This window comes from Sturnus vulgaris, chromosome 5 (genome assembly GCF_052056855.1).
Source record: "Sturnus vulgaris isolate bStuVul1 chromosome 5, bStuVul1.hap1, whole genome shotgun sequence".
Classification (NCBI taxonomy): Eukaryota; Metazoa; Chordata; class Aves; order Passeriformes; family Sturnidae; genus Sturnus; species Sturnus vulgaris.
The window spans coordinates 30,303,439-30,538,368 of NC_142247.1; the positions used below are offsets into that span (position 1 = coordinate 30,303,439).

The 234,930-nt window shown below is 49.2% G+C and overlaps 14 protein-coding genes, 1 long non-coding RNA gene and 1 pseudogene across 36 annotated transcripts; 11 read left to right on the forward strand and 5 right to left on the reverse strand.

Annotated features, from left to right (window-relative positions):
• Positions 1-2,295: 2,295 nt before the first annotated feature.
• KCNJ4 (potassium inwardly rectifying channel subfamily J member 4) lies at positions 2,296-18,777 on the forward strand. 2 transcript variants are annotated; one of them, XM_014885223.2, is made up of 3 exons: positions 2,296-2,682; positions 15,088-15,263; positions 16,481-18,777. In XM_014885223.2, exons 2-3 carry the CDS (start codon positions 15,226-15,228, stop codon positions 17,808-17,810), a joined length of 1,368 nt encoding a protein of 455 aa, XP_014740709.1. In that variant the 5' UTR covers positions 2,296-2,682; positions 15,088-15,225; the 3' UTR covers positions 17,811-18,777. The 2 variants fall into 2 exon arrangements, with proteins under 2 accessions (XP_014740709.1, XP_088021419.1); XM_088165293.1 differs by lacking the exon at positions 2,296-2,682 and adding an exon at positions 5,393-5,982.
• On the forward strand, positions 6,000-15,080 carry LOC106858517 (uncharacterized; annotated as a pseudogene).
• A 15,419-nt stretch (positions 18,778-34,196) lies between the features above and the next one.
• CSNK1E (casein kinase 1 epsilon) lies at positions 34,197-57,859 on the forward strand. 4 transcript variants are annotated; one of them, XM_014885293.2, is made up of 11 exons: positions 34,197-34,452; positions 38,533-38,620; positions 44,883-44,993; positions 45,158-45,306; positions 45,985-46,213; positions 52,536-52,706; positions 54,226-54,374; positions 54,874-55,066; positions 55,171-55,310; positions 55,722-55,787; positions 56,329-57,859. In XM_014885293.2, the coding sequence occupies exons 2-10, from the start codon at positions 38,545-38,547 to the stop codon at positions 55,752-55,754; spliced, it is 1,251 nt and encodes a 416-aa protein (XP_014740779.1). In that variant the 5' UTR covers positions 34,197-34,452; positions 38,533-38,544; the 3' UTR covers positions 55,755-55,787; positions 56,329-57,859. The 4 variants fall into 4 exon arrangements, with proteins under 4 accessions (XP_014740779.1, XP_014740780.1, XP_014740781.1 ...); XM_014885294.2 differs by having other exon boundaries at positions 56,443-57,859; XM_014885295.2 differs by having other exon boundaries at positions 56,466-57,859.
• Positions 57,860-59,536: 1,677 nt separating this feature from the next.
• Positions 59,537-89,956, forward strand: TMEM184B (transmembrane protein 184B). 4 transcript variants are annotated; one of them, XM_088165302.1, is made up of 10 exons: positions 59,537-59,677; positions 72,290-72,550; positions 74,839-75,004; positions 78,241-78,331; positions 78,872-78,947; positions 82,053-82,144; positions 82,435-82,604; positions 84,537-84,731; positions 85,601-85,624; positions 86,674-89,956. In XM_088165302.1, the coding sequence occupies exons 1-10, from the start codon at positions 59,675-59,677 to the stop codon at positions 86,913-86,915; spliced, it is 1,320 nt and encodes a 439-aa protein (XP_088021428.1). In that variant the 5' UTR covers positions 59,537-59,674; the 3' UTR covers positions 86,916-89,956. The 4 variants fall into 4 exon arrangements, with proteins under 4 accessions (XP_088021428.1, XP_088021427.1, XP_088021425.1 ...); XM_088165301.1 differs by lacking the exon at positions 59,537-59,677 and adding an exon at positions 65,998-66,112; XM_088165299.1 differs by lacking the exon at positions 59,537-59,677 and having other exon boundaries at positions 85,604-85,624.
• A 967-nt stretch (positions 89,957-90,923) lies between these two features.
• Positions 90,924-94,507, reverse strand: MAFF (MAF bZIP transcription factor F). Of its 8 annotated transcripts, none has more exons than XM_088165304.1 (3): positions 94,226-94,507; positions 92,984-93,040; positions 90,924-92,917 (listed from the first exon to the last, which is right to left on the reverse strand). In XM_088165304.1, exons 1-3 carry the CDS (start codon positions 94,244-94,246, stop codon positions 92,489-92,491), a joined length of 507 nt encoding a protein of 168 aa, XP_088021430.1. In that variant the 5' UTR covers positions 94,247-94,507; the 3' UTR covers positions 90,924-92,488. The 8 variants fall into 8 exon arrangements, with proteins under 8 accessions (XP_088021430.1, XP_088021431.1, XP_014740836.1 ...); XM_088165305.1 differs by having other exon boundaries at positions 90,924-92,902; positions 94,226-94,503; XM_014885350.2 differs by having other exon boundaries at positions 90,924-92,902; positions 94,141-94,278.
• Positions 94,508-94,755: 248 nt separating this feature from the next.
• Positions 94,756-110,084, forward strand: PLA2G6 (phospholipase A2 group VI). Of its 2 annotated transcripts, XM_014885323.2 has the most exons (16): positions 94,756-95,115; positions 95,618-95,833; positions 97,059-97,239; positions 98,395-98,582; positions 99,765-99,861; positions 100,810-100,992; positions 101,184-101,292; positions 101,887-102,039; positions 103,548-103,638; positions 104,381-104,544; positions 105,061-105,211; positions 105,400-105,536; positions 106,111-106,265; positions 106,989-107,156; positions 108,263-108,336; positions 108,865-110,084. In XM_014885323.2, exons 1-16 carry the CDS (start codon positions 94,907-94,909, stop codon positions 109,004-109,006), a joined length of 2,418 nt encoding a protein of 805 aa, XP_014740809.2. In that variant the 5' UTR covers positions 94,756-94,906; the 3' UTR covers positions 109,007-110,084. The 2 variants fall into 2 exon arrangements, with proteins under 2 accessions (XP_014740809.2, XP_088021436.1); XM_088165310.1 differs by lacking the exon at positions 101,887-102,039.
• Positions 110,085-110,925: 841 nt separating this feature from the next.
• Positions 110,926-122,666, forward strand: BAIAP2L2 (BAR/IMD domain containing adaptor protein 2 like 2). Its single transcript, XM_014885330.2, has 14 exons — positions 110,926-111,187; positions 112,055-112,130; positions 112,416-112,502; positions 113,547-113,608; positions 113,897-113,968; positions 114,582-114,698; positions 115,082-115,228; positions 115,692-115,844; positions 116,289-116,430; positions 117,618-117,843; positions 118,734-118,805; positions 119,099-119,279; positions 121,083-121,120; positions 121,933-122,666. Exons 1-14 carry the CDS (start codon positions 111,149-111,151, stop codon positions 122,006-122,008), a joined length of 1,488 nt encoding a protein of 495 aa, XP_014740816.2. The 5' UTR covers positions 110,926-111,148; the 3' UTR covers positions 122,009-122,666.
• Positions 122,667-123,797: 1,131 nt separating this feature from the next.
• Positions 123,798-132,632, forward strand: SLC16A8 (solute carrier family 16 member 8). The gene is made up of 5 exons (XM_088165311.1): positions 123,798-124,257; positions 127,471-127,707; positions 128,204-128,347; positions 128,899-129,762; positions 131,857-132,632. Exons 2-5 carry the CDS (start codon positions 127,479-127,481, stop codon positions 132,246-132,248), a joined length of 1,629 nt encoding a protein of 542 aa, XP_088021437.1. The 5' UTR covers positions 123,798-124,257; positions 127,471-127,478; the 3' UTR covers positions 132,249-132,632.
• A 2,197-nt stretch (positions 132,633-134,829) lies between these two features.
• On the reverse strand, positions 134,830-144,429 carry PICK1 (protein interacting with PRKCA 1). Of its 3 annotated transcripts, none has more exons than XM_014885328.2 (13): positions 144,365-144,429; positions 143,497-143,588; positions 142,811-142,922; positions 142,212-142,340; positions 142,022-142,088; positions 140,652-140,741; positions 140,186-140,239; positions 140,024-140,086; positions 139,546-139,679; positions 138,685-138,777; positions 137,795-137,845; positions 136,386-136,530; positions 134,830-136,121 (listed from the first exon to the last, which is right to left on the reverse strand). In XM_014885328.2, exons 2-13 carry the CDS (start codon positions 143,535-143,537, stop codon positions 135,880-135,882), a joined length of 1,221 nt encoding a protein of 406 aa, XP_014740814.1. In that variant the 5' UTR covers positions 143,538-143,588; positions 144,365-144,429; the 3' UTR covers positions 134,830-135,879. The 3 variants fall into 3 exon arrangements, with proteins under 3 accessions (XP_014740814.1, XP_088021438.1, XP_088021439.1); XM_088165312.1 differs by having other exon boundaries at positions 144,214-144,371; XM_088165313.1 differs by lacking the exon at positions 144,365-144,429 and adding an exon at positions 143,948-144,026.
• Positions 144,430-144,451: 22 nt separating this feature from the next.
• Positions 144,452-159,244, forward strand: LOC148223643 (uncharacterized). The gene is made up of 4 exons (XR_015803874.1): positions 144,452-144,569; positions 148,931-148,982; positions 157,723-158,048; positions 158,154-159,244. It is a non-coding gene; the product is annotated as an uncharacterized LOC148223643 (long non-coding RNA).
• Positions 159,245-168,192: 8,948 nt separating this feature from the next.
• Positions 168,193-178,547, forward strand: SOX10 (SRY-box transcription factor 10). Of its 2 annotated transcripts, XM_014885221.2 has the most exons (4): positions 168,193-168,404; positions 169,610-170,066; positions 175,425-175,690; positions 176,084-178,547. In XM_014885221.2, exons 2-4 carry the CDS (start codon positions 169,657-169,659, stop codon positions 176,797-176,799), a joined length of 1,392 nt encoding a protein of 463 aa, XP_014740707.1. In that variant the 5' UTR covers positions 168,193-168,404; positions 169,610-169,656; the 3' UTR covers positions 176,800-178,547. The 2 variants fall into 2 exon arrangements, with proteins under 2 accessions (XP_014740707.1, XP_088021440.1); XM_088165314.1 differs by lacking the exon at positions 168,193-168,404 and having other exon boundaries at positions 168,429-170,066.
• Positions 178,548-181,675: 3,128 nt separating this feature from the next.
• On the reverse strand, positions 181,676-185,517 carry POLR2F (RNA polymerase II, I and III subunit F). Its single transcript, XM_014885345.2, has 5 exons — positions 185,440-185,517; positions 185,284-185,353; positions 184,973-185,103; positions 183,421-183,492; positions 181,676-181,881 (listed from the first exon to the last, which is right to left on the reverse strand). Exons 1-5 carry the CDS (start codon positions 185,457-185,459, stop codon positions 181,791-181,793), a joined length of 384 nt encoding a protein of 127 aa, XP_014740831.1. The 5' UTR covers positions 185,460-185,517; the 3' UTR covers positions 181,676-181,790.
• Positions 185,518-185,533: 16 nt separating this feature from the next.
• Positions 185,534-188,991, forward strand: C5H22orf23 (chromosome 5 C22orf23 homolog). Of its 2 annotated transcripts, none has more exons than XM_014885222.2 (6): positions 185,534-185,877; positions 185,961-186,023; positions 186,386-186,562; positions 187,024-187,158; positions 188,268-188,368; positions 188,665-188,991. In XM_014885222.2, the coding sequence occupies exons 2-6, from the start codon at positions 185,963-185,965 to the stop codon at positions 188,767-188,769; spliced, it is 579 nt and encodes a 192-aa protein (XP_014740708.1). In that variant the 5' UTR covers positions 185,534-185,877; positions 185,961-185,962; the 3' UTR covers positions 188,770-188,991. The 2 variants fall into 2 exon arrangements, with proteins under 2 accessions (XP_014740708.1, XP_088021441.1); XM_088165315.1 differs by having other exon boundaries at positions 185,601-185,706.
• A 676-nt stretch (positions 188,992-189,667) lies between these two features.
• Positions 189,668-210,254, reverse strand: MICALL1 (MICAL like 1). Its single transcript, XM_014885314.2, has 16 exons — positions 210,072-210,254; positions 204,003-204,051; positions 201,844-201,985; positions 200,633-200,736; positions 199,805-199,932; positions 197,012-197,592; positions 196,435-196,498; positions 195,376-195,761; positions 194,620-195,098; positions 194,031-194,165; positions 193,576-193,702; positions 193,139-193,229; positions 192,687-192,760; positions 192,163-192,277; positions 191,782-191,828; positions 189,668-191,489 (listed from the first exon to the last, which is right to left on the reverse strand). Exons 1-16 carry the CDS (start codon positions 210,215-210,217, stop codon positions 191,368-191,370), a joined length of 2,790 nt encoding a protein of 929 aa, XP_014740800.2. The 5' UTR covers positions 210,218-210,254; the 3' UTR covers positions 189,668-191,367.
• Positions 210,255-213,266: 3,012 nt separating this feature from the next.
• On the reverse strand, positions 213,267-222,816 carry EIF3L (eukaryotic translation initiation factor 3 subunit L). The gene is made up of 13 exons (XM_014885322.2): positions 222,698-222,816; positions 222,570-222,618; positions 222,239-222,449; positions 221,561-221,640; positions 221,246-221,307; positions 219,895-219,964; positions 219,127-219,200; positions 218,110-218,281; positions 217,695-217,849; positions 216,753-216,923; positions 215,267-215,764; positions 214,245-214,325; positions 213,267-213,505 (listed from the first exon to the last, which is right to left on the reverse strand). The coding sequence occupies exons 1-13, from the start codon at positions 222,728-222,730 to the stop codon at positions 213,467-213,469; spliced, it is 1,695 nt and encodes a 564-aa protein (XP_014740808.1). The 5' UTR covers positions 222,731-222,816; the 3' UTR covers positions 213,267-213,466.
• Positions 222,817-223,051: 235 nt separating this feature from the next.
• ANKRD54 (ankyrin repeat domain 54) lies at positions 223,052-232,381 on the forward strand. Of its 3 annotated transcripts, none has more exons than XM_014885219.2 (8): positions 223,052-223,352; positions 223,685-223,732; positions 227,783-227,881; positions 228,321-228,392; positions 228,800-228,847; positions 228,962-229,086; positions 229,936-230,043; positions 230,617-232,381. In XM_014885219.2, the coding sequence occupies exons 1-8, from the start codon at positions 223,097-223,099 to the stop codon at positions 230,689-230,691; spliced, it is 831 nt and encodes a 276-aa protein (XP_014740705.1). In that variant the 5' UTR covers positions 223,052-223,096; the 3' UTR covers positions 230,692-232,381. The 3 variants fall into 3 exon arrangements, with proteins under 3 accessions (XP_014740705.1, XP_088021443.1, XP_088021444.1); XM_088165317.1 differs by having other exon boundaries at positions 223,060-223,352; positions 227,788-227,881; XM_088165318.1 differs by lacking the exon at positions 223,052-223,352 and having other exon boundaries at positions 223,682-223,732; positions 227,788-227,881.
• Positions 232,382-234,930: the final 2,549 nt, after the last annotated feature.

Here is a 234,930-nt window from a genome sequence, read left to right on the forward strand (position 1 = left end):
TCAGACCAGCTCAATGCGGAAAGGGCTTAAGGGTTTGTGCTGGCTTAGCTGGTATTGCAGGAATGCAGGACCATGGGTATCCAAGCAGGGGCTGCTGGCATCAAGGTAGCTCTTCTCTTCATGCCCAGGCAGGAGAAGGGGCAGGCAGCGTTTGCTCACCTTCCCAGGAGCTCTTGCTTTCCTCTGCACCCATCTCTCCATCCATGTCCAGTCATCCTTCTCTCTCTGTCCATTCTTCCCTCCATCTTTTCAACCACCACTCACTCCTCCTCTTTCCATTCATCTCTCCATTGATCCCTCCAAAGATTCCTCTGCCCATCTCCATGACTCTCCCTCCTTTCATCCATCCCTTTATCCACCCCTTGTCCCACCCTTCCATCCCTCCATCCCTCTATCCCCCTGCCTCCCTCAATCCCCACAGCAGCACTGGGAAAGGTTGGCGGAGTGGGGCTATTTTTGGGAGCGTCTCCCTAGCAACGGCTGCCACCACCGTCTGTGGTGGCTTTTACATAGGTGCTAAAATATTCCACACTTCTTATTAAAGACGGTGCTGGTGGAGACGGGCGGGGGTGGCGAGTGTGAGCCACCCCGCTACTGGGGCCGGCGGCCATGGGGCGGTCAGGGCGTGGCACTTGGGGGGCCCTAGGACAGCCAGGGGCCGGTGACATCTTCAGTGTCGCATCTCCATATCCCTCTCGATGGCTCTGGAAGTGCCACCTGTCTCTTGGCTGCCACATAATGCACAAGGTGCAGCTATCCATCTTCCTGCTGCAAAGGCAGAGGGAAATGTGGTGAGGTCTCGGGGACAGCTAGCAATGAGGAACAAAGGGCAGAGAGGGTGAAACCCGACCCGAAGGTGAGGTGGCTGCAGGGCTGCACTTGGTGGCTTTGCCCGTTCTGGGAAGGAGCAAGGTGTCTCAGCCCCATCTTTATCTCTTCACCACATGAAGAGGAAAGGCTTGTCGTGGTGCCAGAGGGATGGTACACTTGGCCAAAGAGCAGCTGGGCAGATACTGGTCAGTAGCTCTTGGGAAGCAGCCCCGCAGGCCCTAGTGACAGAGTTTTTGGGAAAATAAGTACTCCTCTGAACCTGAACAAGGTCCTCATAGGGATGGCTGCAGGGGCAATGGACAGGCTGGCCCTGCTCCATCCAGGCACAGCAGCTTCCCAGGAGCAGTAGGGAGCAGCCATGGTGCACTGGGGTAAACTGACCCATTCAAGAGGCTGACGTGCTCCTGGTTTGCAGCTGCTGGAGCTGGTTTGCTGTCTGCATGGAGCTACTAAACCCATGCTCTGCTGCCCTGGCAGTGGCCTTGCCAGATGGGAGCAGGCTGTGCTCGCCACGGTGGTGTTCACTGGCACAGCAGGCTCCACAGCATATTTTGCAGAGGTCATCCTATGTGCCACATCTTGGGAAGGAGAGTCATGATCCTTGCAGGACTGGGGCTGAGAGGAGACTCAGAACATAATTTCTAAAATCTTTTTTGATTTTTCAGCACATACCTTAACTCTGGGGACAGCAGATGAGACACCAAGATGGAAATCATGCCCTGAAAAACCCTGTCCTGGAGCAGGGCTGTCCCCATGACCCTGTGCCTACAGCCACTGCCTGTGTGGTTAGGGGTCTCTTCAGCCTCTGGCTTTGCTGCAGCAGAGTCCCCTGCCTTCTCTCCTTGTCACTAAGAAGTGACCTTTTTAAAGCCTCTGAGATGCTGCTGGCCATGGAAACCCAAAAGAGGTTTCTTGGGCAGGTTTCCTGGCAGGATGGCTGTGCACTATCCTGGAGCCCTGAGGGCTGGTCCCTCCGTGTCCATGCTCCTGTCCCAGCATTACTCATCCCGACAGAAAATCACCAGCTCTGTGGAGTGGGGAGGCAATGCCCCACAGCAAACACTCTGCATCAGCTGGGAGATGCTGGTCCTTCCTCAGGGTGAGGTGTCAGCCCAGCACCTCAAATCCAGGTGGGAAAAAACCCTCAGATGGTAGTTATTTAATCTCTGTGCAGCAGCCCAGGAGGAGGATTCACCTCCTTGGGGGCATCTGGCAGCCCCACCATCCCTTTCCCGCTGCCGATGGTTGCTCTGTCTCCCCCATGGCGGCTCCGCAGCTCTGAGCTCACATGCGAGGATGGGCTAAAGTAGCGGAAAGCTGTTGGATCCTTCCACAGAGTTACTGACTTCTCAGCTACAGACTGCATAGCAATCAGCGAGGGGGAGAGGCAGCCAGGGAAAGGGAGCGGAGCGCAAAGGGAGGAAGAGTGTCAGGCAGAGGGGGGATCTGGGGACTAGAGCAGGGGGGCAGCAAGGGGCACGGGCAAATAATGCCAGAGAAGGAGGGAGCCAGGCAGGAGGGGGAGACCTAAACCCGTCGCTGAGCCACGAAGGCACATCAGCACTCCGTGGGATGGACGCTCCTGGGAGCAAAAAATTCTGAGAGGCAGAGGCAGAAGGAGAGCGCTGGCGTGGGCAGGGCAGAGTTAGGAGAGGAGCAGGTCGCAGCGGAGAAGTAGCTCTTCGGAGGAGAAAAAAATAGACTTAGGCTGGAGGCGAACGAGAACTGCAGAGAGACTTCCCTGATTCCTCCGGTCCGGCTGAGACATTTCACGGTGAGATGGAGAGACCGGCCGCTTTCCCCTTCCTCTGATGTTGGCTCGGCACGGCTGGAGCAGGCGGCAGGACCTGGGTAAGAGGCGGTGCCGGGGAGCGCTGCTCTCCTCACCGGCATGAGAGCGGGAAGGGCTTTTCTCCCTTAAGAAAATAATGTATTGTTTCATTTGCGTTCGCTCTGAGGAACAGCTATAAATATAACTTAGGGAGAGATGCGTGGCTTCGTGTGAGCGTGCCAGTGAATAATAAAGTTGCCTTGTGTGCATGGCGTATGCACGTACAGCTACCGCGGGCCGAGGGGCAGGGGTGGGCTCCTGCCTCTAAACCTCCCCAACTTCCCTCCCCGCCCCCTTGCCACCCTGACTTCTGTCGCTTTGCAGGTAACTTCTTCGTTTTTTCAGCTCCCCATGAGTCTTCTCACCCTGGGCTGGGTCTCCCCTGGGTCTTGCTCACCTTTTGCTTCTCCTACTCTGTAGATTCTTCTCTATGCTGGTCCCAGCCAGTTCACAGGGAAAAAGACAGCTGGAGACCTGCTCTCCAAGCTCTCGGGTGCAAATGGGGCTGAAGTTGATGTGTTCGTTCTCCTGCTGCCTGTAGAGCTTTCTGGGCTCCAGACCTGCCCCCCTGTCCCTTGCCTTCCACCTCTCCTAGTCCCAGCATGGCTGATTCTGCCGGTGGTGGTCCAACACCCACCAGATAGGCACAGTGCAAAGGGTCTTCTGGATCGTGGGTTTGGGTGAAGGAGCTCAGGAGGAAGCCATGAGCAAACTATCAGAGAAACTCTGCCTCTGCTCCCTGTTGACAAGGTCGGCTTCCCCACCGGGGCAGGGGTGGGCACGCAGGTTTGCATGATGCAGGCAGATCACCTCGGACATCCCTGGCTCTTCAGCCCCCAAGGCCCTCCCTCCTGGGCAAATCGCCTGGAGTCATCCAAATCCTTCTGTCAAGAGCCTGGAGTTTCCTATCTCTGCTGCCTAGCCCTGATTCCATCGATGGCAAAACAAACAGCAGCGCTGGGGCCTCTCCCTTCTCCCCTTCCTCCCCTTAGGGGGTGTGCTGTGAAGGGCAGACAGTGACAGCGCACATGGGAACAGTGGCAGAGGTGACGTTGCTCCAAGGCTACCCTCAACCCCTGCTCTGTGCCCTGCTTGGCTTCTCGGGAGGAGTCATCCACAGGAGGTGGGAGGTGTGGAGATGAGCCCAGGGCTTGGGGTTACCCGGAGCCTGGGAGGTGCATGGGGAATACATCTTGACACAGATACAGGAATGTGTCCCTTCTCCATTCACCACCAGAGGTGGCACCCACAGTAGCCTGAGACACCCTGGCAGTGTGTGGCCATTCCTGTTTGCAGCCACTGAAAATAATAATAAATACAGGGAAAATACGTGCCTTAGGGGGAAGCATGAATCTGGTGAGGACGGGGAGTGGTAGGGAAGAGGACGAATGGTGAGGATGGCCACAAAGGATGAGCTGGATAGGGCTGATCCGGAGGAAAGTGGGCTCCCTTTCCTCCACCTATTTTCCTTCCATCTTTCCCCCTGTTTGGGTGCTAAGATCAAGTGCCCCGACGTGCCGTGCTGGCAGAGGGCAGGCAGTGGTCCTTGCTCCTTGCAGCCCCCCGCCACGGTTTGCAAGGAAAACCAGAAAGCGAGGAAGTGACTGGGGAGGGATGGAGGTGCTTGGCAGGACCAGCTCCCACTGGCCCCTCCTGCCTCTCGGCCACCCCGAGCGCAGCCATCGGCCACGCCTGGGAAGCAGTTGCATCCCTAGGGTGGTGTCAATGACAGGAGGGTGACAGCAAGGGGGAGGAGGGCGCGGAGATGGATACCTGCGCCCGCCGCGCACTGACATCAGTGCGGACGCAGAGAGGAGCAGTTAATGGCCCTCTGCCCTCAGCAAGTCCCGCTATCCCGCCTCGTTATTGCACTGGGTTGGCTTAACCCGGCAGTGCGGCCAGGAATCGATAGATGGATGCTGGCGTCTTAGCAATCGATCCCTTACTCATCCACGCGGCTCCCAGCCTCCCGCTGGCGCTCGCTTTTCTGTGAATGGCACGGGCTGAGTGAAGCCGTCTGCGCTTGCCTCGCAACGCTGCGAAACTGAGTCAGGCTAAATTCCTGCTCCTTGACGTCACTGCTCCTGTGCCCCTTACCAGGGCGGAGAGGCCTCACAGGGAACCCCCAGAGGCACTGGCACCGGTTTTTCCTCGCCAGACAAGGTGGTTTTGGAGATGGTTGGGATTGGAGCCCCTTCTTGGGAGAGATGCTGATTCTCTGGCAGTGAGGAGCTTGGCAAAGGCAAGGCCTGGTTTTGAGCTGGTTCTGTCCCTCAGACCTCTGAGGCTCGTTCTCCAGCAGTGAAGGTGGTGCCGTGGCACAGGCTGCTGAGGGATGGGAGTTGGCTGCGATGTGACCTTGTCCCCGTGGCCCCAGAGACCCATTGCACCTCCATGCCTGTCCTCCTGGAACCCTGGCAGCAAGCAGCTTGCTTCAGGGACAGTTATGGGATTCACCTGCTCGCTTGTCTGGGGAGGAGTTGCCCACCATCTCCTGGCACCAGCCATGCTGGCACAGCAGCCCCACTGCTGCTCTCACTGGAAATTAGGTGGAGGGTAGAGAACAAGAAACTCTCCACCCCGGCACCTCCCCACGCCGCCAGCCAGGGGCTCCTGCTGCCACTCTGCCCACGCTCCTGCCACCATGGCAGTGGGTCTGCCCCTCACAATCTGGACGGCTGTTTTATTTCTATGGCAACATTTCTCCTGAAACACTTCAGAGGGAGCCTGGTGCTGTTGGATAATGAGGGAAGCAGCGTCTCCCATTCTGTCACCTACAAAAAGCTCAGAGAAACGACCCTGACACCCCTCCCCACCTCCTTCCCTCCCTGGCAAGGGTACCAGCATTGGTACAAAGAGCTGCTGGCCTTGTCCCAGCTGCCTGTTCTCCTTCCCCCTGCCTTCAGCTCTGCTCTTCCCTCTCCTCTCGCCGGCTGCCTTTCTGCTGGCAGCCTGCTAAAGCACCCGCGCAGACTGACCAGCTGAAAGGAGTCTTAGAGCAAGTGGATGTCGAAAGTGCCTCTGCTGTAGAGGACGGTAAAGCCCCGGGAGAGCTGTATAGATCGGCCCCGCCAGCAGCACGGTGAGTGCGGGGGCTGAAGGGCACTGGGGATCCCAGAGGCTGGGCAGACAGGCGCTTCATCCCTCTGAAAAGCTCGATGGCATTACGAAGAGGCGGTGCCTGCCACGGGACCAGACACAGCGGCCCCAGAAGTCCTTTCCTCTCCTGTTCCCGTTGTTGCCAGCACCAAGAAACAGCCTCGTGTCTGGGTGGAGGTGAGCAGGCAGAAGTTGCGGGCAGCACCGAGTGCCGGCAGGAGGTGAGCAGGCAGGATGCCAGCGGGAGCGACTGTCGCAGCCCGGAGGAGCAGGGGTATGACAGCAACCCGTAGTGATGGTGGGGGGGATATGGCAGTCCGGGCAGTGTGCAGATGCAGCCGCCGTGTCCCGCTTCGCACTGCTCTCCTCCAGCCCGACCCTGCCCGCGATGGCAGCCCCTCCCTGTCGGAGAGCTGGGGGTAGGGGAAGGAGGGGGCGATGGTCCTCCGTACCGCGTGAGTGGGGCAGCACTTAGGCTTGACACCTTCCAGGTTTGTTTGTTAAACCTGACGGATCAAGCCGCAGCAATATAAGTTAGCAAAACTGTAGTGAAATTCTTGATCCGCTCTCTGCAGGAATGCGGTTCCGCAGCTTACCTGGGATGCTCCCTCTGCTCTGTTTCTGGAGCCTAGCAGGCATGGCTGAAAGGGAAGAAGCCGGGGCCCTTTCAGGAGGCTCGTGGCTCTGCTCAGCTCCCTGTTAGCATAGCCATGGGGGTGAAGGGAGATTTTTTTTTTTTCTCTGTCACTGATGGGTTAGTGTTTGGCAGCCAGGCCAGGCTGGGAACTCAGCTGCTGTGCAGCAGCTGGGCGCAGAGAAGCGGCTGCAGCCTCTCTCGAGCGGGGGCTTGGCGCAGAGCAGGCTTTGCCCTGGTTATTGCTCGCCCTTGCTGCTGTCACTGTTGTTATCATCATTCAGAAACTATTTGCAGGCACCTGCCTTGCTGGGTGCTTGTCAGAGTCACCGGCAGTCCATCCCTGCCCTGTCAAGAGCACAACTGCAGCACACAGGCAGATGATGTGAGCCACCCTTGACCCCCTTTTCCTGCACACCAATAATTATCCCTGTCCCCTGACTAGCCAAAAGCCGTCAAGACATCCCAGATGGCCAGGCACTTCGGAGATGCTGAAGTACAGGGATGCTGCTGGGAATGGCCTTACATCAGGGCTCCCACACGGCAGGATGCCCAGTGAAGGGAGTTCCAGGGATGCGGAGACTAGTGAAGATACCCTTAGAACTGTGCAGTTGTGCTGGGAAGCTCTAGGAGGTGACCGGGGTGCACTGCATCTGCCTGGGATGTGAGGACCTCAGGGACACCCCAGAGCCTTAATTTTTTTAGCTCTTGCAGGTTTTGCCCCAATCCTTTGGGGTCTAGTCGGTGGTTTTGGCAGTCAGGGTGCTGGGGATATGTCAGCCCCTGTGTTTCCTCGGGAGCAGGTGGGATACGGTCTGCACCCTGGCTGCTACAGAAGTTCGGTTCCTTTTTGGCCAAGAATACCACCCAGGGAAGGCCAGGGACCTTCTGAACATTTAATTTTTCCTGTGATGCCAGCTACAAAGAATAACACCCACCTTCCTCACTCAGCAAGAAAAAGCAGGGACTTCTCCCCACCTGCCTCTCCAGCAGCATCATCTCCTTACAATCCTGCTCAGTCAACCCCCTAACTCCTGTGTTTTGTAATCCCAGCCCCATTTTGGGCAGAGAGGAGTGGGGTAATGCCGGTGCCAGTCCCACCAACCCCACCATGGGGTATCCCCCATCTAGTCTGAGATCCTGGGGAGCAGGCAGCTGTTCTTGCAGCGCCATGGTCTGGACGGTGCAGCTGCAGCAGGGATCGCTGGGGCGGTGTGGGAGCAGGCAGAAGGTGATGCTGTCACCTTTCTGTGCCTCTTCCTGACTTTGTCATCCTGGGCACCTTTGTGTGGTTCCCATTTTTATCTGTTTTTTTCTCCCTCTCACTCTTTCTCTCCTTCTCTCTTAGCTTTCTTCTCTCCCCCTCCCATCAGCATGTGGGCTGATCACTGCTCAAACTTTTAATTCAGATGGTAATTGGAATAATAATACGGGCAGAATCCTTCTGGCTCCTTTGCTGCAGCTGGCTTCAGGGAGCTATGAATAGCTCTGAGTCACACACTGAGATGGTTTAACTTCAAATCATTTTGTTTTGTTTTCATATTACCCATCCTCAGGCTCCAGAGCTTCACGGGGGAAAAAATATCCCCCCTTGTCACTCCACTCCAAAATATAAACCGGGCAGAGGCACATGAATAAAATCCTCTTTTGGAGAGGGAAACTGGTCAGCGGATCATGCCTTGAGGGGCAGATGGGGATTGTTGGCACTTAATCTATTTATAATTATTGAACGAAAAGGCAGAAGTGTGTATATAAAAATGGTATAGAGTTGATTACAGCTTCCTCCCCTCACCTTCCATATGTCAGTTGCCTTTTTAATATGGTAAAACTCTCCTGCACAGTGACTGTGCCTTCGCGTGTGCCCGTACAGCGCCTGGCAGCCTGCCCTGCCGGCACGTAGCAGCGAGAGCTCGGCCGCTGACTCTTGTGGCAGGACAGCCGCCCATGGCACCGAGCTGCCCTATGAGCCCCAACATGAACCCTGGGAATATTCGTGAGGAATAGGAGAAGAGATGGAGTTGCAAAGAAAATGGAGAGGACACGCTGAATGCTGCGGGTCTGCGAGGCTCTGCAAAAAGGCAGAGGTCCCCTCTCAGCTGCCGGTGTTTCCGCCCTGGCTCCCCAAGAGGCGAGAAGTTCGTCTGCCGTGTTGTCACCGTGCCCGAGCTGGCAGGATGGGTCTGTGGATGCTGATCCCAAGCCAGCCGGTGCTACGCAGCCGGTAAGGGGGACAAAGGCACAGAGCGGAGCGCAACCAGCGGCTGCAGTACTGACCACAGACAGGAGAGAAGCATTTGCCAGACAACTCCAGATAAAGCAAAGACTAAGAGTGTAAAAATACCCTGGGATTTTTCCATCGTTGTCGTTCACAGTGTATGTCCCAGAGCACCAGATACGGTTGTTATAAAAAGAGAAGTGGGGGAGTGCTTCAGCGTGGACTTTTCTGTTCTGTTTCATGAGACTCTTCCATTGCAAATTTAAGGAAGGATTGACAATATATGATCCACTCTGGCAGAGGCTGGAGAAAGACTGGGACGTGCGAGGCACTGCACTGTGTACAGGGGATGGAGCAATGGAGGTATTGCCGTGGCACCAAGCACGTCGACCTTATAGTCCTGCAGATCCCTTGGAAAGGGACAGCAGCAGCAGAGCCCCACGTGTCTGCTCAGGGCCAGAGCAGAACTGGGGTGGCAGCGTGGGCTGGTGTGATGGCTTGTGCTGCTGGAGCACGATGTCACACGGGAAGGAGGAGATGACTGCAGCACCGTGGTGGTGTCCCTGGCATTGCTCAGTCTAAGACACAGGAGGGGGAAAGCGGTGGGGAAAGAGGGAAGGGTAGCACATGCTTTGGGACTGGAGGCAGCTGCTGGCCCCTGGACACTTAATCCGGCTGACTGCTTCAATGCTGCAAGGCAGTGACTGTGACATCCATGCTGCAAGAGCTTTCAAAAGTGCTGGGGGTTTCTGCAGGCCATGAGTGCTCACGCACACCCAGGACAGGCAGCAGAGGGATGCGGAGGCATCTATGCAGGCTGCAGCCTCCTGCCTAACATCTCTCCTTGCTGCACCCACCAGCTTGGTTTCATACAACTCCATAGGAGTTGCACTGACTCTTCAGCTTCCTTCTTCACATGTGGGTCTCAGGACGCAGAGCAAGCTCCAAGAAATGTCCTCAGGCATGCTCTGGATTTGTGTCTCTGTCCTCAGCCAGGCTTTCCTTCCCCTTGTCCATGTGACAGGCAGCTGCCTGTTCAGGATATGAATATAATCCCCTTCTGCTGGAGACATCTCTGATCCTTCCTCTTTCATTCAATTTGTGTTTCAGCTTTTCAAGTTGCAATGGGACCTTTTCACAGCCATTTGAACTATGTTGGCATAGGGTTTGGGCTCCTGGTAAGCCCCCTGGCCTTTCCAAGCTGGTGGCATTGATTTTGCCAGTAGGGATGTCAGTGGTGGCCCTGGTCTACCAGCTGCTGAGGAGGGACAGTGACCCAATGTGGTAGCAGTCCCCAGTCCAGGCGTTTCTTGCCTGCCTGTCTGTCCTTCCCATGGTAGCACCACGCGCTGTGGGGGTGTGTTGGGGTGGAAGTGGGAAATGTGTTTATTTTTGTTCGTCTCCTGGCTCGTGCCGCTCTGAGTTTGTGGCACTCGGTATTACTAACACTTTCCTGTGCCAGCTGGCAGCAGGGGATGAATCAGATTGGCAGCACCACAATGTGGACCCGTCACTGGCCGCTCAGCTTAGAGTGATGCCTGTGGCCAAAGTGCTGGTGATATCTCCTGGCCCTGTCCAGGGTGAGTCCCCACCAAGTGCCGGTGGCTGAACCTTGCTGGTGGAGATGTCTCAGTACCCTGTGGGACAGGGTTGTCTCCTCTGACCCATGCTGCCTGCCCAGGCTGGATTTTCCCTGTCCCTCCTTTACACTGGAGGTCTCAGGTGGCTTCGTGAGCTGATCTCTGCTCACTGGCAGCATCCCCAGGCTGGATGCTGACTCTGCAGCCAGGAGGACAGCTTATCCTCGTGCTGCTAGAAACACTTTTTTGCAGTTGTTGTGGTTTAACCCCAGCAGGCAACTTAAGTATCATTCAGCCCTTCTCTCCCTCTCACTGCCCCCATCCCCAGTGGGGAGGGGGATCGAATAGAAAAGAAAAGGTAAACTTTGTGGGTTGAGAGAAGAACAATTTAACAATCAAAACAAAATATAACAACAATAAATGTTAATCATATTAATATTATTATAAATAATGATTATGATTATAATAATAACAATAATAATAGTGGTAGTAATAGTAATAATAAGCACAGAGAGAGAGAATAACAGGACTCAAGAGAAACAAGTGATGCACAACCCAATTATTCACCACCCAAGGCTGATGCCCAGCGCATCCCCAAACACTCATCAGCCCCTTCCAGTTACCTCCTCCAGTTACATACTGGGCATGATGTTCTGTGGCATGGAATATCCCTTTGGCCAGTTTGGACCAGCTGTTCTGGCCACGCTCCCTCCTGGACTCATGTACAGCTCCTCAGTGGCAGAACACGGGCAACAGAAAAGTCCTTGGTTTGGAGTAAGCCTCTACTTAACAACAACTCCAACATATCTGTGTTACCAGCATTATTCTCATATTAAATCCAACACTGTGCAGGCTACTAGGAAGAAAATTAACGCAGTCCTAGAGAGAATCAGGACAGCAGTTAATTGCTTCCTCCCCCTCTCCTGCTTTTGTCAACTCAGCACACATGGAACTCGATGACATCACAGACCTTGGAATGTTGGTGGTTCCAGTTGTCTGGTTGCTCCCAGAGCCAAGATGCAGAGGTATGTGGTTCTCCTCTCCCTCCTGAGCATTCTGGTGTTCTAAACGGGCATTTTAGTGGCCACAACAAGCATTGCTGAGGCTGCAGAAGGTGGCACACTGCTTGTCAGTGTCAACAGCCTGCATTGCCTGCACTCCAGGACGACAATTTAGATTCTCCTACTTGTTGCAGCCCAGAGTATTCTGAAAAATGTCACAGCCATTTCGTATCTTTGGGCTAATGATGATAGTCTACCCAGAATCTCAAGACTTGCAAGATAATGATGACAATGATGGTGATGATGATGACAGTGAAGAATCAGAGAACTCCTGCCACTCTGAGCTTCCTTCACCCTTGTGCAAGAGCAGTGACAGCATAGATGACAATCAGACAGAGGATCTGGGAGAGCCCACCCCATTTTCCCTAATGACTGGGCACTCTTACATGGTAAAAGATAAACAAGTGAGGTTGGCCAAACATGCGCTGGAGCTTGAGGAGGAAGATCAGGAATCTCAGACACCATTTTACAAAGACAACTCGGCTGGATATGAGGAGTCCAGCCCGACCTATCGCTTTCCCTGGCACCAGAGGTTGCCTGCTCTCCAAAAGGCTGGTACAGCACCAAGTGGCTTCCACAACTCTTTCCAGAGCAGCTCAGGCCAGCACTTGGGGACAGAGGCTGCTACCACACAGGCCGGTGCCAGTGCCCATTATGTGGGACACTCAGAGAGCACCACAGGAGCAGAGCCCCATGTGCTGCACGAGGAGGACAGAGAGGACAGGGAGGACAGGGAGGACAGGGAGTCCCAGTCCGTGCAGCCAGCCTATGACTTGCTCTGGCAGGAGAACAGCCGCCTCAGGTCGGAGAACAAAATGCTCAGGAACGTGAACCTCGTGCTCAAGTCAGAGAACTTGGCGCTCAGGCAGCTGTTCCAAGAGCTCAAGAAGGGTAGCCGTGTGTTCAGGGAGAAGGATGTCATACTCAGGCAGGAATACAACATGCTCAGGGAACAGTATGACAGGCTCAAGGGTGAGAATGCTGCACTCAGGAAGGACAATGCCATGGTCAGGAAAATGCTTAACAACTTCCAGAACAACTTGAACAGACATCTGTGCATGATGGCGACCCTGCAGGATCAGCTGAAGACCAGCCAGGCTGAACGAGAGAAGGAAGCCCGAAAGGCCCAGGCCTTAGTCCAGCAGACTGAGTGTCGTCTTCAGCTAATGAACCAGAGGGCTCTGGATGCCGAAGCGAATGTGGAGAGGCTGAAGCAGAAGATCTTCATTCTCCAAGGACAGCTGGAGAGATGCAGGCCAGAGAATGAAAACCTGAGAACAGACTGGCCTGGAAGCAGTGAAGCACAATTTAGGCTTCACCAGTCAAAACCCCCACCAGCTCATACTGGGCAAAGATGGCTCCCTCAGGCAGCTTCTGCCTCAGGAATGCTGCCTGTTGTTGCTGAGGTCCTTGAATCTACGAGAAAAATTCTCAAATTTTAAGCAGAGAAAGATCTATGAGTGCAATTCTGTGTGAGTTCCATGGATCCGTGCACGGTCCGAGGCCATTGGTCTCCCACTTGCAACCATTTACTGCAAATAAAAGCATTTACTTTCCCATTTTCAAATGTGTGTGCTCACATTTATTCTTTATCCTTTGTGGTGATACTTTCCTTGTGATTAAGTAGCAGTTGCAGGTAGGGATGTGGCTTTAGCTGCTGATACTCTGTTTGGGCACTGTGGAGCCAGTGGCAAAGGCAGCCCAGGCTCTGAGCTGCACTGTCCAGCCACGGCTCCGGCTGACATGAGCTCCCATGTGGGAGCCAGGAGGAAGCACAGCACCACAGGAGGCAGCACTCTTACACAGTGTGCTCATCCCATCTCACAGCTGTACCAGCCTGAACTGGAGCTGAACAAAGCCCTTGAATTTCATTTGCTTCCTTTGCTCCTTCTTCGGGGGAAAGGTGAGGAGCAGAGATCCAGGTGTTGCTGCACATGGTTTCACAAAGCTCCTTAGGTCGTCCTTCCTTTCTTTTGGAGCTGGCTGCTGCCTGGGCCAGAAATCCAAAATCTCTAGAAATGGTGCACCTGTTTCTGCAGCTGGAGAAAGAGAGCTGCTGATTGTAGAAACTTTCAGGAAATTGTGAATTACTCATCTGTGTGAGCTGTGACAGTACCTTCCCTGTTATCAGGGTTAGTACTGGCTAAGGATGAGCTTGGCATATCCAGGCTGGCTGAGATGATGCCAGATGAAGAGGATGCCCTTCCTCTCCTGGCTGGAGCTGGCATAGAGGAGTGTACCTAAATTTCCCACCTTTGCCACCTCCCAAAATCATGTGGGACCCTGCCATCTGAAAGCTAGTTAGCTTTATCCCAGCAGTACTGTCTGTGGGTATGAAGTGACCTCTCTTCATCACATCAACATTTCTGATTAACTTAGGTTACTGGCCCCAGGGTCTGCTATAGGTTTATCCAGCCGCAAGGCAAAAATTTCTGGCCAAACTGACTTCAGAAAGACTCAGATGTTGTAGGGTATTGAGCTGATGGGAGCTGGCAGAGTTCAGTGTCAAAGTGCTTTTTCCTGACGGCGATTTTTGGGCAGCTGTTCATTTTTATCTCTATATGGTGAGTTGTGGATTACAAGGTTGTTTTCTTCTCCTGGTCTCATAATACCCTTGGTCTGAACAACCATGTTTGTTTGCTGAAGAGCTTTAACTGCCTCAGTAACTGAGTAATCTTCATCCCATCAAAGGTGATGTCTGGAGCTTCCTTCTTGCTGCTTTCCAGTCTATGGGGAAAGCTGGTGGGCACTCCTGGCCACAAGCAACCCCATTCTGTGGCACTGGTGATGAGACAAGGATGGATTTCACCAGCTTTTCAATCCCAGGCGATGTCATTTGCTGTTCCTCTCTCCTGTCTGTGCACAACCACTTGCAAGTAGCTCTAAGCCTTACATTTGATTCAAAAATACTTGTATTTTTTCCCATATCTGACAACTAGTGCTCATTGGTGAGGCTAGGAGGAAGCCAACTAGCTGCTCTGTCTGCATCTGCACTCCACACTGGCTGCTGTAATCCAAAGGCTACAGTGCAGGATTAGCATGGGTGTACAAAGCCCTTCCTAATCTGTGAGTCATTACCCCCTCAGTGCATTTCATTTCCCAGCAGCTCTGGGCAGGTGGAATAGGTTGGCTCTTGAGTCTTTGGCTTCCCCATTCTTCCGTTTGGGAGGACTGGGTTGGGACACCTGCCGGACATCCTCCCAGGACTCCACTGCTGAGCTGCTCCTTGGATGCTGTACACAGGGCATGCAGTAAGGTTTGTTTCCTTTAACTGGCTTCTCCTTGGCTACCCTTGAGCCCTTTCTTTCTATCTATCAGTCCTTTTGGGCTCTACCCATTGCTTTCATCCTCTTTGATTTGAAACAGGGGGGGATGTTCTGCATACCCTGGAAAAAATTCCCTCAGGGTTAGGCTGGGTTGACTGGGATCCCTGAGGACTGCTGTGCATTCCTGTGTTTTGTTAGTCCTTGTGTGAGAGGTATTTAGCCTGGCTGAGCTCTCCTCCTGGTGTAAGCTCTGATATTAATAAAATGGCTCAGGGCGAGGGCTCTGTGAGCTGCTCAGCTGCTGTGCCCTTGATGTGGAGGGCAGTGACCAGCCCGCCCTGCTCCTCTGCTGGCAGGAGGTTCTGGGGAGCGCAGGGTCTGCAAGCCGTGCACCCGGGCTGCATCCATCAGCTCCTCACCTGCCCGAGCCAGGCTGCATCAGGTGCCCCAAGGAGACCTCCCAACACATCCTGAGCAAAAGGCTGGGAGCCCTGTGCCCGCTGCTCTGGACTGGGATGGGTGCTGTCAGGGGAGGATCTGACTGGGTGTTACTTTGTCCTTCTCTGTCAGGAGCGTGCCCAGGAGTAATTGCGATGGCAGCGTTGGTCCCAGCTCTCCAGAGGTGAAACCTGGAGCTGCCAAGTCCCGTGTGAGTGCTGCTGCATGAGTTCCCACGCCCTGCCAGCTCCCACGGGCCCCTGACATCTGATGACAGAGCGAGCCATGGGCAGCGTCCGAGTCAATCGGTGAGTAACCCTCCTCTCGAGACCTGCTGCTGCTCTGAGTGACCTGGTCCTCCTTATCTGGCCCCTCAGACCCTAACTTCAGACTGCCTTTTGATATATTCTTCTCAAATTACCTGCCAGCAGCTTTCCTGTTCCAAGGAATGACTCCTCTCTCCTTCTCCAATCCAAAACATGCCATGTAACATGTAAGGATAGTGCTTGGAGGAATACTATGGAGAAGAAGCAAAGTACTGCATGGTGCTGGACCAGAAATAACAGATTCCAGCAGCACTGCAGAAGCCACATGTTCCCAGGAATCACAGCTCCAGCCACCAGTACTGTCCTTGCCATGAGATGTGGATGGAGGCCCACGCTGGAGGACTCCAGCTGACATGTCAACACTGTGGGGTGGCAGGGAGACACTCCAAAGGTCCTGAGAGGCTGCAGCTTGTCAGGCATGAGGGCAGAGCACTCTGTGCTTCAGTGCACTCTCTTGATTTCCTCAGTGGTCAGAACACCTTCTATCATCACATCTTTAAGGAGTATCTGCAACTGTCACAGGATCACATGAGAGGCAGTGTCAGAGCTGACTGCAAGGGAATGGAGCCAGAGGGGCAAAGGTCTCCCAGAAAGTGTGTGTGTGTAGCTTCTGCCTAAGAAACTGCCAGTGCTTTGGCTGTTGATTTCCAAATTACACCTTTGGCTTCCGATAAGGGATGCTGGAAGACACACATGTTGCTGTGGCAACAGAATTGTCCTGAGTGCAGGAAGTGTATAAACATTGTCACCACACACCATGAAATCAATGAGCAGAGAGCAGAGGAGAAAATAGAAGCTTGTATTATATGAGGGCCAAAATGTGGTCAGGCTGTGGATGCTTGCTCCCAGGCTTCCTGGCTGTCCCAGCTGCTGTGAGGTTTCAAAGCCTTGTATCCCTTCTCACCATAAAGACTGGAAGGTACCACAGAGCTACAAGTTGCCCTGCTTTGGTGCCCTGTCAGGACTTTGCTAGATGCAACCTCCTGGCAGCATCACTCAGTGACCATTGCAGCTGATCTCCACCAGTTTGGTGAGGTTGGCACCATGGTGCAATAATCACTCAAATGTGCTGTTGTTAGCTCCAACAGGGAGGTACTGTAACCCTGTGAGCCACCCACATCTCCTGCCCTTGCTGCCTCAGTGGTTGCTGTTACCCTTCACTTATTCCTGATGGAAGTGCTTGTTTCTTCTCTTCCCAGGTACAGCATCGTCTCAACCGAAGAGGATGGCCACAAGGTCTCTGCGCTGGGCAGCATGAACGGGCACAGCCACAACGGGAAGGGCCATGCTCCCCGCAGGAAGCACCGCAACCGTTTCGTGAAGAAGAACGGCCAGTGCAACGTTTACTTTGCCAACCTGAGCAACAAATCTCAGCGCTACATGGCCGACATCTTCACCACCTGTGTGGACACGCGCTGGCGGTACATGCTGATGATCTTCTCCGCTGCCTTCCTGGTCTCCTGGCTCTTCTTCGGCTTCCTCTTCTGGTGCATCGCTTTCTTCCACGGTGACCTCAATGCACCAGCTGTGGCAGGTAGTCCCTCTCTCCTCAAGCCCTGCATCATGCACGTGAACAGCTTCCTGGGGGCTTTTCTTTTCTCAGTGGAGACACAGACAACCATCGGGTACGGTTTCCGCTGCGTGACTGAGGAGTGCCCGCTGGCTATCATGGCAGTTGTGGTGCAGTCCATAGTGGGCTGCGTGATTGACTCCTTCATGATTGGCACTATCATGGCCAAGATGGCAAGGCCCAAGAAGCGGGCCCAGACCCTCCTCTTCAGCCATCATGCGGTCATCTCCGTGCGGGATGGCAAACTGTGTCTCATGTGGAGGGTGGGCAACCTGAGGAGGAGTCACATTGTGGAGGCCCATGTCCGAGCCCAGCTCATCAAACCCTACATGACAGAGGAAGGGGAATACCTCCCCCTGGACCAGCGGGACCTTAATGTGGGCTACGATGTGGGTCTTGATCGTATATTTTTGGTCTCACCCATTATTATTGTTCATGAGATTGATGAGGAGAGCCCCCTCTATGGGATCGGCAAGGAAGAGCTGGAGACGGAGAATTTCGAGATTGTGGTTATTCTGGAGGGGATGGTGGAAGCCACAGCCATGACCACACAGGCACGAAGCTCTTACCTTGCTAGTGAAATCCTTTGGGGTCATCGTTTTGAACCAGTTGTGTTTGAGGAGAAGAACCACTACAAAGTGGATTACTCGCGCTTTCACAAGACGTACGAGGTAGCTGGCACACCTTGCTGCTCAGCCCGGGAACTGCAAGAAAGCAAGATGACCATCCTACCTTCCCCACCACCTCCCAGTGCCTTCTGCTACGAGAATGAGCTGGCACTCGTCAGTCAAGATGAAGATGAAGATGATGATGAAGTAGGTGTGGTGTTAGGGGGCAACACCAAGGAGGAGGGAGGTATCATCCAGATGATGGATTTTGGAAGCCACCTGGACCTGGAGCGGCTCCAGGCAACTCTGCCTCTAGATACAATCTCATACCGCAGGGAGTCAGCCATCTAACTCCTCCAGCCTCCCTGTTCCACACCCATTGCCCACAGCCTCCTCTGTTCTGTACCCATACATTGGATAAGTCCCTTCACCATCAAATAATGCCTCCCATGATTGCCTCTCAGCCCCCAAATACACCAAGGCCTGGAGCTGCTCTGACATCCTCCCTTCTCATGAGGTCATACTGCCTGGAAGAGGAGTGAGGATACACTACTCTTTCCGGGTATGCAGCTTGGGCTAGAACCCTTTTCCTGCCCAGGGACAGGAGAGCAGCAGGCCTGGTTTCTTGTCTCTGGGGAGGTGACAGGAGTCTTCACCTTCAGTGGAGGACAGACTGGGGCCCACAGCAAGTGTTTCTGCTGCTGAGGCAACAGCAGACTTTCTGTCCCCTCTCACTAAGGGTAGGCTCCACGGCAGTCAAGGGTCATCGCTATCACTGGGAGAGGAGTGACACCTAAGCACTGATCAAATGAGGATAGAAGGGAGAGTTTGGGACTCCTGGAGGGAGTGGGGAAGGATCTCAAGGGAGGAGTTTACTTGCATGTTTGTTGTTTGTTGCACATGATTCTGTATATAAAAGAGAAGGAGAACTGAAATCGATATTCTTCCATGCAAACACCAAGCTAGGAGACAAGGACACTCTACTACTCTACAGGCTGCTCTGCACTCTCCTTGGCTCTTGGTGTCTGCCACCTCCAGAAGCAGCTTGGCTCTACGGACTCAGATCCAGTTCTCCCAGTCCTCTTGAAAAACATGTCCTGCTCCTCTCCTGAGATACCTGGCAGAGGAGGCAGGGCCCTGTGCTTACCACACTCAGACTGCTCCCTGGCACAGCACAGCCAGGATGACAGACAGGTGACCTGACTGGACAGCAGACCCTCCACTTGCTCCTTTTGCCTCCGCAATTCTTCTCCCTGATGCCATCACCTGTAAAACAGAATTTGTAACTATTTATTTTTAATAAAGTCTAATATCCCAAGGGGAGGTTTGGAAGCAAAGGACAGACTCCAAGGCTGCAGCCTTGTATAGAGACTGATGAGGGTTATTAGGGCTGGTGTTTTCTATTTGTATGGCAAATTTGTATGACCCTTGAAAGGTCCACCACAAGGGCTCTCTTGTTCTGGGCTTCTCTGGTAAAGACCTATAACAAGAGGCTCAGAGAATTTGCTCAGGGAGAAGGTCATACCAATGTGTGTATGGAGGGAATAATCTGCATTAAAATTACCATAGGATAGGCCAAGCAATACTGTTTGCTTTGGAGACAGCGAGAGTTTTGCCCAGGGAAGAGTTCTAGATATACTTGGTGAAGAGGCAGAGATGTGCAAGATATTGCTTTAGATTCAAAAACCCCATGAAAAAACCCAAAGTCTCTCTTTTTCCTAGAGGCAAGTGGAGGGAGAATGAGAAAGGACATCAACCAAAGCTAGATCTCTAACATCACTTTGTTGTCATTTCACAAAAGAGCAAGAAAACCTCGTGAGCGAGCATCTTCCTTCAGGAGCAGCAAAATCACCCCTTCAAAACTGTAGATGAGATGAGGACAGGAAAACAAACAGGGAGCTCAGGAAGCTGCTCTGGGCACCCGATAGCTGTGCTGTGGTGGGGAATGGCTGAAGAAGTTATGTCCCGCCTCATCCCTGATCTACAAAGTAGAATAAAAGCATCTCAATATCAATTTGGAATTGGTTCAAAAAGCAAAAAGAAGAGGGGAAGAAGAAGAAGGGCAAGGAAGGAAACAGCAGGACTGAGAGGAAGAAGCAGACACAGTAGGCAGATGGTGGAGAAGGAAAGAGAGAAGAGGAAGAGAAAGTGAGGTTATATGGAAGTGCATTTGAGAAAGAGCACAAATAGACTCACAAGATGTGTCTAGGCCCAGACATGGTCATTTCTCGTCCTAGGCTGTAGGTTTTGTGGGGGAACAGCTGTCCTGCCTGGGTTTGCTCCATTCACTGGAATAATTCCATTCCCCAGAATAATTCCATTCCCCAGCACTCTCTGGGCCCAGCCATGGAGCCAGTTTTCTACCCAATGAACAGTGCACTCATTCAGTTTCTCCAGGGAGCCAATTTCTCCAGGACAAATGCTTTGGGAGACAGTGTCAAAGGCTTTACAGAAGTGCAGGTGGACATCATCCACAGCCTTGCCCTCATCCTCTAAGCAGGTCACTTTGTTATAGAAGTAGATCAGGCTGCTCAAGCAGGACCAGCCTTTCCTAAACCCATGCTGGCTGGGCCTGGTTCCTGTTGTGCCACATGTTCTGTATGATGGCAAGGTGAATTGCTCCATAACCTTTCCTGGTACTGAGATCAGGCTGACAGTGATCCACAGATCCTCCTTCCAGCCCTTTTTGTAGATGGATGTCACATTGGCTAACCACCAGTCACCTAGGACCTCCCTGGATAGCCAGGACTGCTGATAAATGATGGAGAGTGGTTTGGCGAGCTCTTCCACCAGCTTTCTCAGTGTTCTATGGGTAGATCCCATCCAGCCCCACAGACATGGGAGTGTCTAAGTGATATAGGAGGTCACTGAGCATTCCCTCCTGCATTATGGGGCTTTGTTGTGTTCCCTGTCTCTGTCTTCCAGCTCAGGAGACTGAGTACCCTGAGGACAACTGGTCTCACTATAAAAGACTGAGGCAAAGAAGGTATTAAGTACCTCAGCCTCTACCTTGCTCCTGTAGTGATCCTTGGCTCCAGAGCCCATCTGCCACAGCAGTCTGCCTCAAAGCCTTCACTGAAATGATGGATTCACTAGATTTGGAGGGACCCTCATCCCTCCTGGTTCTGCTGGTGCTGAGGCAGAGCTGCCTCTCAGGGCTCCAATGCTCCCCACTTGGGAACTGGGGTGCCTCTCTCAGCACTGTATTCAAGAGTTTGCTGGTTTAGGAAATGAAGTCACCCCCTCCTTTCATTATTTACTTATTTTCCCCTGAGGGAATAAGCAGGGGCTGGTATTGACCTGGCTTTTAATACAGCTTTCAGAGTCGTGTGCCTGCCACTGGCCATGGAAACAAACTAATGGACCGAGAGAGAAGGACTTTGCGTGAGAGGACACGGGCATTCAGGACACAAGCTGGGGTGGTGGCCTCCAGGAGAGGGGGAACCCTCATGGCTGGACACCCCCTCACTGATGTACAGCATCCTTTGGAGGCGAGTGGCAGTGCTTGGTGGGGATGAAGTGAGTGTCCCCTTAGCTCCTGGGAAACTCATCAATCACCAAAGATCAAGTGTGCAGAGATGCCAGGCAAGGATGGTGCACCATCCTTGGCCACGGGCATGCACAGCTGGAGTTGTTGGGACAACACAGGTCAGCCCTCCCTTCACACGGCAGGGCTCTTGTGGGAAAAATGGGACAAGATTGCAATAAATCTGAGGGAGGGAGCATCGTGCAGCCATCCTGGTTCCAGCCCCCTCCATGTGTCTGAACCTGATGGATGTTTTCATGTCATGTTTGGCATCACGGTGGAGAAGACAGTGAAGCATTGAAGAATACCCAGCTAAACCCCTGCTGTTCATAATAAAATTGCAAGAAAGCTTTCAGTGCTGTCAGATCATTAGAGAGGGGAGAGAGAAGGGGGTTGAGGGGAGGGGGCAGAGGGAAGGAGAGGAACAGCCAGTGCAGGAAAACAAAGGTGGTGAGTAAGTTTCTACCTATCAGACCTCCTCGTACAGCTGTGCTGCTGGTGCCACACACAGCCCCTCCAACAACATGGTGCAGCCACTCCAGTGTCTGTTCCTGCAAGCTGCACACGAGCTCACAGGCTTTGCTGATACACAGCAGCAAGACATCCTTCTGCACAGGTGCTTCTGCACCTGCACACTGGAATCCCAGAGCATTTGTGCTCAAGTAACACTGCAGGTGCCTACAAGTGTATGCCACACGTAGAGGCATAATCCATCCTACACCACAACTTTATCCCATAAATACCCAACTACATTCACAAAAATGCCACACAGCAGCGAGTGTCTCAACAAGTGCGTCTCTGGCCATATCTGGAAACTCCTTTATGCAGCCTGTAAAAAGCCACTGGGAGAATCCATGCTGGAAAACTCTTTGCCACAGAGAAGGCTTGACATTTTTAGGATTCTGCACATCAGCTGTCCAGGCCATTCATAACTGTAAACACAAGAAGTTTTTTAACTTTTGCATCAGGTAGGTGACACCTCCTTGCCCTGTGCTCTCCAGAGAAGATACCTTTAATGGGGGCATGATGTCCCTGGCGTCCTTCCCTCCTCTAGGATCTGATGGAGGGACTGCTTCCCTAAGACATGCCTCAAATCCCGAGGGACTGGCAGCTTGCTTTTCAGGAGGAAGACACTGCTTCGTTGTTTATTCAACCACAATCTATATTTTTTTCCTGTCTTACTTCTGAACATCTTCCTTGGCTCGTTATTGAAAGCTATTCAAATACCAGGAAGCTAATGGGGAGAGGAAGGACTTTTCCCCTATGAATAAGATCCAGGCACCGGTTCAGATCCTCTACCCCATGACAACTAACCACGCTGTTGCCACTCTTGCCAGCTCTCAAATGAATGTTGTTGTTTGAAATGACACTTGAGAAACTTTTTTTCATGTTTTATTTTTGGTGACACTTTTGGACAACCCTTTTGAAAAGAAATCATCGTTGGCACCTTTCAATTCACACAAAACTTGCTCAGCAAAACATTTTGATACATGCCTCAACTAAAAATATTTTTAAGAAACACAACAATAATCTCAATTGAGGAGAAAATAGGCTTGGATTTCCATTATTAGGAAATGATGCTGAAAATGTCTGTGCTTCTGAGCAAACATGTAAGGTTTTAAACAGCTTGGTTTTGTCCAAGTTTTGCCCAGGAGTGGATAGAGCACACAGCACTGCCACAGCAGCAGCTGTGCACAGGCTCATGGTCTCTGCAAGAATGCCTCCTCTGTGTTCTTGGAGCTTTAGCAGCTCTTCTTTGCCTCTGCAGGAGGGCCTGAGGTCTCTTGCAACTTTTGGACAGGCAATACTAAAAGTGGCTATGGCTTTAAATGTCACCACAAAAAAAAAAAAAAAAAAAAAAAAAAAAAAAAAAAAAAAAATCCAGGAAAAAAAGTCTTACTTTCCCAGGCCATTAAGGGCTTGCCCCCGCGAAGTCAATGGGACTTTTGGCCGTGGTAAGAGCAGAGCTGGGCCCTAATGGAGCACCACTATTGGAAAACCCCGCAGGGCCCGGCCCTGTGCTAAATCCGCAAAGATGGGATGGGCTGCGGCTGCATGCGCAGGAGAGAGAGAGAGGAGGGAATGCAGCCTGCTGGGATGCTGCAAACGTGGGGTGGTGCAGGGCAGCTGGGGCAACCTCGCTGGTGCAGACGGAGGGGCCAGGAGAGGGATGGGGATGCAGTGTCTGTCCGCAGCTGCCTGCGGCACGGGATCCCGCGGCCGGGGGATGTCACACCAACAGGGGCTGAGATGGCAGCCAGCTCTCGGAAGGGCTGCACCGGCTTCTCCTCCTGCCATGGTTGGCAGGGTGGGGGCCCTGCCCTTCCCAGCCCCGATGTGCTCTCGCTGCGCAGGGAGGCTGAGTGGCGCGGCGGTACCGGGGAAGCCCGACTATTGCCGGCCTCAGAGCACCATCTAGAGATGGAAGCAAGGCTGACATCCCTGCGGGTCCCGGAGTCAGAGAATCATAGAATCTCTTAGGCTGGAAAAGACCTCTGAGGTCACCGAGTGCAGCCCTTAACCCATGTCCACTACTAAACGGCGTCCCTAAGCACCATATCTACACATCTTTTAAACACTTCTGGGGATGGTGACCTCTCCACTTCCCTGAAAAACCTGCTCCAGTGCTTGACAGCACTTTCAGTGAAGAAAATTTTCTTAATATCCAAACTAAACCTTCCCTGGTGCAACTTGGCCATTTCCTCTTGTCCTATTGCTTGTTATTTGGAAGAAAAGGCCAACTCCCCTTGCTACAACCTCCTTTCAGGTAGGTGTAGAGAGTGATAAAGTCACTCCAGCACCTCCTTTTCTCCAGGCTAAACAACCCTGACTCCCTCAGACATTTCCCATAGGACTTGTGCTCACCCCCACAGATCCCAGCATCCTTGCAGCTCCTGACTCCCCAGGCTCACCCAGTGCTGCTTCTGGCCCCAGTGATGGTGGGCACTGTGGGGCCGAGGCCGACCCTCCAGATAGTGCCATGGGGCACAAGTGAGGTTCGGGGAAGGAAATGTTTGATCTGGAGTGAAAGAAACCTCCACAGCAGCATGCACATCACTAATGCTGCAATAAAGGTCAGCCCTCCTGACAGCCAAGACACAACTTTCACAACTTCCACAGAGTGGACACTAACTCTGAAAGCAGTGAAAACACTCAGATATGTGCTACCACTTTGATCCTTGTTGGGGACAAATGTGCAAAGCCATGCAAGCTCTGGGGAGTTAGATGACCTTTGTTCAGAGTCAGGTCCTTCTGGTGCTGTCTTGCTTGCCTTGTCTGCTTGTCCTTCAGTTTCTTCTCAGCTCTGTCTGGTTGCATATGCTCAATGTATAAAATTTGCTCCCTTTCTTTCCTATTTTTCTATCCCTTAATGGGACACATCCAACCTATGGCTGTAGCATGGTGCTGCTGCCTCTCCCATGGCCCAGGTGGGAGTAGCATGCCCTGATGGTGGGAGAGGGGCAGTGAAGTTGTATGGAAGCGATGTCAGGTAAAAGGCTTGCAATGTCCTGAGAGCTCTTCAGGCAACCAACCATTTTGTATCCCCTTGGAACAATAGACAACAACAGCCTGGCTTGCCAGCTGTAAGAAGACTCTGGTCCTGGGCTTCTTCCAGGTCCCAAGGAAAGCAACACCAGCAAAGCAGTCAGTGGGATGCCAGTATAATGTTTACCTTTGACCACATCCCTCCCAGAAAGGAATATTTAATGTGAGTGATGCCTCTGCTCTCTGGGCAGCCTGAGCATGTGGACCCCGAGTGACTCACTGTCCATATCAGGTCAGCCTGGAAAGAGGTAAAGTGCAGCAATGTGATTCCACTGCCCTGATGCCTGTGAAGAAATTCAGGATGGGCACAAGCACTATCTTGAAATAGTCTTTGTGACACAAGATATTTGAGCTTTAAAAGTTGGGGTTTTTTTGGTCTCTAAAATGAGCAGAATTATTTTGGTGCTGACCCCAGATTTGAAACAGCAAGTCTTGAAACCTGGGACCTGGCAATATTTGAGTCCCTGGCTATAGTGCGTTGAAAGAGTTGTTTGAATGTCCTGGCAGTACAGTCACTGAAAGTGTGCTATAGAGCACAAAGCCTCGTTACAGAAGCTGTATGAGCAAGAGAATAAGGAGCTTGAAATTGCTCCTGACAGGTGATTAGGAGCTCACCCAGCAACAGCCTCTGTGTGTCTACCAGGGGCCAGGCACAGGCCTGCACACCACTTCTGGGGTACAGAAGAGAGGAGGATGAGCTGGTGCAGGAACTCCAGAGAAGACTTTGAACGTGTTTATGGCATGACCTGCAGTCTCCACATGCTTCTCTCAGGGATAAGACAATGAATCAGTAAGAGAGTGGGTGCGAGCACATGACAGCCAGTGCAGACCTATAGCAGAACACTTGGTACCACATAGAATGATCTGATTAAATGTAAGCAGAGTGGAACCATCATTTAGCTCCAGGCTGCTCGGTTACACCATGTGCCTTTTGTTTTCTGGGATACAGCGTCGTGCTCACTAGCAATGAGACTGCCTTGAATAGAGAAACTTACGTGACCCCTCCAGGGTTGTGCGAGGCTGTAGGAAAAGCAGGGAAGAGCTGCAATGTAAACCAGCTCTGGAGCAGAAAGTTGCAGACATGGGGTGACTGGCTACAGGGTGGCAGGGATAAATAACAGGGTGACCTGGAGTGCCCAAGGAGTCAGCAGTGATCAGCAAGCCAGTGGGTGCCAATGGGACAGAGAAGCGTGAGGTCAGGGTGAGAGCAGCTGGCTGGGGCTGCTGCAGAGGAGGTACAAGGTAGAGCTGTACTGGCCAGATGAAGCTGCATGTTCCCTAGTGCTCTGTTTGAGACAGCTCTCCTGCAGCAGTCATATGGTCTCATGAGCTCAAATGCATTGTCAACTGTTAAGATGCAAGAGCCATTTGTGAAAAGCATGGGATTTTCTGACTTCTAGTAAATATTTTATGATTTTTCCCATGGAAAAGCCTCCAGAGTCCTCATGTTCTCCGTGGCTCCATTTTGCTTGTTGCTGCAGTCACAGGAGAAGAGACAGCTTCTGTTCTCAGAGAAAAAAGCAAATACAGGGGGACAGAAGCAGCTGACAGCAAGGCAAAGTAACTTTTCCAAGATCATGAAGCAGTCAGTGGCCAAAGGACAGATTTAATCTTCCACTGTGGGTTTAACCCATCACCTCCCTGTACAGCTAAAGAAGGACATTGGAAGTGATAAATGAGCCAGGAGCAGTTCCTAGACTGTCCCTGCCTATCCTGTGTCCACAGCTGCAGCAAAGCTGTTGCCAGGACATTGCACTTCTCCAGGTACACACACAACACCTATCACCTTTGTACCACTGCCTACAATTCCAAGCAGTAGTTCTGACAGACTGGGTGCTGTGCATATTCCCAGCTCAGACACCCCTAGCCGCTAAACATCCAGATGTAGGAACTGGGAGCCGTTGGACCTCAGAGCTTCCCCAAAAATAGCCTACATGGGGCCTTGCAAATACTAATCATCACCTTCTAGAAGTGAATAGGAGGCCATGGGAGGCTCAGATGAGCAAGTCTTGCAGTCTCTGATGAGCAACAGCATGATGTGAGGCAGAAACAAAAATACACAACCTCAGTCCTCCTAGGGAATGAGTCCCAGCTGCCTCTCATCCTTCGCTGTGTGGGACGGGTGGTGAGATGGCCTTTTGTTAATCGGTGCCCTGTGCCTGGTGTTCAGCTGGCGAGGACAGACTGTCCCTTCCAGAGAAACCCCTTGCATAAGAATTAAAGACGAGCTGGGCTGAGATGCTGAACTAATCCACCAGGGCATGTCGGGAAGACGCATTTTAAGCCATTCTCCCCGCCCTCCCGCCTTCCAGTGCATTGTTTATCTCTCCCGTTCCTTCCACAGCAGCACGCGAATTATTCTGACTGGGCCAGCTGCTTTCATAACCGCCTGCGTCCTGTCCCGTCCCCTCCGCCCCAGAGCCCGTCTGGGAGATGCTCATACATGGGAGGCTTTTCAACTACGGCCGGTTTGTGCTGCTGTGAGCAGCAAGCCCACGCAGACACCGCTCCCTGCTGTCCGCAGCGCCTGCTGCCTGTGCTGCACGCACATTTCACTACTACGGCTACGTGTTCAGTCCCCTGGCACACACACACACAGAGTCCCGCCTCAGGGACATCACAGGCTCCTTGCCAGCCCACTTTGCTCCTGTGGTGCTCAGCGAGCTCCTCGGGGTGCACAAAACTGGCACAGCTGTCACAGGCATTGGGAGCTACTGCTCCCCCGCAGTGCTGTGCTCCTCGCCCATTGTCCATCGTATCTGTGGGATACTTTGTCTCCCTTGAGCCTCACCCTTCCCACGGGGTTCATTCAGGCTTGCAGCTCACCCCTGCCACGGACACGCGTGTGTGTTGCACATACACACCTGGCGCTTGCCAGACACATGCTACACACAAATGGGGATCTGGGCATCATAGCATTGAAGGATAATTCAGTTTGAAAGAGACCCCAGGACAGCTCTAGTCTGACTTCCTGCTCAGAGCAGGGTCAGCAAAGAGGTCAAATGAGGTTGCTTGGAGCTTTATTTGATCTTATAAACTACTAGGATGGAGACTGTATAGCCTCTCTATGTAACTTTTTCCCACACTTGACTGCCTTTGAGAACAGAAAGGTCTTCTTTGTATTCAAGCTGGACCTCTCTTCTTTAAACTTATGTTCCTTGTCTCTCATCCTCCCACTAAGCACCACTGTGAAGAGCTTGGCTCTGTATTTTACCAAGACTCACAGGTCCTTTCCCACACAGCTGTTCTGCATCTATCCCCAGCCCACATCGTTGCCAGAGCCTCTTCCTTGCCAGGTTCAAGGCTGCGCATTTGCCTTTGCTGAACTCCCAGTGCTCCTGCAGGCCCATCCCTCCAGCCTGCTCATGTCCCTCTGACATCCCCTCAGGCATATCGACTTGTTTTCCCTCCAACTAAATGTCTCCTGAAAGCTTGGTGGAAGTGCACTCCATCACCTTCTCCAGATCATCAATAACATGTTAAACAGGAGAGGTCCCAGGACAGCCCCCTGAGGCATCCCACTTGGTACCAGCCTCTAGGTAGAGTACAACCCATTAACAATTAACTATTCCCTATGCCTGACCAGACAAATCTTTTTTGTGTCCATCTGCTTGTCCACCTATTGAGACAACACCACCTTTACTTGGATATCAGAACATTGGGAGATGGTGTTGAAAGCCTGGCTGAATTGGAAAGAAATTATTTCCAGTACTGTCCCCTCACCTATAAATCCAATCTTTTAATCAAAGGGTTCTTCAAGCAGACATGGTGCCTCCCCTGTGGCCCTTCATCTTGTCCAGACTGCTGGGCCAGGTCCTTCCACCAGCCTGTAGGCATTCGGCTGCCTTGGTGCCCAGAGAGCACTCAACACACAGGAGAACAGGATGAGGTTACACATCTTCAAGAGATCCTGCTGATTCAGCTCTGAGTCCAACTCCTCCCAAGGAACCTTGGCCCTGTCTTGTGGTTCTCTGATACATCTGCCCTGGCCTGACACAGCTCTGAAAGTGCACCTAAATATTCCTGTTTGTTTGTTTCTTTTCTCCATTAGATCCGCCTTTTTTTTTCTTCTTTTTTCTTTTTTTTTCTTTTTTTTTCACCAAAGCAAGCCAGCAGGGGTGTAATAAAGAGAGCCAGTTGCAAACAGACAGAGGCTGGGAATACCACGAGGATAAAATAGACAAGACTATATGGAAAAAAGCAATAAATGCACTTAATTACAGGTGTGGCAGGAACAGCTCCTATTATTAAGGTTGCCAACACTTTTAAGACCCTGTTTTCACTTGCTTATAACTTTGTCAAAGTTTCACCACCGGAGCAGAAATTTTCTATAGAGATTGTCTCAGCTGGAATTGGGCACATTTATTTAGTTCTTTCTGAAAATGTGGACCCACCACTAGTTTTCCTGGGCTAGACTATGTATATATATAGCCCAGGGGACAAAAATTGTGGAACTTATGGGCTTGGCCTTGGGCAGGACATCAGTTCTTGTGTCATGGAGGCTGTGTTTTGCCAGCTCTGTGAAACACTACTATTCTCTCGCACCAGCATGGACAAATTACATGGTTTTGCTAAACATGGAAAGAAGACTTGTCACAGCTTCACAGCTACAAACTTCTCAACCTTTGCTAACCTGCCCAACCCTTTTGGTTTCTGAGTCTGTCATGACAGCCTATGGGCTTTCCCAGGGTGGAGCACTGCAGGAGGAAACTGGGAGCTCCCTTCTTGAGCTGTTCTTATGCGTCACGCATTATTTGCATTTGCTCTGGGAAGCCTAATGGACAAAAGTCTCTGATTTGAGTACAGAAGGAATAAAACTCAAGGGAGAGAACCAAAAATCTGGGGAACAGCAAATGAGACTGGGAGGCAGATGAGACCATGGGCTGCAGGGAAATGCTGGGTCTGTTTGGGAAAGGGGCTATTGCCTGACAGCTGCTGTAATGACTTGGGATAGCTGAGCAGGAAGACTGGAAGCAGAAAGCAGGGCTGGCTGGGGGAGTGAGATGGGGAATAGGAAGAGCAAAGGCGTGGTGATTACTGATGGGGAGCAAGAAGAGAAGAGGAGGGGGGATTGTCAGTGAGATGCGGAGAGGGGATCAGAGGAATTCAGCCCATCTGCCTGGGTGGTGGGAGTTTCTAGTGACAGATGATGGAGGGGAGCTCCCGTCATCCATCCAACTGCAAAGGAAAGCTTGTACTGGTAATAGGGGGCAGCTTGTGTGGAGCAGGACAGCATGTGCTGGGAAGGCTAGGGTTGACTGGCCAAGCAACTGAGCCAGCCTGGTACTGTCTGGGCAGGATACTGGACCTGGGAATACAGTGGGAGAAGAAACAGGGAAAGGCAAGTGAGGTGGACCTGAAAGGGCGCAGTGGCTGAGCCCAGAGCCCAAGGCTTCCTGATGAGAAGAGAAATCAAAAGTGGGAAATCGGAGAGGGGGAACAAAGGAATGAGAGAGGCCAGCCATATCAGCTTCTGTTTCTGGGACTGGAGACATCTCCAGTGTCCGAAAAGGGTCTTCTCCCAAGTCTTCTTTCCAGCTCTTACTGTTCCTGTGCTGTTATCCCAATGCCACCCAACAGCACATGTTACCTCTTTCTAGTCCTGCTCCTTGCTGAGGACAACAGGCAATTGTTACTCTCTGTTATATCAAATACACATTTCTCATCACTGAGAAATGTCAGCACCAAGGCTGGCTGTACAACTGCCCTTCAATGTCCTCATGCATATGAATTATGGTCGAGTCTTTAATTATGTGGCCACAGATTTATTTTCCACAGGACACCTGCAGCACATAAGTTAGATGGTGTTCTGGATGAGTATGGGCTGTGTCATGAAGAAGGCTCTTTGCAGGGACTCAGCATCATCTCTTCTTTCTGTTGTTGTGTTGTTTTTTTTTTTTTCCCCAAAAGTGTGAAGACAAAGGAGTGACTCATTGCTGAGGCAGTTGTGCGCTGGCCTGGATCCTTGCCCCTGCTGCGGATTTCCTACCTGATGCTGAGCGAGTCACTCGCAGTAATCTTTTCAGAGGTAGCTATTAGCTATGTTTAATTTATTTTGGCATTTTGCTTTGTTTTTAGCCTTGTGCTATCCTGGGATCCTGATGTCTCATTTGTAGGAGTATTTATTGCTCCCTGCTGCATGTGAAGGGGGGCTTGCACCTGACTCTAGAAAATGCTCTAATCTGCAGAGCGCTCTGGTAAAGTACTCAGATCAGCATCCCCACCTCGCAGACTGCATTAGACCTTTCCTCCAGGAATGCTTGATCTTCTCTAAAATGCTGCTGTATGAGTATTGAAAAGGCAAATATATTATTATTATTAAAGCACTGAGAAACTAGGTGCATGTTGTGTAAAAGAGACCCTATGGACATCGATCACTGTTTTTAGAGTGGGGGCTGCATGTTCTGAATGAGCTCTGAGTCAATGCTTTGAACAACTCTGTCAGCCCTGTCAGATGTGTCGAGCCACAGACACCTTCCTCCTAGGTATCTTTGCTGTTGAATTGCAGGTGGCAATGTGTTTGTTCTTGCGTCTCATCTCTTCTTACTTTCACTGGCCTTGGAGAAGTAGAACTTCAGCACGATGTCAATGTTTTGTCTGGTCTTCCCCTGATTGCTCACACTTCCCTAGCACACACAAGTATCTCTGTGGCAAACTGACCTTGGTCTTCAAAGCAGTTTGTCCTTCTCCAGAGAGTGGGTGAAATGGGATTCTGCTCTTTGTTGATCAGGCAGAGCTGCCAAATGTGACCTGGCAGCTCTCTGAGGTCTGCTAGGTCACTGGAGCTCAGCTTTCCCATGAGTTTTACTAGGTGCTATGAATATCATATACCGTGACTCTGGAAGGCCACCCACCCAGCCGTGACACTGTGAATAAACAGCACAACTCTAGCCCTTCTTTTCTTTTCCTACCTGAGGAACGACATGGTGGGCAGTGGAGAGGTTGGCTGGGTGCCCAGTGAGGTATAGGTCTCTTGGGTACACCAGCCCACAAGATTCAGCTCAAGACACTTTGCCGTGGGCTTCCTCTACAGCACTGCAGTGAGAGCCCGAGGGTTTTGTGTGTATAGGACAGTAGCCAAATGTAGCCCATCTTCTGCTTGTCTGCCTGCAGCAGCAGCACTCCCTTTATCACCTAGGGATGCACTGACCACTTCTGAATCCTGGGAAAGGTAGACAGGAGGTGTCTCAGGTGCAGGGCCCCCAGTTGCTGAGCTGAGGGGCTTGGACTCCCTTCCATGCTCTTGCATCCAAAGATCCCTTCCTGGCAAACCAGGGAGACAGGACAAGGTGAGGCTTCCTGGGGCCTCATTCAGGAATGTTGTTTTGAATGTGTGAGCTGCACCTCACTGCTGGGTTTGGAGGGTTAGACAGCCTTCCACGTGCTGTAGTCTGAACAGACTCCTAGTGTAGCTTGTTTGGTGCCTAGTACAGTGCTAACCTGAGGGAATGTTATTCTTTGGAGAGGTGCACAGAGGAAAATGGTGCTGCAGCTACCCACCACTTTGATCACTGGGAGGAATGGAGATGGCCCAGCAAAGTTTGTGAGCATGGATTCTGCTTGTCCCTCAAATTTATTCCCTCTCTAACCCAACCCCGGCTGGCCTCTCTCTAGCTGAGATCCTGCTACTTGTGCCATATATAACAGTTTCCTTTTTCATACACTGGGGCAGAAGTTACCTGCTGCACTGCTGGAGCACTGGCATCCCTGATGGAGATGGGCTCCCTGCAGTACTGACTGCTACATGCATAGCCAAAATCAGCAGCCCCTGGCCCAGGCTCCCTAATAAATATTACTCCATAAGAAGAGGTGTAACTAGGCAATGCTTGGAGAGAGGTGGGTGTTAATAGATCACATGGCTAGCCAGCACTAAAAGCTTGATTACAATTCAATTAAGGGAATGTTTCTAATTAAAGAGTTCTTATTTTAAGCTGTCAATGATTAAAATAAAGGTAGCTGAAGTGTCCGTACACACTCCAATTTCATCCCCAAGGGCTGCATCTACTTTGGGGATTTCTTCAAATTCCCTCCTTCTGCCTCAGTCAGCAACAGGGAGAGTGTTGGTATGGCCACTGTCCTCCCAGACCTTGCACCCGCCTGCCAAGCAGTGTCACCCTAAACTCTGCTCCCATGAGGCATGCTGAGAACTGCTTTTCCTGGACGCTGATTCAGATCCATCCTTCCCACCTCTGTATCAGAGCCCACCTCTCTCAGTGCCTGTATGAGCCTGCCGCTTGCAGCAAAGTCACGAGTGGTGCTGGGCTTTGGGAAATCCCTACTCTGCTGATGTGCAGCCACTCAGGGAAGGAGAGCAACCCTCGGCTGGATCCAGCAATGGCTGCATATTATTACCTGCCTTCCCATCTGCTCACTGTTACATAAGCTGTGAAAAAAAAGAGGCTCAATGGAGCATGTGTAAGGAAAAGTCATTACTACGAAAAACTCAATTAAATTTTAAATTCTCCAAGTGCAGGCAAAGTTCTGTAACAAAGCAGGCCCAGTAGCGAGAGAGGGAAACAGTACTGGTTCCCAAAGGCTTGCATAAATGAGGAACAATTCCCAGGTCTCAGTGGACTGTCAAGTCAGTGCAGGCACTGTCTGCCAGTGGCATTCAGAAGGTTGCAGCCCCCCATCTTGGTACAACTTGGAGCCACGACTGTTCTCTGCAGCACACAGTGCCAGCACGGCTGCAGCTTCGGCCTCTTGGCACCGACAGCCCGTGCTTATATCGTGTGTTTGGAAGCTGACATCAGGGGCCCGGCTTAGAAGCACCTAAGGGCTCTTCTGGTATGGGTGTTCCTGAGTGTTTCCCCATCACACTTATCTCCAACTACAGGAACTGGGGCTCTTGACTTTGGGATGGCCGTACCAGAGCAGCTCCTGGACCTGGTAAAGCATCCTGGTACCTCCAAAGTTGGGCAGCATCTGGTTCTTGCTCCACAGGACCCTCTGTCCCTTCCAGCTCACACTACACTGGCCTCCAGCCTTTCCTGCAGTCCTTCTCCCAGAACTTTCAACAACACTTCCATCCTCCTTTGTACATTCAGCTCCAATCTCCCAGAAGCCCCAAATAGTTCCCCAGCATGGGCTCTACTCCTACACCCCTATATAGGTCTAATACAACCTGGCTGCTCCCTCAGACTCAGCTGGCTTTTGGAGGTGCACTGGGTCTTGCTGTGTCTACCTGGCCCCCAAACACCCCAGGATCTGGGGGGTAGCCCCAGCTTTGCACCCATCTGTTGGTTTATGTGTGTGCTTCCTCATGCGTGTGGATTTGCAGGTGCTTCACCCAAGGGGCGTCCCCACTCCTGAGAGGCGTGGGCTGAGGAGCCCTGAACACTGTGGGGCCTTCTGGGCCTTCCTGACGGACCCCCGCTCGACACCCTTTGCCAGCGCGATGGGACCCTCGTTTGACGCTCGTTTGGCCTATGCGGGGCCACCCTGCTGTGGAGGGCTGCCACGGGTGGGCTGTCGCTCCATGCTGGGGAGAAACCTTCCAGCAGGATCGCAGGCCCCAAAACCGAGCCCGTGTGCGTCCGCCCCGCTCGCCGGAGCTGAGGGACGGCGGCTGGGAAGGCGTCGGGAGCCGCGGCGGTTGCGCCTTTAACGGCGGGCGGAGGAGGAGGCGGAGGAGGAGGAGGGCCGGGGCTGCGCTGGGTGACATCAGTGGGTTTGGCTCCTGGGCTCAATGGAAACTGGGTGAGCGCCGGGCTGTGCCGAGCACACGCCGGCTGGAGGGGACGGCGAGCGGGCGGGAGGCGGCAGGCAGCGCCGCGCCGCGCCGAGCCGAGCGAAGGAGGGACGCGCCGGGCACGGCCGCCACCAGCCCTCCCCAATCCTCCGTCATCCTCCCCGCCGCGGCCGCCTGGCCCCCTGACAGCCGGCGGAGCAGCATCCCCACACGGCCCCCTTCCCGTCAGGGTGGGTATGGGGGGCGCCCGCCCGCATCTTGGGGCGCAAACCCCGGGGGAAAGGCGGCCCCTCCGGCTCTTTGTGTGCGCGGAGGGAGGGGGAGGGGGCGGGGGAGGGGAGGGCAGGGCGCGATGCGCCGGGCCGGGGGGGCGCGGGGGACAAAAGCCCCTTTGTGGGGTGCGGGTGGGGGTCACCCCATCCGCCACCGGCAGATTTTTGGGGGGGGGGGGGGGTTCCCCCTTCTTCCCTTTCTGTGCCTGCCGGGGCCCTGCCTGGCTGCCGGCGGGGCCGGGCGGGGAGGGGGGTGCTGTGTGTTCTCGGCGAGGGTCTGCGGGGGTCCCTGCGGGGGGCCGCCCTCCGGGGGATTTAGCCCCCCAACCTTTCCGTTCACTGATCTCTTCCGCTCTTGGTCTCCCTCCCCGGCCCCCCTCATCGCCTCTTTCGGGGAAGAAGGGGTGTCGGCGTTTGAGGGGGCTGTGGGGTCGGTGTTTCCTCTCGTGGGGGGCGGTAGGGGCGGGGGTCGATGGCCGCGGCCGGGTGCGAGTGGGGGGACGAGGAGAAGTTCAGCGCCGTTCCCGGCGGTGGCAGCTTTTTGTTACCTACCCGGAAAAATAACAGCCCGGGTACGGCTGTCTTCGCGTAGTGTTTGCCTGTAGGGCGTGGGGGTGTAAGGGACATATTTATTATTATATTTTTTTGTGTGTCCCCCCCTTCCCTATTTTTCTGTTGTGGCTATTTCTTCCTCAAATGTAGTTCAAATGCTCTGTGCTTGGGGTTTCTCTTCTCTTCCCATTTTATTTGCTAGTCTTCTTTCTGTAAGTGTCTAAGGGTCTGGAGGGGATTGGTATTTTGCATTTCAATCAAAATGTATTTTTTTTTCTTTTTTCCTTCACATTTTTAAGCGAGTTCAAATTACTGTTTTCCCAGCCTCATCCTTTTTTCCCTTCAAACACCGCCCTCCCCCCAGAAAAAAAAAAAAAAAAAAAAAAAAGGCCGTGTAAAGCCTTAATGGTCTATGGGTAAAGCAGCCCCCACTCCCCACACTTCCACTGAAAGCTGAAGCAGTGCTGGGATCGGCAGCCTCCATTATGGAGCCGTAGGTTTGGTTTTGTATGTCTTTTGCTAGACGGGGCATCTTCTCATTCTCGACCCCCTCGGGTGGGATAGAGGTGTCCCTGCTGCCCCCCAGCCCCTCTTGGGACCCCCCCCCACGGCCCCCCCCAGATGATCCCCGCATCTTTGGTCGCCATCGTTGCTGGCACAGCAATGTGCTATCAACTCTTATCGTGTGTTTATATAATGGCCTTTGTGCCTGTACGTGGGTATTTTATATTATATAAAAGGGGCTGGTGCAAAATGGTGTGTGTGGGGAAGCAGCGCTGGCGGCTGGATAGTATTATTTTTTTTTTTGTGGCTGTGTAGTATTGGATATTCATGTATGCAAACGCTCATGCAGAGCACACTCTCCTCTGAGGTTGTATGTGTGTTAATCCCTTATGGAAAACTAAATGGTTTAACTAAATGATTGCCCTACAGCCCCTGGGAATGCTGCCTTGGCTGTAGAGTGCAGGAAGGGTGGCAGGGCTGGGGAGGTTAAGCCTGTGGGGGGGGGGGTGGGAAGGAGGGATGGCTTTTTAAATTTTACATGTATAAATAATATATAGAGGGGTGATATAAATTTCACATGTAAGAATATATATTTTATGGGTACAATTTTCTTTCGTCTTGTAACAGTAGACCTGAAGATCAGAAGATAAAGGGCGGAAGCTGTAGATGGTGGTAGGGGTACGAGTGTGAAGTAGAAGCAAATGGGATAGATGTTTGAACTCCTGGAGCAGTTGTTGAGGGGGTGGGATGTGTGTGTCCTGCTGTCTTACCAGGAATCCAGGCTCTCGCTCTCTGACTATCCTCCGCCCAGGTTTTCTACTCACACTTGTGTATGTATGTGTGTTGGGGGGGAGATAAGGCAAAATGACAGCTGTGCGAGACCATGATTTTTTTTACTCCATTATCCTGCTTCCCGCTTCCACCCCCGCGCCCCAGAGCATTTTTTAGATTCCCCTTTGGAGCCTGTTGCTTAATCAGCTACAAGGGCTGCTGCCTCGTTGTGTGAGAAACCCTTCTTAACCTGGCTCCTGCCAGTCCTCGAAGGGTGGGTCTGAATTTAGGTTTGGGACTGTGGTGTTGCAGAGCAGTACCTGCTGTGTCTCGGTGTGGAGCAGACCTCACCAGAACCTCTTGCGTGGTCTCTGCCATGTGCTCGGCTGTGCTCACCCCAGCTGGGGATTGGACTCAAGTGGAAGTGTTTGGGGTTCACAGGCCTGGGTAAACACTCCATGAAGGAAGGAGGATCGAGAGCTGTCTTCTTGACAGTGGTGTGACGGGTTCCTGGGGACACAGACCTTTGATCATTCACTGGAGTAGGAGTGTAAGCAAGTCAGATGTATGTTAATGTGGCTCTAGAGAACAGCAGGCAGCGGATAAAAATCACGTCTATTTGCTGTGCCCTCACCCAGGTACGCCTGCCTCCTGGTTCCCAAGGCTCTGACTACATTCCTGGTAGTAAGAAAGTCAGAAATAGCCACAGGGTTTTATAGACTTCAGATGCACAGAAACCCACATGCGTAAGCAAATACTAGGTAAGGGGACTCCACCTCTTGAGTGTTTTGTGTGTGGTTTCTGGTGACTGGAGCTCTGCTTTCAGGGTTCACAATGTCCCCTGAATGCCTTGATAGGATTATTTCTCTGTACATCTCCGCAGCCCGTCCATTCTTCTTTCTGTAATCCCATCTCCTGGGGCAGGAGAAGTAGCTCGGGGTTTATAGTATGCCCAGAATCCTGTAGCTGGGATTATTTTTTTGTACTTCTGTCTCACAAGGCCATTTCTCCCTTCTTCCCTTCAGTGATGCTTCCTTCCCACCAAGCTCCAGCAAGGGAAAGTTCCTTGCACCTACTTGTGAAAACATGAATCATTCCTCACCTTTCCTGTCCCCAACAGGCTCTGTGTCTGCATTTTGTATGCTAATAATGTGGCATTGCATAAATTAGGACTGTGGCAAATCCTTCTAAAAGGAGACACACCGACTGTCTCGGGAAGAGATGTTGTTCCTAGAATAAGTTGGTAGCCATAGAAGAGGCAAGGGAAAGGGAGTTGTTAAGAGGGGAACTGCTGGAGCTGTGTTTGGCCAAGGTGTTTGCTGCAGAAGTTGAGGTTGGCAAAGAGAGCAAACTGTGGCTGTGGTCCTTCCACCTAGTTGATTTTCTGTGGAAGATGAGTAGGCTGAGCCTGGGCATGTTGATGGAGTCTATCAGGTCAAAGGGTTAGCTAATCATCTCAGGTAAAGGCATGAGGAAAGGCCCGAGCTGCTAAAAACAAACAGCTGGCACACCTAGGTAGGCTCAGGTAGACCAAGAGAGGTGGTGATCCCACCAGCAGAAGCATGTGGAGATGAGCAAGTGGTGTTCCTAGTCAGTGTGTGCCTGGCAGGGTTCAGTTCAGCGAGATGTCTCCTCCCTGTCCCCTGTGCTGGCCCCTGCCTAGGAGCAATGCAGTCGCTTGCTCCTGGCAGTCTGTCTGTCTCTTGCAGTCCTTGGGTTCTGTGCTTCACCACCAGCGAGATGTTGGAGAAGGGCTGGGTCAGAGAGAAACTCCTCACAGGGTTTATTATGCCTGACCTTTCTGGTGTCTCACAAGTCTACTTCTGTCCCAGTGCCAGAAGTAAGGTACAAGAAGCAGTACCTCTTTACAGTAATGTGACGTGATCACGCACTGAAACCTACTTAGAAGGGGTTTCCTGAACCCATCCCCAGTCTCTGAGCAAAATGGTGGGGAAGAGTCATTAGAATGTGTCATTCTAATAATGGGAACATGGGCAAAACATGCTTGAGAGTGTTCTGTTCCTGCAGTGTTTCTTGCTCATACTGTCCCTGGAAGATGAGGAGAGGTGATAGAAGGTGTATAAAGTGAAGTATTTTAAGATTTAAAACTACTCAGCCTCTGGGTGAAGTGGGGAGGTCTCTTCTGTAGTCTTACATAATTCACTTCCTGTTTCTGCTCTGACACTGCCCTTTTTGTGCTTCTTTTCTCAGCACGACTGAAACATGGAGCTTCGAGTGGGAAACAAATACCGGCTGGGCAGAAAGATTGGCAGTGGTTCGTTTGGAGACATTTACCTAGGTGAGTGTGAGAGTCTGTCTCAAGGTTGGTTTTCTCAATTGCATCATTGTTTTGGGGTTGTTTTTCTTGCTTGTTGGTATTTGTGGGCACCAGGTAAGGTTGAAAGGGGTGGAGAAGAGAAAAAACTAATGGAATACTGCTAGTGGTTTCTGGCTTTCTCATGGCAAAGAGAGGGGGATGAGCTCAGCTTTGCTTTACCACATACTGGAGACACAGTAGTGGTTGGTCAGACTGATTTAGATTTGGACTGTTCGGGGCACATTTGTCATACACCCTATTCCAGCATTCTCACTTCCTTTTCTTGAGCTTGGGTGTGTGTGGGTATAAACTCTGTTCACAGAGTGCCTGCTGGAAAGGGACGACATAGCTATGCCTTCAAGGATAGCAGGAATACAGTTTTGGGAAGACTGGTAGTGGAAGAGGTGGTCCAGAATCTGTAAGAGAAAGGTCTGAGACTAGGAGGTGTAAAACAGGTCAGAGAGCCTGCCCTGGTTGAAGTCCTGAGGCTCAGATCTGTTAGATATGTAATGGGATTTAGAGTTAATGTCTGGAATGACCTGAGCTAGAAGCTCAGTGGACAGAGCCCATTAGGTGCTGGGTTTCCTGTTACCACAGTAGGTCACCTGGGTAGAAGTTCTTCCAAACCAGTGTGCTGATGTGAAGATATGTTCCCTGATGCTTTGCCTGCTCATGTTTTTATTGGCTCAAACCATGTGGGACCAGAGTGGCGAGACTACCCAGCAGCCTGCTCGATGCCTCCATGAGGGCTAGCGTTACCTGCCTCTTGTTCTCACCACTACCTGTTCCACTGTAGGTGGATCCTTTGCAGGAGGTCGTCATATGCTCCTTGACTGTTAATTTGTTCAGTTGAGTTGTATTTTGCTTCCCAGTACATCCACCACTCCTTACTTTTGCTGGCCCTTCAATTTTTCCTAGTTTCTTCATCTGCTGAGCGGCTTGGAGCCATCACTGCATTTGAGGTGTGGCATTTCTAGTGCCTGGCAGTGGAGAACTACACTCGAGTGGTCTGTAATGTGATGCTCTGTGATCTGCACAGGCTGCTTTGGGTCTCCTTGGCTTTCCCCATCACCAACGCTATCGGGTTGCAGAATTGGCCTTAATGCACTGTCAGCTGTATTGCAGGAGAGCTCTTCTAGGATCTCCAACATCTTCCCATGCCTCCCCAAATCCCTTTCATTGAATATGTCTAGTTCAGATTACTTTTTTCTGTGATTGTAAATCACCGTCTGTTTTCAACCTCTGGTTTTTATCTCTGGTTCCCTCTTGCTTTATTATTCTCTCTTGATTGGTGTTGGCAGCCCTTCTTGATTAAGTGTCCTGTGGGAATCATCAGTAACAGGCTTTGTTGCCACCTTTATCCAGAACATGAACAAAGATGATAAATAATGGATCTGGGATCCCAGTTCCACTGTGTGTTGCCTTTACTGCAGCCTGTTCCTGTATGCTGCTCCTCTGTGACCCTCCAACCAGTTAAGTGTTTTGGGTGACAGTGCTTTTAATTCCCAGGTGCTAGGATTCAGGGGAGGTAGTTCGGACACAGCGTTTTCCACCTATGCTAGGGCTTGAAGCATTCCAGACCCTCTCTAGGACAGTATAAATTGTCGGGATCTTGCAAAACATCTGGGGTACATGTGGGGAGAGAAAGGAGGTGCTGAATTGAAAGGCCTGATCCTGTATTGCTCTGTATCATGTAACAGGTCATCCACCTGTGCAAATCAGGTATGGAAAATAGTCCCTGATGAGGGGGTTGTGCTTGCCTTGCCTGTCACCCAACAGAGGAAGCCCAGTGCCTCGGTGTGGTGAGCACAGCAGGATTCAACCAAGTTACTTGAATGCAGTATCAAAGCCCTTGTGATGTTCCTTGAGGTGCAAGCCAGCATATTTTGAAGCAGTGATAGTGAGACTTCATGGAGCCTGGGTGACTCCCCAGCCTGGAGGGATTGGGCATGTAGTCTGTGGTGGTGCGTCTGGAGGACGCTTGTGTTCATGCTGTGCTCTCACAGCCTGCTCTGCAGACAGAAGGACTCATTCACGAGGACTTGTCTCCTGCACCAGGTTCACCTCACAGTTCTCTGATAATGGTGTGGACACAGAGCAGGGCTTGTCTGTCTCTGAGGATTAGCAAGGGCTATATGGTTTATCCTCAGCTTCTCTCTTTGAGGGTGTTACTATCTTCACCTGCTCTGTAACCAGTGGGTGCTGTGTCCTGTCCTCTTTGGGGTTTGTTTTAGGTTTTTTGTCTGTCAGAAGGAAACTTGGATCTCTACATGGGTAGACACAAAGGATGGACTGTGTTAATCACTAGCTGGGTATTCAAGCACATTCCTTCCGTGCCCTACTTTTAGGGATAGATGTGCTAGGTGGAGTATTCTCCCCCCATTGGTTTGAGAGGGTGGGAAATGAGATCAGGCTGCCCGTGGGCCTTGGCTAGCCCATTTACCTCTAGAACTGCTCGTTCAGAAGAGCAAAACCCAGTTTGCAGAGGAATTGCCGAGACCTTTGGGCCGCTGGAGGCGGGGGGTGCTTTGTCAGAAGTGCTGGCCAAGAGGCAGGGCAGGGTTGCTGGACGTGTAGGAATCGTTTGGCCGGGACAAACACTGGTGGTGGAGATGAGCTGGGCAGACAAAGCATGCTGGGACCTGAGCTGGCTAGGGACAGTTCCTGGTGGCAGGCTCCTCCCTTGCTGGGAGGGGAGTGCCTTCCCTTTGTTTCCTGGCTTGTTAACTCTCTCTCACCCTATCTGCCTTCATCCATCTGTTCCCAGCCCTCCATTCTTCCCTCGGCAGGCTGTGGAGAGGGGCACAGGCGGTGGGGAGTGCGGGGCCTCTGCCTGTTGCCCCCGATGCTCAGGGAGGGCGGTGTTTATTGTATCAGATGTGCAGTCAGGAATCCACTCTGAAAAGATCCTGTTCAGCCGGTGACATCCTCTGTCCCCAGGGCCCCGTTTCAAAGAGCTTGTGATGAATGAGTTGAATTTGTGCAGCCCCCACAGCGGAGCGAGACTGGGGGAGGATGTTAGGAATTATCCCCCATCCTACATGCAGTCTCTCGAGTGGCTGAAGCTAGCAGACTCTGCTGTATTTGTCTGAAACATGGTGCTTTCCAGTCTGTAAAGAGAGCACAGAACTGTGGCTTTTGTACTTGTAGCTTTAAAGAAGATGGTGGTCAAAGCATGTAACAAAGGATCAGAAAGACTCCTGTCCTTAAATTCCCTCCTTGCTAGTGGTGGTCTCGATCTGGGTGGATCTCTAGCCAAGAAATAGTACAGGGACCACCTTGTAGGCATGGTGAGGTTTGGAGAGGGAACAAGCCTGAAGAGTTCAGACAGTGTCCCCCTCACCAAAGAATAGGTCAGATTGGTCCAGAGAAGGACCACAATAATGATTAGGCGGATGAAGCACCTCTGTTATGAGGAAAGGCTGAGAGAATTGAGATTATTCAGCCTTGGAGAAGAGAAGGCTTTGGGATGACCTAGTTCCAGCCTTCCCTCCCTGATGGAAGCCTACAAGAAAGTCTCTCTCAGTCTTTTTGCAAGGGCACATAGTGATAGGAAAAGGTAAATGAGCTTAAACTGAAAAAGGTTTAGATTAGATATTAAGAAGAAATTCTTGGCTATGAGGGTGGTGAGAGACTGGAAAAGGTACCCCAGAGAAGTTGTGGATGCCCCATCCCTAGAAGTGTTCAAGGCCGGGTTGGATGGGGCTCTGAGCAACCTGGTCTAGAGAAAGGTGTCCCTCATGGTGAGAATGTTGGAACTAGGTGCTCTTCAAGGTCCCTTTCAATGCAAACCATTCTCTGAGTCTACTTGTGCTCTTCTAGGCCACAGGGTTGTTTCTTCTTTCTCTAAGTAACACCTGTGTTTGGGCTATGGAGAGTGTGAGTATCTGAGCATTTGAATTGCATAATCACATTTTGAAGGATCTGAGTCTTCTTGATGTCTACCCTTGCTTTCCCTTTTCCAGCTTTGTGCCCACAGATAACACTCCCTACCTGCAGACAACCTAGCAGGTGGAGGCGTCTTCTGCATCTTCATGTTTCTGAACACCCAGGGTAATGTGGAGATGAGAACTCATACATGTTTCCACTGTTCATGTTCTGGGGATTAGGTTCATTCAAAATGCTGGTGCTGCAAGAAGTCAGAGAGACTCATTGTTGCTTTTGTGTCAGAAAATGCATTGGGAGAGGGAAAAGTTCTCCCAGGGGAGCAGACAAGGGAGCTGCTTCAGAGGATTTGGAGGAAAGTCTTCACAAAGGCAGGGGAAAGAGACAAGGGAAGGAAGAGTTCATACGTTTTTTTGGATGTCCTGGGTGTTTCCATGCTTAACGAGGACCAGTGGTTGAACACTAATTTAAAAGGTGGACCAGTCCCTTTTCTTGCTCTTTTCCTCCTTGTACCGCCTGGTGCTTTTATAAAAAGGGTCCTGTGGTGGAGTGAAGTGAATGTACAGACTTGTTTTTCTGGCCACCGATTTTTAAGTGGAAAATGCCAGCAACTTTTCAAAAGTAAACATTGGACAAATGTTTCTACCCTTCAGGATGGCTTTTCCCCTTTCCCTTCTCCTGAATCCTGCATTAAAATCTGTATTAAATTGATCCCATTGCTCCTCCTTCCCCTCCCTCAGAGCACCCTAAATAATTCCTCTCCCTCCTTACTGTTTACAGCCTTCAAATATTTGTAGACTGTTGTCATGTCCCATTCTTCCTCTCCACCCTTCTTAGTTGTATCTCTTGTCTATGTTACATATTTAGCTCTTTTAATCTTCCTTAGTAAATCAATCCCTCCAGGCCCCGATCATTTTTGTTGCTCTCTTATAAATTCCTAGCAGCTTGTCTGTCTCAACCCGGCACTGCAGCATCTAGATCATGTGTTTTTGCTATCAGGCAGCTCTTGGCTAACTGTGTACAAGCCAGAACTCTTCAACTGGAGATGGATCTCTTTAGGATCCATGGGGAGAAGCAATCTAGTTGTGTGAACGTTTCCTTCTTTTCTTTGGTCTCTGGCTCTGGAGGCGGTGTGTGAAAGAGAATAAGTGAAGAGATTTATCTGCAGCTTGTCCTTGTGGACTCTTTGAGTCTTATCACGGTGTTAAGGAGGCGCAAATTAGCCAGACCTACCAAAACTAGCTATGGGATATCTGCAAAACATCGCCTTTGACTCCAGCTCATGTTTGGTACGCATGTTTTGGAGTAATTTATTTTATAATGGTGTTCATATGCTGCTCGTGATCAGGGCTGCCCTCTGACTTGTGTTTAAGTGCAATTTCTAATAGTTCCAGGTATAAGGAAGGGCTTGTCAGAATATGTGAAGCCGGCATGGCTGGAGAGGAGAGAAGCAAGCCTTGAGTGTCATTCCCGTGACCCGTGTACAGATATTCCTTCTTTCCATTTTAGGATGATATGAAACATCTGGAATCCTTTCAGCTAGTACAAGAAAAAGAGCAGCCTGTTCCTTCTTTGACAGTGCACTTTGGGACCAGAGTGCTGGCTTTTGCAGCTGGCAGCTCAGTTGTTTTCAGAGAGAAGCGTGTGGGGTGGTAGTTTAGTGTAGTTGCAAAGTATCTAACAATACCTTCAACAAAGGTGTCCAGGCAGCCTTATTCAGGACAGGATTTTGCTTATTTCTTCATGCTTCTAATTTGTGATATAGCAAATGTTTCTGTGTTGGCAGAAGATAAAGGTATTATTAAAACCCTCAGGAGAGGGAGAAGCTGGAGATTTGGAAATTGTCTCTATTGAGGAGGTCAGTGCTGTGGAGAAAATAGAAAGAGCTGGCATGTTAGTAATGTCTCCTCCTGAACTAATTGGCTGTGTTGAAATGATGTAACTGAGTAACCAGTAATTTTGCTGGGGAAGAGATACTCTGTATCACTGCCTGAAGGGCTGCTTGGGTTCAGGGGCTAGGTTCATGATCCAGGGAAGCTACAACTTCCACTCGCTTTAGGTACTGTTGATGTGTGCAGATTGACCTTCCAAAGTCTGGCGCTTTTTGAGATAACAAGGCAGTTCACGTGTAGGATTGTTGTTCTAGCCTGACTTCAGGATCCGATCTGGTTTCCTCATGTGCCTCTCTCTGGGCTTGCATTTATAAATGGCTGTACGAAGTGGCTGAATCTCATTTCTGTCATAGAGAATAAATTTCAGGGCAAATCTTTAGGTTTTGACATCTTTGCAGGCCTTGTTAAAAGTGTTTAACTTCAGTAGAAGCTTGTGCAATCTTCATTTCACTCTCATTCCTATGCAGGAGCCAATATTGCAACTGGTGAAGAGGTGGCCATCAAACTGGAATGTGTCAAAACCAAACATCCCCAGCTCCACATTGAAAGCAAGTTCTACAAGATGATGCAGGGAGGAGGTGAGATGGGGAGGAAAGGATGGGGCCGGGGGAGTGGTTGGAAAAGGAAATTATTCTGGAGGGCTTTAGAAAAGAAATTATTTGGTGTTACACACCATCTTCTCAGCAGGGGATTCAACATCTATTCTCTCTGTTCCCTGGGCTTAATCTTTTTCTTTCCCCAGTGGGTATCCCCTCCATTAAATGGTGTGGAGCAGAGGGGGACTACAATGTGATGGTGATGGAACTCTTGGGGCCCAGCCTGGAAGATCTCTTCAACTTCTGTTCCCGCAAATTTAGTCTCAAGACAGTTCTGCTGCTGGCAGACCAGATGGTAAGTTTCCTCTGAAGCATTTGTGCCTACTCTCCTTTTCCATGCCTTTTCCCCCCACACTCCCCTCCCATCCCCTCTGCTTGAGAGCTGCTGTATCCCAGTCTTTCTTCATTTAGCACAAGTGGCTGCCAGCTTTCTATTTCTTGATGAAGTTGAGGACCTGGAACCTAGACACTGGTGGCATTTCCTTATCTCCATCCCTCCTTCCTTTGCCTGCTGCTCACCTTGTGTTAGTGTTGCACACTGGCACCTGTCTTATTTCCACTGCTCATGCTCTGGGTTTAAGACCCTTAGGTCTTCTGGACAGAACTGTTCCTTTCCTGGCCCAGCTAAGTTCAAAAGTTGACAGCTGTCAATGGTGAAGCTCAAAGTTTTAGTCCCTAAGGACTTGCTTCCCATCCTTCTTTGTGATGTTAACAGTGACGTTCCCAGACTGAGGACTGGGCTGGTGTGCACGGTTAAATTCCATCTCCAGATCTTGCAGCATCCAGAGGGTGTCTTTTCCTTAGCTGTCATTGCTGGTATTCAATGCAAAGTGTCCTTTCTTGCTCTGACAGCCCAGTGTCTTGGACAGGGTACTATTTTTAACAGATGCAGTTAAAATAAGTTTATTTCTTGATTGTCTCACTATTTATATATTTATCTATCTATTTATTTATCTATCTATCCCTCCTCCAGATCAGCCGTATTGAGTACATTCATTCCAAGAACTTCATCCATCGGGATGTGAAGCCAGACAACTTCCTTATGGGCCTTGGCAAAAAGGGCAACCTAGTATACATCATTGATTTTGGTTTGGCCAAGAAATACCGAGATGCCCGGACCCACCAGCACATCCCCTATCGGGAAAACAAGAATCTGACTGGCACAGCTCGTTATGCCTCTATCAACACCCACCTGGGAATTGGTGAGCCTGCTTGCTGTTGCTTCTTGGTGGGGCTTTCCAGGGAGGTTGTATGTCCCCAGAAGGAGGGGTTTGGGTTCTTTGTCTGACTCCGCTGCTGCCCCGCCTTGAGATAATGGGCGAATAAATTAAATGCTACACCTGTGCTACTTCTGCTGCTGCGGTGGCATTTTGAGCTCCTGAAGACAGAAATCATCTCCTGATCAGTGTTTGTGCACTGCTCAGCACAGGGAAGCCCTGTTGAGAATCAAGACTGTGACATCCCTGACTCTGCTTCTACTAAATCTGCCTTTGCACAATTTTTGCAGGCTGATTAGATGTGTAAAGGAGACATTCACAGGCACTGAACCTTTATGGATATGTGCAGTTGAAACTTGTCTTTTTGACTCCTGAGTGCCCTCGTTAGTGATTGTTCTGTAACTATCAGAGCTGGAAGATAGAGGCCCACTGCAATATAGTGTTACTCACCACTGAGGATGGGGATGTGCTGGAAATGTACTAGAAGCTGGAATGAGGGGAGGCTTCCAGCTGTCTGGACACTCCTCTTTTGTGACTGAGGATTGGCTGTCACAGACCTTCAAAATACAGATGTGTCTGTGAACTGCACAAGTGCAGTGAGGCAACTTCAGGGAGATAGGGCTCTGCCCTTAATGTGTGTGGTTAGTACTGAAGGGATGAAACGAGGCTGGAAAAGAATGTTCAGCCAGGTCTTACACTGGTGATGGCCATCATCCCAGGATTTGTAAAAACCTTGTGCAGGTTAGTGCCTAGTTGCACTTAAACCTCCTGAAGTCACCCAAACTGTTGTCCTGGGAGTCAGCCCCTGGTGGCTGTAAGGAAGATAGTTGAAAACCTCTTGCAGTTTTCTCTTCTGTTCTCTGCCCAAAAAACTTCTTTCCAGCATTTGACCTCCTTTCTCTGCTAAATTTTAGCTAGAGTTTGTTCACAGTGTGAGGCTTCCTTAGTTACTGTAGGATCCATTTGGAGCAGGCTGACTTGGTTCTGCTATTGACTGGCAACTCTAAGGAGCAGAAACATTGAAGCTATCGTGCCTGTTGGACCCAGGGAAGTATCTGCTGTGTTTGCAGGTTGTTTCTTTCTCTGGGAGGCCCTTCTTCTGAAGTGTATAACCTAACCTGGGAATTTGAAAATCAGAGCAAGGCATTGAAACCTTTTAAACTAACAGCTTTCACTGGATTTCACATCCTCATTCTTCCTGCATTCTCCTCTCTTGCAGATATTTCACAGAAATCTGAAGTCAATACGTGTCCTGCAGAAAATAGGCAGTTTTTCCCACTGTCTTCATTGCTTAATACTACATAACTTTAGATGGAGAATGCTTTATTTATATCAAAATGAGGAGTGTTGTTTGTTGAGAGTGGGCTGTAATCTCCTGACCTCTTCCATGTTATAAAAATAGTTCTCATAGAGCTTTCTAAGTTGGCCTTCTGTATTTTGGCTTGACCTGCATATATATAACACTCTCCATTGAATTCTCAGTCAAGATTTCCACAGCCATGGCAACTGCCACAAGGAGACATGCACAAAATAATTCTCACTACTATGTCTGTCGATTCTTTTGTGTGTGCCTGCTCTGCTTGAACTGATCATGAGAGGCTAAATGTCTGGTTGTGGCTTTTGAACGACTTCATTATTCATTCCACCCCAATTTAGCCCTTTACTACTGGTGCTTGGCTTGTGTGTCAGGATGAACAAACAATGTCTAAACAGTAATCCAAGGGCAAATTGCATATGCCATCAGTCTGAGTGCAGCTGCTGCTCTCTCCATGCCCTTTGATTCGGGAAAGTCTGGGTGTGAGTTACTCTGTGCAACAGGTCTCGGGTGTATTATCTCCACGTTGCAGATAGTTGCCCTGAACGGCGTAAGGGTTACATGACTTGCCTGGAGGAAAGGGGGTGGGGGTGTTTGGGTTTCAGCTGGAGTTCCTGTTTCTCAAGACCTTGCCACAGGGTATCTAACAGAGATATTTGTGAGTTAGCAGCATTGCCATGGGAACCATCACTCTGAATTTTTTGACTTTTCAGAGACTAAATTATCTGTCCTAATGTTGCGTTTATGTGGTCTAGGGAGAGGGAAGGAACCAGGTGCTGGGGTATTTTTGTGACAGGAATAGCAAATGAATAAATGCCTTTATTTGAATTTGCAAGCTAAGAGTTGGGCATTCTGATGTCTGGAGGAAACACATTCTTTTTCCAGTGACTGGGGAAAAAAGTAGGAGGCGAAACTGGGGAGGGTTCCACAGCTGGAGACTTGCCGTTGGGGGAGTCACTGTACTGTGCAGGCTTTGGTTCACGCATTCCAGTCAATTTTCACATGCTCTAGGGATGAGAGTCTCTTGCACCCACTGTAGCGTCTGAAATAGATGCCTGGTGTGCCCAGGAGACAGTCTTGGAAGAAGCCTGATGGTCTCTGTCTGGGTGACAGAGGGGTTGGGGGGGCAGTGCCTTCCCAAATGAATGTCCTAGACGGTATCGATGTAGGCTGTGCAGATCATAAGTCCTCCTGCTCATCCTGCCCTCTGTCACCCATTCCAGATTCTTGTGTGTTTTTAAAGGCTGTCGCCATGCAGTGGGGAGCGAAAGGGGAACTCTAGTCCAGCATGTGCAAGATCAGATCTGAGTATGTAATCAGGAAAACATTGCTCAGTTAAGCCTGCTTGTAGCTGGGCTAGCTCCAGGGAAGACAGCTGATTTCTAGGGAGTTCTGCATGGGAGCAGCATTACTTTGGTAGGATCAGAGTGGAGGAAAACACTGTTTGAATAGGGGGACCAGGAGATAGTTTAGGCTGCAAAGAAACACGTTTTGTCATGAACTTTGTGTCCAAGGCAACCAGTCCTCAGTCTCTGGTCTTTGCCCAAGCATGTCTTGTCCTGTCCTGCCACTCAACCCTGACTTGGCTTATGAGGACCCTGCTTTGGGAAGGGAGTGGAGGTGTGGGCTGGCTGGGAACCTCGCTGGGGGTGGGAGGGAACTGGCAGGAGATTGCTTGCAGAGTGGGTTGGGTTTGAGAGAGGTCATGATGAGTTGTGTGGGAAGGCGACCTTGTGTTTTCTATTGGAAGGGCTTTTGGGAAGGAGGGAGTAAAGGATGAGTGTCTTATGAAAAAGACATTTTTCATAAAATTTGCTTTCAAAAAAAACCCCATTGTAGGAGAGCTGTGATAAAATGGAGAGAGGAAGTGTGGTGTAGTATCACAGGTCATGACTATAATCCTGCTTCTGGATTGACTTGCTCAGCAGATGCATTCACATCACTTTTCTTTTTCTTTTCAAACTCCGAAGTGAGTTGGTTTTTTGGTGGCTTTTTTTTCCCCCCACAGCCCAAGGACGCTGTGAGAGTTAGTCACTGATTGTCAGGTTTCTAAAAGTAGAAAGTAGTAACACTAAATAATGTTTCCTTGGTGTGTAGAGGAAAAGTTTTATTTCTGACTTGGCTGCTTAGTGTTATCTAGTATCCTGAGGATGTTGGTATGTGAGATCCTGCAAAAAAAGTAATTAAATGTTGGGTGGTGTGTAATAGTAACTGAAGAAGAAACAAAGAAACAGGTTGTAGGAACTGTTGTCCTTTATCCTTCTCCAAGGTTTAATTCAGTATCTTGTACATAGGGTTACAGGTAACAGACTGCTACAATGTTTTGAGGTAGCTGCACAGCTGTGACCCATCGTGTTGGTGCTTCAGGCTCATCACAGGTTTGAATCCCCCTGAAGTTGTTTAAGTGGGCTACAACGACCACATGTACGTGAGGTGCTAAACATTGGGAGTGCAGCACAGTCAAACACTGATATTCAGCATTTTCATAATTAGGTGTTGTGCTTGCAGTTTTTTGTCCTTGATCATATTGCTGTGTTAAGACACAGTTAAGGTGTGTTTGCATGCACGTAATGGCTACTAGTTAGCTTCCCAATTTGGTTTTTAACCCCTCTCATTGCCTTCAGTAAGGGCTTGTAGCATCCCCCACTGACTTCAGGCTCCCTAATCTCAAGTCTCTAATTCTAGGCTTCCCTAAAGTGCTAGGACTGTGCCCAGGCATATGTTTGCAGAATGTATCCGGTTCTGGATGGGATTGGTGGCTGTGCTCAAAAGTGCTGTGCTTCACACAAGTGGAGGTGTGTTATTCAGCCTGCCCTAAGCAGTTTGGAGTTCAAGCTGGATTTTGGAGGCAGCATCCTGATTTATTCCTGAAAGGTTGATTTGCTTGTTCAGTAGGTTTCTCTGGTTCCTGCCCTGCCTTTCCCTACTCCTCTGAAGGGAACCACCACACTCTAGTCAAGAAGCCACAGCTAGAGGTGTTAAAGCTACAGCATGGATAAGTCAAGATCTGGCAAGCCTGCAGGACTGGGGTTATCCTTGTCTCTTGTGCTTTCAAGCCCTGGGTGTGTGTTCTGACTCCATTTCCACATGCCTCCTGTCTAAGGATGTAGGTCATTAGCCAATATTGTTTAGTTTTGTTTATTTGATATGCATGGTGAGTAATCGCAGCCCTCTGAGAGTACATGTATCCCAACCTTAGGCTAAATGCAAAACTGGGTTTCTTTTCTCTGCTTCTGTCATAGCATCCAAGTATCTCCCAGACGGTCATGTAATTATCTTTGGCAGTAGCCTGATAAGATTAGGAAGTATTAGCCCCTTTAAATTGGGCAACTTGTTAGTTAGTGGGGTCAAAAAATGCTGTAATTTCTGCATGCTCAAAGTAAGACATCTTTGAGAATCTGCAGGGCTGCTCTGTCCCCTACCATCTTGGAATGTGGCGTTTTTATGGTGTTTCATGTGCTTTTGACCCAAATGATCTCTCCTATCAGTTATGGAGTGATGAGACCCTTTTTTTTTTCTGCAACCAGGGTACTTTTTCCCCCTCAACAGTTTTAGCTTGCTAAGCCCTCAGTTCTCAAAACACTTAGGAGGTTATGAGAGATTCACGAGGAAGAAGGAGCCTTGTGACCCACAGCTTGTGTTGTTGCATGTGGATGTGTGTATCTGTGACCTGCTACAGCTACTCTTTTGTCACGATTCAGCTCAGCTAACAGAAAAAGGGATAGCTGTAGTGATCTACTGGCCTTTGAGTGGGACAGGTGGTAACATGTATCTGATACTCATACCCCACAGACTAGTCATAATCTGCAGCATCTTCCGGGATATGGCACTGAATCCAGCAAAATGTGCTGTAGTAAATTAACCTAATAGATGAAGCTCTTTAGTCTTTCCTCTCTCCCTCTGCTCTCCCTTAAGCCATATTTTGCCTGCCTGTTATCTGTGTCAGTTGTTCTTCTGGAGATGTAAAGTACTTTCTCCAAAGTGTTTATTTTATTTGGGAGGGAAACAAGAACAAGACAATCTTGGCAAGATTTATACAAGAATTTGCAAGCAATGTTGGAGGAGTTTGGAGGAGTTAACCAGGCAATATTTGCAGTTGTTGAGATTCTGCATAAAATCCTTCTTGAGCTAGCTTGAAATTTTAAATGGCTTGGCTATTCTAGAGAACAAGGTCAATGTGAAATGTTAGGGGTTTTTTTGTAAGCCAACTTATTTTGTTTCATAAACAAGCATCTAAAGATGAGCCCTTCCAATGGCATCTTAAGGGTGACCCTTGGTCTGAGTACTACCTGAGTTGGTAGTAATGCCAATTACACAGTCACTCCTCATTTGGAGGGGAATTTTTTCTTTAAAGTATGTCCCTTTCCTCCCCAGCTTGGAAAATGTCACCAAGCTGGAAAGACATCTTTGCACATTACGTGTTATGCTTCTACTATCAAAAAACTAACAAAGTTGTTTACTACTAGAAAGGGTCCCTAGTTCCTGGTTTCTGCCCTGCTTAAAGGCTATCAGCAGTTTAATTAGAAGATGTGTTTGAAAGGGCTGTGTTGGACTTACCTCTGTTACCTTTGTCTATCTATGACTACCTTTGTCATGACTAATCCCTGGATTGAAGAATCATTCTGGGTGGAGAAGTGTAGGTGCCCTTCCTCTGGGACTGGGAAGAGCAAAGTAGGCAGAGTTGCTGCAGCAGTTCTTGAGATGTGAAATTCTTGTGTGAATTAAGGCTTGTCCAAGTGACGAGGTAGTCAGAGTCATTAGTTATAAAGTGGGTTGGGCTCCATGGGGAGAGGAGCACCTTAACTCTTGTAGCATGATCTTCATCACAATAATTTGCTCTGGAATGTCCTCTACAAGTTTGACTACTTATAGAAATCTACCAGAAAAGAGAGAGGGTTGGTTGTTCTGTTCAGTGTTCATCTCCAAAGCTATGTGATTGCCAAAGCAGTTTTGGTTGCTGCTCACTCCTTGCCCCTTTGTAACTTCTCACAGAACAAAGTCGCCGTGATGACCTGGAGAGCCTGGGCTATGTGCTCATGTATTTCAACCTGGGCTCGCTGCCCTGGCAGGGCCTCAAGGCTGCCACCAAGCGCCAAAAGTATGAGAGGATCAGCGAGAAAAAGATGTCAACGCCCATCGAGGTGCTCTGCAAAGGGTACCCTTGTAAGTGCTCTCATCTTGATGGCTGTCTTGTCTGCTGCTTCGCTTGTTCATCTGCTGAAAGCCTCTGGAATCCTGAGTCCTAAAGGGCAGTGCCCAGTACCCCAGACCAGGATGTGTTGCTGACACCGGTGATGGGAAGTATAACAGAGCAGTCATGGTACAGTTCAGGTTCAGAAGTGGGAAATGTGTTTTAATGGACAGTGAAACCTTAGGTTAGTAAGAGCGTGAGAGTGCTGAGAGGAGGGATCTTGAGGACCTTATGAGCATTTTAAAGAGGGGTCAGCATTGAGCTGAGAAGGTATGCTGGTGATGCTGAATTTTTCCTGGTTAATGAGGAGTCCCAGGTGTGACCAGGCAATAAAGTGGCAAATGCAGTTCTTTGTAGGTAAATATGGAACAATGTATGTGAGAACAGAGAGAAGTCTTGGTCCTCATGTCATGTGCACAATAGTAGGCTCTGCTCTGGCTGACCAGTGCCACTCACCAATGAGCTGTTGCAATTACAATTGGTGATTCTGTGGAAACATCAGCTTTATGCTCAGTGGCTGCTGAGTAAAGGGAGCATTAGGAATTACTAGGAAAGAAGCCCAAATAACATGCATAGGCCCATGGCCCACTTGCACCTTGCATGTACTGTGTAGGTCTGGTCCATCCCACTGTTTCACAAAGGATATGGTATTACTGAGAAAAGGGCCTAAAAAGGTGATCAGAGGTGAGTTAACTTCTGCCCAAGTAACGAGTTTGCTGGAAAAAGAGGTGGGTAGAGAGAGATGATAGAAGTCTGCTCTCTTGCTATGCCTACAGAAGTTTGGATGGGAGTTGATATTAGGTGGTCCCAGTTTTTATATTGGAAGAGAAACAATGCTGGTTTCTGCTAGCTGCAAAACAAAAGGATGTGGTTCTTTATACAGCCAGTAGTAGACCTCTGGAACTCCTTCCTAGAAGATGTTGTGGATACTTAAATCTTTACAGGAGTTCGAGGAGAGACGGGACAAGTACGTGGAAGAGAGATCCTGTGAGGATTACTAAATTACTAAGTTAGGAACTACATCCAGATCAGGAATTCCTGGAGCTGAAAGTAGGTGCTGGGCTAATGTCGGCAGAAGTGTAAGACGTGCCTGCCCCACTCTTTCCCCTCTCGTGTACTTCTGGCCACTGCTTATGACAGGCTACTGAGCTAGGAGTATTTCTGTTCTGAGTTGAACTTCCCAAAGCTCATCTCCAGCTCTTCTTTAGGCCTGCATTCCTCCTGTCCTTCAGCAGGCACTGTGACTTGCTAGGTCTTGCATGGAGAAGCCGACAGAAAGAGATGCATAACATTTTCTCTGGTAAAAAGAGAGATGGGGTCCTTTTTGGTGGCCAAAGTGCTGCCACCAGCAGGCTCAGTTTGTGTTACAGATCTGTGTTTGTGCTGTCCTGGTTCAGCATGCCACTGTTGAAAGGCTGCAGCAGCTTCATGGTGGGACCAGGGAGGTTGGATGGCCAGCAGCAGCCATCAGCTGTTCTCTGCTCTCTCCAGCTGAGTTCTCGACATACCTCAACTTCTGCCGTTCACTGAGGTTTGATGATAAACCTGACTACTCGTACCTGCGGCAACTCTTCCGCAACCTCTTCCACCGCCAAGGCTTCTCCTATGACTACGTCTTTGACTGGAACATGCTTAAATTTGTAAGTGTGTTTGGCAAAAGGGTTGGACCAGGGTTGGTTTGTTTCATGGAGATAGGGGAAGAGGGTTGGAAGCTGCCTGCTGTCTATGCTTAGCCCTGGTGAACAGCTTGAGCAAAGGGACCAGGTAGAGTGAAAAAGAGGCAGATTTGTTTGGTGTGTAACTAACTGGAGGTATAGCTACTGTTGTATTAGTGAGTGTATCTGATGGAGCATGTGTGTCAGTAGATCTATAGCTAGAGGTAATTTCTCAGGAAAGAGCTATATTTGGAGCTGGGACACAGATGTAGATTGCAATAACAGCTGTAGTTCATATGCTTTATCTGTTTTGTTTTTGAATAGAATGAGATCCTTTATTGGTGCAGTGGAAGATGGTGGGGAGAGTTTTGGGGATGGAGCTCCACTTCCTTGGGGTGATGGAGCACCATGTGTTTTCTGTCCGGGACTGCTGCTGTCTCTCCTGCCTGACAGCCGTGTGTGGTGTGGGGGTTTCTCTCCTCAGGGAGCAGCCCGGAACCCTGAGGATATGGATCGGGAGCGGAGAGAGCATGAGCGAGAGGAGAGGATGGGGCAACTCCGAGGGTCAGCCACACGAGCGCTGCCCCCTGGCCCACCTGCCGGAGCCACTGCCAACCGTCTTCGCAATGTCACTGAGCCCATGGCCTCCACCCCCACCTCCCGAATCCAGCAGTCTGGTGAGGGGGGTGGGAGAGCTGGGGGAGGGTACCACCCCTGTTGTGGGCTGGAAGCCAAAACTATTGACTGATATTCTTGTCCCAACATTTCTCTGGCCCAACAGGCAACACGTCCCCCAGAGCAATCTCAAGAGTGGACAGGGAGCGGAAGGTCAGCATGAGGTTACACCGAGGAGCTCCTGCCAACGTCTCCTCATCTGACCTCACAGGGCGGCAAGAAGTGTCACGGATTTCAGCATCACAGGTGAGTTCCTGCTGCAGTGTTCCTGGCCTTGGCCTGGATGTCCCAGAAGGTCTACAGGCCCCAGAGCGGTTTTCCCCTGATTTGCTGGAGCTGATATGAGCTGGAAGTTTCTGGTGTGGTGAGGGAAGTGGTACCAAGGTGTACCAAGGGTTACACCCTTGCTCTTCTGTTGTGTATTTTCTGGAGGCTGTGCTCAGTACTGCCATTTTAGTGCTCCGCTTTGCTTGTAGTAAGCCTTCACCTTGTGGTCTTCCAGACCACAGTGCTTTGGAGAAGCAAAGCAGTAAACAAACTCTTGAGAGGGAGGGTGTCCTGAGAGAAACGTGGAGCCTCTCTGTTTTGGTGCCTTTTTTGCTTTTTTCTTCCTCTCCAGCCCTAAGCAACTCTTCCTTTTTTTTTTTTTTTTAATAGACAAGTGTGCCATTTGATCACCTTGGGAAGTGAGGAGCAATTGCCACTGGACCAGTGTTTGCTTAGGTGAGCCTGTATTCATGCCTGGGAGCCCCTGCGGAGGGAATTCCTGGGAATACAAAGCTTTAAGTTAAGAATTTATGTTGTTGTGGGGGATTGGTATATTTCCTTTCCTTTCACCTTACTTTGGGATGCTTTTTGGCTTCAGAGGGGAGAGTAAGGTTGGCTGCCAAAACCTTGAGAGGACAGATTGTCTTAGGTGTAAAGGTAGCTTCTGTTTCTCCAGGAGGATAGGAAGGGTGGAGAAGGTGCTGAGCTGAGGAGCCATTTCATTAGTTCCTCATGAATGCTTTTCTGGCAATGTGACAGTGCTGGGATGGAGGGTGCTGAGCAGGTAATCAAGTGTGCAAGACTTTGTACAGCTACTGAGTGCCTCTTGTAGAGGAAACGACAGTAGCTGGGCAAGGTAACTCTGAGGGGAGGCAGGCATGTAAGAAAGAAAGGGCTGATTTGATTTGTTACACTCCAACTGGCAATGGAAGTGCTGGAAAGAGCCTTTGCTCCTAACATCTCTTGCCTTTTTCTCTCTTTTGAATTCTCTTTTTAGTGTCTTCACTGTATTTTTCTTTTAAAAAACAAAAAACCCAAAAAACAAACAAAAACCTAAAAAAAAAAAAAAAAAATAAAAGACAAAAAAAAACCAAACAAAAAAACCCAACAGAATTTCTTTTTGCCAACGATGAGGAGTCGAGCTGTGCCCCCGCGCTGGTGTGAGCCGTTTCCAGAGGGCCACCTGTCCCCGGCGTGAGCGCCTCCGAGGAGCTGTCGACGTGGGAGCCGTGTGGGAACACCTGTGCTGCCCCCCAGCCCCTACCGCTGCCCCCACTGGCTACCCTCAGTTCCCTCTCCTGACTCTCTGCTCCTGGTTTTGATTTCTCTCTCTTTTTTTTTTTTTTTCTTCTTGGATATCTTCTGCTTTTTTTTTACATACTGTTTTCAAATCATGGTTTCTAGCCATATAAATTTAAACTTTGCTGTCCTTTTTTTCTGAGGGCAGGGGTTGGTGGTAGGTGGGTGAGGTATTTTTTTGGTCTTTGTTTTGGTTTTGTTATTTTCAGGAGCCTTGTGGGCCAGGAGAGAATCAGATTCCAGCCACATTTGATGGTAGAAGTCTGATTTTTATTATTATAACAGAATTTATTTTCTCAAGCATTAAACACATTTTAAGCTGTGAGGGGAATTGTGACAACAGCCTAATCATTGACTCGGGCTTCCTTTCCTTGGGTGGCTTCTCTGCGGTTTCTTTTTTGGCTGCTGGGAGAAGTGCCAGCCTTCCCTGATCCAAGCGGTCCTCACACGCTGAGGGATCTCTTTGGAGAGGCACCTGGTCCCACGGAGGATGGGATTGTTGGGGCTGACATACAGGGAGAAATATACTTCTCATCCCTGCAGCGGGGTCTTTTTTTTCGTCTGGCTGTGCGTGTTTTTCTATTTTTATTTTTTAATTAAAACTTGTTTTAATTCCTGCGGAGAGAGTGTGGGACTTGAGGAGAAGAGAGGGGCGCACAGAAACTGGAGTTTAGAGTTCTTTCAGAGCGATGGTTCTTGCTCTCTCCTTTCCTCATGCAACCCCAAGTAAGATCCACCAATACATGCACAATCCCCTCCTGCCCTCTCCCACCCGTCCCCCCCCTTCCCCCCCCACTTTAGTTGTTTTTAAATATAATTTAGGAATACTCAAGCTGCTTTGTGGCACTTGGGGCTTTGAAACACAATGATCACCACTGCGACCTATGGCCTGTAGCAGACACACTGTCACTGTAGTGTGGAGCCGATGGGTTGTTGGCAGGGCGGGGAGGGTGGGGTTAGTCTTTGTTTTGTTTGTTTTTACCCTTTCTATTTAACACTTTATTTTTCCTCCCTGTTTTTTTCCTAATTTATTTACCCCTCTTACTGTCTCTCTCTTTTTTTTAATTAAAGAGCAAAACTTTTTATTACTTTGTAATTTAAAAAAACAAAAAAAAACCTGAAGAACTTTGGGGGGGATTTTGTACTTTTTTCCTGTGTAAATATTGGACTTTTTTGAGCTTTATCGTGGTTGTTAATTTGAAGTAATAAAGTAGAAAATGATAAAGTGATGCCAGCATCTGTCATTTCTTCCTTTAATGGCCCTGGCATCTTTGCTGGGATCACATCTTACACACAGGAAACATGGTCTTGCAGCTGAACCTGAATTCCAGGAACAAGTTTGATCAGAATTACTGGGAAAAAAAAGGCACAAGACTGGAGCACCTAAAAATAAACCTGAGCTGATCTCTGCAGTTGCAGCCTTGGAACAGGCGAGAGTTACGTGAAATCTGATTCAGGATCTCTTGGTTCCTGGATCTGAGCCTCTAGTGTCCCATGTGTCTGGCCTTGAGGAGGAGAGAGGGATGGGCCTTTCCATGCCGTGGACTTTGGGTGTGTGCTGACTTCAACAGAAGTGGACCCTGGATTTTGTGTTGTTTGCTTTCTTCAAACCTAAGTCCTGAAGGAGAAGGGCGCAGAGCACTTGACAATAGCACAGTGCCTGATGCAAACAGACTGAACTCCCTGTGAAGTGGCACCTGCTGCTTTGGTGTCTGGGGTGGTGTGGTTTGTTTGGGTTTCTCTTCCTTTGGTTGCCTGACCTGTCTAGCAGTAAGATACTAAATTTTAATACTGATTTATTTCTAAATTGCTGCTCCTGTAGTTACGCATCCTTGTATTATCCTGATGACAGGCCTGTTTTTTCCAGGCTCTGTCAAACCCTTGAAACTTCTTTTCAGAAACACCTGCTGGGAATAAATGATGGATCTTGGTGACTTTGCAAATTCTTTTCAAGCCTGTTCTCTGCCAGCTGGCCAGGAAGAACTACTCCTTTGTTTCCCTGCTGCATGGGTCTTCCAGCTCCAGGGATGAGAGTAGGAGAGATGAGAAGAAGGTAGTTCCAGGGGTGTGGGGTACCTCTGTCCTGCATTTGTCCTGCTTCCATTTTGAGTGTGATTTTGCTGGGCCAGAATGAAACTGGACTCTTTCTATTGTAAGTCCTGTTTTCTGGGAGAAAGGAAAACGTTTCCTCCTCTATAAGACAACACTGCCATCCCTGCAGCGTGGTGGAGGTAGCAGAGCTGTGGTCTGGTAGGGTCCGGGAGCACTGGGGGTGTTTGGGGTTGGAGTTCTGGCCTGGGACAGAACAGGGATGTGCTGCCGTTTTGCAGCACGTGTGATGTGATATGATAGCAGCTCCGTACCTGTTTCAAGATGGGCAGGGGGATTTCTAATGCAGCAGAAGAAAAGGAGAAAACCATCAACCCTATCTCGGGTAGGATGTCACCTCCTCTTGCTAACACAGTCGTATTAAACGTTGCTTGCTTTCTTTGTTTGGCTTTTTAAATTTTTTTTTTTAAGACTCAAAGTGCCTTGTTCAGACTTCAGTAAAGACACGGCTTTGGTTTTTCAACACCTCTGCGTATGTTTGTTTCACTCAGGGGTTAGGGGAAAATAACCGGCGCTGAGGTCGGGTGGAAACCTGCCGGGGCGAGGCTCTTTCTGCGGTCTTCCTTGCCTTTAGCCGGCCTGGCGGGCGAGAAGCCCTCCTGAGTCGCTGGCCCGCCCGGGTGCCCGGCTCCGGGAAGCGCACGGCTCCACCCGGCGCTGCGAAAAGACCCTGCGTCACCCATCCCAGCTGCGCTGCCCCTTTAAGAGAGAGGCGGTGACGTCACCCTGTTCCCCCTCCTCGCAGGCAGTGGGCGGTGCGCGTGGTGCCGTGCGCAGGCGCGGAGGGAGGGCCGGCCGGGGCCCGGCGTCGCCATGGGCTCCTGAGGCCTCCGCGCCCCCGCGCCGGTGCCGGCGCCGCCCGCGGGGCAGCGGGCAGGGCCCGACCTGACCCCTCCTCGCCCCACCGGGCTGGGCCGCGCCCGCCCGCCCGCTGCATGGTAAGACGTGGCGGGGGCGGCTGCGGGCTCGCGGGGCGGGCCGGGCCGGGCCGGGCTGGGCTGCGCTGGGCTGGGCTGGAGGGGCCGTGCTGGCGCGGGGGTGGCTCGTTGAGGCGCCCACGAACTCACCCTGCGCCCCATGTAGGCCCGGTGTGGTCGCGCTTCCCGCTCCCCCCCGAGTTCCTCCTCCCGTTCCGCGGCGTGGCCCTCACAACTCCCCCTGTCCCCACCCAGACCCCCGCCCCGTTCCCTCCCGGTGTGCGCCCCCTTCTCCTCAGGGTTCCCCCGCCATTCCCTCTCCTTGCACGTTTCTCCCGCATGGCCTCCATACCAGCACACACACCGCCTACCCCCGCGTCTACCCACAGCTTCTCAGTGTAGCCCCCACGACCTCGCCCCCCACCCCCGGTGCAGCCCACCGAGCTCGTTCCTCTCCCTCCCTCCCCGCAACCTGTCCTTGCTGCAGCTGTTCCACTCTCCCTACGCTCGCACACGCACCAGCACAGCCCCTCGTTCCCCAAGGCTGTCACGCTCTTTGGTGGCATTGGGTGGCTGTCACTGTCTGCACGGGTGTGTCTGGTTCTAGTTGGGCTGGCAGCTCAGTAGACTGCAGTAACGTGGTGGGCAACAGGTTTGTGTTTGCTGGGCTTCCTTTGGTTCAGACTGGATGGACTGACAGACTCCTCGTACATGTGCTGGTGTGCTAGGTGTATGAGGAGGCTGTTGCTGTGCCTGTGTTCTCTTGCACTGTACATGAGTTGTGGTGGGTCTTGTTTGGATGCTCGTGGTGTCTAGAAATCTCAGTTGCTCAGTGAGGGCTAAATTCAGCCTTGGCAGCTGCAGTATGTAGTGGAAGGAGGGCTTTGGAAGAACGTGTGCGTGACTGAGTTCTGATAAATTGTGGAAAGGGACTAGAGTGATTTCAGGGATAGCTCTATGAAAGCTGCCTGGAACACTCTGAAGCTGTCAAGAGTAGGCGGAGGAGGAGGAGTGGGAAATCTAGAGGAAATAGTGAGGATGGATCCTGCTTACAGAAAGTTTGAAATTGTTCTTGCCGTGTAAAGAGTTTGAACAGGAGTAATTATTGAAGACATAGACAGGTTTCCCCAGAGAAGACTGTTTACCTCTGTTAAAGATAAAAATAGAAGACATTGATCAATAATAGAGCAAAGGCTAATAGGATGAATAGAAATGGCTTTCCTATCCTGCAAAAAAAACAGTCGATGAAAATGTAATAGAGCATACATCCCACTAACAAAGACTTAGCTGTGTTAGTACAGCAGTTAACTGTGCCTTTGAACTTTGTGTTGCTGGATGTTGCCCTTTGCCCTAAGAGTTTAGCAGCCTCCCTAAAAGGTAACACGGATTTCTTTAGAAATGTTCATGTTATTCAGGTTTCTAATACTAGAGGTTTGTATTTGTGTGATACTGTTGGCAAAAAAAATAAACTCTCATGGTTGTAGGATGTTGGCTAAACAATAGCGGTTTTGGGAGAGCTTTTCTTATGGTGAAGGTATCTCAGAAAGGCCTACTTCAGGCTTTCTTTTCACCATTGTACCCAAGAAAATGGGCTTCAAAGCTGATCTGGTCTAGGGGAGGAGGCTTTTAGGTCCTTAATACACTCATCATTACGGTTGTGCTGTCAACCTAAGTGGTGGGTGCCTCTGGAGCAGGAGTGATTTGGTCTTGCTGCAAAATGCTCGGGAAGCTTTATTACTGAAGTCAGCATTTCTGACCAGCTCGGTGGTGTGGGCAGATGTTTTTCTTTGTGTCTGCTCAGGTGTCTACAATCAGTTCAGAGCGCTGAATGGGTTGTGTTTTGGAGATGTGGGGCAAGGGGATGAGCACCTCCCAACCACTGGCCACCTTTTGGACTTTAATTTGTCTGTCTCCTTAGGACACGTGGCAGTCAAAAGGGGAAGGTTCTTAGATAAACTGGTCAGAAAATGAAGTTCAGTGTGACTGGCTGGTTTGGCATAACAAAAGCATTCTGAGCTTTCTGGTCTCTAACCATTTGACAGAATCCGGCTAGAAATCTGCCTTGTTCTCTGTCAGTTTCTTTGCCTGTTTGCCGATAGGAGGCTGGGAGGTGAGCTTTTGCAGCTGTGGGATTAAGGTTCTTTTCTTCTTATGGATAAAGGAAGGGTGGGTGGGTCTTTTTCCTAGCACAAAATAACTTTTAAAGCACCTCCTTCCCCCTCAAAAAAGGTAGTCCCTTTTTCTACCCAGTTCTACTGCTGAGTTAACTAAAACAATCTAATAATCATGTTTTGGTGTGAGATGCCAACCTTTTACTTTCCACACGAGGAACTTACCCTTCATTCCTTCTCCCTTCCTGTTTTGGTTTCGTTTTTAATTGGCTTATGTTTGCATTAAGGGAGATAAACTGTTACCTGTTGCTTCTAGCAGAAGTGCCTGTTTCATTTTCCAGCAGCTCTAAACGATATCTTTAAGGAGCTCTTGCAGCAATATCTGGTGGAAACAGTGAATTCCTTGGGAGATATTTTTGTTGTTTGGTCCTACCTTCTTAAATGTTGTATTGAAGGAAGTTAGAAGTAAAAGACAAGGTTTCAAATCAAATTGCTGATTCTGAAGTGCCACTGCTATGACTCATTTTCTCAGTGTTTCCAGCCTAAAATTGAGGAAACCAATGAAAGCAGCAGTGAATGTGCAGGTTGATCTGTCTACAATATGAAGTGGATAGCACAGCCTCAGAGAGAAATTGCATTTAACCTTTGTACAGTCGAGTTTTCCAGTACATGCCTGCCGCTGGCTGCCCGTGTAACAAAGCAGCTGTGTGTTATTGAACAGCCCTGGCTGTGGGCAGAAGCTCTTCTCTGCTTTAGAGTTTGTGATTGATTGTGCTTGCCGAGGCCCTGGAAATTTGAGGTGTTGAGAATAGCACTGGGTTGGAGTTTTGTGTGCTGGCTTGCCCAACTGTTTGCTTGGAGCGCTGTGTCTGTTGTGTGCTGTTCTCGCTTCTTCCCAGATTCATTGGGGTTTGCTTTCTTGTGGTGGAAGAGCGGTTTCCTGTCAAGACATCACACCCTACCAGAATGTTTGGGACTCTGAAAGCAGTTTGACACTGTGATAAGATGGATTGAAACGCTTAACTAAAACAACTGTAAAATATTATAGTGCTTGAACTGAAAACACCCTTGTAGTAAGAGGTTTGGGGGTATTTTTTTCTTTTTTTTCCCTCCCGTGCTTTTTTCTTTCTTGCTTTTTTCCCCCCCTATATTGACTACTTTTGGGGAGAGCATCTGGACTTGTTTTCAGAGCAGCAATTCCCCAGGAAGATTTTGGGAGTGAAATTCTGCCAGCTAAAGCAGTGAGTTGCACTCCTCCAGGAGTCTCACCTTAGAGTCTCTCTCTTCTAAGAAGAAGTGGGAACTGGAGTCATCCCGAGTTCTGTCTCTTTAAAAATCAGGTCAACCTCCATGGGATTTTTGTTTCTGATGGTGTAAGTAACATGTCTGGGAAGGCAACAGAGCAAGATGCGTCCAGGGAAAATGCAGTGTATAGGCAAGCTGTTCAGGAACTGTGTTGTATCTGGATTTGACAGGTCTTTATAGCCCCAAGGTGTATAATTCATTGGAAACCTGAAAAGGGAAATAACTGACATTCTATCTGCAGATATTAACCTACTGTATTAACTCATACAGTACTTGGATATTTTTCTCCCCACTCTCAAGACTGTCTCTGTATTGAAAGGATGGGAATGTTGCTATTATCATATTACAGCCACAGTGCCTGGGAGTCTGATGATACTAAAAGGATCAGTTATTTGAGGATGTTGTATAATGAAGAGTGACCAAGAGCATAGAGAGTTGGAGTCATGGCCTCACATTTTTTGTGTCTAGCCCCAAAGCATCCATCTCTGCCTGGGTATTTTGTACATGTGGCCCCCAATGAACTCGCTAGTAAAAAAAAGGTCCCTCTGATTCAGCAAAGAAAACGACTGCAACATGTTATGTAGTGCAGTGGTGAGGCTTCAAGAAGGAGAGGAGATGAAATAATACCTTAAAAGCTGACCTTGCCGACCCAGTGTTCCCTCCTCAGGCTGTAGAACATGACATAGATGCTATTGGAGGCTGCTGAGCTGATTGCTTGGGAGCCTGCAGCTGCCTGGTCGTCTCCAACACAGATACAGCCTCAGCAGCAGTAACGTAGCTGCAAATGTACAGGTTGCTTGAAATGAACATGGACAAGTCAGTCACCTCAAGAGGCAGGTTAGAAGTGAGTGGATTTCTCTTCGCTCCTCACCATATCTTGTCTCTTCCTTGCCGGCTTTGCTATGAGAGACTGGTTAGTGGTGAGTGAAGCTATTTGCAGCTATTTGTCCCATCAGCTGGGAGTGACTTCTCCAAACTCTCATGACTTACAGACTTCCGTTCCCCTCTCCCAATGACTTTGTAATGGCACTGATTTTACAAGAGTCTTAAGCCAAAAGTCATTCATACCAATTCCCTTTCAGGTAACTTCATGCAACTGGATAATTTAATATCAGGGTTTCTGGAAACATTGAGTTGAAGTTTTGGCTTTTTTTTAAAGCATGCACTCTCCCAGGTTGATGCTTAGTGTGGTTTTTTTTCTGTATAGAGAAAATGCATCACTGCTGATGGCTTTTGGGATAGAGAGACTCCCGTGAGTCCAGGAATACAAAGGTCCTAATTCTGCTTTCAGAACTTTGTAGGATTTTTATTGATGAAGTAGCAGGGCAGGAGAGAAGTGTGAATGGGCTAATGTTATATAGGAGTAATGAAATTAGAAGTTCATGATTTTGGGGAATTAGGAAGGATGTTTGTGTCTTATGTACAGAGGTTTAAATAAAAAAAAAAAAGAAAAGAAAATATGAGCAACAAACTACAAACAAAAATAAGCCAATCAGTTGTTATTGCAGCAATAACAAAATGGCTTTATAGTGAGTGTGGCCTTGGGTGCTTTGTTGAGAATCACTGATTTTACCTCTGCAGTGCTCATCATTGTTACATTTCTGCATCAGAGAATGATTGCTGGGGAAGTCACATGTGCCATTGCCCTCATATGCACCACTGCACAGTTGCCTAGACTTGTGATAAGATGTCTGGGTTCTTTCAGCTCATTTACTTGCTAAATTGAAGTATGGATCTGATCTGATAGATTCTATATGTAATCTTCTGCATGGAAAAGTATACTCCAGTGTATTAGAAAAACTTCCTTTGTGTGTGACTGCCACAAGTTCAATACTTCTCCATGCTGCTGTAGAGTTTGAGTTCTGATTCTTCTTAAAGCAGCTATACCCTGTGGTAACTTTAAAACTCTTGTCTGCCCTGTCTTGGTGCTCAGAGGTGGGAAACAATGAATGCAAGTGGCAGTGGAATAAGTTCTGATTTGACTTTTTTCTTGAGAGTTTGGAAAATGAAATGCAAACATTCTCTGTCATGTGGGACACAACTGTTTACAACACGTCCTTTTTTCTTCTTGCCTTTTTCCCCTCTACCAGTTGCAGAATATCTTTATAGTCTTTCTGGTTTTCTCCCCTGAGAGCAGAGGGCTTGCCTGGTTTGTGTGGAGTGGGGCTGCTGGGAGTATGGGAAAGGGATGCAGTGTGTGCCCCAAGTGTATTTGATCCTGTTCTCAAAGGAGAAGTTGGAAGGTTGGGGAACATTTCTTCTCCTCTCCCTCCCCCTTTCTCTCTTTTTCCTGTCCCCTTCCAAAAAAGGGACTGGATGTTGGATGTTGACCTATCACAATGTGGGTTAGTCCACAGGAAAAAAAAAAAAAAGAGGAGGAGGATGGGGGGAGGAGGGCTGTGCAAATACAGTGAGACAACAGAAATTAATAGAGCAGAAAAAAACTCTGGAAAGAAGAGTGCATGGCTCAGGGTAAAAGGGTTTTGTTGTTGATTTTGAGTATTTTAATGGGCACATGGGGAGAGGAAGCTTCTCTTAGGATGACTATGGGCTTGCAAATTGGGTGGGGACTGTGAGCTGCAAGTGGAGATTTTTGTGGTATTCTCAGATTTTAATTTACCTAAAATGAGAAGCATAGTGGTGTGACCTTGCTGAAGGTTAAATTGTTTGTGTGTACAGTGTGGTCTTATGTGTATGTAGGCATTGGATCATCTCTTGAGTATGGCTTAGTGGGTGTGTACCTTGCCCTGTGGTTTGGTCTTCCTTAGGTGCCTGGCTCCTCTACCTTCTGCTTCTGAGCTAATGGCTCCCTGCTCCACTCTTGCTGACTCTACTGGTCTTCTGTCCCACTGACGCTTTCCCCTTGTTTCACTAACTGTACCAACAGCTGTGAAATTGTGACTGGGGCGTCTCCTCTGAAGGAATAAACTGAAGAGAACTACATTTGGATCTGCATTTGTTGTGCAGGCTGACAAGCACGTTAAGTTGACATGGAGTGCAGCAACTGCAGATGCAAGCCCTGTGTGTGTTTGTAAGTCTGGTGAGTGCCTGTCTTGTGACTGAGCACAGCATTGCTCCTGTGTGCCTGTGTGGCAGGTGTGTGTTGTGAGGTGACTTCCACTGACTTGAAGTTAAGAAAGCTTTGCCCAGCATGAGCAGTAAAATGTAAATGAGTTGTATTAGTTAAAATCGCATGCCAGGTCACATACTTAACTCCGATTGTTTTGGGAGCACTGCTGGAGAGATTAAAAATGTACTATTGGGACCTTTTCATGTCTCATAGCTAAATAAACTAGATGCTACCCCAGAGAATAAAAGCAATTTAAGAAGCAATAAATGTAAAAGCATTAAATTTTTCTTGGATTGCTATCACTGATTTCAGCTGTGCCAGTGACTCTCTTACTGTGTACTGCTATTTTGTCCTATCTACCTGCTCCTTTTCCTCTGTTTTGCCATTTCAGCTGGTGATGCCATCCCTTTGGGTGTTGAAAAGACCTTAGATTAATTATTTATCGTAATTACCTAGCACAATACAAAGAGCTGGTCCCAGCTGGCAATTTTAGGCATTGTTATAATTAAAATAGTCTAAAATAAACCTTGAACCATTTTGTCCTGTGTTTCTGTATTCCTTGTAAGTCTAGGGCACATTGTCAAAAAACATTAAGTTGCTGCTTTCACTAATATAAAGCTCTTGCTTGTGTCCTAATAAATGCAGAAAGCTCAGGCTCTGACTTACCTGCTGCATGGCACTTCTGTGTTGGCCTTTTTGGATACAGAATAAAAATAATTTAATGGAGAAACTCTTGAGAGAATAAGAATTTGAGGGGAATGGAAAATGTTTTTGTGGTATTTTAACAAAGTTTAGTATGGTAGATATTTAAAGCAATGTAAGTGTGGAGTAGGTTTTAAGGAAGAACATTGTCTTGTCTCATAGCTCTCCAGGAGAGCCTTGCAGCCAGGTCGTGTGTGTTTTTTTGGTTTGTGTCTTGTACAGCAGAAGGAGGCTTAGCTGTTAAGACTCTTTCATGAGATAGCTTTGTGTATCATTCTTTGCTCACTCAGCAGTTTAGAAATTAAATACTTTCAGCCTCGGATGAGGTGATCTATTTTAAAAACACCGATTGTGTTTGCAGATGGGAGAGAACAGCTTCCGAGTCCTGTCATGTAGGGTTCTTTTCCTATTGGCACTGGGGTAGGTCTTGCTCAGAGCAGGCAAACACCTCCTCCTTTACTAGACTGTGGTTGAATGTACCCTATGGAACTGAAGGACCACGCCTGAACCTTTCTTCCCTCCTCTTACACCACTTTTGTTGCACCAGAAGTGAGGTTTTCATATTTGTTTATCTTTATGTAGAAATAGCTGCTCCTCAGTGGTAACATTTTCCATTGCCTTTATGCAAGCCAAAAATGAAGTTTTTTGTTTCCACTTTTGCCACATCCTGTCTGTTTTCTGTTTTGAGTTTATTTTCAGCAGAAGAAGCTGCCATGTTAATGTTGGAGACAGGAGGTCTCTGTTTCCAAAAGATACAGGACTGGCAATCTGCTCCTGATGGAGAATTAGTGTGCTGTTTTGTCTGTGGATGCAGGCCATGTGAGCACATGCCTTTTACTTTACATCTGTGTGGTGTCATTAAGAGAATTGCTCTCCGTGCCATTTGGAGCTTCTTCTCTATCAAGAATATTAGTAACAGTGTTCTGCATCTCTAGGCTTTTATCAGGATAGTTACCTTGATAGAAATAGCACAGACTTTGTTTTGTTTTCTTTTCCCCTCCTTACATTGACAGTCACCCAATGCTCCTAAAGTGTTTTCAGAAGATGTGTTAGGTAAGTGTAAGAGGTACTAGTTTGTTGTTTAAGCTAATGCCCTGGCAGCACAAGGCCTTGTCTTGCTCTAACATACATAACTTGTAATGACATCTGGGCAGGAGCAGGTGACACGTAGGGGATGGGGGTGTGATCTCTGCCTTCCATGTTAGGAGGTGGTTGTTTATGGACCTCACATAGACCTCAGCACTGCCAGAAGCTCCTGTAGTCCATGTAGAAGAATCATTCTAGCTCTGATCCAAATTTCCTGTGGTCATCCTGGAATACACTTAACCTGTGTCCAAAAACCCTGTGTGTTTATGTATATGTACTTTTATGTGTGCTTGTTTCCAGTTCCCAAGGCTTGGTGCTTTTCCTGGCTCTCTGTTCTGGTCCTGTTACGTTGCAGGTTACCTCCGGGGGGAGCAAGGTAGTCACTTGGAGATGGGGAAAGCTCCAAGAGTGAAATTTAGAAGTGTTGAAATATTTTCCTTTGATATATTTAGGAGAGCTCTCCAGAGAGGGAGAATAAGTGTGCAAGGAACTTAACTCTCCCTTGAGCTGAAAGCAATGAGGTGGAGATGAAACAGGTAGGCAGAGAAAACAGGATATGGCAGAAGAGTAAGAAATGCTTCAAAATTTATTATGCATTAGATTGGTTTGTATTTCATTGGTAATTTGAGTTTCCAAATGCCTCAGATTTGACATATGGTAATGTCAAGCGCTTTCCTCGTGGTTTGGTACCTTGCAGTGCTGGGAACTGTATGGACAGAGAACAAAAAGATGGTTGTCCCAGGGAGCTTAAAATGCACAAGAAACAACAGAGAAATACAGCCAGCTGGGAGGAGCACCAGGAAAGAGATCACAGCCAGGGGCTGATGGAGGTGATGAAAGTGAATTGGGAATAGCTTTATGGCTGTTTGAGAGTACTTTTTTACCCAGGCATGAGAGTAAGCAGGAAAGTGTGTTGTGGCACTGACTTGAGCTGTGATGGAGGTGGGTGTCCAAGAAATAAGTGTTGAAACACATTCACAGTGTCAGGTAAGAGGGAAGCTGCTGATACCAAGGTACTGAATTGGTAGCTTATCAAGGCAGTATTTTTGTTGTGACATGTTCCTGGGCACCACCTTTACTGGGCTTGTGTCCTGCTGCACAGTGGGAAGAGACATCTCAAAAGCAAGGCCTGTTGAGAGAGTTGCCACAGCCCACCCTGAAAATGTTCTTTTTAACAAGGCAGAAGAGGAGCTTCTGCAGACTGAACTGGTGGTAGTGAATGAGCTGAAATCCACTTTCCTGGTTAAAGCTCCAGTCATCTGTGCTATTACCTGTTTCTTAAGTGTAGACCAGAATTGCTCTTACAGCTTCAGCTTCTTACATACAGTAGAATTTCAGAACAGCTTATACCTGTCACTGTGGCTGTGATGTGTGGGACTTGAGGAGATTAGAAGGGATAATTTGGAAGGTTTATGTTAATTTTGCGGATTTTGGAGTACAGCATTCCTTCATGTTTCACTAGCAAGGAGAATGAACTGCAAACTGATGCACAGAACCAATAAAAGGTGTCAAGGAAATAAAAAGCTGTCCTCAGGGGCAGCCCTGAGTGCTCATGGGTGAGGTGATTTGGGGTTTCGGTAGGAGATGTAAGCCGTGTTTTGTAAGAGATTTTGTATATTATCTTTCAGAATACAGTGGTGGAAAAGGGTATTAATTTCAATGATGGTGTGAATTGAAGGGGATTTAGGTGAAGAATGATGCACAATCCTGTAATTAATGGCTGTTGATATATAATCACAAGGGGGCAGTGTTAAGATTACATACACAACTTCCATTTATGACTGACCTTGTTTATGAATACATAACCCATCACGACAAAATGCTTGTTGATCACTTTTTGCTGTTTCCACTTATTTTAAAATGAGTCCAGTAACACAAAAGAATTCCCTTTCAGATCCTCAGTTCTGTTGATATTACTGCTGTTGCATTTGGGTCTGTGCTGCTGGTGTGGTTTGATTAGCTGGCGTGTGGAGCTCCAGGTCCTGTTCCTCCTGGCACCTGTGGTCTGCTGTACAGATCTCTCCCCGATGAACTTTTGGAAGGGCTTAGCAGCTTCCTGTCTTGCATAGCTCCCAAAGTGCACTGGGGTGTGCAGGACTGCAGCTGGCTGGACTTTATTTAGAGTTAGGTTAACCACAGGTGCATCTGCTCTGATTTCATTTTAGATGTGCCCCTTTTGAGTTTTGTGGAAGCTCTCTCATCACTGTGTGTATTCAGTTGCTTCAGGAATTATTTGGGTAGAAATCCCTTCTCAAAGCAATAAAAACCTTGCTAACTTGTGACATCTCCACCCAGCCTACATCTCTCCAAATTTTTAGATATAGTACAGATAATGAAATGTGTGTGTATGCTTAGAAGCTCAAAACTTAAGTTACATTTCCTGTACTGATCAGGACCGGAAAGGAATTACCCTACTGTACATGCAGTTATGGAAAGTTACGGAAAATATCCCTCAGAGCAGGGATATTTTGGAAAAACAACTGGAAAGAACAAAGAAAAGCCAAGTTTGATGATTAGCTTGTAAATTAAGGCACAGCATTTATGCAGCCTCACCTATACTAAGATAATACTTGCTTAAACAAATATAGGTATTTCCCAGGAGTTTTCTTTTTCCCCTATGGAAGAAAGCAGAAAGGAGGTGGAGTGTGAAATAAGGTAACGTAGGACTGCTGTGCACCAGTGATACAAATGCATGTTTTGGAAAAGCCTGTGCTAAAGGGACCGTTTTCATGCCTTAGTGTGCATGTGGAAAGGACTTGCTACTGGCACTCTGCTTTTAATGGGTATCTGTTCCCTAGATTGTGCTGTAGGTTCAGGTGAAGCAGGGCTGGGGCAGTTCCTCTGTGAATGTATGTTCTCTTTTGTGTTCTGTAACAACCTGTCAGTAGATGACAGATATGTCCTTCCCTGGTGCAGCTGTAAACTGTGGCAGTGGATCATTGGCCTTTCTAAAGCCCTTTCCATCCACTGATCATAAAGGCCTGTGTAAGAGCAATGTCTTGAGCTTTTATAGAAGCGCTATTCTGAAAAATTTTAGGAGGTTATCAGAAGGAGGCAATATTATGCTGTTCCCTTTGACAGCCGCATCAGAAGCAGCTATTCTAGTGGATAAAAGCAAGGGCTGCCTGTTTGTGATCTTGGTTTAAGTGGATTATCCTCCTACAGTCCAGAGGTCACATTAGAGCCTTCTTATGACCAAATTGAAAATAATAGCTACCTTAGATCTTAGACCTTCAAGAATTTTTTCAATTGAAGGAAGATAGCTTTTTATCCAGGAAATGGCCAAGGGTCATGCTGCTTTGAAATCCTGCAGATTCTTGTGTTCAGCATGTGTTTTTATGTGTCAGCTGGCTTTTAAAATCCAATCAGGTTACATTCACATCATGTAGAAAACAATGCAAAGTTAGTAAAATTAGTGACAGGCTGGCTAAATGTAGTATGCCATACAAATTTTGGTAAAAGCATGACTTTCATGCTATTCACACTATCACAGTGAGAAGAGCTTTCAGTGCATATCCTTCAAAGAGGGTGCTTTGGGCTGAGTGTGATTTTCAACGTCTGTAGGAGAGGTGGACACTGCTTGCTTCCTCCACTGCTGGAGGAATTAGGATATTCTTCCCCCTGCCCCCTTCCCGCACAGGAAAACTGTGGCACATGTTCTTGTTGTAGCTTTGCGGGCTAACCATGACACTAGGACACAGCAGAATATCCTGTACTTTTATGGGAAATAGAGCTGTTAACTTAGGAGTGCCTGTAATCCTCCACTATGGATGATTTAGACACTTCCTCCTGGTCTTTTTACAAGGATGTGTAGAGATAGGACTAAGGGAAACGGCTTTAAATTGAGAGTAGGTTAAATTAGATATTAGGAAGAAATTCTCTGCTGTGAGTGAGGTGAGACAGTGGTACAGGTTGCCTAGAGGAGTTAGGGATGCTCCATCCCTGGAAGTGTTCAGGGACAGGTGTATTGAAGCTCTGAGCAACCTAGTCTAGCGGAAGATGTCCCTGCCCACCACACAGAGCTTGGAACTAGATGGTCTTTAAGGTCCTTTCCAACCCAAATCATCCTGTGATTCTCTGATCTCTGGTGAATGCTGTATTCATCTTATATATTTTTTTTGCAGAAGAGTGGTAATAATGGCAATGGCCAGATTTCATGATCTCTGAGAGGCTGTTAGAGGTTCTTGAGTACCACGTGATCTGTTATATCATGGGGGGTGGCAGTGGCAGACTTCCCAGGTCCTGTTCACAAAACACGTGAGCAGTCTGGTGAAAAACATGTGAGAGATGCAAAGTTCTATCACATTCCCGACTCTTTTCTACTGGGTTCAATTGTTTTGTGGTTCTCTTCCCTGACAGGTCTTGGCTCGTGGGCAGCTCTTTAGCAATCCCAACTGGAACCTCACACCAAAAGGCAACATGATTATGATGACTGATGTCACTGCAGCCCCCAGACTGGGGTCAGCTGCCACCACTCCAGCTGTGGCTCCTAACTTCTCTTGGATGCCAGAGGATGGCAGCCCCACGGCTGTGGAGCAGCCAATATTCCTCATGACCACTGCTGCTCAGGCTATCTCAGGTTTCTTTGTATGGACAGCTTTGCTCATCACCTGCCATCAGGTAAAATCCTGTCACTTGTACTTCTCATCCTTTCCTTTTCGCCACATGAAGGAACAGACCATTTCTGTAGTGTGAATAGAGAGGAAGCACACTCTTTAAAACCAGCCGGTCTAAAACATTTGGCTGTCTCTTGAAGGTTTGCAGAAAGGTGTGTTATCTCAGCCCATCCCTTCACAGGTCTTGAGCTGAATCTTACCTTTTTTTATTGTGTCACCTGCTAGCTAAAAGATCCTAGTCACCTGTTGTTTGACATTCCTCCTTTGATCTCCTGTGCCAGTGGATTCCACAGGCTGAACTCTGCTGCCTGCAGCAGAGTGGCAGGAAAGGAGTAGCAGGAAATGTTTCATTTTAATTTTTTCCCCTCCCCTCTCTCTGGGGCAGGTGTCCTGGGAGCCAGAATAAGTCAAACCCTGCATCCTGTTCTGTACCTCTCTTTCATGCAGTTGTCATGTGAACTGAAAAATACAGTGGGGAAACACAAGCCCTGTTATTTATCAACCCATGTTTTGTACCTGTTGGATTGTGGATTCCAAAGTGATGACTAGAATCTAGAAAAGTACAGCCTATTGATGGAGTGCAGGGGCCAGTGGAGGCAAAAAATGGATTAGTCACAGATGAATAAGAGTAACACCTGCAGTTTCACCAGCTTGGGTAACAATTACAAGAGCCATGGATCCTCCTGTCAAATTGATCACCTGCTGAGGGTAGGAAGAAATTTTCCTCTGCAGTATAACATTGCACAGTTAGGCATTAATGTCCTTCTGTGAAGAAACCGATGGGGGTCAGTGCCAGAGAGACACTGTTGATTGAAATGCGCTGTTGTTCTCTTATGCAGCAGCAGTTCCTGTGCTCTCCTAGGCACATGGATCACAGGGCTCTTTTGACATCCCAAGGGCAAAGCTTGGAGTCATCTGAACTCTGGTGTCAGCTATCTCTGTGCTGGATGAGATGTGTCACTGGGATTGTCGCAAGGCAAAAATATCTCTAAGGTTTACTCGCTACTTTTCAACCTGTTCTCAGGAAATGAGCTTTTTGTGAGCTCCTCATGGGTTAATAAGAGGAATTGGAAGTATTTTTGAGCCTTTCATAGGGAAAGGAAACAGAAGTATTTTTGAACCCTTCAGTCAGTTTTGACCAGGGACGGACAAGCAACAGACAGCTGGGGAGACACAAGCCCCTCTCCCTTACAGTGGAAAAATGAGATTGTCAGTGTATGTTTTTTTAGTCTCTGGAGAATCCTCACAGCACCCCAAAATGCAGGGTGAAGCTTCAAACAAATGCTTGTACCTCTTCAGGCAGCAGAATCAGTCAGTGGTGAGACACATATGTAATCAGCTGGCTGTTACTAATTCCAGCAGCTGGGACAGCAGCTAAGTGAGAATTGCTGGGCAGAGGCCTTGCCTCTCCTGACTCCGTGGTCAAGAGAGTGTGCCTACAAATCGTGCTGGAGCTCTGCCTGTGTTATTAGGGCATTACAGGGGTTGTGCTCATCTTCAGGGTGTGCTTTTCTGGGAGGTGGGTATTCTGTAAAAAAGCATCTTAGGTGTGGGATTTAATGATGGCTAAGGAACTGTGAGTGGTGTGAGCGGTAGGGTGGGGATGCTGTGCTCCCCCCAGCCAGTGATTAGAGGGATTGGCATGTGTGCAGTCAGACAGAACAAACTGTGTGGTTCCTTTGAGCACACTGCATGAGCCTTGATGGCTGACCCTTTGTGGCTGTGTTGTCACCCATGTGCAGAATGACACCTTTTGAGCAGATGGGCTGTGGCTTATCAGCTTTGAGATGTGCTGTAAGGGGCTCTCTTAGGTTGTTTCAGGTGAAAGTCTCAAAAACAGCCAAAAGAGTGAGTGTTCACAGTGTGTGCTTAAGTGTGGGCATCTTCCTATTTCAGAGAAAAGCAGCCTGCAGTATTATGAATCTTAGGTACTTAAAAGAGGATAGCAGGAATATAGGACTGATGACTGGGAAGAAAGGTATGAACAAAAAGAATGTGGGCAAGGTGATGTAAAAATAAATCAATTCCCTATAAGAAACTAGATTAGAAATGCCTCCATTTTCTCTTCCCTCTCCTTCCCCGTCTCTGCAAACTAAGGGTTGCTTATATCAATGCCATATATGATAAGAGTGATTTATCTTTTCTTTTATGTTCATCACCTTGAGGCTGCTGGAGGCAATCGAGAGGTGATTTACTGAGTTTGTTTTTCCTGGTTCAGTTTACTCTCCAGTTCTTCTTTCTCCTCTGTGCTCCATATACCGCTGATCCCGGTCTCCCCTCTCCGTCTCTCAGATCTACATGCATCTCCGCTGCTACAGCTGCCCGAACGAACAGCGCTACATCGTTCGGATCCTCTTCATTGTGCCCATTTATGCCTTTGACTCATGGCTCAGTCTACTGTTCTTCACCAATGACCAGTACTATGTTTACTTTGGCACAGTGCGGGACTGCTATGAAGGTAAGGAGGGTTCAGACAAAAAATGGGGGGGGGGAAGTCTCTCCCCTGAGAGAACTTTATTTCTGTTTGAGAACATGGAGGCAGTATCGCTGTCACCTACTGAATGGTTTGCCTAACTGGATGACCATGACTTGCTTAGTGACTGAAAATCATGGAATGATAGGATGGTTTGCCTCAGGATGGACCCTTGAAGATCATCTAGGGCAGCACCCCTGCCATGGGCTGGGACATCTTTCACTAGATACGGTTGCTCAAAGCCCTAGCCAACTTTGCCCTCTCCCTCACTGGCCTCTGAGCATAAGTCTTCCTTCCAGGGTTCTGTAGAGACTAAGTTTATGGTTTTTGGGGTCCATTACTTCAGGAAGGTAAAAGCTTTTGGTAAAGCAAAAAAATCTGATGGTATCTGGGTGTTAGAAAGTGAGATATTGCTCAGCTCCTGTCTCTTTTAACAGCATTTAGCAGCCAGATACTTGCTTTGTCCGGTGTTCCTGGGGCAGCTTAGCAATGTATTCTTCCGGTCCCATCCTGTCACCACTTGTCTGCTTGCACAGGGTAGCATAGTGGCCATGTGCTGGGGCTGGTGAAGTGTAAAGTGCTTTGGAATCCGGTAGAAGAGAGGGTGCCATGTTCAGGATGAGCACCTGCTCGGTTTTGGTTATCTGCTGCAGTGATGTTATACCACTAGCACTGTATGTGAGGGAAATGGTTACTTTCCTGTAAATGCTATTGTAACTTCCCTCCTGGTCTCATCCTGAAAGAAGCCTCTACCCACTCAGCAGGAGATACTGCACTCTAGTAGTGTTTTTTTGAGGACGGTTTATCACCATACCCTCATTAAATCCGAAGTCATTGGCGCAGTTGTTTTAGTGAGATCTGCATTGTGGAGAGTTGCCCCTCGCCGTGTGAACAAGTTAATCGGCTGAAGGGACCAGCAGGCCTTCCTTCACGTCCACAGCAATGCTCTGGATGCAGCAGCAGATGGCAAATGCACACACATGGTGCAAGAAAGCATCTTTGTTTGGGCCTGCGTTTTTTCTTTCCCCACCCTGTGTGTGCGTGTAGGTCTAGCAGGAAGCCTGCTGCTCTCCTAGCAACAGCCACTATCCCTCTGCCTCTCTTGCTCTGGGAGTTTGCAAGCATTTGAGCATCAGGAGGCTGCCTGTGCTCCAGAGTTCACCTCAGCATGTTGGCCTGTGTGAGAAAACTACAAGTGGAGGAGAAAACACCTTTGGAAAGCAGGTTCTCTCCCTCACTTTTTCTGGGGATTGCTTCAAAACAGCCTTTTAGTCCTCTTCCCTCTCTTGCCATCCACCTTCTTTATTTTTTGTAAAGGTTTTACATTGCAAAGTGGGCTGTTAGGAAATGGTGGAAGAAGACCTTACTAATACATTCTGAAAGCTGTCTTAAGCCATTTATGGACTGTATTTTGTAGTGTGTGTTAGGAGGAACCTGTTCTGGTGTTACTCTTTGATGTGACTGCTTCTGTACAAACCACGGGGTGAGAAACACTGACACAAGTAGGGTTTGTTGGGGTATTTTTTTGTTATGTTGATATCATGAATACCATCTGATGGACGTGGATGGGAATGGGAGAAGTGTTCTTTGCTAGTGTGATGAGCTTTGGTAGTTAGCACTTCTTTTGGGGATGAATGGGCAGATATTTCTCTCTTTTGTTTTCTTCCTCTGATGTCATCTCTTCCCTAGTGCTTGGGGAATGGGCAGCTGGTATTGTAATGACCACATCAGAGGGCAGGGGTCACTGGAGGACAATAGGAAAAGCTCAGCCTTTCTTTCTCTGGGTGCTGGGAGCTGTCAGCTAAGTTGCAGGAAAATTGAAGGCAAAAGGGGTTACCACAGTTATTTAAATAAGTTTTCCGTGGTTGGTGTTTTCTGTCCTAATTAAAGCTTTGGCAAAATCATTACTGTGTGAACTCGTTCAATAATAAGGATTACAGATGGAATAACAATATCCCAATTACATACATAGAAGCACGTATACCATAGGTTTTTATGTGCCATAGCAGTCTTGCCAGCTAGACACGTCTACAAGCCATAAGTACAATGTTTTGAGACTGTAAAGTGTTCTGGGGAGCGTGGAGTATCTCTTTGCCAGGGCATAGTTTGGATGCTTATAGAAGAATTTGTCTGAATTTGGAAGATCATTCATGTGTAAAAACTGACCTCAGGTCTAATAACTGGCTGCTTGGGGAGATCAACTTCTCAGTGTTGCGTATTATTAGGTTTCTGTTCTTATCTAAAAGTTCCTTGAGACTGCTGTTTCTATCCCAGTTATTTGGGGCAAAAAGCAGGATTTGGGTGTTGTCATTCCAGGGAATGTCCAGACACAGGTGACCATAGAATATAATGTTGCAAGAATGTCATTTTGCCCCAGGGCTGTCTGTGACAAATGCAGAAGTACAGTCCTTGCCCTAAAAAATCTTAAAACTTTGAGGGTCCAACAACAATTATAACAAGTCAAGGGAGTGGCAGACAGAGTGTATGCAGGCTCACTTCATGCACATTTAAGTGAATTTGGATCCCATGAAAAGGGGATACATCTGTAGTTATGGGGAACTGAAATGGGGCAGAGTGTTAGTGGTCAGTCTGTTTGTCATCTGTACCAGGTTGCTGGGGAAGGTGGAAAAGAGGTGGCGCAAGGAAAATTTTATTCAGCACACAAGAAATTTCATCTTTTTGAGAAAATGAAGCACTGAGTGTTTTGCAAAAGTCCCCACAAGACATGAAAACAGAATTTCACTGATTGTTATAAACTGTTTCTCCAGCTCTTATGTTTATAGCCTGATTACCTGTCAGAGACAAACCATGTTCAACTAAAAGGTTAAATACAGGAGATAACATATTGCTGATGGATCAGAGGTACCTGTTCCAGATTATTTAGTACCAGTGTAATATCCTGGAATAATGTGCAGGAACCCTGTAAAGAATGGCATCTTAGAGATGCCAAATAAAAGAGGGGCTGACCACAGTTTTAAATGGTTCTGTGACCCTTTTGGCATGAGTCATGGAACTGGCCTGGGACCTTGACCAAAGTCACATTCAGATAGTCTTGTGAGTGCCAAAGTAGGATGATAAATGCAGTGAAAATCTGGAGTGCTGGGGAGGGAAAAGTGCTGCATAAGTAGTCCCTGTTAATGTTTGGTCTGTTGCCTGTACTCTTGGTCCTTGCACCTGTTTTGAAGTTGGTTGTCATTTTACTGTGATTGATGTCTTTGCAGCCTTTGTAATATACAACTTTCTCAGCCTCTGCTATGAGTACTTAGGAGGGGAGAGCTCCATCATGTCTGAGATCAGAGGGAAACCAATTGAGTGAGTATTTATTGTGCTTACAGCATGACCCTATCCTCCTTCTGTGCCCATCTACTATTTCTCTATCCCTGTCCTGAAAAACTATGTCAGGTGGCAAGTGTCTGCTGGAACTGGGCAGCGTGGATGATGATGATGATTTACCAGTACCTTGCTGTGAGACAGATCAGGCTGATCACATCCTCTTGGGCAAGCTGGACTGATTCACAGTTTTTCTGGACACCTGCCTATTCCTTTGCTTATTTTCTTACTCTCTTCTCCTCCTTTAATTATTTTCTGTCTTTAGTTGATTGTGTGTGTCTCCTTTAGGATCTATGTTTCTCCCCATGCTACTCGTGACAGGAGAAAAAAATTGCAGTGTATAGTTGGGATGTTGTTTTAGACACGTCTCCAAAAGAGTGTATGGCCATAACTGCAGTCATTGTTGGAGAAGGCACCAGTCGTGCAATTTTGCTACAGAGAGGTAGATAAAGAGGGTAGGAATCTTGCACTCTTGCCCAAATCTTGCTTGTGAACTCTGTCATCTTGTGTTGGCTCTTTCAGGTCCAGCTGTATGTACGGGACTTGCTGCCTGTGGGGAAAGACCTATTCAATTGGATTCCTGAGATTCTGCAAACAGGTATGGGCTGGTGGGACTGGGACATTCTGCAGAAATTAGATGTGTGGGGGTGGCAGTGGTGCTTTTTGCTGCTGAATTTCTGAGCTCTTTCGGGGGGGTTCTAATAGTATTTTGAGAGGCCTGCAGGCTGCTGAGAAGAGGAGGTGTTTCAGGGTTGGTTTGTTTGTTAAGAATGATTTTAACATTTTCTACTCAACCCCACATCAGGAAGGCCTTAGTTTAAGACACAAGTTATCTCCTGAAACTGATGTTAATCCTAGGAAGAAACTCTTTTCGTTTCTGGATTACAGAGGTCTCAACTCTAAGAAATTGATGTCTGTGTTATGTCGCAGACACCCCACAGTTGTGTAACAGCCTCCTGAATTCCCAGTGCTGCTGTTGTGGTTTGGAGCTGAGGAGGAGGTGGAGGTTAAGCATGACACATTGGTTTGTAGGAGTAACCGAGTATTGCTCACCATGTGTGTCTGTCTGTGCTGAACTGGGTATGTTGAGGGCGGTGGAATAGGGGAGACCTAAACCTCTATACAGTCTTGTCTGCTCATTGCAGGTCAGTCACCTCTGGCTGTCATGAAACAGCAGGTGAATTTCAAGGCTTTGCTCACTTGCTGAAATGAACACAGGAGGTTTCTGTGGAGGCAGTGTGAAGCAGGTCTGGCTCTTTGAAATGGCTCAGGTCATTGTAACTTCAGTCATCGGGTTTAGATATCTGCCCTGGCTTCTCCTGAACATCATGGCCCATCTTCTGTGTTTTAGCAGTATGCAGGAACATCAAAAGTACGGTGCAGCCTCATGGTAGTATCTGGTGTTAAGCAGTGCTGCACAAGTGGCCTTCTTTTGCGTATCTGTTCTGTTTGTCCCTGCCCCATATTTTGTCCTTACAGCTTTTCTGCCTGACACTTTTCTTTTCTAGTCTGAACCCAGTATGTTCCTTCAGCTGTTTCCCATGGGTTTCATCTGGACACCCTTAGTTGATTCACTGCCTTACTTATTCTTATTGCTCCGAATGTTAACTTTTACCTTCTAAATATATTGTAAGCAGATATAACACCCATGAAAGTGAATGAATGCTGGAGAAATAATTTCCCTTAGACTTCTTGCTTCTCATGTCCCATAGCCTCTTGCAGTTATCACCACCTAGTTTGTACGTGTCTGTGTTTGGAAAGTTCGTTCACAACAGTGAAGACTAGAAGCACATCTTGGGGAATGGGGAAGGTGTGTTTTTTCTGCTGGCCTCCACAAATCCCACCTTGTTTGGTATATTTTGCTTTTCTTTTTCTGGTATCTGGCAGCAATTTTTCTATGCATGCCTGCCCTTTGCTAACTGCTAAGTCTGCTGTGGAGGCTGTGAGGGAGGTGTATTCCAAGAGATGCTTAAATACTTCCATCCTTCTTGGCTTGAACTTAAATACTGCCTTGGTGAGAAATTGTTGATGCCAAGGTTCACTTTCTAGTACTTCTAGACTTCCAGGATTTTTGGGGAAGACCTTTCAAGGCAAATTCCTGGGAAGGCTGATGCAAAAGGGCAACAGAACAAATGTCAGTGCTGATCTGTGCAGTATCCACCATCGTGATGATCAGGAAGAGGAATGTGCTGAAAGGAACACCTTGCCCTTTTTAGCCCTGTTCTCAGCATCTCTGGCATTTCTGTTGCCTCCCATCACCACCATTTTCTGCTCTTTCCAGTCCCTTTCATCCTGAAGGAATCTGTGTGTTATAAACATTTTTTCTTACCACCTTCACGCCGTCCCCTCCCCCACAAACTTTTCTCAGGCAGGTGCCTGTTGAGGGTCAGTCTGTCTGCCTGTGTTGCCTGTGGACCTCCAGCAGTGTGGTGGTGTGCTAGTGTCTGTGGTGTGAAATCCCAACAGCTTGTTTCCTTAAAGATATCTTGATCAAGATTCTTTGCTGGACCTCTGTCTGGTGACCCTCACACATGGGTCATACACCATCCATGTGCTTCCCATATGCTATAGCATCTTCTAGGGAAGCAGCTAAAAATAGTATGTGGTGGTTTGCATTGCAGGGAAATGGTTAAAATGTCTCCAGATTGGAAGGAGGGGAAGCTCAGAGGATGGAGTTGTTTACCAATTAGCTTGACCTTTTCCAGTTCACATATTTAAAGTGACTCACTAACTGGCATGTGCTGCAGTTTTTAATCTCCTTGAAGTCTTATGACCACTAACAAATTGCATCGTATCCAAAGCAATTATTACTGTTTGGTTTTACCTTCTTTCCTTACATAGCCCTCCCCACATACACACAGGTCAGCACCTACCCAGGCTCTTCCAGCCCCCTTCAGGGAGACACAGGTCACATCTCTTCAGAGAGACATTTTTAGGACCTTTTTTAGGATCCCTTTCTTAGGACTTTGAAGTTCAACATCTGCAGAAAGTTGAAGAATGCGGTGGTTTTGAGAGAACACTCAGTCCCAATAGGAGAAGTAGTTTATACAGGCAGAATGGATAGAGCTGATTGCAAGTGCCACGGAATCTTTGGGGAGATTCAGTAAAGGTCATGTGGATGACAACAGAATAGCTCTTAACTTGTGTGTGGCAACACACATCGCTGTGTTTACAAAATGCGTGAATATTGTGGCAGTTGTCAGAAGTTCCTCCTCTGACAGTGGGATTCCCCTCTGATCCAGGGGACCTTCTTGGCTAACTTTGTGACAACTATGGACTGGAGTTTGCTTTCCTTCCCTACTATGTCTCTGTTAAACTTGCTGTGTCTATGCCATAGCACAGTGTGGGATTTTTTGTTTTTCATACTGTTACTGTTCATAAATGGGCTGCAGCACAGCCTGTGAAAAGCAGCTCTGGAAGAGTGGGGCTGAGCAGCTTCTAGAACAACCCTACAGAGAGGTTTTTCTTCCCATTCTGGACAAGTAGATAGCACATGTACATCTTCTGAAACTCCTTCATCTCCTTTTGGGTGCTGCCGTCCTCAAGCAGAATCCATTAGCAAGTGACAGGGTCAGACTTCTTGTTGGGGCTGGATTGTGTTACCTTGCTGAGTGGTCCCAGTGGACACTCCATTGTGATGCTGGTTTGGCAGCTTGTCGTCTTGCCCACCTGCCTTCTCATTCCTCCCCTCTTGTTCCTGTAGGCTACCCTGCAGTTCTGTGTGGTGAAGCCCCTTATGGCGATCAGCACAGTCATCCTTCAGGCCTTCGGAAAGTACCAGGATGGTGACTTTGAGTAAGTTTATTTAGTTAGCATGCATGATTTGGCTGCCCCTTCTCTGCCGGGCTTTTCATATTGTCTGTGTGTGTGTGCTGGGAAAAGATGGGAGTACAAGGGTTGATGTGCATGAGAAAAGAAGGCAGAGGTAGCCCTCTTAGTTTCATGTTTCTTCTGCCTTGGTTTGGGGGTGGGAATGGGACAGGGAGGCAGGAAGGAAATGGACTCTTGGAATTCTCCATTGACAGTGGCAAGGGGAGAATATCGTGTTGAAGTTTCAGGCATTCATATATATCTTCTCTTTTCAGTGTAACCAGTGGCTACCTCTATGTGACGATCATCTACAACATCTCTGTCAGCCTGGCACTGTATGCCCTCTTCCTTTTCTACTTTGCCACACGTGAGCTGCTCAGTCCCTATAGTCCAGTCCTCAAGTTCTTCATGGTGAAGTCTGTCATCTTCCTGTCCTTCTGGCAAGGTGAGCTGCTTTTCCCTTCCTTTGGTAGGCACAAAGAGCTCTCTGCAGGGGCTCAGACACAAGAGTTGATAGAGCAGATGTTGATTAATAGACAGAGTGTCTTTCTGTATTCCATTTGGTTTATAGTCATTCATTGCTTTTCTCTGGGAAACCTGTTTTGCTCAGATTAATTTTTGTTTATATGCTCCTGAATCCTTATTATCCCTGTGTGTGTGTGTGCACAAGAATATGTACCTGGCAAAATCAGCTGATAGGGTGAAGAGTCCTCTGCATTCCTGAAACAATCATAAAGAACAAGCTGCCAATATTTTATCTGCATGCTGCCATTTTATTGATTAAAGTGGCATATATAAAAAATTTTAGTGCTTTTTTTAGTGCTCTGTAAATAAAAGTTTAATGGTATGTCTGTGATGTATATGAAGCAGCAAGCTGGCTGGATGCAGTGTGTGCTGCCAGAGAACCACCACCGGGAGAAGGACATTCAGAATTCATACACATGAAGCAGAGGCACAGTTGGAAAGTTGAAATTCCACCTAAGCTTAGTACTTCTGACTAACTGGCTCTAAGCATTTCCCTGTTCAATCCCCTACTTAGGTTTACTGAGTTGCACTTCAAAGACTAATTGAGTAGGAACTTAGGTGGAATTTAGGCTGTTGGAGTATAGCCCATCCTCCCTGTTTACAGACAAACTAATAGGCTGCCTAGTTTATCATCTCGAGGCATCTGGTCACACACTTTGTTTTCTCTGAAATTCTTTAGCCACTAAGCTGTGGACAGGGAGAAATCTCTTTCTTACAGTGGTGTGTCAAGAACACTAATATGCTTAAATGAAAAGTTCTGTTACTTCAGTTTTTGTTCTAGCTAGTGTAAGTGCTGATGTTGCAAAATGTGGAATATGTCGAAGTATTCTTAAGAAAGGATGTTCTTTGGTGTTTGATCTTTGTATGCTTTCAAGTCTAATCAACAAGAAAAGAGATTTAATCTGTGAAACAGCAGCTAACAAACAAGCTCCAACTGATGTCCAGGTGTTAGAAAGACAAATTACTTGACAGTAGAATTGCCTTTTTAAGGTTTAGGGATCATCGTTTTTCAGTGACCTCAGGGGAGGTTAACAAAGCTTGGGAAGAAGGATGTACCACAGATAGTGGGCACAAAGAATGCAGAATTTACAGACCACAGAGACATTTGGCAGAACCCCCAAGATAAGGAAGAAACTACTAAAGACAGCAACTGTGCTGAATCGGCTCCAGTGGAGTAAAAGGTAATTCTGGCAGGGGGAGATCATGGCCACTGACCCAAGAAACCAACTCAAAAGGAGAGAAAGACTGAGCATGCAGACTAATTAGCATGAGCAATGAGAGGATCATTAACCAATAGAAGACAGAATACTAATTAAAAAGAGAATTAGGTAATTTTTAGCCAAGGAATATTAGTGGCTTTGTTTGCTGAAATGTATAAATCACAAAAAGCTTTGGTAATCATGCTGGCTTTGTGGACTTGCCAGCCAGCACCCCTTTCTATGCAGAACTGTAAATAAGCCAAATACCTCGACTCTTTGTGTGGATTGACCTCTTGCACACTGTGTGAAAGAACCTGTTTTGGGACAACACTGAGATCACAGGGTTGCTTACAGAAATATCTGACTCCTCTTGCCCTTTTGGACTTGATTAAGTCCTGCAGAAGTTAGTTCCACAGTTTGTGTCAGTTGAGAGTAGAAGAGGATCAGTGTTTGAACATTATTTGCCTAAAAGTATTTGTTCACTTTATTCTTTCTTTTTCTGTTGCACAAATGACCGTAGGTGTGTGTTTGTAGCTCCTGTGGTGAGTTGGGTTATATCTAGGACATATAACACAAAAAACTGTTTCCATTCTTTGCAGTTACTATGAGACCATGTTTTCTGCACATTTACATGAACTTGTTACTTTGCTTAGGGATGCTGTTGGCCATTTTGGAAAAGTGCGGTGCCATCCCCAAAATCCACTCTGCTAATGTGTCTGTGGGTGAAGGCACAGTAGCTGCTGGCTATCAAGACTTCATCATTTGTGTGGAGATGTTCTTTGCAGCCATTGCCCTGCGCCACGCCTTCACATACAAGGTGTATGTGGACAAGAGAATTGATGCTCAAGGTAGGAAGTATGCCAGTGCATATTGCTTGCTTAGTAGTGAGACTGGGTGGTGACTGGTCCCTCAGGCAGCCAGCACACTGATAGGACTCCCAACCCGATAGCTTGGAAAATGCCACATTACCTCCTGCCTGGTGTCTGAAAAGATTTATTGTGCAACAGCTCTCCAGGGCAGAAACCTTGCACTGAATTGCACTGTTCCCTTTTCAGTTCCCCAGCATGCCACCCACAACAACTTGTTGCAGACCTGAGGGCTGTAAGATGTTGCATTGTTTCGATAGAGTGGGTTTGTCCTTCTTCCTGTCTCCCCAAAGGGGAACTCCATTGCTCCAGATTGAGCAACAGACTGAAGGCAGGAGGGACAGGGCCTAAAACAGGCTCTGTTTTGAATCTGGCTTGGGAAGATGAGGCTGTGCTTTGGCAATATGTTTGTCATAGAGGAGGAGGATCTTCCTGTAATGACTTTGTGAGGGCTGGGCTGCTATAAGGAAGATTCTTATTTTGGGGAAGAGGAAGATGGATGTTTTCTCTGGGAAAAGGGGGTTTTCTGCCTAGTCTATGCAGTGTTTTCCAAATAAAGGGATTCCTTCCTGCTGGGGGAGATCTGTGAGGTGCTGGAAGACAGCAGCCCTCAGGCAGTGTCAATATAAGTGACCCCTCCATCCCAGCCAGAGGTTTTGGAAGAACAGTGGTTGCAGTGGGGGGAGATGAGATCTTTGGGTGATGAAAGGGTAAACTACAGATCAGTACAGTGGGGAATGTTTCGGCGGTGGGCCTTGTTCAGTTCTTGTTATTTCCTCTTTCTCTGTCTCTGTCTTTCTCTCCTCTTCCTTTTATCTCTCCCTTGCTTTGGCCACTGGTCCCTGATGCAGCAGTTCCATCATATGGGCCATATGGTAGGTACAGCATGCTTTGTGTGTTTGTCTCAGTTGGTTTTTAGCTGGGATGCTGTTCCCTCCTGATTCCCAGCCTGCATACAACCTGCCCTGTCCCTTGTTCCCCTTTTCTCGCAAGTCTGTAACTCCACTGCCTCACACAGCTGCTTTAGGGTTGTCTGGATTATAAGTAGTAAAATGGCTTCATGGGCATTAACGCATAGCTTTAGAGCATTTGTGTCAGAGCTGTGGGAATCTCTCTCCCCCAAGAGTTGTGCAGGCTCTCAAAGGAGCTTCTCTCACCCTAGCCTCCCTTCACTTTTATAATTGTCACAGATGATCAGCATACTTTGGTTCTCTGGGGAGCTCATCCCCAGAAATGAACAGAGGCAGAAGCCCACACTGGAAATAGAACCTAGAAGCCATGAGACATGTCAGCTTCTAGAAGGAGACACAGCTTCCCTCTGTGCTTAGCACTAGGGTGGTACATTCTCCATCTGTTGCTTTCTTCATGGTATCATCATGACACATGGGGTAGTTCTGCCTCTAGTACTGCCTCTTTATTTCCTTTCCTTACTTTGTGCTGCGTTTTACTCATATGATCTCTTTCCCATGGGCACTTTGGTACCACTTAGCAGTCTTAATTTCCTGTGAGTGGAATGGCAAGTGCCCTTTCTCCTATATTTTTAGAATTGACTTAGTTTTTTTTGTCTTCTGAAAGTGTTTAGAAGAGCACCTCCCTACCTGACTGTATTTGTTGCACACCCAGGCCAGCACCAATAGTGTGTAGTGGAGGTTGGCACTGTGGGTATGTCCCGTTCTCATGGTGTGTCCCCCATTTGGTGCTGTGGTGGATTCACTTGGCTCACAGTATCTGAGTTTAGGAGCACCACTGGTAAAACTCAACACTATTTGTGTAGCATTTCCTCAGCAGCTGCTTAAGGAAGTCTGTAAGGCACCTTCTGCGAGATCTAGGACCGCATGTTCCCTGTTTTCCTTACCTTTGTATTAAGGGATGTGGGGAAGGCAGCAGTGTTCTTTACTTGTCCCTTCCTGTCTTACCCAAATAGGTCGCTGTGCTCCCATGAAGAGCATCTCCAGCAGCCTCAAGGAGACCATGAATCCCCATGACATTGTCCAAGATGCGATCCACAACTTCTCTCCAGCCTACCAGCAGTACACACAACAGTCGACACTGGAGCATGGTCCCCCTTGGCGCAATGGCAGCCATGTGATCTCGCGCTCCCACAGCTGCTCCGGTGCCCGTGACAACGAGAAGACCCTCTTGCTGAGCTCTGACGATGAATTCTAGGAGGGGAAACTGCCAGCACAGGCTGTCATTTTCCTACTATTTTTTTTAATAATTTATTAATGCAGAAACACGCAAGTCATATCACTTCCTAGAGAGTAAAGATTGCAGAAGTGGGCACTTCCCATTAGCTTTTGTGGGTATGGACTTGATGAGCAATGCAGAGGTGGCAGAATGGCCAGGACTCCATGCTCGAGCCCATTCCTTACAGCAGCAATCAAATTGAATTGATTCAAGCAAAGCTCCAGGGTTTGGGGCTCTGGCTTCCCACACCTGCCCAGCTTGGTGTGGAGTGTGTCTGGCCAGAGCCTAGAGTTGTAACCAAAAATGTTTTTGGTTTTTTTCTGGCAGGATAACCTGACTGTTTTCTATTTCTTTTCCTGAAAGGTTGATGTAGGCACAGTTTTCTCCCCAGCTCCCTGGTACTAACATCTCTGTGATCCTTGGGAAATAGGATGGGGATGCAGCCATAAGTGTTCCTGAGGACCAGACCTGAGACCGGTCTTTCTATATAGCCATTGCCTTGAGTGCTAAGTAAGGAACATCTCTCCCCACCCTCCTGAGCACCTGGTTATGAGTCCTTGAGTCACTTGAGAGAGCAAAGGGGAAAAGGACAGGGCTTTCTTAGTGTTCCTTGGCTCCCTGTATCCCCAATTGCTATAAAAGCATGTTGAAGCTCAGTGGGGATGGAATTAGTTTTTCACAAGGGTGGAGTTTTTTAATCACCGGGTGTCCAAGCTTCTCATCTCCCTGGCGTTCCTGTGGCAGGAAGCCTCCCTGGAGCATCTGTCTCCTGCTAACAAGACTGAGGACTGGCTATGATAGATGGTGGAAGTTTGTAGAGCTCTGGCCCCTTCACGCCTCTTTGGGAAGGGAAGATATGTAAACACAAAACCAGTTTTTCTTCTTGTTTCCTGTTCCCCAGCATCACATCTGCCCCTGTTAGAAGCAGCTGCTGGAGCAGATCCTGGTCTCTCACAGGTAGCTCTCCCCATGCTCATCATCACTGACTTTCCCCGAGCTACACAAGTTTCACCCTTAGGCTGGAATATTCAGGAAGGAATGTTGCACACTCCTTTGTTTTTTATCTCTGTAGCTGTTCTGGGGCAGGCTGGAGCAGACTTGATACCTGACATGACCTGGTTGGTCAAATTTGTCCCTTTTATTTTCTCAGGCAGCAATTGCTGCTGCTGCTGCACATTTCACAGGCTCTGCTGCACCTGCAGTGCTACCAAGGGTGGAACCTTCATCCATGGAAGTGGAACAAGCTTTCCCTTGCTTCTCTTGGGTTTTGGATGAATCCATGCGTACTTAGTGGAGCCAAAGTGAAAATGATAGGAAATGCCTCTTGCTTGCTTAAAATTATCTAGGAGAGAATTAGGCAGCACACTCAAGTGCTACAGCTCAGATGCTCCTACCTGCAAGCAGGAAGCAAAATTGAGAGATTGGAGCAAGTTACTCTGTTCAGCTGTGATTTCTGTGTTCCTCTCCATCTTCATGCCTCCCCTGCAATGAGCAGATTGGAGTGATTCTGGATTGTTCCTTCCTGTTCTGCTAGGAGAACTGGAGTCTGGTTTGTTTCCTGGAGTTTACCTTTCCATTTGTTTCCTAATCTATCTGCTTGTTCATTGAGTGTCTCAGAAGCAAGTCAGTGAAGAGCACTTCATTTATTCAGCACCTTTGCCCAAGCTGGGCAAAAGGGCTTGAAGAGAGGCAGGTTTGCTCCATGCTGTGAGGATGAGATAGGGAAAAGCTTAAGGATAGTGCCTCCTCCTTCTGTACTGATGTTTCTGGGGGATAGTGAAGCAGGTGAGAGCAATGGTACTGCTGGGGGAGCTGGAGGCAGAGTCAGTGGATTCAGCAACTTCTCAGCTGCTTGATTTTCCCATTCACACACATCCTGCAGTGCCATGCTGTTGGTTACTAATTTTCCTAAGTTTGTGACTGCTTAATTAGACATGTAAACATACTTTGCCAGGCTTTGTGTGGGCTTGGTGTAAAATTTCCTCATTCATAAGCCGCCTGGAAAGTAGGGCTGAAGACTGAACAGACTTTGTTTCTGTTTTCTATGGCTTTGATTAATAGTCCTTCAATGGGAGATACTGGTGTTTCTCTCTCTCCCTCTTAGGAAAGTAAGGCATGGGCCATGATCCCATCCTCCCCTTTCTTTGGATTTGCAGACCTTGATGATGTCCCAGTATCACTTGTTGACTACCCCCAGTCTTCATTGCATTTGGGTGGCTGAAATCTGTGTGGTTGCCCCATTGAGCATGAAGGTGGTCCAGGCTTAGAGAAGCATTTCTTAGACTTCTTCGAACTTATTTTGAAATGTCTCCTGCATACATATATATATATATATATATATACATATGTATGTGCTCTGCAGAGAATCTGGATATTCTCAAAGTATCTTGTATGTAATGGTTTCAAGTATAACTCTCTTGCACCAGCTGCCTTTGGAGGAGCCTGGTGAGCTAGTACCCAACAAGCCAGCTGCCCTACTTCATAATTTTATATATATATGTTTTTTAACACCACACAAAATCATTCATCACTAAGCTTCCTGCACTCCCTCATGACCAGCAAGTGCCAGAGCAAGCACTGGTTCTGAAGCCACTTTGTGTTGGAGGAACAAATAAGAGATCCAGAGCTTGAGACCAAGGAGGTCAAGGCATTCATGGTCTTGTAGGTCTGCTCATGGTAGCCCAGGACCCAAGAAATGTGCCAGTTCCAGGAGTAGACCCTTGGGACTGCTCTCCCTTACCTGCTTCCATTTTCCTTCCTTCCTTCCTTTTTTGTTTACCATGTAACATACCCATGGGATTTGTTTATTGTTTTTCCATATAGAGTAGTTCTTTGTATATAAATGACTGAAAAAAAAAGTATGATAAATAAGACAGAGTCACCTAGTTTTGTACCTATTGTGTTTAACTGATGTGAGCTCAGCGACAAGCCGCTCTCTATTTTGGTCTTTGTGACGTTATACTCCGCAGAAATGAGCAAATATGATGACAAATAAAAATATAGAGATAATATAGATTGTACTTAAGCTGCCTGTGTGTGGTGTTGTCTGGGTGACTTCTGAGTTTTTCCTCCTTGTAGGGACTGAGACTTGGTGGGTCAGGATCTCTTGTCCTCTTCTCGGAAGGAAGGCTCCACATGTCTATGTAGGAGCTGATGGAGAAGCATCACTGCAGCACCCTGGGCTTGAGCCACCACTGCTGCCACAAGGCAGGAGTAAAACCCATGTCAAAAACCTGGAGTAGAGATGAATTTTCTTTAGGTGCTCACTGTGAAACACCAAGCAAGAGGGGGCCCCAGCAAACAATGGCTTTGGGATTTTCTTCCGTGAGCAATGTTTGGGGCTGGGGCCCTTTGCACTGGCAGAGAGAATGGGAATGTCAAACCCCCAAACTATCCTGAATGCTGCAGCCTGCTGGGGACCTGGCCCACCTGGGCGTTTGGGACATGCTCACCACTTCCAGCTCAGCTCTGAGGAAGGGTGGTTTTTCCACACAGGGAGGAGGTCTGGCTTAATCTCCCAATAAGAAGCCTTCCACACTTCTTCCCCTTCTGCCATCCATGGGCAGAAGCTCACTGCTTTTGTCCTTGCTGTTCCCAGGTAAGGTGATAAAGTGATTCACTCAACAGGGAAGTTTGTGGGCACAGATGCGCTGCACCTGCCTCTCCTACACCTGGTCCAAGGACAGCCTGGAGGGAGTTTTTGTAGTGAAAAGCATCTTTCCCAGGAAAAGCTGATTCAGCACAGCTGCACAGATCCTGAAAGCAAGTGTTTGGGGGGTGGTAATAAGCATTAAGTGTGCTTTTTTAGCCCTTTTCTCTCAAAGACTATAAATCTAGTTTTGTCCTAAAAAGCCATGAGCTATCCCCATCCCATCTTTTTTGGGCACATTCTTGAGCATGTTCTGCAGTAAAGCCAGAGGGAGACAGAAAACCTGGTCTCAGACACAGTTCTGTCCCAAGTTCAAGAATGACCAAACATACTCTCACTGTGGAAAAAAAAAAAAAAAAGAACTTGCTTTATTTGTAAAGTCTACAAAATACAGAGGAGTCGGGTAGGACACATACTGTAAGTCAGAAAATAAATAAGTTTTTTTTTTTTTTTGCTCTATATAAGATAAAATGTGATTTGCATATATAAAATATAAAGTACGGCTCTGTACCAACATCCTGGCTGTGCCGAGAGGCGGAATGGCAAAGAGGACGTGAAAATAACTTATGTTCGTGCAATAAATAAACCCAAGAAGAGTTGGGGTGGGGAATGCCAACCAGGAGTGGTAGGCACCTCTCTACAGGGAAGAATGGAGGCTGCAGCCGAGGGCGGCTGGCGTGGCAATACCCAGGCAGGGGCAGAACGGAGGGGCAGGGGTATCATCTACAGCAACAGATCTCGAGATAGACCTGCCTCCTGCTCCCTCCCCTGCTCTGCCTGTATTTAGCGAACCCAGCTCTTCTCCAGCCTTTCAGCCTGCTCAAGAGCTGGTTGTCCTACACCAGGGTCCAAGCTGGAGGAAAACCAAAGGGAGGAGCCTACCTGCCTGCCAGGCAGCTCCCAGGAGCAGGGATGCTCTCCGCCCCTACTTCCCACCTCCTGCACCTCCACCCCTCTCTCTGCCTCCACATCTCTGACTTTGAGGGCTGGGAGCACCTTTCCATGGGCTTCGTAGGTGGTGGGGCTATACAAGCTGGCCTGCACTGAGCAAAACAGTGTTTATCTCTGCTCCAGCTGCCTCTGCTTCCTTCCTGCCAGTGCTGCTGCATTTCAGACACCCAGGCTGAGTGTCCCGTCAGCAGGAAGAGGCGTGAAGGTTGTGCATGATAAAGATAAAACAGCACCACTGCTTCTCTCCTTTGCGGACAACAGCTTGGGCTGACCTGCTCACGTCTCCTCCCCCTGCCCAATTATTGTCCGCTCTGGGGTCCCCCAGCACCACAAGCTGCCACAGCGCTTTCCCATTCCATTCACCCTTGCCAGGCATTAACATGCAGCCACTTCATCTCCCCCTCTGACCTGCTAACCTTCCCTTGCCATCTGCGTCCCCAGAGATTTCAGACATGCTGCCACCTTCCTCCCTGCTCCAGCTGTGGTCCAGGTCGTCTGCCCAATGCTGATACCCTTCTATCATGCCTTCTTCCTCTACACTGCAAAATTTCTCTCTCCTCTTTTCCTTCTCTGGCACATGCTTCTGGGACTGTCTGGCCCGCATTTAGCTCTCCCATGCCCTCTCACAAAAAAGAGGCACCTGGCATTTTCCTACCAGCTTGGAGCTGTGGGATGCTTCCCCACTGCTTCCTGTGTGGGTTTGCTCTCTTTCTGTCTGCACACCCAAGAGGGGACGGGGCTATGAGGGTCACCAGTGAGGTCCTGTCCTCTCTGCCAGCACCCACATAGCAGCATCCCTCCCTACGTGGGGGAGCTGGAGATCAAGGGATGGGAGAAAGAGGATTTTGGGCACAGGTCCTGACAGGGAGGAGGTTGGGGAAGGGCTGGAAGGCAATTCATGGGGAAGGCACCCCGGGGAGGACCGTGTCCAGCCGGGGGACGGAGGCCAGCACTAGGAGTAGGCGGCCTGGTTGGTGCCGGACTTGACTATGGTGATGACACTGGCAGTAGCCACCTTGGCAGGGGGCCCGTGAGTGGCCACGGTGCGGGCGAAGCCCTGCAGGGCCTCGTACTTGCCACGGAGAGTGTCGAGTTCCAGGCGCATGGCAGCATTCTCCCGGGCCAGCTTGTCCACCTCCCACTCCAGCTCCATCTTCTGCTTTTGCAGCTCTTCCTTCTGGCAGACACGCTTCACCCGGCAGCTGGCAGCATAACCCCGGTTCTTCAGCGTTCGACGACGCTGCTTCAGCCTTGCCACCTCCTCCTTGGAGAGGCCCCGCAGGTGGTGGTTGAGTTCCCGCACTGACAGCCCCATCAGCTCCTCATCTGATAGCAGTGGAGTGTTCTCCCCCAGCTCCCGCTTCACCTGCCAGAGAGAGGGCTGCTTGCCTGAGACTCCCAAAACCAGCCCCCTGACTCCTAAGCCCTTGTTCCCACCGGTGCTCACCTTCAAAGCCTTGCTGGAGAGCCCGTCTGCAGCCATCCTTTCCTCACTCCGGCCCTGCTGAGCAGCCAGGAGAAAAGCTGGTTACTGCCCCGTGTTCCTTACCTCAGAACAGAGGACACCGGCCCTGCTGGTCCTCTGCCCGCTGCCCACACCCCCCCCCCCACCCCGGGCCGCATGACTCATCCCACTCCTTTTAAAAAAGTACATAGTAATAATATTAATAGCAATGATGACTGCAAGCAATAATAATAATGGGTCAAAGATGGACCTCCCGCCCTCCTTCATCCCATCACGAGACGGTTGGGATGCTGCTCTGCCCAGGGGACCCAAAATGCCCCAGCCGCCTACTGGAAGCCAAGCCTTCCCCGCGGGGAGGAAACACAAGCGAGATCCGCCCGAGGCTGAAGGGAAAGTAAAAGCAGCAGCCCCACCGAGTGACACCGTGGCGAAGTCACCCGGCCGGGACGCGTGTGGAGGTGCCGCCCCACCGCCCGGCGAGAGCACCGCGGGTCTCGGCGCAAGGGTCGGGTGGCCCCAGGCTCCGGGGGCGAAGGGTCGCGGCCACGAAGCGCAGGCGGGTGAGAAGTGGCCGCCCCGTGATTCAGCAGCCCAGGGGTGAAAGTCACGGAAGCGGTGCCTGCCTCTCGCCGATGGCCGGTCCCTCCCCGTCCCTGGGTGCGGAGAGTGAGGAGGGGTCCGAGACCCCGGACTGCAGTCCAGCAGCCTCTCACCTCCTCGGAGAACCCCGGTCTCGTTAGGAGAGCCCTCGGAGGGACGAGGGGGGGCCGGGACGGGGCCGAGAGCGCCCCGAGAGGAATGAGGGGCTGGAGGGGGGCGGTGGGAAAGGTGGAGCCGGGCGGCTGGAAGCTGATGCAATCCGGGCCGGGGATCCGCCGCCGGAGCCGAGGAGCGGCGGCGGATCCCTCCAGGGCGGTGGCCGTGAATTGGAAAGGAAGAGCGGACGGCCCCGAGGGCGGCCGGCCGGCCCGTCCCCCCGTCCCGTTTCCCCCAGCCCTAATCCCGGTCCCAATCCCCGCCTTCGGCGGTGGCAGAGAGGCCTCCAGCCGGTGCCGGACCCCAGCGCCCCCTTCTCCGGGCCGCCCCGCGGGGGGCAAAGCCGAGGCGGGAGCGGAGGGGTCGCTCCGGCCGGCGCTCACCTGGCGGCTGCGCTGGTCCCGCGGGGCCGCTGCCGGGTCGGGGCGTCGGGCGGCGCCTCCAACCTCGCTCCCCGCGATTACTCACCCGCGGATTCTTTTCATTCATAAAAACACAGTCATTCGGTGACGTCACCCTCGCCACGCCCCTTCGCCGCCGCTGCCGCGCTGGGCGGCCGCTGCCTTTAAAGCGCCCGCTGCCCTTATAGCGCCCCGCGGTGCCAGCTCTCCTCTCACGCTGCCAGCGCACACCGCACACCGAGAAGTGAATGCGGTCGCGCTCCAACAGCGGTGGTTTGCACTTCAATTTAGGGGTGACGGACGACCGATAAACCGCCCTGCCTGGAGCAGAACCCTCCACCGAAATGGGCCGCTACCGCTTTAAGAAGGGCGGTCCCACCCCTGTCGCCCCGCCCCTCACAAAGATGGCGCCTCCCGCCCTTCCGCCCTCTTCCCCCGGCAGGCGGCGGGCGCGGCGTTAATCCCTCCCCCCACGGCCCCGCCCCGGTAGCGGCGCAGCTGATTGGTCCGTCCTGGGGGGGCGGTGCCGGCGATTGGCGGGCGGTGGGCGGTGGGCGGTGAGCGTTGCACCGTGCGCGCGGGGGGCGTTGGGGGCCCGTCATGCTTTGCTCGGCGCCATCTCCAGATCCAGCCTCGTCCCATTGCCGGCCCTGGGGTGTCACCCGGCGGCGCTCCGGGTCACACCGTGCGCGGAAGGATAGGGGCCGCTGCTTTTCCCTCGGGAGAAGCCGCCTGAGGTTCTGGGAAGATGCAGTTTTTTGGGCGGCTGCTGGACACCTTCAACAGCGTCACGCAGATATTCTCCAACCCGTACCGCGTAAAGGAGGTGCCGGCCGCCGAGTACGCCGGTCACGCCTGCCTGCGGGAGGAGGGCAGGGTGGCCCTCTACAAGAACAGCTTCTCTCGCTCCTGGGACTGCTTGCTGGTCAATCCCCAGAGCCCACAGGTCGCCTTCCGGTGAGTGACAGACCTTTAGCCATCCCTGCTGACGTGGGAAACCGAAGACCCCCAAATTGGTGATGTCGGGGCTTCTTCGTGGGTGTGGGGTATAGTGTTGAAGCAGCAGGTGGGCTGGGAGGGGTGGAATGCCCACGCATGTGCTGGTGAAGGAGTTGCCGCAAAACAGCTCGTGGAAACAGGATAAGGTCCAAACATTGGGACAACAGGCAGCTGTTATATAGTTCAGGGCATCCATAGGTCCACATGCATTTCTGCTCGTTCTTGTTGGTGGCTCAGCATCTTGAGGATGCTTCTAAGCAAAACCTAACATTGTTCAGGAAGAGGGATGCACTCTTCCAGTGAAGTCTCCCTGCTCCTCTTAGAACAAGGATGACACTAGTTGAAGAAATAAAGGAAAGTTCCCAACACTGCCGTTTGGAAAAGAGCTGTTTCCCTCAGACACATGGGATTGGGGTTATTCCTTTGAGCAGGATGCACTCTGTGCTTGCCTTTTCTCCAGACTTTTCCAGCTGGACAACGAAGCAGACGCCCTGGTGTACTTTGAGCAATATGCCCGGCAGCTGCGCCCTTTCTACGAGAGCTCATGCCAGCCCTTGTCCCTGGAGGAGCTCCAGCAGCTCAGCGACTGCATCCGCAGCTACCCCAGCTGGTCCCCTGCACACATTGCCGTGGAGTTTGGCCGCCGGGAGATGTTCCGGCATAACCACATCGTGAGGCAAGGAGCAGGGTGTCTCCAGGGGGTCGGTGCTCACAAAGAACTTGGGAGGGCAGGCTGGGCTGTATTCGAGTATTCCTTCTTTTCTGTGGAAGCTGGTTGGTGGGCTTCAACCTGCTGCTGCAGAGTCTGGAGCTTTGGTGTTTGAAGTAAAAGATTTAAGTGTCCTGCTAGAGACACGGGTTAGGTTGTTGCAACCCTTGTGGAACAGATTTTTGGAAGGGGCTTTTGCTCACTTTGTAAGCCGTGAGAGTGGAGGTACAGTAGGACTGTCTGGAAACAGTTTTTGGCCACAAGGCCTTGCTTTTTCATGGGAAAGTTCTGCTGTGATTTAACCCCAGCCAGCAGCCAAGCCCCACGCAGCTACTCCTCACTCTTCCACCAGAGGGAGTGGGGGGAGAATCGAAAGGGCAAGAGGTAGAAAACCTAGATTGAGATAAAGATAGGGAAAGCAAAAGCCATATATACAAGCAAAGGAAACCAAGGAATTGAATCACTGCTTCCCACGGGCAAGCAGATGTTCAGCCACCTCCAGGGCCCTATCTTGGGTAGACAAACACCATCACTCCAACCCTGCACTTTATATACTAAGCAAGATGTCATATGGGCTGGAATATTCCTTTGGTCAGTTGGGGTCACCTGTCCCAGCGGTGTTTCCTCCCAGCTTTCCCTGCACCTCCAGTTTCCTCACCACCAGTGGGTCAGTATGAAAAGCAGAAAATGCTTTGGCTCTATGTAAACCCTGCCTAGCAATAACAAAAATATTTCTGTATTGTCAACTCTGTGTTCGGCACAAATCCAAAACACAGTTCCACACCAACCACTGTGAAGAAAGTTAACTCTACCTGAGCCAAAACCAGCACAGGTTTACTGAGGATAGGGCAGACTGGTGAGGAGTTAGGGGACTGGAGGGCAAATAGCAGCACCATCACTGTATGTACATGACTGTAACCTGTCTCCTGCCTTCCTTTGGGCAGAGGGAGCTGATCCCATATGGAGGGCAGGAAAAGGAGCTGCATGTCAGGGAGAGAGTCCGGGGCAGGGCTGCTTGATGGCCTTTCCCTGTGCTTCTTCCCTGGCAAGAAGCTGGGCTTTCCTGAACTTCATGGTTCACACCAGATGGGAGAGATGTAGAGGGTACCTCTGTGTCAGCTCCTGGAGCAGCTGGATGCCCTCCTCCTCCCCGTGGCCGTTCCTGGGCCTCAGGCCGAGTCCTCTCTTGCAGCTGTGTGAACAGCACGGACAGCGAGGATGGCTGCACCCCGCTGCACCTGGCATGCCGCAAGGGGGACATGGAGTGCCTGCTGGAGCTGCTGGAGTGCCACGCGCGCGTGGACATCACCGACAGGAATGGGGAGACTGTTTTCCACTACGCTGTGCGAGGGAACAACCCCCAGATCATCGAGGTGGGAGCGGCTTCAGGTCTGCAAGAAAGTGGGACTAGGACGGGTCGTGACAGAGATGGGAAAACAGCTCTGGACAGGGGAAGAGAAAGTCAGTTCCCTCTGTTGAATTATTGCTTGAGCCTGATTTCAGCCTCTTATATCCCCTCTTTACTGGTGCTGTTTCCCATATTCAGAGTGCAGATTCCACCCAGCACTCGAACAAGGACTTTAGGCAAGTTTCCTCAGAAAGTAATCCTTCACTACAATTTGTATCATCCTGCCCTTCCTCAGGCTCATGGCTGTTCGTTCCCTCTCTCCTTTGAGCAGGGTGTTTGTTTTTGGGCAGTGCTGCTGTAGGGAAGCGTGTGTTGAGGCTGCCATGGGGGATCATGTTTTGCCCACAGGCTGAAGGACAGATAGGAGCTGCCCTGGGCTCTCCTGAGCTGCAGGACCTGCTGTTTGAACTGAGTGGCCTTGCATGGGGGACAGTGACCAGAGGCTCGAGGCAGAGACAGTCTGAGGTCGTAGGTGTTCTTGATTGCTGGGAAGTGCTGGGCAGAGTGACAGGGTTTGTAAGGCGTGGGTGGCCTTGTACATGGTTCCTGAGGTCTGTCAGCTCCTGAAGACTTGGTGCAAGACTGAGACTGACTCTCCCCCATGGCTGCAACCCCCACGTTTGCCCAATACCTGTTGTGACAGCTCTCCCTCTGCGTACCAGTACATGCTGGAGTTTCCTAATGCTTGATGAGGTAGGATGAGGATCAGGGCTTTCTTTCCATGCCGTGGAGTGGGCACTTAGGAACTTTGTATTAAAAAGATATTCTCTTCTTTATTTCTCGGGCATCAACTTGTCTTCTTGGCTTCTTATCTGATCTGTCTCATGTCCGATGTTTGTTTTCTGTACTGATTCCTTGTTAAACCAAAGAAAAACTAAATTCCCACTTCTCATGTGTGCACCAGAGCTTGCAGGGTTTCTTCAGTGTGGCAGTGGGATACTTTTCTGCAACAAACCAGTCAGCATGTAACAGATCTACAGTTTACAGCGGGCAGGGATGGAGAGGACAGGCTGTAGCACTGTGAGGGCTCCAGTGGTTCACAGTCTCTCCTCAGAGCTCAAGAAGAAACAGTGCTCTTCCATGTTTGTCTATCTATTTATTTATTGTCTCCTCCTTCCAGCTGCTGGGCAGAACCCCAACTACTGGCTTGGACCACCTGAGCCATGAAGGGCTGACAGCTCTGCACCTCGCATGCCAGCTGGGCAAGGAGGATATGGTTCGGTCCCTCCTGAAGTGCCGTGCCAGCTGCAGCGTCGTGGGCACGCTGGGCTACCCCATCCACACAGCACTGAAATTCTCCCAGAAGGGGTATGTAGTGTCCCCTCCAGACTGGGGACTTGTGTACCTGCTCAGCATTGCCCAGGGCTGTGCTCAGTAGGACAGGTCTCGTGTGTAGTCATTGGCAAAAGAACAGGGAAGTGCTGGTATGGGAAAGAAAGAAATGCTTTCAGAATAAAACCTTTTGTGTCCTTGAATTAATACCTTTTTCGGTATTAGACATCAGGAGAAAGACATAGATTTAAAAAAGTATGTTTGTGAAATGCTTTTTCTCAGGATGAGCTGTAGGAAGATGATTGATGCTTAGATAGTATTAATTGCTGTACCTCTGTCTTTGAGTGCTCTGATCCTAATAAGCTTTCATTTCAAAGCTTAATTTTTCCTATCTCCTGTAGGCCAGAGATACTCTTGATTCTTAATAACACACTCTGGAACTGAGTCAAAAGAGGCACAATATTTGCTCTCTGTTTTCTTTGCAGAAATTCCATTCCCTTTGTATAGGCTTTATAATACTTAATGTTCAGAGAGTGTCCAAGCTCTACTAACAGGGCTTTCAAGGGCAACACTGTGAGCTGCTGGTAGCTGATTTTTTTAAGCATTTTGAAAAGTACTTCCAGCATTAGACACATTCACAAGCCCAGAATGAGCATAGGTCACTGAGGTTGCACTGGGGCTCCATCTTTTGTACAGGGTTTTTGGTGGTAGTGGAGAAGATACCCAAACTTCCTAAGTCTACCCACCCTGTTTTCTAGGCACCAGATATTGGTCTGTTCTCAACAGGTGTGGTTTTTCACTAATAGGGAAGTACACAGATTCTTCATTTCAGCAAGTTAATTTAACTATTATAGTTCTATTCCCCTGTTTCCATGGAAAGAGAGAAGAAGAGAATAATTTAGTTTCTCAGGTTTGGAGAGTTTCCAGAAATGCCATATTCCTGTATTAGAGAACCACCCAGATGTTGCTCCACAACTTGTAATTGGAGCGATTCTCCTGCTTCCACCACCATTTGGCTTTTATGCTTCCTGTTGTGCCCACACTTTCTGTGAAAGCAAAACAAAAGTGCAGCTGAGGAACTCGCAGGTGTTGCAGGGATGCTGGTGCTGCTGCAGGGTTTCCTGGATTTCCTCTGGGCAGAAGGCAGGTTAGTGATTAAGTGGAGGTCTTGTGTCAAGACAGCAGCCACCCATCCTGTCATCTCACTGTCTTTCCCAGGTGTGCTCAGGCCATTCTCGAGGCAGATGCCAGCCAGGTTTGCTCCAAGGACCCACGCTATGATGCCACTCCACTGCATTGGGCGAAGAAGGCAGAGGTAAATAGAGCCAATCCATGGGGAGGGCCTGTGCTGCTACCCAGCACCCAGTTAATTCCTTGTGTGGCTAACTTGTCCCTTTCCAAGTGCACGTGCAGAGCCCTGGGAGTGTCATAGCTAGCCAGCAGTCCAGTGTTCAATTCTCTTTGCATTGTGCCAGTCAGTGCTGTTTGCCACAAGGAATAGAGTAGCAGACCCTTGCACTGAAATAAACTGGTGGGCTCATCCCTAGTATTTCATCCATGGCTGTGAAGCTGCCAGCTTGTCCCTTTTCCCTTTGGTTGGAGAAATTGTAGCACTGTCCCTGAAGTACAGTTGCCCCTGGAGGGAGCTCTCATTACCTTCCAGTTTCCTGGGAGCACACAGGTCAATGCATTAGAAACTGCAGGGGAAGTGTGAGGTAGGCACAGAGTGGTGGCACTTGGGGGAAAGTCCATGTCCTGCCAGAGCCGGGCAGGATGGTGATATGCCATGCTGGAGCACTTGAATGGCACTTGTTGCAGGCAGAGGGCATTGCTATAGCAGGGCTCTTTTCCCTCCTGCAGTATCCCATTTCCTCTCGGAAATGTCCTGTGGAGTTTCAGAGCAGACTTCCATTTGCTTGACTTATAAAGAGAAGCTCAGAAGGAAAAACTTTTCCTTTTAGTCTGCAAGGATCCTGTCCTGAGTAGGAACTGTTTTGTTCTCCATTGATGTCAGCCATTCATTATAGTTGTCCCAAAGGATACTGAGGCTGCAGCCACTAACTAGTTCTGTAGTAAAAGACAGAGAAACACGAGTGCTTGGAACGATTCAGCTGGCATCTGCCAGCCAACTGTATCCAGGCTCCCTCCTCTTCCCCTGCTTTGCTTGCCATGAGACCTGGATGGTTTGAGTGCCCAGTTGGTTGTCCTCACGACTGCTTTATCTCTTCTTGATGTGGCCCCTGCACGTCTGGGCTGGGCACAGATGACACGGCTGCTGCTGGAGTACGGCTCCGAGGTGAACGCGAGCAGCCGCACGGCCGACATGGCTCTGCACATTGCGGTCCAGAGGGGCCGCCTGGACTGCGCCATGGTCCTGCTGACACACGGCGCCCACACCAACGCCCGGGGACGCGATGGCAACACGCCACTGCACCTGGCCATGAAGGTGAGCTCTCTGCCCAGGCTGCTAGGAAGGAGAGATGATTTTCTTGGAGAGTTAAGACAGCGACAGAGCCCTTTGAAATTCTGTCTGTTGCGTGTGGTGCTCCCTTGTGGGTGCTTTGGCTAATGAAAAGGAGAGGGAAGGAATGAGAAATCATGTAGCAGCTCTTGACTGAGCTTTCTCTCGTCCCCTAGCATGACCACCTGGATATGATCAAAGCAATCATCGTCTTTGGAGGAGATGTCGAGATCCCCAATGATTTTGGGGAGACACCAGGATTGTTAGCAGCCAGGAGCAGCAAAGGTGAGGGAGCATGTCAGCAGCCTTACAGGGTGAGCCCAGCATCCTGTCTCCCCTTGGTGGTCGAAACAGTGTTATGGGGAGAGGTGAAAGCATGTCATGATGGGTGATGCTTTGCCAACATGCTTTCTCAGCTTCTAGTTGCTCACATAGTAGGCACCAACTTTGCTAGCAGCACAGGCTTTTTATTAATAGTCCTTGATGAATTTCTCTTCTGTGACACAGAGATGCAAGAGGAAAAGCTGGCACAAACTCCCACTCTTTCGGGTCCCATGTCAGGCACTGCAGGCTCACAATGGGATGACGTAGCACTGCTGAACCACCCAGGCACAGGCAGACATGGGCAGTTCTTCAGGGACAAGAAGTGTGTGGCACATGCCCTTGAAGCTGCACAGCAGTGGGTACTCCTGCTGTACACAAGTCCTGCTGCCTGGTGTTTGGGGAGAGACACCTGGGACGTGTTTTGCCCTTCCCCAAGTCATCCCAGAGGCTTTGTGAGGGTCAGGCCTGCTGTGAATTCAGCAGAGCACATTCCCCCACGGTGTGCACGTGCACTGATTATCTTTCTGATCTGTAACTCCCCCTTCGTCACCTAAGGTGCAAACCGGAAAGTGCTCTTAGACCTGCTGCAAACTGTAGGGACCGAGCGCTGCCACCCACCACCCAACCCTGACTCCCCAGGCCTGGCACCATCTGCTGCCTCCTTCCTGGAAGGCCAACCTTCCTCGCGGAGCAACCTCAACAGCTTAGGTAAAGCCTTCCCTGGCCCTCTCTTGCTCTTCTCCCTTCTTGCTTCACAGTGCTGTCTCAGACCTCTTCTTCAGATCTGCCGTGCTCTGGGAACTGTCAAAGCTCTCACTATCTGGTGACTCTGTGGTGACTCTGTCCTCATTCACCTGTTGCAGGATCCATCTCTTTTCTCTGCTTTTCCTCTGTGTATATTCTAAACTCTTGTACTCAAAACATTTGTTTTATAGACCTGATGCAATGTAGTTCTGTAAAAAAAAAAAAAAAAGACTGATTCCCTCAAATCTCTGGAAGAGGGGTCACTTAGCCTTCAGGTGCTTTATCCATTGGGTCATGTGTAGAAGGGAAAGTGCTTGCTGGTCTGCCTTGAGCACCTTCCAGTGGTGTGCTGGGCACAAGGAGATTTAGAAGTGTCACTTACTCAGATCCTGGACGCCAGCAGGAGAGGGAAAGGATGAAGCCTGAGGATAAGCAGCCTTGATCATGGGGTTTGTTATGCATAGGAAGTGCCTACATTGAGACATATGATTGTGTTGGATCTTGTGGTCTATGCTGCCCAGACTGTGTGAATAAGAATGTTCGTGTATTCTAAGTGGCAGGCTTTCTGCCTTCAAGGAGCTCTGGAGCTCAGGAAGAGGCAACAAGAGTTGTTATGCTCTAGGCAGCGGAGGAGTTGATTTGGAGGATAATGAGAAGAGCATGCAAGCAGCTAACATCTGCTTGTGGACCACTTCCCATTGCAGGTTGGAGGTTTTCTTTGCAAAGGCTCTCCTATGGGGCTAGAGGACAATCTGGAATGTGTCTGTGTCACCACAAATCTCAGTGGCTGCTGAGACCAGGACTTTCTTTTCTCCACAGCCTGGTGGAGACAGGTTTCAGCTTTGATGCAGTAACAGAGCAAAGCTCTTTTTTATCGTGGACTCTGGCCCTTGAAGTAACTCCTCGCTGCAATTCATTGTCATCCACAGCCACCTTCTGACCTGAGTGCTGGCAGGAGTATGTAACTTCTCCCCCTGTTCTTTCTTCTTTTGGTTTCACAGGCTGGCTTCTCACTTAGCCTGGATTGATGCCTGCACCCAGGGTGGCCTGGGTGAATGTCAGCTGAGGGGTAATGACAAGTCACCCTGTCCCCACAGCCCTCCTGCCTAGGTTACTTTGACGAGTAGATTTAGGTTTTATCTTAACAGCTTGCAGTAAACTGCGTAGTGGGCGCGCTGCTGGGCTCTGCCTTCTCTCACCCACTGTGCACATCATCTGCTTCTCCAAATCCTGTCTTTTCCACTGCATCTACAGCTGCCTATTCTAAAGGGTGGTGTTACTGTCCTTTGGTGTGGAGTTAAATTTGGGGGGTACCTGTTGGCTGTAGGTAAGATGGCTTGTGTCTTCTGCAGAGACCTTTAGTCAGTGGGGAAGGGAGCTGGATATTCTCTCTTTGTTTATGGTGGAAAGCAATTACCACACTGGTGATCTCTAATTTATTTTTTTCCTTTTGCATGTTCATGGCCCTCTAGGGTACAAGGACCTTCTGTATATTTCCACAACGATTGGACAGTTCTTGAAGGCACCAGATGTTGTGGACATGCCCAGTGAGGCTATAAGAAAGTAAGTGAGGAACAGCTTCTGTCCAGGCTCCTGTGCAGCTTGAAGATGAAATCTGTGTGTGAACTCTCTCCTCCCACACCCGTGGGGATGGCGTCCTCAGAGCTGGCATTATTTTGTGTCCGTCAACACTGCAGTTTTTCCAGTATCTTTTGAGAAATCTGTTTCCAGAAATGACCCCTCTCTGTCCTGCCTGGAACTACAGTGGAGCCTGAGCTCAGGAGGTGAAATCCTGCTCTGTCCCTCTCCCCTGTGCTACTGGGCACCCAACACTGTTTTGGCTTTGTGATTTCCCTATCTCTACACACTGCCCTGATGTTCACTCAGCTCCTCTGAACTGTCTTAGTGCCTACACCTTGCCTTGTGTGGAGTGAAGGAGGAGTTGGCACTGAAGTGCTGCTGGCAGGATTTAGGTCTGTCTGCTTTTTTATTTATGACACAATACCCATTACTGTGTAGTAAGGGACTTTGATGTGCTTTTGGCTGGTGACTCTCTCTGGTGTAAAGGTTAGAGATGGCTATGCAAGACCAAAGAATGTTCCACCAGCTCTGACAAGGCTTATTGGATGTGTCTTACTTGCACCTGAGAAGGCACTGCTGGATTTATTTATTCACCAATTACACTCTCTGCAGCAATCGACTTACTGGGATAGCTTCCTGTTTGCAGGACCATGTTCCCACAGAGCGTTCTGTGATTTGTAATCTGTTCCACAGCTCCCTGTCATCTGTGTCTGTCTCTCTTCAGTCAGGACCGGCTCCTGTGCTTGGATGGAGGGGGCATCCGTGGCCTTGTGCTCATCCAACTTCTCCTGGCTATTGAAAAGGCCGCAGGCCGTCCCATTCGTGAGATTTTTGACTGGATTGCAGGGACCAGCACTGGAGGGATCTTGGCCTTGGCTATTGTACATGGTAAGGACATAATGAGTCCCTTCTTACTCTAGTAAGCCTGAGTGCTCCCCTCAGGGGAGCAGATGTGTGGTGGGAGCTGCCTCTCTGGTCCCAACAGATCTTTTCTGCCTGCCGGAGGAGGGAAGGGATGTTCCTTAATGAAGGAAAGCCTTGACCTGGCTTCACACTTGCTTCTCATGTCAGCTGGCTTTGAGCAGCTTTCTGGGTTTCAGGGAGTGCATGGTGGCAGAGTTCAATGTTCTGTACTTGCTGTGCTCTCCACAGAGGCCTTAGAGCAAAGTGATTGATACATTCTGGTGATGGGAGGCTGATCTGAGCTTGCTCTTCCTCTGTAATCCTTCCCAGTCATGCTGATGAGAACCAAGCAGATACCAAGCAGCTTGGGAAGGGGATTAGATTGGGAGTGATGCTTCCCATCTCTCACTTGTCCTGGGAAATCCTTGCTCTGATATGCTGTTTGTTCTGCCTGCCTCTCCTCTCACTGCCTGCTCCTGCCAACACTATTGCCCATCTCAGGGAAGTCCATGGACTACATGCGCTGCCTGTACTTCCGCATGAAGGACATGGTGTTCCGGGGGTCTCGGCCCTACGAGTCAGAGCCCCTGGATGAGTTCTTGAAGAAGGAATTTGGGGAAAACACCAAAATGACAGATGTCCGAAAACCCAAGTAAGTCCTGTCTCAGGCTGTGCTGATTCATGCTGTCTCATGTGTGCTCTTTACCTGTCTCAGCAGAGATGCTCAGCCTCTCCTTAGAGCAGATCTGGAGGAGTGTGATATGTAGACTATTAAAACCATAAGTTTTTGGTTTGTTTTTTTCCCATTTTACTCTTACTCTCTCATGTCCGCTTCTTCAGGGTTATTGTGACAGGGACACTGTGTGACCGACAGCCAGCTGAGCTCCACCTTTTCCGGAATTACCCTGTACCAGAGACAAAACGCTCCACTGAATACAAGACAAGTGCATCTTTCCAACCACTCACTCAGCCAGAAGGTAAATGATGGTACACAGAAGTCCAGCTGGGGAGGTTTCAGCCCTTGGAGACAGATCTCATGTTCTTCCTCCCATTGCTCTGAAAATCAACAATGGCTCATCCCTGATCTTGACTTGTATCTAGGTCCCATTTGTCCTCTTTCCTCCCCCCTTGGCTTCTCTTGTACCAGGAACAGGGGCTGGCTAGCGAGGTTCATGAGGAAAGGGGTCTGCTAAAGGAGTCCTGTGTACTGTCACCATCTTTCCCTGGGCTCCCACAGAAAAACATGGAAAAGCCATGTAACCCCCTCCAGCTTGCTGCCTTCTCTGGCACACATAACTGGTTCACTATCAAAATAGCAGCAAGGAAATAGAGAGTGAATTTGACCCAGGATATGTAGGAAATGGTGAGAACATCTTTTCAAGCCCCACAGAGTCATCCTGTGCATCCAAGCAGAAGCCCAACTGTTGGGAGAAAGGCACAACCCTGTAGGGCAGGGATTCCTGGGATTGCAAGCCTTCCTGATTTGTGTTGATAGAGCTGGGGTGCTTTTTGTGCACCTGTAAGAGGCCTTTTTCTCTTTGCCCCTTGCAGAGCAGCTCGTGTGGCGTGCTGCCCGCTGCAGTGGTGCAGCTCCCACTTACTTTCGGCCCATTGGCCGTTTCCTGGACGGAGGGCTGCTGGCCAACAACCCCACCCTTGATGCCATGGCAGAGATCCACGAGTACAACAAGACACTGATCAAAAAGGTGAGGGAAATCCTAGCCTTGAATGGTAACTGGAGGTTTTTTGGCCCCACTGAGCCTCTTTTGAAGAAGAAGCAGGTGTGAGAGTGGATACATCTTGGTGGATAAATAAGTGTAGCACCCTAAAAGGGAGTGTGTGTAGGGGAATATGTGTTGGGAATAGTGGCTGGGAGGTGAGATACCCCTTCTAACAAGGGTGTGAGGGGGGAGACAGTCTCATCAGCCTCTCCTTGCTTCTTTGAACAAGGATGATTCAGTTGATGGCTGTATGTGGCCTTTGGCATGGCTCTGCAGGGCCTTTTTCTGTCCAAAAATAAATGGACAAGACATGGATAAAGTACTCTTCAGGGCTGAAGAGTGGATGCCTTCTGTGGTGTGGCTAGTTCTTCAAAAAGTTGAATAACCAGTGGCAGCTATTGCTCCCTACAGCTGAAAGAGGAGGTGTGTTGCCAGAATGACTGAAGAGTTGGACTGTTTCATGGTCATCTGGTCCTAGGACTCATCTCCAGGGTGGTCCCATGGGTTTGGATGTGGTCAGGGGAGACGGGACAGAGCAGTGCAACTCTTGCAAGTCCTGTGGGTTACAGCTGTCTCACCAGGCCATACTTAGGGGGACAATGGGGGAAGACTAGGCTGCTGAGCCTTTTGCCTTGGCTTTCAGAGCTTCCCAGCGAAGCTTCACTTTCATTGTTGGTCATTGTGAACACATTTTTTGTTTGTCCTCAGGGTCGGAAGCAGGAAGTGAGAAAACTGGGGTTGGTGGTCTCCCTGGGAACAGGGAAGCCTCCGCAGGTCCCAGTGAGCTCTGTGGATGTTTTCCGCCCCTCAAACCCTTGGGAATTGGCGAAGACTGTCTTCGGGGCCAGAGAGCTTGGCAAGATGGTGGTGGATTGTGTGAGTACTGGGAGGAGGGGATGGCAAAAGACCTCTGGGGTTGCTTGCAGAGAGGGAGAAAAGGTTTCCAGTTTCCAGCTTCCTCCTTTTGGATGTAAATTCGGTTTCCTTGGAAATGCTCTGACCGTGGATGTAGTGGGTAACTTATGAATTGCAGGAGCACTGCAGGCCTGAAAACCTGTCTGATTCTTCAGGGTTTTGAGTGCCCCAGATGGACACTCATCCTCAAGGGATATTCTTGCAGCTGAAGGGAGCTAAGGACGGGATGGTGGTCAGTGACTCTTAGGAACATTTGCAGGTGTGAGTTTGTGAAACTCAATATCTTTCCAGAAAGCATTGTTTATCATCTAACTAACCTGGGAACAAAAGTTATTCATGCCTCAGAAAACGGCAATTCATTTTTCTTTAGAAAAGCTTAGTTTTTCCCACTGAGGAAATTAGTAAATACTAAAGAAGTGAGAGAGTCACTAATTAAAAACAACAGTTGTGAGCTGTTGTTAGGAATGTGTACCTGGCATATGCACTTGTGTGCTTCAGGAAGAAGATCACTACATTTTGTTCATGAAAACACTCTAAATGGATGAAAGATCAGAACTGAAGTTCTGACTATGATTTTAATGCTGTTGCACTATCTCCCTTTTAGCTTCCTGAAGTGAGAAAATGCCCAGAGTTCTTTTGCTTCTCCTGTCTTTTATCTCAGGCTCCCAGGGAAGCTGTCCCAGGATAGCCCAGTAAGCCTGAAGTAATCACAGGCTCTGCTGTACAGGGCTTGGACAGAATGGGTACAGATGAAGTCCCAAGGAGGCTGTTATTCAGATCATCCTGGGAGTTTTCTTGAGGCAATCCACTCTGTGCTGTGATGTATGAAGGGTCTGCTGGGTGCAACTCCTGTGTCCCAAAGATCAGGAGCACTGTCCTTATGTTAAAAATAAAGAAAAAGGAAAGCCAGCCAGCTCTTGGTGGCAAGGAATGCCATCCAGGATGCCCTTGCTCCTGGTTTTTATTTTCCCTCTGGCACTTGTGCAGTTGGACTTGGTGCCAGGGAAGCCTGTTGTAGGCAGGGGAAGAGCAGCCAGGCTGTAACTGCGGGCCTGTTTCTCCTGCAGTGCACTGACGCAGACGGACCAGCTGTGGATCGTGCCAGGGCCTGGTGTGAGATGACGGATGTCCCATATTTCCGGTAGGAGCTTCCTTTCCGCTCTCTTGCACAGACCTATTTTTATCCCTCTCACTTCAGACCTGGCTGTGGCATGCATCATCCCAAGTGGCATCGCCTGCAGAGGAATGCCTGCCCAGACCTGCCCCCTGCACATGTCTCGGTGACAGGATGGATGGAGTGTGCCCTGGCCCTCCACATGAGCTGAGGCACCCGGCACGCCTGGTCTGGGCTAGTTAAGGGAGGTTTGGGAGGTGTTGTCTTGCGTGGACCTTGGGGATGTGCATCCTGCCCTGTCCCATGCCCTGTACCCTGCACAGCCTGTTTTAGACTTGTCCCTCATGTGCTGCAGTTGCTTCACTGTGGCTCAGCCTTGAGTGTGGCTGGGCCTTGAAGGAGGGGGAGGCCTCTGCTCTGCAAGCCTGACAGCCCAAGGGCCAGCGAGCACCATGGCAGTGGGAGCCGCTTGATGGAAGTGTCCTGCTTGGCAGGCTGGTGCCTGGTCACCTGCGTGTCTGTGCCCAGCTGGTGATGCTGTCTGGCTGTCCGCAGGCTCAGCCCTCAGCTGCACACAGAGGTGATGCTGGACGAGGTGAATGACACCGTGCTGGTGAACGCTCTCTGGGACACCCAGCTCTACATCTACCAGCAGCGGGAGCAGCTCGAGCAGCTGGTGCAACATCTCTGCCGATGACTGACCTCCAGGTTCCCATTCTGCGTTCTGAAGGCAAGGAGCAGCAGACACTGAAATGGCTCAACACTTGAGCCACGGTGTTGAGGTGGGGGAGAGACTTGTAATAGTCGAGAGAATTAATATTGAATAGACAACAGTTCACATGTATTCCCAGACACAGAATGTATGACATATATGATAGCTGTGAAATGCTGACAGTTATCTTTGTGCTGTAACCCCATCTCTGCTGCTGTGCTTAGTTTTGCTGCCCTGCTCTCTGACCCAGAATCCAGAGCCCTCACCTACTTGTCTTGAGCTGTAGCAGCTGGAATGTCTCCTGTCTGTGCAGTACCTCCACTGACAAAGCACCGTGCACCTTCCTATGTCACAGAATGGGCCTAGGCCTGATAAAGCTTCAGGGATTGCTTGGCCCACTGGGCCCGAGGTATTTCAGAGTGTATAGTATGGAGAAAAGGGATTCTTTTCCCCTCAACATACCCAGTTTGGAGGGGAGCAGAAATGCTGCAACTTTTTGCAGTAGATATGGTGCAGAAAGTTGCAGCTGGCCTTGGGAGAAGGGCAAGCCTTTCCTGAGACAGTTGTCTTCTGCAACAGCTTCTCCTTTCCCCTCTGAGATGAGCTGGCAACACTGTACCAGGGGAGGGAGCAGCTTCCCCCACCCAGGATTGTGCCACTGATTTGCTGTGTTATACTTTGCTCAGGAGCTGAGATGTGAAAGCCTGTCTTTACTCACAGCAGCTGGAAGGGAAAAGAGCCTTGGCTTTGTGGAGAGATCATTTCTCTTAACTGAAATGCTCTGAGATCAGTTCCCACCAAAGAAGCCAGCCCTGTGACAATTTGGATTTTCTTTTTTATTACTACTGGAAATTCTGCTGTGATTGCTGCACCACTTGTTGTTTCTGCAGTAATTTTTGCATATTTATAAATAATTTATGTGTCTATTTGAAGATGTTTTGAGGAGTAACCTGAAAAACTGAATTTTTAATGGTTTTCTTTTGAGTGAATGGACTGGCTGCTGCCTATTTCTGTGAGAAACTGACATGTCCTAAAATAAAGAGGGATTTGCATTTGGTTCCAATGTCATGCAGTCCATGGTGGTCTTGTCTTTTTCTCCATCCTATGAATTCCCAGAGGGGTTTTAGGCTTGCTGACTCTGAATTTCTTACAGAAGAAGGGCTCCTTGAGACACTGGATTTGTACCCTTTCTATGGGCTGAAGAGGTGAATGAGCTGAACCTGCAGCTAGCTCTGGGAGCATGTGGGTGGTGTGAGTGGCTGGTTAACACACAGCAGTTGCAACCAGAGTAGAGAGGCTTTGGACCAGCTACAATATGAAGATCTTCTTGGAGCTGTCCAGGCCTAAAAAATAGAGCACTGTGTTTTGCTTGATCCGTCTCTTCCCAGGCACGTGCCCAGAAGAAATCACAATGGCAGCACTGGTCCCAGCTCACCAGAGGTGAACCTGGGAAAGGTTCTCACCTGAGATAGAAGCGTGTTCCTGCTGCTCAGAGAGTTTCACTGGGAGTGGGAGGGAGGCTGAGAGCCAGAGGGCTGAAGCCTGGGATGGGGGAATATGGGCGGGAAGAGCTGAAATCCGTATAGAGCTTTCCTTGTGTTCCCCCCTCCCCCGCCTGCTGCTCTTTGCTGCCTGCGATCACAAGCTCATAGGGATCTCCTGACTTTCGAGGTGCCTGCGTGAGAGAGACCTGAAGGCGCCTCCATGAGGCCGATCGAGCCACGTCAGAGTGCTGGCAGTGCCGGAGGCAGCGAGCCGTAAGGCGGTGGCTCGGGCAGGTGGCCGGCGCTGCAGGTGTCAGGACAGGCAGAGCTGGGTACCAAGCTGGCAATCAATAATGCAAAGAGGCGGTCACATGTCCTTGCTGGCTGTCGCAGGATTCCTCTCTCCCCCCCAGAGTCTGGTTACTTCCAGAGATCAAGTTCCAGCCTCTCGGCTGGTGAATTATTAAACTCCATCAGTGCTCCCTTTGTACCACGTCTGTGTCTTCCTGCTGTCCTTCCTTGCTGGTGGCAGGTTCTTTCCATCCTGCTGGCTGTGCAGAAGCAGAGTCCTTCAGGCCAGAATAGCACTTTGTACTTTCCTTTGCTCCTTGCTTCTCTGTGGGAGAGTGAATAGGCTCCAGAGATGGATCTGTCCTACAGATCCACCATCTCCATCTATAAGGTGAGTGTTGGCATCAAAGGCTGCTCGACTGCATATGGGAGATATGTGGGTGGGAGAGGAGTGTTTTCTGCTTAAGGCTCCCTTGGGTGGACAGCTGAGGGCTGAATCCATTCCCAGGCTGAACTGCAGCAGCTCCTGTGGGCTGTGTTTGGGAGTAGGAGGAGAGGGTGCTTAAGAAGAGATTCGGGAAGGAACCGGGCAGCCAGGGTGGTTTGGATATGGAGCATAAAGGGTGACACACCTTGGTTGCTGGCAGGAAGAAGTTCAATCAGCCGTTTTGCCCTTCCCTTGAAAGAGTCTCTGATCTCATAAATGCTTCCCTACATGCATCAGTGCTGAGCCAAGGAGGGGAGAGCTGACAGAAGTGGGGAATTGCTTATTCCAGTCTCTGGTCTTCTCTGTAGTCAATGGACACCTCTGATAAATGCAAATAAAAGCAGAGAAGCTGATTGTCCGTTTCTTACTAAGCTGCTGAGTCTGGCAGTGCACCACATCCTGGCCAGGAAAGGGTTGTGTTCTGGCTGGCTCTGGGATGAGGGGAAAAGGCTGCTCAGACCCCCTTGCATTTACTCCCCTGCCTGCAGTGGGGGTGGGCCCTTGGGAGAAAGCCATCTCCGTTTAGGCAGCCACTTGGCTACCTTGCCCTCTGGCACAGCTCTTCTCCTGGCTGGCTTGGGAAGGCTAAGGGCAGCTGAAGTTGCTAGCCAGCCCCAGTGCATGGAGCTGGCTGTGCTTGGCTGTACATTGCCTCGGTTCCAGTGCTCCAGAAGAGGCTCTCACCCAGCCAAACCACAGCACAGGCCTTGATCTGCTGAGGTCTCTGGGCATGAGGAAGAATGACATTAACCTGTTTCTGCCTGCCCACAGAGTATCCTGGAGCAGTTCAACCCTGCACTGGAGAACCTGGTGTACCTGGGGAACAACTACCTGCGAGCCTTCCACGGTGAGTGAGTGTGCCTACACACAGCCAGGGCTCCAGACTACAGTGCTGCATCCAGCCTGGACATACCCTATCCCCTCACCCAGGACAAAGTTGCTGGTCTGCCACCTCTGACATGTCCTGAGCTGCTCTTAAGCACCCTTCAGCTCCAGGACCCACTTCTGATGGGGAGAGATGGGGTGCTTACAGGCCAGCTACCAGGAGGTGGCTGTTCTGTGTGCTGTTTGTGGAGCTGGTGATGGTGGGGAGGCAGGCCGGACCATTACCACCCCTCTCCTCTCCCCACAGCATTATCTAAAGCAGCTGAAGTGTATTTTAAGGCAATTGAGAAGATTGGGGAGCAAGCACTGCAGAGTTCCACCTCACACATGCTGGGTAAGGCTCTCCTGCACATCAACTTCTCTCCTGTGGTCAGCCACAGTTATCTTTTTTTTACCTTCTCCCTTAGTTGGTCCATTTCCAGGTAGTGGGGCAAGAAAGACAGCTCCTCTAAATGGTGCCTCTCTGTACCAGGCCCTGTCCAGGTGGTGACAATCAAACTTTTTGTGTGTCCTTGAATATTGCTCACAGTCCCAGCACTCTTCCCTGTATCTCTCTGAGATCAGCAAGTGAGCTCAGGTCCAGTGATGGACCTCTCACAGAAACCAGTCCCTGTTGAGGCATGCTGCCCCCAGAAGATCATCACGGAGGAAGTATTTTTCTACTTCTTGGAAGTGTGAGAGAAAAGTCAAGGAGCATGCACTGACAACAGCTGATGGAGTTTTGTCCTCCTGAGCCTGCAACCAGCTGGAATGGCAGCTTGGGGCTGAGGGACTCACACTCAGCAGTGGAAATAACTCTGTAGCCTGGTGGCAACTGCTGAAAATGTGGTCAGGGAGCTGCTCCACTGCTAAACATTTTATCAGAAAGCTTCCAGCTGTGTGCCCCTTCTGCAGACTCCTTTTGTCATCTGCACCTCCCAGCTCGCTCCTCTGCTCCCTGTAATCCATCTCCTCCTTTCCTGGTTTCAAATGCCAGCCCTGCTGGAGTGGGACCATGCACAGCATGGGAGCAGGTGCTGGAGCTGCCTTCCCATAGGACAGCCAGAAATGTGCACCACATCTGGAGAGCCACTGGGGTTGGAAATGGGGCCTGTGGGGGCTGTGGCAGAGCAGAAACCCAGCACCCAGAGCCCATGGAAGAGGTGAGGCTGCCTGCTGACACCGGGGGCTGTAGCATAACACTGGTCCAGCCACCACATGAGCTGGAGTAACCCTGCATTGGCAGTGCCTGGGAAGGAAGGCTGCCAGGGTGCAGAGAGCAGTGCTTTGTGATATCTCTTGGACTTTCACAGCTGTGTATCATCTGCTGTGCAGCTTGGGCACACAAGAAAATGGCCACAGGACTTTTTCATCTTCTCCTGTCTTTTTCCCCCTAAAGGTGAAATTCTGATGCAGATGTCTGACACACAGAGACTACTGAGCTCTGATTTGGAAGTTGTGGTGAGTGGTTTTCCCAAGGGCTAGTGGAGGTGGATAATAACATGATTTAATTAAATACAGCTTATCAGCATTTACCATATTCACCCCATCAGCTGCCCTCAAGCATGCCTGCAGGCAGGTGCCTGCCTCCCTGCTGCACGTGGCAGAGAAGGGTTACAGGGCTGGCATGCCCAGAGCCTGGCTGCAAGTCACTTGCTCAGCACATTTTATGAGCCACCCCTTATCACAGTGCATGCAACACCCCATATGGTGAAGGGATAAGGGTGATGGCTCCTTCACGTTTTTCAGGCTCAGACTTTCCATGTGGACCTGCTGCAGCACATGGAGAAGAACAGCAAAATGGATGTGCAGTTTATCAGTGTAAGTGATGAACTCCCTTCTCTTCCTCAGCTCTCCTTGTTTCACTGTCCCCTTCACCCAAGGGTTTTTGCTTCAACACTTGAGGTGTTTCCATGATTCTTCTCAGCAAGAGATAGAGGGGCTCTTACCTTCTCCCATCATGGAACAAACTCCCCTTGTTCAGTGATGATGGAGAGCTAAAAAGGGCAGGTGGCTGGTCTTTGTGAAGTGGGCCTTGCCAAATGCTTCAGCGGGGCTGAGAGGCTCATCATTCCTAAAATAGAGTTCCCAGCTTCCCCAAACCACAGACTCTGCTTGTCTGTGGGTCCTGTGCTGCCATGGCCCAGCTGGCCATGCCTGTGGGTAGTGTCAATATAGAAAGACAGAGGCCTTTGGGCTCAGTGCTGAGGCAGCTGGGTGCCAGTCCTTGCTCCTCAGATCTGGAGGTTCATCAGCACTCTTGGGCCATTTAAAATTTAAAGAAAGGCAAAGAAAGACATTTTACAAGAAGTCCAGGTGAAGCCTGATTGCAGGTGGACTCAGATGACCAACCACCCATCAGAGCAGGACCCTTGCTGCCTCACAGTGTGGCTGGGTCTCTGGCTCCTTACTGAGCCTGTTTTCTCCCTGGCAGGAGAGCCAGAAGCAGTATGAGCTGGAGTACCAGCGAAGAGCCACCAACCTGGATAAGTGCATGGCAGAGCTGTGGAGAATGGAGAGGGCTCGTGACAAAAATGCCCGGGAGATGAAGGTAAGCAGTGATCGCAGGAAGGGGAGTTGGTAATAAGAACTGAACAATTTCTCGGGAGCCAGGGGTGATTTCTCAGCCGTCTTAGCCAAGAGGTTGCCCCGATATTCAAAAGCCAGCAGGCTTATCTGGAAAGTAGGAAACCACTATTCTACAGGGTGCTACTCATCTGTGGCACTTACTCCTGCCAAGCCCTTTTCTCATATAGAAAGCCTCAGAAGCAAGAACTTAATCCCCAGCACTCTGCTCTAACTCCTCTTTGCTGCTCCAGCACTGCAAGTGGACTGGGAAGTCGATAGACATAATGACCCCTTCCAACCCATCCCCTGAGTCCACTCTGTTGGATTTTCACTAATCCCTTCCTCCCTTTTTCCCCTGTGACACAGGAGAATGTGATCCGACTGCGCTCAGAGATGCAGGCGTTTGTCTCTGAGAGCCAGAGGGAGGCTGAGCTGGAGGAGAAGCGCCGCTACCGCTTCCTGGCTGAAAAGCACCACATGCTCTACAACACTCTCCTCCAGTTTTACAGCAGGGTACAGCCCTGACATGCTGGGGAGCAGGGCTGGGGGAGCAGACAGCAGGGCTGGAGGGAGAGCATGCAGCCAGGAGGGAGCCAGGGCTGAGCCATCCCTTAGTGAAGGATGCATCTGTGCATGGACTGGGCAGGAAGCTGTTTTATTTCTTGCTGTGAGGTTCAGGCTGGCTGTACTAGGGTGGGAGAACATGCCTGGGGCTGAGCATGGTGCTGGCATGGGCTTAGTTGGGTGTGTGAGTGATGGAGGAGGGAAGGGTGTTGTAGGTGTTTATAGCAGGGTCTTTGGGACCAGGGGATCTCTGCTGAAGGGTGCCATCCTCGAAATTCCTGCCTTTGTTGTTTGGCCATTCCCACAAGCCTAATTGTGGGAGGACCTGGTCTCTGGTGCATGTGTAAGCCCTGGGCTTCCTCTGTAGCTGGTCTGCCCTGTCCATCACCCCCTCTTCTCTCTTTCTTCCCAGGCTCGGGGCATGATCCAGACCAAGGCACCGTGGTGGAAGGAGCAGCTGGAAGCCAGCCGTAACCCCTCAAACAGCCACTCACAGGGGCTGCTCTCAGCCTCCCACGGCCAGGGCTATCCTTCAGGACGGCTCACGCCCACCCACCTCGAGATGGTGAGGAGCCCACAGACAGCTTAACCTCGTTTGGTGAAATACTGGAACAGGTTGCCCAGAGAGGTGGTGGATGCCTCATCCCTGGAAACATTCAAGGTCAGGTTGAACTGAGCTGTGAGCAACCTGATCTGATTGAAGACATCCCTGCTCATTGCAGGCAGTTGACTAGATGGCCTTTAAATGTCTCTTCCAACCCAAAATATTCAATGGTTCTTTGGTGGTGAGGCTGTAGGGCAAAGTCAGTCCTTGGCCAACCATGGTACTTGCTGCCTTGTCCAGCTCCAGTGGCCTTTCCTGGCCAAGAGGAATAGTAGTCTTTGTGTGGGCTGGAGTGGAGGAATGTGCTGAGTCTGGCTTTCTAAGAGAGACTGCATCTCTCTCAGAGCATCTCCTGCCTAACACAGCCTTTGTGAATGTGTGTTCAGCCCAGTTTCTTTCCAACAGCCCCAGAGGCCCCTTGGGGACTTTGCTTCTTCTATGACTGGGAGTAGATCCAGTATCTTCACTCCAGACCCTCCAGAAATGAGGATGTCTCCTCAGCCAGAGTCTCCCAGGCGGCCACTGCGGAGGACACCATCAGCAGCCAGTATGACCCAAATCTGGGAGCAGTGCTATGGGGAGATGCAGGGGTTGGACCTCTCTGGGAAAAGGGTTGGGTCTGGGAAGGGACCACTACTCTATCAGACCACCAGACCTCAGCTGCATTCCTGGGCATGGTGAGAGGATGGTGCCTAGGGGAGCTGTAAAGGGCAAGGCTGAAGTAGAAGGTAAGCTTAGCCTTCAGGGCAGAGTCCATCCATGGCAAGACCAGGCTGTGTGAGGTGGGGAACCTACGAATGTGCAATTTTCAAGGCTCCTTGAACTACAAGAACTGGTTCTTGCAAGAATTCCCATTTTAGTAAAGCACCTTTGTAGCTGTTGGTTGGGGTATTAACCCTTTAGATGGAGCGGAAATAAGACATGGCTACATGGTCCCTCTCAGGATAGGAAAGAGAGACTTTATTCAGAAATACATTGCTTCAGTAGAGCGACTCGCAACTCCAAGGACAGAGTACAGATGATTGATCCAGAGACAATGACACCTCTTTCCCAGGCCTGGTCACGCACCAAAACAGGTGTTAATCTAATGTTGTTAATTCCATTCTATTTTGACCATGTTATCATCCTGGGAGAAAATCTCCCTAACTGAAGCTGAACATGCTATCAGCCTGAGAATGGAGCTGAGAGAGCAGGAGAAGCTCCAGCCTGAGAGTGATTTTCCAGGCTGTAATTTTCCTAGCTCTCTAACAATGTGTCCACACACCTTCTCTCATACTACCAGATTAAATATTAGCTTGTCCTATGAAACCCAGACACTTAACCCAATGCACACCTGCTTTTCCTTCTTGAGGAATTTCAGCTTAACGTTTTTAAAATAATTGAAAAAAGGACAGGGAGACAGAGAAATTACACAAGTAATCAGTAGCTCTAGCAGGTCGGGAAGAGGACTGTCAGGCAGGGAGGGCATCAGCCAGGGCATGCAGCCCTTATGCTCTAGGCATTTGGCCAAAGAGGGCACAGTGCAAAACAAATGGGTTTGGCTTGAGCTGATTGTCTCCTGCAGGATGCTTACCCTGCTTTTCTCATGCTATGCTTTGCTCTCTCCCTGCAAGGCCATCTGCTCCTCCACTAGAGTAATTACTTGACTGAGAAAGCGCTGGTCCCTTTGAGGCAGCGTGGGTCTCGCAGGAGGAAGCCAGACTCCAGCCAGACCCTTGGGATGCCTCCCCACAGGTCTGCTCCCTACGGGCCGTACATCCCGCTCGGGTTCTTTTGGCGAGGCCAGCAGTGGCAGCGAGGGCAGAAAGAGGAGCGGCACCACAAGAGTTCAGGCCATTGTGCCCCACACGACGGGTGCCAACCGGACCCTGCTGCCGTTTGAGCCTGGGGACGTCATCGCGGTGCTGATGCCGGAGGCGCAGAACGGCTGGCTCTACGGCAAACTGGAGGGCTCGTCCACGTACGTGACTCTGCTGCTGTAAATTGGCCAGATGCAGGCTTGTTGAGTCTGGAGTTGGAAGGGTTAAGCCCAAAATTATCACCCCCCTCGCCTTCTGGTGTGGCCTGGGCACTGTGTCCCACCCACCATCTCAGTGGGACAATGCTGTGTCTTCAGTGATGCAGTGTGGCAGGGCTGGTGTGGATGGGCTGCCTGAGAAACCTCCAGGGGCTTTGGGTGGAAGAGCCAGGGATGCAGTGATCCCCTCCTGCCTTGCACGACAGAGTGACTCCTGTCATGGGATCCAGCTCAGGGCCATGAACTGCTGCAGTTACCTGAGAGGCCTGGCATTTCTCAGCTCACACTGCAACTGCTGCCACAGCCTCCAGCACAGGCGGGGCATGGAAACTGCTGCACCCGCACTTACTGAATTACTCCCTGTGGCACTGCCAGCCAACACCCGTGTGTAAAACCTGCCCTGTTCCACATGGGATGTGGTCTGCAGGAATGCTCACAGATGTGAGATGAACAAAAGCAGTGCCTTTCTTTGGGCAGCTGTTCTGGAGTGGAGCTGCTGTAAAATCCCTGGATGAGTTTTTCACAGCTTCCTTGTAATTGTGGTTGGTTGGAGTCTCTTGCTGGATTGTGTCAGCATTACTCCCAGGAGCACAGGTTTTGCTGAGCTCCCGAGATAAGTGAGTCCTGCTCCAAGCTCAAAGTCTGTCCCACAATAACCCTTGGCCTTACCTAAGGGTGAAAGAAGTTCAGGAATCCTGTCACACATGGTACTGGCAAATGTGGCTTGATTGATATGTGGAATTGGTGCAGATCAGAAGTGTTTGGCAATTGGATCTGAAGAACCACAAACCATGGTTTCCTGGACCTCATTTGTCTCTGTTCCTGTGCCTTAGGTGTGGCTGGTTCCCTGAAGCTTATGTAAAGCCTTTGGAGAATACGAGGGAGATGGAGGAGCCAGACACCAGGTAACAGGATGGCAATTGGCCAGAGGGATCATAGTTTTAGAGTGTGTCCCATGGAGACCTGCAGGGCTTCTATGTTGGAGAACCTGCCAAGAGCCTCATTGTGCCCTGGGATCTCGCAGGTTTCCCTAGGCAGCTCCCATAACTTGTGCAATGTCATCTCAAAGGTCCTTGCAACTGGACAGGTCCAAGACACGTGTATTTCCTCCAGAGACATCCCATGTTGTGCTAGCACCTGTGCTGCCCCCTGATCCCTGCTCTTTGATCCCATCTCACTGTCTTCTCTTCTTGCTCAGGTCCTTCCCACTGCGAAGCAGTCACAGTATGGATGACATCCTGGACCGTCCCAGCACTCCATCCTCCAGCAATTACTGGCCTGCTGCTGCCCAGCCCAGCTTGCCGAACCCACCTCCCCTCTCTGTGGGTGCCAGCAGCCACCAGAGTGGAGTGGTGGCCCCAGTCAGTTCTGGCTCCAAGGTGAGTGCAGGAGCAGTTCTGGTGGGTTTGTGTGAAGTGGGCCACATCAAGACACATCTTTTCTGCTTTGGCCAGTAGAGACAGAAAATCACCTTTCTGATGTTGGTGAAGGGACCTGCTGCTTTCCTGAGTCTTGTTAGCACTAGTCTTTCTCATCCGTGTCCACATGCCACCTTGTCTGATGACCCCTGCCAGTTTTCCTGTTGTGTGCAGATCCTCAGTGCCTGGCTTTGCTCCCCCAAGGGACTGCTTTTCTGCCCCTGCCCTTCTCATCTCTCTCTCTTTTTTTGCTCACCAGGGACCCTTCAGTTCAATCCTTTTCTCCATGGCCTCCCAGCCTGATTTCTGGTGGCTCCAGGGCAGCACTTCTTTCTGCTAATAGTAGGACCATGGAGTGACCAGGCTGGTCTGGGAGTGGGTGACCAGCTAACAGAGATGCCATCCTTCTTCTCCCTTCAGAGAACAGAGAGGAGTTTCATAGGGTTCCTCTTTTAAATTCAGACGAGGGTTGGCTTAAAGTCAGAGATGGGATAGGGAAAAGCTGGAAGTAAAGGCTGAGGGCACAGCTATTTTTGAGAGCCTTAGAACAAGTTGTGTTCAACCCGTGGCTTATGGATGGCATACTGGGGAGGAAGTCCTCCACTTATCATTGCTTCCAGCAGTAGGGAATTGACTGGGAGAACCAAGTTAAAGGAGAGGACCTGGGGGAAGAAAGAACAGTGCTGCCCATGGGGCATTACTTGCTCAGTCTCACAGAGGGCTGGAAAACCTTTTCTATGCTCACTGATTCCAGGCCAGCTCAAGATTGCAAAGAATTGGATGTCTCAAAGAACTGAAAACTGCAACATTTAATTACTCTTTTTTTCCCTTTTATGTCCTGCTCTGTGGTTTCAGGTAGCATCAGGCTGCACAACACAGGGGAACAGCCTCTGCAGCCTTTCTGACCCTCTGGGTCACTGGGTTTTCATCCTGTCCCAGAGCTGGGGTGTTGGGATAGACCTGGGATTGAGCCATGAATTGTGTGCAGCATTTGGAGCAGCATAGCAGAGCATGAAACCTCACTAGAAAGGAGGAAAAGACTAATTTGGAAAGACAGCCTTGCTTTAAATGTATGCCCAAACATCCCCCAGCTGAGCCACGAACAAATGGGTGTGACTTCCTAACTGAATCCCAGAGAGCCACGTGTGGCTTTCTTGTCTGCCACCAGAGTACTTTAGCAGGTCAGCTGTCACTGATCGTTCACTGTCTACTGGCCAAGAATAAGGGCCACAGGACCTAAGTCCAACTTTGTCCACCAGATTTGTCCACTTTTAAGTAGTATGTGGTGTAGGGTAGGTGGGTAGAACTCTGGAGTTCCCCATGGATGCTGGAAGTGCCTGGATGACAGATTTTTTGCCATGGTGTGTGGGCAACACAAGGGGGCATCTCTGGCTGTGCTGGAGGGTGAAATGTAGCTCAGACTGTCAACGTTTGCTGTGCTCTTCAGGTATGACATTTTGGGGATCCGAGTCATCTCCTTTCCTCCTCAAAACAAAGGAAGATGTCCTAGGGGAGTAAGGAACCTGCGGTGTAGGGACAACTCACCACAATAAAATTCAGGGTATTATCTACAGCGGGGAATTTGTGGACTTTTGCAAACCTTGAATGAATAAGGAGTCAGAGCCCTGTTAAGAGGACTTGGGGTCCTAACTCACCTGAGTGTTTTGTGAAATCATCCTCCATGTGTGCAGTGTCTCCTGCCCCACTTTTCTCTCTCCATTCTCCACTCCAGATTTCTCACTGCTGCTTTTCTTTTCACTGCAGAAATCAGGAGCAGATCAGCCCCCTGAACTCTTCCCACGGTGAGTAAGACGTGGAACTCCACTCTGGAATCGTCTGACAGAGGGGAGTATTATTACAATGCTATGATTATTTAATCTTTGGATTATCAAATGTGGGAGGAACAAGGAAGTGTCTGGGGAAAAGCAATGCACAGCTTACCTTCCAGGACAGGAGGCAGAGGTGGTCTATTCTGGCTTCTGCTGATGGTCCTATCTTGACTCAGATAAAATGAGGTAGGACCTGAGCACCCTGAACACATGTCCAGACCCGCATGTTCCTTCCCATCCATCCTGGAAGGGTCACAATAGCAGCTCTCAGCCTGAGTGTGGAGCTACATGACTGTGCATCTCTGCCTGCTTGGATAGGGCTGAGGCATAAAAAGATGTGGCTTTGAGTTCTGATGGGTCTGGTGTATGGAGATGAGACTTGACATAAATCCCTGGTTTTCTTCCCCCTGCAGCTGGGTTAATGTCTCCGTGTTTCTGGTGTGGTGCTGTGGCCTTTTTCTACTCCCCAACTCCTTGCTTGGAGGGTTGGTGTACACTCTGCAAGTGCTGTCATGAGGGACAGCCATGTGCTGGTGTCTCTTCTGCATCTTTTGGAAGAGGGAGGGTGAGAAGCCCTCAGGAGAGCCCAAGGGGATCCACATGGGAATGTGCAGCAGGGGTGTGTTAAGGGTGGAGAAAACCTACTCAGGAATGAGCTTTACCAAGCTCTCCTCCTTGGCAGGGAGGTGACTGCAGTAGGACTAAGTAGCCTTTGCTTGGTCACAGAGATCCCTGAAGGTATTTGCAGACTTTCTGACGATTGCCTGTTTCCTTTCCCGTTCCAGAGGAACCAACCCCTTTGCCACAGTCAAGCTGCGCCCCACAGTCACCAATGACCGCTCGGCACCCATCATCCGATGAAACAGGGCTGTGGGCACTGAACAATTTCAGCAGAGGAGGAGGAGGAGGAGAAGTGATACTGCTGTGACCTCCAGCTGGGCAGCAACCTAGTGCTACCACTCATGGAGTGAACTCTCTTTTCCCCTCCCATACCTCTGGGACAATGGGACCCATCTCACCTGGGTGTCTGGGAGCATATCTCTGCTGCCTTCTGTCTTGATCCCTGCTCCCCTCCTCTTGTGGTGCTACTGTACTTGAGCGGGAGGGACCAGTCTGGTGTTACTGGTGCTGATGGCCTGGGAGAAAGGATGGGGCTGGAGGTGTAGGTAGGGTTGGCTAAGATCATCTGCAGCCAGGGCGGTGCTGTTGGGATGCTGTGGGCAGAGAACTCTCACCAAACAGTTCCTTTGCCACCAGAAGAATGAACCCCAGAAGAGAAGGCTACAAGAAGGCTCCAGGTGATGTGGTCCAGCCGACAGGGTCTGATCTTGGCCCCTTTGACAGTGTCCATTTGTAGCAGCACCTGCCCCTTCTCACCCCAGGTGCAGCCTCTTACCTTGCTGGGCAGTGCTGGGCCAAGGCAGGGGCAGGTGACAGTGTCCAGCACCACTGCCCTGTTCCTTCATGTACTGTCCTGTGGAAAATATATGGGTTTTTTTAAAATAAAATGGAGAATGCATATTCTGTGTCCATTTCAGTGGCTGGGACATCACCTCGGTCACAGAATGCAGGGGGAGGAGGATGGGCACTCTCCACCAGCATTGGGGCCATGATGGCTGCCTACAGTTGTGGTGTTGGACACTGCAGTGTGTGAGTCCAGACGGGGCAGCTACCAGCCCCTGGAGTGGATGTGGAGGGCACCAGGAGGGTTGCAATGCCCATTGTTGGCTTCCCCCGAGTCCCCCTGTCTGTCCTGTTGCCAGAGGGCAGCAAGAACCTGTGGCCCCCTTCTCCTCACCCACTGCTGGAGCGTGTACCCTGGGCATCCCAGAGCTGCTTAGTGCAGGGGAAAAACATTCCCTGAGGGTCTGTGGGGTCTCACTAATCTGGGAATACCCTATGTGTGCTGGGGGAGCCCTCACGGGAGAGGCAGCGTGAGTGAGGGATGGAGCGCTAGCGATGGCCAGGGCTTAGCTGATTAGCCTTATTAATAGACATTAAACCCTGGCTGTGAGTGTGGCCAAGCCCCCGCAGCCCCCCTGCTGCTGAGAGGTGTCAGGGGTTTATAGCCCAGGCCTTTTCCTCCCCAAAATCCCCCCTGGGCTGAGCCCCAGCCCCCTCCCTGGAAGTAAAAGTGTTCCCCCAAGTGCGGCCAGAGACTGGCATGTCCCCTGTGCCTGCCAGACCTCCTTCTGTGAGTCAGCCACTGGGGAGGTTGCTTTTGAGGGGGGTTATTGAGCTGCCCGGGGTGGGCAGGATCTGGTAGTTTGAGCCATGGCTGGCAGCGATTCCTTGGCTGCTCCACCTTGTTTTGCTTCTCTGCTGGGCACATGCCCTGCAAAACCATGCCATTGCTTCTCCATGGTGGCTGGCAGTTGAGGAAGCTCCAAAAGCAGCCACTTCACCTATTTTGCCCCTTACTGAAGCACGGGCACATGCCCAGCACCCTTGCTATCCCCAGCACCCAACCTCACCTCACTTCTTCCTGTTTTGCTCCCTCCGAATGAATCTACCCCTGCCAGCCTGCCCTCCTCTGCTGGGGAAAACGCAAGGAGCCCCTGGGCAGCGGGATTACCAGGGGATTCGGGCTGTGGCAGGCAGCCACCTCGTCCCCATTGGCTGGAAAAGCCTCTTAAAAGTGGAGAAGTGCTTTCTGCCCGCTCAGCACCCGCTGGTCTCTGCCGACCTGAAACCATAAGCAGCTCCTGACCCACATCCACACTGGGAGTGCCGTGGGACACTACCTGCACCCACAGGAGGCAAAGGGGTGCCCCACACAGGGTGTCTTCCCGGATCTGCCATAGACAGCTTTGCTGGGCATCACTGGAACTGGAGGGAAGCAAGCTGAGAGGGGGATTAGCTGTCTTGTGAGGACGTAGCAGCTCCAAAGGAAGGAGCAGAGCACAAGAGACTGCTTGACAGGTGGTAGATTCCTGCAGGCATTGTCCTGTGCCCACCATGGAGAAAAGATCCAGCAGGACCATCTAACCAGGCACTCTCATCCAGAGCCAGGAAGTGCCAGCCAGTGGGAGAAGGAAGCACTGTTGACAGATCTGCTCAACCCGTGGAGGCTCAGCTTGTGCTCGGGAGGTCATCGCTTCATTGCACAGGTCAGTGGTGTGGAGGGATGCTTGTGCCCTTGCTCCAGCAGCTGATTCATCCTGGGCCTGAACTCATTTAATTTTCTAACAAAAGCTTTCTCAGGGGGTTGTCGGTGGGTTGGAGAGGCTGGTGGGGGGAATCGCGGCCCTTGCACTCAATAAATAAGACTCCCCGCCCCACCTGTACTGTGTGGAGGTGCTAAGAGCATTTATGTAGACCCTCTGGCACAGTGGGGATTTTCTGGGCATTATCCAGCACTGGCTGCACTGTGCTCTGTGTGTGTCCAGGGACTAGCAGGCACAGCCAAAGTGCTGTGGTCTTCACCCTTCCAACCTGGGCTTGTGCTTCCTGGTGTGGGTGCAAGTCTTCTTGCAGCCACCTGCAGCAAGTTCTGTGGCAGTGCCTACTCTGGCCCACCTTCCTGTTGTGCATGGGAAAGGGCAGGTACCCATGCTAATGAGCTTTTGTGTGCATGTGAACTCACACACTGCGTTTTTTCCTGTGAATAAAGCTCCTTAACTGGGGACAAAATGATAGTGAGCTGCAGAGTGTGCAAAGGCAGGTACAGGGTATGTGGTGTGACTGCTGCGTGCAGCTGTGAGCAGACAAGCATGTGTGTCATGGTGTTAGGAGCAAGGCAGCTCTGAACTGGGAAAACTGGCTCACAGCTGGGATAAATCTCCAGCAGAGGTGTGCTATGGCATTTTGGCCTTGGAGGTATCTCCACAGGTGAGCCCCTCTGGTGCACGCCATCATCAGTTGGCGTTTTCAGCCAACCCCTGGCTGCAGGCAGGTAAAAGTGCTTTCATGCTTTGCTATACAGTTCTGTGGCACTGAGCAAGTGGCTCCTGCAGAGGTGCCCTCCAGTTCCAAACTCAAACAAGTACTCACAGATATTTGTCTAACGTGCTCTTCAAAATCAGATGCCATGAGCTCATCACTTACAGGCAGTGCTATAAAATCTCTGAAGAGCATGTCACAGACAGATAAATATTTTCTTGCTAGAATGCTGACAGGGAGTGGCAGGGTTGAGGGAAAGATGGATTGCAGTGGTTTGATTGATTCATTTAATTTGTGGTGCAGGATGAGCTCAAGAAAAGCAAGGCTGGGAGAGGGGCTTGGATAGAAAGTCTCAGGCTATGTTTGGTGGCGGGTCTTACTTGAATTAGCTACATGCAACAGATAGTGCAGTGGTGGAGCACCAGCACTGATTGAGAAATCACTGTGCTTTGGCAGCAGGTCACTTTTTGTACAATTGGACCTATCTTGTCAGTCAGCTGGAGCTGGGACAGGAACAGTGGGCAAAATGGTAGAAACTGAGCAAGGCTATTAGGTTGGGCTCTCAGGGTGCCAGTGTTCCAGAAAACACCAGTAAGGGTAAGATGGGGGAGGTATGGGTAGCTGCAGAGTCTATCATTACTCTTTTCTTACTTGTAGTGATTCCTTGCCTTAAAAATATCTCTACAGACCCCTGTTTTCAGTTTATGCCTCTGTCCCTTGCCACAGTCCCTGAGACCTGGGCTGGGAGGCAGAGATTAGAGTAGCCTGTGCTGGCCCCTGTGGTTCAGCCCAAGAGCTGCTAGGAAACAGCCATCCAAGAGAGTTGCCCTAATCGATGATCAGAACCAGATTCAGCTCCCCTTTTTTGTGGCTCACAGCATCCTGAAAGTTTGGAGAACTCTGCTGCAGGGACCCATGGTGGTGGCAGGCATCTGAGTGTTGCACTGTGTTTTCAGGAGCAAGCAATCCCAGGAGCAGGGAAGGAGGGGTATGGCTGAGGGTGGCTGTGGGGTAGGACCACTCTTGCCAAGTAAAGGCCCTCTGCCTGGAGTCTGCCCCAGCTTGTACCATCCACACTTTTGTCTAAAGGATTTGTACTTCTCTGACATTCAGAGCAACAGCAACTATGGGAATCAATTCAACTCACCCCTTTTGCTTGGAGGACACCAAGAAAAGGGACTGCCTTGAGAAATGCACCCAGATCCAAAATTACCAGGTCCTAGCGATGTGTATCACATCCATAAGACATTCCCTGTCCCCTCGGCACTCTCTAGTCCGTGTGTGAATCCTGGCATTTCCCACCACTGCTGGTGCCAAGGGATGAGGATGCTGCCGCCATCCTGCAGTCCTTCAGCCAAGGGAGCTGGGCAGGAGAGAGGACCTTTGTTAGGAGTGTGCTGCCAGCAAGATAGTGATAGAAGACAAACCAGACCAAAAAAGCCCAGCTCAGGCATGGAGAATGCCTGTCTAATCTACTTGGGAGCATCTGTAGTCTAGATCCAGAGATGGCTTTGCGTAGAGGTGTGAAAATAATCCTGGCTGACCAAGAAACTGTAGCCAGTGGTGCTGGGAAGGGGCAGAGACCTGGTACCTAAGGGAGAAATGAAAAACATACCCATAGCAGCCAGCTGGAGCAAAATTCCTGGGCAGCTTAAGAGCCCTGAGAGCGACTCACAAGACATCCCCTCTAATTCCCTCCTTCTCCCCACTTAGGCTTTGTTCCGGCCCCTCCGTGTACGTACAGAGCCCTAATCTCTCTGGCATGCAAATAACCACTGTTTTTTTGTGCTCTCCCCCTTCACCTATTTCAGAAATCTGGCCCCTGATGTTGGGGAGAGGAGGGAGAAGGAGAGTGCCATGCACTGGGGCCTCCCAGAGGAAAGCACAGAGGGCTTAATGGATCTCCCTGCCTCACTGCTGGAAGTTTCTGTGGCAAGGCAGGTTCTGAAGGACTCCCCATTGGAGCAGACCAGCATGGGAGAGGCTCAAAAGGAAGTAAAAAGAGTTCACATTGCTGGTCTTTGCCTCACATCGTCTGTAGGCAAGGCTGGATATGAAGCAAGAGGGGTGCTGCAGGTCCTGATGCTACATCAGATGCAGCACTCCAGGCTGAGCTGGGAGCTGTGACACTGCTTAGCTGTGTTTGGCCAGGGGTTATGGAGTTCTGGGCTGCCCCAATCTCAGGGGGAGCTTCCTACCTTTGCCCAGCTGAGGCATGACCTTACGCTCCAAAGCAATCCCACCTTGCCTGGCAGGATCAGGGTACAAAGAGCAGATGTGGTCCCCCAATGAGCCTCTCAGAGCTTGGAGATGGAGGGCATGGAGAGAAACTTTGTAGCAAACGTTTGCTGCTCTGCTTTTCTCTTGTCTTTCTGCAGCACCAGCAGACTTTCTCTCACTCTGTTGCCCTACTTCCTCCCCTCCTGCCTTTCCATTCCTAGGTTAGAAGATGGGGAGACCTGACCCAGAAGAAGGACAACTCCCGGCTCCTGTGAAGCCCCCAGATGGTGGCTGGGGCTGGATTGTGCTCCTTGGCTGCTTTGTGATCACAGGCTTCTCCTATGCCTTCCCAAAAGCCGTCAGTGTCTACTTCAAGGAGCTCATGAAAGATTTCCACGTGGGCTACAGTGACACAGCCTGGATCTCTTCCATCATGCTGGCCATGCTCTATGGGACAGGTGATGCTTGGACACACTTCCCCCTCCTCAACTCACACTTTTCCCACTCTGCCATGGGCACGACCAAGTCCCCATGGACTTTTCTCATGCTCACTGGCCTGGTCATGAACCACGATGCAGAATACAATTGTCCTACCACTTCTTTTCTGGAAGTGTGCTGCATCTCATATCCCTGTTTCCTCTGCCCCAGGAGACCTCAGGGATCACCTTGCCTACATCCCAGACAATTGATACAGGGCTTGCTCCCACTGCTGAAGTGATGCTCCTATCACACTAAGCACCAGGGAATAGGGGCCAAAGGCAGAACAGAAGTCTCCACATCACCAGCCTCTCTCCCTTGGCCAGGCCCAACAGATGTGTATCTAAGCAGTCAAGTAGTGAGCTCCATATTAGAGCTTCATCTTCCCCTGACAGCCCTGCTTGGGCTGCCTTCCCCTTCCCAGTTGTCCTCTCTCCTTTTGGTCACCTACTCAGTCTCTCCTCTGCTTCCTCCTAGGACCAGTATGCAGCATCATGGTGAACCAGTTTGGCTGCCGGCCTGTGATGCTCATTGGCGGGCTGCTAGCTTCTGCTGGGATGATCCTGGCATCTTTTACCACCAATATCATTGAGCTTTATCTAACAGCTGGTGTGCTGACAGGTGAGAGCCCCAGGATTTGGGGGCAACACAGGTTTACCTGGGGAAGAGCCAAGACCATGTTGTACTTCCCTTTAGCAATGCTGTGTCTAGTATCAGGTCTCTCTTGCCTATTTGCACACACTATGGGAAGCATCTAGTCCTCAATGTTGCACATGTGAGGGATGCATTTGCTGGAGCTAAACAGCCAGAGCCTATGGTTGAGAGAAAGAAGAAACCTAAGTGGTGCTCAGTGATCATGGTGACTGTGGTAGGAGACATCAGTTACACAGTGGCAGGGGAAAGAGGCAGAATTCCTGTGTAAGGCTCAGGTCCTGCCTAAGTGTGAGCACAGTTACCTGATCCAAGCCCACTTCAGCTGGACAGGCTGGTTTAGCCCATCCTCTGCAGGGGTAATCCAGCAGCATGAAGGTGCAGAGGCTTGTGAGGAATACATTCATCCCATCGTGGGACTTCGGGACTAGGATAGTCTGAGGGGAGTTTTCAGCTTGCTGCAAAACACATCTCATGTTCTTGCACTTTGTGTCTCTCTCCTGGCTCTCACTTCCATGTAGGTCTGGGTATGGCATTGAACTTCCAGCCCTCACTGATCATGCTGGGCACCTACTTTGACAAGCGTCGGCCTCTCGCCAATGGACTGGCTGCTGCTGGGAGCCCTGTCTTCCTTTCCTCGCTCTCCCCACTGGGGCAAGTGCTGCTGGAGAAGTTTGGGTGGCGAGGAGGGTTCCTTATCATGGGGGGCCTTCTGCTTAACTGCTGCACTTGTGGGGCAGTCATGAGACCCCTGGATATGGGCATGAAGAGGAAGATGGGGAAAGCTCAGGACAAATATGAAGCCAAGGAGATGCTGCCCATAGGAGGGAAGTCAGAAGAGGGAATCACCACCACTGATGGAACCAAGAAAGGCAAGAAAGCCAAGAAGAAGCCCAAGAAAGGAAAGAAGCTTCTGGATTTTAGTATCTTCTCCAACCGAGGGTTTATCATTTACACCATTTCAAAGTTCATCCTGGTCTTGGGTCTCTTTGTGCCCCCCATATTGCTGGTCAACTACGCCAAGGACACAGGGGTACCGGACACAGAGGCCGCGTTCTTGCTCTCCATCATTGGTTTCATAGACATCTTTGCCCGCCCAGCCTGTGGCATGGTGGCAGGGCTCAAGTGGGTCCGCCCTCACGTGGCATATCTGTTCAGCTTCTCCATGCTCTTCAACGGCTTGACAGACATCTGCAGTGCCAGGGCAAGCAACTACACGGGGCTGGTCATCTTCTGTGTCTTCTTTGGCATCTCCTACGGCATGGTGGGGGCACTGCAGTTCGAGGTGCTGATGGCCATCGTTGGCTCCCAGAAGTTCTCCAGTGCCATCGGGCTGGTCCTACTCATTGAGGCTTTTGCTGTGCTCATCGGCCCACCCTCTGCAGGTAGGTGTCTTGCCACAGGTGATTCATCTGGCTGCCACTGTTCCACAGTATTGCAGGCACTGGGCATGGAGACAGCACTTGAAGAAAGACCCTATTTCTCAACTTTAAATGTGCTCTAGAAGCTGAGAGCTGGTCTCTGCCTTCACTACGAATGTTGCACAGAATCACATTAAAGACAGGGTCAGGCGCAGGCTGCAGGAAAACCTTTGGAGAGTCTTCATTAGGACAAAGCAAGTGTCTCTCAATTTCCCCTTGGTGTCCAGGGCCTTTTGATTGGCAATGTGAATAGTGATCTCAATTTGTTCTGATCCCGATTCCAAGGCATAGGTGTTTTGCTGTCAGTCAAGTCAAAACAGTTTGTACAGCCCCCTGAGGCATTTTTTCTAAGAGGATTAAGACACTCACAGCTTTACAGCCAGTCTAGTCTAGGTCACAGTCCCTGGTAAGGTCCATGCCCCACAAACAGCCCATAAAAACAGGCTGTTGAAGGGAGGTTGGTGTAGATTAATGTTAAGTGTCTGATCATGTGAGAAAGCCAAATCATGCTCAAGGCTTATTTCCAAACAAAGTGCAGTTTCCTGATTTGCAAGGAAGAGTCAGGGACAAGACTGTGGAAAATCCCCAGACAGGAACCACTCTATTGTTTCTTGCAGTCCCTTCCTTCAGCTGTAACACATGGTCTAAAGCCCATCATTGAAGACTGTGGTGTGAATGGTCTTTTCCTCAGCACAAAATACCTGTTATGAGTAAAACTCGCCCTCAGCAACTCCAACCAGTTCTCAAGTGAAATTAGGCAGACAAGAGAAGACCTTCTTAAATGCTAACAAGAATTCATGTCTCACTTTATAACCTGTGGGGCAGTCAGCAGTCCCTGGCCAGGGAGGGTCAAGAACTATGTCTTGGAGGCAGCTGCGGAGAGATCACTGGGAGAAGAGTGGGATTTAACAGCACCTTGTCCCAAGGAGTAAGGCACACCAGTGGGGTGCTAACAAGGGACATCAGCCCTCCTGCCTCAGCTCAGCTGTACCTTGGTGCTGTGTAAAATGGCACACAGACAGTGCAGGGCCACCAAAGAACTGTGTTGAGGGCAACCAAGGCGTGCTGGGTGCTGGTGCAGGAAGCTCGAGGGCTCTGACAGTCCTGATGGCTCGGTCTCGGGGAGAACAGTGCTCAGCTGGGAGAAGGGGGCTGAACAAAGTGGCTTTGTTTGGTGTAATCCTCCTGAGCTGCTTCCCGCTCCGTGGGGCTGAGGGGTTTTGGCACAGGATAAGCTGCACACACACACACGCACACACGCACACACGCATGCTGGGACACGCAGGCTCCTCGCTCGCCATCCGGCTTGGCTGAACGGGGGCACATTCACCGGCAGAGGAATTCGCCACGTGCCTCCCATGACTGCTCGGGGAGGCACCTCAGCATGTCCTGGGGCTGGTTTCAGGGCATGCACGGTGGCACAGCAGGGACTGGGGGTCACATGTGCATTTTGGAGACTGCAAGAACAGGATGAAGAGCGCAGTTCCATGGCTGCTGCATCTTAGCTGCAGTAAGGCAGCTGTTCATGCTCTCCAGCACCAAGGACTGGGAACTCTTCCCCCATTGCCAGCCCCAGTGGATTCAGAAAATATATTGAGAATATCTCTGGAACAGAAATCATCAGGTGTGGGCCAACCAAAGGGATTTCTCTGCCAAAGAGAAAATAGTTCTTCCCTTCCAAATGTTTTCCTGACATAATAGCTTAAGAAATAGCAATACCTCTCAAACTTTCTTTTCTGAGACTGGCCAATTCAAATCATGAGAGGCTTTTCCCACCTTGGCAAGTAGAAGATGGCCCACGATGGAGTGGGACCCTAATGTGAGGGTGTCATAATTAAGCTCATCCAAACAAGGGAAAACACCAACCATGAGCTGTTACTGTACTTTCCCTGGAAGTACAGCTCTTTCCTAGGGTGATTTTTAGATATTCAGGTTTCTCGCTCTTCCCTTGAGAAATGGGTCCTCAGCCAAATGCAGGTGTTGCCCACCTGCACTGGGCTGTCCATGCAGGAGTGCACAGGCCGAATTTAACCATCTCATGTCTTCTCCAACCATCAGGCCGCCTGGTTGATGCTCTCAAGAACTATGAGGTGATCTTCTACCTGGCGGGCTCAGAGGTCGTGCTCTCCGCTCTCTTCCTGGGTGTTGCCAGCTACTGCTGCCTGAACCGAGGGAAGAAGGAGCCTCCCCCAGAGAACAACCCCTCTGCGGGAGGTGGGAGCGACACCGAGGAAGCAGAGTCCGACGTGCAGGAAGCCGAGGAGCACAGCAGTGACAACCACCAGCCAGCCCACAGCACTGACAACGCCGTGGTGGTGGCCAACGAGGAGGCCAACCATGTGGCAGAGGAGCAGAGAGGGGAGGGAGGCGGCTGTCCCGCAGGGGATGGGGAGGTGTCGGCACGAGACGGCTGCAACGCTGACCAGATGGTGGAGAGGGACAGTTTTTAGCCAGGGCAGAGAACAGGGATGTATAAAACTGGCCTTGTTTGCAAGTACCTCAGCATGGGAGGGTAGATGGGATGCGGGAAGCAAAAAGCTGGGACAAAGGCAGATGTAAGAAATAAGAGGGAGAGGTATAAGAATAGCTGGTCCTTATGTACATATGTCCACAACCTACCCAGTGACACGTCTACTTGCATCCTGCACCCATGCTGGTACAACACAGGCTCACAGCAGCCCAAACACCAAAAAGAAAAAAAATAATAATCTTCTTTCCTCATTTTCAAACCAGCCCTGGAGAAAGTCTTCTGAAAAGGCTGCCAAGGACTCTCCTTTTCCTTCTGCATTGTCACAATACAGAACACAAACAATTAGAGACTCTTTGTAATCAGATCTGGTACGCTCTGTTCTGGTGTCAGTGTTTCCTTCACGCCACTTCCACGGTCCGGATAGTGTCCATCTCACTGGCAGCATGTTTAGGAGGTGGTGTAACTCACAGCTACCACCCGGCCACCTTCAGGGGCCATCAGCATGGGGGTAGACACCAGGTTCTCTGCAACACCTCCCTGGGGCACTGCCAAACCAGGAAGCCACCAGCTCCAACCACCTCTGCCTGGCACATATTTTGTGGACCGTAAAGCTGGGGCAGTGACACCTGATGCTGCTTCCCCAAGTAGGGAAGCGCTGGGTTAGAGGCTGCTGCTGAGGTACAAGAAGACACCTAAGAAAGGCTAATGCCATTAGGTGTGCAGCCACAGTACGGAGCCTCGCTGACAGGAATAGCACCAAGCCAGCTTTATCTAGGCTCAAGTGAGTCCTGTTGACGTGTGAAGGGAACAACTTGGCCCCTGTGGGGGCGGGGGTTTCAAGACAGGTAAATTACTATGTCCCAGCTGATTATCCATTGAGCAGGAATGGCACCAGACATGCCTGTTTTCCTCTTAAATGAGAAAACCTCCTTACATAAAGGAATCAAAGGCAAGGCAGAAGGACAAGCTCCAGTCCCTGAGTGCTGCTAACGAGGGTGTTGGAGCACGTGGTAAGGCAGGCCTGACCCCCTCACCCCCCACTGCAGTGGTGGATTTCTAGATTCAGAGAGGACAACCTTCCCTGGCATGCTTAAACCACTTCTAATCTGCTTTAAGATTGGATCTTTTATAAACACCCCTGGCCAAAGCTCTTTCTTCCGGTTTCCTGAACTGCTTCACCTCAGAGACCCTGGGGGAACCTGTGACTATAACAAGGGATCAAAAAATAAGCATAGGGCTACAGGGAAGGCAGCTCGTGGGGCCACCAAAAGTTGTGTTTCATTCCAGACCAGATTGACTACAAATTTATGGGTAGTTGGCAGAGTCTGCAGGATCCATAAAGCCATTTAAACACAGCAGGGGGGTGGGGATATGAAGGAATTCATTCATTGGGGGCATGTTAGGTGCTCCCAAACAAAAACAGCAGTAAATGATGAGCAAAATATTCTGTTGAAGAGTATCAGTTTAAGAAGAGACAGAAGAACTGGAAATTGGAGGGGAGAAGGTAAACCACGAGGCTGTACTCTGTTCCACCATAGCTAATACCTCTGTTAGATCTGATTTCAAGCCAGTCATAGTGGTGACTTTGAACTTTTTCCTATTCAAACTCACTTAGCAATATCCCAAACGAGACTAAACCCCATAACAAACCCCAGATGGAAACCTCTGGTAGAATGAGAGCAGCAGCAAGGGTGCTGGGGCCCTGCAGGCCTTCATCCAGTGCTCTCAAAGCTTGTTTTCCCTCCCCACAAGGTAAGATTGCTGTTTCTGCTCGACCAAGTTCTCTGCAGCTCTTTCCCCAGTAACCCCAGGCTGTTTCCCTTATTCACTACTATGCCCTCCAAGAAGGAGCCCACAACTTCCCAGAGGTCCAAGGTCCACAGCATGAGAACAACTGCCCTTGTCAGCCAGGCTGGTCACTAGAACAATGTCCCCTCTGTTTCCCTGTCACAAGTCAACATTTCCCACTAAGCCTCCCGCTCTCAATTTTTTTTCATAAAAGCCCTTAAGGTATGAGATCTCACTACAGACAGTGCTGCAAGATTCCCAGACCTCTTCCTGAAAAACCCAGGTATGCTGCTTTACACTTTCCCTCAATGGCTTTCAGGCAGACTCTGCTGAAGCATTTTCAGTTCCTCTCAACTGCTCCGTGTCTTGGCACAACAAACAATTCTGAAAGAGGATCAGGGACTTAGGCATCAGCTGAATCTTGTGATGCAACAGCTGAGCTGTGTGGAGAAGCTGGCCCTGGAGGGGCACAGGGATGCCACCTTGGCAGGACTGAGGCACCTGGTGGCCTTTAAAAGGCTGTTGTTCCCCTGGGAAGCTAAAATGCAGAGAAGCTGGTATTACTGGAGAACTGGCCTTGCTACAGCATTTATAACTCTTCCTGTGGAAATCTGTGCTGCACTGACCACCACAGCTTGGTATTGAGATCACGTATGAGAAGAAAAAAATGGCCAGCACATGACACTCATCTTCCCAAGATTATAATTTAAGATTAAAACCAATGGATGATAAGCAAATAAATCTCTTATAGGAAAGGCATGAAGGACATGAAATGAAATGTCACATATTTCTTTATTACAGACAATACTCACTACATCAGTCTGTTTCAATTCTCCAGAGCAACTGGACCATGGATGGCATTTTTCCAAGCACCCACAAAAATGAAGAAGCTCCAAAAACAATCAGAGAAACACAAATAAAAAAAAAAAAAACTTGATCATAAATTAATGCCCTTAAATAACTTCTCCCACAACCACTAGAATGTAATGACAGAGAAGTCAAAACCCCTGCCCCAGGAAGCACACCACTCCTGGCAATTGTGCTGCCCACTAACAAAGAAAGTGCCATCTGCATCTGGGATTGGCCCACAGGGATGGAGGGACAGGAAGAGAAAAGAAGGAGGAAAGATGCACTCTCACTTACCTCAGCTTTCCTCTTCCCCCTTCCCTTGTGCTAGGGAATGGGAAGATAATTACTACTGCTGCTGGCTGGCCCAGAGGCAGCACAAAATTGTTGTTGTGTTGCAGAGAGGAGAGCACGCTAGTCACTCTTTACACTAAAAAAATCCCGAAGCCTCTGCCTAAAGAGCATGTCTTCCTCTCTCCACAAAGCTTTGTGTCTCCTTTCTAGTTTAAAGACGGGGCATTTCCATCATGGTCCTAAGGTGGATCCTCAGAAGGAGCTTGAAGACAGCAAGCAGTGATGCTAACACTTTCCCACTGCACAAGGGGAGGACGGAAGGGGGCAGTTCTCACCATTGGTAATCACCTCCAAACCCTTAACCACTTCCGTGTGCCAGAGGGGAGTGGTGCTGCCCACGTGCTCTCTGCACAGAGGCACAAGGTGGTGTGGGAGTGGCTTTTCCTCCCCACACCGCAGTATCCAGGCTGGATAGCATAAGTCTTCAGGGACAAAAAGAATATCCAGGGAATCAAGCAAAGAAAAAGAGAGGAAAGCAGAGGCTGGTCCCAATCCAACCAGCTACCCCACCCAAAGCAGAGGAGGAATCCCAGGCTGGACACACAGAGAAATCATGGAATGGCCATGTGAAATACATGTTTTTGTAAGTCTGCAAAGTCCTCCCTCTGGCCACGCTGATACACTCAGACATCATCAATGAGCTTCTCTCCATTTGCATCCTCCCTCCCACTACCCTCTCTCTCGCTTTCTCCTTCTTCTTCCGCCCCATCTGTGTACGTGTCCTTCTGCCCATAGCTGAGAGTGGTGCGGGCAAGGTCCACCTCGATGGGAAAGACATCTGCGTCCCGGAGCACGGCATAGCAGTCATCGTAGTACTTGGACATCGTGGAGACAAAACGCTGGAGCTGGAACACGATGTCCTGCACTGTAGTGGAGACATGATGGGGGGGGGAAAGTGTGAAAATTCCCTTCCTCAACAATGTGAAGGCTGTGATCAAGCCTCCCTAACCAGTGTTAGATACCATCTCCTACACATTAATAATCCCTTTTGGAACCTCAGAGCTGACGTCTCGGGTACAGCCACAAAGGAGTTCTTCAGCAAAGAAGAAGTGAGTCGTCTTCTGAGCTGAGACAAAGGAGGAACACAAAGGCCAAAGTTATGTCTGCTGAACTCAGCAGTGGCACTCACCATGTTTCTGGTCCAGGAGCTCTATTTTCTCTAGCACGTCCTTCCTCATCTTGGCAAAGCGCGTGCGAGCCTCCTGACGGCAGCGCAGGATGAGGCGGTACTCGTAGTTCCCAGTGCTGACCCGGTAGAGAGGCTCACCCAGAGCCTGCCAAAAACATGGTGCCATTTTAGAGACTTCCACAACAGTGCTTGTGCACAGTCTGCCTACCAATGAGGACTCACAATGGCCTTGGGTTATTACAGACCTCTCAGCACACGGGAACTGCTGTCAGGAAGCAGGAACCATGAGGAACACTGAGCTGTGTCAAAAACTGGCAGTCAGTGGGGCCACTCTGAAGGCCAAACACACACCAACCATGGTAAAGAAAAGCATCACTACTAAGCAAATACAAAAGGATAGGCACCTTTCAGCCCAGCATGGAGAGCATGGCCAGCATGGCTTCTTACCTGGACTAGTAAGACAGGCATTAAGAACAAACAAGTTTATATCAAGCACACAAAAATTCTGCCCTCCTCTGTAAGGTTTGCCCTGTGTGGATTACATAATGAATTAACGTATCTACACAGGGAACACTCTGGTATCTACAACCATCCAGACACAATGCTGGAAACCAACAGGGAGGGACCTATATATGGTCCTGCAAAAGTCTGGAAAGGGGTTAGGTCTGTCAGGAACGAAACATCCTTCCCTTGCACCTGTAAATACAACATACAGAAAAAAAATCTGTGCCACAGACTATGGCTCCCCAGCACACACTGCATGTGTCAAAACTCAAAGATGTCACTCTGCTGGGCAAGACTGGGATTCTTTCCCTCCCATTTAGGAGGAAACATATAATGAAAGATTGTGTTAGGAGTTTGATTGCTTCCTGGCTCTTGGGAACTAGGCATTCCAAAAAATCAAATGCCTGCTCTGAGATTGATACCTAGGATAAAAAAAGATGTTACTTTTATGCAGGGAAACTGGAATTTATGGGATACCTTTAGCTATTTTAAATAGAGCTATTAAGGATTAAAGTCCTAAAACACTAAACTATAAACACCCTATTGTTAAGAGAGATCCTTTAATCAATTTTCTTCACTTATACATGCAGTTTCACATGCATTTTGCTGCAGAGGCTAAATCTCCATTTCTCAGAAACAAGTCCAGAATTAATGATAAGCTGTACACTACACAGAAATGGAATCTGTGAAGATAACACCTTAATCCTCCTTACATAACCTAACAGTACTTAAACACTGAGAAAGGCAACCACTGAGCAAACAAGCTGCAGTGCTCCCCAGGTAGCATTTAAGGATCCCCTATTTCTCATACGTTAAGAACAAATGTATGTTATTCCTTAGAATTCATTCACTAGTTTGGGTGCTGACAGGCACAAGAGTGCTTTTGCAATTGTACTGATACTCACAATGCAGCTGTATTCTTCATCATCCATCTCTTTGACTTTCAGGCAGTAAGACTTCGTAGAATTAAAGATAAAAAAAAGAAAAGCAAAATAAGAAGGAACTATTAAAAATTAGAAACAACTTCATCATCACCCATATCCATGAGGCTGTACCATTCCAAGCCTTCCTTCAGTGGACAGACTCTGAAGAAAGCACAGTGGAAAAAATCCTGTGTTCATCTACTCTTTGGGAAAAGACAGTAGAAGAAAAGTATGAGATGGAAATAAAGAGGGAAAGAAAAAGATTAATTGCAGGAAGGATTGACATAGGAAGACATTCTGCCATATTCCCTTGCCTTAGGGCTGCAGCTCCAAGTACTTCTTTGAACAGGTAAAAGGAAATAGATTCCTACAGCTGCATAACAGATGCACTGAGCAACCTTACCCCTTTGGGTAGAAAACAAGGGCTGAGTGGAATTAAGGAGGGAAAAAAAGGCAAGGTCTAAATTAAAGCAAATATGACTTGACAGTTGTTTACTTTGGCTAAAGAAAGTGTCCAAAATTACCTGAAAAATATGAGTTGGGGAGTCTTTAGAGGAGTTCAGGCGCCTAAGTTGCAGAGTCATTATTTAGAAATAAATCAGGAAATAATTTTGATCATGTAGAAAATTAGTCATGTGAGTACTGTAAGATCTTTCTTACCAGTGAGAAGTATTAGGTCAAAAGCAGGTGTCTGAATCTGAGTAATCTGGCAGTAAACAAAGAACTGGAAAAAAACAGCACATTCTCTCATGGATCATGGAAGGATGAATCATGTAGCTAGATGTGACTTCCAGGATGATTCTAGGAAACTTAATTTCAACCAGCACTTAGAAGAAAAGACAAACAAACAAACCAAAAAGCAAGCAGCTTACCAAATATTCAAACTTGACATCCAGGTATTTTTTGATAGTCAGCCTTGTGTCAGGAATGGCTTTATTCAGATAGGTGTTCAAGTCAGTGAGCATCTGCAAGGGAAACACCCTGTTGCTGAATTAAGACTAAAAAGCATGACTACAATTCAAGTGCAACCTTCTACCTAGCACAGGTCATGAGGCTGCCCTGAGTTAACTTTTCTTTGAACTACAGCGTATTTGAAAGAAAATGTTTGATCATAGCTCAGAATGGTTAGAGCCTCCATTACTGTCACTGGCAAGTGGTTCCAGTGCTAGAAATGCTTGCCCCACTTCTAGCCTGGATACATCTGCTTTTGACTCATTTTATTTTCAGCTGGTCCTGGAAACAGCTCTCCCTGATTCAAACTTCCACGACCAAGCATTGTCCATCCAACACAGCACGGAAAGTGGTGCCCAAATCAACACTTGAACTCTCTCTTTGCTAAACTAAGTGCACAGATCCCCTGGAGACTCTTACTCATATATATTGATTTAAATTCTTACATTGTTCCTGGGTTGCTCCTCTGAACTCTTTTAGTGACACAATGCAGTTATGGGTACCAGTATCAGCTATTGCACTGGTCAGACTACTCCCTCATTCCCAAAAGAAAAGGAGAGGAATATACTCATGTGCAGAAGTCACAGGGACAAGGTTGATATATTCATTATGTTACCTCTCAGGTTCTTTTCATAAGGAGGAGAATTCCCTGAAGGCAAGCAAACAAGGATCCTTCTTCCCACAATGAATGAACTTTTAAGATCACACCTTTAAAGACAGGCTCTGCTCTTCTAGATTCCCCTCTTCTCCAAACCCTTTACTCCTATGGGTAAATTCTTTACCGGCTTAATTGTTTTCAGAAGGTGAATCCCAAACTTCTCAATGTTGCGGTGGGCATCAGCAAATTTCACAAAGGCTTCACTGGCAGCTGGTTGTGGTTCCCGTACACCAATGACAGAGAAAACATCTCCAAATGCTGCATGAGCAGAATAAATATAGACAGTTTAAAAAAGAGGTAAACCCTGAGAAAAATCTTGTCTCCAATATTAGAAGTCCCTCTCTAACCTTACAATTAGCTGGGGGATGATGCTACATATTCCCTAAAGACTACAGTTTGGCAGAGCATTTCCCCAATATCCCATGTGAAGGACAGGGCCTGTGTTAGGACCATGACTGGTAATGCAGGAGAGCAGCCCTTCCCAGCTCATTTCTGCAAGTCTTAATTTTCTTTGTGTGAGGAAATCACACATCTAAGTACTGACAAAAATTCCTGAAACTGAAGGTCAAAGATTTGTGCTCCCTTTGTTCAAGATTCTTTACCTCTGTGTGTCTGAGATAGCTCAAAGAAAGCCCTGAGAAGGCTCTTGGTGTGCTCTGTCAAGCCTGTGATGGAAGTCAGAAAATACATATAAGTCACTTCACAGAAACACAATGAAGGCATCGTTTTCTCCCATCCAGTGTCTGATGAAATACCAAGTTTACCTTTGTATAACTCCGCAGTCCTCTCCAGCTCCTCTAATCTCTTCACTAGTCCATCTAAATAGAAGCAAGAATCAGAATATAGAATTACAGCAGTTACATTCAGGATATGGTTAAGATCTGATTGGCTATAAAATACCAGTTTCATCTATTTGGTTCAAATTTTCCTCACCACTTAATGCCTGTCCTGTGATACAACATGGGAAGCTTTTAGAATTACTGCAAACGTATTTTATAGCGTGGGGCTGGCATTCACTAAGTTGGTCCCTGCTTTAAATGAATCTGACCTGATATAACATTTAAGTGGCCACAAGGACAGGCTATAACACTCAGGAGGGGCAGAGACAATCACAACAGCAAGGCAGAGCAGAGGACAAGAATGTAGACCATGTGAGCAACAATAAAAAAGTAGGCAAACACAGAAGAGTAAGATTCCCACTAGGAAAATGTCCTCCTGGACAATACTTACCATTGCAAAGTATGGCTCGGCTCAACCCCAGGGCATCCGCCGTCCCCGAGCTCATGTTCTCTACCAGCCGGTGCTTCACCTTCTTCAATACTGAAGGCCAAAAGAGTTACAAACCAGCATCAGGGTCACTTCCATGGGCATGAAAAGCTCACCAGCACATTCCACTGTTTTTCCAGGCACTGGATAAACTGCACTTAACTCAGTATTGAGGCAGCAAGAAGAAAGAGAATACCATAGAAACAGGGCACTCTGGTCCAGTCATGCATAACACATCTTCTAACTTGCTTATCTGGTCTGCTCTCACATCCTAAACACTTCAATCAATAGAGTTCCAGCAATTCTTTTGGAAGACTGTCCCAATCAATCACTTTGCTATACGCAAAGCACTTATTGATATTTGGAACTAAACTTTGCTTATGCTATCTGCTGTATTACTTCAGCTGAAGTTGGAAAATGAGGCTGAAAGACAACCAAGACTTAATGCTCAAGTGTTGTCTCTTTCCTTACTTTTACCTTTTGAATCCTAGTTAAACCCTTTCATCATCTCTTGATGGAATTTCTGTCTTTGGTGGTCATATTTTCTCCTGCAAATTATTACAGACAGCTATGCCCTCCTTGGAACCAGATGACTCAGTCACCTTTATTTACAGACAGACTGGCCTGCAGATCCCAAGAACTCAGCTGAAGTCACAGTGTTCTGGAAAATACCGTATTCTCATCACACTTCTGTTTTCCCAGAAATCTCACTATTCACGATTTTCCAGAACTCCTGTCAACTTAGTAGCACCGTAATCACCAGAAAAAGAAATGAGAGCAAAGAGAATGGATACATTTTGCTAAAAGTGAGAAAGGCACACCATATAAAGGATACACCTGTGGAGGCTTATTTCAAATCCAGACACTTTGTTTTAGCAATAAAGGCTCTCCTGCCTCCCATAAAATTTATGTTTGTACAAAATTCAGTGTAGATAGGTATTTCATCACTCTCCTCCAAGTTTAGAAATCACCACCAATGCCTTTCAATTGACACATTTCTGTTTACGTTGAAAAACACGTCAGCATAACTTACATGTATTAAAAAAAAGACTTAAATTATTATGCAGTTGAGATTCATCATCCATGCTAAACACAGCACAGAAAAACAAGCCTCCCACAACAACAGTTAAGTCTTGATTTAACTTCCAAGCCTATGTCAAAAAGTCAAGGAAGGATTTTATTTAAACCTGCAACTCTCTTTGACAGCATCCATTTAAAAACGACTGAGTTAAGAGCAAGAAAGGAAATAGAATTTTACTTTGGTTTTAGCTCGGACCAATCTTTCACCCTTCTGCATCATTTTAACACTCTAGGGACGAAGAAACCAGTCTTACCAATATCCAAAGACTTGCCCTGCTTTGGGTCAGCCTGAAGCTTGTTGTAGTGTATTGTCACTTCTCCCTGCAAAAAGAGCAAACCCCAAACTGCTGTGCTGGAAGCAGGCAGCAGTGGCTCCCTTTACCCAAGGACAATAAGCTGCCAAGTACTACCCAGAAGCTCCAGTGGCACCCTCCTACCTCTCACCTTTACCATCTGTATCATCTTGGCCACCTCCACTTTGGTCTTCCCCTTGACAGATTTCCCGTTGACTCCTGTGATTTCATCCCCGGCTGCTACGGTGCCATCTAAGGCTGCTGGAGTGTTGTCAAACACCTAAGACAGAGCACAGGCAGTCTGCAACCAGGAGGAAAGTCAATGCAGAGCTAGAGAGGACAAACCAAACAGCTGCATTCCTCCTATTTAATTCATTTTTACTTTGTCCATGGTGAAGCTGCAGTTTTCCCCCTTTCCAAACCAAGAGGTGGGCTGATCATCTTGTTCCCTCAGGAAGTTCTTGCCCCTAGCATGTGCCTCCTTGAGCATAGGAATTCCTGATGCTGGGAGTGTCACACTGTTCCCCTGTGAATTCTAACACGCTCTCCAAGGAGAAGGATCATTCTAGAAGTCTTAATTCTTCCACACCTACTAGGTTCTAGAGTAAGAAAATCTTTTTACTGAAAAGTGAGATGTCATCTCCCGCTTTGAGAAAAACAAGCAGCACAGGGCTCTGTCTCCACACTTCCCATCTCTCAGGCCAATAGTGTATCAAAAACATGGCTTATTTTTCCTCCCCAGGTGCCTACCTGGACAATGTAGAGACAGGGGCAGTACTGTGCTCCTCCTCCAATGCTAATCCCAATCAGGTTCTGAGAGTCCTTCTTCAGGGTCACTGTCCCAGGTACAGTGGGGATGCCCCTACAAAGAGAAAAGAATAACTGAATGTAGGCAGAGCTGCCTGTATATGAAACAACTCCAGTATCTGAGTCAGTCCAAATGGAAAACATCATGGGCACTGCACATCTGAATTCACTCCTTCACCTCTGCCACAGAGTCTACCTGCATGGGCCAGCAGGGAGACCGTCTGTGCTGTCTTTTTCTTGGGATTGCATGCAAGGATTAGAGGTGGAAGAGACACCCTCATCCATCACTAAGCACTGAAGAAACACTATAATGCTTTAGTGTTTCACCTGCACTTAGTTCTGGAGTGAGAGGACAACTTGAACAGCACAAATGCGATGCAAATCAAGTGTTCTATGTTAAATGCAGGGTAGCCACTGCAGAGCAACACAAACACTATCCTTTGCTCACCAGAACAGCAATGCCTCATCCCCAGTCTCCAGAAGGAGCAAGGAACCAGTACTGAACAGGAACTCTGATGCTCAGCACACAGTGTCACACGCAGGTATATTTATCAACTCTCATTAGGTCTTGGCTGCAAAACCTACTTCTATTGTAAGAAACACCAGGAAAAGACAAGCGAAATACTCACAGCTTATCTTCCTCAATATCATAGTCCAAATCTGCAAACATTGTTTTGGTTCAGTGGAGTTTGTTCCTCTGAAGCTGCTTATTCCAAATTGTCTGGGAAGAAAGAACAGAATAAACCAAATAAAAGAATGACTGCAAGAGAAAGAAACAGAGAACCAACCTGTCACCCTTAGCAATTTCCTTTTTCTTTTTTGGATTGCCACATTGTGGTCTCTGCTCTTCTATCAAAAGATGAAAAAAGAGTCAAGTGTCCCTGGTTCTCTGCTCTGCATGCGACAGGAGAGAGTCCTCGAGTTTGAATGCTGCATGTTCCAAACCCAACACTGACACACGTGCAGCATTTCCAAAGCACAAAACAAAACGTGGTCCCTTCCCGAAGCTGCTTCTTCCCATGCTCGACCTGCACCACAGCTGCTAAAGATACTCGGTGTTACCCCCGACATCCATCACACCTCTCCACGTTCTTGACTTCACAGCAAGTCACGTCACTTTCTGACGTTCACTGCCTGTCTCGGCAGGCCGTGTGCAAGTTTTCCACCGAAAGCCTCATTATTTCCCCATGCACAAACCCCATTTCCATTTAATTTCGGGAAGTAATTAGCTGGCACGTTTGGGTTCCGCCCACCCTTCGGCAGCACCCGAGGCTTGGTGACGCCGTGCAGGTGGTCGCCTCCACCACACCGGACCCTGAAGGACCAGGGCTTCAGCAGCAGCTCACCGTGCCGGCAGCCCCGAGGCGATACCGGGCAGGGGCTGCGGGCAGGGCCCGGCCGGGGAGGGGGCGAGCGCAGCCCCCGCCTCAAGGCGCCCGGCGGGGCCGTCCCGGGGGCAGCCACGGGGGGGCGTCCCGGAGGGTCCCCCAGGCTCACCGGAAGCGGCCGCGCGGCGCCGTCAGCCCCTGCCGGTGACGTCACCGCCGGCGCCGCCCGGAAGCGCCCGTTCGAGCCCCGCCCCCCGCGCGCCCGCCGCGTTGCCATGGGGACTGAGGGAGCGGGACTTGGTTAGGCCGGAGAAAAGGAGGCTCAGAGGTGACATGATCACTCTCTATAACCCCCGAGAGGAGGCTGTAGCTAGGTGAGGATCGACCTCTTCTGCCAGGCAACCAGTGGCAGGACAAGAGGCCATAGTCACAAGCTGCACCAGGGAAGGGTTAGGTTGGACATTAGGAGGAATTTCTTCACGGAAAGGGTGATTAAGCATTGGGATGGGCTGCCCGGGGAGGTGATGGAGTCACCGTCCCTGGAGATGTTTAAGGAAAGATTGGACGTGGCACTCAGTGCCATGATGTAGTTGACATGGGGGTGTTCGGTCACTGATAGGACTCCATGATCTCAGAGGGCTTCTCCAGCCTAATTGATTCAGTGATTCTGTGAGATTGGTTGGTACAATCACCCCTAATGCTGGCAGGCCAGCAGTGACCCGAGGAAGCGTCGAATGCCAGTGGATGGGGAAGCCTGTCAGCACAGCTGTGTACAAAACCACTGCACCTCCATGTGTGCAGCAGCATCACCAGGCTTCCTTCCTCGCGTTCTTCTCCTCTGCGGTGTGCGTGGGGGCAGTGGTTGGGTGTTCAAATGGTTTTCCTGCCTCCATCATGACAGCACCACCACTGGGAGAATGATTTGATTTCCCTGAGAAATGTGATCGCCTTGTTGCATTATGTGTCATCTTTTCCTGGCTTCTGAGCAACTAGCAGGCTGCCAAACCCGACTTACTGACGCAGATAAAAAAAAAAAAAAAAAAAAAAAAGAAACAAAAAAAACCAACCCAACATTGTACGTTTTGAACTGAAAACTCCTCCGTGACTAGGAACAAGGACTGGCCCATGGCGATGACCTCTCGCTGGCTGAGAGGGTGGTTAGCGTTTGCGGTATGCAGCCCTGTGAGCCTCTTGTCAGCATACATCAAAACACCGACTGAAGCCACCCACAATGCTGGACTACAAGGGCAAGAGTGTGTTGTTAATAATAATTTTGAAGTCCTGGGTCTAAGATCTGACTTATTTATGAGGGGAAGCTGAATGAGAAATGCAGTCCTTCAGATGGGAGTTCTCTGAAGAAAAGAGACTGACATCCCGTCCCTGGCCACTGACAGGAGTTATATATCCGTGAAGCTCCAGAATTGATGAGCCAGACCCTGATCTCTGCACGAGAGCTTGCTGGGACTCGGCACAGCCACTTGACTGTGGCTGCGGGTGATACAGAGAAGACGGACCCAGACTCTGCTGAGGGCTTTTGCACAGCTAAAGACAAGAGGATGGCGTTGCAAGTTGCAGGATGGAATTACAGGGCAACAAAAGGAATAAAAATCACTGTGAGGGTGGGTAAGCACTGTAACATCAGCCCAGAGAGGTGGTGGAGTATCCATCCCTAGACACAGTGACAATTTAGCTGGACAGATTCTGCGATGCTGCGGTCCTGACAGGGATCCTGCAACACAAGCAAAGAGGTCACCCCGCAGAACCCTCCCCAAAGCTGACAGCTAATGCAGAGAGCTGGTTAAGCAAATGTCACACGGGCAGAACTCGAGCCCGCTGTTCGTCCCACGCCCCGGCAGGATTGCTCCGTGTGGCGGGGGCCGTGTGTCCCGCGTTGTCCCCGCGCTGTCCCCCGGGGGTTCTGCAGGGTCGGCCCCGGCCCCCGGCAGGGCTCCATTTTCTAATGCTGGAGCGCCATCGTGTGGTCACTGCCCGGAACTGCTGCTGCAGGAAGGGGCCTGGATTCAGGGTTTGCGAAAGTGGAATATTTCTATACTGCAAAGAGGAAAAAAGAGGTTTTTTCACACACATAGGAGAACATCTGCATAACGTGAATCATTTGCTTGCGCCCAAAGGGATTGCTCAGAGCCTTGTGCATTGGCTGGGTATCAGACTGGTTAAAAGAAGTTGCAGGACCTCGTTTCTCCTGGTGTCCACTTCTGCTACTAGAACTGCAAGGGAGATGAACAAGCAGTGAACGTTTCCTTTGCTGGCAGCTCCTGCCATTCAAAAGGAAGACAATAAGCAGAACTCGCTCGAGGTGAAAAACTAGACCTGCTGACACTGACAAGGCCAAAACCTGTAGGTCTGATGAGCCTTGTTTTGTGCTGCTCCAGTGAAGTGTGTGCTGTTCATGTCCTTCAGTACATCTTTGAAGCATCAGCCTTTATACACGTGTGCTGGCTGACCCTGCCTTTTGTGCACAGCTGCCACAAAGTGTCCAAGATCGATTGGATTCTCTCTGTGTGAGATGGAGAATTAATCTGCATTTGCCCTAAAGCCTTGTCTGTCTCAATAGCAGAAATCCAGCTGATCACCTCCTCCCAAGGGGAAAAGTAACGAATTGCTGATGAAAACAGTTGCCTAAAATCCAAAAAAGTAAGGTTAGCCAGCATTTTAAAAAATCCCAGGAAGCTATAAATTTTCAAGAATAGGTCTGATTAATTGTATCAAAAATTTGAAATGCAGCTTTCTCTTGAAAATTGGGCTCACTGCTTACAGTCTACCAATATGGCTTTAATCAAGAGGGCTTAGTTTGCACATACAGAGATTTTTCTATCCCCAAGTACACAATCCATGAAAAGTTTTACTCTGAGAGTCAAAACTCCCTTCTGCTTGTCTTTCATCACATGTAATAAGGAGTCTGCTAGCAGATCACACATTGCATGACTGGTTAGCTTCTTGGCACTCATATGTATTTCTGTGTACTGGGGCTGTGCTGAATCTCGTTTCTGGCTGCTTTTCTGCTACTGTTTTAAGTGTCAACACAACTAATTCTGGACTAACATCCTCCTTGATTGCTGTCCCTTGGGCCATGTCTGTTTTGGGGAGTCCTTTCAGTGAGTAAGTGTGGGGATTGTATTCCCTGCCCGTCACTGCACAGCCTGCCTGCTCTGTCCCTACCCCACTTCTGCTGGGTGCTGCAAACACTTGCAGCAGCCTCTATATGGGGCAAGTGGGACATGGCCCTATTGGGGTGGAATAGGGGACTACTTTCACTGGCTGTTTTTCTTGTCCTTCCTCTGAAATTTCCTGCATTTAGGATTCTCCAAGGTTTCTCCAGAGGGAAGGTGGGGGAAATGGACAATGCTCTGTGGCAGATGCATTGTATTTTCATGTACACCAAACATGTTTCAGTGCTCCTGGACTTTGTCCCCACAGATTTCCTCTCCCAGACAAGGAGATAGGTCTCAGGGGCATCTGGTGTGGTATTACCTCAAAGCATAACTTGCAAAATCAGTACTTGCAGCCTGAAAAATCTTAGAGGCAACTTAAAGCCTAATGGGTTTTCTGAGACCTTGCAGGTGGAAAGCATGAGTTCTGGCTTGGCTGATCATTTTTTTTATTTGTAAGGCAACTTTCAGCCTTTCCGTTCCAGAGGCATGACTACATTCTATTGCACAGCCCAGGGGCACTACTGGTCTGGCAAGGCACTATCAAAGCTTGTGGACATTGGGATGGGCCCTTGGGATGTTGAGCTCCACAGTGGAATAGTGACAGGGCATGGGGGGGACCACATCTCATAAGCAGTAGCAGAGTGAGGGGTGGGAAACAGGCAGATACTTGCCCTCATTATGCATGGGTCTAACATGCCCAATTACCCCATCGTCTCCTCACCTCTGCAATGTAAAAGACTGTTGTTGAGAGTGGTCATAATTCATGGTGAACACCCTGCCTCCCCCTTACTCCTTTCACACCCACTGCTCTCCATTTTCCTTCCAGAAAAAAATGTGTCTTTGATGAAATGAAATGGCTCAGTCAAAGAACCCCTCAAATGGTTGGGGACCCCTGCAGTTGGCCACCCTTGCCCACTTCCCAGCTCTATTTCTGGCTGAGTTTGGAGTTTAAGTGGGCTGACCTTCTGCCCTGACTGCCCTGGGGGTCAGTGATGAAAGCGGATGGAGGCTTCACAGTCAGGTCTCTTGTGTGTGACTCTTTTGTTCCCAGGACAAGGGTGTGCAGTGCCTGGGACAGTGCTTAATTGTTTGGGGGCACTGCTTTACCCGTCATGCCCTTCCCCGGGTGGCCCCAGCCCTTCTTGCTCATGCGTGGGAGGGAGGCAGCTTCCCCACTCAGGGTAGGGAGGAGGAAGCAGAGTCTGGATTGCTCAGGATCATTTCTGGCTGTTTATCAATCTGTGTCATAGATTTTGCAGAAAAAAATTATGATACAGTCCAGAAAGCAGAAAGCGAAAGAAAGTTTAAAAAAAAAAAGGACTTCCTGGCATTTTGTGGCTCCTATCTGTCACTGGATTTCATGGCATTCACCCCATCGCAGAGACTTCCCTCTGCCCTTCTATAGGTGTTTAATGAGGAAAGTCCTGTGTCAGGCCTGAGGCATTGGGCTTAGTCCAAGTGGAAGCAATGGGTTCACACCAGGGAGGGCAGAAACTTGTGCAAGCCCAGGGCTAGATATATTGAGACTTTTGGAAAGCTTTTTTTTTTTTTTTTTTTGATAGGTCAGAGCTGGACTCCACTCCTGGCACTGCCCTGAAGACATGCAAAGGAGTGGTAGGTTTTCTGTAGGTATGCTTGGGGCAGGGGGAGGGGTGCTGGACAACCTGTGAGCATGATGATTAAGAATTGAAGATTTACAAAGCCTTGCTGGTGGAGGTAGGTCAGCAGAGCTCAGCACAAACATGTAGGAAGCCTTGTACCACTCAATATCTCTTTGGCTGCCCACTCAGCATTTTTCTTTTCAAAACGAGTCCTTCCTTTTCTTCACATCTCCATTAGAGCTGGAGACTGGGGCAGTAGCCTTCACAGCAGGCCCTCCCCTCTGCCATTTTGGGGAGTGACTGTGCGGAGGAAATGGATAAAAGAAGCTCAGGGTCAGGGTTTAATTACCCCATTGCATGCAGAGACAAGTGATGGACAGAGACTGTCAGTGGGTCACTGATTAGCTGCCACGGAGCAGATAGAGGAGGGGGGAAATGTGATGAGCTCCTGGGACAGGCCAGTGTTGGGGAGAGCTCTGAGGCATGAAGATGGCAGCTTGTTGTGAGAAACACCTTTTATTTTAGTTTTTTTCCCCAGTCTTTTATCCCACTATTTGTCCCAGCTCCATCAGGAGTCCTGTGGGCTTAAAAGTCTCCTGCTGTGCCATGGCTGCTTTGCTGGTTAGGGACAAATTGCTTCTGGAGTGGCAGGGCCCCTGGGGGGATGGAGAAGAAGGGATGTCTCCTGCCAACTGTGACAATCTCTTGTCTCCCTGTGGCAAGGTGACAAGGTAGGATGGAGGGAGGGGAGAAGGGAAGGACTAATGAAAATACATGAAGGAAGGGAAGGAAGAAGGCTGAATGAAATGGCTGCTGACAGGTGAGGTATAATACACAGATAGTGCTCCCCTGTGCAGGAGTGAAGTTCTCCTTCAGCAAGATCAGCCCAACAAAAATGCAAACCAGGCTGCCTGTTTTCAGTCCCACTGCTTAACCACTGCCTCCTTTGGATATAGCTGGATGCCTCAGGTAATAAATCTGTCTGGCATCTGTTGGGTTTGGGACTGATATAGACCAGTTTTATACTCTTGGCAGATTTGGTGACCTGGTTTTGTGTAGCAAGATGCAGAAGAAGCAAGTTCCAGCAAATCTTAACTCTTCTGCTCTGAATCCCATAGGTAATTCTGCCTCCTTTCCTTCTCACCCTCATATCAAGCCCTCATTCCTCATCTCACCATGCTGTCTCTGAGCCCAGCCTCCTTTTTCCCAGATATAGACAACTCAGTCAACTCATATCCCTGACCCTGCCCTCAAGTCCTGCCATACAGTGTCACACCTCACACACAGTCTTCTTCCACCAGTCCTCTTACCTTTGATCTCAAGACTCCACTTTCTTCACCTTTTCTCTACAATCCCTATTACACATCCTCTTTTGGAGTCCGACCTTCAATTTCTACCTCCATTCATAGCTGTCCCCCAAGATCCTCCTTCCCATGTTCACTTTCCCTATCACTCCTACCCTTTCCTCTCCCATTCTTGCTTTTCCTCACTCACCCTTTATCCCTCTTTCCTGTCCCCTTCACCCCTGATCTCCCAGGGTTGTTTGCGTGAATTGTTTCTGGAATCATGAGATCACTGTTTTTTTCTGTTGCTGTCAGTGGGAACATCACATTAAGGAGCATGGATAAGTGACTGGGGGCCATTGGGGTGACTCTGACACCCCCTCTCCCCACCGTCCCTACCCCCCTCTTCTTCTGTATCAAAGGAAGCTTTGTTGTCCAAAAGCAGAAAGAGAAAAGCAGATAAAAAGGCGGAACATGTGATCTCATTGGCTTTATTTAGGCATCCAACTATCCCTCCTCTCTTTTCTTGATTCATCCAAAATTATCTAAGTAAGAATCCATAATCCATCCTTGGGCTTCTCATTTGTGAAAGACATGGTCGTAGATTCTTTCTTCCAAAGGGACTCCAACAGCTGACCTCTTGGTCTCCATAGGGTGCAAAGATGACCCTGATGGGGCTCTCTAGACAGTTTAATGCCTTCAATTACTGTAGTCTTCACATCGGGAGTGTGGCATCCCACCATGTGAAGGAGAATTGAAGCAGGGAGAAGCACAGCCTTTTCCTTAAAGTTTCACCATTGTTTAGTGGAGAAATCCAAGAGTATCCAGCAATGCATTGCTTCATCAGGGGCACTGTTTGGTGGAAAGGTTTAAATCTGTAATGTTAGATGAACATTTGAATTAATGAGTTTCTGGATCTTCCAGGGACTTGTTTTTTTGACAAGGACAAAATTCTTCATCTCAGGGTGCTTTGGTTGTCTTCTGTGGATGGAGGTGATCAGTGTCCTGGCGAGCATCCTCCATGATAGAGCTACTGAGGGAGTGGCGGAGCACAGCTGAGATTGCAGGAAGAATCTCTGTGTCTTTGTTAAGATTCATTTAGATGCTATCAAGCCAGGAGGCAGGAGAAAGGATTATTATATATTCCTTTGTTGTTACATATTGGATGAGTTTGAGGCTTTCCAGTGAAAGCTGCCCTGCATGCTGCTTCGAAACATTATGGGTGACTAAGCAAAAATCCTTATTGTGGGCAGAGCCATACGAATATAAAGAGTTGGTCAGTGCATCGTTTTCATGATGTTTTAACCAGCTTGGTTAAAATCCACCAGACAAGAAGTCCTTCTAATATGGGAATATAATGGCCCTTTCATCTGTAGTCCATTCCCCTTCTCTACAGGAGTAAAAATGCTCTGCATAATGCCTTACATCCACAGCTTTGTGTGTGTGTGTGCAGGATGTGCTTAAGGCTGAAATTTAAGGATTGTTTCAAGGATCTTCCAAAATAGTTAAGACACTAAATGGGAGAAGAGTGCAGAAGGCTTGGCAGATGGATGCAGCAGCATATGCTATGTTCATCTAAAGCATGACATGGACTGACATCTACTCAGGACAAAGGGTGGTCAGAGGAGTGAATAGGGTCAGTAGAGAAGAAAGTGAGCAGAAAGGCAGAAGCATTTGCATCAGGTGAGACTGAAGAATTTTATTTTGTTGCAGAACACAGTATCAGTGAAGTATATATCCAAATGCTATGAAAGGAAGGAGGTGGGAATTTGGCTAAGGAATTGTTTCTGTTGCAGAAAGGTCATTGTAGAAGTTGCAGTGACTTTGTCATCATGTGATCTTTTACATATCTGTGTATGTGTAAGGTGACACAGTGAAGCAGTGTGCGCAAGGAGACTATAGCTGGAAGGATGCTTGTGGGAATGCCTGAATATAATTTCAATGGGGTGTGGGAAAACGTGATGCTCATGGGGATTTGACACAACTTTTCTGTGGTGGGAGATCATGCACAAGAAGATTTACAGCAACAGTGCAGGGAAACTATGCGATGCTATAACCCATCCAACAGAGTGTAAGCTCCAGCTTACAACCAACTGAATCAGTAAAAGTGGAAGAAGAAAAAGACTTTTTTGTGCCTCCCATGTGTATTTTAATAAATGCTGAGTTTCCATAGGAGTTTAGACCCATCTTAGCTGCCACTCGACTCCACTTCTGGGTCCCTATCATTTGATTTTCCTGAAACAGGCACCGTGACTCAAGTCACAAGATATTTCCATTAGCATGTTGGGCTGATTCAAATTATATCCTGCCCTGTTGTGTCTGACTCATTCTTCCCCATCTCTAAGAGAAGCCCAGTGGAAGCAGAGAGGCCTTCACATAGATGCTCAAGGTCTCTATCAGATATGAGGTGAAGAAATATTTGCCATGACCGAGCTATGGTCATTTTTTGCCATTCCTTAGTCACTTGGCAGCCAATGGAGGGAAGAGGCGAGAGCAGGGTGGGGGAGAGTAATGAGACAGAGAGACGAGAACAAAAGATTCTTTTGTGGTACAGAGAGAAAAGGGAAAGCATCACCAAATGCCCAGAAGCCATGTTTGTAACAAGAGACCTATTCTCTCAGCTACTTGGAAAACAACTTGGAGTAAAAGGCCCTGGTTGAATTAACCCTTCATGGAGGCAGTTTACTGAGTGTGAAGGAAAGAGGCATGGCCACGGGAGATGTAATCTGTATAGCGAGATAGTGGTCTTGGCTCTTGGGCAATTTAAAACAAGGATTGGTTGTTCGGGAAGAGGAGCTAGGGATGATGTTGGATTATGTTGGATACTGAAGTGTTAAAATATCAGATATCCTTTCTTTATTGGAGCTTTGGTTTTGGAAGAGATCACCAGAAGGGTTTTTGCAGCATATGAGGTGATGATTTTTCTATTGATATTTTTCCTAAGGATGCTATGAAGTAAGGAAAACATCACCCCTAAAATACATGGCTTACTGCAGCGTAATCTTATCCCATCACAGACTCTGTGAAATCAGGTTCTATTGCTGGCCTTCAAAAACTCTCTTCTCACACATTATGCCTCTCTTGCTCATGTCTTGGTCCTTTCTTCGACTGAGAAGAACAATTTTACTGGAGTTAGGTGTTCTCTTTATAAACGAATTGAAAGTATGCCAAATCATCCATTTCCAAAGAAACAACCATCTTTAATTCATAGTGAACTCCCTTCCTTAGCCTCCTCCACATTATTTATAGGGAATTTTCCTCTTTAATTGAGTGGATCTTTGGGTGAAAGGAGACTCTGGGCTGATAGTACCAGAAAAAGGTCTACTCAAGGAGAGAGAACCTGCACCTATTTGAAGGTAAATATGGGATATCAGCATATGCTGTGTCAGTTTGACTGTGAGCTTGCCTCTGGGTGCTCTAAAGGAGTGAGACAGATCTCAAAGAAAGTTTCTTCTCCTCAGAACAGTGCAGGAGGGACAGCATCCTGCCTCTGGAGCCTCCTAACACAGTGCCAGGCAAAGAGGTGCAAAGAGCAGTGGAAAGACGTTTCTTCTCTCTGCTTCACCCTCTCACCAACTCGGGAGCAGTGTCCTGCCATCATGGGTCACCCATCCCCCAGCCTGATGGCGCAGATGGGGAGGATGCAGTGGGTGCCCCTGGAGCCCGTGGTCAGGTGGGCTGCCAAGCGGATGTGAGATGCAAACAGCCTTACAACTGTGCTTTCATAAATAAGCCATCACATGGGACTCGTTCATGTCTGTTAGAGCAGCAGTTTGAAAACCAGGAAAATCATGTGGCAACAGAAGTCTGCAGGCTCCCAGCCCTCCCCCACTCCCTAACCTTCTTTCTCCCTTCCCTTTCTCTCTCTCTTTCTCTGTCTTACTAAGATGGTAACCTCAAAAGCTGGAGTTGGATTCTGCTCCCACTAACCTCATCCAGGGCCTTGGGGTATTTGTGTTGGCACTCGGTGTTGGTGTTCAGCCTACCTGAGCTACTCAGACCACCTGTGCTGTGTGATGTCCCTTGCAAGCCTACCAGGGGAATTTGCAAATTCAGTCTTCTAAAGGGATTGAAGGACATTTACCCGGAGGGGATGTTAAATATGATTAAACCCATTGCTCAATGGGATTTTCACTATTGCAGGCGAGTCTGGCAGAAATTGTCTTTTTCTTGGCAGTATGGTTTTAATACCTGATGGGGACTTACTGGAGTTACTTGTAAGGTCAGAAGAGAGAATTCAGGAGTTTGTAAACTAGAAAAACTTTAAGTTCTCCACTGCTGCCTCATACAACTCATTTACAACAGCACAGCTAAGCAGGAGTTTCAGGACATTGAGACCTCAGCTGAGCTAAGAGCAGGTGGGGTTCTGTGAACAAAAAATGCGATTACATTGTCAATTAATGCAAGTCCTTGAGACTTGGCTCCACTCATGGCCCCCTGTTGTAACTGAGGTCTTAGGTGCATATGCCAACCAACCTTGTTGAGTGCAAAGAACTCAGAGCCAGGAAGGAACTAAGGGATTTATTGGGCTGTGCCAGGTGAGGCTCAACGTGTCCAATAATCCTAACACTTGGGTGCTGTTGTTGACTACACCTTCTACCATACGTTTCTCTAGCCATCATTTCCTCTAAGCTGGCCTCTCCTCCTTAGAAGCTCAGTTCGTAAGACCTTTACCTTTTCTTGCATTATGCAATCCTGACAGTGCACCTCTGCTGGCTGCACTCTCAGCCTTCCCTTCCCTTCCCTTCCCTTCCCTTCCCTTCCCTTCCCTTCCCTTCCCTTCCCTTCCCTTCCCTTCCCTTCCCTTCCCTTCCCTTCCCTTCCCTTCCCTTCCCTTCCCTTCCCTTCCCTTCCCTTCCCTTCCCTTCCCTCTCCCTGTTAGCTGCTTTAGACTGTATTGAATTTGGATCTGAAAATTGGACTGGTTTGGACTGAATTAATACTTACAGTAGATGGAAGTGGGCTTGATGGAAAGAATTTGCCTTGATACAGTGCTGCTGAACTGGTGTGAGTAATTTCACTATGCCTGGTTTAAAAGCTCTGTTTCTCTTATACCAGAACCTGTTACCCCACTTGGCAAGCTCTTTGCTGGACCAGCTTTCCATGGATAGGAAAAAGATTATTCAGCAAATACGGAAATAGAATTCCCAAAAAGCTGACAAAAATCTTTAGTTCCTCCGTGCCCAGCTGTTCCAGGCTATCTCCTTCTCCACAACCTGTGAGTGATTCATAGCAGAACATCTGCATCTTCTTCCCAATTTGATCCACCAGGCCAAATCTGTTCATCACTCCTAGCCCTAGAAAGGAAAATCATCCTGTCTGAGAAATTCCCTAACCAGTACTCATAGAATCATGGAATCATAGTCTCGAAGAGACATTAAAGATCATCTAGTTCCACACCCCTGCCATGGGCAGGGATGCCACCCACTAGACCACGTTGCTCAAAGTCCACTTAACTCGGCCATAAACAGTTCTGGGGTGGGCAGGGATAGCAACCGGTGTTTGAAGTGAGAAAACAGGATCTGAAAACCTCTCACAGGAATTATATTTTGACTAGGTTTCCTTGATAGAACAAAATTTCATCCAGTCTAATATAGTGTGTGTAAGACATTGCCACAGTGTTACTTATCAAAGGAATAAAATATTTGACACATGATTAAACCCCAAATAAAGAAAAATTAAGACTGTTTCCAAATAAATGATGTCACAACATAAAGGATTCTACCTGGGGGATCTGACAAGCCGGTCTAGGTTGCAGTGCTGCCAAACCCTTTCCCCCTGCACTTGTTCTGTCTCTGCTTTAAAAAAAAAAAACAACAAAGTAGAAAGAAATGTGTAGTGACGGGTAGGAGATGTTGTGGTCCCGGGGAGAAGCAGAGAGAAGCAGAGCCCCATCTCCTTACACACAGGGAGTGGAACAGGAGAGAGGAGGGTAGCACAGTGCTGTACAGCTGCAGGGCTGCTCACAACAGAGCAGAGCTCCCAGAGAATGTGCTCTTTGTTCCCTGCCTTTAAAGGGTAAGAGAAACACTTATGCATGGCAAATTAGCCCAAAAATGTATTTCTCTAAAACACCCGATTGTCTGGCCAGCTCTGCAGCTGCAGGGAAGTTCCAGGGAGAGAAGGGGGAGGCGGCGGGGAAGGAGGAGGGAGGCAGGGAAGGAGGATATTGATGGCTGGGGGGGCGGGGGGCAAGGCAAGATTATTGTGGGATTGAGGGAGAAATTCTCATGCCACCATTCAAACAGAGCTGACCAGTGAGCCAGGCGACTCCTGACAGAGGGGCCACGTTGGTGGTCAGGGGACCACGGTGTCTTCTGGGGGGCAGGGAGAAAAGGGGACACAGACAGCTGGGCTGTGCACTGGTGCAGCCAGTGGTGCCGGGGAGTTCTGCCACCCCGCAGGTTCAGCTGTGCCATCTGGGCCAGAACGCTCCGCGAGCAGTGCCATGCTCCTCTAGTCACCGTGTCACCCGTGCCGCGGGGCTGTGACTCCTCTCCTGCTCCTGAGCTAAGGGCACAGGGCTCGACTGTCTTTGACGAGCAGAGCCTATGCTCTTCCCCAGAGGTGACTCTTAGGTTTAAAACATCCCAAATGTACCTCTTGATTAGGAAATTGATCAGGGCTTGTTAAGAATTTCCAGCTTGATGCTGATACCCATTTAAAAACTCCCAGACAATTTCTGGCAGAAAAGTGATTCCTTGAACTTCTCTGGAGTTTGGGAAGTAAAACCTAGTGATAAGATTCTTGACAATGGCTTGGACTGTGAAGTTTATTGTGAGTGCCACAGTCCTGTCCCTGCCCCAAGGGATGCCATTGAAAGCAGGCCTACCCTGAGCACAGCTGAGACCTCAGAATCCAGGGAGTGTCTCCCACATGGTCTGGGATGAAACATCCTCTTCACCTGCATGTATTTATTTTATTTTCCATTACCTGTTGACTTGGAAAGAGTAGCCCCTGCTGCAAACTAAGGCACTGTGCAGGCACAGCCTTGAGCAAACCTGACTTGTCCTCACCCCTGCTGATTGAATGCTCCTGGGCATATCTGCAAGGTGATCGAGATGCTGCCTGCAGAGGAGGCAGCTCAAGTTTGACTTTGAGAACACTCAGAGGTGCACTTGCCTGCATAAATCCAGGTCCTCTGTCCTTTCTGCCATGTGTCATGGCCTATTTTGGGCAGACATTAACTTCTCCTTCAAAGTCACCAGTGCCACCTGCTGTGAGGGCTGGTGAGACTGGGAGATAGCCTTAGGTTAAGCCAAGCTTAGACTGCCCATGAGAAAACAGGGAGACATGGGAATGTCAGATGGGACTTGGTTTCAATACATTCTCGTGACTGTCCAGCTCAGGTGTAGGATTGATGTTGCCACCAGTTCAAGTTGGTCCAGGAAAACTACATTCTCTTTCGAGGTTGCTGTTATATTCATCATGTGACCAAATGTTTTTAAGGAAAACCCTGTAACTCTTTAGGTTTGTAATCCAGAAGTCCTATAAAGTCCCCTCTCACTGGACTGGAGGACAGGAAGGACAAGTGAACCTGGATGATTCATCTGAACAAGAAGTGATATCAATTGCTGCTGAGAATTATTCACAGAATCACAGCATGGGTCAGGTTGGAAGGGACCACAGTGGGTCATGTGGACCAGCCTCCCTGCTCAAGCAAGGTCATCCCAGAACACATGACACAGGATTGTGTCCAGATGGTTGTGGAATGTGGGGGAAACTCCACAAGCTCCCTTGGAAGCCAGTCAGTGCACGGTCACCTGCACAGTAGAGAAATTCTTCTTCATATTCAGGTGGAACTTCCTGTACATCAGTTTTTGCCCATTCTCTCTCGTCCAGCTGTTTGGACAATTGCCTATTCATGCTTTTAATCTTGCCTATTCACTTTTTCTTTTCAGAGGTTTCATGAAGATGCTTTAGTTAACACTGGGTATGGAAGTAACTGCTGGATACAGAGCAGGATCTGACTGAGGAAAGCCAAAATCCAATTTGAGAATTTTCTATAATGAAGAAGCTCATCAAACTTTTCTTGAAGAGGTGTGATGAGCAGAGGAGGAGGTGGGGAGCTGAACCACTCTTTAAATTAAGTGCTGGGGAGCTGCTGGCAGCTAGTATGATCCTGTCATCACTACCTTACACATTTCTTTATGGCAAATTCACTCTCTCATTTTATGTTTATGTGGGAGAAGGGAGGATGAAAAATGTTAACTTTAATCAAGTCAGCAATCCTTCTTGGCTTTGATACACCTCATTTTCCACTCAGGTGAAAGAGGTTCTTCTGCGTGCACTGACATATATCCCTGTGATGAGGGGGATCTGTCTTGTTCCCTCCTCTCAGATCTTCACATCCCTGCCACTCCTCATATGTCCCTCTAGAAACACCCTGAGCTGCCACCACATTAACTTCTGTGACCATGTTCCATGAACTTAACCTTAATTTTGAAGGCCACAGAGCTACAGCGGTGCCAGTGCTGGCTTCATGCCTGACTTTCAGGGAGTGGGTGACACAGACTGAAGGCAGGCCTGCCATGAGTTCTCAGATCACTTGTGCCAAGGTGGGAATCAGGGAAATCAGCAAGCTCCACCACTTTGTGAAGACCTTGAGACATCTTAATTATAGCAAGGATGTGGCATAATTGGTGAGAATGACTGGTACCAGGGAAGCATTTATTGGCAAATAATTTGCTAAGACATGGGACTTCAAGGGAATGAAGTTGCAAGTTCAGACATAATTCAACAAGCACTTTTGACTGGAAAGCAAGTGTGGGAGATGGATTTTTAAAATATCAAAACATTTCTTTTCAAGGCAGTCTCCCTGAATTATTCTTTTCTGAATGCCAAAATGCTGTGAATGGACATTTTCAAAGTGAATTTCTGACATTTTGTTTCAAGCCAGCATTTTGCATTCAAAACTTAACCCAGGCTGAAAGATGAGAGATCTGTCACAAGACCCTAAAACAATGCAATAAAACTTGCTATTTAAAGTTCAGAATAACGTTTCAATCTCTGAGTTATGCCATTTGAAATAAAAATTAAAACCCATCCTACAACTCCTATGTATGTTCAGATCAACATGGCCCTACCTGACACCTCTGAAGTGGTGGAGTCACTGGAGCTGAAACAGACAGTGTGGCTGGGATAAAACCAGCCAGTAGTGGCCTGAAATGAACTAAAAAATGCCCTTATGCATCTCGGACAAAATTTCACTCTTCTATCGACAAATTTCATTTTGATCTCAATGAGGCTCTTTATGGAGGGATGTGCTCTTCTTAGGGATGTTTGCATCCCTTCAGCTCCATTGGTAGCAATAGGCAGAGCAATGATGAGCAAAGCCCCTGTGCCTATGGCAGTTTTACTCTGCTGGCAATTATCTTTAAGAAAAGTGGCAACCAAAGTGTTATCATTTTCCATCAATCCCTGGAAGAACTGTCCTACTGATCTCCATGAAAACCAGTGGAGCTCTTCATGGGCATGTGCCTATAGGCAGCTCCAGGGAAAAAACTCAAGCATAAACAAAGTCTAGGTGCAAGAAAATCTCTGCTAATTTGGGAAGTGGCCCTACTACTTCTTATAATGGGTGGGTATGTTAGGGGACAGCAACCAAGCAGGATGAAGGACACTGACAGTGCTTTGAGAAAATGCTGTGCCCCCCAACTGCCTCTTCTGTACAAAGACAGGTTCAGTCTCGAGGGATGTGAGGATTAGCCTTCCTCCCCAACTCCTCACTCCCGCTGCCCCGTCCTCCCTGCCATGCACACGTGGTCCCGGCTGGCCATGAATAGAGTTGGCACGGGTGGGTCCAGCCTGAGCAACTGGGGCTCACGACTCCCGACCTGAATAAGCAGCATAAAGGCACAGAGCAGCCCCGTCGCGGCTCTGTCCCGACCCATCCTCCCCAGCTGCAACAGCATCCGCTGTGGGCCCAGACCGGCCATTCTTATCCAGTCCTTCTGTGCAGTTTGTCTTTCTCTCCCTCTCTCGTCTCCCCCACACCCCCGCCTTTTTTTTTTTTTTTTTTTTTTTTAATCCCCTTTTTTCGAACATATCATTACAGGAGCAACAAAAAAGATGGGACAATACAGCCATTGATGAACTGCTCTCGTCCTCCAGTCCCGATCCCCCCCACTCCCTCCCTCCCCTTCTCTGGTGCGTGCCAACACTCTTTCCACCCGCCCAGGGCTGGAGCCAGTGCCAAACAACCTCTGCTAATAAACAAGAGGAACCAGATAAACCAGGAACACAATAGAGGGATTTGTTGCACTTTAGTGATGGTGGGAACAATGTCAACTCCGTGGCGCAGCTGCATGGACCCCCTCCCATCCTCTCCCCCCAACGCCTGGTGCCCCCCGTGTACTTTCAGCCCAACACTGTGATTTATGAAAGGCCAAAGGTCACAGCGCATTAAAGGGCTTCTTTCTTGCATCATTTATTAACCCCTCTATGACAAGGCACCCTCGTTGTGGCAGTGGTGGTGGCACAGGGAGCGGGGCACTGGCAGAGTCCATCCCAGTGGCACCATGCATCTCCCAGAGGATGCTGAGACACAGGCTGGTGCTCAAGCCTGATTTTACACTGACCTGATGCTGGGAGGATGAGGGGAGGCTTTGGTGAGATATGCTTTGGCCAGCAAAAGCAACTCATGACTCCAGCACAGTTCTGTTTGCATGGCACACAGGTCACCATCTGCCCGACCTACACTTGGTGCCAGGCTGGTGAGCTCAGGTTGTTGTCTATGCTGTGGCCATGCACACACCGAGACCTGACCTGAAGGGTCTGTGCTTCACATGGTAGAATTGACCACTTTGCATCACCAGAGCCTTAAGACATCCTGTGCTACCAGGTGTTGCCACAGGGACTGCCCATGATGCAGCTGGGCAGAGAGGAGGCAGGGGGTCATGGAAGAGGATGGATCACTCCGAGGTCTCCTTCTCAGGAAAACAGAGATGTGTCCAAAATCTCTCCTTAGCTCACCAGAGCTGGTTGCCATTACAGGCAAAGCTGCAGTGTCACCATGCAATATTTTTAAGCCTTCCTGCGTAGCCATGAAGCAACACCATGAAACAGCAGCATAATAAATCCTTAGACTGATCTTTTTCTCCTGAAATTGCAGTGACCAGGCAAGTTTGAGTGAGCCATTGCAGCGGCAAAGGCTTCAGTGCTGAACTTTGAACCCTGAGGTACAGCCCCATATCCCCAGGTGTGCTTGAGGATTCCCTGGACACCCTCTCCATGGGCAAGCTTGCTTGGGAGGACAACAGCATTGCCATCACAGGCTGGGGGTTTTCAGAGCCCTGGAAAGGAGATGCCTGCTGGAGTTCACGTCCATTGTGAGAGCAGTGGGGCTGTGCTGGCCCCTGGTTGTCTGGCCCATCCCTCCAGGCTCAGCAGAGGGGAGGCTGTGTTGGTGGGCTGGGATATCTCACCCCTCCCCAGAATGAAGGGATGGGTAACAAGAGACAAGCTTGGGAGCCCTTCAAATATGAATATGGGTGTCAGGGTGAGCCCCTGCACAGGGCAGAGGGGACATGGAGGCTGGGGTGAAGAGGAAGACGGTCCCACTGCCCAAATGCTGGCTGGTAACTCTGGTCACCAGCCAAACTGCTCCTGCCCTAGCTCTGGTGCCTTGAGGCCGTGCTCCCTCACTCACTCTCCCTCACATTCCTCTGGGAGCTGATCAGGGTTTGAATGACACCCCAGATGACTCTTTGCTATTAATTCCTGTGAACAGAAAGGGCTCCTTGTTCTCCCAGTCCTACTCTCTGGAGGAATTACAGGGGCCAAGGCAGCAGGCTGAAGCCTTCCTGACTTAACCCTTCCCCCGGCTCCCCAGGAGCCTCCCTGCATCCAGGGGACTAGCAGAGGTGAAGATCACCCTGGAGCCACCTTGACCACCACAGAATGAGCCCACTGGGGTCACTCAGCACTGCTACAGACACGGGTCTCATTGGGAAGATCCCCTTTTCTGGTTGTTCTGCCCAATCTTGTACAATTCCCTTCTTTTCCCCTCGAGGCATCTCTCATCTGGTGTGCAGACCGAGAGCATCCAGCTCCCTCCATTACATAACACTGAATATGGCAGACTCCATCCAAGAACAGGCAACCTGGTCTTCCTCCCCCAGCTCTACCGCTTCAGTGCATGCTTTTTGGGGTTAGCCGTTTGGAAGTACCCTGTCCTCTCCAGCAGGAGATGCAGGGGTTAACAGCCAGGCAGGCTCTGTGCCATCTATCAAAGCAGGTAGCAGACAGACATGCTTGCCCCATTCCTCTTTGATCTTCCCAGACCTGAGTAATGCAGGAAAATTGTTCCGTTTAGCCATCACAGGTCCTTGCCATGCCCATGAAACATTAGACTGGCCAAGACGACAGGCCAGGAGCTGCCTGGGGTCTTTGCAATGTTCAGAGATGATTCTCCTCCGTACTTTCCACAAGGTTTTCCCTACACCTCCTCTCTGGAGCAGCTGGCACTGTAATCCACTGTTTTTGAACAAAAAATGCAGCTGAGCAAAGTTTGCTGGGCCACATCAAGGCCATACAGTGGCAGCAACATTGTGGTATCCTACACCTGTGGCATCCTACACCATCCCTTGGAGAGAGAGAACAGGTTTTACTCCTGCTCTGGAGCCCGGCAGGACTCTGCAACAACATCCCAGACTCAGTTCCTGAGGATTCCACCCCTTCCTGAGGTGATGGGAGTGCAGGGTTATTCACCAACCAGTACCACCCAGGCTTTGTTGCCCATGCAGAATGATAATTCTGGAGGAGGGCAGCCACTGTGACATTTCTTTAGCTGCCTGCACAGGACACTGGGTTGTCAAACAGCCCAGTCCACCAGTAAACAACTTCAGGCACTGCCTGCCTTGTGTTTCCCCTGGTATCCCATGGCAAAACTTCCTCTACAGTCCCTGCAGCTGTCCTGTGACCACATGGATACTGCATGGTGCTGTCAAAACCCAGGTAGGGCTGCAGGCAGCTCTTCGCATTTCCTGACTGACTCACACCACTTCCTTTCTCTTCAGGCTGCATTGTAAACAACCAGTTCATCAATGCCCACAGCTGGAAGCTCAGAGCACCTGGAAGGATCTAGGACAAGCAATGGAAGCTTCAGCCAAGAACAGTGAGGGGTGGTGAAGATCAGACCCAGAAGCGGTTTCTGTGCCCAGCTCTCTGTTTGGAGGCTGCCTATGGCACAAGGCAAATCAAAGGGCTCTTTGGAGATTGTGGCAGACACAGGATTGAGGAGGGTGACACAAACACGGCCTTCAGGGACCCTCTGCTTCTCTTGTTCATGGACAAGCCTTGAAAATGACCCACACTCTAAGAGTCTGGGAGAGCGGTCATGACATTGGATGGGAGAGGAATTTGGAGAGAAGAGCGTCAGGAAGTGGTGGAGACAGGGCTGGGCTTGGGTGCTCCAGCAAAGGGTACGACCTGTACCAAATCTCTCTCAGGCTGTCATCAGTCGTGTCCCATGATGTCTCACGAGTCAGACCATCTGCAGACTCACAGATTTTCTAGACATTATAGTGGTCTTTCCCTTTGCTCCTCCCTGTTTATCTCAGAGCATCACACTTACGCAATCATCAAATAAAAAAGGGTAATGGTTTGAAGTCTTTCTAGTTTTTCCAATTTTCTCATTACTTCTTCTGTGGGGGAGTCAAATGGTCACCTGGCCACTAGCTTCCACTTGCCCTCAGGACTGAGTAAGGAGCTTCTCAGCTATCCCATGGCCATGATGATGAAGTGTGATAAGGCCCGGTGGCATCTTCACACCGAAGAGGACATGCAGTCCTCACTGAGGATGTTTGGTATACTATTTCTGGCTGAGACAGTGGGACTTCCAGTGCAGATCAGCTGCCATGACCATCTGGGTTGTCTGGTCCTCTGCCTCCCTCTTTCTCCCTCATGGGCAAGGAGACATGCCCATGCCCAGTAGAAGGGCTGTCCTCCTCTTCTTCCTCACCAAGCCATGCCCACCAGCCATGTCAGGCAGCAGCAGCAAGCTTCATACCAACAAAGATGTAAATTCCACTTTGGAGATAGGGCAGGTCAAAGGTTTGGCTTTAGTGTGAGAAATCTAGTTTCCCTCCCTAACATCATGTTGGTATAGTCATTCCCTGTCCTTCCCACAGCATCACAGGGGGAATACAGCCAATCCACTCCAAACTGCCTGGAACAGGCAAGAAGGCAGCAGGGGCAAGACCCCCCCCCACCCCCAAATCCCAGACCTTGCCCCCCGCCCCCCCCACGAACCACCTGCCCCTCATTGTCTCACGTGCCCAGCTCCACATGAAAGGGATTTTGCAAAGAGGAGGTGGTGCCTGCTCGTCCATCCCAGTGGCTGTCCCCATCCTGGCCACCGCCGCCACCTCAGTTCCTCCTAGCCCGGGCTTCCTCTCCTGTCTTTGGGTCTGGAGCAAGCTGGACGCTCTTAAAAAGCTTTTTATGTGCGTATGTGTGTGTGTTCGAGTGTGTGTTAATCACATGATTGTCATTCACCTGTATCCTGAACAAAGACCGTGCACTGTTTAAGGCCCAAACAAGAAAGCCAGAAAGGGAAGGGGGGGGATGTTGGGAAAACTGAAGGGGCCGTTGAGAGAGCAGGCGCGCGCGGGAGAAAATCCTTATCAAACTCCCAATTCATGGGTCTCCCTTTCCCTCAGCACACTGTGGGTATTGTTTGGCTGGGGGGTGTGTATGTGTATTTTTTCAAATGTCTGTGTAGTCCCCTCCTTGCTCCCCAGCTCTGACGCTGTTTTAGTGTATGGAAAGATTTCACAGGGAACCCCTCCCATTTTCCCAGGCAGTCTCGGGACAATACCGGTGCTGTGCCCCCGAGTTGGGCAGGGGACAAAAGCTGGTTCTCGTGCTGGGGATCCTGCTGCTCCTCTGCTGTGGACAGACTCTCCCCTCTGGCTCCTCCCTTGCCACAGGTGCAGGGGATAGGTGTCATCTAGCAAAATCCCTCCCCCGAAACTTCCGTGGTCCCACCTTGGTGGAGGAGGTGTCCCACCAGTGTGGTCCCCTTGCTGAAACCCTACCAAGCAGGTGCCGCTGCGATGATGCTCCTTGTTCACCGAGCAGCCAGCCTGGAGAAGGGTGTCTTTCCTATCATCCTTGGGAGTGGTATGGACACAGGACACGTCGACAGAAGAGATTTGGACGAGGATATACAAACACTCAGTGCTCTGAGAGGGGGCTGAATAAAGGGGTAAATGGACTGCAAAATAAAAGAGAATTCAAAAAGTGGAGGCAGGACCAAAGGAGACAAAACACAAGAACTGGAGAAAGGCAGGTTGGAGGGGAAAAGCCCCTTTCTCAACATTTAAATACAAGGAGATGCTGAGATTGCAGAGACTGTGTAGCTGGTAGAAACTTCTTTGAGGACATTCCTCTCTGCAGCAGAGCCACCCATGGCACTGCAACAAGGCTCAAATTGGACTTGGCTCCTGCATGGCTGGTGGCAGCAAGCTCTGACAGGGATGGTGAGCAGTGGGAAAAACACTGGTCCAGTGCCCTGGAGGTTACTGAAATCCCTTCTGGGTCTGATTCCTTTCTTGCTCAGTTGGGAGTTGTTCTCCCTGCAGTTTACCTGTTGCACTCGGGGTATGAGCTAAGCAGGATGTAAACTTCACTCAGTGCCTTGTGGGGCTCTTTTTTTTTTGTCTCATGACTGGAGATCCTCTCCAGCATAGCACTAGAGGATCCCTGGCCTCTTGTTCCCTACCACTTGAAGCCCTGCACCCTGTATCCCTACTCCAGAGGAAAACAAGAAATCTCTGCCACACTGCCTCTTTCCTGTGGAATCCACAGGAACTAGCCACCTGAAGGAAGAGCAAATAAACACCACATTCTGGCGATTTTCTGTGTCATTCTCCATCCCTGCCCCAGGCTGGAGGTTGGCTGCAGCCAGGGGAACAAGCAGGGCAGTGTTTCTCAGCAGAGGCTGCCTTCTTGAGGGGCAGGAAACCAAACGTCCAGTCCCAGTTCTCTCACACTCCTATGCAGGGCCCCTGTAGATTGAGGGTGACCCTTACTGGCTGGGGAAAGGTGCCATGAGCTCTGCAGCATCACTGACTCTACATCCACAGACAACTGTGTGCGAAGTGACCTTGCCTCACTTGTTTTTGCTGGTCATCTGCATGCCAGACAGAGGGTGAGCTGCCAAATTGTTCCCGTATGTGCTGTGAGTCCTCTTCTTGTACCAGCTACGACTGAGGTGTCTGTTGGTGAGAGAACTCACCCCAAATGGCAAGACTTGAGGTTGACCAGCTGCTGCTTTGGCCAAGGAAGCAGGGCCTCAATGCTGCTTTGCAAAGTTCTCCATTGGGTTTTCCTGTCATCAAAAAGACACCTTCCTCTCTGCCAAATGGAAAAAGGCATCATGTGAAGAAAAGTATTTGAACTCATTTTTTTTTCCAGAGTAGGTAATACTGAAGAGAAGAAAGGTAGGAGATGATCCCTTGACAGTTATTTTTCTCTGTGGGGTGCAAGATGCCCGTTTACAAGCAAAGCTGCCTGCTTGATCCCGATGGCATGTAGCCATTTCCCCCTCCCAGCTCTGTTCAGTAAAGGCTTCTCACTGGGCTTTAGTGAGGTTTTCTCTGCAGCCACTCTATGGTTTCAGAGCTTTATTTACTCCAGACAGCACCAAGCATGCAGGGAAATGGCCCTAAGCTGTCAGCCACTTGGCAGGGGCAGCAACCAGCCCCGCAGGTTTGCTCTGAGGGCTTTAGCTCAGGTGCTCAGCACCATCCTTGGGACTGGTTCCCTCACAATCCTTGTGGTGCCAGCCAGCGGTTTTCTGGGTCTTTCTAACACAGAGCAACTGGAAAGTGAATATATGCTGTAGGAGTTGAAAATGTTCTTGAAATCCCTCCAAGCTGTTTGCCTGAGTCACATATGCATCAATCTCTTCGTATTTTCTGACTTAGCACTGGTGTCTTCAGGTTGGGTCTCCAGCAGGGAGCTGTGGCAAGAGCTTGGTTTATCTCATTGCTACCATAGGAGATCATCAGAATTTTTGTGGGTGCCTTCTCATGGTTACAGGGTTGGTGTTGGTCTATATCAGCCCTGGTAACAAAGGAAATTGAAGAAACCAACTACCAGAGGCATGCGGGAAGGAAAGTGAGCTGGAAAATGGAAGATGTGAGGGAGAGCATTCTAAACCATTGAGAGCTGAGATCTATTACGTGTCCCAGTGCACCAGCAGCAAGAATAAGGGTGAGTGTGAGTCCTTCTCATCAGGAACCCCACTTTCCTTGTGAGATCACGTTTGCCTTTAGGAGCAGTTCAGCGTGCTGGAGGAAGCAGAGCCTGCTTGTCTTGGCAAGATTTCACAGAGCCCATCCCTAGAGTGCAAAAATCTTAAGAAGGCTCAAACTTGTATCCACTGTCCAGTGGCATGGCATTTTCCCTGGACCTGATGTCCTGCACCCTCAGAACACCTCTGATCCCCTGAATCCCCTTCCCTACTTTGCAGATGCAGGTCTGAATTATGCCCTTTCACAGTGTCTTGACCCCAGGGTCCCAGGTCGACTTGTTTCAGCATAGAGGAATCCTCATGCAACTCTGTGACAAGGACTAGGGACTCATTTAGCACATGGGAAGCCCTAGACTCTTCAGGAGTAACCAAGCTACCAGGGGAAAGGAGGGGGACCCCCATCCTGAGGATGCACACCCTTCTCCCCAAACCACACACACTCCTCCAGCATCCCACCACCCCAGCCTGGCAGGGTTGAATCCTCCAGCACCATCTCTGGGGTGGCCATGCCACTGAGAGCAGCAATGACAGCAATTCTCGTGAACAAGCTGGCACCATGGAAAACAGGGAACATACTGGAGGCCGAGGTGGGGTGGGGGTCTGCCTGTGTCCCCTCCCCGCCATCCCTGGCCGACCGTATTCTGGCTCTGAGGAGTGCTTGGCTCCACCTTCCGCCCTTCCCTCCCCCGGTGCTAAGCAGCAAAGCCAGCTAGAGACATCCAGCCAGGGTATTAGTAAAAACCAAGCCTCCCTCCAGGAATGGCACTCGCTTGAGAGCCTCCCCGTGCTGCGCGCCCCGACACTGCTGGGGCTGGGAGAGAGAACAGGGGGGCTATTGGGATACAAATCACAGCCCTCGCAGGATTTGCCCGGCACACCGGCCAGCAATGTAAGTTTTCCTACCTGAGCTCACTTGCACACGCGCACTTTCATTCGCTTTTTCCCCCTCTACTTTCTCTTACTTTTTTCATTTTCCCCAACAGGAGTCTGTGTTGCCCTCTGAAACTAGAGGGACAGCAGCTCTTGCTATGCACTGGCTTTCTTTTTTCCAGTTAAGCCAGAGGCTTGCTTTTCCATCACTTTTTTTTTTTAAATTTCTTTCTTCTTCTACTTTTTTTTTTTTATTATTTCTAGATGGGGAGGATAGAGAGGCCTTTATTTTTAGAGTGTGTCTCTCTCTTAGGGGGGAACTGCTGCACAGCAGCAGGGACTTTTAGAGGTGACTGCAGACAGAAGGAGAAAGGCGGAGTGTGTGGGACAGGCAACCCAAAGCTATGGCTTGTCTCAAAGTTAAACTTGGCAGTGTTTTTGTCTAAATATATATAGATAAAGATAGGGATATAGATATAGATACATGAATGTGAGTATGCATATGTATACACACACATATACTGGAGTGTGTGTGTGGGTGAAGTGCAGATGTATTTTAAGCCTTTGGTTTATCGGCTATGAGAGGAGAGTGAGGGATGAGATCCCCCACAGAAACACCTTCTCACAGCTGGGATCAGGGTCCCTGGGTGTGGATCCTGGGCCTGGGCTGGTTCCATGCATGGTGGTGCCACCCACTCAGGTTCTGATACCTGGGGTATCAGTCTCTTCTGACTTATAGATATGGTGCTGGCGCTTCCCCTCCCATGCCTCCCCCCAGACATTTCACTGCATGTCTTTGAAATAAAGGGGCACTTCCTGAAATAAAGGGGCACTTCCCCACACAAGTTAGGTGGCTCTCCTCCACATTCCACTCCTCTGTGGGGTGCGGTGCCCAGGCAGAACGGTACTTGTCTCTCTCCATTCAGGTCCCCAGCCTTCCATATCCCTCCTGCTGCAGGCCTTTCCACACAACTGCAGAGATAGGGAGCAATATCCTAATTAATCAGGGGCCCCGAACCATCCCCACCCCCATTGATCACGGGTTCTGCGGTGTGTACTGCAATTCCATTGCTTGCACTTTAATTGAGCAGCCCCTGTCTCGTGGCCAGTTCTTCAGAGACCTTGGAGTCCCTTTCAGATTTGGTGGTTGCTCCTCTTTTTCTCTCTTTTCCCCCTTTTCCCCTTTCTTTCCTTTGTTTTTGTCTTCCTCCCTTCCCTCCCCAGTGAGAAGAAGTACAGTGAGAAGGAAGAGGGAAGGCTTGAGAGCAACGATGGCTGATGACCAAGACCTTTCAGAGGTGGAGATGAGTCCAGTGGGCTCTGAAGACCACCACTGCCTCTCCCCAGGACCCTCCATGGCATCAGACAACTCCCCACACCTCACTGGCTCTGGGAATGGGGAGATGGGGAAGGTGAAGAAGGAGCAGCAAGATTCAGAGGCGGATGATGACAAGTTCCCAGTGTGTATCCGTGAGGCAGTCAGCCAGGTGCTGAGCGGCTATGACTGGACCCTGGTTCCCATGCCCGTCCGGGTCAATGGAAGTAACAAGAGCAAACCCCATGTCAAGCGGCCCATGAATGCCTTCATGGTCTGGGCACAGGCTGCCCGGAGGAAATTGGCTGACCAATACCCACACCTGCACAATGCCGAGCTCAGTAAGACCTTGGGGAAGCTCTGGAGGTAAGAGAGAGCGGTGGAACGTCGGGTGTGAGGGCTGGGGTCTGGAGGTGTCCTCTACAGGACTGCATGGTCATGTGGAAGGATGGAGACTCAGCGGGATAGAAGGGGTGTCCCTTGAGGGGATTTCTGTACGGTGAGCCGCCTCACAGGAGGTGCAGCTGTTAGCTGGAGCAAGAGTGGTGGTTGCATGTAGTGATGGCTTCCTCAGCAGAGCTCACCTCTGTCCATGGAAAGGAAGCACCCCTTTCCATGTGTGTCCTACTAAGTTTCCCTGTTGTTCCTCATGAGGACGTTTTCGTTCTGGTCCTCCCTGCCTGACTGCACCTGGGGAGATCTTGTTTTCTTGCCTTACCCTCCCTGTTGGGCTCAGTTGTGCACTAGCAGTAAAGCCACAGGTGGCTGCCTCAAGCTGTCTGAACTCAGATCCCAGCACTAGCAGGGTTTCTTTTCCGGGCAGTGCCACAGAGCAAGCGGGAAACTAATTTACAGCTGAGGAGGAAGGTCAGGGAAAAGGAGACAAGCAGTCAGAACCTGACACCCATCCTTCCCAGGATGGTCCCAGTCTTGGCAGATGCAGTGAGATGGACAAGGAAAGATACAGGTAGAAATGGGGGCTGAGGCTTAGCAGAGAGGAAGAGACTTGCAAAAGACCCAAGCTCTCTTGGAATATGCTGGCTCAAACAAACCCCATGTTCCTTTGCACCCAGAGTGATGCCCTCCCTTCCCACTTGCAAACATACACTTGTCATTTGGCATCACCAGTTTGCGAACTTATTTTCACTTTATGCAGATTCTGGGTCCTTTGCATAGCCTCCCCTCCTTCCTCCAGCAGATCCATAGGCTGCCCTCATCCAGTGCAGCCAGCCCATGAGTGTGCAGAGAGCTGTTGTGCCAAAGCCCAAGGTGTCAGGTAGGCTGTGCTGCATCCATCCCATCGGACACTGTCGGCTGATAACCCCATCAAACTGTTACTTTCTGCCACAAGCCCCCAGCACAGTCCCCTGCCTCACACCAACCAACACAAACCAAGACTCATGCAAACAGCCCTCTCATTCTCTCACCCTGACAGCTTTTCATAGAGGAAGCCCTCCGTTTTGGGTGAGCCACAACACATTTTTGAACTAAAAGCTTCAAAACACAGTCTCTATAGCAGCTATTCATTCCTGGCTTCAAGCCGCCTAGCTTGCAAGGAACCAACCCCTTGGGCATTAGATTCTCCCTCTGCTCTGTCAGCCTGTTTACCCTGACTCTCGAATGTTTAATGTAACCCCAGCAAAGGGATTTCCTTGGGAAGTCAAAGGCAGAGCACTGATTGTTAATGTCTCATCTGATCTTCTTTCCTGCTTGGATCTCCTCTGCCTTCCCTTTACCACAGTGCTTGCTTTCACCTGGGACTCTGCTGCCTGCTTATGGACTGTGAAGCTGTGTTGAAAAGAGGGGGTGGCGGGGGGGGACCCACCCTACTGCATTTTCCTTGAAAATATAGCAGAGCAGTGAAACCTCCACAGGTATTGCATTCAGAGCACAGGGAGACATAGCCCCCAGCCCGTGGCCACAGTCACACACCCAAATGCCTCCCTGCTCCCAGGACATGGCTCCCGCTGCTGGCCACATGGGACTTAGAGCAGTGGGACACTGCCGCCAGACAATGGTCAAGGTCCCTGTGTGTTTCTTAGGACACAATACAGCCAAGAAGCATGGCTCAGATGAGAAGCTTGTGGGGTCAGACCTGGGGTTGTTGTAAGCTGCTGAGTTTGCCACCTAGGTGCTTCTCTTTAATGTCTCCTCTCCCAGTGCGTGCTGAGGCTCTCTGAGCCATGCCAGTGCCTATGGAGATTACACAGCACAGCAAGCTGGGTTATGGATACAGTCAGTGTCTGGCCACAGGCATGTGTCTTTCTGTGAGGCTGGGGGGAAATATCAACCAAAAACTCCAGGGGAGGTGGCCTAAAGGTTACCAGGATAGTAGCCCAAAGCCTCGCCTGCCAGCCATGGTATGTCTGGGCTTCCTCTGCTGAGGTTCCCACTGCCTTATCTACATTGACCCCCAGGTATAGCTCCTACACACGGGTACAGCTGCAAGCAGACAGGATTTTTTTCTGGATGGCTTAGCCTCAGACTTTTGATGAGTGCCCTTGCAAAGGTGGCCACCAAACCCTACTGCCATGGCTTGTCGCTTTGGAAAATGTTGGCTGTTCTGAGTTTATACAGATAAAGGGCAGGTTAGAAGCAAAGGCGGGTGACCACGGGGACTCCCTGCAGACCACCATTAAAACAAGCATGTCCCAAACAATCGGCACTGGGTGGGGATGGAAGAGGCTAGGAAATCTTGAGAGGTGCCTGCAAAATAGGATGCAACGGCCCAGGATTTTTTTTTTTAAACCCAGAATTTGCACTGCCATATCCTCCACAGGGACCAGCCCTCACTAGAAGGGGCTGCAGGATATGCCCTGATGGCCATGTTACCTGCCTGACCCCAAACATGTTGCCAGGGGCTTATAGCCCCATCCACCTTCCCGAATCTGTACTCACTTAGGGTGTGTGATGGGTGCAGAAAAAAAATGGGACATACTAAAAAAGAAGGGAGAGGTTTTGTGCTTGATGGTCACAAAATCTGTCCTTGAATGCTTTCCTTTCCTAGGGTGGGACAGGGAGCAGCTCTCAAATGGAGGCTGGCTGCTGAAAATGTCGGCATGACTCCCAGCCAAAATGCCAGCCAGCACCACCTCCGGGGCTGAAAACAAGGGAGGCATGGGAAGAAGGGGAGGAAGGCTTGGTAGGGAGGAGCAAGGGGCCTCGATGGAGGGATCTTTGCATGAGGGTGGCAACACCCGGGGAATTGATTCATGCCCACAAAATCTAGGGCCATGGACATGTAGGAGGGCTGCTTTCTGCTCCCAGCCAGCCCTTGCCTTGCATCAGCCTCAATGCCCAAGCCCATCACCACACTTACTCATCGGCAGCTGAGCCCCAGCCAGGGTCAGCCTCTGGCTGCTGAGCCTGGCACACGGAGCAGTGCAATTCCAGGCAGCAAAAGGGGAGGCTGTGAGAGGCGAGCAGGAAGGTTTTAGCCCTTCTTTCTCCTCCCAGAGTGCGGCGCTGGATGCTTGCCCCTCTCCCCTTGGCTTGGGGGCAAGCATTTGGTGTCAGGCTTGGGTAAGCCCCATGAAGGGCTTTGCTCTGTGATCCGTAACTTCTCTGCCCGTGCGAGATTCCTTTGCATTATGGCCCGGAGAGTGTGGGGGGCAGGAGGGGGAGGGCAGGAAGCAAGTGAAATCCAAATCCCCCCAAATCTCCTGGCCTTTGCCTGCTCGCACCAGTTTCACTTTGCTAAAGCCGATTTGAATTCTGATCCCAGTGGGAGGGAGGAGGGAGCAGGCAGCCTTGGAGAGAAGGCAAAGATGTGGGGAGTGGACTTGCCTCTGTCCTGCTGGTGGGACTATCCATGGGCTGTTGTCAAGGGGAGAAGAGGTGAAGCACTTGAGCATAGCTCAGAGGGCAGGGATCTGACACCTGCATAGTCTCCAATGGATGGTTTCACACCATCCACCAGACAGATCTCGGAGGCTGAGCTTTGCCGGTTTTACCTCTATTCGCCATATCCCACGTTCCACAAGGATGAAGGTTTTGCCAAGGCAAAGTTGCTCCCAGTCCACAAGGCCTACGAGGGTTGACCCTTGGAGGGCCGTCTGGAGCAGCACAGGCTGAGGGATTAGAGCCTTCTGGGACTTGTGAGCGTGGTATACAGTGGCGGGAGGGAGACAGGAAAGCTGGTGTTGGATTCATGGTGGCTCAGTTGCTTTAATCTCCAGGATTAAGGCAGTGGAGGAATGTGGTGTGTGGCCACAACCCGCTCAGGCTGACTGGAGTGAACCCAGGTCAGCACCATGCCACACACCTTCTGCCCACCAGCTGAGGGGATGCACAAGGAGTAGCAGGGAAGTCTAGAATGTTTAGGGACCAACCCATTACTTGTTGGTGACACATCTGATCGTTCACCAGATTTACCTGTGTATTTCTTGAGCCATGCTTCTTCTTCATCTTCAGTTTTTCAGGTCAGTTCAGGCCTTTATATCTTCCCCAAAGCCTACAGCTACACTGAATTGGTCACATTTTAGTGTTATGGGCCTTGGGGATGCCCAGGTGCTGGCACAGTCCCATCCCCATGTAGTTCTTTTGCTGGGGAGAAAAAGGCGGGGATGTAACATAGATGGATTTTTTTGTTGTTGTTGTTTGTGAGCCCTGCCATTTGTAATGGCTGTTTTGAGTTCCCAGTCATAAGAAGACTGGTCCCTTCTGAGAGCAGTGGTTTTTGGTTAGAGGCAGGATGACCTTGAGTCACAAGAATATGAGGAGGAAAATCATAATATGAAATTCAAGTGCTTCCAGCTGAAATGATGCAAAAGGCTTGAGCAATGAGTTTGATATTATCTTCAAGTGCTCTGAGGCATCCTGCCTGTGCATTTCACCATTTCCTCAGAGAGCCTTAACTAGAGCAGCCCATGATCTGGCAGGAATACAGACAGGGAGCTTACATTTCTGCAGTGCCTTTCATCCAGAGACCAAGGCTCATCTACTTCTACAAACCCAGAAAAATAGCAGCTAAATTTTTTACAACTGCTTGGCCAAGTTCAAGGAAGGCTGGTCCTTTGTGCTTCAGCCTTTTGCATTATCCATGTCTGAGGTGACCTGGAGCTTCAGGAATAGTACAATACACTGTTTTTGCCCCTTCTAAGTTTTCTTTAATTCCCTTTTAGAATATTGCAAGATGACTAAAGGTTGTTTTACATGGTTACTGTGGAGCCAACATCAATTGTTGCTATTGGTGCTCCACACAGCCTCAAACTAGGAGCAGAGTCTATAGAAGAGAGGAGGTTAACCTGGAACAAATACAGTCTGGGGAAGACCAAGAGACATGGGACAGGCAGCACTACAGGTAGTACACTACATTTATCCAAAGGACAATTCCAACTGCCCTTAATTTGCCCCAAATTTTTAAAAGCAGTTCATCCAACCTTATTTAATATAGCTACAAAAGGCTGCGCTTCGCCCTTTGGCAATGGACGAGAGGGTAAGCTGAACTTACTGAGGTGAGAAGCTTCACACAGGCAGGGAAGGGGAACCCAGCACTGGCACCAACCGGTGGCAGGGCTTAATGACTAAGGAGAAGAAGGAAAGCATTGCTGTCTCCATGGAAACACTCCAAGTTCTTCCTATTGTTCTGCGAAGTACCCTCCATGGGGCAACATCCTGGCATTTGGATTTACGCACCCTGTCCCACGATACTGAGCGTGGGTGTTTTTTCTGATGGACCTGCCCCACTCCTTTCCCTCTTCTTTACCACCTTGGTCACTGCAGGTTATTGAATGAAAGTGACAAGCGGCCCTTTATCGAAGAGGCGGAGCGGCTGAGGATGCAGCACAAGAAAGACCATCCTGATTACAAGTACCAGCCCCGCCGGCGGAAAAATGGCAAGGCCACACAGGGCGAGGGTGAAGGCCAGGTAGAGGGGGAGGCTGGCGGGGCTGCTGCCATCCAGGCCCACTACAAGAATGCCCACCTGGATCACAGGCATCCTGGCGAAGGGTCACCCATGTCCGACGGTCATCCAGAACACTCTTCAGGTGAGTTTTGGGTCTCAGTGAATCTCTTGACAGACTACTGCCAAGTCAGAGGCTCAAAAAAGCTAAGTCATCATGGTGAAAGCCTTACTGATGGGGCTCACACTTTACTCATGACCCAGCAGACTGCTGGTGCCAGCAGTACAAGGACATACCCGAGTTTCAGAGGCACTTGTGTTCCTCTAGTCAGGCAAGGTATTGTTGCGCCCCCTTTTTTCCACAACATGATATAGAGATTTGGTTTTGGCTATTTCTTCCTCCCTCCACCAAAGCCTCTAGGTAGATATCTGCTGGCATACTGGGAAGAACAGAGCTGGGTTGTGTATAGAGCCAATCATAAAGCTGTAACTCACCTCTTCCCTCTTTTTCCTCCTCAAAATATTATTCACATTGCAGGTCAGAGCCATGGGCCCCCCACACCTCCTACCACCCCTAAGACCGAGATGCAGGCAGGCAAAGTCGATTCCAAACGAGAAGGGCGTTCCCTGGGGGAAGGGGGAAAGCCACACATTGACTTTGGCAATGTGGACATCGGGGAGATCAGCCATGAGGTGATGTCCAACATGGAGACCTTTGATGTCAATGAATTCGACCAATACCTGCCACCCAATGGACACGCCGGCCACCCAGGCCACGTCGGGGGCTATGCGGCAGCGGCCGCTGCTGGCTACGGCCTCGGGGGCGCCCTGGCTGCGGCCAGCGGACACTCTGCCTGGATCTCCAAGCAGCATGGAGTCTCCTTGTCCACTGCCACCTCATCGGTGGTGGACTCAAAGGCCCAGGTGAAAACGGAGGGGTCCACCCCTGGAGGCCATTACACTGACCAGCCCTCCACCTCCCAGATTGCTTACACATCCCTGAGTCTGCCCCACTACGGCTCGGCCTTCCCCTCCATCTCCAGGCCACAGTTTGACTACCCGGATCACCAGCCTTCAGGACCCTACTACAGCCATTCCACCCAAGCCTCTGGCCTCTACTCTGCCTTCTCCTATATGGGACCTTCCCAACGTCCCCTTTACACTGCCATCTCTGACCCTGCACCCTCCGTGCCACAGTCTCATAGCCCCACACATTGGGAACAGCCCGTGTACACAACTCTCTCCAGACCATAGGGAATGGGGAACAGTGACCGAAGCAGCGACGGAAAGGCTCCGAAGAATCAGCACAGGCAGAAGAGCCTCCGAACTCCAAGGTCACTCAGTGCCATCCAGCCACCAGAACCCACCAAGCATGCAGAAGTGCCTTTCTTCATCCCAGCTCTTGCTGGAACACCCACCTAGAGGAAGGTTTATCGTCCTTTCACCCTTTACCAATTTCACACAGGCCATGTGACTGGCTTGTGATGCCTTACTGGCCTTCTAGACGAGGAGGATTCTAGACATGGAGTGACTGGTCTGTGGTGGGTTTTGTTGTGCGCACCCTGGACTGTACAATGAGAAAGACTGTCCTTTCCCTCCCCTCCTACACTGCTCCAGGAGTTTGCAAGTGCTTCCAACAGGCCATAATGGCCAACAGTTTGTCACCTGCTGCAGGTGCAGGGTGGCTGCTCAGCCTTGGCAGATGTGTCATGGGAGGAGCAGTAGGGAGGGTGGCATGGCCGGCTTCCTTGCAATCAGTGTCGTGCACCAGTCCTGCCTAAGATGCACACATGCATGAATCTTGAACCCCTTGGAAGACCAACCTACGCTTGCTTCCCTGCTGATTTCCACAGCTGCACCCTAGCTTTTCTCCCCACCTCCTCCCTTCATCCTGTCTGTTTAAACCCACTCTCTTCCCAACATGGAGATTTGAAGGCTTGCCTGAACAGTACTTGCCTGAACAGTACAGCATGGTCAGTGTTGGCATTACTCATACTACATCCTGTGTGCACACACCTATTCATGTATGAAGGCGGAGGAGAGGTGGGGAAGGACCAATGAATCATTACGGTGCTATGGGTGAATCCTCCTTTTTAAAAATTATTCTGTATCATTCATTTATGTCTGGCATTTCTGACCTCTTAGTCTCTTCTAATCTCTTCAGAACCCTGAACAACCTCTGAGCAAACTTGGTCCTTGCTCTTCCATGTCTGATGGTGCCTACATGAAATGAAGAGGTACCAAGAAAGCTACAATGCACTTGCCAATACCCCGAGTTGGTTCCAGTATTCTTTGAGCTCCCACTGCAAACCCAGACTGAACTCATTTGTTCATCATGTCTCCCAGTCAGCCAACACCTCCCTCCCACCTATGCTGAGAATGAAAAAATACTCCTGTGGCTTTAAGCAAGGTAGATACAGACCCCATCTTGGATGATGAAAGAAAAGCCTATTTATGTGCAAAGTAATCTTTTTTGCATTTGGGTTTCAAACTGGAAGCAACCAGCTCTTGGAGATCAACCTCTTTTTTCAGCCCAACATCTGAGGACAGTCTGCTTGCTTCTCCTTTGTCACCTCCAGGACTTGGGTGGTTTGTCATGCCAGGGAGTGAACTGGCACAAAAATTGCCACAGGAAAAGATGATTCCTGGCAGCTGATTGCAGAGACATGCTGTGGGACTTTCCAATGTATAGTCCAGTCTAGAAAGAGACTTTAACCAAATGTGGACTGTGATGGGTGCTGCTGTATCCCTCTGCTGATATGACTGTCAGATGCCCTTCCTGCCTCCCTTAGCTACAGATGACTTATCCTTGTGGTGTCTGAAAAGATCATGTAGAATGTTTGCTCCCTGTACGCATGTAACCTCTTCCAGCCCTGTCCCCTTATTTATGCAAGTAGCACCTTCCTCCCCCACCTCCCTCTCCTCAGTCTCTGTGCCATCCTAGCACCATTAACTCTGCATTAAACATATGGAATAATAAATTTAAAAGTTTCATTTTCACATGTCTGGGTTTTTTCGATCTCTTCCCTGCAAGTCTCTGTTTTTTTCCCCCAGTTACATGTATGATGGGTCACACACACCACCACACAGATCCTGTGCACAGCCTTCCTCTGCCTCTCAGGAAGAGGATACAGGCACAATTCTGACTGGCTGTCCAGATTTCTTCATGGAGATGAAGCTCATCTGTTTACACCTCAGCTCCAGTCATTTCTTCCACGAGAAAAGGACTAACACCTTTTTCTGTCCTTCATCTGAGATACACCACACACAATCAAATGTAGTATTTTGCAAGTGCTTCACCCAAAAAATACTTAGTGTGATTGCTAATGCTCTCTAGGATAGAAGGGTGGGGTTTCTCATCTTGGTTCCTCATGACCAGGTAGCAAGTGGCATACCCTCAAAAAAAACCAACTTCCCCATACACAAAAATGTATTTTGGAAGCAGCCATTAATTTCTCTATAAAAACTCAACCTCCTCACCCTCTTGCCTTCCACAAGCAAGAACCTAAAGACAAACACTCACACGCACTGAGTATGTTCCAGGACACATGTATACACTTCCTTACTTATTGAAGAAGACATTCTGTATACAGTCAGGTCCTGGGAGAATATCTGAACTTGTCTGCAAAGAAAAATGTGTAGCAAGTATCACTCTGCTTAAGAACATCTCTCAAGGCCAATGCCAGAACAGTAGGAGCTCAATTACCAGACATTCCCAATAATTACTACTTGATTCCAAAGGGTTTCAATGCTGGTGCATGTGAGCAGGTGCAGTGAGCTCCTGTTCACTAAACATTTTATGGGTGAGTAGAATAAGCAGAACATCTAGGAACTGTGGAACATGTTCAAAGCTTTCTAAAAAGCATAGCACTGTTTGGGTGAAGTTTGGATGCTCTGGCCAAGAGCATCCACAGCAGGATGGCTTAATTAATCTAATAATAGTGATGGCAGCTGAAGAGTTCCATGAAAAATAGGACTGACCATTCATCAAGGGGAGGAGAAACCTCTACCCCAAATCACAGGCTATGAGAAGAGCCCAGAAGGGCACTACTGAGCAAGCTGAGAGCACGGGTAGGGAGGAAGGGAAGCCATGGTAGAATTAGAGGTATGAAAGTTTGATCATGGGGTGGGAGAGAGAAATGACACGGCACAAATGAATGGGCAAAGAAAGTTCTTAATCTCACATAAATACTTTTTACAGCTCTTCAAGAAGCAAATTAGGAAAGTGAATGGACTCTGCCTCAACCATTCTCCAGTGGAAGGGGATGCCTCATCTCATACAGGAGGGTTGTTGCAAGTAAGACAGTACTGAGAACACCAGTGGTAACAGAGGGGTTAACCACTCCTCCTGCAGCCTAGCAGGAGCTGGCCCGGCATCCTTCCCTATCCCTTTAATCGTATCTGATACAGATGCAAGGCTGGGGAGGGGAGTCCAGTAGGGAACAAAGAAGCCATTTAAAAAAAAATAAAAAAAAGGACAAGAAAACGACCCTGCGCTCCATGGCAGACGCCAAAACGATTGCACAAAGGCACCATTTCAGGGCTGAAATTTCACCGCACCAACATGATTAAAGGATTCCATGGAGGGTGGGGGGAGAAGGCTGAAGGCCACAGTGCTGCAAATTAACCTTTTCTTGGTAAGGATGGCCTGGACCAGGAAGCATTTACATTCTTCAGAGTGAACCCCCTCCATGCACCTGCAAACCTCTCCACATCCCCTTTGACCTGTCATTTCACCCAGGGACCCATTCAGCTCTTGTGTTATCGCCCCCGAAACCAGCCCTTCCTGTGCACACCAAGAGAGGAAGGATAGACTGGTGCTTTTACAGAGAGCAGTACGAGAATGACATTCATGGCTGGTTACATGAGCCAAGTTCCCAGGGAGGTGGGTATAAACTCCCTTTGGAACATGGATGCTCACGTGCAGGCACCAACCACACATATAGCATGGAGAATGATCACTTATATATATAAGCACAAGCTTTAGCACAAACTAGTCAGAAACATTCTTTCTGGACCAGAGCAAGGAAAAATATAAGGCAGAAACCATAGGTGAGGTGCACCTTAGTCCTTCTTCTCTTTAAAAATAGAAAACAAAACTGCTGAGATCTCTTTTTAGTAAGATTATTGAGAAAGATTTGTTGTGTTCTGCCCAAGCTCAGATCTTCCACGTGCAGAAAAAGAACTTTGAAATACACAGATCAAGAAGCAAAAACTAGGTGAACTAATGAAAATCTGCAGCTGGCTGGAAGCCTTTGCAGATCGTAAGGCATCCACCCAACTCTTGACTCAAGCATGTGACCTGCCAGCACATCAGAGGCAAGAGTACCTGAAGGGGACAGACGACTGATCTTTCATCACAGTAGAGATCAAAGGAACTCTAGGATTTAGCTGCAGTTGTGCCACTATAAGAACCACCAGGGTATGTTCAACTGAGATGGCTGGCCCATCCCCAGGACCTCAGTTCCACCGTGTGTCAGAGAGCAGCTGCACCAGGAGCAAGTGCAACAACAACAACCCACACCTGCCGAGCTGGTGGGACAGCGAGTGGCGGCCGCGCTTCCGGCTGGGGCAGTGCCACTGAAAGGGGATCCCCACTTCTGATAAGCAGTGAGGGAGCAGGGAAACAATAGGTGGCTTGATGAGAGCTGCTCTTCGATACTCCTGAGAAGCCCCACAGTCAGCACTGGCCAAAGAGGAAATTGGGGGTTTCCACAGCAACCTGTTCAGGGCACAAAGGCCTAACTGTCTAGGGGGAAGCAATGGAGGTGTCTCAGCACTCCCATTTTAAGAAGGGACAGTGGTGGAAGGCTGGAGTCTTTCTGAAGCCAAAGTACCTGCCAGAGCATTTCTGTACAGCAGGAGTTTAATTGGGTAGTAGTCCTGTAACCAGGGAGGAGCAGTGCTAGAGGAGGAAGTTACTGCAGACTTTAGCCCAGCTAAAAGGCCTTCAACAGTGCAAGAAAGCTAAAAAAACAGCATTGCACTTGGCTCCCTAATCTAACCTTACTAATACAGTACATGAAACACAGAGAAAAAAATAATACCCAAATTGGCAGAGACAGCTGAGAAAGTAATCTCTCAGACATACAGGACTGAGATACATACAGGAAAGAGAAAGAGACAAAAATCTCCAAATACATTTAATTTAAAATAGGGAGATTTAGAATTTATTTACACAAACACTAACCTAAATTAGAAATATCCTTGGAAATGCAAAACAAAAAACAATGGCTGGAATCTGATCAGTCTGTGATAATTAACTCATCCACACCCCAGTCTTCATAGCTGCCATCTGGAAGGTAACGACGGATGATTATGGGGATCTTGCGTGCTCTGAAGGGAAGAGAGATGAACAGAAAAGTCAGAATCTCCACTGTATCACTTCAGGAGGCAACACAAGTGAGGTGCTTGGTGACTTCAATAAACTCTTCAGATTTAACTGAGAGCTGTGCAGCACCAGTGATTTGATATTATATAGCAAAGTCCCAACAACCTTCTGTCATTTGTAGATGCAAAGCACTCAGCACTCTCAGACTACAAACACCAAAGACCTCAGACCTCTGTTGCAGGAATTGAGCCTTGCAGTCTGAACCCACTAAGAGACAACATCCTGATATAGGGGGGAAATATAAATCAAGGGACTTGAAAAACAAATCCATTTTTTGTTTGATGGAAGGTTTTTCCTCACACGACACCAAAAAGGTGGCAGAATTCTGAGAACTTCTAATAAAAACTGGTATTTACAGAGAAATTTGCATCCTGAGAGCATCAGTTACATTTTAAGGATACATGAAACAGTTACAATTCAGGTACCAAAATCTGTTAAGGCTGAGGTGGAGCACAGGACCTGCTAACAGTGCTTTGCTGCTTAGAGAGCAACAAAATGAAAGTCAGCACAGTATAATCAGATAGTCTGGAATCTAGCCAGGGCATCAGGTTTCACCTGTATCAGACTTGAAAAGTAACACAACTTCTTTACATTCAGGGAGGTTGTTTTTCCAGTAGTAAAGTAACTCCCTGATGCTAAGAATTACAACTGAATTTTGGCACAGAACACGATGCACCACTCTGACTTTCCAGAGCTCACACACAGGCAGTGACTAGAAGCAACTCAGTCTGAGCCTGGAGATCTGACATGAATATGACCTAAGGAGCTTCTAGCAACAACAAAAGGAGCTGTTATAGATAGAAAATCTGCAAGAGCAGCCTCAGTGCACTGAGAATCTGGGGAAGCAGGGGACAATTTCGTTCAAGGTCAGGGACCTAATCAGTAACAGAGTTCAGCTGCTTGAAGGGTATCTGCATGTGATCTGTATCGTGCAGGAAAACTGTGGGACAGCAGGGAGCTCTGCTGTGGAAAGGTGGGCCTGCAAGTGGTCATCTAAAAGCTGCCTCTGCTGCAGCCAGAAAGGATTTACTTACCTTTCTGTAAGCAGGGGGAAAGCACAAGAAGCTAAGCGTGCAAGGGTGCAGGAAACAAACATTCTCACCAGCCTGACCCTTATTTTAATTTTTTCCAGCACTTCATTTGAACACAGGTCTGTTCACATGGCTGCTTCAAAACAATTCCATTTGGAGAATTAAATCGATTCCCAAAAGATGAGGACCTTGGGAATCCATCATAGAAATAAAGAACACTGGGACTGTGAAGTAGAAGAGATCCAGAGCACTCCTAATCACCAGTATTTGTAGGAGCAACTAGGATGGGAGAGAGAAGCTGCGGAGAAACTCCAAGGTGAAAAAAGGGAAAGGCAACTATAGTGCTCACTGTTTTCGAGGGAAGATAAGATTGTTTTAGAACAAACTGCTAAATGCTGGAATAAGGAGAGCACTGCTGACTTTACAGAAATCAGTACAAAATCTGTGACTTACTTGAGTTCTTTCATGGCAATGAGCAAGGGGTCTGTCTCTCCTTCCAGCTCCACCATCACAGGGGCACACATCCTAGGAAGAACAGCAACAATCACTTGAGCAAAAACAGAGAGGGAAGAAGGACAGCTAAACACCTGCCTACCTGGGTCACCTCTACAACAGCCAATAAAGTAGGAGAGTGGGACACCATCCTGACAAAACAGATTTGCTCTGTTGTGCACTTCAAGAAGAAAATTCCATAGATGCTTACAGAACAAACTTCTGCTTCCATGTTCTTCTTATCCCACCCCTAGGGCTCTGCTAACCAGCTCGTGCTCAAGGGTTGGTGAAATCCACACTCTCCTAGCCGCCCTCTGCTGTACTTAAACATGAAGAAAAGAGTGGTTCTAAAATTAACCAATGAAAAAGGTGGAACTGCTGTAAAATGAGCAGGCCTCCTACAACTCCAACATATCTCTTACATTCTGACTTGATCACAGCTTCCAGCTCTTGATCAGGGGAAGAGACGGGCTGAATTTTACCACATTTTACCTCTTGGAAGAAAAAATTAATCGTTTTGCAAAGAATTGTGACTACACCCATCCATAGAACAGCGGTGGCAGAGAAAGCTCACAGGATGTACGGATAAGGCCATGGGGGGTGCTGCTGGTCTGGGTATAGCACCGAAGGCAGAAGATGCAGGTGAAGCAAACCAGGAGCCAGAGTGTTTTGGATTAAAGGCCTGGCATGGGCTCATCTCATCTCCCCCCATTTTTCCTGCCTTTTGCCAACTGAAAGAATGTGCACCAAACAGCTTCACAAGCTATGCAAAGAACAGCTTGGCTGCCTCTAAATCATGCACAAGAGAAGCCTCATTTTCAAAGTGGCTATAACCAAGATGGAACCCTTGCCACTGTCTAACAATCTAGCTCAAAAGGTAGTTTTTCAAAAAGCACACTTTATAATATTTATTATTAAAACAAGTCTAAAAAGGCAAATGGAGCAGCCAGTCTTGACAGCATTTAAAGTAAGTTCTAAATGTTTTTGCCTATTATAAATAAGGCCTTATTATTGCAAATACTGTAAAAAACTTACAGCTTCCAACAATGCAATTGCACTTAAAATGGATTTCAGGTTGGTTTCTTCACTCCCAATTCCTACACTGCTGTGGTTTCAACGGAAGCTGTTTTGAAGCATCTCTCCCTCCAACATTACCTCTTACAAGCCAGTTATGAACTTTCAGGTCTATGCTGGCTCTCTTAGGAAAGAAAGAAACCAGAACTGTCTTGTCCCATTCCCTAGTAATTTTGTTTGTAGGAAAACTCCTTGTGGCTACTAACTGCTCCCTCTTTATGCACAAGTATCAAACAAGGAGAGACACAGAGACTTCAGGTGCAACTAAGAGCTCCATAGCCCTGTGCATCACAGGGTTGACCAGAGGGTGACATGCAAGCTCAGCAGTCATGCAAAGAATTCAGAAGATCTGGGAATTTTTAAGTGAAGAAGAGAGCACGTGTCAGCGTAAAGGGAGGCGCAGCTGCAGCAATGCTGGGACACAGTGAGTAGTACTCACGCTATCTGGAGAGCACGAGTGCCCAGGACTCTGGCTCGCTCGTACTTGGTCATGTAGGGGGTCGTGATCCGCTTCTGGTTTGCCTGCTGCCGCTCTCCCGAGGGCAGAATCTCCACGTTTTCCTGTCCCTCCTGGTGGAAAGAGACCAGCACCGCTGCTCAGCCGCACCCGCCACCGAGGCCCTGAGGTGTAGGGGTAGCCACTGAGGCCTCCCTAACCACAGCAGCCGCCCAGCCAGGCTGCGACACGACCCTACGGGTCCGGCGGAGCCTGCCCGGGCCGGCCAGCGCAGTGGCCCAGGGGGCACCCACCTCCTCTGCGTTCTCGAGGTCCTCCAGGCCTTCATCCTCCTCCACATCGTCGAAGTCATCGCCGTCAAAGCTGCGGGAGAGACACGCATCGCACTTGTGACCGACCCGACCCACGCTGCCACCTCCCCTCGCTGCCCTCGGCCGCCCCGCGCTCACTTGTCCTCGTTGTCGGACATGTTGCCCGCCCGGCGCCCCCTGACCGGCACTTCCGGGAGCCACTTCCGCGTGTTGCCGTGACGCTACCGGAAGTTATCCTGCGCCGTTGCCATGGCGACCGCCGCCACTTCCCCCTCCCCTGTGTCCCCCGTCTTGCCCGACCTCCGCCCGTCGCGATGGAGATGGCGGGGATCTCGGGCCGCGGCGGGGACTCGGCGGCGGGCAGGCCGGCCCGGTACAGCACAGGCACGCGGGAGCTAGTGAGAGGTAACGGCGGAGCGGGCCAGGGCCAGGCCCGGCTGCTCGGGGCGCAGGGGTCCCGCCCACTGTGCCTCGCCCAGAAGTAGAGCGTCCCCCTGCGGTCCGGCAACCGGGCGGGCCCGTAGCCGGTGTCGCCGCCCCGGCTGGAGTCTCCCAAACTCGCATCTTCCCCTTCAGGTTGGAGATGTGAGGGGAGGTGACCCTAGGACGGGTTCCCCTGCCCGGCTCTGCTGCTTCTTCATGGACATGTTGTTTTTCAGCGATGATGGAGGAGTTGCAGCTGACGCATTGCCACAAGCGATACCTCATGGACTATGTGAAACGTGAGTGAGACCCCCTGGCTCTCCTGCCCGCTGCCGTGCTGTGGTGAGGAGCTTTTACATCTCGGCTTGAGACGGGGACATTTGCCCACAGCCTGCTCGGATGGGCAAGTGCTTTAAAACAGCAGCACAGCAGCTGCTGACACATGGGGACAAACGGGGCGAGCTGTCCCCATGGGTCAGCGAGGAAACAAGGCGCAATGGTGTGACTTGAACCGCAGTCTGTCGTGCCCAATGACAAGGGTGCTCTGGGATCTTTGTGATGCTACTATTGATCAACAGGTAGATCTGCTGGCAACGGCCCAGAGCGATCCATCCAGAATCCTCTCTGCCTAATTTGCTGTTATTTTTGGTTCGTCCCCCAGGAGGAGATGCCCTGCCCCTTCAGAGATTCCCCCCCTCCAGCAAAGAGCCAGTGCCTGTTTCCTACCCAGCAGACTGTCAACCACGCAGGCTTCCAGCTAGACCACTTCTCCGGCCTGCCAAGGTCTGCCGGGCAGGAGATGCCTACACCCGAGAGAAATTCAAGCCACAGCCCACACGTAAGTCAGCAAACATTGCTAATAAATATATGGTGATGCCTGGAGCTTCTCTTCCCCTTCTGTCCATCCCCTGCCTCAATCTCAGCAGCGGCAGTGTATCTGAATTGCTCCACGTCTTCACGCTCAAAAATGCTTCAGAAATGGATCTCTGAGGGAACACCTGCTGCAAGTGCTTGCTGACTTCTGCCTGCCAGCTGTGAGGTTACAGGTGATAGGGACCTGCACAGTCCTTGAGCAAGAACAGAGCACTTCGTGATTTTCTAGCACATAAATGTGAACTACACCTCTGATGTCGGTTTAGTGGGCTCTATACACCCGTGTGGTGCTTGCACACAGTCCAGGGGTGGACTGACATTAATGAAATATTTCTCTAGCACAGTTAGCAGGGAAGCAGTGTGGTCAGGCTCCTCCATGAGGAGACATGCTGATAATAATGTTTTTTTTTTCTTTGGTATTCACAGGAGATTTGGAAAAGGAGAAGAGAAGACTTCAAAACATCTTAGCAACAGGGAAGGAAGAGGTGGAGGATGAGGTAGTGCAGGTGTTTGTTCGGAAAAAGGAAGAGGAGATAGCTGAGCCTGACCGGTTTGAAGAATGTACGTCTTCGTGTCCCCAGGAGGGAGGCTGCCAGAAAGTCTGGGAGCCAGCTCCCTCCTAGGGCTGTGTTGCCAGTAACCTGAAGCCTGTTACAGGAGAAGCCACAAAGCCCAGTTTCCAAGAGAAAGGACTTGCTGCTATGACACTCTGAGCCAGCCATCCTCACAGAGCTTATACTGCCGAGGGTGGCTGGCAGATAGCTCTCTGGGCTGCCCACACAAAATGCACCCTGCTGGCAGGGGAATAGCCTAGGCATGTGCAGGGATAACTGGGATGCAAGTTCAGGAACTGTTTGTCCTTTTCCCAGCAAGCATGACTCAACATAGACCTGGTCACTTGACAGCCTGACGACAGTTTGGGCCGTTGCACTCCAGGATCACAGCAGTTGGATTAGCAAAGCTTTAATATTGAGCAGAATTTGAAGCAGTGAAAGGCCTGCAGAGTATACTGAGATAGCAAAACCCTGCCTAATACCCCTCCGTGTTTGAATCTTCAATGTGTGTGTACTGCCCTGCAAGCCCTTTGCCAGACAAGGCAGCACGAAGATGGGCAATGCTAGAATAATGTGTGCTTTGATCCCTGCTGCAGGGAGCCAGTGCAGCTGGTTTCACACAGGCTTGGTAGCTTCCAACACTTGTCACAAGTTGAATGTTGTCCTTGACACATCAGTGACAGGATTTGGATCCGCTGGGTGCAGGTCTGTGCTGCAAAGCAGCAGCTGATGTTCCATGCCTGGTTTTGGATCATTGCAGTCACTGGGTAATGCATGTCAACTAATGAACCTGAACAGCAGGTTCTGTCTCCATCCACAGACTGGTTAAATTGCCCACAAGCAAAAGAGAATTGTCTGCATAAAGAAAACTAGAAAATTACTGTTCCTGGGAGTCAGGAAGTGGTAAGAAGTTGGGCAGAGGGGATATTTCCCATTAAGTAAGGGACTACTGAGTTATTTTGATGACATGCTGAGCAAGGTGAGTGTTAGAGCAGATATCACCCTGCCTTGACAGGACTGCTGTTCAAGCAGAACTAGGAAACTGGGGGTTCAGAAACATGTTTTCTTGCCTTTTGGCTGCATGCTGTTTCCACAGTTCTTTCTCTTGTCCACCAGTGATGAATGAAATTCAAGAGAGGAGGGAATTCCTGGCAGAGATGGAAGCTCTAGGACAGGGCAAGAAGTATCAAGGGATCATCCTCACTGAAATCTCACAGGTATGCAGGGGCCTTGGCTGAACAGTACATGGAGGGAATCCCATGTGTCAGAGATCATAAAGCAGAGTCTTCTCAGATACCTGAGCAGGGAAGGGGGCAAAGAGCTGCTTCCCTTCATGGCACAATTCAGGCATGAATTTGGGGAATGGTGGATAGTGGTTTTTGAGCTTTCTTTCCATCTCTGCATGTAACTTAATCAGGGAAATAGAGGGTTTTTTTCTTGAGATTGGCAAAAAAAGGGGAAAAAAAGCTGCTAACTTTCTCCCTGCTCAGCTCTCCCCCTTTGTACTTTGCAGAAATTGCATGAGATGGAGACCATTGACAAGAAGAGAAGTGAGGAAATAAGAAACATCGTGACAAAAACCTTCCCTGTTGGGAACAAATCCAATCTCCAAGACTAGGCCAAGGGCAAAACACAAGTGCAATTTGTTCCCACCTATTCTTCCCAGACTCTTGGAATTGGAGGCTGGTCTGTGTCTGTTTCCAAATAGGGGGCAGCACCATCTGTTGCCTGAAACTAGAAGGCAGGACCAATTTGTACATAAACAGTGACAGAACTTGTAAAATCCTTCCCACACATTGGATCCCTTCTTGCTCAATAATATTAAAGACCTGAAAACACATAGCAACGGCTACCAAAACATGAGAAAGCAGAACGTTCTTTTGCCTGTGCAGTGCCTCAGAGTACAGCAATCCATCCATAGAAATGTCATTCCTTCCCATCTACCCAGAGGTGGAGGTTTCTTTTGATAGTATGAGAACACGCTGCCACCACACCTGTAACCTGCTTGCTCCTGGCCCTGTGACTCCGGGAATGTCTCTGGAGGAAGGTGCAGCTGCACAGCCTTGTGCAATCACAAGCCCTTGGCATTGCTGCAGGTCACTGAGGCTGTGACCTGCAGCATCAGCAAACCTCTGGTGGCAGCCCACTGGGCAGAGGCTCAGGAAAACAGCTGTGCCAAGCAGGCACAGGGATTTCACCCCAGTGCCTGCTGCTTTTTGCTGTGGGCTTGCTGTGATTTTTTGGTTCCTGAAAGCATGGTATGCAGAATAGCCACTCTATTCCCACAGAAACTGGAAATGGCTGTTTGCTCACCTCATAAATATCTGCACCTCTGTCCTCCAGACAGAAGCATGATGTCCTGCTTTTCCTGTGCAAATCCCAGCATAATGTCCAGTTTCCAATTTCCTTAAGATCTCGGCTTCTTAGCAATACTCAGCCACTTTCCAAAGCCAGGCAGCATGCCCTGGCCCTGGGACAGCACAAGTGCACAAAGGAATCAGAAACCTAATCCACAATCATTTTTTAAGTCCAATGTTTCTTTTATTTCTGTTCAGGTGAATGGAAGTCATGGAGTTAGTACAGTATAATTTACAAATCAAACTTCTGACTGGGTGCATGGCCAAGAGGTGTCAGGCTGCAGCAATCCCAATGGCCTTTGGCAACAGTGATGTGAGAGCAGGCTCTAAAGCAGATTTGTTTCTCCATGGAGAAGAGTTGTGCTTTGGGATCTCCCCTACCACTGCTCCTCATCAGCCTGCTGGGTATGGCAAGGGTGAGATGGCATTACCAGCACAGGGCTGAGCTGGCCAGCTCCCAGCCATGGGGGCCACACTGGGATTGAGGTGGGGCTTGGGTCCCTCTGGTTCTGGGAAATGAGGATCCCTCTCCAGAATGCTACACCAGCCACCTTGCAAGGCACTGCTCCGAGAGCATTTTGGCTAAAGCCTGTTGGGTTTTTAGAAGAGACTGCAGCAGATGGCTCAGGGCTGGTTATGTATAATTTGCTAATGAGAAGGCATGAACAGCTGACCAACCAAACACCCATGAAACTCTTAATTCAGACTGATCCAATAATTCAATAAATAACTCATCATCTTGGAAGTGAAGGCAGGAAACAAAATGGAAGGAAGAAGGGATGGTTGGAAGAACACTGCTCCCCCATTCCCTCCTCTGATGTACACACACGCACACACATGACAAATAAAATAAGGGGTTTAAAGTTTTAGGATAGGTTTGAATTCATCTAGTAAAGGAGGTGTAAAAAATAACCAGCCACATCTGCACACTTTTAAAGTATACACAGATGTAGCTGGGTAAAGGTCAGTTGTGACCGCGCCTCTCTCCCCTGCCGCTCAAGGGTGGCACTGGTGAGCAGGGACACAAGTTTACTGCCCCTTGCCTGCACTCAGTCAATCTTGAGCTTTTCTGCCTTTGCCTGGAAAAGGAACAGGTCCTCCCTCCCCAGGAAGGCAGCAGTCAGCAGTGTTTAGCAGCAGTGGGGTTCCTGAGTAGGGCACGTGAGCTACATCCTAGCAGCTGTACGCCATCCCCTTGGGTCCTCTCAGCCTTGGGACGGAGCCCACCCATCCCTGGCACTTGAGGGAGGGGACGGCTCAAAATAAATAGGGCACCAGGTTTTTTTTGGCTATGGCTCTAGAGCCTTGTGATGCAGGAGTATTTTCTTAACCTTTTACTTAGGCAAGTAAAACCCAAAGGATCCTGATTCTAATGTCAGTTCTTTCCTGAAGTTAAAAATGGGACAGAAAAGGGACAAGAGTGGGCAGGCAGGGAGGGACAGGGAGGCCCAGTCCCTTCCTGGCAGAAGTCAGAGGCACGTGGAACTGTCACAGTTAGAGCGGGAGAAGGGACGGGGTGAAGTTAGTGCAAGTTTTCCCACAAACACGAAACTCTTTGCTTGTTCAGTTAATGACGAGATATGTAACATATTCAGATATGTTACAATTGGGTAACATATCTGAAAAGCAAATCCATCTTCTCCCCACCTTGTTAACAAGGCTTCATGGAGGGTATGGTCATGCTCCCCCACAGCCTCAGGAAGGGGAGGGCTTTGGTCATTCTCACCCACTCTGGGCTGAGAGCTGGCATCTCGCTGGGGTGACAGCTCTGGTGCCCGGGGAGGGAGCAGGGGGAGAGGCGAGCCAGGGCCAGGGAGAGGTGAGTCAGGGTTCCCTCGCACTGCTGGTATTCTCCTGCTCTAGCTTTTCTCCTTGGGTGACTTGCTCTTGGAGTCATGCTTGTTGCCCAGCAGCTTAAGCACCTTCATGGGCTTGAATTTGCCTTTCTTCTTGCCCTCGGTCTCCGTCTCCTTGTGAAACTCTGGGGTTGCAAAGGGAAGTTGTTACTGTGGGATGTCAATAGTTGAGCAGACAATGGGCAAGAGTGAGAGCCACGAATCAAAGCTCTTCACTACATGCACAATTTCTCTGATAACAGGGGTGTGCAGCACAACTGTGCCTCTAACTTTATTGGCCCTACAGGAAAGTCTCTCCAGTCTACACAGCATAGATTCAATCTCTCCTGCACACAATTTCACAAATAGCTCATGCTGCCCCTCATTGAGGTCAGCAGTGAAAATATCACTCCAAAAAGCTTCCCATTTGTTTCTTACCTTTCCTTTTAATCATGGCTTCTAACATTTTATCCTCCTCCTCTTCTCTGAAAGAAAGAATGCGAAAAAGGTCAGGAATTCAGCCGTGAAAACAGCTGCTGTATTGTTTAAGGCTAGAGAGCCTCCTACTTAGAAGCCATAGAGGGGCAGATCCATCACTGTCTTGTGAGCATGTGCAACCAGCAGGAAAAATCCCATATGCTGCACGTGCTGTCCTGTCTTTCCCACACAAATCATTCAAAGAGACAACAATCACGAAGCCTGGTAAAGACTTCAGCCACATGGATATCTTGGGACACCCCCACAAGGCACTCATGTGGCACTGAGTCAGACAAGGTGCGCCTTTCCCTTCTCCCCCAGCCCACCTCATTCCTCACTCACCTCTGCCGGTCCTCGTCCAGGCAGTTCACAATGGCATTCCTCTGCTCGATGATGGTCACCAGCTCCTGCATCAGCACTTTTTCCCTTCCTCGGTCCTCATCAGTCCAGTCCTTCTCTACCCGGCCAAACCCCAGGAAAGGACAGGCAATTACATGGCTGAAGAAGCACTGAAATTCAGAGCTTCGGGGCAGAGATCTCCAGCACAATCCTCTCTACCCTGCCATGTTTCTGGGCCAGTTGGCCTAGCAGTGCTGTGGGGACAGAGCCCTGCATGTAGCGTTCCCTGGGGACAAAAGGAGCAAGTCCCTGCACAAGGATGGGACATACACCGAGATGGGACAGAGCCTCTAGAGTCAGCTGATTGCACTGGCATCCCTACAGATCTTCCTCTCTTCACCTGAGATCCATTTAGAGAGAGGGGAGATGATGCCCAGGGGAAAAAACGATCCTTGTGTGTCCCTTCCAACTGAATATATTCTATGATTCTATGAAAAAGGAGTAAGCACACCAGAGTGGTGCTTTACCTGGCTTGTTGAGGAGGCACCGCAGTTCATACTCCACATCTGACTGTCGCTGCTCCAGGTTCTGCTGCTTGAAGCTGCAAAGGAAGAGGGAAATGTCGGGAAGCATAGCAAGGCTCCAGAGAAGCAGAACATCATCCCAAAGTACAGGGTGATCTTGGAAAGATCTGTCAAGATGCTGATCTTGTCCTGTATGGTCAGGGAGCCAAGGACCACTAAGGACCAGCCCTGGCTGCTCAAGGCCTTCCTGGAGAAGATGCTGCAGAGGCTCTGGATGGTGACACTGTGGGTCAGTTCTCAGTGCATCTGGACAGACTTGCTTTGCCCTTACTCCCTCCTTTTTCTAAGCAAGGAGGCCCTGTCAGGATCTCCCCTGGAAGCATCATTTCAGGAGGGCTGAGAAAGGGTTCCCCAAGAGAGTGTCAGTACCTCTCCACACGCCTGCACATACTTACATGTAGATGAGCTCTGACTCATGGCGCACCAGCATGTGCTTCTCATGGATGAGTTTGAACCAGTCCACAAGCAGGCTGTCCTCAGGGTTGTCTGCCAAGCAAAGGGACAATTCAGAGCCATTCATAGCCCTTGTGGATACCATCCACTTGGGCTCTGCCAAGCCAAGGGAGGGGCACTGGGCTAGAGCCAACCCAACCTCAGCCTATTTCTGAGGCCCAGAGAGACCCTATCTCTTCTCCCACCTGATTTCATTCTAGGGACATCTCCATGTTCAGGGTAAGGTTGTGACCAATCTTGGAGGCCAGCATAGCCTCTTGAGCTCTTCCAACCCCAGCATCAGCAGGGAGGAAGTCACTGCTACTATCTCCTTGGCTGGAGAGAGGGCAGCCCTTGGGTCTGTCCTGCCCCACACCCACAGACAGCCCAACCCACATACCATTCTCAGCACTGCGAAGTTTTTCCTCCAAGGCCACCCCACGGTGCTCCAGCTCATCAAGCTGATGCTCAATGGCATCCATCTCCCCATAGATGTCTTCCTCGGGGATGTATTGATCTGTCTGCACCTGCCAAACCATAAATCAGACACTTTCGTTACCACTAGACTCCAGTTTCCAGGGGTAATTCAGAGGTTGGTCAACACTAACAAGGGCAGGGGGACAACAGAATATTCCATCAAAGTATGGATCTGAACTCCCCACCACACTCTGGAATAAAGGAAGACCATGGTGCTTTCATGCAGAAGGTGTAGCCTACACACCCTCCTCCCCAGCCACAGCCACCTGCTGCAATCCCTGCCCACACATGCATCAGCAGGTTGTCTGCAGACTGCTACAGCCCTGGGGGATAGCACAGAGCCGGCTTTTCCCTGCTTGCTCCCGAGGGCCCTTTTACCTTGCGTTTGATCAGTGGAAAGCCATGGCCTGGTGCAGGAGGACGCACAGGCTTGGAGCCCTTGGGAGGTTTCTTTGCTGAGGGGGAGGCAGCAGGTGATGGCTTCCGATTGAAGGGGTTCTCTTTGCAGGAAGACTGGAGAGGGCAGACAAAAGAAGATATATGAGTATCCAGGGAAGGGAAGAGAACCCAACAGAATGTGCAGACAAGGCAGTGCTAGGGTTTGTCTTGCTCCACAGCCTCCTAAAGGAGGAACACAGCACTCGCCTCCACAAGCACCTAGTAAAAAAAATAACCGCTCCTGTTTGACATCAGTTTCCCAGCCTCTCTCTCACAAGCATGCTGAAAGATTTTCCTTCATAGTTCCCTTCCTATTTGCTCAGACTACATGATACCCTGCCTCTTCTCTAGCACATGGGGTAGGCAGAGTACAAGCAGAGCCATCACTTAACACAGGCCTGAAGCTTGCTTTCAAGGGGTCACACATCAAGCCTACCAACGGGGCAAGCCTGGACTCACAGATCCCATGTGACCAAATGATGGATGGGGAAGAAGAGCCCTGTGATCCGGATGGGGGTCATCATCTCACCTTCAGCTGTGGTTTGGGTGAGGAAGATGTCTTGGGGCTCCCAGCACCCCCATCTGAAGCCAAGAGGATGGGTGTAGGGCTAGCCCCAACTGGAGGCTTGGGGGGCAGCCGGCTGGGGCTGGTCTTTAGGCTGCCAGTGGAGATGCTCCTGCTGGTGTGTAGGGTGCTGGGCTGCGTCTCCCCACTGAGGCTGGCCAGCTCGCTGGAGGAGGAGAAGGAGGAGTTGGTGGAGAGACTGGCTGGGACAGCAGGGCTTTCACTGGAGGAGACACTGGCCAGCGGTGCATCAGTGCTGGAAGTCTTGGCAGCTGTTGGCATGTGCACAGTGGGCTCGGAGGAGCTTTTGGGCACTGAGGCCTCATCGGTGTCTCCCAGCACCTTGGCTGAACTCTCAGAGTCGATGCTCTCGAGGCTGAGGGCTGGAGATGGGGTGGAGGATGATGGCTCAGAGTGTGACAGTCTAGAGATGGGGTGGTGGGCTGCAAAGCAAAGGGAGAGCTCAGGGTGGAATGAAGGGACAGCCAGAACAGAAAGGGAGGGTGGCATACACTGGAGATAAGGGTCAGTGTAAAATCTTGCCTGCAAATGCTGTGCTCCAGTGGGTAGAGAGAACATAGCTAATGCAAGCTAACACAACCATCACTGCATAAAGGCCTGGCCCGCCAGGGTGATGCAGAGGCACCTGGGAAGGGGGAGACCTCCAAGGGGATGCACAGGGGCTGCAGAGGAGGGATAAAGGAGCAGGAGAAAGCTCACCTAGTGGGGAAGCATTGGGGGCTCGTGGAGCTGGCCGCTTCTTTGCCTTTGGACTGCTAGTAGGAGTGATGCCATACCAGGGGTGGAGAGGTTTGGCAGCAGTCTCGCTCTGATCTTGCTCAGATGTGCTCTTTTGGGTGTCAGCACTTTCCACTTCCTCCTCATCCTCTTCCTCAAAGGGGTTGTATGGTTTGGGCTGTGTTGTATCAGACCTGCTCTCCTCACTCTTGGCTTTCCCCGACTCCTCTCCATCCTCCTCCTCTGAAGTCCTACTTGGAGTCTCATGGTTGTTGCCTGGGGGAGGAGGGGGAGCTGGCTTCTTCTTGGGCTCTGCTTGCACTAAAGCCATCCATGGTGGGTCCTTGGCTCTTGCAGCAGCTCCACCACTGGTAGAAGAGAAAGAGAAATTGAGATGGCAGAGAGAAAGTGGGATGGTGGGGTGGCGAGGCACTGGAGAGGGACTTAGCTCTTGGGGGAAAGGAAAGATGGAGCAGGATGTCTCCCATGCAGAAGCAGCTTTCTCATCCATGGATGGCCCCAGGCTTCCCTAGACAAAGTGTCTCACTCTCTGTGGGCAAACCTACAGGCCTTAGGGAAACACAGCCTGCCTGACTTGCCTTCTGGGCCCAGTGTTTTGGTACCTGAATACTACAGCCTCCATCTGCTAAGCAGTGGTAAAGGCTGATCTTTATGGGCATAGCTAGTCTTCCCACATTTCCCAGGACCAATCCCCCACAAGGCAGATAAATGTCCCCTTCTCAGCACCCACAAGCAGGGCCATTCCAGAAGGCATTTGGCAATCTGCCTGTGCCACACAAACACCCTTCTGAAGCTCTCAAACTCTTTACAATAAGAGACAAATGCCCTGGGAGGTATGGATGAACACTGTCAGCCTGACCATGCTAGGCCAGCACCTATTAGAAAAGAAACCTGGTCAAAGCATACATCCTCCTAAGAGCAGGAGCTGAAGGAGGTGGGAGAGAAGACCACAGCTGTGCTGTCCCCATAGCCCCATCCTGCTATGGGGTTTTCAGGTGATCTGAAAACAGAGGGACATACCGATCAGAGGAGCAGGGTCTCCCTCGGGGTTTTGGGACCGGGGGGCTGGGTTCAGGTACCCGACCTAGAAAGACACAGAGTCAGACTGTCACAACACCAAAAGGACATGAAGAAAGAGGTTAAATCAACATGAGGCACTTCTTAGATTACCTTCCACAGGAGTGTGGCGATTCCCACTCACTGAAGACCTCATGGCATTTCTCCCACAGTCACTGCAGCCAGCTAACCCCAAACATCCCTTTGCCTTTTTCTCCCCGCTTCACCCTGGAGAATTGACATGCCCCTCTGTTCCCACACCTGCAAACTCCTCCAGCTGTACTATCTTCCCTCCACAGTGGCTTGCTGCCTTTGGAGAGCTCTGGAGAATACAAGGGAGAAGACAGGAGCAAAACTAGTACTGCTCTCCTTGCTATGGGGATGGCTGGCAATTGCTGGCAATCAAAGACCTGGTGTCTGAACCCAAGATTTATTTGGAGGCAGAAGAGTGTCAGGCTGCAGAGAAGGAAGGGAACTCAGCCAACCACCTCGGCCACTGAGGATGTAGAGGGTAACCTCTGACACCACAATGCCCTCTTACCGTTCACCATGCCGGGCCCACAGTCGCTGCCCTCGCCCTGCAGAGTGGACCTGGGCCGGGGGACAGGGTGGGAGGATGGAGGGGAGAGGGCAGATGCATCGGTGGCCTTCCTTGGAGCTGGGGTGGGACGTGAGTCTCTGAGCCGTCCATCCAGTGTGCTGCCTTTGTCCTGGGTGAGCCCTGCAGGCTTGCTGGGGATTGGAGGCCTGGGGGGAGTTTGGGAGACAGATGCCCCACTGCCAGCGTGAGCAGGGGGTGCCGGTGTCTCTGCTTTGCTGGCTGTGCTGTCCTTCTCTGCTGGGCCAGCAGGGCCCTCTGCAGGCATAGGGGTCTCTGCCACACTTTCCTGGGAGTCACCATCATCCTTCCTCACGCCTGCTCCTGCCTGGAGGGCATTCTCTCCCATGCTGTCAGCCCCAGTCTCAGTTCTTAGCTCTGGTGACTGTTGGTCTGGGCTGGGCCTCCTTTCTGCCTTCCCACTCCCGGCCAGTTTACCACGGTGCTGCGTGCAGACAAAAGTCCCTGCCTCTGACCCAGGCTTGTATGACCCCGGGAGCAGCGTGCTGGAGCATTCCTTACACCTGCCAATGAGAAGATAGAGCACCATGAGATGGGGGATGCCATCCTGCCCTTCACAGAAGGCAACAAACCTGGCAGACCCTTGTAGGGACACAGTAGTGTAGTTCTTACACCTGCTATTAAATCCTGGAGTGTCCCTGGGGAAGTCATTTGGAAAAGAAGTAGAGAAATGTAACTGGGCCACTGTAGGGACCCACGGCAAGTTCACAACTCAAATACTGCATGCATTTGGGTTCTTCCTTCATCTCAGAAAGGATTTAATAGATATGAAAGGGTGACAGTTGGCATTGGGAGATGATATGGCTTCCACACTTGCAATGGGAAGAGGGATCAACCATTCACAGACATGAAACAGTGAATATGAACTGGAATTAGGAAGCAACTGGTTTAGAACTGGCACAGGGAGGCTACGGGCCACCTTGTGGGGGCCAAGGGTCCTGGCACGTTAAAGAACTGTCAGATACATTTGTTTGCAAAGCAACTGCTCCCCAATGCTGATTATTAAATAAAATTACTTCAGTTTCAACTTGGGAAATTACTGCATTGGAGGCTTCCAGAGTATTCAGGAGAAGGAACTCACAAGCCTGGCCTGGTCTCATGCTCAGCCTCAATAATGCTGACCACGGCATGCAGCTAGGCCACAGCATTTGGCTGGAAGGACAAGGGCCTTATGCAGCAGGGCCATTCTTACACTCTGCCTTGCCTGTTGAAATTGGGCTAATGGCTTTCCTGCCCTTCGATGTCTGGCACATCTCCTTGGGTCATCCACTCTTCCCCCACTGAGCCTCTGAATGCTTCCTAATGAAGCCCTCCAGGTGCAAGCATGATACAAGGCACAGTCAGTCCTTCTCTACCTAGGAAAGGAGGTGGATAGCATACATGAAAGACAGCCAAAGGCAAGGGGCTGATCAAGCACTCCCATGAAAACCAAGCTTGTTCCTTCTTGTCTGAATACCTGGTGCTCACAGCAGCTGGCTGCCCTACACTGCCAGCAGATAATTTTGGCAAGGAATTCTGCTCTGCAGTTGACTGGGATTTCCTTTGAAATGGAGAACAGAAGTGTGAGGACATAGGGACTGTAGAGAGAAGGGGTATGATGAAATGAGGAGGTGGAAAACTCAGACAAGGGGAAAAAGTGGTTTGCTTTGGGTTTATCTCCATCAGCCCATGGGGACCACTGCCACAGAACATTTCTGACCAAATACTGTCCATGAATCAGCACAGGAAAAAAAAAAACAAAACAGAAAATAGACAAGAAAATAATCAAGAGGCAAAACATTTGGGACAAAATTACAGCGATCTCTCTGCTCAGTCTGAAGGGCCACAAGCTGTGCCACAGCAGATATGGTACCTCTCCTGTTCCTGGACCATGAGGACAGCGGGAATGTTGCAGCTGCACCCCAAAACTCCTGTTTTTGTCCCAGCTGCAGATGGGAAGCCTGATGGGCCCCAGCTCAGCTCCCTTCCGGTGACACTGTTTCTACAGCATGTCCCCAACTGGCTTAGGCCAGTTAGAATGAGGCCTCCCACATCTTCCAGGTGGCTCGATGTTTCTGTCCTCAGATGCCAACCCTTGTCCTATGGCCCATGGGAGAGATCTCATTTCTTCATCATCATAGCAGGGAAAGCAAAGTGAAATGATTTCACAGGTGCTGCAGGTAAGGACCTGCACTCAGGGAGTAACCACAGAGCTGCTGACGTGTAAACCCTCATTGCTCAGTTTGTTAACAGTCTGCAACTCTCCACATGCTCCCTGGCAGCTCAGCACCACCCAGGCAGCATGGAAGCCTGTATATCCAGTCGAGGATGTGGAGTGTAGGTGGAAGGAGGTCTGTAGGATGATGTCATGGCTCAGACCTCAGTGGAAGGTGAAGGGGGATGGCCCTGGGTAAGCAGGTGGTAAAGAAGCAGAGCACCCTTTTTTATGGAGGTAGGAGAAGCCTCAAGAGGCTGGGATTCCAAGGAAGTGAAGTGGGAAAGCACAAGTCAGAAAGGGAGTCAGGGAACAGGATAGGAATGGACACAAGGGGCTAGTCAGACCTCTGGGACAGGGCACTGGCAGGCAAATGGCACATCTTCACCGTCATTTCAAGCACTGCTGTTTATGTTCCATGATATCCAGGGAAGCAACATTCAAAGATGCGGTGCAACAGGCCACAGAGCCCCAGTCTGCTGAGGAGAGAAGCTGCCCCACCAGGCCTGACCACGACATACCTGAAGCACTGGCGGTGGTAGAGCTTGCCCTCGGCCAGGTAGCGCTGCACCAGGTGGACGTGCTGCTGGCAGGCTGCACAGGTGCTGCTGAGCGTGCTGCGCTGGGACCGCTCCGAGGGGACATCATCCTGGGACACAACGCACAGACAGCTCAGGGTGGGGGCCACGAGCTGCTCCCCAGACCACGGATTCTCCAGAGCAGCTGCTGCCTGTGCAAGGCCCGTCACTGAGGACTCGTGGCACAGCTCAGGGGCTGACCTCAGGGACTGACAATGCACAGAACAGCTGCCCTCAAGCCCAGGCAAAGGCAGGCTGCCTCTTCCCAAATTAGAAGGTGCCACTCCAAAAGGTGCCTTGGCCATATGTACAGCTGAAGGGCTGTGGAAGGGACTAATCTATACCCCATGCACCAAGGTCCTGCAAAACATTGAAATAGGTCCCATCCCAGACAACTGCTAAAATCTGAAATAAAAGGTATATTTTCTGCCCTTCTAGTCCTAGATTCCTGCTCTTTCCTCATCTACAGGGTTATCCCCACATATGAAGGAGAGTGTTTGTACCCTGGGTGGTTCAAGGAACCATCCAGCACCAATCTGCCCAACCTCTTGCCTGCCATGGACAAATTACAGTCCACAGACCCATAGAGAAAAATCACTCTCAGCTGGATCCCACAGGGAAACAAAATCCCAAACACCCCTCACTCCCAAAATACACAGGCAGGCCCCTGCAGAGATCCATGGCTCTGTGACAGGCTTTTTCCCATCTCCTCACCCACAGTGCAGGGGTTACCGCTGCCTCAGGCTGTCTTTGAATCAAGAAATCAGGTACCTGTGGTGCTGTAGGACTCTCGATTGCAGCCACGGGCGTCTTGTGGGACAGCAGAGGAGGAGAGGAGGCAGCAGTTGGTCGCTTCATAGGCGGAGGGACGCTGGCTGGAGGCAAGAGGGAAGGAGGATCAGACATGGAGAGCAGTGGTGACTCACACCACCCATGTGCGGGAAGGGAGGGGAAAAAAAGAAAATCATCCAGCCTTGTGACATAGGATGAGACCTGCCGCTCCCAAAACTTCAGTGCTTATTTTAGGTGGAAGAGACAAACACAATCTAATAATGGGTCAGCTGTGAGGCTGCCAGAGAGCCTGACGTGCTGTGGATCCCCTTCTGTGGCCCAGGGATACCAGCCTCCCACCGTGATTTTATTTACTCATCACGTGCTATTTGGCTTCCTTGTAATTGACTCCCTAAGCAACGCTCAAACCCAGAGCAGCGGGGGTAGCTGCTGAGGTATTGTTGTGACCCACTGGGCCCCAGGGCTTCCAGGCTGTCAGCAGGTCTGTGAAACATCTCTTGCTGTCAGGGCTGGAACTCACACACCAGTCTCCAGCAGGATTCTTTGTCTAGGAGACCAGCATCCCTGGAGAAGCATACAGAAATGGAAGAGATTTATCTGATGCTGTGGCTACAGACTGAAACAGAGACCTGGAGCTCTCATCTCCACCCAGCCAAAGGATGCCTGGGAAGAGCTGTCTCAGAGCACTCAGTTCAGGCTGCAGTTGTAGGGGCAGATGAGCTGATTTGAAACATTCCACCCTGGCTCCACTCCCTCTGTCCTCCAGTCACTTTACATATACCTATATGATAAAAATTAGCTGTGGTAGATGGGCTCCTTTCTAGCTTTCTCCTATTTCAGTGGGTTAGAGAAGATCACAAAGAATTCTGGTGAGCACCAGGGGTGGTGGCCCAACCCAAGTTGGCAGGAATGCAGCTCAGAGGGAGGAGAAAGGCGTTTCTTTTTCCACAGCCTGAGCTGTTACATCACCTCACACCTCTTGTGAAACCTCACCCCAATGCACTCTCTCTTCCAGGCCTTCCCCAGGGGCACCAGCAAGATGCAGGAGAGGCAAGTACCATCTGCTCCTCTCCCCCTCCCCAAAACACAGTTCCCAGTTGCCACAGGAAGGAGGAAGCACAAGGTGCTGCTGGGTTTCCTATACTCGAACAGGGGCAAACTGAAAGACTGAAGGGTGGGAGGACACTCACCTTGGCTGGGGTTGTTGAAATGGTTGTAGTACTGAGACACATAAGTCATGATGCTGAGGCAGTCAGGGACTTTCATGGAGACCATATCATTGGGATCTAGCAGGGCTGGGATGCCCAGCTCCCGCTCTGCCAACTCAAAGGCCTGCACGAACAGCACAGAACCATTAAGGAAAGAAAACTGACGCTTCATGAAAAATAACAGAAATATCAAATTGGAAGGACTCCAGGGAAGGTTAAATAGTGAGCCTATGGCATCCCTTACAGACAGAGACTTCCAGACATGCTGCTTGACTAAAAAAAGTAGCAATAGAAGCAAGGTTCCCTTCCAGTTTTCACTGAAAAAAAAAACCCAGTGTTCTTTCAGCTCAACCTGCAGTGCCTTCTGGCAAGAGCCTGACAGTCTTGGTTGGCCCCACGAATGGCCAAGGGCTGGCAGATACTTCCAGTGACACTGTGCTCTACTGGGCAGTGTCCCCAGCCACCCCAAATGCTCACCCCACAGAAACACTGACTGCCCATCCTTTCATGCTCTGGGGTGCCACACCTTCCCCTCCCACAATCAACAGAGCCATCCTGGCTCAAAATCCAGCACCCTGCCAGTACTTTCACTACTAATCTGTGTCTCAGCAAGCAGAAACAAGGACACTGATAAGAAGCACCCATCTCCTCCAACTGCATACATGGCTACCCAAAAGGAAGGAATGGAGGAGGAAAAAAGTTGTTGGAGAGTTTCCCACTTAGCAGTATGTGTGGGTTATTGTCTCTACACTGGCCATCCCTCTGCTGAGCCAAGGGCAGCGTAGCCACATTGAACTCCCAGGGATGGGGGTGCAAGATTATGGCAGGGACTGAAGAGAAGTTAGCCAGGAGGAGATGAGAGTGGTTTGGGTACTGAATGGTGAGGTACAGGTGCACAGCTAAAGGTACTGAGTGTGGGTAAAGACTGAAAATGCTTAGCGTCTGGGGCATGAGGTGCTGTGCAGGATGTGAGATATAAAGGAAAGGAATGGAGAAACAAAAGAAAATGGATATTTGCAGTAACTAGGGGTGTAAAAGTGCCCCGTATGGACATTCGGCTCTGCTCAGCCTGGCTTTAAGCCAGTTGTCTGTACTGAGTCTTACTGAACACAAGGCTGCAAACAGCAAGGAGTGAAGAGAAACTCCACCTGAGAAGTCTCTAATAGGACAAGATACCCATTGTGTGGGTCTTGAATGGAAAAAGCTGCTAATGACTGAAAGGGGCCAACTGGTATAGGAAAGGACATGTCAGGAACAGCTAGACACCCTAAACCTGTAAATCCCAAATCACAGAATTACAGAATGGCTGGGGTTGAAAGAAACCTCAGACATCATCTAGTGCAAACCCTTGCTAAAGCAGGTTCACCTAAAGCAAGTGACGCAAAATCACATCCAGTTGGGGTTTAAACATCCCCAAGAGTAAGAGACTCCACTTCCTCTCTGGACAGCTTAGTCCAGTGCTCTGTCACCCTCACAGTAAAAAATGTTTCTCCTTATATTCAGCTGAGGAATTCCTGTAATTCAGTTTGTACCTCTTGTCCCTTCTCCTGTTGATGGGTACCACTGAAGACTTTAGCCTCATCCTCAACATCAGTCATTAAGATACTTGTATGTAGCATAACTCATCTTGGGAAGGTGATGGGCTGTACCTTTCCACAGACTATCAATTAGGTCTTTCTCTCATTTAAAAAAAACAGGGCTATTGCTGCTCTGTCCTACCACTAACCCCTGGGGCTGGGCACCTCCCTATTCCACACTGCCTGCTTCTGCTACTGGCTCCAGCTGTCCCAGGCAGGAAGAGAACATTGCAGACCAGGATCTAGCATGACCTTCTTTTCTGCTGAAGTAAAACTAGCTTCCTGCTTCCATAGCCTGCAAATCCAAAACAACTGAAGTCAAGAAAATGTTGCACCATTTAAATCTTCACCTGAGATGTTGTCTTGGCAACTATTAGGACAACCAGGCTGGAAGTTGATGTTTCAGATTCCCTTGTTTCCAGAGAAGCTTCTGCCTGTTACTTACAAACACAGATTTTTCTTATACCCTCAGCACTGTCACAAATTCCTCATACACTACGTGACCTCCATCAAGTCATTCTCACATCACTTCTTCCTTCTGCGTACTGCAGAACAGGGACTTACCAAGCGATTATTCTCATAGACGTCATCCTTGGAGAGAGAATCAAAGTCTCTGAAACGAGAAAGCACAAAATAGTTACATGAAGTGCAGAGGAAAAGTGTACCTATGCCATCACATGTAGATTGCCAGGACAGTCAACCTTACAACAACTCAACACCTAAGATCCTAGATAAACAAAACCTTGGCAAAGCAGATTTCAGGTTGTAACGGGACAAGGAAACCAAAGGGAAATTGCAATTATAAAAAGAAAGCGAGTCTCAAATGGGTGGTGACCAGGAAATTAAAGTCATTCTTGTCTCTCATTACTGCTTCTACCCTTGAGATTCAAGGCTGCAGAAATACCATGGCCATGTTTCAACTAGCACCACACGGCTGCACCAAAGGGTGCGCAACATGATCCCAAACTTGCTTTTCCAAGGCCACTGGCACAACAGTGGAATGGGGATACAGATCCCTCATCTCAAGAGAAAGAAGGGACAGATACAGGTGGCTCTATGAGGGTCCTTAGATAAACCTCCCTGCACCACCTCAAAGAATTTGGGGTGACACAGAGGATCTTAAACTTCACTTCTGTCCTTGCTTTCCCCCAAATACTCATAGTGTTTAACAAACCATCCTCAGCTGCAGCCCTTGGAGCTGAATGCAAGGTGTTCAGGGCACACAGAGGAATCCCAGCAGTCTCCAACCAGGGAATTCATTTGTTCCAATCCATTTCACTTGTTCCCCTGGAGCCCTTTGGAGGTTCAGCCTGACCACAGGGACTGATTAGCTGCCTTCACCAGGGAAGCAGAGACCAGAAAGTTAAAGCAGTCTGCAGGCTTTCAAAAGAGGGGGAGAAATGCAGGAAGGAGTTAGTTATGCCTTTTGCGTGGGTATAATGTGTGAAAATAGCATCATGCTGCACTGCTTTTACAGCTCCTTCCTGCTGAGGATCTCAGCTTTGTTACAAAAAAAACCCCTCATGCAGCAGCCTGGTGTACCTGCTAGCCTAGGATTCACGGGAGGATGCAGTCCAGAGAGGTCTAGAGTCAACAAAGCCACCCCAATGGACCACAGAGAGGTGCCAAAGCTTGGGAGATCAACACAGAAGGACAATTCAGACTAGTGGGAGGAATGCATTCCTCACCCTGAAGGTGGTGTGCAGGATCCAGGTGAGATGGCACCATGCACCTGCGGAGAGGGGCTACAGGAACCTCCTTCCTCCAGTCCCCTCTGGATTTTATTGCCTTTTCCTGTAACACCAACACAACCCATCCTGGCGCCACATGGCACGGCAGCGAGCCCCTTCTCAAAGCCCCTCACACAGCTTTCCCAAAGCTGCAGAGGAAGTCTGTGATGAGCTCAGGAAGGTTTTCCCGGCTGCCTACACCACCATAAAATCACACTTCCTCCATTCAAAAGCAAGAGTCTGCTGGTGCCGTTTCCTCACAGATGAACGAAGCTGCAAGCCGCTCGCTGCTGTGGGAGCAAATCTATTACCTCCCTCAAAGCTCATGTGAATACATGTACAGAGCTCAGACTGCTCAAAATACCACAACTTTTCCTTTTCTACATGCTGGTGAGCAAAGGCTTCAGCTGCAGCCTATGCTTTAATGTCAAAACCACTGCCATTTCTGTAGTTATAACTAGTCTCCACTGGGAGATGTTTTTTCCGAAAGTTTTTGTTTTGTTTCTGCCAAGAGAAGTCCTTTAACTTTGCAGTATCTTTTTTTCCCTTTTAAAGAAAAATGCCAACTTGGAACACAGGAGAAGCAATGACAACAAAGTTATATATCAACTGCCCTCTAAACATTCATGACCTTCATTTTGAATGCCTTCACTTTCAGGATATGGGAGTGGTGTAGCTGGAAACTCAAAGACTCCTTGGTGGACTGGGCTGGGAGAGAACTTCCAGATAGACAAAACATCACGTCCATTCCACCCTGCCCCAGCAACCAAAGCTGTTTTAATAAACCAAGGCAACTCCATTAGCAAAAATAGATGCCAGCAGAGAGGATATGAAGCTCAAGAGGCAACAAGAGGTTACCAAGCAGCAAGGGAATAGAAGATACTTTTCCACTAATGTAGGATTGCAGTCTCAGCTTTACCAAAAACATTGAAGTCCATCAGTACAAGGCCCCAGGGATCAGTTTATTCAGTTCCTCTCCACTGCATTTTCCAGCTCCCTCTCTGATAGGCCAAGCAGGACCACACTGACCTGTATTGCTTCTGACACGAGCACTCCCATATGCCATTTGATCACGTGGCTTCCCTGTGGCTCCAGGCAAGCTCCCAGTACCAACGTGCAAGGAGCATGGCCTCTCAGGCATGGGGAAAAGTCACTCCAGACACACCCCTTTTCCCTCTATAAACTGTCTCCTCTGCAGAGAGCCCAGAACTTGCCATCTCGCAATTCTGTGACATGTGGCTGCATGTCACATTATTTCCTTGCCCTGATCTCAGCAGTCTTTCATCCAGCCCTGCTCATTCTCCTCTCCTGCCAATATATCCATCCAAGGGATTGGATGTAAGAACGGGCAAGACTCTGGCTATCCCAGCTGAACAACTGTCTTGACTCAGCAAACCCCAGTGTTGTACCATATCCTGGAGTAATATTTCTATGCAAATAACATCCCAAGCACTTACCTAATTAGATACATGCACAGCCACTAAGCACTCCCGGGTTTAGGGCAGCAGCCAGGGAGCACAGTAGATCCAGGGAAGGGGGAAGGGTGTGCCGTACAGCTAAAACCAGAGCAAATTCCTGGATTCCTCAAATATAAATCATGAGCACTTTAAGGCAGTGCCACATAATAAGCCATTCAGCTTTCCAGGTCTTGTCAGGGAAATGCAGGCTGTACATGGGAAGGAACAAACAAGATTTGTGATCCTGCCTGTAACCAAACCCACGGCTCTAGGGACACAAAACAGAATTTCTAAGATAGCTCTCATCTCCTGTTTTACTAAAGCCTCAATTTCTCCCAGCACTTCAAAGGCATGTGCCATACTCCTTTATTCTTCTCTCACCCTTGAATGCCAAGATCCTTCCCTGAGCGCCAGGGAGGCTGTACAGCTTGGGACACTGAAAGATGCTCTTTGCTTCACTAAGCTGTAGCAAATGCCTTGTAAACGCTAATTTCATGCTTCAGATTTCTAGAGCACTGAGCAAACAAACTCATTAATCCTCACAGTCCACTGTCAAATTGGTCTGGATGTTGCCAGCTTAACTGAAAAGGGAAGAGAAGAGATTAAATGTCTCATCTCCAGATCACACAGCTAGCAGCACAGTCAGAGGCTAAATCCAAGTTTCCCATTTTCCTGATTGGGACAGTGAGGCAACGAAGCCAAGTGAAGTGCCTACAACAGCAGAGTCAGGGATTTTCATCTGCATGGTTCAACACACAGATCCTACAAGTATGCACCTCGTTCTTGGTGGCCACTTCAAGACACCTTTAGCTGGATTCAGCAGACACTGAGGAATTCCAGTCTACTTCTTTCAAAAAGCCCCAAACTATAGTGTTTCCAAGAGCTCGGAAGGAGCTGCTCCAAAGCTTTCCACGGCAGCGTCCCTCTGATACCATTTGCCTTATTCCACGGTGATTGTGTTCAAATCAGGGGTCATGCTGAAGACTGTCCTCAGTCTCACTTACCCATATGGTCTTTCATGGCAGCCTCTTTCTCAGTGTGTCCCCTCCCAGCACAGTACCACAACAGGGGTGCATCCAGGCAAGGTCAGAAAACCGGGACAGTCTGACAGCCACCACAGCAGCATTGCCCAGGGGATCAGGATGGCAGAGGAGCGGTGTCACACAGGTGAGTTTCAGCTCAGCTCTCCCATGAATGTGCCCATTCCTCCCCTCTGCAATCTCAGGGGAAGCCAGCAGGAAGCAGGGAAGCAGCTGCGTGCAGAGGAACTCCAGCCTTTGGGGAGCAGCGCAGCTGTCTCCTGAGGGCCAGGGGAGCCCCGCGCAAAGGGAGAACACACAAGGTCAGAAATGCGTTCACAGATCCCTGCCAAGTCCCATTACTGGGCTGACTGAAAGCACTTTAGAAGAAAAGAAGGGCAACCACTTTTCCTCTACCGTCAGGAGATTTACTGCCTCTGATCCAATCTTCCCACTTCCAAATCGGGACAGGCTGAAGAAGCTGGAATCAGATGAAATGATGCTACTCTCCTGATGGCCGTCTGAAAATCCTTCTATAACATGCCATGTCCTTGTAAGGCCCTGGGCTTTGTCTCTACAATGCAGCTCGTGCAGAGGACCTGTGAAGCATGTAGTTAGGACATCTGCCAGGAGCAGATTTAAGCCCCTGACAACTTAAGAGCAGCAGCCTCTGCTTTAATGGGATGGTAAATATGGTTAATGGGAAATCATCAGGTGGTTTTACCGGACTTCTGCTTTTCAGTTCTCAGTTATTGTGTCATTTACAAAAAAATTAATAATTGCAAGCGTTCCTGTCCTTAATTTGCCTCTTCCCACCCATCAGCCTTGCAACTGGTAGCACTTTCAGAGGGTCCATTCTAGCTAGTCAGCCATACCATCTAAGAGCTGCAGGACATAAGACCACACTATTCCTTCAAGACCCAGAGTGATGCAAAGACACTGTATGTCTTGGCTCTCAGTCATTCCAGAACACCATGCCGAGGGTCTTGGGGCAACCAGCTGAAACACAGCAGGTGTTCAGTTTCCAGCCTATCTGCTCAGCTTCAGCCTGTAAGGACACCGGCCTGTTTCAGCCTCTCACAGGCACCACAGCTCTACAGTAGAGTCACAGTCAACCCTCTGCCCGACAGAGGTTGCTGTCATGGCAAAAGGCCTTCCTGAGGCCAGCTCAGGAAAGACAACTTGGTCAATATGGGCAACCCCAGAGGAAGAATCACCAGTCCCACAGCAGAACGTGACAGGGGATGCATCACCCTTGCTGGATTCAGCGGCAGCAAAGGAGTGCGTGCCCGCCGGAGGCACAGCAGGGTGGGGCGATGGCTACCTGCTTTGCAAGGGCTACCAAGGATTAGAACAGATGGGCGCCGGATTCCCAGCACTTCTGGGCACACAGGGTTACAGCAGCAGGTCGGGGCAGATTCCTTCCAGCGGCTCAGCCAGTTTCTCCAGCCTGACACTGTGCCCCCAAGCAATCCCAAATTCACTGTCTGCCTCCTGAAACTCACATTCCCCCTCAGAGACACCCAAGCTGTGGGAGGCGAGAGAGGCTCAATACCCCTACTGGCATTTGCTACTTCCTGCTTTCACTGTGGCATCTAGAGAAAACAAGCTAGAAGTGAATGCAAGCAGCAACCTGGCCCAGACCTCTACACATTTCAGAGTGGCTGCCTCTGGCAGTTGGGAATGCCCCTGTGCAGGGCAGGCCTTTGGCTCCCACAAAGTGTGAAAGCTCACTTTTTGCTGAGGCAGATACCAACACCATGTCTTTTCTCTAGTAGGCGCTGCTCTCATTTGAGTGAATGGACCTAGTCCACCTCCACGCTCTCACCAGCCTTAAATCACAGGACTTCTGCTAACCCTGACCTTAACAGGTCTGCAGGACCAGGTCGAAAGGTCGTTTGCTGAAACACAGAGTGATAGAATGGTTTGGCTTGGAAGGCACCTGAAGGATCATCTGGTTCCAATCCTGCTGCCATGAGCAGGGAAACCTTCCACTAGACAAGTTTCTCAGAGCCCCATACAACCTGGCTTGGAGCACTGCCTGGGAATATGGAATCCTTCATTCCCAGTACCCAACTACTTCTCGACAGCACCTTCTTCAGCGCATCCCCTACCAGCACATCAGCACAACGGAGACGCATCCGCTCTCTGAGCCCTTCATGCCCATGCTCGTGGGAAGCTGGAGCTTCCCTGCCAGCCAGCCTGGAGCCGCTACCCACGGCGCCTCCATCCCCCGCAAACCCCTGAGAGCCCCCGCGATCGCTGCTGGGCACAGGCAGCCCAACTCCTCCAGAAAGGGGGGTCCCAGCGGTCCCGCGCACCCAAACCCCCGCGGTCCCGCTCCTTGTGCCAGCAGCGCCCGCGGGCTGCAGCCGGGGCCCCGCGGCGCCCCGTCCGAGCGGCGGGCAAGGCGCGGCCTGCACTCACAGGAGGTCGGGCCGGTGGCGGTGCAGAATGGCGCAGAATGCCAGTCCGTCGCGGAAGGAGGTGCTGAGGTCGCGGATCTCCACGCCGCGGTAGCCTTCGCACTGCCGGCGGCACCAGGCTTGCAGGGCGCCCCGCGGACCCGACATCGGGGCGGCCGCTCCCACCGCCGCCGCCGCCGCCGCCAGCCCGGGGCCGGGCGGGGCCTCCCGGGGCGGGGCTCGGGGGGCGGGGCCCGGACCCGCCGCGGAAGCTCCAGGGCCCCCGGGCTCAGCGCTTCCCGGGGAGCAGGGCGGCGTGCCGTGGGAAGCACCCTCTCCCACCTCGGAGAAAGAGTTGGGCCTGAATGCAATTTAAATTCAACTAGATTAAAAACCAGTCGGCAACCTGATTTCTGGATCCCTCCCAGGCTTAGACAGAGGCTGCTCCAGGCAGAAGCAGTTCTCAGCAGTCCTAGGGGCATAAGCCGTGGCAGTGAAGTACATCTGGGACGTAGGTGGCTCCCAGGGTAGGCTCAGGGCCAAAGAGAGCTTTGAAGATCAAGACACTTGGAGTCACAGGCAGCGCTTCACAGGAAGCCCTGGAAGAAGCGGAGGAAGAGTGCGATACAATCTCAGGAACCACAGCACCGAGGCGATGGATTGTCACGAGAGCTGATGTGCGTGCTCGGGGTAATAGTTTAACAAGTGAAGGGAAGCACACTATTAAAGGCTGCTGTATTGGGCTTAGCATTCTTTTCATCTCCAACAGCCACCTCTGTGGAAGACCAAACCATCACACTGATGTTGAGCTTACTGCCGCCAGTTCCAAATATTTAAGAGTTCCTTCTCTGAAGTCATTTTGTACGGGCTCAACACTCCTTCCTTCACTCAGATTCCATGCATAGCACCCTCTTTCTTCTACTCCACTGTTACATTCTATCATTCTACGGTCCCAGAAGTGTAACAAGTGAAAATAAATTTTCTGGCTGGTTTGTACAATCTCCCCACTCAGTGCCCAAGATAAGCTGAGGTGTAAATCACAAGAGAAACTACTCTGTAGCAAAAAAGGAAGTGAAACATTGTGTCGGTTTCGCAACGACTGAGCTGGCTATGCAGCATCCCCCAATCTGTCTGACAGCATCTTCCTGATGTATCCTAAGGGACAGTAGGATGAGCGAGGTTTTCTTGACTTTTCCAGTTTCCGTAATTATACTTAGCCCCTTCACAACTGTAGGTCAGAGACAGAGACACAGAGTACATGGTTCCCTCCGACAAAACCATTTTGTCCAGAACCACTTCCACTCACCAAACCCTGCTGCAGCAGGCGAGGCTCGAGCTCTAGCCACCCCCACCTCCCTCCGGAGCGCCTTCCAGCACCAGCGGGGCTGTTGAGGCTGCTGAACACCCTGCATTCCTTTGGCTTCAAGCAGTGCCAGGCACCGCAGCTCGCTGAGCCCATCTTTCCACCCAGTGAGAGCTGCAAGCTCCTCCTGGCTTCGTTCCACCAAGTGCCAGTCCTGCTCAGTTAACCTTCGGCAGTCCCTCAGAGAAGGCGGGGAGCCAGCAAGATCAGTGGATGGTCTCCGTGTGTCCTTTGGAAGCTGCTCTGGCAAATGGAAACAAAGCAGCAGCATATTTACAGACCTGAGAACAGCTTGTAACCACTGGAGTGTTTCAGATGATACAGATTTACATTAAAAATCTGTAATTCCGACATGCCAAACAGATATTAAAATCCCAGTAACACACTGGATTCCTTTGGTATGCTATGAACTAGAATTCATTATGGAGGTACCTGCCAGGGTTCTCATGCCGTGTATCACATCCACCTGAGCATGTCCTGGGAAAGATTTAGGCTTTGGATAGTAAGAAAGTAGGGCAGTTGCTGTTGACAGCTATGCTTACTGTGCTGCTCTTGGCAAATACACAGAAGGAAAAGTGCCAGCCCTAAAATCAAAAAGGAGCAGATTCTGCTTGATATAAACACAGCTCCCCATGGGTTGCTGCAATGCAGTGGCATCTCCGTCCTTTAATTTCTTAATGATATGGCTGCCTCAAATCCAGAACTGGACACAGTGAGCTCCTAGCATCCATAACACCAACATCAACAGCTAGAAGGCCAACAGGAGTTGCCCATTTAATCTGTGTTGCCTGTACCCTGCCCGCCTGAGTTACTTGATTTTGTGATGGGAAACAGAGTTTACTTCTGAGCAGTACCTAGGACACTGGAAACCTGACCCTCATTCAAACACAGACTATAATCCAACAAAGGCTAATTATTCTCTTCATGTAAACAGAATCACACACAGAGTCAAACTGGACTGCTAGGACCCCTCTCTCAGTGGAAAGGAATGAGAGGGAGAGGTACAAAGAGGCAGATGGCGTATCTGAAACATGCTTTGTGTAGCTTTCTATTGCACATGCAGGTTTTCCTCTTGCACCTGTTTCTACCACTCAAACACCAAACTATTTAAAGACAAGGGACAGAGGGTGTGGAGGGATGCGATTCATTCTTTGCATTCTATTCCCCAATACTTGCAGGTCCTTGATTCCACTTTGTGTTACTCATTTTCAACTATTTTTCTCCCTTTTTCAAGGCACTACAAATTTGTGGCTGGAGAGCATGGAAAATTCGCATTCAAAGGGTTTTAATAAATTAAATGCCCTCAGGGAGTTTTCCAGAGAAACTGAACTCAATTAAATTAAGGGCCAGGTTCTGGACATCACTTCTGCTGAAATAAAACACAACCTCCAGCAAGGACATTTCATCAGACAACCAGTTAATATTGGTTCAATGTTTACAAAAACTTTCCCCTCTCCTTTGAAAACATGACAATCCACTTCGGAGCATTTCTACTCCATAGCAACAAAAATAAAATATAGAGGAGGAAAGGCAAAAATGCAATCTTCTAAGAACGTAACTACAACTCAGGTCTATTCAATGCATGGGGCAAAAGCTAAAAGGAATAGTATTAGTTTGTATCTCTTTCCATATCCTGTGAAGATATTGTGGAACAGGTCATTTTCTTCCCGTCAATCAGTTCTGCAGCCTTCCCCATTTGCTGTGCATGGCAAATGTACAGAGCACCTAAACAGATCTGCTCCCTATTGTTACCTGCAAAATGGACCAACGAGAGCACAAGCCAAAAGCAGCTGCCTATGTCTCCAGATGCAGTTATATTTGTCCAGAGGAAAAATAAATGAGTACAAATGCTCATCAGGAAAATTCCACTAATTTATTAGATGTCTTGTCCTTCACAGGATAGTTTGAGCCAAACAAGTCTGCATATTTAAATACAAAATACTTTCTGAGTCACAGGAGATTCCAGAAATGCCAGAATCCTGAGCTCCCCTCCCTCAACACAGAGAATAATCTCTCCCACCCACTTCTCTGCCCAGGCCTGCACTGCATCCACATTAGGGTCTCTGGCCCATCTTCTTCAACGTTCGGTTCAGCTGGAATTAGAGAAAACAAGGTCAGAAAAGCACACAGTGATTGATACACACTGCTGTTCCTCTCAGCAGACTTTATCCAATGCCTCTTAACTCCTTCCTCTCCAACTCTCTGACGAGAGAGCTCTTAAGCAAATATAGTCTGTCAAGGAGAAGAATAAATAGAACTCTCTTCACTCCAAAACAGCAGAGGAAGACGTGGGGTGAAGAGCGGACGCAAACTTGTAGCAGTGGTATCACAACCCTCATATTAAGTCCCCAAATCTCAGAATTTTGCCGAGTTTCCAGTGCAGAACAACCTCCACTGGGAGAGAGTGGAGCAGTGACAGAATGTCACCTCCTGGCCAAGCTCAATGCTGAAGCCATCTATGCTCCAGAAATCTCTGAGGCCATTTTCCAGAGCCATAGTTATGAAGTTAGAGATATGATTTTGGTTGTGTTACTGATGGGGACACCACATTTATCCAGGGACAATGGAATCAGCATCCCTGGACAGTAAAACTCTCCTCCTTTTCCACTGTAGCTCAACTGAGCACTTCTTATAAAAACATACCATTCCTCAAAGGCCAGCAGCTGCTGCTTAGAACACCTGCCTTTGCCCAGTGCCTTGCAGAGTGAGGCTAAGTCCAGCATGGAATTACACAGCTGTTTCACACAAGTGTAGGCCCTCAAGGGCCTGCACAGCCCAATGATTGCCCCATGTTTCCTACGGAGCTACACAGCTCTCTCGCCCAGGCCTCACCTCCTCAAACTTGTGGATCTGGCGGATGAAGAAGTCCCCATAACGCCGAGCGACCTTTGTGTCTGCAATATGGATCATGTCCTGGGAAGAGAACAGATGAGACTAGGAAAAGGACAGTGCTAGTAGCAGAGACACAGCAAGAACTGCCAAACATAAAGATCAACCTAAGGAGCTTCACCCCAGCCATGGTTCAGCATCACACGTATCTGACCTGTGCTAGTCACACAGCACCCATCCAGTTCTCCTTGGGCTTCCCTCATACCTTTGCCTGGGATAGGTCCCCAGTTTATGGTGTATTCATTTCCTACATTCTTACACACTCTGTTTTAGTCTTCCTTGCAGCACTTTGATAGTTCCAACCCTAGTTCACACTTCCCTCTTTTCAGTCATGCTATATGCCATGAGAGCTGGGCTGAGACACGGCATGAGACCTTGCAAGAAGAGGTCTGCTATAGGGACCAAGAACACAGGGCAACCTGGTCTTCTTCCTAGCAAGAAACCTAATAGTTACTGCTTTGACTAAAGTCCTACGCTTCCTGCTGCTGGAGCTCCAAGGACAGATGGTGATAGCCCCACAACTTGTGTTTAGATTCCTCCTAGAGCAGCCACAACTAAATGCTGTTCTAGTGCAAAATAGAACATGCCCAAGCAACATCTCCGCTTTGTCAAACAAAGGAGAGATCTGGGGTATACCTACAAGGACAATCCCACCTGACACACAAACAACAGCACTATCTGTCACTCAGTTATCACCTCCCAGAACACGGACAAGCAGCTCCCTCTCTCCTGGGGAAGTGTTTTCTAGGTATGTTGACTACCAAAGCTGCCTGTGATATTCCATCACTGTTCATCCACTGATACTCTTTTTATGCAGGGCTATAACTTTATAATGGGCAGCCAAGCCCTATAAATAGCAAAGGAAGAAGGAATGTCTCCCACAGAATGGAACAAAACTAGGTGCTGGGAATCCCAGAATTTCCTGGGTGAAAGAATTTCCCAGCCAGTAAGTGGCAGATACCAACCTTGTCAATATAGAAGTCAACCTCAGAAGCAGACTGAAACTCTCCATCCAGGGCAGATATGCCACTGGTCCATACCAGGTTCTTCATCTTGTGCTTGAAGACGAGCAGCTGGATACGGAACTCCTGCTCTGTGAGGTCTAAGAAGCCGGCCAGCTTCGCCACAGGCATGGTGGTGTAGAGCTTGAGGAAGCTACGGATGGTTGAGAGCTGGGCCTGCTGCTGAACTTCATCAGCGAAGACCTTGAGCTGCTGCAGGAAGGGCTCCTTGTGGTAGTTGGGGTGCACGTTGTCATAATTGGGCACCACAGGGGAGAGGAACTTGGGGCAAGCGTAACTGAAGAGCTCCTCGTAGACCTGCGCGTCACCCTTCTGCATGCGCAGCATCTTGTCCCCGTACTTCTCGCGCAGCTGCAGGTGGATGCTCTCGTCTATGCGCATGGGGTACATGGTGAGGGCGATGGCCAGCAGTGCGTGCATCTGCTCATTCTGCTTGTTGATCTGAGACAGAAAGGACACCCTGTCAGCACCACCGTGTGCTCAGGCTTTAGGGTGCCCGAGGGAACTGGCAGCTGCACTTTGCAGAGGAGGATCCTTTACACAGAGCACTGATGGTCCTAATGCTCAACGGGGACAGCACAAAGCAGCAGTGCCTCTGGGCAAAGCATATGGATGAATGACACATCAAGGCTCTCAGGAAAAAAAAGAGAGGGGTGGACAAGAGGAAGGTGCAGAGTAAATGCAACCAAAGCCATGCAGAACCCAGAGGGCCAGAACACGTTTGACTGTTTTGGTACAAGAACATGCAGAGAAGGGAAGGCAGATAGTTTAACAATCATCTCCTGGCAAGGGACAGTTATCAGGGAGGTCAGTGAAGAAAAGACTGAGAAAAAAGATTTGAGTGTGGCATGAAATAGACAGCTGTGTGGCTGAAACAGACAAACCAACTTTTTGAAGTGTCATGGAATTAAGACTGGCAAGATTTGGCTAAACAAAGAGTTAGGAATTAATCCTAAGATAAAAAGGAGACAGCAAGTAAAACAGGCACCAAAACCAGGAGGTAAGACAGCTTAGGTAGAAAGAGAAAGGAGCTTTGTTACAGCCATGTTTGACAATGATTATCAGATAACGGAAATATATCTGACAATGGCAGTGCAGCATTGGACTAGAAACACAACTAAGTCTGAAGGAGCAACAACGAGAGTATCATCAGCAGCTGATACGCATTAACAACCCTGCCTAGAGCTAGAGTTCAGATGGACCTGGGACAACAGTATTATGGGGAACACCCGAAGTAACTAGTAACATAGCTAAGAGAAAATATTAACACATGGCAAAGGAGTACAGAGGATCCTCAGTCACCACCACCAGCAAAGTCCAGGATGACAAAGCTGGACTATTAGACCTAAGCTATCGGGTGATAGAGGAAGGATGGCAAAGAAAACAGCAGCTTTTTCTTCTGGGAAGTCTAGTCTATTCTCTCTCTTACCATCTCATACTTGTAGGTCGTCCTCTGAAACATGCTCTTTGTCCTCTGGATGTAGAGGAGGATGTTGGCAAAGACACGGATGGCATCCTGGTAACGCCGCATCATGAGATATGCAAAGCCCACATAGTAATAGGTGGTCACCTGGCACTCAGGCACCCGGGAGTACATGCTCTGAGAAGGAAGGAGTAACGTGATATGTTAGAGGGGAAACAATCCAAACCGCTTGTTAGCCACAATCCAGCCACCTCTGCTTTCACTCCCATCCCAAGTACAGAAAGGAGAGGGTTAATTCAGGATACCTCACCTCCCGCCCATCCCTGCAGCAGCTTCCTCACTGTTTTATTAGATCATCCCATTTCCTATGTTTTGCAGTTTCAGCTTCCTGCAAAAAGAGGACTCTTGCTCCATGCCTAACACTGCTCTGCTCAGTTCCCTTTCCCCTCTATTTCACTCCACATCCTGTGCCAGGCACTACATATGTAGATCTGTGCCAAGCCTCGGCCCAAATACATTTGCATCTGAACTTTTATTAGCCACAAGCAGCACTCAATTCTAAGGCAAAAACAGCCTAGGTGAGAGCGGGCACAATGAGAACAGAAGTCAAAAATACAAGAGCTACTGACAAAAGTAAGAATGGCATGTTCAGGTAGTTACTGCAGTACCACTTGCAGTTCAGCAGTATTTTCTGTAACAACACTGCCTTGCACAACACAGCAAACCTCCTAAAAAACTCGGCAATTGTGCTGCAACAGCATCAGGCATTATCATATGGCTTGATTTAATGCCAAAGCTCCAGCTGTGCTCAGCCACAAACTCCTAACAGCTACAGCAGATACAAACAGTTCCTCAGCTGGAAGATTCAGTACAGCAATTTTTCACCAGCATGCATGAACAGTGGAATTTGGAAGACTGCAAAAGAAGGGTTAAAGCATGTTGTATTACCTTCTTGTTGAGCTCGATGTTCTCCAGCACTTTGATGGCTTGGTAGTAATCTCCCAGCAGAGAGTGCAGACGCAGCAGCCCAACCAAGCTGAAATAGCCCAGCATCTTGTACAGGGAGTGGCGCCCATATTCACCAGCCACACTTTCAGGGTCACCTAGGGGAAAAAGGATCCATAATGCAATCCTCCAAGGAAGAAAGCTTCCTTTTCAATACTTTTCTGTATAAAACAAAGGGAGCATTGACTGAAATGCAATCACTGGTCCTTCTCACCTAAGACCAAGAGAACCAGTTCCCAGCCAATCCATCCACCGATTATGGGTTTGATCCAGCTCCCAAACAAAGTTAAACAATTTGGGTCAAATCAAAGCAAGGCAGCACAGACACCAATGCTGCTTGGCACCACCCAAAGCTCACCTCCACTTGTGTAGACCTCCAGCTGTCGGTTGATGTTGGATTTGTCAACAAGAGAGTGCAGCACATTAAGGACACTGTGAACATTCCAGATCTTGGGGTTGGAACGAAGGAAATCTATTTCCTCTTCAGACTTTTTGGCTGTTTTACAGCGGTACTGGCTGAAAGACTGGAACTACAGGAAAAAGCAGAGATTCAATGATGAGCAGCTTGTTTGGAGACGCTCATCTAAGTACACTAAGCTTACAACTTGCTCACACAAATGCATTACAATAAACTACAAATTTCTTGGGAGAAAAGTTTCATGTGAAATCATACGGAAATTAAAATGGCAGATTATACCACCTTTAAAGCACCTAAAAATATTACACAGTACAGAAGGAAAAGGCCAAAGGACAGATTGAAGAAGGAAAGGATCTCTTAGTAAAGGCAACTAAACACAAATTTGCTGTCTTAAGAGGTAGAAAAGAGAATGACCGAACTATAAGATGTGTTTGCATACACGCATCTTTTTCCCCTATATATACACGTCCTTTTTGTTCTCAAGATTGACAAAACAACACTTGAGGCAGCTCTATAATAAAAGGTTACAGAGAAGGGAAAATATTCTCTAAAGAGAAAAATCAATAGAATTTGAGATCTGTACTGTTGCACTCAGAACAGTAAGTGGAAAAATATTTCTTAATGTCAAGATCACAGACCTCTGCTTATTTCAAATCTGGTCATCAATGTCTCAGTGCATGAATAAAGGTTACTGACTAAGAAAGACAGAAATTTTGTTCTGAAAGAGAAATAGGCACAAAAGTTCAGGACTCCCCAAAGAGCACCCTGTAACTTAAAAGTCTGTATGTTTACAATTACTTCATCCACCTGCTAACACAAGAGTAGCAATGATCACCAAAGATTTCCAACCTGCAATGGTACCCTTGCTAGGGAAATCCAGCAAGGGGAGAGATGGAAATTTTATACAACTAATAAAGACAAGGCCACCCCAAAATGGCCAGTTTTATAATCACATGCCTGGTATATGAATTCATCAATGATATCCCAGAGCCACTGGTTGGGCAGTTCCAAAGGAGCAGGGCCATCAGCATCTGTGGGAGAACAGATGACAGGGTTAACACCTTCAGCAAGAACATTGTCAGAACTGGAGGAATAGACAAACTAAAGAACACGAGAATTTTCCTGAAATGGGAGATGTTGAATGAAGCTTCCTGTAGGGCTGAGATATGCAGTTTTGACTACCTCAACTGCCTTCACTTTCAAAGACTATGAACATGCACAGGGTTAATCTCTAGAGCGTGACTGCTCAGCAGCAACTCTCAGAAGCTGCACACAGACTGCAGGGGTTTATCCTAACTGATCCATTCGCCACATGAAGCTTGGCAGGGTGTCACAAACACTAACATTTTTCCAAGGGGAATTAACAACAGTAAACAGTTGTGAAACATTGCAAGTTTTCTTTAGCTTACTGCTTCATTTTTACTTTTTAATAAAGACAGGTGAAGCTGTTCTCAGCAAGACAGAAAGCTAAGTAAGTTTCATTCTTTACAGTATTTCAGAAAGCACTGGAAACTAATTTCTGCTTTTTGTGGTTTTAAATTCATTAATTTAAATTGCTCTTCATTCAACAAACTCATACATGCACAAAGCTCATTGACTACCTTCCCCTCTACTGTTTATAAACAAACATGTTGAAGTTTTTCTGACCCTTTATTCAGCTCTGCCCTTTCCATCTGATCTTTCTCTCTGAAATTCACAAATCAGAAACTAATTGCAGCAACTCACTGAGGATGTAGTTGAAGAGATTGCAGTAGTTGTAATAGGACTCAAATCTCTGCTCCAGCGTGGGCCCCCCCTGCAAAGAGAAGTCAGCAGAGTCTGCTTCATTTCAAGCAGGGCACAAAGGAGTTCATGGGCAATAACATAAACACAGTCACAGTAGTAGAGAATTTAGTTCAGGGGTGCTAAAGCAAATATTCAACCAGAACACCCATCAGCATCACACAGAAAACCTGAAATTGTAGCACTGTTGTTCGACAAAACAGGCATTTCTTTTCCTGTACAGGTAACTTTTTCCAGGATGTCAAGCAGTCAAACCTTCTGTGAATATTCTGCACTAACCTTCCCTGTTCCCCTCTGCTGCTCAGATTCAAGAACTTCCTACTACCTTCACCAGCTCTCCTTCCTTCTCTGTTCAGGAGAAGCCTGAACACATCAACAATACTGTTTCTGGACATCACTTCTAAACATTTTGACCTACTGGTTCTTGTTTCAGCTGGAGACACTGAGTCTGAGAACCACTAATAGCACAGCTTGAGAAACCAGTTTCTCCTGTTGAAGCCTGGCTTGGGTTAACACAGCAGCCTTTCAAAAGTGTCCATTTCTCCACCCTCTGGTCCAGAGTAAAACTGCAGTTATTACTTATTTACCCATAAGTCATGCATTTGTTGAAATTTTTTCCTTTAAGAACCAAGTACTATGACTTTCTCACTGACTTCAAAGCAGCTTAAAAAAAAAAAGTTTGTTTAGTTTCACAGAGCATTATTCCTTTCATTTCCTTCTTCTCCATCCTTTATGGTACCCATGTTTCCTTTTTCATAAGGCACTCTGATCCCATGTGAGGTTGTTCATGACAAATAATGCACCCTCCTCTTGTGCCACCCCTTCTCGCTGCCAGCTCATTTGAAGAGGAGCCACAAAGAAACACATATAAGCAAAAAAAAAGGAAAATACAGTTACCTTCCAAACACCCCCTAACTCACTAACCATTACATTTGCTGTTAGCAACAAAGAGCCTCCTAAACACTTAGATCCAGTCTCCTGATTCATCTGAACTACCAGAGAAACCTGCACACTCATCATCACTAAGCTTGAAGACACAGCTAATGAGCCTCAGACAGACAATCAAGTCTTTCTTGCTTTTCAGGAATCAGTGAATCCTTACTAAACTAACAAAAGGCAAGAATTTTAAGCTTCCCTAAAATGAATATGTGACTTACAGCTCACGAACCCATCCAATCCTGCCTTGCAAAGATTACGGGACCACTGATACTGTAGTGGCAGCAAGATATGTCAAGTTTGCTGGCACAGAGAAGCCAGCACACTACCCACAAGAAGACACAGGACCAACACTCACGCTGACTTTGGCGTAGATGTGCCTATAGTACAGCTCCTTGTATAGGATCAGGAAAACTGCATCTGGAAAAGATGACAAAAGAGGACATTAGCAAGCCACAAGGCCTATTTAGCCTCTTGCCACAACAATAAAGGGAAGCACAAAAAGATGCCTTGCTCAAGTCTGACTTCTTGCCAGGCATCTGCTGAAGGAAGTGCCACAGTGAACAAAGGCAACTGATTCAGGCAGCAACAACACTGTGCACCTCCTAACTCAGGATTAGGAGGATTCAGTTCCTTCTCTCTCTGACAACCCAAGGGAAAGTCGGAGACTCACCATTTCCAACCTGAGGAGCAATGGCCTCAGCCTCTGGCCATGGAGTGTTCTTAAAAAACCTTTCTGTTAGTTTTGTCCAGCTGAAAGACAAACAAACATGCGGTATGAGAAGCCACTTCTCACTCAGTATGACAGTGCTGGAGTCAGAGATGACAACAGAGAGAGGCCTTGGACTTGGTGAAAGCTGAGCAGCACCACCGACCCCTGTTAGTAAGTCCAACACTGAAGCAAAGAATGAGAATTGCAAACTAAGCAGTGAGACTTTAATTTATCCACCAGGCATGAAACAGATGTGTATGTCACTTCCACATTCCCTTTATGTCAAGCTGACGTGGCTACAAGCAGGAGTAGAAGTAGTTGTTGGGAAGAGACACAAAAGCTACACCTCACAGCTTTCTGCAAGCTGTCTGACTAGCACCACTGAAATCCCTTTTTTGCAGCCTCCCTTCCTGTTAGACCAGGGCTGACACTACCCTTCAGACAGATCACAACTCGGGCATACTTACACTAGCTTAATGGGCTGGAAATACCTAAGGATTTTTTTTCCACAGTAACCAAACCCAACCTGTTTCAGAGAAAGCCCAAGTTTGAAACAGCACAGGTAGTAGACAGCCTTTCCCTTTAACGGCATCACAGTTAAAACAGTGACTTCCACCTGCTGGAAGGACAGTATTGTACCTGTTTTCATAAATGTCCTGGATCTCGTACACCTTCTGGTCAATAACATCACTGGAAACACGGCTGGCCTGGAGCTCGTACACCTTCTGGTCAATGAGATCTGACACTGTCTTGTGAAAATACTGAATGAAGTTTTTGATTACTTCAGGGATCACCTGGTAGGTCTGCTGTTCGTACTGGCGCTCGTAGGCCAGGTCTTGCTTGGGGTCTCCTGTGGAGAGAGAGGAGCAGTGAGGGAGGAGCAGTGAGGCAGCCGCACGGCTCAGCCCGGGCCCGCAGACCCAGCCGGGCGGAGGCAGGCCCGGGGAGCGCGTGGGGCCCTCACACTCACCCGTGTGCATATCATAGTCGTTGGAGTACGCGTAGGGGTCGTAGGCAGCCTGTGGGGAAAGGGCAGCAGTGAGACCCCGCGAACAGCCCAGACACGACACCCGCGCCCCCCAGGCCCCCCGCCCGCACCTCGTTGTCGTAGTCCTCCCCCGGGTAGGCCATGGCGGCGGTGCTGCACGGAAAGAGCTCCGGGCGGAAACGCGGGACTAGCGCGGCGCGGCGCGGGCACAGGGGCGGGGCAGGAACGGGGTGGGTTGAACCCTTCTATTGGCTAAAGCAACTGCCTGTCTTTGTCCTGCTGAGCCGTCACGGGCCGGCCATGGCCGCTTCTCTATCTGATTGGAGAAGACAACTGCCCGTCAGGCTCCCCTGGTCACAGACCCCTTCCCGCCCCGCCTCTCTCCCACCAGCTCCCTCCCTATTGGCTGCATGCAAGGGTTTTGTCGCCCTCCATTGGTCGAGAGGCCGCGGCCCGCCCCGTTGCTATGGTGACGCCCCGCCCCTCTCTCCGGTTCGGGCCGTGACGGGATGGAGGGCGGCGGTGGGGCTGATGGGGCGCTAGGCGCGGGGCCGGAACCGGGACCGGGAACGGAGTCAGAGCCGGGGCCGGAGTCGGAGCCACAGCCGCGCATCGCGCTGCCGCCTCTGGGACCGGGCGCACCCCTCGGTTATTTGCACGTCGTGTGGCAGCGGGAGGAGCCCGCGGGCAAGATCCCGGCCCGCCGCCTGCGCAGGGCCGCCCGCCTCCACCGCCGCCTGGGGCCGACAGGCAAGGAGGCCCACGGTGAGCGGCGGGCGCGTGGAGCCGCTGTTCCGCTGCGAACAGCCCCTCCTTCGGCCGGCTCCGCACGGCGCTGCGGGAGGGAGGTCGACTCTGCTCAGTGGGCGGTGGGGAAGGCACCCCGGTCCTGAAAGGGGACGGTGCCCGTCAGGAGTGGGCGGGCCCGCTGCCGGCTTCGGGAGGAGACGAGGAGAAAGATTCTTACCTGGTGCCTCCATCCGGCAGCAGCGTGATTTGGCCCCGCACTTGTGCTCGAGCACCGAGATGGAATGTTTCAGTAGGGAAACTGCCTTTTTCCTCTGTGCTTTCTAGTAATCGCTTTCTTTCCTCCATAGCTCTGAAAAGGCTGCGTGAAGCTGCCAATAGCAATGACTTGGACACAGGTAAGGCTTCTGTCAGTCCCACTTGGGACCTCTTCTTGGAAGGGCGGTCTCCTGCTTTGGGAGAGGAGGAAGCAGGTGCTGATAGTTTGTGGACAGGATGCTTTAGATGCTTCAGATCTAGAAAATAGTTTTTTAAAGCTCTGGTTTGTTCTCTGAGCAGAGTGGGGCTGGTGTTCACTTTTTCACTGCAGCTGGTTCACAGTGTTAAGTTTTCCATCTGCCTGGAGCTAAATCAGCACTGCACTGTCCCAGCTGTTTTGGTATGTTCTTTTGCCCAGTCGTTACCAGCAAGAGAATAATGGTTTGATTTAGGTGGAAGAGTTACGATTATCTAAGCCGTACTCTGTGTGATGAGGCAGCGTGACCCAGTAGATTAGAACCAGAGCCAGAGCTGAACTCTAACCTTCTAGTTTCTGCAAAATGCCCTTCTGGTTGATAAATTCTGCTTTCCAGATGTCTGACCTCAACACTACATCTTTCTCTCTCAGGCTTTGTTGATTGAAGCATATCAAAATTAGTTTATCAAAACTTAAAGTTTTAGTAGTTTTTGTGATCTGTGTTCCTACAAAAATAACTTAATGACACCTTTGCTAGATGCTGGCAAAAAGTAATATAAAAATAACACACTATTTATAATTAATAAATATTTATTGATAATGACTAAACAATTAACTAAAAAAGCTAATTAAAACAATTAACTAAAATTACTAAAAAGTTCTGATATTTCTAACAATTCCCCTCTTTGGAAGTGATCTTAATTTCCTTTAAGATTACTTCCACTTAAATCATTGACTATCTAACAAAACTTAAGACATGAAAATGCAAACATTTTGCCTGTGTCTTTTTATCATATCATAGATCATTCATTCCAAATGAAATTCCAAATCGGGGCATTATCTCTTTTAACAATATCTTGGTAACTTCTCTTGCTTTGTTGGTGCAAATAATAGCTATCCAAAAAATATGTCAGCTAAAACCAATAGGTATCAATATCCCCCTTGTCGAGATAACTCAGAAAAATGTGTTTGCCTATAAACTCCAAGACAGTTTCCTCTTTTTGCAGTCCCTAGAGGACATATTTTGTCGGGCTGTGGATTGTTTTGCAAACATATTTTACACTTGCTGACTACACTTTTGGTTAGTGGTACTTGATGTTTCAAGTTATCTCTAATAGCTTCGGCTCCCCAACGTGTTTCTCTGTGTTTATCTTTGGCTATCTCATCACTGCTTGGGGTACTATGTACGTGTGTCATTCCATTTCTCTTTGCCTTGGCAGTATAACATCAACTTTAAAATACCATTTTGGTGTAAAATACCGTGAACTGGCACATTTTTCTTGATTATCTAGTAGATAATCTGGCCACCAGAGGATGCAAAATTCTATTAACTATGTCCGAGTTAAAGAATTGCTTTTAAATTCTTTTTAGTGCTGCAAAATACAGCCTAAAGGTGAACATTTGGGTATTCTCCCTCTTCCTCGGCTCGAGAAGAAAAACAGAATCTCACAGTCAAACTAAAAAAAAAAATTAAAATCCAGCAATCACTAAAACTGCCATGAGAGAGCGCTCTGTGCACACAAATGCAGTTCCAGTCACTAAAACACAGTAGCTGCTGTGCTAACGCCGAGGAGAGAGCTCTGAGCAAACAATCCTCGCTTTAACAATTTACATTACCGAAAACCAAACATTTAAAATTCACAGTAAACATACAATGGCTTCAGCACTCTTAGAGCAAGTGAATTTTCATACAAACTCAATTTTTACTTATAACACACTCACATTACCACACGCTCACATTTTCCAGCACTAACACATACTATAGGCTTTAATAAGCACAGAAATACCTGAGCAAAGCCTTTCCACAGGGTGGCTCTTTGTGCAAGCAGCACTGTGTCTGACTAATTTGTGGGCAAAGCAGACGGTGAAGACTCAAACCACACCTTTTGATAGTCACTTACAAAGTTTTACAATTACAGTTTTCCAGCTAGGCAGTAGGACTCAAACACAATTCCATTAATATTCACTTAGAGAGTTTTATATTTACTTTTAATAGAAATAGCCAATTATAGCATCACTTTCTTAACTCTATAATGTTAAGACAGTGCAAGCTTATGATTAAGTATGCCTTTTTAAACTTTCAGTAATGTCTTAATAAACTCCCAGAGGTTTTTGCCTTGAACTCACCTGGATCAGAGGATTGAAAAATTTCCCTGAAATGACGTCTTTCAATGTGCACCAAAGTCCTTGATCCTGCAAGTCTGTGGAACTCAAATGTGTTGTCTCACCTGGATCACCAGTAAATTGTTACCAAATCCTCTGAAATTGCTGGGGTGAATAAACCCCTCTAACACTTTCTTTTTAGTTTTAGTGTGTAAGGTGTTATTTTGTTCTTGGCCAGGAGGGATTTTTGTGGCTCACAAAATTCTGGCCTCCACTCAGACACAGATATAAAACTTCTTCACTTATTTATGCTTTATAGCAAACAAAGAAATTAATGTTCCTTGATTATAAATTACATAATTCTCTTTTATTAATTAGTATTCTGTCCTCTATGGGTACTGAAAATTAAAGTTTCAGTAGTTTCCCCAAGCTGTGTTCCTTTAAAAGTATGTTATGACAGCTTTGCTAAATACTGGCTAAGAATAATTTAAGAATCACACACTACTTATAATTAATATATTTATAGATTATGATTAACTAAAGCAATTAATTTCAAAGTTAATTAAAACTGATAACTGAAATTATTAATAAGTTTTATCATTTCCAACAGGAAGATGAAAGAATGCGGTTTTATGGAAGTCTTGGTTTCAATCCACCTTGGATTTGATAGACAGGTTCCTGTGTTTACAATCCTCTTGTGTTTTGTTTACTGTGCAACTTGAGGAAGTGTGCTATGATTAATTTATTTTTCTTCTACAAGTAAACATCTTTGCTGTTTCCTGTGGTGACACTGGGTGGAGAGGTTATGTCATTCCTACTTGGTTCAGGGGAAGAGTAGCTAAAGTGTTCCTATTAATGGTTCTCACTGTCAGTCTCCCTGTCTTTCTTCTGAAGTATTGAACATTCCATGGTAATGCCACTTCCATCTTTTCAGGTGTTCTTTTCAGTTCTGTACCACACTTGAAGTAGGAGGTGTACAGGAAAAAATTCAAAGGTGGCTGTAATTCACTTTCTGGAAGCTGCAATGAATGGTGACTTACAGTGGCCTGAAACAGTCTTGACTGTTGCAGAATATACTGTTTTAAGATCTCAAAATATAGAGAACCTTTCAGCATTTTTATCAGCTAAGGAATGAGCTCTATTTTACATAGGATGATCTCCAAACAACAGGAGTGACAGCCCTTACAGTTGCCACTAGCACATGTTTCTGTAGGTGCTATTTTTATGCTATTTTTATTTTTATTTTTAATCTTTCCACCCTTTACTGATCTCTTGGCTCTTGACAGTTTGGTGCATTCCCCTGCCTGTTTCCCAAACTCTAGCCACCATTGGTTAGGAAGGGGCATAGTCAAAACAGGTGTGAAGAAGTGGCTTTTCTCACTACCTGTGGTTACTTCTGACCACGGGTCCGTGTTGATGTCAAAAGTTTACACTGGTGCACAAAATGACCATGTAAATCCACAGGGAAAGCCCATGGAGGGGTAGTAAACACAGGATGCTAATTCTAGCCTGGGAAGTGCCTGAGATGCAGCTGATTAAAACCAAGAGTTAGCCCCATGTCCTTCTTACCCTTTTGTATTCTTCTCTAGGTATTTGCTGCTGATTGTCCTTGGAGCTTGAAAATTTGGCTAGGTGGACCTTTAGCCGTTAGAGCTGTTGGCTTATCTTTTATGGCAACATGTGGAAGGTAGTGAAGGCTGAATCACAGGGTGGAGGTTATGCTGCTAAGGCTGGTTCTGCTGAGCTAGGGTTCTGGTGGGAGCTAGTTCAAGTTCAGTTGACTTAGCACCTGACAGCATGTGTATCTAGCCCCAAAAGAGCAGATAGCCTTACTCCTCTCTGATCAGGTATCCCTTCAGCTTACCTGCTTTCTTCTCCTTGGTTCTGTCAGTGCAGCAACTCTTGGAGGACGGAGCTGACCCCTGTGCTGCGGACGACAAAGGCCGGACAGCCCTGCACTTTGCCTCCTGCAATGGCAACGATCAAATTGGTGAGTGCGGGGGAGTTCTGTATTCCAGCCTCTCTGTGGCAGGGATTTTGAAGGGTGCTCTTTATTTTGATTCAGCACCTGTCAGAGGTTTCTCTTTCCTGTTCCTTTTGTGTCAAATTGCCAGCTCTGGCCCGAGGGCTTGCCATGTCTGCCTGCTGGAGGAGGAGCAGGACCTCCCAGTTCTAGGGCTCTACTGGTGCAGAGGGAAGGGTGTCCTTCCTCCCAGTTCTTTGCATCAGGGAGCCCAGGAACAGTAGCACTGCATGGCTTTGTGCTGGGTCCTTCTTCATTGCTGTGCAAATCCCTGTCCCTGTCTCAGTAAAGAGGCTGATGAGCTCAACAGAATCACCCGTAAGGCTGCATGGACCTGTGGCCCATGTGGGCCTGACCTGTGGGGCAAAGGGAAGGGACTGATGTGTCTCTGTTTCCTTGTTTCCAGTCCAACTGCTTCTGGACCATGGGGCTGACCCAAACCAGAGAGATGGGCTGGGCAATACTCCCTTACACTTGGGTAAGTGCCACACAGATGAGCTTTGCATGCAGAGAAGTGAGGTGAGAACCTCCTTACTGTTCCTTTCCTCTCCACCTTCCTCTTGCCTGTGCCTCACAGAATGTATCCCCGAGTTTAAGGACCTAGGAGAGACTTTTTGCACTTCATTAGATTCACTCCTTACAAAGATTTGGAGTCAAAGAAAAGGTTTGAGAAAATTGATTTCCCTTCCTCTGCCAGCCTCAAGGAGTGCAAGATCTGTTCCAGATAGAGTACTCAGGCTTGAGTGGGAGGTTACCTTAGCATTTGGGCTGTTCCTCTTTTCCCTAGCAAAGAAGCCCTTTGGGAAGCAGCAAGCTCTGTGCTTGAGCAGAAACTCATTTTTGTTTGTACCTCTGAGTTGTGTGTCCTGTGTTTTCCCTCCCCAGCTGCCTGCACAAACCACGTTCCTGTCATCACCACGCTGCTGCGCGGAGGTAACATTTCCTGTATAACAGTTACAGCCCGTCCCCTTCCTGCCCTGTTGATACTCTCCAGGGACACCAAATCCAGATGACAGACCTCACTGTCTCTGCTCGTGCATCTTGCAGGGGCCAGAGTTGATGCGTTGGATCGAGCTGGCAGAACCCCACTGCACCTCGCTAAATCAAAGCTGAATATCCTTCAGGAAGGATTCTCCCACAGCCTGGAGGCTGTACGCCTTGAAGTGAAACAGGTAAAAAAACCAGTCCCATGTTCTGGTAAGGTGGTGCAGCCCCTGGCAGCCTCCTGCACCCTTTACGTAAATGCCTGTCTGTAGGCTCTTAACATCTGTGGGACGAGTTGACTTCCGTTTTCAGATACCTTCCTTTTTCCCAGCCTCTACTTTAATTTTTTCCAGGGCCTCCCTTGGCTTTGGTAAGCTAAGGATGCATTGAGTGTCTGAATTCTTGGACTGTATGGAGCATTCTGTTTTCTTCAACCACGATGTAAGACAGATGCCTTGTGGCAGGAGAGGGACCAAGCACAAGGCTGTAGCTGTAGCGTACACATACTCTGTATTTCTAGCACAATCTACTGTGCTCCAGTATGTAGAGCCATGGAACAGGAAAGCACTCCTGAGGCTGCAAATGCAGGGGACATGGCCCTCACTTCAGAAGCCACATAGCACAAGGATTTTTATCCTCTGTGCACAAGCGGATCCTGTTGGAATTAGAAGGCCCTGCTTCTCACAGTGAGGGAAGCTAACTAGCCATAAAGAAAAGTTTGGTGCTTTCAGGGCTAGACCTTATACTGCTTTAGCTGGTCTTATCTCTCTTCCCTGTTCTTAACCAGGCACAAGGATCACAACTAGTCTGTCTGTGACTGGTGAACGCCTCTGGTGATTCACCGGACTCCGATGCTGCCATTAGTGCCATGTAGTCGCTTTGCCTGGATTCGTCTCTAGGGGTCATGTACTCTGCCATGTGCTGCAGCTTCAAGGCTGTGTGCTTGGCAGTTTAATTGCAGTTTATTTTTTCCCTATAAAAACACACCAGCCTAGTGCAGGTCTCTGATGTTTACCTCTTATGCCTGTTTGTTTCAGATTATCCAGATGTTGCGGGAATACCTGGACCGTCTGGGGAGGCATGAGCAGAAGGAACAGCTGGATGACCTCTGCTCCAGACTACAGATGACTAGCACAAAGGAGCAGGTAGGCAGCATTGAGCTACTCTGACTCACCTCCTTGCATTGTGGGCAAATTACATGATGACTCATGATGCTCCTTTAGGTAAACATTCAAAATGCAGAAAGCATTGTAGTGTCAAACAGCAGGGAAGCTGAGGGCAGTCAGTTTAAGGCCAGGGTCAGCACAACCGCACGGGGTTGCAGGGCCTGGGGTCTTTTCCTACAAAAGACTGGCCCGTAGAACTAAGCTTAGAGGAAACAGGCCTGACACCTTTGTTGAGTTTTGGGTACTGTAGCAACGTGCTTGTATTTTAAGGACTGGCTAAATCACACAGAGTGGAGGCCAAACATCACCTCCTGAAGAATGGGGAGAAGCTCCCATTGCCTTAGATTAGGGCTTGTTTGATCATGAGGATAGTAGCCCTTCTGCATGATTGTTGGCACCAAAAGGAGCCTGTCCTAGTATAAGATCAGCATGGGCATTACTGTCAATTCTAGTGCAGGGCTGGTGTCTGCTGCATAGGGCTTTCTTCTGTGGGGGTGGCTGGCTGCACAGCTGCATTCCTCTCCCTAATGGCCATCTGTATTCTTCTGTAAGGTGGATGAGGTTACAGACCTCCTGGCTAGCTTCACATCACTCAGCCTGCAGATGCAGAAGATGGACAACAGGTAATGGGCTGCAAATCATCTTCTTGAAGCAGCAGGAGAAGCCTTAGAGAGAAGAAAAGGAAGCTGAAGTTTGCTTCCCAGATCGCTGACTAAACATTGCTGCCAGCAGCCATTCCTGCCAGACTGATTCTCCAGTGGTGCTCAGACTGTTCCTGTTGGTGCTGCCACAGCTGCCCCCATGGGGAGGCAGCAGGCTCAACAAAGGCAACAGACAAGAATGCTGCAGCTGTGACTTTGGGGTAAAAGAGCTGCTCTACTTTTTACCAGATGGGCTGGCGATGAATAAGGTATCCTTTCCAGAGATATTTTGCCTTCTCCTAAGTATGTCAGCTCGATGTTAGGTGGTGACCAATGCCACGTGCAGTTACCAGCCCTGACTAGTGTACTCAGCAGCTGGCCAGCATCATGGAAATGCTTGGAACAGGCACCTTATGCCACCTCCATACAGCTCAACTGCACAAAAGAGAAAGTGAATGCCTTGAACAACAGAAGGCTTTGTGCTGTGAGAAGAACACACATTTACTTCTGCATGCTAGAAGCTGAGCAAACATTCTGCCTTAAGAAACGTGCACTGAGGCTTAATCCTCACCTTCTCCAGGGCCTGCTGTCAGAGGGGAGAGAATGTATCTGGTTGCAAGTGGGATACAAAGTTTTTCACAGCTAGACTAACACCTTTCACTGAACCCATTTTTCAAGTCTGCTGCAAGTTAGTGCTTAAATATTACAGTGTAACACTGGCAAAAAATACCCAGGTACACAGCTAGCAGGTCGGAGCTGCCCTGATGTGAGAATAAGGATTGGAGGGTGATAGTCTTAATGCAGTTCTAGTCAAGACATCTACATCTTGCAAAAAAACACCACCATAACTAACTTTTGTGTTTCCTGGTACTGGCAGTCTCAGGCAAGAGGTCCAGTTGCGGCAGGAGGTATTGTGCATTCAGCTGTATTATTGGCCTAGGATGGAGGTGGATTTGCTTCTGCTTTAGCAGCACCAAACCCATTGCTCAGCCATTCTGTCTCTTGCTTATCGTGGAGAACCTTAAGTGCAGTGTGAGAAACAAATTGTGGCTTATGCAAGGAGCCTGAAGTGATGCAGCTATGAAGGATGCAGGGAAATGCTCTTGCTGCTCTCTCGCTTCTGCCCACTGTGGTTGGCAATAAAGATTTAGGTTGTTTTGTTGTAGAGCAGGGATCCAGGAAATCTCATTGATAGGGCACCAAGAGCGACAGGGTGACAGGAACATGCCAATGGTAATCTGAGTTCCCACCTGTGTACCACACCATGATGTGCTGGTAGCCATACCTGTCACACAGCTTGGGAGTCACTGATTTGAAAGAGTTTATTATTAGGAATCAGCTTAAATATGCAGCAGCCACAGTTGGGAGCATTCTTCAGAGATCTTTAGGTCAGCATGCTCTCTGGTATCTGCCTCTTGTCCAGAAGGAGGCTAAGTGGACCTCTCTTCAAAGCTGAGGTACCAGAAATAGGCATGGCTTTTAGATGGATTCATCTGAGGCCTGCTGGAGGACACAGCTGGGAGCAGCAGTCTCATGGCTGTGCTGGAGCTGTCACTGTGCATATTGATACTTCATTATGATGTGCTGGATGGGAAGGATGCTGAGGGTGGGAGACAATCTGACCTTTTTGTATTTTCAACTTCAATAAAATCCTGTCAGTCTTTTATGACTCCTCAGCCAAGTTCTCTTTTTCAGAGCTGCCCGTTCATTTTTCTTTACATCTGTTGCAGGCCCCATGCACAGCACTGGATTTGGTAACTGCTACTCTCATACCTGGTTCTCAAATCAGAAATGACAACACAAAGTTGTTTGAGTTCAAACAGCATTCTGTTTGCAGATCGAAGTACAGGGTTGCTGGCTGACCTTTTCTGATCCTGACTTCCATAGCCAAGAAATCCAAATTTAAAATCTAGGTGGTTGCTGTGAAACTGTACAAATATAGGAAAGAGAATCCAAGCAGGAGTGCTTCAAGCTGGAAGATGAGATATTTTGCAGAGAGGAAAAGCAGCCTTGCCTAGTGGCAGAAGTCGAGCCTTGCCCCATGCCAAATAAAATGGCAGTGCTGTGAAGAGACAGCAAGAGGATGAGGGGCTGGGGAGAGACATCTGGGCAGGGCAGAGAGCTTCCAGCATGGCCCTGTGTGAGGAGTGCGTGACCTTCATGCCCAATCTTTACTCAACTTGTTTCTTCCGGTCTTTGCAGCCCAGTCTTGGTGTCCACATACACTCGGCTGCCAGCGCTTCTGCCCTCAGCAGCCTTGTTGCTGAGGAGACCATTAAGGTGCCTGAAGAGCACATGGCTAAAATGCTCTTTATCCCTGCAGTTACTTCAGTTGCTGATGTTGTCTCTAAGTAGACGCCTCTTAGAAGCTTACCTCAAACCCAGGAATACATCTAGCTGAGACTCAGAGTGAAGCTTTTAGCCTCGGCACACGTGATGTTGTCCACAGCTCTTCAGGCTTTTGTCTTGCCTGGTGCTGGGTTTTTTCTTAACAGCTCCTGACAGAGGGGAAAGGTGGGGGTGCTGCAGCCAGCCAAGAGAAACTGTCTTGATTCTTTTGCCACTCTGCTCCCACCATGGCAGGAGAGGCAATAACAAACCAAATGGCCATAGGAAGTTTTGCCACTGCTTTAGCAGTAACATCAGGTAAGAAAAAGAAAGGTGTATCTGGTTTTCAGTGGAAAAAAAAAAGTGTATCATGTAGGAATTGTATTCTATGAATCACCACAGTCAGTTCTGCTTTCCTGCTCCAGGGCTTGAAGCTGTAGGCTACCAAAACAAATCATGTGTTTGGTACTGGATGGAGGAAAGTTCTATGTTTCTTTGTGTCAGCCAGTCATACCCAGAGCCTTAACTACCCTGTCATGCTCAGCAGCTGTATCCAGAATGAGAGGTGCTGGGCAGGTAAAAGGCTGTTCCAGGGAAGGAAGAAACATGGTTTACCACTGTGTTGAGAGCTGTTGACTGGCACTGCCTGGTTTTCTTCCTGCTTCTGGCCTAGAGGCTTCAGCTTCTCCCAGCAGCTTTTCTCTGTTTTTGCACCCTGTGCCACAGATTTGCACAACCTGTGAAGTTGGTGGCAGTTTTCTGTGTCCCAGAGGTCTGCTGCAGTAATGCAGAATGGAAACAACAGCATAGGTTTCCCTCTGCTATTTATTTTGCCATTAATATCAGTCCAAACTTCTCATTTTCTTTGTGCTACACCCTCAAATGCACCCCCCAGATCCCTTCTTGAGCAATGATTAGTTCCCAATCCCATGATATCAACCAGGACTTTAGGCTTTAGTTCCCCCTCACCACTACCAGACCTCCAAATACACTCCCTCCTAATTCCTCAGACTCCAAATTTTCCCTCCTAATTCAGAGCATATGATCTGCAGAATTCCCAGCCATTGAACCCAGCAGCAACTTGCCTGGCTCTGAGGCTGCTGCTGTACTGTAAGATGCAACCAAAACCAACCAGACTGAGGATCTGCCTCAAGCAAGCGAACAGCTGAGAACCTGCTTGTGTCTCAGAGAGGAGCCATAGCAGAAGCAACAGCCCTGACAAGGCCTCCCAGCAAAGCTTCACAGATGTTACTAACCAAATGACCTTTCTCTAGAGCAGTCACTTCACCCACACAATCAATTGCAAAGCACGCAATGTGTGTGAACATCAAGAATTTTTTCAGCTCTTCAGCAGCCAAAATAATTAATCTCCAACAGCTAAACTCATTTACTTCCTCCAACTTTGCCTTTCTAGCAGACTTCAAATCCAGCACAGCAATTATCTGCGCTGCTAAGGAAGCCCCATGAAGCATCATTGGCAAACTTCTCATCCTTTCACCCACTTCCTTTGCTCACTCTGTGAGCAAAGATCTCTTCCATCACAGGAAGATACAGAAAGATGCCTTTTTCATGCATTGTGCCTGGCCAGCCTGGGGGAGCAGTCCTGGGCAGGCCAGGGCCCATGGGGTGACTAGGTGGAGGAATCAGCAAGTTTTGATTAGGAAGATGATAAAGGAGGTATGGCAAACCGTGTTCCTCTGGGTTTTTTAATGAAATCTCTAAGAGGGGAGGAGAGCGCATGGAAGAATTAAAATAATCAGCTGGCAACCTGCTAAGGCTGGTCACAGATTAGCAACCAGCAGCTAAGCCCAAAAGCAAATAACCAGAATTCCCTTCCCAGGTCTGCCAGATTTGCACACAGGGTCATAAGCGGGATGAGCTTCTTGGCAACTGGGTC

Coding starts and splice junctions, on each gene's coding strand:
- KCNJ4 (XM_014885223.2), top strand. CDS start 15,226: ATGACAGAGCGAGCCATGGGCAGCGTCCGAGTCAATCG. Junction 15,264..16,480: donor GGCAGCGTCCGAGTCAATCG/GTGAGTAACCCT, acceptor TTCTCTTCCCAG/GTACAGCATCGTCTCAACCG.
- CSNK1E (XM_014885293.2), top strand. CDS start 38,545: ATGGAGCTTCGAGTGGGAAACAAATACCGGCTGGGCAGAAAGATTGGC. Junction 38,621..44,882: donor GTTTGGAGACATTTACCTAG/GTGAGTGTGAGA, acceptor ATTCCTATGCAG/GAGCCAATATTGCAACTGGT. Junction 55,067..55,170: donor CTCCCGAATCCAGCAGTCTG/GTGAGGGGGGTG, acceptor CTGGCCCAACAG/GCAACACGTCCCCCAGAGCA.
- TMEM184B (XM_088165301.1), top strand. CDS start 66,083: ATGCAAGCCCTGTGTGTGTTTGTAAGTCTG. Junction 66,113..72,289: donor TGTGTGTGTTTGTAAGTCTG/GTGAGTGCCTGT, acceptor CTTCCCTGACAG/GTCTTGGCTCGTGGGCAGCT. Junction 78,332..78,871: donor ATCAGAGGGAAACCAATTGA/GTGAGTATTTAT, acceptor TGGCTCTTTCAG/GTCCAGCTGTATGTACGGGA.
- MAFF (XM_088165304.1), bottom strand. CDS start 94,246: ATGAATGAAAAGAATCCGCGG. Junction 93,041..94,225: donor TGAATGAAAAGAATCCGCGG/GTGAGTAATCGC, acceptor CTGGCTGCTCAG/CAGGGCCGGAGTGAGGAAAG. Junction 92,918..92,983: donor TCTCCAGCAAGGCTTTGAAG/GTGAGCACCGGT, acceptor TCAGGCAAGCAG/CCCTCTCTCTGGCAGGTGAA.
- PLA2G6 (XM_014885323.2), top strand. CDS start 94,907: ATGCAGTTTTTTGGGCGGCTGCTGGACACCTTCAACAGCGTCACGCAG. Junction 104,545..105,060: donor GGCCTTGGCTATTGTACATG/GTAAGGACATAA, acceptor TGCCCATCTCAG/GGAAGTCCATGGACTACATG. Junction 106,266..106,988: donor ACAAGACACTGATCAAAAAG/GTGAGGGAAATC, acceptor GTTTGTCCTCAG/GGTCGGAAGCAGGAAGTGAG.
- BAIAP2L2 (XM_014885330.2), top strand. CDS start 111,149: ATGGATCTGTCCTACAGATCCACCATCTCCATCTATAAG. Junction 114,699..115,081: donor AAAATGCCCGGGAGATGAAG/GTAAGCAGTGAT, acceptor CCTGTGACACAG/GAGAATGTGATCCGACTGCG. Junction 121,121..121,932: donor CCCCCTGAACTCTTCCCACG/GTGAGTAAGACG, acceptor TTCCCGTTCCAG/AGGAACCAACCCCTTTGCCA.
- SLC16A8 (XM_088165311.1), top strand. CDS start 127,479: ATGGGGAGACCTGACCCAGAAGAAGGACAACTCCCGGCTCCTGTGAAG. Junction 127,708..128,203: donor GGCCATGCTCTATGGGACAG/GTGATGCTTGGA, acceptor GCTTCCTCCTAG/GACCAGTATGCAGCATCATG. Junction 128,348..128,898: donor AACAGCTGGTGTGCTGACAG/GTGAGAGCCCCA, acceptor ACTTCCATGTAG/GTCTGGGTATGGCATTGAAC.
- PICK1 (XM_014885328.2), bottom strand. CDS start 143,537: ATGTTTGCAGATTTGGACTATGATATTGAGGAAGATAAGCT. Junction 137,846..138,684: donor ATGTCAAGTTTGAATATTTG/GTAAGCTGCTTG, acceptor AATTCTACGAAG/TCTTACTGCCTGAAAGTCAA. Junction 136,531..137,794: donor ATGAAGAATACAGCTGCATT/GTGAGTATCAGT, acceptor TGTTTTTGGCAG/GCTCTGGGTGAGCCTCTCTA.
- SOX10 (XM_014885221.2), top strand. CDS start 169,657: ATGGCTGATGACCAAGACCTTTCAGAGGTGGAGATGAGTCCAGTGGGC. Junction 170,067..175,424: donor ACCTTGGGGAAGCTCTGGAG/GTAAGAGAGAGC, acceptor TGGTCACTGCAG/GTTATTGAATGAAAGTGACA. Junction 175,691..176,083: donor TCATCCAGAACACTCTTCAG/GTGAGTTTTGGG, acceptor TTCACATTGCAG/GTCAGAGCCATGGGCCCCCC.
- POLR2F (XM_014885345.2), bottom strand. CDS start 185,459: ATGTCCGACAACGAGGACAA. Junction 185,354..185,439: donor ATGTCCGACAACGAGGACAA/GTGAGCGCGGGG, acceptor TCTCTCCCGCAG/CTTTGACGGCGATGACTTCG. Junction 181,882..183,420: donor ATTGCCATGAAAGAACTCAA/GTAAGTCACAGA, acceptor TCTTCCCTTCAG/AGCACGCAAGATCCCCATAA.
- C5H22orf23 (XM_088165315.1), top strand. CDS start 185,616: ATGGAGATGGCGGGGATCTCGGGCCGCGGCGGGGACTCGGCGGCGGGC. Junction 186,024..186,385: donor CCTCATGGACTATGTGAAAC/GTGAGTGAGACC, acceptor TTCGTCCCCCAG/GAGGAGATGCCCTGCCCCTT. Junction 187,159..188,267: donor GCCTGACCGGTTTGAAGAAT/GTACGTCTTCGT, acceptor CTTGTCCACCAG/TGATGAATGAAATTCAAGAG.
- MICALL1 (XM_014885314.2), bottom strand. CDS start 210,217: ATGTCGGGTCCGCGGGGCGCCCTGCAAGCCTGGTGCCGCCGGCAGTGC. Junction 200,737..201,843: donor TTTCAACAACCCCAGCCAAG/GTGAGTGTCCTC, acceptor TCTTGCCTCCAG/CCAGCGTCCCTCCGCCTATG. Junction 194,166..194,619: donor CACCCAAACCACAGCTGAAG/GTGAGATGATGA, acceptor TGCCCTCTCCAG/TCTTCCTGCAAAGAGAACCC.
- EIF3L (XM_014885322.2), bottom strand. CDS start 222,730: ATGGCCTACCCGGGGGAGGACTACGACAACGAG. Junction 222,450..222,569: donor CGACTATGATATGCACACGG/GTGAGTGTGAGG, acceptor CTCTCTCCACAG/GAGACCCCAAGCAAGACCTG. Junction 218,282..219,126: donor TTGATGAATTCATATACCAG/GCATGTGATTAT, acceptor TTTTTCCTGTAG/TTCCAGTCTTTCAGCCAGTA.
- ANKRD54 (XM_014885219.2), top strand. CDS start 223,097: ATGGAGGGCGGCGGTGGGGCTGATGGGGCGCTAGGCGCGGGGCCGGAA. Junction 223,733..227,782: donor TAGCAATGACTTGGACACAG/GTAAGGCTTCTG, acceptor TGGTTCTGTCAG/TGCAGCAACTCTTGGAGGAC. Junction 230,044..230,616: donor TGACTAGCACAAAGGAGCAG/GTAGGCAGCATT, acceptor TTCTTCTGTAAG/GTGGATGAGGTTACAGACCT.